We start from the raw sequence: 275035 nt of genomic DNA on the forward strand, positions 1-275035 counted from the left end.
ATCAACTATATCCTGATGTCATCATGGAACAATACCACACACACTGGAAAAAGCCTGGTTTGGACCTCTGAAACTGGAGTTAAAGTGTAAGACTCAAAACCTGGAGAAAACCAAGCATTGTTCGCCACAAATCAACTAGTTTTTTAGTAGGTAAACACATACTCCAGGGACATATTGCCTTGGGATAAATCACCTGTCTCGCTTCTCCAGCCTGGACACACAACAATGCTATGGCATTACAGCTGTATTTGTGTTAGGGCTGTGGTTTGCTATGCTGTATCCAAGATTCTATATCAGACAGGGAAGAGTTTGAGCCTGACACTATCAAATTCCTGTTTGACAGTGAATCAGCAGTGCTTTTTGGGAGCTTCTTTTGGGTACACTGTACCTTTGCTCCTCTTCATGGACCAGGTGATGCCAGGCAGTACCAAGTGTTCTAGGAGCAGAAAGTTCCTGTTCCTCTTAGGAGATCTAGTCCAGCTGTTTCACCTGGCTTGAAGGCACAAAGGGGAGAGGATGGCCCCAAGGCATTGGCACATGGGGCAGGAAGTGTTATGGGGTGACAGGGTTTGGATGCAGCTGGAGAATCAGCAAACACAAAGGGGAGAGGATGGCCCCAAGGCCATGGGGCAGGAAGTGTTATGGGGTGACAGGGTTTGGATGCAGCTGGAGAATCAGCAAAGGATCAAGGGACAAAGCTTCCAGAGATCCCATCAGGAGACCTGCACTGGCTCCAAATGTCCAGGGAAATGGGCTCCAAAGCAATAATCTGTGGGTCTGGTTCTTTGCCAGAAAGTCTGAAAATAATTGCAAGTGTAGCTGCAACCAGAATCTATAAAAGACCAGTGAGGAGAAGGAGTGTCTGCACTGTGTTTGCATGATCAGCATCAGGCTTGGAGATGCTAGAACAGGAAAGAGAAAGAAATTTCTTTTCTGCCATGGAAAACACAGCGAGGGGAGACAGCACATCAGGTTCCTGATGGAGTTTGGCTGGGGCCTCACTAGTGCCAGGCTCTTGAAGAAGGTATAAAAGGACTTGCAGGCATCCTGCTCATGCTCTCCTTTTGTGGGATGCCCCCAGACCAGGGGGATGGTAACAGCAGGATGAGCACCTTTCTTTTCCCCAAAGGGCTCCTGCTCCACCTTGGAGATGGGAAGCAGCTCAGAGCAGCATGGAACTCTTCATCCTCACCTCATCACATGATCATGGACCTGACTTTTGTTAATTTCTCACAATTTTTGTGAATTGTTTGTACCATCATTGGTGCTCTGGAGGCTCCTGCATGGGGACTGTAGCCTGTCCCTGCTATCTGGCCTCTGTCTGCATGCTGCAGCATGGCAGGTAACCTTCTAGTGGCTCCCACTTAGCTTTAAGAGTGGCTATAAAAAGAGCTTGACAAGATCAAATGCTAATAGAAAGATTTTCCAAAGGTTGAAACTGATCTGCTCGAGGGCATTCGTGACTGGGAGATGCCAGAAGAAACCAAATAACCAGTTCATTGTGGAGTAAATAATTGGATTTTAAATACTCTCCGGGAAAGAATTCCGGGCAGGGTGGGGAATGGGGGGAATACTGCACTAAGTGCTTGGAAAGCTGTTGCTCTTCTAAATCTTCACTTTGCTGCAGAATGTATAGAGCATTGTCATTCAGAGCTACAGATGACAAATGGGGGACTTTCTTCCCTGAATTTGTCTGTGGTGTGTGAAGCTTTAGCATCTACAGCATCCAGCACCCATGGTGTCCATGGATGGTGTGGAAAGCCAAGTCCCACTGCTCATATCCTTTGTTGGCCCTGTTTTTGTATAGGGGGGGTCAGGAAGCAGTTCCCTGGACCCTCAATGGCTGGAGGTGCTTTGGTGCAGCCCTGGGTATTGTCCCTTCCCATACTGGAAGAAAGGTCCTACCAGGAGAGCTACAGCTCCCTCCCACCTGGGTGCACCATGAAACAGTGCCCATCTCCTGGCCTGGAGAAGCTGTATGTCAGTATTGACTTCTGGAGGTCAGCTCAGTCCAATTCCACCCAAAACATGACTTCTGCCTCCTTCTGAAATGGGGAGGAGGATGTCAGGATTGCTCTTCCAAGTCAAGGGTCAAGAGCTGTAGCATCAGCAGCAACTGGGAAGCACCCAAATGGCTCATTCAGCCCTGCCAGTATCCACATCCTCACTCTCACTGGTGTTGGCTGTCCATGTGAACAGCAGCCACATTATTGGGTCTTCAGGGCTTTATCCTTGTGAGCACCTGGGCCCAAGTATCCCAATTTTCAGTCTATTCTGGTGAACAAAGCCTCCCTCTTCAGTGACTTCTTTTTGCAGAATAGATGCTGAACCAGAAATGGTCTCAGCCCTGCTGACATCCACTGCAGCTGAGCCAGGCATCCTGTTTTGCAGGGAGTCTGTCTGACAACCACAGTCACACAGCTTTTGGACCACAGCTGACTCCTAACCAGCCATGTCTGAGCACAAGTGTGGGCCTTGCCCCAAAACAGCCATGCAGCCATGCTTTTGGGAAGAGCTGGCTCAGGTCTTGCAGAAGCATCCTCAGGCTGCCTGGGGCCCAGAAATCTCCAGCTGTCCTGTGTGTGATCCCCATCTTCATGCTCCCACTCCTTCTCCCCCCATTCCTCCTCTCCACTAATGCATCCAGCATATAAAGCTGAGGTTTCCAAAAGATCTCTGAACCCAAAGAGACATTGAGGAGATGGAAAGAGAGGGAAAGAGAAAGAGGCTTTTTGAATATTGAATTAAAGCTGTCTCCAGCATTATTGGATTCCCATAAGGAGGCAGCCAGGGAGCCCACTGCTTTAGTGTCCTATGAATATTTCATTGTTTGACTTAAGCTCAGTGAAGGGTGTTTCTTTGCACAAAACCACCTTTTTGGCTTGTGGGTTTCTCTCCAAGCTTGTGGTTATTGTCCCTGCTCTTATAGTGGCTATGAAATCAACCTGGCTGGTGGACAGAGTCATCCGACACTACAGCAAGCTAAATTTGTCGAACCTGGGTGATCTTTTGGCACAACCTACCTAGGAATTTCCAGAAGACAGCCAGACATGGCTCAAAACATCTTGGTGGTTCACTGGGTCAGACTGCACAAGTGCAGCAGCAGTGATGCTCAGTACCTGTGTCCCATCCAACCATGGTGACACTGAAGAAGGTGCATGGTCAGAGGGTGTCATTCCACTCCACTTCAACCTATGCAGTTGACTGTAGAAGTGGGGAAATAAGTTGTGCTGCCTGGTACCCACTTTTAGGCACTGGCCTGAAGGGTCTGCCTCTGCCTTGGTTCCCCAAATTTTAGGTGGTTACCTAGAGCTTCTCTGGGTATTCCAAACCATTAATTCCTCGGGCTGGAAATCTTTCTAAAATGAGCACTTTCACAAAAATTTGTGGGTGTCCTGCTTTCAGGTAGGCTGCAGACCACATCCATGAATGCAATGGAGAATCCCAACACGAGCATTGGTTGCCCACTCTGCACAGATGAAAACGGTCTCAAATACTGTGAAAACAACTAATTTTCCCTCTCCAGGACTGTTTTTTGGAAGTGCTGCTGCCCTACTCCTACCACCCTGTGCTTGTCCTCCATGACCCAAGAACTTCCTTTTGTATTAGCCAACCTGCTCGGAGATGGCAGTGGCAGGAGCCTTTTCCTTGTTTATTAGATGAGCTCAGAGGTCTCCTATCCACAGCCTTTAGCACCTCTCCTTGCTCTGCCAGGTGCTGTCACAGATCTAGAGTGATTCAAGTCTGGAGGTGGTTGGCTAATTCCATTGCTTTTTTCTCTCTTTTATTTTTTTTTTGTCTTCTCTCTCTCCCCTGCCCCTCAGTCTACAAATCCTCTTCAAAGAGGGAAATTAAAGAAAATTAATTTTTTATTGTAGACAGGGCAGATACTGAAATTGCCCAATACTTCCCATTATGGGGCTGTGTTTCCCATTACTTAGAACAATGCCAAAACACAGACATTTAGGCAGAAATTGTCTCCCAGGGATTTGCCTCAACCTGAATTTCTGTGAAAGATTTCAGGCAAACTTGGTCAGTTTTTTTTCTGAGAGAGAAGCCATGGGAAAGCCATTTGGTTTGCCTGTGGCCAAACACTCTTCCTGAATTTCCTTGGGAAAACTTTCACCTTATGCTTCACCTGAAGATGTGAAATTTGGTGAGAGAGTACCCTCTTGGGTTTGGGAGCTGCAAACCCTTTATGGTTTACTTAGAAGAACACTGTGCCTTGTGCAGTTTATTTAAGCTTCTAGAATTCTTTTTCTTAGTTTATAATTTCTGCCGTGGTCACACAACCTACTGACCAAGAGGTGCTCACCACCTGGTGTGCAGCCCCAGTGCCATCCTCCCTGAGCCATGTCTTCTGCAGGGTGGAGACCCTCCATGTCTCCTGCATGACTGAGGGGCATGCAGCACTCTCCAACCCATGGCTGTGGGACTGAACAGTCCCTACAGAACCCAGAATGACAGCAGACAGTGGGACAGAGAGCACAAATCCCACTTCTCCTTGCTGGGCACCTGCCTGCTGCATACAAGGAGCTCCAGCTTATCACAACTGTTAGTCTCTGAGGAAAGATGAGAAGGGAGGTGACAACATATTTTATGAGCAAATTTCTGATGACCATAGATCATAGCATCACAGACTGGTTTGGTTTTGAAGGGACCTTTAAAGACCGTCTTGTTACAACACCCCTGCTGTGGGCAGGGACACTTTCCTCTAGACCCAGTTGCTCCAAGCCCCATCCAACCTGGCCTTCAGCACTCCATGGTTGTAACATCCTCATGGTGCTACACTTTCTACAAAGTTTGGAACCTCTCTTCCCCCTGAGGCAGGAGGGCAGCACCCTGCTATTACCTGAGACACCCCCTGAGCCCCCTGCAACATCCCAGGCAGGTATGGTGGGGAGCCAGGGTGCAGCTGCCACTGTTGGCTACCCACGTGGCACAGGAACAGCGTAGTCTTTTCATCACAGATGAGAAAATGATGCCCCAGGACCACACACCACTGGCCCCCTTCTGCAATTTAATCAGGAGAATCAAGATATTCTCTGGGTTAACTGGGCTCATTGCACACTGAGGCCACGCGCTCCACAGCAAGCCCGGTGGCACATCCAGTCCTGATTACAACTACAAACCCCTTCAGTGCCCACCTTGGTTCTGCCCATCCTAGGCTGCAATTTTCTAGGAGGGTGACAACAGGTGGCTCTGGTTGACGTCAGTGGAATTGCGTTAATGCTGCTGAAATCCAGCCCCAGCAGAGCCCTCTTGGAGCGTGGCAGCACACGGAGCCTTTTGGCATACATTAGGGTGGGCAAGATGGATTGCTTAGCTCCTGGCTAGGACACATAGATAAGGATAATGGATGGATGCCCAAAGAGCAACCAAGCTTTAGGCAGATGAATAAATCACTTTGATTGTTCGTATGTAAACAGGAGGTACCAGGACGACTCAGCTTTCAGAGCAGGGTGTGTCCAATTTAAGCCCTATGATTGTGTTTAAGGATCTAAAAACCATTCAAAATGGAGTTTGTTAATAGAGGAAACCCCATGTATAGTGCTCCCACGACAGAGCCATTGTCACTCAGGGCTTGGCTGAGAGCCCCAGTCCCTCTGGTCCTTTGGAAACCTCCATTCTGAGATAACCTGTCCCTGAGACACCTTTCCTGAGGAAGAAGACGTGCCCAGGAAAGGGACAGGGGCAGTTCCCTCCTGCTGAGAGAGGCTGACTGCAAGAGCTGCCTTCCAGCTGCCTACCTGTCTGCACCAATCACAGCCCCCCACTATCCTGGGACAGGAGGGGTCTTCAGGAGGCTTTGCAGTGCATGAAGTGCCCTCAATTTCAAAGGATGCTCAGCTCTGGCATCTCCAGTATCTTGGCATGTGGTGGTGGGGTGATAGGGGTCAGTATGCGTGACAGACCTCCAGCACCTGGAGATGGGGCCGTGGGGTGTTACAGGGCCACTACCAGGGCCATCACATCTCCAGCCTGGCCTCTTCATGCTGCTGAGAACTACATTTACAGCAGCCCACGTGCCCAGTGGGATGGCAACCACCAGGAACTCAGGCTGTGACATGGGGACATCTTTCCCACCCAGAGCAGTGGACAGTGTATGCCTGGTTTCAGTATTTTTGGTACAGCAGTTGTGGCTGCTCCCGTGGGTGTTCTGACTCTGTTGGGATCCATGCTGAGCACTTGTGGAAATGCTACAGTGGCTGCAGATCGGATAGGAGGAGATCAGGTAGGATCAGAGAGGAGGAGACCTGCAGCCTGTGCAGGGATGGGGCGAGCTCTCAGGGCCAGCCCCTGACCTGCTGTAAGAGGAGCACCTGGTGTGTTGCCATGCAAGGGCTGTGCCCACACTGAGAAGCTGCCCTGTTGCCCTGCAGATATCCTCACATGCCCTGCACTAGGTTGGGAAAATATTTTGGTACCCATTGACACCCTGTGTCTGTGTCTTCCTTGCCTATGCCCAAGTGAGTGTGGCTTCATTAGGAACTCCCCCTGAGCTTCCACCCCCAAAAAACTGAGCTGTGGGTCTGGTTCACGGGGCTGGGCTGCCCTGGCTGCTCCCCCAGGCCAAACCACAAGGGCCAGCAATTGGACTCATCTCAATTCCGCTTCACTCACAGCACCAACTGCCAGCTCAACCTCAGCACCCAACTCCAGAGATGCTTCTCACCTCCCTCTGAGGACCAAAGCAAGCTCTGAGAGACTCCAGGAGCCAGCCAGTGGTGTCTATCTTCTGATCCATCATTCTCACCATCCCTTTTGTTTGCCCTCAGCAGCACAGCAAGCTGATGATGCTTCAGCCATTCCCTCCCAGAGCAGTCGGGGTCCTGGATGCAATTCTGCTCCTCTACCAAAAGCTGATTCAATCCCTTCCCACCAGGCAACCCCTCGTTCTCTGCCTGCTTGCTGCCTTAATATCCCTCTGATCAATCTCAGAAGGATCCAGTAACATGGAATGGCAGATGGGGAACAGAGCATGAATATTAATTAACAACGAATTCCAAACAGAGGACTTTAATTACATTATGAGCGCAGGCTCGGAGGCAGTGACTTACTTCCTGCTGTAAATCTGTTGACAGGTCATTTGCCACAGTGGTGTCAGTGCTCCTTAATGAATGAATATATACATTTCTAGTGCTGGTGTATGGGAGAAATAGGGTCTTGTTTCCAAAAGTGGCAACACAAGCCTGCACACCAGCGAAGAGGGCTTTGCTCACGGGGAGGATTCCGGGAAATAATGATTAGTATAATTACCTGCTAATCACACACCAGGAGCTCTGCTCGCGGGGCTGGAAATCCCCAGCATGAGCCAGACCTGCTGCTTTGTCATATGTGGTCTGGTCACTGGGGGGAGACCAAGAACCGCAGCACCTTCTCCGGGGCCGGAGGGTGCCGGGTCCCGCCCGGCCCGGGGTTCCCTCCATCCCTCGGGGCTCACCGTGCCCTCGAGGTGGGATGCGGACACATCTCAGCCTCCAGTGCTGGTGGTGCTTTGGCAGCGCGGCAGGGGAAATCAGTCCTGTGAGGGCCGGGTAACCCATCCAGGCGGGATCCCCTCTCAGCCCAGGGGCAGCGGCAGGTTGGAAAAGCATGTTTTCCCCAGCACGGTTTAATCCCAGGAAAAATACAGCCTTCTGTACTGGCAAAAAGGTCTTTTCGTTTTAATCCCTCAAATTGGCCTGGGACAGCAATGCTGCCAAATAGCCTCTTACAGGGACTACTCTTTCTGTACTCAGGGTTGATCTGAAGTTTTTTCACAGAAAACCAGCTTGCACCAAGAGGGTCGCATGAGTGCCAGCATGCGAATATCCCAGCAAAATGAGGCTTTAGCTTTATCTTTCTTCTCAGCTGCCTTCAGTCTGTGCAGCAGCACGTTCCTGCAGAGCTGCGCTAGGAACAGCAAGAAGGCACAGACCCCGTTGGGCAATGGGTGATGCTCAAGGGACTGCTGCATCCCTGGAGCTCCTCCTGCTTAGCCCAGTGCCCCCAGGCCCAGCTGGGAAGCAGTGTGTGTTTCCAGAGTCTCCAGGGCCCTAGGGAAGGGAAGGAGGGAAAGGATCACTGTGGGTGATGGTGGTAGAGCTGCAGCAGTGGGCACAGTGGGCTGCAAGAAGGAGATAACGTGGGATCTTGACTGCATGGCCACACTGAGTTGCAGGGGACTCTCCAGCAGCAGATTCAGGAACTGGAGGCTTGCACAAGGAGGACGTGGCACGAACAGCCTCTCCTCTTCATCTGTAACTGGAGAGACCTTGCCCAGTAGGTTTGCATTCCAAGTGATAGATTACTGATTCTGCTGGCTCTCCCCAGACTGAAATTCCTGCATTTTTCCTGTTCTTGCCAACACAGTGAGTCTGGCAGAAGCTGGAAGTGCTGCTGGCCAGCTCTGCCAGTGGCACGAAAGGGAGGTCAGGGATGGGTTTGAGTAACCCTTCTCAACCAGGGATCACTCATGCATTTAGAGTTCCAAAAGAAGTCATAGAAATGGTTGAGAGGAAAACCTGACCTAGGGATAAAGATAAAACAGCTAATTAGTTCTGACTGAGCTGAGATGAAGACTATGACAGCAGGCTACAAGAGTCCAATGGGTTTTAGCACCAAGGAAGGTTCTGATTTGGAAGGGATGGTCCTTGCCAGCAAGATCTTGTCCTGACCAAAGCTTTCACACTTGTGCTTTGCTCTCTTCTGCTCAACATCTGTGGTGAGCACCCTGGATTGAGAAGGTTTTAAGTGCCACCACTGGGGTTAAGATTGGGTAAAAAAATGCCACAAACATCTCAGGAGCAAAACACCAAAAATCCTTAGGTGTCTCTATGCTTGAGGTGGTCCACAGAGGTGCACCATCATCACAACACCATTGATAGAGGCACTGAAGGGCTCAGGAGCACGAAACCAAAGATTCAAGGGCTTCAGCTAACTGGCACAGGAGGCACAACAGTGCAAGTCCTATGGGAAATGGAGGTATCCACTCTGGTTGGAAAGGTGGAGGGAGCCAATGCTCCTGGTGCCTCCAGCTCGTGCCTCATGTATGGACTCACAAGTACCAGATGCCACTGGCCTGGGGGTGCACACCTGGAGCTGCTGCCACTTCCTACACTGTGGGCAACCTCCAACAAACAAACTAAAAAGCAGCTGAAAACTTGCTGGATAGTGGGTGGTGCCAGAGTTCATCTCTTGCTCTTTTCCTTGTCCAGTGAAAACCAGTTGGTGTCATATCCCCAGCCTGGGATAACCACTTTTTTCTCTTGCTTTCTCATGTGTATGTGCTCAGCCTTTCTTCCACATTTTAACCAGGGTTCCAACCTGCCCCAAGGTGGGACATGAATGGCCTGAGTGGTGCAGGTCCACAGCACTGCTGTGAGCTGGAGGCTGTGAGCTTCCTTGGCAGCTGGCACGTGGCTCCATCCCCCTTCTCTCCCCTGTCTGTGGCTCTTCTGGAAAGTCTATTTTTATTTGTCTGTTCTAAAAATGAATGGGGAAGGCAGAGGTGTTTCCTTGTTGTGATGAACTTGTCCAAACCCCAAATACTTAAAACCCTGCTGGCCAGCTTTTAAGAGCTGAGTCTGACTCTTTCGTGCTTCTTTTTATTGCTCACTGCCAAATGACAAAGCAGGTTCTCTGCAGGATAGAGGGTGTCCCAATGACAGTGACTTTTGGATCAACAATAAGGTGGCACCTCTGATTCACAGTACCAAAAATCCTGCTTTACCTTAAGGTAGAAGTTAAATGCAGCCCCTTTGCCTCCACCCCAGCCACTGTGCTCATTTACTTCTGCTCCTTTCCTTCTTGCTGCAGCTGGCTGGGGTCAGATGAGAGATCTTAAAAAGTGAATGTTGAGGAACTGCTGAGCTTTGCATCTGCTCTGAGGTGGCACAAGGCATTTCTCCCTTCCCTTGTCCTTCAGATACCAGTGCCAGATTAAGTGTTCACTTCATGTCTTATCAGCTGGCTCTAGCAAATGGTTTTTCTGTCTGGGCAACACACGGAAAGTGTCTAAAAATGCAGGAGCAGGGTGAAGGCTATCAGGAGATGGTGGAGCTTTGTACAGGTGATTACTCTGACCCTCCTGCAAGGGAAGTCGTGCTCGATTAAGGAAGTGATGTTATCATGTGAGCAGCATTTCCAACAGGGATTAACAAGCAGATGTTGTGTTGGGCACACAGGCAATGAAAATGCAGCAAGATTGTGGCTTTATTCCACCTGGCCACCAGGGCTGCCTTGAGTGTAGTAGTGCTCTCCTGGAGCTCCTGCCAGCAGATTCGGCTCTGCTGGGGTGGGATTTTGAAAGTCTGAGTGGTCCCTGCTGTGTTTGTACAAACATGCTTCTCCCTTTGGAGGCTGCACAGCTCCTCTGGGATCCTGCCTCTGCTGCAGGCACAGGAGCTGTGTGGCATCCCTTGGCAAGCAGTTCCCACTGAGCTGGGATAGAGCTGTGCTTGGGCTATCCTGACTCTATGGGGCTGAAACTCCCCAACAACAGCAGCAGAATGGAAGTGAGAAGCTAGATTCCATTTTCCCCCTGCTTTTTCATGTATGCTTTTCCTCCTTGGCTGCTAGAAGAGCCACATTACATAAAGGCAGATAAGTCCCTGCCTTTTGTCAGCAGTTGAAAAAATTTTCAATATCTGAGACACCCTGTCTGGCAAAGGTCATGCCCTGTTCTCTAGCAGATCTTAATTTAGCACAAGTTCTTGGTGAAGTGTAAAACTTCAGGATGCAGGAAGATCCTTGGAAGCTGTTGTGTAGGGAATGTCTTCCCTATGCAGAGATGTGAATGAATTGCTGAGCATCTTCACCATCCTCACCTCCCAGCTGGAAGCAAATGGTTTTTACTGGAAGCTTGCAAGAACCATCCAAAGCACAGCTCTGCTGCAGCTCAGGGCTCCAGCATGATGTCCAAGGCTGCTCTGAAATAGCTGCAGCTGATGGTGAGGCAATGAACCAGCTCCAAGCCCCTCAGCTGATGCCCCAATGATGGCCTGGCTAGTTGGCTTCCTCCATGGGCTTCCTGCATTCCTGCCACCCTGGGCAATCCACAGGCTGTGTGGCTTGGAGCACAGGGGAGGAGGCAGGTGTGAGGTGTGAGGAAGAGGCAGCAGACATATCCTTTGCTGTTATTTAAATTCATTCCTTGGCTTCATTGCCAAAGGGCTTGAGGTCATGTATGTGGCTCGTCAAAGCCTTGAGGCAGGTACGGCTGAATTCAGCAGAGAAATTGCTGTCACCAAACTCTGAACAGCACAGGGAAACCTTACTGGGTGTTGCAGGGTGAGGGGAACCCATCCTCCCAGGCTGTGGAGAATCCAGGGGAGTGCCTGTGGGAGGTCTCTGTGATTGACTCTCATCCCTTACAAGATGTGTCCCTCTGCAAGGCACAACCACACAGGGAACAGGAATTTTGACAAGGGCATCTAGTGACAGGACAAGGGAGATTACTTTTAAGTGAAAGAGAGTAGGTTTTGATTTAGGTATTAGGAAGAAATTCCTCCTTGTGAGTGTGGGGAGGCCCTGGCACAGGGTGCCCAGAGAAGCTGTGGCTGCCCCTGGATCCCTGGAAGTGCCCAAGGCCAGGCTGGAGAGGGCTTGGAGCAACCTGGGATAGTGGAAGGTGTCCCTGCCCATGGCAAGAGTGTGGAACTAAATGATCTTTACAGTCTCTTGCAATCCAAACCATTCTGTGATCCTTTGATTGTATGGCTCTGGAGCTTTTGCTGCTGGACTTTCGGTGTGCGACTGTGGACTCCTACTGGCACTGGCAGCAGACAGTGGCTGCACACCAGGGCTTATCTCCAGACCTACCAGAAGCAGGAAACTCAGCGAGTTCCCAAACAAACCTCTGGTGCGGGAGGCCAGCGTCTCTGACCTCCGGGGGTCCTGAGTGTTTGAACAGGCTCCTAATCTGCTTGGGAAAAGCAGGAGGGCTGGGGAGGGAGAGGAGGGAGGGCTGGGGCTGTGCCCTGAGCGGGGTCGGCTGTTGCTCGTGGCTTTGATTGCTGAGGCTTGCTGTCTCAGCCTTGCGGGATTTGGCTGCCTGGCCGTGAACAAAAAAGCTGGATTCTCCCAGAGCCTTTATTCCCATGTCAAGATCACTGGTGGTTTTCCGAGGAGGAGAGGAGGGAGAGGAAGGCTTTTGTTGATGGTTTTTGACAGGCGTGGGGAAAAGCAAGGCTCAGCCTCTGCTCCAGCTAAATCCTAGAATCACAGAATAGTTTGGGCTGGAAGGGTCCTTTAAAGGTCATCTTGTCCATTCCTGCTATAGGGCACCCCACAGCTGCCCCTCACCTTCCCCCAGTGTGGGCTGAACCAGCCCTGGGTACCTCACTCCTGTGCTGGAACCATCCCAGAGCCCTCACATTTCACTTAGATAGGGCTCCCCCCTTCCCCTGCTTCCTTCCAGAGGCTCCTGGCTCCCTGCTCCTTCCCAGCCTCATCAGCCTGTCTTATCCAATCTCCACCCCAAATAATCCTGACTGCAGCCACTGACAGCCCAGAGGGTCCAAACAACAGGGAAGGACAACAAGTGGGGAAGGGTTGAGGAATAACCAGGCACAGTGACCCTCTGACACCCCTCTGCCCTCCTCCTTCCTCCCACCCAGCATCCTTTTACTTGCTCCTGAACATCCTTAGCAGATTTGAACTGCAGTGGCACCCTGCCTGAGAGGATCATCTCCATGGAAGATGCCAGGCTTGTTGCATTCCTTAGCCAAGATGGCCTGGCTCTGAGCTGGGATCTCTAACAGATGCCCACTCTGCTTCCCCGAGAGCCAGAAAACATGCTGAGGGCACGTTGCCACTAGTCACTCACCCTGGAATCCCCACCTTATCCACAGGACCAGTCTTCTCTTCACAGGTCCACAGGCAGCAAAATCATCTCCGTGATCAGTTAATTGTGGGGTTTTTTGTTTGTTTTGGTTTTGTTGGGTTTTTGTTTTGGTTTTGTTTTGGTTTTGGTTTTTAAAGCAAATTACTAACAAATTATCCAAATGACAGGGATTTACTCTGTAGCCCACAGTGGTGCTGGGATGGGAACAGCATCCCAGCATGTCTCTTCCCCAGACACTGAGCCAGCCCAATGATGTGCTCCCATTGTCCTTCCATCCTCATCCTCACCAGCTCCACATTGGCAGGGATTGCCAGGGGAACCTGACTGGGTGGAGAGTGCTCAGGAGCCAACACGGGCTAATGATTCATAGTCTCAGCTTCCTGCTCCAGTGGTTCCTAAATCTGGACAGACTCAGGCTTGGACAGGCAGAGCAGGAGAAGACAGGGCTTGGCATGGCAGGGAGCCTTCCTCTGCTGTAGCCCATCTTGCCCCCAGGAAGTGGGCTCCCTGGTGGGCTCTGCAGCTCCTGGTGCATCCTAACCCTGCAGATAGCGGAGCTATTTTGTTTGTGGGTGTTATTCTGTCAAGGGAGCAGCTTAGCCCAGGCCAGAGCCTATATATAGAGTCTCTGCCTGGGTGCACTTCTGGAGAGTTTTGTTGCCTTGATGCTGGATTCATCCCAGCTAGGCTGTCCCTGAGGAGGCAGTGCTGCTGAACCTCTTGGATGGCAGCTGAGGGTCTTGCTTCTCTGGAGTACCTGGGGAAGAATGTTCTGTGGCAAGATGATAAACAGCCTCTTAATAAGGTCACCACCACTCAAAATTAGCCATCCCGTGGGATCCTCTCTTATCAGGCCCTGGTAGACAGAGCTATCAGGAGCCTGCTTCATTCCTGAATGAATACACACTGTAAGCAGCCCTCGCTGGCATTGGCCCCAGGACAACACTTGCTGGGCCACCTCACCAGTGCCAGGCCCTGAGCAGGGCTGTCTCTGTGCCCCCACTGCCAGTGGATGGGCACTGGGTGCAGGCAGCAGAGCTGCAGACCTCTTCTCACCATCTCCCTGCAAGCAATGGGTGTTGGTGTTGTGCTTGGATGTGGTTCACGCCACTCATGTCCTCGGGAGCTGCTTGAGCAACTTTGCATGAGCCATCCTTGCTCTGCCTGGCCTTGTTGGCTCCCTTGTGTCCTCCCTTCCTCTTCACACCCTGCCAGCCCAGCCCTCACCTCCGTGTGTGCTCACACCCACCTTCCTCCTTCCCGGGCAGCAGGAGATGTGCTGTGCTCACCCCTCCTAACCCTCAGATTTTCCAGCACTGTGTTTTTCTATCTCCCCCTGACTAAAGGCACCAGTCCCCCACCCTTATTCCCATCACCCTCCCACCTTGAGGAGACAAAAAACCCGCCCAACCCCAGCCCCACTCAGCCAGCTCCTGCCGTTTATTCTTAAATCCCTTCCCTCCTGCCTTGCTGGTTTGAAAGCCTGTACCCTGGAATGGGCCTCCCAGCTTTCGCTGGCAACCCTGCTTCAGACTGACCGCCACAGATAGTGTTTGGGAGAGAAAAAAATAATGTATAAAATAATAATAGTAGTAATGAAACGGAAGCATGAAAAAGCTTCTCATCTCACTGGATCTCCTTGATGAAGTTTTCCTAGTCTCCTATGCCATGTGCTGGTGTGAGGGAGTCTCGGGAACCAAGAGAAAACTTTGGGGGTTTGTTTTCTCACCTGTATGCTTTGAGAAACTCTCCCTAGCAGCTCTGGTGCTCTGGCAGAGGGTGGGTGACATGCTTTTCACACTGCTCCCCACTCCCTTGGTGCATTCATAGGGTTTTTTTTTTTTTTGCTTTTGGATGTGTTTTGCTCAGATAAGGCACCTCCACCCCACCTTTCTGCACGTGTCATTGTTTGGGAAAGGAAAAAAATAATAAAAGCAAGAAAAAGCAGAAAAATCTCTTGCCAAGGAGGGACCCCGAGTCCAAGAAAACGTCTCACCTCGCCTGGGGCAGGGCTGAGGGAGGGCGTCCCCCCCTCTCAGCTTCTGTTCTAGGTGATGGAGACGGAGAATGGAGGCGAGGTGGGAACTACAACAGGAGAAAACACGGGCAGGGACAGGGCAGGTGCTGTCCCAAAACCCCGAGGGCGGGAAGGGGGTGAGGAGGGTTGTGTCTCCTCCGCATCCCCTCCCCGCCAGCATCCTGGGCAGCGCCCGGGAGGGCGGAGGGAAGGGAGGGCGATGCTCCGCTCGGGGTTTATTAGATTGGACATAATCATCTTTAAATAAGGGCAGCCCCCCCTCCACACCCCTCCTCGAGGTGGGGGTGGGGAGCGGAGCGCCTCGGGGCTTTCTAGATAAGGGCGACTAGCGCATCCCCCGCTCCCGCAGGCAGAGCCGGGCAGCGCCGAGAGCCGCGCAGGGTCCGCCGTGCCCCGGCAGCCCCGGCTGCAGCCAGACAGGGGGTCCCCGCCGCGCTGCTCTCGCCTTCCTCCTCCTCCTCCTCTTCCTCCTCCTCCTCCCGCAGGAGCAGAAGGGAGGAGAGCGGTGCCGGGGAAAAGTTGGGGGCAGCGGCTGCGGCGGGGGGCGGGGGACCGTGCCCCGGCGCTGCCGCCCCCCCGAGCACCCCATTTCCCCCGCGGCCCCTCGCCCCGCACCTCCCAGAGCCCCCAAACTTCGTTCCCCAGGAGGATGCTGCGCGGCGGAGCCCCCCTGGCCGCGCTGCTGCTGGCGGCGCTCAGCCTGGCCCGCGGGGAGCCCGCGGCGGTGCCAGGGTGCGGGATGGAGGCTCCGAGCCGCCGCGCCGCCCCCGCGCATCACCCGCACGGGCTGTACCCGCCGGGTCCCGCCGCGCACGGCGCGCCCCGAGCCGCATCCCCGCGGGGCCGGAGACCGCGGGGAGCCTGGGGAGGAGGAGAAGAGCCGGAGGGCGAGGCGGACGGCCGGGGCCGGGGGCAGAGGCGGCGGGGCCGGGAGCCGCAGGTGCCGGAGCCGGCTCGGGAGCGGCCGCTGCCCGCCCTGTACTTCTCGGGCGGCCGGGAGCAGCTGGCGGCGCGGGCGGAGGCGCTGCCCGCAGTCCCGCGGGAGGAGTTCACTCTGGAGCTCTGGGTGAAGGCGGAGGGCGGACAGAACAACCCGGCCATCATCGCAGGTAAAGCCCGGCAGGGAGGGATGGGGAGCCGGCACCCCCCGCGCCTCCGCAAACACCCGCACGCGGGACTCCCCGACTTCCCCGCTCTGGCAGGTGACACCCCGCGCCCACACCCGCGCTGTCAGCACCGCGGGCGTGGAATATTCCTCCTTCCCTTGAGACCAAACCCTAAACCATCCCCTCCCCTCTGTTCCCACCCGCCCCGTCCTCCCAGCCCGCCCCCCTCTCCCCCATCCCGCCCCGACTCCATCTGGCTTTTCCCGTCTTCTCTCGCCGGGAGCTGGAATGTCTCTCTGGGCGATACGCTGTCCCTGGTTCTCCTGCCTTTCCCCCAGCCCAGCAGTGGCCCCTGCCCGGGGCTCGGGGCGCGCTGGGGCTCTCGGGGCTCCCGCGGGTCCCGGGCGGTGGCCGCACGGTGGCAGCCGCGCCGCGCTCACCGCCCGGCCCCGGCCCGAGGGCTCTGCGGAGCGGCTGCGGGGCAGGGGACGCCCCCAGGGGCTTGTTCTGCCCCTAACTGCCCCCTCAAGAGCTTGCTGAGAAACGGCAAGGGATGAGCTGTGAGGAGCTGAGGGAGCTGGGGGGGTCAGCCTGGAGAAAAGGAGGCTCGAGGGGGACCTTATTGCTCTCCACAACCACCTGGAAGGAGGGTGGTGTGGTTGTCTGTCTCTTCTCCCGAGTGACAAGTGGACAAGAGGAAATTACCTTAAATTGTGCCAAGAGACGTTTATATTGAATACTAAGAAAAATTTCTTCTCTGGAAGAGTTGTCATGCACTGAAACAGGCTGCCCAGGGAAGTGGTGGAATCACTGTCCCTGGAATTGTTAACAAATGTATAGATGTGGTGCTTAGGGACGTGGTTTATTTATGGGCTTGGCAGTGCTGGGTTAACTGTTGGACTTGACCTAAAAGTTTTTTTCCCAACCTTAATGATCCTTCTCCTTAATGGAGAAGCTGAGGAGACAGAGAAGACTGGCACACAGGCACAGAGTGGGGCAGATGCCACCTCCTGCAGTGGTGCTGCATTCAGCTGTGCCACGAGGGGTGTTTGTGTCTGGGTACAAGCTCGGCAGGGCAGTGCAGGGACTCTAGGAAGGGCTGGGAACAGATGGCAGTGCCAGGATGTCTGGGGTCCCCACAGTGTGGGCTCCTGTGCTGCCCCAGCCAAGCTGATTGGGGAATCCCTCTCTCTATCATAACTCCCTTGGCTTGTGCTCATCCCACTGACCCTCCCTTCTGCTTTGTCTCATCCCTTTCATTGATTTATCTCCTCAGTTCTAGGGCAATAACCACACCTGTGCTGTGGAAAAGGTAGGAGGGACGAGCTGGAGTCTGTGGCAGAGGGGGAAAACAGCCATGTACAAGGAAACTACCAAACTCCCTGGCATCCACCTCACTGTGTGCCTTCCCATCGGCATCCTCGATGCCCCCCTGCTGGCAGGCAGCACCTTGGGATGCGTGGAGCACAATTCTCAGTCATCACAGCGGCAGCACGGCTGTTTGCATCTGGAGGTCTGGCCTGCAGGTGCTGGGTTCTGAGTTTCCCAGCTAGCTAGCAGAGGTTTTTTTTTTGTTACTATTTTTTATTCTTTATTTTTTAATTTCCTCCTGGAGGGTGGGACAGTCGTTAGTGCTGAAAGCACCACCCGTGAGCGCTGGCATTCACTCCAGTAATATCCCCCAGCTTCCCTGCTCCAGGGCTTGAGTCAGCCCCAGGAACCTCTGGCTGTCTGAGTCACTCTTCACTTCCCACTGTCTCCCTGCAGTTGGGACCAAGGGGCCCGGCTGTGGGTGGCCAAAGGGGGCCAGCCCAGTGCTGCTGGCATTTTGTGTGAGCAGGTGACAGAAGCAGCTGCCAGCCCTCGGCAGGTGCCGAGTCTGCTCCTGATCTGCTGCTCCTGCTCTGTCTAAAGAGAGGCGACTGAGCAGGAGGTCATCCAGAGGTGTGGAGGAGCTGGAGAGGCTCCAAGTGTCCATGTGAGAGGGAAGGCAGGAGGAAAGCAGGGCAGAGCTGAGCTCTCCCAGCATCAGTGCCTGGGAAGCAAGGGCAGGCTAAGCAGCTCTGATCAGGGAAAGCAAGCTGTCCTGTCAGCTGGTGTGGCTGCTGCTTGGATTGAAGGCTCAGGAGTTGCTGGAGTTTTCCCCTAGATGCCACATTTTGCCTCAGTGCCACCCTGGATGGGGTTGCTCATCCTTCTTGGTCACTCCTACTGGGGTATAACCTGCTACAGCCACTGTTAGGGAAGGAAACTGGTCCTTATTTCTTGTCCTACTTGTTTTGGGCAGCAGACCAGAGTCTTTTCATGTAATGCTGTTTCCTTTTCTACCTTTTTTGTCTCCCGTACATCTATGCCTGCTCTGCTCCTGGAGAACACCAAGAAATTCCCTGTGTGCCGGGCTGAGGTTTATTTTTACTTATATTGTAGGTGATTTTGTTGGGTCAGATCCTTCACCAGAGACCATCTAAAAGATCTGCTGTGTTTAAATCCAGATGTCCTCTTTGGGTCCCTGAGCTGGTTCCCACTTCTTACCCTAAGGGGTGACCGTGACTAGAGACTCCTGGCTTTTGTCACACCCTCTGGAGCTTTAGCAGCTGATTTCCTGCAGAATCTGGGTCTCAAAGCATGACTGAAAGCTATTCCTTGTGCTGCACAACTCCTGGCCCCAGTGGGAGAGGCTGCTTCCAGTGTGGTCCTTACAAAGGGGCATGCTTGATCTCTTTGTGGGCTTTTTCTCCACAACCTTCCCTGGCAGGTACCTTCTTCAAATTTTTTTGCACTATTACCAACAACTCTTGTGTCACCCCTCAGAGGAATTCCCCCAAGGCACAGGTGAACAGCCTAAACCAGGCTAGAGCTCCTCTTTCCTGCCTGAGGTATCAGAGTTGTACTTAGAGCTGCTGAGAAGATACCTCACACTTCTACAAAGCTTTCCCTTCTGGTGGGTTACCTCAGGACAAAATGCCAAGCTCCTTGGCAAACCCTGGGGTCTTCAAACTGCTCCCCTGATGACTTCTCATGAAGGCCCTTGAGAGATGTCAGGACCTGCTGCTACACCTTTTTTGTTACACTGTTCTGCAGTGGTTGCCAGCTGTGGGACATGCTGCTCTGCCTGCAGAACTTTCACTGCTATTGATGTGCAGATGTCATCCCTGGCCATGTCTGGGGTGCACCAGCTGCTCATATACTGATTTTCCTCCCCTTGGCCTTACTTACATCTCTCTGAGAACTTTGATGAAGTCCTTATACCTGGGCTCACTTAAATTTCTTTTGGCCAGTGTTGAACTCATCAGGCACTGCCAGGCATGGCTTGGCTCCAGCATGAGTTTGTGAGGATGGTAGCTTACACTCACCCCAGGGGCTGTTCCACCCCTGATGCTGTTTTTCCCTTTTTTATCTTGGGATTTTATCAAATTTGGGGCGCTCTGAATCATTTCAGGGTGAACTGCATGAGTTGTCCCAAGAGAAGACAGTACCAAGCCCTGTTTCCTCAATCCCAGTGAGGACCAAAAGATGGCTTTTGAGTGTGCAGGTCTCAGCACATTTCAGCCAGCACCCAGCCCAAAAGAACTCTCCAGCTTTGCCTTCTCACTTCTGCTAGGCTCCTTTGCTGGCCTCCTGCTTTTTGGCTTCTCCTGGTTTCAGCTTCCCCTGGTCTTTCTGCTTCCCTTTGACAATCCACCAGAAAGCAGGAGCTGGCCAAAGCCCATCCGCCCACGGAGCTTTGTGCGCGGCTGCCTTTGTAGTGAGCAGCGACAGGGATCCATGCCCAGGGTGGTTACGGCCGTGGGATGGTTTGGAGGCCACCACCCATCTCGCCCTTGGTGAAAGTGATGGATGGAGGGAGGGATGCTGCTTCCTGAGGTGCAGCAGGGCTTGGCATGGCCTTTGCCAGCCGTGTTTATAAGGGGGAAATGTGGGGTCATGGTAACCTGGCTTCCGACACATCCCCTGGATGAGAGCCAGGAGATCCTGCTCCTCCTGGAGCTGCTTCTGTTCTACACCTCTGCTTCTCTCCACTGGCCTCTTCACAATTCTGGCAGTAGGTGGGGCATCCCCAGGGACAGGCAAGACAGTGGCACAGGCAGGAGTGCTTTGTTTTGGACCACAAGGTCCTGATGCCATGAGGATGGGCAGGCAGTGTATGTGATGGGAATGGCACAGTGAGTGGTAGGAAAAGCAGGATGGAGGATATGAAATACCACAGCAGGAACATAAAAAGAGTTTCTGGGCATGGCAGCAGGTTTTGTCAGCATTGGGACACTGTTTGTAGGGGTGATGAATGGGAGAGCAGGGTGCCCCCAGAAGACACCACTGGTTGCTCAAAGAGTGACTTCATTCACCTCAGCCAATGCCCTGCAAGAACATGCTGGCTGTGGTGGTTTAGGAGCTCAGAGGCATTTATTTCAAGAAGCAGGTCTCTTTATGCTTGCCAGCCTTTAAATGCCTTATGGCCACTGATTCCCAGTGGCATTCCGTGCCTGCAAGCCTCTGGTTCTTTGCTGTGGGCACTCAGCAGTCTGGGGGAAAGTCAGCACAGCTCCAGGTCTTGCCTGGCCTAAAACAGGTTTGCAGCATGCTTGGGCACAGAGAGAGAGGCTATTCCTGGGAGTGGATTTGTGTTCAGGTGACCTTAGGGGCTGAGGAGTGCACTCGCCAGGCTGGAGGCAGCACAGCCCTCTCCAACCCTCTCCTGCCAGCACTGGATGCATGACTGGGAGGGAAACTGGAGCATAAACGAGAGCTGTAAATCTGTCTGGAAGCTGTTGGGGAAGCAGTCCCTGGAGGAGCCTGTATTGCTTTGGGTTGCTGTGCTCTAATTTTTAAAAGCTTTGGCTCGCAGATAAAAAGCTTAGCCTTTAATCCCATCCCGCCAGAGCACTCCTACAGAGAGCAACTCAGAAACACCTCGCTCTTCAGCCTCTCCTCCCATCCACACTCTTCCTCCCCTCTCCATCCTGCCTTTCTGGCTCTGCCATTCTTCCTGGCCGCTCCACCTACTCATCCAAATGATTTTGAATGGGGGCTGGGGTGTCACCAGTGGTGGAGCACCCACTGCCCAGCCTCTGACCACCTTCCTTTACCTGCTGCCGAGGACCCGGCCTGTGCTCCAGGGAGGGGTGGTGATGCTCTCTGGTCCTCACCAGCTCTCCTCTCTCTCTCCATCCCTGTCCCCGACCTGCTGCAGGTGTCTTCAACAACTGCTCGCACTCAGCCAGCGACAAGGGTTGGGCGCTGGGTATCCGTGCCCTGCAGCTCAGTGGCAAGAAGGACGCCCGCTTCTTCTTCTCCCTCCGCACGGACAGGGCAGCCAGTGCCACTGAGGTGACCTCCCACCACCGCTACCGCCCCGAGGCATGGACACACCTGGCTGCCAGCTACGACGGGCGGTGGATGGCCCTCTACGTGGATGGCGTGCGGGTTGGCCGCTCTGGCGGGCAGGAGGGACCCCTGCACAGCGCCTTCATGTCCTCCTGTCACACGCTGCTGCTGGGGGGGGACGCCTGGGGCACCACCCACACTTTCCGGGGACACCTGGCTGGGCTGGCCCTGTGGCGTGGTGCCCTGTCGCAATCCCAACTCCAGCGTTCCTTTCTGGAGGAGGTGACTGGGGAGACAGCAGCAGGGCTGGCTCTGGCCGCTGGCTTTGCCACCCCGGAGGAATGCTGGATGCCTTTTCGGGAGGGTGCCTTCCCCCAGCAGTGGGTGCTGCCGTCCCCACCACCCCCCATCCTGCGGCCGCTGGGCCCCCCGGCCTGCGGGCAGACTGCCTGCGACAACGTGGAGCTGGTGTCCCACTACAACCAGCACTGGCCGCTGCGCAGCTGGAAGGTGCTGCGGTACCGCGTGGTCAACCTGGCCGAGGATGACGGCGGCCGGCCCACGGTCAGCTGGGAGCAGATTTGGCGGCAACACCGGGCTCTGAGCGAGGCCTTCCGGCCCTACAACATCTCCTGGCAGCTCAGCCTGCTGGAGGTACACAACTCCTCCCTGCGCCGCCGCGCCGTCCTCCTGGGCTGCGAGCCCAGCAAGGTGGGCAACGAGCGCTGCGACCCCGAGTGCGAGCATCCCCTCACCGGCTACGACGGCGGGGACTGCCGAAGGCCCGGCCGCTGCTTCTCCTGGAAGCGCCGCAACGGCGTCTGCCACATGGAGTGCAACAACATGCTGGACGACTTCGATGACGGCGACTGCTGCGACCCGCGGGCCACCGACGTGGCCAGGACCTGCTTCGACCCCGACTCGCCCCACCGGTAGGCATGGGGCTCGAGGGGGGTGGTGTGTCAAGGGTGGGATGCACCCCGACCCAAACACCTGCTCTGCACCCGGGTATTGCTTCCGACCAGTGGCTTTCCAGTGTGGGAAGGCAGAGGGGCATTTTCCCATGGGGTGGGTGTGTTTGCCATCAAAAGAAGTGAATCCTACGGTGTGACATGGCACCCCTCTGTGAAATCCGCCAGTGAGTATCTTTTCCCCCACAGGGACACTCCTCCCCCCTGCCCCCTCAGGGGTATTCCCAGTTCAGAGCTGCCAGCCTCTGGGTACAGCCTCTGGGGTGGGCAGAGCAGCCCATGCAAAGGATATTCCTTACCCTCATCCCCTGCCTGGCATGTAGTTGAGGAATTGCTGCCCATTCCCACCTTCCTTGGATGTGTCTAAAGTCTGATTTCTTAATTTGTGTTCAAAATGCCTTCTCTTGATTGCTGGATTGGGGAGAAGGAGGCAACCCAGCAGTGCTAGGTGTGAGGTGCAGGATTTGGAAAGGTGTGGGTGGGTATGCATAAGCCTTCCTGAATCCTGCCCCAGGGAGTGATGCCCACAAGGAGATTCCCTTGGCTGGAGGAGGACGTGTGCCTTTATTGTGTGCTTCAGGTGCAAAATACCTTGAAAATCCACATGGACTGAAACCCATGGAGCATCAATATGCTGTGTTAGGGGATCCGTGTTGTCCCCAGGGGTCTTTGGAATCAGCAGCAAGGTGGGGGGATGGAGAGGAAGACCCCATTCACAAAATGGGGGACCCTGGGTTGTTTGGAACAGTGTCCTTGGTGCAGTGGGTGGCTTGCACCCACCTGCTGTCCTTGCTGGAGCCTCTGAAGTGCAGACAGCCCTGTTGATGGCTTCCAGCCCTTGGGGCTCTGCTAAATGTACTTTCTGTATGGAGATGGGGAATGGGGGGAAAAAAGTTCTGGCTTTTTTTTTTTTTTTTTTTGGTTTATTTTGTTTTATTTAAAGCCGTTTCTGTCTCAGTGTCAGAGAAAATTCATTCTCTGCTGTTGGCTCCCGATGACAGGCAGAGGTGCCCACTGGTGCAGGAGCAGTACAGCACAGATGGCAGCATTTGTCAAGAAAAGTTGCAAGGGAGGGTTTTAGAGACACATCTACCCTTTGATCTTCTTTCTCCTTCACTTTTCTTTCCCAGATAGGCTGTAGCCATAAATCCCTTTTTCCCAAGTCTGCTTCTTCTCTCTGTTCCTCCCCAAGCAGGATGGAGGGAGGAGGGAAGGAGGGGTCTCTGTTTGGGCAGTGGTGATAGAGAGGAGCAGCACTTTCCCTCCTCCCTTCCTGAGTCCTTCTCACCCACCCTTAAGTTGGCTGAGAAAACCCAGGAGGAGGACAGGGAACCTTTCCTCCAGTGTATCCCAGTGACACAGAGAGACATCACACCGCGTCCCTGCCCAAGTAACCCTCCCCAGATGTTTTCCCACCTCTGGAAGTCTCTTTGGTGACAGCAACCATTGCCACCCTGTGACCTCCTGTCCTCTTGTTTCCCATGCTGTGAGCCAGCATGGAAGTGCTTTCCTGCTCATGGAGCAGATGAAAAGCTTCCACAACAACTCTCCATTTGTGGTGGCCGTCAGCACCCAGCACCACTTGGCCTTGGCTTTGGCAGGACAAAGGCTCTGTCCTTGCCTCTGTGTGCAGTTAGAGAAATGTTTTCATCCTCAGACAAGAAGGGCTCCACCTTAAATTGAAAAAGGCCAAATTTTTGCTGGTATGAATCAGGGCTTCCATTTGTCAGGATTTTCCCCTGAAAGTTGGGAAACAAAACAAGAGAGAACAAAAAAACCCCTTGCTTCTGTGGGAAAGGAATGGGAAAATGGGAACACTAGGGAAATAACAAATCTTTTGCAATTTTCTTTCCGCAGACCTCATTGGCCTGCGCAGAGAACAAGAATGATTGATTGTAGACTAAGCTCAGAAAAATGAAATCCAATGTGCCTGGCATTTGGGAAATGAGGGGGCATGGGTTGAATCCTGCTGCCACTGAGGTCTTCTGAGCTGCTTTTGGCTGGCTTCTTCAGAGATCACAGGAAAAGGGAGTCATTGAATGGTTTGGGTGGGAAGGGCTTTTAAGTGCATCCAGTTCCACCCCTCCTGTGATGGTCAGGGACACCTTTTACCACACCAGATTGCTCAAAGCCCCGTACAGTCTGGTGATGCTGGTGGACATCCACCCTCCCTGTGCTCATCCCTGCTGAGGATGGCTTCTGGGGAGGAATATACTTGTTTGTGGGAAAACTGTTGGGAAATTAGTAGTGTGTGTTTGGGAAAAACCGAGGTGAACTTGTGCTTGCCAAAGAGCAAGGCCAGGTTTGTGGTGTTCCCCCAAAACTGGCAGGTGAACCCCAAGACACAGAAGCAGGGAACCTCATCCTGGTGGGTTTTGTTCAGGCAGAGCTGAGTGCTGCTGCGTGTGCTGTAAGGTATTGTACTTAAATGAGCAGGGCAGCTGGCAAACTTATAGAAGGGTTTTTAGCATGGAAGCCAAAACAGAAGAAATAACGTGAAATAAAATTTAACAAACTGCGGAAAGGCAGCACAATAGGAGCCAGGTGCTTTGAAGCAAACAAGAGCTTTGGGTCTGTAACTGAAGGAGAGCACTCTGGCTGCTGCTCACCCAGACATCTCTGTTTCCTCATACCTGTGCCAGAGCTCAGGAGGGAGCTGTGGCTTTGGGACAATCAGGAGAGAGGGAACCCCCACTGCACGTGATCTCTGCATCTCCTTGCAGATCCAGGTGGCAAGAACAAAAATCTTAGGGTCTTTTTTCATGGGTTAAATCATCTCTACTTCATTTCAAGGCTTTCTCAAAGAGTGGTTTGGATGTGAACATTTCTTACTACAGCCAAAAATAATTGAATTGAGAAAGTCAGAATGAGATGCTGAGCGATTTCTTACCAGCACTGTAGACAGATTCAATATATTTTGGTGAAGGGTCTCAACACTGTGTCTTGTCCTTCACAATTGTAAGCACTCAAGCAGAAGCTTTTTCCATCTTAGCACATTTCTGATTTAAAATTCCCTCTTGGGCTGCAGCTTAGAGAGAAGTAAATTAGAGGAAAAAGCTGAGGAACAGTGGTGGCTTCAGTGCTTCTTAGCTGGTGAACATCTCATTATAATTCCAGGGCTACAGCTGGTGTCAGCTCATACCCTCACCCAGGGGAGGGAAATGAGATTTGGGAAGAAGGATTTTTTAAATTTTTTTTTTACACAAGTGTATGTAGTGACAGGACAAGGGGGAATGGGTTTAAGCTGAAGGAGTCAGGTTTGGATAAGGTATCAGGAGGAAATTGTTCCCTGTGAGGGTGGGCAGACCCTGGCAGAGGTTGCCCAGAGAAGCTGTGGCTGCCCTGTCCCTGGCAGTGCTCAAGGGCAGGTTGGAAAGTGTCCCTGTCTTTGGAAGGGCAGGAATGAGTTGATCCTTAAGGTCTTTTCCAATCCACACCATGCCAGGGTTCTGTGACATCTCTGGTGGGACTGGAGCCCACTGTGGCTGAGGCAGAAGCTGGGATAAGGGCTGATGCTGAAATGAATCAGTGGGCACTGAAACACACTGCTGAGTCCCTCCTGCACCTGCTCTGGTAGCACGTGGAACCAGACAGGTTCTGCTGTGCTGAGACACCCACGGGGGAAACCCACCAGTGGGACTGTGCACTTGTGGCTGGAGGGAGGCTTAAGCAACAACTCAGGTGGAGAGCTGTGTGTAGACATCCCTCCAACAGGAGACACGGGAAGCAAGTCACAGATTTCCCATTCACCCTTGGTCCAACTTATGAGGAACAAAGGGACAGGAAACATCAGGAGAGTTACTGATTATCATCCTTCACCCAGCTTTATCCTGACTTCAAGCGTTTTCCAGGAGTTCCTGGCAGTCCAATGTCGGGGTCTAGAGTAAAATTTGCCTTAATTTTCTGCAGGCTCCCATCCTCTTGCTGAGCTTGAGTGCTGCTGTAATTGGTGCTCTTGGAAGGAAAGCAGCAACAGCTCATTAGCAGCAATTAACACTCAGCGAGGGTCCCCCTCGGGCACTTAGTCAATGAGAATCTGGTGTGTGACACAGTTAATGTGAAAAGAAAAACCGGAGGGGAGTCTGGAGAGCAAAGTGGGTGAGGGCAGAGCTGCTGGGCCTTTCATCTTGCTGCCCGAAGTAATGGCAGAAATAACCTAAGTGACAAAAGGAGGTGAAAAATGACGAGGTGTCTCCAGGCTTGGTGGCCTCTGCTGGGATGTTAAAATGTACCTGATTAACTGGACACTTGATGGGCTTGAACACAAGCTCAGCTGGCCTCCCTCCTAAGGGACTGGTGCTTAATTGGGTTAAGGTTGCTTGGGAGTCTCCTGCAGTTTAAGCCTTGCCTTCAAAAGCTGATCCAGACTAACCTCCCTAAAGTCTCTGGTGGACAACCACGAGAAAGAAGGAATCACTGCGAGGTATCCCCAGGCACCTGAACCTTGTCAGGAGATGTTCAGGTGAGTGTTGTTGGACCTGAGAGCATAAAGCGTGTCAAATTGAGAGCAGGTGAGGCAATGAGGTATCCTGGGCCAGAGCTGACCTGCCTAGGCCTTAATCTCAACCAGATGGTAAAACAGCATTCCAATTAGCTGCTCCCTTCCCCTTCTTCTTCCCCTGCTACAGGAAACCTCCATAGGTCTTTCTTACTGTGAAAGAGAGCAGAAACATGCAAAGTTATTGCAAAATCTTTGCATACAACCTCAGGCCACTGAAGCTGTTGCAGAGAACAGATTCAACTGTGTGGCAGTATCAGTCATTGGTTTTTCCGGGTCTGGATTGAAGGCACTTGAGACAGTCATACATGTTTGGACTCAAGTGTTTATTCTTTCTTATCAGTGAAACAGTCTCATTACTGTGAGTTCAGCAGTTTTTCATTAGAAGGCACAAAATGGCTAACAATCTCTTGTTACAAGGTCTTTTAAGACTAAACTATCCAATTAAGAACTGACACCTAGATTATTTCCCCTTTTAACCCAATAACTGATCCCAAAGAGCTGCAATGTGACTTTTCTGCCCAATTACAAAATGCCACCCAAACCCCTGAAGAAGAAGAAGAAAACCAGGACAGCACCCTGTGCCCTCCATCTTGCTTCCATCCACAACATACTAAAAATCCCAACACCTAAATTTCCCACCAGGTGATACACCTCCCCTACTCTCTATAATCTGTTTCACACTTTTGTGGATTTCAGTCAATCTCGAAGTCTAGGAAAGTTTCTCCATGAATGAGGGTCAAAGTCAGGGCTCCCCTGGGGGTCAGCGCACCCCAGAGCAGACAGAGAAGTATTCCTGGTGCCCTGGGTTTCCACACAACTGGAGATGGTGTCTGCTGCTTGTGGTGGTTGATTGTTTGAAGGGTGCATGGGAGAGTGTGTTTTCAGTGATTTTCACTGCCTGTAGAGTGGCAGAAACTACGTTGGTGCCATGAGGAATGCATGGCAAGGGGGCTCTCTGCTCAGAACCTGAGCTCTGGCTGCTTTTGAGCTCCCTCTGGCACCTCTTGGAGTCCTGCTGGCATGTGCCCGAATATTGTCCTGGTGCATCCAAAGAGCCTCAAGTGCTGGCTTGGGGCTTTGAAGTGGCGAGGAGCAGAGTGCTTTGGAAGCACCAAAAGTGGCAGTGATGGGTTCACTGGCTTCTGAGCTGGCTGTTTCTAGTCTCTAGTATACTTGCTGGGACTGTGGGGATGCAGTAATTAACAGGAGCTTTTGCTGCAGCCTCATGGTTTGTTGGTGGATGCTTTAGAGCTTTGTGACTGCTTGGATTTGAGCTATTTGGAAAACTTCTCCTTTCCTTGTAGGAAAGTCCCTTCTCTCCAAGCTTTCCCATGGATTAACAGTTTTAAAACCTAGCAAAAATAGGAGGGAATGTTTTTGGTGGAGCCCATTATATCAAGTGGGCAGCATGTCTCCCAGGTTTCTTGCTTGTGATGGGATTTGGAGGCTGGAGCCATGTGAAGGTGCCTCAGCCTACCCAGAGTCCTGGCTTAGGGGTGAAGACCTTCTTGGGGCTTTTGACCTTCTCAAAATGCTGGCTAGTATGGAGATAGATATTCTCTGACTGGAGAGTATTTGGCATGTTCCCACTGCTTAGCTGCAGGAGCCCAGCAGTGGGATTTTGTTGCCAAGAGAGAGGACTGGGGATGGTGAGAGACTGCATTGCTGTGGCAGAGGAGCGGGTGGTGGGGGCTCCAGCATGGAGACTCCCTCTAAGGGAGGCACACCAGGGTCTGACTCAGCCCATCCAACAGCTGGAGGGCAGTGGGACTGTGCAAATTACTTCTTTCCAGAGGGAAATAACTAAGTACTGAGGTGCTGCTATCCAAGGGCCTGTGCAGGCTCTCAGGAGCACTTTCCAGAGTCAGAGTGCTCCTTTCTGGTGGGGCCAGAGCTCTGTGGTGTTACCCTGCAGGGCTGGAAGAGCAGCACGAGTGTGTAGAGGTGTTTGGCTACAAGGGGAGGTTCCCAGTCCCGTCTTGCTGATGTGCACAAATCTTCCCTGCTTTTTCTCTGGGTGATAAATTAGGAAATAATATCACAGTAATGCTCTTCTTTTCTTGCCAAGGTAGAAAGCTCAGGGGTTAATTTCCAACGAGCCTCTGTGTGAGGATGAATCTCACTCACTCCTTTCAGCCTTCCTGTGAGCATGGGGCTGCCAGGCAGCGAGTTCCTGGAGGAACCTGCTCGGCTCCCCCAGGGGTGACCACATCTCTGTGGGAGAGGGAGAACATGATCTGCGTGTGAGCGAGGGCACAGGACCCCTGCCCAGTGGCTGTAGGCAGCCCGGGTGCTTTTGGGGAAAACAGCTGTCCCAGATGTGAGCTATTGTTCTCGAAACACCACCGACTCGGGGGCTCACTCGAGGGGGGCCGATTGTGTTGGGATGGCAATTGTGAAGGAACAGCGTGTGTCCCATGGCTGGGAGGGGTCACTCTTTGTTAGGCCTCCCCAGGGCTCCTCCTCATCCTGCTGTCCCCTTGCCTGTGGGTGGGGGACACCAGCGAGGCCCTGGCCAGGCCAGTGAGAGCCCAGGAGCCGAGGTGGCAGGAGCTTGGCAGCCATGGGGAGGGACACCCGTGGGCTGGCGCTGACAGGGTCTCTGGGATGATTTAATCTGCCTTGGCTTGGCAGCCCCAGCCACGGCCAGGGGAGTCTTTAAGTGAACATACTGCTTTTAGTTTTCCTTGGCCCAGCCAGCACTGTTATTTAGGAAATCAAATTGCCCCTTTCCAGAGGGGTGAGAGGGAATGAGTCCAGCACCACCCAAACCAACTGAGATGGTGTGGAGCAGAGGGCTTGCTTTGGAGGCTTTAAGAAGGATGAGGATGCTGAATGCTTGTGACTGTTGCTTCTCAAGGGCTGTGCTGGGGATGAAAGGCAGCCTTGGTTTTATTTTTTTTTTTCTGTTAATGTATGATTGTTACACTACAGAATTTCCCCAACAAATTATCTCATGTCCTTTTTATATCTGTGAGGAAGGCATTTTTAGAATACTGGCTTGTGCACTTTGTGCTCTGGCTGGGACATCCAGTTGCCTGGGTCTAAAAAAAAGTTGGAGGCTTGGGACTTGGTTTTACCCTAAAAAAATAAAAAATATGCATATAAAAATCAAGTTGGAGATGTTTGGCTTGAACAGATTTCTTTTCCTCTGTCTCAGTCCCTTTCCCTACCAATATCATGGTTATAAGTTTTTACAATTCAGTGAGAAGTTTAGGGTGAATGAAGCAGTTTTGGATCTTTTGGGAAGACTAGACATTGCCATCATGGTGAAGAGTGCACGAGGAGGGGCTTTTTGATCACAGGGCTGTGTGGTTCCTCCTGGGCAGTCAGCTTAATGCCCTGGGAGCATCATCCTTGCTCAGCAAATTGATCCACTGTTGTCAGGCCTGTTAAAACATCCTTATCCTGCCAGTGCCCAGGAGTCTGAACAGAAGTGACAGGCCAGGGACTGGAAGGGTGGAACCCTGGTCTTCTGCCCCTTTATGGCCTATGCTGCCCTGCTGGTGGATAGGGATGCCCACTGCAGCTGGCTGCAGGCTTGTCTGGCACCAGCAGAAATCCTTCCCTAACCTTGCAGTGTTTGTGGTGCCTTTTTTGCTGCCCTGTTTGTCAGGGAGGCTGGATGAAGAAGAGAGACTGATTTTTTTTTTCCCCCGTCCTTGTCATTTGGCTGTTTCTGGAGATGGCCTCAAGCTCAGGGTTCTGCCTTTTGCATCCATGTAGAAAGCAGTTTGTGGTCTGGCCCCTCTTTGCCAGCCATGCCTTCTGTCAGGAGGTGACCAAGCTGCCTCCTGTCCCACCTCACACCATGTTTCTCTCATCTTTCTCTCCATCCTTGACTGATTCCAGCACGGATCTCCGGGCACTCCCTCTGCTCAGGCCTGGTGCTGAAGGTGATGTGCACCACTCCCAGCTCTTTGGCTTTAGGCAGCGTGTGGCAGATCCTCACTGTGGGGTCACCTTTACCATCTCACCCAGTCCACTGCTCTCCCTCTTTCCCCGTAGCTCTGTCCCATGGAGCAGGGTGCTGTGAGAGAGGAGGAGACATTTGGGTAGAGCTGGACCCTTGCTTTCCCTTGAACAGCAGTGAGATGTGGGTGCCTCGCTTCTCTGAGCTCCTGTGAGAACCCTGCAAAGCAGAGGTCACATCTTTCAAGATGCTTGCAAACACCTGCCTGTCCTGTGGGCAAAGGCAATCATCAGCCAGGGAAACTGAGGCACAGAACTCTTGGACATCTTGCCCCCAGCCATGCAGCAATGAGGGGCTGCTGTTAGTGCTGGCATCTGGCCCTTCTGCCTCCCAGTTCCTGGGCAGGGAGGAGAGGCATTTAATTAAAGGAGATGAAGCTGCTCTGTCCTGGCTAAACTCAAGGAGAAAAGTTGCAGCGTTCCCCTCTGTCTGGAGGGCTTTAATGAGCCTGCTGGCACTGAGACACTGCTCAGTCATGGAAGTCATGCAGTGGTGGGGCAGGAGAACTGCACCCACTGGGGTTATCCCCTCTCCCTTACCTCAGCAGATTGTGAATTGCACTATAAAAATTGATAGTGAAATTTGGATTCCTGGTGACCCTGAGCTGTGTTCAAATAGCATAAGGCCTCCCTAAGCCTGGAATGTTACTTTGTTTTTTGTTTTAGGCAAAAAGTAAAATAACTGATGTACAGATCTGTTCTTGTAGCTCAGGTGGGACAAGGCTAATCTGTGCAACTTTAGGCAAAAAAGACCTGTAAAACTTTGTCCTGGCCTGGGATGTTTTTTCTTATTTTGCTTTGAAACAAACAATCCAGACATAAAGGGAACCATCCCTGACTTTGTTTAGCTTGGAACCAGCTCTAGAATAACTTGCCACCGTTGAGTTCTGCCTCCCAAAACCACACAGGGCTGCAAACATATTTCTCCATTTCCCCTGCTGCTTCTTGCTTGCCCTCTCTCCCAAACACTGTAACTCCAGCCAGCATTGCCCTTGCCAAAGGAAGGTGAGTGCTTACCCTGTGCTGTGGATAGCAAGTCTCTCCCAAGTTGTTGGTGGGTGCTGGAGCTGGGATGCTGCCTGTGCTGGGCTTTGGATGGCAAGGCTGGACTTCCCTCCTTCCCTGAGCTGCTGCTTCACTGCCTTTCTCCCTTTCTCTCTTTTTCATCCCCTCCATGGTTTCAAACTGGATCTTTAACTCATTCTTCTGAATTATTTTTACTAACTCTCTGCAACTACAGCTCTTTCTGTGTTGTCAAGGATGAAGTCTCAGAGAAGCTGTGGCTGCCCCATCCCTGGAAGTGTTTAAGGCCTGGCTGGACAGGGCTTGGAGCAACCTGGTCTAATGGAAAGTGTCCCTGCCAATGGCAGAGGGGTGGAATGAGATGGTCCTTCAGGTCATTTCCAGCCTAAACCAACCCATGATACTTGAACATGGAAGGGGGAGATGCATTACTGGGGTGGAAGCAGGTGGGGAGCTGCAGTGTTTGTCTCCTTTGCTTATTCCACTTGTGAGGACAAGAGGCAACACTCTGTGGCTCTGAATTCTCTAATTGCTGCTTCACTGTGTTTTTGAAGGGGAGGGTTAGAGGCATCAGGGAGATGTCCCTTTGAAATTTGGGAATTTTCAGGTCCTTGGGGTTTTTTTTGTGCTTTATTCTAAGGGATCTTGCCGTGACCCTCACCAGCCCTGCTGTACTGCACACTTGTCCTTGCATCTCCTCTTTGTAGTGGCTGAACCCACTGTTTGGTTTCACAGAGGTAAAAATCTTGGGCCTCTGTGTTCCTGCAGCCTCACAAAAAAGGCAGCCAGGAAGGAGCTGCTCCAGTGTTGGTAAAAATGAGGAATAACTGCAGCCTTGTGCTTGGTAGACCTTGGAGGGCTTTTGGGGTGATAATCCTTAATATATGCCCAATAAAGTTGGAGCAGGGGGGCTTCAGTCAGTGCTCACAGGCTCTGTGGAATAAATATCAGGGTTTAGTCTGTCCATTGCTTCTTAGCAATTAGTGCATTCCTTTGGAGCTCGCTCCTGTTGATGTCTTTGATATGTGTCAACCCCAGACAAACCAAGATTCCTGCCTGGGAATTCCCCTGAAGGATTGTCAGCTGGGAGCCTGTAGGTTGAGTTTAAACCTAAGGGTCTGAGGCACACATGTCTTTTCAGCTCCCAAGGAGTTGTCCAGTGAGCAATGGGTGCATCATCCGTGGGAGATGGTCCGTGCATGCTCCGCTCCCACCATGGAAGCATCTGGGAGCCCGGCTGTTCTGAAGGCTCTGCATCATTGCCTGGTCTAATGAAAGACATCCCTAGACCCTCCTGGGGCTCAGATGGGCCGCGTGCTTTAGGATGATCTCAGCCGTGAGGAAATGGTGAGCCTCTCCGAGGAAGAGATGGCCATGATTCACTCGGATAGAAATAGAAAAGCCAAGCACGCAAATGGAGACTCCCTATTGACCAGGTTCCTACAATTTAAATGGGTTTTTACTACCTATTCCAGTATTCATTTGAAAATCACATGCATTTACTCATACACACTACAATCAGATTGTTTTTAAGCCATTAAGGCCCATTGGGTCAATAACCAACATTTTCAAAAATCTATTAAATTCCCATTTCCGTGGAAATAGAGCTTTTACAATTGATCATGGCTACTGACTCCCATTAAAATAAACCCTAAATGCTATCAACTCCCCCAAGATGTGGAGCACTAAAAGACAGTTTGCCAGGCCAAATTTATCCCAGGGGAAAGTTGATGGCCCATTATGCTTAAGCAACATGAGAATTGTCATATAAGTCAGGAAGTTTATGGGACTTGCCTGGATTTGTCTTCCCTGAGGGGTGAAAAGGAAGGTTCATAGGTTGAATCACTAGTGCTAACACAAGCTCAAAACCAGACTCCTGCAGGAGCTTTTTGGGAACATTTAGCCTATTTTGAATTAAATTTCAAGTGTGTGTAGAGTTTGGTTGTTTGGCAGAAACAAATGATGCTTTAGGGCTGAAGTGCTGTAAGAAATGATAAATTTGTGGACAAATTCTTAGTGGCACAGGGTTTCCAGTGTTGCCTAGGTCTGCCCAGCAGAGGGGCTCCAGCCCTCTGATCACCTCTGTGGCCTCCTCTGGGCTCACCCTGACATTTTCCTTCCCCTGGTAGCCCCAAATGCTGCAGCTTGTGACCCCCAGCTCTGGACCACTGCAGGTGGGGTCTCACAAGAGCAGAGTAGAGGGGAATGGGCAGTGGTTTCCAGGACAAGCACCAAGGCTGGGGGAAGAGCAGTGCAGAAGGAAGGGGTCCTACATCTTGGCTTGGCAGAGAAGCACGGGGAGCTTTGTGATCCAGCTGTCCTTTCAGATTAGGGCTTTGCTGCCTGCCATCTCTGGCAGACAGCAGCAGCTCCCAGACCACAGGCTCGCTGCTGGCGTCAGCCCAAAGCTGCCGTGCCCCTTGGAGGAGAGGTCAGGCAGTCCCTGCAGAGCCAGAGGCCAGGCTTCCCTTGTTTGTCTCCCTTCATGCCTCCTTCAATCAGCTTCACTGCAGCCCTCTGCTCCCTCCCACAGCCCTGGATTTCTCTGCTGTGTGTGCCTGATCCAGCACTCCTCTTCTTCCTGCTGTCATCTCCTCAAGCCCTATCTTGTTGGGGATGATGTCTGTGCTATGGGGCCATGTCTTGATGCTTCCCTGAGGCCACTCATGGAAAAGACACCCTTCCCCTCCAACAATGAGGTGATGTTGGATGTATTTGTGATGGGAGTGGAGGAGGCAGTGGAATGAATTGGTCCTTTCCTCCCTAAGAGAGTTTAATTTGAGGCAGGTGGAGAGGAGCATGGGGGTTCCTGTTCCTGGATGGAGCATAGACAGCTGTCCCCAGAACAAGAGCAAGTGTTGTGGGGCTTTCTCTTATGATGGGTTCTGTGTCAGGCAGCAGGACCACTTGACCACTTGGGGTTACTGGTGGTTGGCCTTGGTGCTTTTTGCAGTGCAGGACAGACTCCTCCAAAAACTCAGGAAAGAATGACTACAGGTCTATCAAATAGCCACAACCATCAATGATTTTTTTTTTTTTTGCAAACTGTAAAGTAGCTTGAACAAAATGCTGGTGTCTGAGTCCCAATGAGTAGGTCTTAAAAACCTTATTATTGAACAAAATGTCTGAGTCCCAATGAGTAGGTCTTAAAATCCTTATTATCAGTGATGGAGAGACTGACTCAGAGATCAGAATCCGATTTTATTGTGGGATACAAATGCTTATATACTATTTCAGGGAGACTCGTAATGTGTACTACAATGATTAGGTTAAAATCACATACACAAACTTATGCATATAACAACATCTCTTGCTTGCAGAGTTTAATGGGATTTTCTTTTTCCCGTAAACCCATTTGATTTCATCTTCTTGCAATCTTGGTCTAATTTTCAAAGTTCCGTTTGCTTTTGCCAAGGCATCCTGTTATGTTAACCAGGTCCAAAGTCCATCATCTGTCTTGTGTCCCCCAACATTCCAACACCTTATTCCTCCAAAGGTATGCTAGGGCTGTGGTAGCTCAGTGCAATCTGGGAAGCCTGCACAGACACATGGAGATGTGCTGGGATTCCCAGCACAGCCATGCCCAGAGGCCCTTGGACAGGCTGTGGTGCCCATTATGTGCATGGCAGCAAGAGCTGAGTGAGGCAGTGAGCCAGCCCTGCCCTCAGGGTGCAAATATCACAAACCCAGTGTTTTTCTGTGATCTGAGCATTTGATGCACATGTGCATCCTGTTGGCACTGGTGTCCCGAGGGTGCCCACTATGGTGTGAGAGCACAGCTGGGGGTTGACCTCTCCTGAGGCTTATTCTCATGTATTCAGCACAAGTGGGGGACCATCCTCAGTTCAGACCCTAAAACATGAGTACCAACATGCAACCAGCCTTAAAATTGATCTCTGCCCTCTTGCCCTGCATGTAAGCTGTCAACAGGACTATAACAAGATCCAGAGAGGAAAGCAGCATGTGGCAGAAAAGCAAACAGTCTCTGGGCAGGCTGATAGGGAGGAATTAACACAGCTTTCCTTTAAAGCCAGGTGTCCTCTTGTGATGCCAGAGGCAAAGACAGCTCCTTGATGCCTGACTGTGGCTTTGCTGTATGTTGAGGAGAACTTTGAATGTGTGGAAGTCAGCTGTGATGATTGTGGAAGTCTTGTCAAATGCCCAAGACGAGATCAGAGGGGCTGTCTCCAAGGAACATATTACAGTAGGGATCTGCTATTGACCTCCAAACCAAGATGATAAGGCCAACAAAGCAATATTTGAATAATTTAAGCTCTGAGTCATCAGAACTTCGTTCTTCTGGGTGACTTTAATTACCCAGATATCTGTTGGAAGAATGATACAGCAGCTCACAGATCATCCATAAGTTTCGTGGAATGTGTGGAGAACTGCTCCTCACGCAAGCGTTGGAGGCACCAGCCAGGAATGAGGCACTGCTGGACTTGCTGCTCACAAACCAATCATACCTGGCTTGTAATAGCTTGGCTAGTGGTGTTCTTGCCTGCAGTGATCACAATATTGTGGGTTTTGGATTCTGCTGCAGTGCTGGTGGTTAGTGTTAAGACAAAGGTTTTAGATTTTTGAAGAGTAAATTTCAGCTGGCTCAAAGCTCAGTTGGGAGGGATTCACTTCCATGCAGGCTAAAGGAGTGAGTGCTGGGAGCTTTCAAGAACAGTCTCCTGGAACCACAAAAACAGTTCATCCCCTTTAAAGGCAAGAGAACCAGGTTGGAACAGGACTTTAGAGAGAGGACAACCTGATCAGCTTGTGTCATTGTGATTGCTGTTCACCTTCTCAGACATCTCTGCACGTACCATGTAAGCTGTTCTCCAGTCATGTGTCCTGTGGTCAGTCCTTCTGGATCCAAGGTGTCATTTCTCCTGCAAAAGTGTTACATCCACTGAGTTTTATCTCTGAATGTTTGTATTTCTGCACTCTTTCCTTTTGCTTTTTGCTCCCTGCTCTATATTCCTACATCCCACACTTTTGGAGTTTGGACTTGCCACCTCTCCAGTGGTCTCTCATCCCACTGACACTTCAGCTCCTCAGCAGATCTGCTGCTTCCTTCTTTTGCCCTTATTTCTAAAAGGATCTTTAACTCTTTGTTTTTACTGGAGTCAGCTTAATTTCAGGGAATTCCATTTTCCTGACAGCTCTGATGCAGCAGTGTCTGCTGGTCAGTCCTGGTTTTCAATTCTTCATTCAAGACCTGTGTTCATCCCTCCATTTAAGTTGATCTGAATCCACTCATTACAAGTTAAGGCCAAGTTTTCTTTCTCTCATCTGCTCTTTCATAATTTGTGTGCTGCTTACCAAAACCAGGTCTAAAATAGCATTGCCTTTGGCTGATTCAGTGATGATTTAGTGAACAACTTTTTAGCCAACACTTCCAGGAATATCTGGGCTATGCCATTGTTAACTGCACTTATTTTTCAGCCTATCTCAGGGCAAAATGCCCTGCAGGCCTTCTGGTCGAGCACTAACGTTAATGCATTTCTTTCCCAAATCTGACCTCAAGAAGTTGCCTACTACCCTCTGACGTAACAGAGCTGTGTGCTAGCAATCTGCAGCCTTCTAGCTCCCTTCCCCCTGTAAATCTGTTGTGGAAAGGTCACAGCCATGAACCACAACGTGTCTTTTTGATCCCATCTGCAGCTTTTGCCAGTACAGCTCTCTGACCCTTCAGCATCTGCTACTGCTTCAGTCCCATGCTCACACATGGAGATTGAGAGTTATCTCTGGGTCCAACAGGAATGGCTCATACAATAAGGGAACCTCCTGATCCTAAAGGATCCTGTTTTGCCCTCTTACCCTCTTTGGCATCTTGATACTCAGCCACCCATGCAAAAGTTAAACTGTCCTGCCAGTGATGGCTGCTCTTGTACTCGTGCTGTCGGTGCCTCAGAGGTGGATTTTTCCAGGCATGTCCAAGAACTGTGTGATATCCTCATCCCTTGTGGACTCAAATGCTCTTTGGCTGGAGTCCAGCACCCAGTGAAGTTGATGAAAGGCTCCTGAGCGCTACAGAGGGTATTATTCCAGCAGTGTTGTGCTTCCCGTGATCCCAGGGGAATGTCTGGCTCTTTCTCAGCCTTCCCTTCCCATCTTGCATGTGTTTTGTATCTGGCTGTGTTACCAAAGCCTGTCCAGATGAGAGTCATTTGGATGTTACTGCCTTGTCAAGTTGTCATGATGCTGGCAGAGAATGTTTGTGGCGTACCAGCAGCGTGCTGGACTGGAGTCAGAGCTCCCAGACGTGGTCATGGGGATGCAAATAGTCTTAGTAAGTACAGAAGGACTTAAAAACACAGCATCCCCCCAGCTGCATTAATGCCAGAACTTTTGGGGCAGGTAAACCCAGAGTGTGAGGCAGCTACAGTTGTAATAATGACCGTCAGCCTCATCTGGAAGCAGAGCAAGTAACTCATCTGGGCTCATCCTCTGTGCCAGGGTCACACTGTGTTTATGCTGGGTGGTGGGCTTTGTCTGCCTGTGGCAGGGAGGAAGGGAGGCAAGGCTGAGGTGGGATGAGAACAGGAACGAGGGTTCCCAAATTCTAGCAAGGAAGATTCATTTATGCAAGCAGAGAGCCCAGGTGTGGAGCCCCACCTCTTTAGATCCACTGCTGAAGATTCACCATGAAGAGGAGTCCTTTGGTGGGCCAAAATGGAAGATATCCACTTTGGTTCACTATCTGGAGGAGATCTCCCTTCACAGATGAATTTAGAGAGTCTGCTCTCCCAAAATGTTCACACCATTTGGATCAGCACCTGTCTTCATGGACTGAGCTGTGACTCAGAGACAAGGGTGCTGTGTTTGTCATTAACCCTTTGCAGCCTTGGAGAAATGTGTTACCCACACAATAATAATATTATTGGCAGATTGGTGCTCATTTCTGGGAAGTCTGAGGGATTCCTCATTTGTCAAGCAGAGGTTTGGGGGGAAAGGGAGCCTCTCTGCTTGCAGGAAGTAGGAAGAGGAATTTCCTTGCAGTGGTTGAAAGACATGAAAGCAGAGCCAGGAATCCCCTGTGACTTCTTTAGGCTGTGTGGTTAGCTGGAGCTGGCTGGGTCTCAAGTATTTTCTTGTTGTCCACGGAGGGCACTTGGACAGCTTCCACCCAACCCCACTCCCACATCCCCTCTGAAAGGTCTACAGGGAAAAGACTCCTATTTTTGAGTTGCAGTGGAATTCCTGTGGCATTACATGCTGCACCCTTTGTGGTACCCAGAGAATTCAGTTTGATTTATGGTACTGCAGGGGGTATGTGCTGGTCTTGCTTTACATTTGGAAGTGCCATCTTTTGTGTCTTGCTCATCATGGCCACTGTGGCCCCAAGGCTTCCTGTTATGGTGTAGCTGTCACTAAAAAGTGCCACTCTTGCCCCTCTTCTCCCACCTCAGGCTTGTTTTACAGCTTGACTGTGTTTTCTGCTGCCCCATGGATTAGCAGATCCTCTCCTCTCTTCCACTTGCACACCAGAAATGGTCCTGTTGTTGCTTCCAGAGACTTGTGCTGGAAAAGCTCCAACAGCTCTGTCTCTCCTGGGTATATCAAGTCTTCTTTGACCAAGAGCCTGACTTACAGCCGTGATTAGGAAGGTGTTGTCTCTTCCATAGTCAGGACAAAAGTTCCCAGAAAAGCACAAGAAAGAATATGACTTCTCCAGGGAGGTCTGGGATCACAGGTGGAGTGTGATTTTTCAACTGTTCAGAAAGGGAGCTTTGGTTCTTTAGACTTTAATAAGGTAAGGTCTAGTGCAGTAAGAGTTTACCATGCAAATCTACTGTCATTTGATTAGTTCCCCCCTTGATATGAAGGGGTGACTCAGGGAAAATGGAGCAGGACTCCAAGAAGACAATTGTCAGGAAGCAATGGACACAATTGGGAATGTAAGAAATTTGGATTACACATTAGAAATTACTTTTAACTTGAGGATGCTTGAACACTGGAATAAGTTGCCCAGAAAGTTTGGGAAACCTCTGTCCTTGTGTCTGTTGAGGCCCCAGATGACCTTGAACACTTGTTTTTGAACGAGGGGGTCAGAATGGCCTGTGGAGATGCTCTCAGTCTGCAGTGGAGTATCTGGTTCTGCTGTTCTGTGGTGACAGTCACTAAAACTTCTCCATTTTCTTTTCCTTTTTTCAGCAGCAAGAAGCACCACAGGATGACAGCCCCTTGTTATGTCCCACACAAGTAAAACAGGATGCAGTGTATTGCCTTAGTGTCAGGTCATCAAACAGTGCCATTCAGCAGAACTTTGAGCCAATATCACCTATTTTAAGGAAATCCACCATTTCTGGGCTCACTTCTTCAAATACCATCATTTTGGATGGTGTTCATTCCCATACTCATGTCTAATGGTGTCATTCCATAGCTTTCCCATCCCTAATCTCTCTCTACTGTTGCACATACTCTTCTTGCAAGCTTTGCTCTTCCAGGGCTGCAAGTGCTCCCCAGCTCCAGGTGGCATCACCACACAGCTGGCTGCTCTTGGATGCCCTTGGAAAAACATTGACTTTGAACCTGGAAAACCTGATGTCCCATCTCTGTCTCTTCTGTCCTCTACCCTATTCTTTGGGGGTTGGTTTGTGTTTTGCTCCTCAGCTGACAGCTGTACCTCCATGTATCCTTCTGTCCTTCCTTTGTACTTCCATGTTGGGTTGCAGTGCCCATCCTGCTGTAAATACCATCTAGTTTGGAATACTCTAGTCTTGCAGGTGTTGGAAAACCGTTTGGGAAGCAGAGGAGAGTGCTGTCATTTAGGCTGTTTGTGGAGACCAGAGGCTGCTCTGCCTTCACCTCAGTGAAAATCACAGAAGCACTGAAGGAGAGGGAGAGCCTAACCTTGGCAGGAAACAAAAGGGTCAGGTGCCAGTTGGATGCTCCTTGTCTAACCTAAGGATGCCAGCAGGAAATGTACTTTGAGGGGAATTGGAGTTGCCCATTCTTGAATTTTTCTGCTCACATCTTTGGGGATGTTAGCAGGATATTTGTGCTTTCTGTGCCGTAGCGGGTGAAATTAGGGTCCTTTCTTCTCCTTGCCTATCCAGCCCATCTGAACAGCTCTCAGTGCTGGAACTGCTCCCTCTAACCCTTACGCATCCCTGAACCATCCAGATCTCTCAATGGAGGAAATTACAGTTATTTATAATTAAGTCTTGACAAAAAATGTTGCTAATGTCAAGGGAATGGCAGGCGACAGCCAGAAAAACATCATGTCTCCAGAAGAGGGACTGCAGGAATATCCCTCTGAATAGGGCTGACGTCGGCTCTTGGAATTTGGACAGCCTGCAAGGCTTTGGGGCTATTTTTCCGAGATATCATAGGTCAGGAATTGATGCTATTTTTAAGTCTGTGTCCCCCGAGCAGCTTTGATGAGTGAAGGAGACTTTCTCTCCCCCCGCCACCGCCCCATGCTCTATTTCTATGAAATTTTTGCTTCTATTCCTTCCGAGTCATGCCACAAGTATGTCCTTCAGGTTTGTTTATTCTTCTCACTATCTATTCCTCCCGGCCTGCTCCCGTCTTGGTTGGGTTGAAGGGGTGGCGTCAGCATGGCGCGTGTCTGGGATGCTCAGGCGAGACATCACAGAGAAGGGATCAAGTTCTCCTAATTTGTCCTTTCCGGTTGGGAGAGTTTTCTCTCCACAAGCTGATGTGGCTGGGGAAAGTGTTCTGGGAATGCTGCTTTGTGGTGGGAGATCTCGGGGCCTGGTGAAGACAAGCTGGTCATCTCATCTCGCCACATAGTCCAGCCAAGATTTGTCTGAAGTAACTGAATCTTCAGAGCTCCTGGGAAGATGGGTGAGATGCCTCCAGCCTGGGATGGTCTTTTGGGGCTGACTGGTGGGAGAGAGGCAGTCAGAAGACCCTGAATATCTGACGCCTCCCAAGTCAGCAGAGGCTATAAAGCCTCTGCTGTTTCAGGTCCAGGGAAATAGCCCTTGGATTTACCCAGCTCTGTTCCACATGCCACTCTGCTCTAGTTTATTTCTGGAGTCCTTTATTTTTTTCATTTTTTTCTCCTTCTCTTCAATTTGCTGTAGCAACCTCTTTCTTTCTAAACAAGCCTGTTGGTGTAACAGCTTGACTAGGGATCTTGCCATTTCAAACAAGAAAGGAAACCGGTTTCCTTTCTCACTTCACATCTCAGATGAGAACGTGCCTTTTTCCCCTTAGCCCATCCTCAGCTCCATCCTCCTGTCTGTCATCCCATGCAGCGAGGAATGCACTAATGGGCATCGCTGCCAAAGGACACCACCAGAAGCAGCTTGTTCAAACAGAGCTGGTGTTCCCTCATGGTGAGCCCAGTGTAAAGAAACAGCTGTGCTCCCTTCATTGCCTATCCACGCAGCTCAAAGATGCCAGTTGCTCCTGGAAGCATGGGAATAAGTGAAATGCTTTCCGCCACCTTAATGTTGCTGTTGGCCTCATGCTGCAGGTTTAGTCATTCTTATGACATATTTCCACAATGGTGTGTTTCCATCATCATTCCACAGTGATGTATTTAAAGCCTTTCCATGAGTTGTTTTTTTTTTTTTTTCTTGCTCAGAATCTCTTAAATGAATGGCTTCACAAACTGTGGGTCAGGATCTTCAAGTTTTGAAGACTTAGAGACAAGTCACAGAAATGTGGAGACAGGTCTGCTACCTGTCCTAAGCCTGTCTCAGCCCATGAGGTTAATGGGACAGATGGTGGAAATGGTAGTACTTAATTTATAGAATCATAGAATATCCTAAGATGTAAGGGACCCACAAGGATCATAGAAGTCCATTTAAAAGGGTACCTGGCATTTGCAGCACCATCCAAGACCTTATAATTCCATTGCTATTCTTATTTGAATTATTATTGCTGGTATTAAGTTAGATTTTTATTGTTTTGCATAGCTGAGGACATGAACTCCCTAAAGAGCAATGCTGGGATTGTTGATGTTCTGTTGAATGTGATACAGTCTTTTGACCTGTGCAGAAACACTCACATGGAGGGAAGAGTGGAACCTAAATTTCCTGACTGCTACCCACCTCTCCTAGCCCACTGCCTTCAGAAATGGATGTATTGGATCTCACATTCCAGTGTTTTTTCAATTCTTTATTCCCAGCTCTGAAGAAGGGTGGAGAGACAGCCAGCAGTGTTGTCAGGAGACTTTCCCCTCTAAACTTGCCTTTTGATGAATCTGGCTCCAGAGATTACCCTCTTCTCATTAAACTTATTTTGGAAAATCTTGTTTTTTTCCTCTGCTGGCTCCTGTAGACATCCCAAACCTCATCTGAAAGATCCAAATCATGAGCAGAGGGGGCAGTCTTCTCCAAGGTCCATTTTGAGCAGAGCTGCAAGAAATTTTTTTAAATTTCTTTTTTTCTTTGAGCATGTTCCAAGATACCTTTTGCTTATACTCTTCCTTGTGCAATTCCCTGGGATGTGTTTTGATGAGATGTGCCTATGCACTGCTGGGACACCCTTGTTTTTACCACATACTACATCTCTGGCATACTGGTTTTCCTGAAGAAAAGGATGGAATGGAAGTCCAGATAGACTAGAGAAGCCAGAGAAGACACTTCTCAGCCCCAGCTGACAAACCCTCTCTGTTCCCAAAAGTAAGGCATGATGTCCATTCCCGTCTTGCCCCATATCAGGGGCAACCCCTGAAAAACTCTTGTTACAAGCAGTTGGAGTTCTGGATTAATTCTTCTCTACTTCCAACTCAAATTCCTCTTTTCTGATGCCAACCCCCCTCTCTTTTCCCTAGCAGGACCAACCTCTGCATTTCCTTCCTCCTGTCATATTTTCTCCTCCTGTTTTGTTCCCTATTATCCTATTTTGTGGGACTTCTTTTGTCATCCTGCTTGGAAAACCTTGTCTGGAGTAGAACTCACCAACAAAGCTACTGTAATGACCCAAATTTCTTCAGGGTTGCATCAGTGCCTTCCACCCACAACCAAACCCCTCACTACGTGAACTTGCACCTTACAGAGCACAGTTTGCAGAGCCACCAGCCTCCCGTGGAAATGATGAAAAACCTGCTCAGCCCCCAACACCTACATGTAACTCTGTAACCTACAAACATCATCCCTACCTTTTAATTGGGGTCACTGCCTGCAGCTCCTGGGAGGGTTCTGGGGCTGTCCCACCATTGGGGTCACTGAAAGCTGGTGTCCCAGGGGTGCTGTTTAGGCTGAGCTTAGGGCTGCTGCACCTGTACCCTAACCCTGCCTGGTACCCTGTGTCCTTTGCACCCCGAACCCTCAGTGTCACCTCTCCAGCTGCCAAGGGCCCCCCTCTTTGCCCCTCAGCCCACAATGGCTGTGTGTCACCCCAAGCCCCTGACATTGTCCCTTGGCCCCCTAACCTCCACTGTGCACTCTCCACCCCGGTAGAGCTGGTTTTTAGGGTGAGGTTAGGGCTGGTTCACCTGTCACCCTCAGGCACCCCCACTTTGCCCCTCAAGGCACCCCCTGCCCCTCAGCCTCATTGTGTCACCCCCGAGTTCTCCACTGCAGCCTCTCAGGGTCTCTGTGCCACCCTGGAGCCCCCCCTTTGCTCCTAAAGGCCCCTTCTGCCTCTCAGCTGCCCCCATGCTCTGTGCCACCCTGCAGCCCCCTCCCCTCAGCCTGCAGCCCCTGGTGACACTCTGCACCCTCAGACATTGTCCCTGCCTTTTTTATTTGGGTGCTGACTGCACAGCCCTGTGTTCGGGCTCGCATGTGCTGCTGCAGAGTCACAGGAGGGCGGTGGGGGAGTGAGGGACAGGGCAGGGGTGGGATGGAACTCCAAGCAGGGGTGAGGAGTGAGAAAGGGACATTACAGAAGAGGGCTAAGGGGAGGAGGTAGGGGTTAGGAGGGGGCAGCCCCATATCTCTCAGACCAAAGCTGCAGCAAAATAAAACTCTGGTTGCGCTAGCAGAACCAAACACGTCCTGCAAACTGACATCAGGAGCCTGGGCTGGTGAGTTTTGGTTCCCATGGCAAAGGGCCAGAGGTCACGTTCAGTGGCCTTCTTCTTCCTCCAGTTCTGAATGGGGCAGGATGCCTCCCAGACCCAACCTACCACCACATCCAACTCGGGCTGCCACGACAGTCCCAAGCACCTCCTGCAAACTGACACCAGGAACCTGGGCTGCTGACATTATTCTCAGGGAAAAGGCCGACACTGGTGTTCAGGGGCCATTGGCCCTGAGTGGAGGGATGTGGAGAGGGAACCATATTGTGGCAGTTTTTTGTTCCCCATGGCATGCCTTTTGCAGCTGCAGTGTGCCTGGAGCTCTGGGCTTCGTGGTTTTAGGAACCCTAACCCTAGGCCTAGCAGTAAAAGCCAGTCTTGGGCTAAGGCTGGTTCAAAGGAGAAAGCTGTGGAGGAAGCAATGCCGTGGCAGTTCTGTGTTCCCCTTGGCATGCCTTTTGCAGCCACAGTGTGCCTGGAGCTCTGGGATTTGTGGTATTCAGAACCATAGCAGATGGCTGACCGCTCAGCACCACAGGCCCCTGAACACCAGCACTTTGTTTCCCTTTTCCCTGGGAAACAAAACTCACCAGCCGTGGTTCCTGGTGTCAGTCTGAAGGAGGCAAACTTGGCTCTGTCAAAGCAGCCTGAGTTGGTGGTAGTGGCAGGTTGGGTCTGCTTCATGGTATTTCAGAACCATAGCAGACAGCCGGCCGCTCAGCACTACAGACCCCTGAACACCAGCACCTCCCCTTTTCCCTGGGAAACAAAACTCACCAGCTGTGATTCCTGGTGCCAGTCTGCAGGAGGCAAACTTGACTCTGTCAAAGCAGAATTTCTCGAGATGGCCGCAGGCCCCTGAACGCCCCTTTGCAGGATGTCTGTGGGTGGCTCCGGCTTTTCCTCCTCACTCTGTTTGGAATGTGTGATGAGTTTTCCTTCTCTTTTCACCTTTCAGGGCTTACATGAGCGTGAAGGAGCTGAAGGAGGCTCTGCAGCTGAACAGCACCCATTTCCTCAATATTTACTTCGCCAGTTCGGTGAGGGAAGAGTTGGCTGGTGCTGCCATTTGGCCATGGGACAAAGAGGCCCTTAGTCACCTGGGTAAGTAACTTATCCCATTGCTGGAGTCTCAGAATTATTGGTTTTCCTCTCTCTTCCTCGACTTGGCAAAAAGAGGCAAGTGTGCTGTGCCTCAACATTGTGTATATTTCATACGAAGGTCACGATAACAGGGTTTGGGTGTTCCAACAGCTGCTGCTGTAAGGAAAAGAGCTGCCTGAACCTCACTCATGTGGGTGAGGTTGTGAGCTTACCCACTGACAAGGGGCTTCAACATTGTTATGAGAAACTTTTGATGGTGAAGGCCATGGAACTACTGGTTTACCATAAGTGCAGGCTCTGGAGAGAGTTCCAGACTCACATTTGGTTTCTCCTGGACCTTCCAGGTCTATCTTTTAGGATTCTGCAGATAGTGACCTTCACTCTGAGCACGTAATAGCAAACAGATACAAACCAGAAGTGGCAATGTTTCCAGAGCTGAGATGGCAGATTTCAGCAACTCCAGGGCTGCCCAGGCAGCAGCTAGAACTGGCCACTTCTGAATCCAGCTGCAAGTGTGAAGATAACTATCAAATTTTACCACGTGTTTATAACTTGGCCTACTACCTGCTGGAGGCAAGGCTCTCCTTGGCCTCAGAGGATTCGGGGCGGACCCTTAAGGTCAGCAGTCCTCGTAGGCTGCAAAAGAGCCAAAATGGCTACTGATTCCCTAGAATGTGGTTGTTTTGTGCATTTTCTGCTATTTCTGTTGTTTCTCTTTTTCCTGCCTCTCCTACCACCTCTTCAGTTGTTGGAGTTTTCTGGCAAAGCCCTTTACACTTTGCAGTCAAAATGTCTAAAGTGTTTCTCAATAAGTAACTGGAAATAATTACTCCTGACACCTGCACAGCAGACCTAGACCTTCTGCTTTTACAAGTGCATGGTGTTCAACCCTGAAAAGTTTTGTATTGCTGTTAAAGACCTGTTTCAAAGTTCCTTTTTGCCAGTTTCCCTCCCTCAATGAGTTTCAGGGCTGTTTTTTCAATAGCATATTGCTACAGCTGCTTGTTGAGGAGGGCAAATCTCCATGAAATTTATTCTTTCAGCTTCCAGAAATCACTTCCAAGGCTCAGCTTGACAATCATCTGACTGCAGCAAGTGCTTCAGCCATACACGTTCCCCTCAGACCTCTCCCAGTGGCCTGCAAGCCATTGTACAGAGGGGTAATTGGGGTGACTGGTCTCATCAAAAACTTGCATTTAGCTCCAAACTCTAAGCTTGTGTCCAGCCAGGGACATGAGAAATGGCACCATCTGGAAATGCTGGATCAGAGCTTTAGCATGGAGGTTCAGGGGAAAAGGGGTGTTGTCTTGATTCTGGTGCCAGATCTGTGAAGTGTGAAGGTGGATCCGAACTTCTTTGAGTCTCTGGTGCAAACTGAAGACTTTGGTTCAAGATTGTCCTTGGTTTTAGATTTAATGAGCTTGGGAGGGCGGGTGGTGGACTCTGTTCTCCATAAACAGTGAGCTTCACCACATCATCATTTGCTTTGTACCATGCACAATGTATATTATTTTCCTACACAGAAGAAACTCAGGACTGAGGAGGTCATGAATGTGTGGCTTTTGACAAAAGCTCTCACAAGAGGCTAATGGAGAATCTGAGTAGATGTGAAAGGAAAGCAGTAAGTAAAGAGAAGGAAAAGCCTTGGGAGGAGTTAATGGCAGTTTGAGAAAAATTCCTGAGCTTAAGGACCTAGCTATGGCCAGGGGTGGAGACAGGTCTATACACAAGAGAGGGGTCTGTCTCCAAAAAGACAGACTCCTTTCCTTGTGCTAAATCTTGCTAATCTCCTGTCTACCCTGACCTTAAAACATTAGGGTCAGCACACAAGACCTGCACCCCTTATACCACTGCCTGCTCCCATGGAGCAGAAATGCCATGCTGATTTTTCCCTACACACATACAGACCTTCCATGCTGTAGTTCTCTGCATGAATAAAATTGGTTCCTTGGCTTCTCTGAGAAGCCAAACTGCCTCTTGTCTGCAGAGAGTCTTGGTCAGATTTTGCTCTGTTTCTTTCTCTGAACTGCGCTTTCTTAGATGTTTTCAGGAGAAGCATTATGAGACTTTTTCTTCTCCAGCTGCCTTCCCTTCTGCTATTTTAATACTTTGCTACAGACCAAAGATCACTAGATTTATTGTTGTCCATCATCTTCATCTCTAGAAGTTGTTTAATCTGCCATCTGGATTTTAATCTCCTTATAAACCATTTTTTCATGATCTTTGAGTGTGTTTTTCAGGAGGGTCAAACTCACCTTCCTGTTGGTGTCATCACCTTCTGGAAGTCTTCAGTGAACTTTGGTTTTCATCCCCTTCTCTTCACAGTGCTTCTTTGTGGCTACCAGAAGTTGCATGACCATTCATATGCTGGCTACCTACAGTTCTATTACTCTCCTCCAGACTTTTTTTCTGAGGAAATTTTATTTTCAGGCAGCCTTTCTGAAGGCTTGGGGATAGTTTACCAATAATAAAGCTAACAGCAACTACTTTCAGTGAAGCATAAAAGACAATTACTGGCTTGGAGAGGCTGAAGTGGTCTATGAAATTTCTATAGACCATGTTTCAGCTGCTGTGGAGCTCCCAGAGAAAGACAACTTGCTGCCAGCAAGCAGCAGAGGTAGGTCTCAGGTCTGTTTGCACCACTCCCTGTGACTATACTGTCTGTCTCAGTCTTTCCACCATAATCACAGTGAGTTTCTCACAAATTCAGATTTCTTGGAGTCTGGAATGAGTTTTCTGAGAACTTAGAAGTAAATATTTTTAACTACAAAGCAGAAGGAGTCGAAGGACTTTCTTCAAAAAAAAAAAAATCCTTAACTTTCTGTGGTGGAAAGCCTTGTTCAAAAAACCCAGTAATGTAATAATGCAGATGCTTTGAACTTCATGTGTAGCTGCATGTGAACTGCATAAAAGTGGTCGAAAGGCAAGGGAATGGTGAACATTTGATGTTATAAATACTTTCTGTAGTTATATAAGCTGAGGCCAGCTCATATATCTGGCAGAGGTCAGTGGATGCTGAAGGAGGGCCAGCCCTTCCATCTGAGGTACCTTAGGCAATGGCATCTTCCTGTCTGACTAACTGTCATGCGTTTGTTCCATTAATTGCTCTGACTCAGTGTTTGGGGAAGACTGGCCCTGCAATGCAGGTTCAGCTTTGTGGTTTACTGTTTAAAGCTCCTGTGGTTACTTGGGAATGTCCTCTGGGATAACCCTGACCTAGGAACAGGTTGGCTTCTTTGGGACTGGCATAGGGCAGGAGTCCTTCAGCATTGACATAGATTCTGGCTAGTAGCAGAGAATGTCCTGGGAGCAGGAGCTTCCAGGGCTGTGTGAGTAAAGGAGAAGCACAGTCTACACCAGCACGAATCTGATGGGCTGGGCATCTCTTGTTGCTTGATCAGAGTGGAGGCTTGGCCTTGGGGACATTACCAGGTCTGCAGCTGGTAGGTCTGGCCTGGAGAGACAAGGTGTTGAGGTCAGACCTGAATCTTTCCAGCTGCCTGGACTTGGTTGGGTGAGCAAGTCCAAAGAAGTCTCTGGTTCACCTTCCTTGGAGTACTGGGCGCCCCGATATCACAGGGACATGGAAGTTTTTAGCTTTGTTGTGTAAATGCTGACCTTGTGAACCTCCCTAAGCTGATTCTCAGGCACTGAAAGCCCAGTTTAGCCCTTCTCCCAGGGCAGGAGGAGGCAGAGGTAAGAAGGGAATGCCTGATCTGCAGTGGAGAGAGAGGGGAGGGTGGTCCTGTTGGGATGTTATGAACACTTCCACATCTTGCCTTCTCATCCAGGATCCTGCAGAGGGGAAATAGAACTTCCTGGTCCAAAGCTGGGAGCACTCCCAACTCATCAGGGAGCAATGGGGACAGGGAATGAGGGGATAGGGATGTTCTGGAAGGCAGAGTTCTCAGGCTGTTTCTAATTCTGCCATTTAATTAGTTGTTAAAATGAGTACTAAAAATATGATCGTCCTTGTGGAGTGTGGGGGAGGAATGGAATAGGGGAAGCCAGCAGAGAGGAGGGGAGGGGACAGAGTACTGTGGCCTTGGCATCCCTCTCTTGTGACAGTTTTCTGCCCCCCTGTGCTGGAATCCCATTTATTCCACCACATGGGAAGAGCATTGGATTTCTGCAGGGAGGAGGGCTGGGCTGCTTGGTCCCAGGGTGCCCTGTGCCCCCGGTGCTCAGCCCCTTTCCCTGTGGTTACTGCTGCAGAATGCATGCAGGGCTTTCACGTCTCGTTTACTTGTTTATGAACCCTATTTTCTTTCTGTGTGCGCATTCCTTCTTTCAGACCTTTGGGCAGGCAGCCCCCCTGCCTTGCTCAGGCTTGGGTTTGGCTGTAGAGATGCCTTTTCTTTCTGTTCTCTCTTCTCTCATGCCCTGTTTGGATTGAAATGAGAAGCAGCTTTTCTTTTATGTGCCCACTGGGTTTCCCATCAATGGGATGCCCTTTGCTATCTATAGCATTTACTAGGGTGGTAATTGAGAGGGTGATGGCTTCCAGAAACCTAAGAGTTGACAGGAAAGAACATGAAGGTCCCAAAAAGATTTTTCAGCTTCTGTGCCTTCTTGTGACCCATCTCCAGGCAACTAAAGGGTAAAGAGCTGACTGATGGGATGCAAAGTCCTTTGCTCTCTTGTCTCACAACTAGGAAGAAAGGGAATGCAGCTACTTTGTGACCCATCCTTTGCCTCAAGCCCTGGGCAGAAGATCCACACTGTGGGAAGGAAGAGCAATAAACATGAATTTTGAGCTAAGAAACGGTGCCACTTGACAGGTCAGTGATGCCTCTCAGCCCTTCCATGGGCCACACACGCAGGATGTTCCACAGAAGATGCCACCCTCATTTCTTCACCCCTTGTTGGAAGGGCTTGGGAGAATTGCTCAGGGAGTCTCTGAAGGTCCCTTCCCAGCCCCCAGCTCAGTGTTCACCCAGCATGGCTCCCCCATGGGAGTCACAGACCTGCTGGTGTCTTGCCAGGGACACTGTGATCTGAAGAAAACCCTCTCTTGGAAGGAATGCCCTGTACTCGAGGACATGAGGTAGTCGGTAGTGCACGGAGCTGATCCAGGAGCAGATTTCAAGCAGCCTGTGTGGCTGGAGACAGGATCACACTGTGGCCACCTGCCAGCTCTAACTTTGCTGGCAGGGCAGTGATCATCAGCAGAGATGCAGTAGCAGAGGCTCTGCCGTGAGGTAGCTGGCACAGTAAATCCTCCAGGGCCCTGCAAAGGAGGGAGCAAGCTGTGCTGGAGCCAACTATTCACCACACTGCCATCCAAGCTGTCTGGGTTAAAAGTAGTTGTGTAAAAACAGCCTCCCGAGACATGGAGGGGTTGCCTGGAGTCAGCCTGGGCACATGCTGGGGTCTGCTTTTAGCACCCCTGTCTTGTTGATACTTCCCAGCCCTTGTTCCTCCACTGTAAGGCAGCATGGAAAAGTGGATGGAGCGTGGAAATGAGAAGAGAAAAGGGGGGAAATGGCCAGTGAAAAAACCTCAAAACAGGGAGAAAAATGAAGAGATTCCAAAGAAATTTTAATCTGGACAAAATAAAGGAGGCGAATAAAAGGAGGCCAGTGAAGCAAATTTTTTTTGTTCTTGAGCACCTTCTGTGGACAGTTTCCTAGCAGATGTGGTGCAGAGCCATGAGCACAGGGTGTGCATCCCAGGTCAGGAGCTGGAGATGCTGGCAGTGAGCAAAGGGAAGGCTCTGTTCCACCTGGCTTTTATCAGTATCCTTGATCCTTGTTCTTCCCATCACAGATGGGCTCACAGGAAAGGAAAAACCACTTTTCCTACAGCCACAGTTCAGTTTAGGGCAGGATGATCATGGGTCCTGTCCAGCTCTGTGCTGCTGCTCTCAGTATGAGGTGGCAGCTCTGGGGCAGTTTCTGGGGGACTTATGTGTGCTCATGCTCCAACATCTGTGACAGCTGAACCTGCACCAAACTGGCTTGGGGACAAACTGCCCCTCTGTGTCCCCTTGAGTCAGAGGCTGGGCTACCCCAGTGAAGAGGAATAGTTTTGTGGTGGTTTGTGAGGATCTTGTTGAGTTCATTTGCCCCTTGCTCACATGCAGACCCCACTGAAGGGGAGGAAGAGATCTTCCAAAGCTATGTCTTGGGAAATCCCACTCTAAAATACACTGAATTTGGGTCAGGTTTGTGGTAGAAGCTTAGTGGATTTCAGCAATGCCTCATGAGACTTTTAGTTTACCCCACAGAGTCTGGTTTGGAGGTGGAAGCAACAGGTCATGGGTGATTTCTCAGCAGGGGCAGGAGGTAGTGCACCTGAATCTCCATGTGGATTTGTGCTAAAGCTGGCTTCTAGTTGGCACAGCTGAGTGTGTTTGGACATTGCTCAGCACCTCATTGTCCTTACCTGCCTTGGGAGCTGGCCTGCCTTAGACACCTGTCTCGGCCAGGGAAGAGCTTCTGTCCTCTGCTTCAAAAGAAAGATGATCCCTGTAAAGGCACAGCATGGCTCGATTTGGTGCTCTGGCTCCAAACCTCCTCTGGAGCTGTGTGATCCAAAGCAGACGCTGAATTATAACTGTGCAAAAACATGCAGAGGGCAGCAGCAGCTGAAATGATTGAAGATGTTGAGGGGGGGATGGAGTGGTAGGAGGGGAAGAAAAACCATCCACCCTGTTCCAACCCAAGAGGGCAAAGGAGCCTCTTCCTATCCTAATAAGAGGCTGAATATGTCCATCTTTGGGTCTCTGTCTGTGGTCTGGAAGCACAATGAGGAGTTTTACCTCTCACATGGAGTTATAACAGATGTCCAATGTCCCTTTCTTGGAATGATGCTCTCTCTACTTGCAATTCCAGGTGGAGTTGTCCTCAACCCTGCTTACTACGGCGTGCCTGGCCACACCAACACCATGATCCACGAAGTGGGGCACGTCCTGGGGCTCTACCACGTCTTTAAGGGAGTGAGCGAGCGGGAATCTTGTGACGATCCCTGCAGGGAGACCACTCCATCCATGGAGACAGGGGACCTCTGTGCTGACACCGCCCCCACCCCAAAGAGTAAGCTCTGTCGGGATCCAGACCCTACCAACGACACCTGTGGCCAGACACATTTCACAGGAACACCCTTCAACAACTACATGAGTTACACAGGTAATGAGGAATCCTTGTTGGGAGTCACACGGGGTCACCTTCCTTAAAACAAGGGTTTCCCTCCCTTCTACCTCCATCAGTAGTGCCTTACCTCCCTCCCTAACCAACAGGGACCCTCCTGGTGTATTGGGATGTGTCAGGCAGTTTAACCACTTTCTTCCCTCGGGCTGTTTCTATCCATTCCTCTCTTCCTGCCAGCAGGTCGCTGGACACGCACCAAGGCTGCTCTCGTCTGTGTGTGTGCTTTTGTTCTCCAGTCGTGAAGCTATTTTTATTATTATTGTTAATTATCAGCCTCCTGAACCCTTTTGGCTGGGTTCCCACAGGCATGCCGCGGGGGGCCGGTGTTTCCCTGCCGTGCCAGGAGGACCGAACGGGAGGAGCAGCTCCGTGCCCCTGCCGCGGAGCCGTGCGGGCGGTGGCACTGCCCAGGTGCCGGTGCCGGTGCCGGGCAGGTGCGGGGACGTGCAGCTGCTGAGGCAGTGCCATCTTGTGGCTTTGGGGACACACGACACCGGAGAGCCCCGGCAGCAGAGCCACCGCACGCTGGTGCCTCCCAGCCCTCCCTAGAAGCCCCCGGAAAAGTTTACCCAGGAGCAAAGTTGCCGTGCCCTAGCCCTCAGTCCGGCCTCTCTTGTCCCCCAGATGATGACTGCACCAACAGCTTCACCCCCAACCAGGTGGCCCGCATGCATTGCTACCTGGACCTGGTGTACCAGCGCTGGGGTCACAGCAGGAAGCCGGCGCCCATCCCGATCCCTCCCATGGTCACCGGGCAGACCCAGGACTCCCTCAGCATCTACTGGCTGCCTCCCATCAGCGGGGTGCTCCACGAGAGGTGAGGAGCTGTGCTCACCCTGGTCCTGGGCTTGCACAGGAGCCTGCTGGAAGGGACCTGCTGGAGGGATCCTGCTGAGGGATCTCCTCAGCGTGGACCCCCCCAGTCCCCTTCCCACCCTGCCCGTCTCCAGCACAAGAGCCAGGCTGCTGCCATGGCCCCCTGGCGCTTGGGCTCTCCTGCAAGCTTCCCGCTCTCGGGGTGCCGGGAGGGGAAGCCAAAGAGCATCGGGAGGCAAAGCCAGCTCTAAAACCCCAGAATGCAATCAGGGGATGAAAAATGAGCTTCATTTAGCACTTATTGTATAAAGTAGCTATTTACCAGGAGGAAATGCAGCCTTGTGGTTAAGGCAGGGAGCTCGAACCACAAGAGCTGGGTTTCGTTCCCAACGCTGTCATGGACTCACAGAGAAGCTAACTGGGGGTAAGTCAGGAAACTTTTCAAGCCAGAGAAATGATGCCAAGGAGCCAGAGTTGTTTGGCTGTTGAGCAGTGCACAGCCATGAGTGTTGGGTGGATGTCTGTCTTCTCCCCACTAAGGGAGCCACCAAGACTTGAATACACCACCAGTGTCTCTATTCAGCAGCCCCTCCCACTAACATATTTCAGTTTCCACCAGGTTTTAGATGGTGAGACTTATTTTTAGGGGTTTATTTTTTTGGTCATGGGATCATAATCATGTACATGAAGAGCTTTTGAACAGGTTTTGAAGCTGCTGCATAAAGCTGTCTTTTATAATTAGAAGGAAAATGCTGTTTGATGGCAGCTGGGGCACTCTTGGGTCAGTGTTTGCTGACTTTTCAAAGAACAGGTGCTCTCTACAATGGCCCTTTTGCTCAGGAGCAAAGAGAGCACATACATGTCACCCCACAGAGAGGAGAGGCTCTGAGTGCTGGGTAGCCTCGAGTCATCCAAATAAATTGCTTTGTTGGGGAATTAAGTGATTTGGGAGCAGGAAAATATGGGTCTGGAAGGGAGGCTCTTTGGAACCATCCCAAGTTGTCACTCATAGCTGTCTCAGGAGCTGATCCATTGTGGCAGTCCTGAATCCCTGAGAAGAACTGGTCAAGGAAAGTGGCTGAGGCTGGCCCTTGTAATAGAAAAGTACCTTTATCTTTTCTGGAGAGCATGGCAATTGATATTATTGTGACTGGTCTGTATTACAATAATGCTGAAAGCCAAAACCTGACTCTAGGTTTAGCAGAGAGAACCTTATTTGCACCTGCTCTAGTCCAGAGGAATTGCCCTGGGATGTGCAGGGTCTGTTAGCTCTGACTGGCAGGGATGGGATTCATCCAAGACTACCCAGAGAGCATGGAGAAGAGGAGAAATTAAATCCAGCCTGTCCCATGGGCGCTCATATTTCCCTGTCTTTGAAGAAGCTGATTCCAAGCAGGGTGACACAGCCAGGGAGATTCTGAGATCTTAGCTCTGCTTCTCCAGCTTCCTGTCTGGTGCCACCTGGACAGATGTGGCTGGCTGGGGAGTTGGTCCTGCTTAGACATGGCAGGGTGTGTGCTCTGTCAGCAGGGAGCAGGACACGCTGTGTGACAGCTGTGCTGAGGATGGCACCTTCAGGCAGTACGTGCACGAGGCCTCTTCCCCTCGGGTCTGCGACTCCTCTGGCTACTGGACCCCAGAAGAAGCAGAAGGTAAATGTCTCCTCTCTTTTCCTGTATTTGAGTCCCCAGACAAAATCTTTCTGGTACAAGAAAAAGAATTTTTTTTTTTTTCTTTTAGAAAATCGGTTGTCTTCCCTTTGCAAGGGTTCTGTAGTGCAGGGAGGACTTCTTGGCACCCAGGAAAAACTTGGTAATGGCCAAACAGCTTTGGACAAACTGACTGGCACCCTAATATTAACCCAAATCATTGTTCAGACAGGTGGTGTTGAAAGATACTGACCAAAGGGAGAAGCATTTAACTGAAATCAGTCTTAAAATACAGATCTTGGGACCTCATTCAAAACCTCAGGGACATTCACAGACTTTGATGTTGTCTTGTCCACAGAGAGCGAGAGGAGCTCTGTGCTGAGTCCCACTGAGTCTATGCCAAGCCCTGGGCAGTCCATTCCTCCCTAGCCAGGCCAACAGCAGCTGGGCATTACAACTTCTCTTGTGCTGAGACCCAGATGTTGGTTTAGAGACCCACCTTGTGGGCACAGTGGTGACTTTCAGGGTCACACAGTTGCCATAAGAGCTGTTGGGCTTTTCTTGCTGCCTCAGCTCTTCCAAGAGCAGGGTAGAGGAGGCAGGAGACCAGGGAAGCTGATCCTGGGAGCTGTGTGAGGTGCATGTGCTGCTGCTGAACCATGCAGAGCCAGAGGACGTGGTTCTGTGTGTGTGTAGTTATCACAAGTGCTTGTTTGCTCTGATAAAAAGAGAGAGTTTGTGGGTTTCAGAAACTTTTAGATTTGTCTTAGAAGGCTTTGAATTGGTGCTGGGCCCTAAGAAATGCTTCCAGTGGCTGATGAAGACAAGGGTATTTCTACTACAGAATGGTAAATTCCAGTGATCCTTTCTGGGTCTGAAAAGCCAGCACTCCATTTCTCTTTCTGAGTGCTAATCCACCATCAGGGGAGGCAGGCTGGGGCTCTGAGGTTAGCCTGGATACTGTCCTGGAGGATCTTCAGGAAAAACAGCCTTCCAGACCTGCTTGCCTGCTTTGAACCTGGTCCCTTCCTGACTATGACCTGTCCTAGCATGTGCTTGTGCAAAACTTCAGTCTCTGCTCTGCTTGGAGTGTTCAGGTTCCTTTGGCAATGTTTCTGCACCGTGAGCCTACAGAGCAGGCTTCACGTTCCTCAGCTGTGTCTAGGCTGTCCCTAGATCTCTGCACTGTGTCCAGCTGCAGTGTGGATAACACTGTTCCCATTGGAGAGGGCTGTGAGTCACCAGGCCTGCTGAGCCTTGTGCAGATGCACAAGTACCCAGGAGCTGGGGGACCAGTGGGGATTATTGCTTTCCAGGGTGGTAGAGCAGGTGCCACCAGGTCTAGGACATGTGGGTGCAAACCCACACAGGTGTGCAGTTACAGCCTGCAGGTGCTTAAGCACCTCCAGGGAAGATCACCCCTGTGGGTCTCCTGTGAAGCCAGCTGTCCCCTGGTTTTCACCAGCTTCCTCCTTGTCCCAGGTCCTCCAGACGTGGATCAGCCGTGTGAGCCCAGCCTGCAGGCCTGGAGCCCGGAGCTGCACTTGTATGACATGAACATGACTGTGCCGTGCCCACAGCCCCACGGCTGCATCCTGGAGCTGCGCTTCCTGCACCCCGTCTACCCCGACTCTCTCACCCTCTGGACCACGTACCTCTCCACAGGCTCTCCCAAAGCACTGTCTGACATTGAGATCCTGACAGAGCAAGGGGAGTCCATCCACCTGGGCCCCCTGGACACCTTCTGCGATGTGCCCTTTACTGTGAAGCTCAATATCCCTAAAAAGATGTCTGGAGTGAAAATCTACACCTTTGACGAGAGGATGGAGATAGACACAGCCCTGCTGACCTCCAGGCCCCACAGCTCCCTGTGCTCTGCCTGCAGGCTGATCCAGTACCGGGTGCTCCGTGAGCCCCCATTTGCAGACGGGTCCCCTGCCACCCCCCTGCAGGTTCATCGCCACTTCATCGACACGTGAGTCACAGAGCTGCTCTGTCTTGGGCTGAAGGGGGGGCTGAGTCGGGTTGGATTACCTCCTTGTGTCTTCTTCCTTTGAATCCCTGGATGGTTTTGCTTCTGTTTTGTTTTCCTCCTGTCACCCTGCTCTGGGAATTACTGCATCCAGTGCCATTGAGCACGGCTGTGGCAGACCCACCATGCTAGCACGACCCTTGTCCATGAGCCCAGGTTAACTAGAAGGAGGTTATTAAACCCAGAAACATTTCCCCCATGAACACAATGAGTAAAATGATTATTCAAGCTAATTCCACTTCTCCCCAGCTCCCTTTTGAAATAAGCAGCATGGTACACCTAAAAGAGACTCTCTTCCCACAGGCTCTGCCTCTGGCAGAGTGTGAAGACACGTCAGATTGTGATACTGCATGGATGTATACACGTGATGTTTATAGTTGTGGTGAGCAAATCTCAGTGCTGCATTTGTTGCTGCTGCCTCAAGTTCTCTCTGTGCCTGCAGGGAAGTCACACCTGGGCAGGTGTACCGCTACCAGGTGCAGGTGGTCTCTGGGACAACCTCAGGAGAAGCCTCCCCACCACTCGTCCATGTGCACGGAGCACCCTACTGTGGGGATGGGAAGGTGGCCACGTAAGTTGAAAAACTCCTCAAGCTCTTAGCTGAGGTTCTTTAAGCTGTCAGGTCATCCTGCCCCAAAGGGAAGCAGCAGGTGGGTTCTCCACGCATGGGTACATGGCTGAAGCTGCTGTACAAAATCCCTCCAGCAGACTGAGCTGTAGAGCTCGTGTTTTGTAAAATGCCATATGCATAGGAGATGGAGGTGGTCTTTTTGAGAGGCATGGTCTGCATGAGGGGTCCAACCTGAACATCTTCTGTTCTTGACTTCAGAGCTTGGATTCTGGCCCATCTCAGTGAACTGTGGCAGAGCCCAACCCAAAGGATCTGCCTTTGGAAGTGGCAGTATAACATTTTGCTCAGGGCCCTGCAGGAGTGGCTTCTGCAATGAGCACAGTCCCACTTGGTGTTGTGTCCTTAGAGAGCTGTTCAGTCTCTGCTCAGAAACCCCAGCTCATGAGGGGTGCACCACCTCTACACTGAGAGAGCCCAATGCTTCACCTGCTCTGCCTGGGAGATAATTATTTCAGATTTCCTTATTTGAGCTTTTTCAGACTTCAGCTTCCAGGATACTCAGGATCACTTTCGTTTGAAACCAGTTTTTTTAGCAGGGTAAGGAAAGGGAAAGAGAGAGGAACCTTTTGTCCTTCCTTTCTCCTGCTTCCTTCTCCAGCTCCCACTGAACTCTAGCCCCATTTCAGAATCTCCTGCCTTCTCCAACACTTGCTTTCTCCAGCAACAGGTCTTCCTGATGCTTAGTTCTATACTTTTTCCATTCTCCCAGAGTTCTTGCCTCAGGTTTTACAGCAAAGTCACAGTACAAACATGTCCGCTCTCAAATGCTGTGACTTCAACTTCTTTTTATCCCCTGGCAAGGTGTCTTCTCTATCTAATTCGATGTTTCTTCCTTTTGAACTGCTTCTGTGGAAATAGAACCAAGATAAGGGGTCCTCACTCATGACTGGGCAGTAGCACAGGGGTGGGTGTTAAGTCAAAGGTGATAATAATACATTTGGCTGTTGCCCTCTTAGGAGCCTGGAGGAGGAATGTGATGATGGGGACTTGCTGGATGGAGATGGTTGTTCCAGGAAGTGCAAAAAGGAAAAAGGCTTCAACTGTGTTGGTGAGTCCAGCTGGACTGAGACAGGTCCAAATGGATTGACTCCTTTTGAGGCAGGGGTCAAAACTGTATGTTACTCACACTGCTCCTTAGAGCAGAGGGCCATGCACCTCATCACAGCAGAGCCTGGATTTGCAGCTGGACTGATCCATGGATCTTGTGGTGGGAAAAAACCCGGGCTAATGAGACAGCAAACCTCTTCTAATGAGAGGAGGTGTGTGTGCCTGGAGCCTGGTTTGTAAGCAGCTCACCCCTGTTCTCCCTGCAGGGGAGCCGAGCCTGTGCTACGTTCACGATGGGGATGGTGTGTGTGAGCCCTTTGAGAAGACAAGCAGCATGCTGGACTGTGGTCCCCACACTCCTGAGGGATATGTGGATCTGTGGGCAGTGAAAGCCTACGCCTCCCAACAGGATCCAAAGTCCTGCCCTGCTTCCATAGTCACTGGAGAGCCTGTTGTGAAGGTGAGTGAAGGCATGGACAAAAAAATTGCAAAGTCTGTGCTGGGGAAGGCACAAACAAAATCAGCTCTGGAAGCATTCATTGATTATTATCTTGCCCACCAGGGGCTGAATGGAAGACCTGGGCACTTCTCACACTCCTGTTGCATAGTCCCTGAGTTCAGGAACTGCAGTTCATGGAGAGGTGCTTCATCCTGGCAGGGAGCACCTTCCCCAGCCATGCATTTCACTGAACAGTGACCACGCCATCCCACCAGACAAATGCTCAACTTGGAGCATGTGATTTGTCCCACTGTTGGCTTAAAAAAAGTCCTGTCAGTCTAATACCTTATAAGGTCAGGGCCCGAAAGGATGAAATCACACACACATCAGCATCTGTACTGCTCCCAAGCCCTCTGATCTGAAGCCAAGGAAAAATCAATGGGAGCATTCCCATCTTTCATATGGGCTTTGGAGCAGAGCCTGGAGGGGATTTTGCCTGATTGGTGTTAACGTGGTGTGTATGTTCTTTTCTAGCAAGCTGAAGAAAGGCAAGAAATATGTAAAGAGATCACATTTAGCCCTTTACACATGTGTTTCTACTGATTTGATATGAGGAACGATCTTCTTGAGACCTGCAGCATGATTAAACTGCCCAGATACACATGTCTAATGAGGTGCCTTGGGCTCAGGTGTCTGTTCCTTCACAATGACACCTGTATCTCCCAGGTTTTGTCTGCCAGGCCCCTGGAGATGTCTGGGATGCCACAGGGCACTGAATGGAACAGAAGAGTGTTATTCAGGCAAATTAATCACACCTTTGTATCTCGTGAGCCCAGACAAAATCAGGATGCCATGGTCTCACCTGCCAGCTCACAGCTTGGCTCATTGTTTGTTACTCAGCCCCACAGACACCATGAGATGCTTAAACAACACATTTACAGCACTCCAAAATGGCAAAGGTCTTCTGTGCACATGTGTAGACAGTGAGATGTCACTTAGGAAGCCACACCCTAACTGCCTTCATGCTAAGAGCCACCTTGGGGTCCTTCTCAACACTTGTTCAATCTTCTTTGACGTTTTGTAGGTGCTGTTTTTCTCTCCTTTCCTTGCAGCCTTCTGGGTTGCAATAAATCTCTCCTTTCAGGTATGTAAATCCCACCTTCATGAGGTACCAAGGGACCTTTTGCAGGCTGCTTGGTTTCCCTGTGCTCCTAGCCAGGAGAAAGCTCAGGACCCAAATGAGAAGATGCTTCTGGGCGACGAGGGAGTTTGGCTCAAGGTAAGCGAGGGTGTGTGGTCAGGCACAAAGGATTTGTTTGTCTTTACCCAGCTCTAGTGACAAAACCCATCCTTTTCTGTCCTGTAGGAGTTACAGCAACCTTTAAAACTACTCATGCAGTACTCCATATGCTACTGCACTCTTTGTAAATCCCAAAATACCTGTGTCTGGATCTGTCCTAATTGCCCCAATCCCACTGAATTAACAATGAACAGCAAACCCATCCTGGGGAAGACTGCCAGAAGAAGGACTGTGCATGAAACCAAAATACCACAGAAATGCCTCGAGGCTGAGAAACAACTTGCTCCTGACTCTCCCCTGCAGTCAAGCTGTGCTTTAACACCCCCAAAGGGTAGGCACAGGCTGCATTTAAAGTCCTAGCTGCCTTTGTTCCAGCAGCAGAGGGCAGCTGGATATCCTCTACCATCCCGAGGGGTCCTGAGCACCCCAGGGTGCTGCTGAGCACCCCAAGCCCATGGCAGCCAGCTGTGGCACATGGGTCCTTCTGATGACTCCAGACCAGAGGTGGCATTTCTCTGTGCCCCAGGATGTTGGTCCTGCAGCCCAACAGGGGCTTGGGGACTGTCCCCAGGAGGGTCCAACCCCTCTGTCCCAGCAGGTAGAGGAGAGGGACAGAGGAGGGCTGAGGGTTAGGCCACTGGGATTTTTACAGCGCTGGGTTTCTGACCACAGGCACAGTTTAGAGGTTTTGTGGCTGCTGCCTGGTGTTGCTGGAAAGCCAGGCTCTGGCATGCTGCTCCCTCTGCACTCTGAGGGGCAGCTCGTCCTGTTTTGCTCAGGGTTCTCTAGAGAAGGCCTCTTTCCCCAGATGCTCAGACAGCTCAGTGAATCATCAAACCTCAGTCAACAAACATGGGGACTGCTCTGAGGTCCTCTAACTCTCAAAACCAACTTCCTTTAGCCTTCTAATTTTCCCTCTCTTCCTTGTCTGTGTGCTCACAGCCCAGTTTGTGGCTTCAGTCTCTGGCCATGACAAAAGTGCCTCCTTTCCTCCTTTGCTGAGGAGAAAGCAGTAATCCTCCCCCTTGGCCTTACCTAGATGAAAGCTTGCTTGCTTTCCACTTCTCAGCAGGGGTTAAAACATGTTACAGTTTTATTGGAGCTTGTGGTCAGCTCTCTTCCTCTATGGATGTTTATACTAAAGACTTTCATTACTGGTTCTCTGTGCACTCTCTAGGAGTGCTATTATTTTCCGCCCATAAAATTATTTATGGACTAGTAATAAATATGCCCTTTTTAATTTTTTTTTTTTTTAAGAGTTGGCCTGATTGGGAACATATTGGGTTAGGAAAGATGGCTTTTTGTTGACAATTTGCCTAGCACAGCTGCCTGCCCAGACAGGAATGGTGCTGTTGATGCACATGTGTACCCATGTGCATGGGGTGTTTGGTGTCCCCCAGCTCCCAGGGCATTTTAAAGCTGCTGCACCTGTATCTCCCGGGTTAGAGCTGCACCACAAAACTCATCAGATGGTAGGAATAACTTCTTACAGCATTTCTGAAGAGGTGGCACTGATGAACAAGAGGAACTGCTGCGTCAAAGGATCATGGAATGGTTAGGGCTGGAAAGGAGATTTAATGCCCTCTAGTTCAAATCCCACTGCCATGAGCAGAGACACACTAGACCAGGTGGCTGAGATCCCCATCAGATCTTGGGTGCTTCCTGGGATCCACAAGTGCTCTGGAAAGCTAGTGCCAGTGTTTGACTGTGCTCACTGTCATGCTGTAATTCTCTTGGGGGCAAGAGGGATGTGTGTCTGTGCCACTGCACACAGCATCTGCCATGTCCCTTGGGTCTGTCTGCACATGCTAATCATTACAATTTGCAGATCTCCAGCCATGCTTTGTTCTCAGTTTTTAATACACCTGATGAGGAAAGACATCAAAATCACTTGTAAGCAAGTCAGGATGTGTAATGCAGGAAATTAAGTAAGAAGCGGGGAGAGGGGGGGAGAAAAATTAAGAAGATAGCATGCTGTGGCCAAGCACATAATATGCATTGGAAAGGATTGGGATGTTAATCAAGGCAGCTGCTATTGGCCTAACCTGGGGCCAGTGCCTTTCACTCTCATGCAGATGTAGGAAGGGAAAGACTGAACTCTTCACCTCAAGATGTGTAGTCCAGGGAAAGCCTCACCTGACTTCTCCAACTACCTCTCCTCCCCTGAGGAACCACACTTCAAGGCTGGGTTAAAATCCTCCAGGTCCTTGGGTTTCACAGCTGTAGCTCTGTCTTGGGGGGCTCCTTGTCTGTGAGCACTGCTGGCTCTTCTCTCCCTTCTTGCTTTCCTGTTTCTTTTTCCTTCTTCCCCCACTTATCTCACCAGGGGAGACAGTGGGGATATACCAAATAAAAACATTGGAGCCCTCTGGTCCACTCCTTGCAGCCAGGCAGCCCTGTAAGCAAGCAAGCCCTGGTGAAGGGAGCAAGAAGACACCAGTGGGGCCATGCTGATGGGGCTTTTGCTGATGAGCACCTCCCTGCAGGGTGGGAGCCCCGGGCTGAAGCCCAAGGTTTTCTCCTGTTTGCGTGTGTGAACAATGCCTGACGTGGCATGAACCACCCTGAGGCTAAGCTGCCATCACAGATTGCATGGCTGTCCCCTCCATTCCCACAGTCTGCTCCTTGGGCTGTGCCTGGCCAGCCAGGACTTGTCTTCTTTCCAAATACACCTTTGCCTCAAATTTCTGAGCTTCCTCCACGCCAGCATTCCACAAAAACACTGTATCGGGAGGATCTTGATCAAAACACATCCCAGCACTGGGGAAAGGGGGGTACTGGGGTGGAGGAGAAAAACATTTCTGTCTTCTTACTTCCAAAGAACATCTGCTCTGCCATGATTGATGCCATGTGTTTCCCAGCTACTTCCAGCTGCCTTCAGGGTTGTAGACAAGTAGCAAGTTGCTGGCTCTCCTAGCAGGCAGGGCTTCTTCCCATGAATCTTTCCACGTGTTGGCTGGGGGACAGTTTGCTGTTGCAGTGGCTACTGGGGACATTCTTTAGGCTTGTTTTGTTTTTTGTCTTTTTTGAGGGCTTTTTTTTATTGGAAATATTTTGGTGGCAAGGCTGGTAGCTGTTTTCCATGGGTGTCTCACTTGCCTGGCCAGCTCTGTGTAGGCAGAGCTCCTACCGAGCCTGGTGGAGGGGGAGCAAGAAAGAGGTTATCCAGGTCTTGCTTAATTTAAAGAGTAGCAAATGTGGATGCTGTGAAGATGCAGTAAATTTATGTCAAGGTGGGACTGAATGTGTGAGGAGAAGGCTAGTAAAAGGAAGAAGGGAAATTCAGAGGGAAAAGACTGTTTTGGCTCCCTTCCTTCCTCCTCCCCACCTTTTCAGCCATTTGCAGCCCTGCAAGGTCTCTGACCCCTTATTCCTGCTCCTGCTGTCCTACTGCTCCCTCTTCCTCTCTCTTGCCTGTATGGGCTCTGAGAAGCTGTATTTGATGTGCCTGCCCTCAGAGTGTCTCCTGCCCTCTCTCCTAGGTTTGCTTTGAGAGACCTGCAGTGCCCAGCTCGCTCCTGCTCTTCCTGGCCTCCTCTGGCACTGTCCCAGGCCAGCAGCCCAAGCCGGTGGTGGCCGTGCAGTTGACTGACACAGAGGGACAGAACCGCTCTTTGGGTGAGAACCTCTGTCTGTGGGACACCCAGAGCCACCACCACAGCTGTGACCTCTCACTGCTGTCCTCTGCTCCCCCTTGCAGGATCTTCTGCCTTCCAAGCCGGTCTGTTGGGGGAGCAGATGTCAACCAACATCCCAGCAGCGGGACTAGTCACTTCTTTCTTTGCCTTGTCTCACAGGGACGTACGAGCTGTCGTGTCAGCACAACCCCCTCACCATCAACGTGACCCACAGCCACGAGGACCCACTCTCCCAGGTTGCTTCGGTGCTTTTCAACTTCTCCTCTCCACGTGTGGGCATTGCAGCCGTGGCCCTGCGGACCTTGGCTCAGCCTGGCTCCTCGGGCACCCTCACCACCTGCCTCCTGCAGCAGGAGGGATGTGGCCAGCAGTGCTACAGGTAGGGATGGTCTCCTCAGGGCACGTCCCAGTGGCCACCCGGGGTTGCTGCTCTCCTCTGGGAATTTGTGTTTGAATTCTGGGGTTTGCATTGGGTGCTTTGTGACTATCCTCAGATGGCTTTTGAGGTATTGTTGGAAGATCTGCTGTGTTGAGTCTTGATTTGCTTATCTTGCTGGAGGGAACGGGAAGGCAGAAACCAGATCTTGTGCATGGCCTCTGCATCTGTAGAAGACTGTGCTAAAGGACTGATTCTTGGTGGGAAAACCAAGAGAAGTTTGAAAATGGCTGAGAAGTTATCACCGGGAGTTTTTGCTGAAGCTGAAGCTTCTTCAGCACTTTCTTTACAAGCTCAACCTCCATCCATTCCAGTCTTCCCCATGCCACACAAGGTGGGGATGGAGCTCTCCTCATCCTCTCTGCTCTCACTCCTGGTCCACCCAGGCCCCTCACAGAGTCTCACACTGCCCTGCTGAACATGGTGATAATGCCAACAGAGGCCTCAGCACTTTAAATCTGCCAAGTCTGGCTTTGCTTGCAGATCCCAGGCTCCCTGAAGCACACATGTGCTGATCCAGGGCTCCAGTTCAGCCAGTTACTCAAACCACACGGAATACTGATTTTTGAGTTGAGCTTTGCTGGAGCTTTGGGGTTCTTAAGCACAGAAGGGCTTTGTCTAGGGTCATCTCATTGCTGTTCTTGTCATGTTCCTTCTGTTGATGGTCTGGATGGGTGAACATCTCTGATAACAAATGAGCATGTGTGTGTGTGTTTGTATTAAAGCCTGTGGAATTGTGGTACAATTGATTTATGTCGAATTCTGGAAGCCATGAATATCCTGAAGTTGCTTTTTACTTCTTTTTTTTTTCTTTTTTTTTTTTTTTAAGTGCATGTGTGATTTATACAGAAACATAAATCTTAGTGAGTCAGTATATAAATATTATTCTCAACCTTACATTAAAAGATCAGTGTTCACCTGAAATGCAGCGTGTTTCCTCCTGGTAGCTGTTACAGCAATGTACCCACATGCTTCTAAGACCCTGGCCAACTGATGTGGTTTTTCAATTACATTTTCTCATCCCTTAAAATAATCTTGCATTCTTGTTTCTTGAGAGCTTCCCCCTTCTCCTGAGAAGTGACTGCAAGGAAGAAAAGACTCACTGGACACAGCTAAGCATTGACTGGGGATGAGGAGATTCCCATATAGGGGCAAATAGAGAGGAAAATAGATATTTTCCTCATAAAAGTCACATTATAGCTGAAGCACAAGCCAGTTCCTGTATTGCCAAGGCACACCAAGCTGTGTCCCTCTTCCAGGGGCACAGCAGGATCCCTGTGTCTCCTCTTCCTCATGTTGCCCTCCCCTAGGCTCCCCATGGCCTTGACTTCCCAGCAACACACTGAATTACAGAATATGTGTGCGCCCTTAGCAAATACTCAAAGTAAATCAGATTCCCAGGGTTTTCAGAGTAGAAAATTCTATTTAGAGTATTGATCTCCAGAATTAAAGTCTTGAATATTCAGGTTGGGGTGGGTTAGGCTTACAGCCTCAACTAGCCACACTAATAATAAAGGATCTTCCTCTGTTAAGTCAGGAAACATTCAAGTATGCCCCCTTTATTATATTTTTTCAAATCTGTTCTACCTCCAAAAGTAATGCATTGTAGTCTTTTTAAAGATTAACAATTCATTTCATATAGGGTAGATGGATTCTGGCGGTGGGCAGAGGGGGGAAATCCCCTATAATCCAGGAATAGAAAATCTTCATAGGCTGAGAGACATTTGACTGTGAAAGACCACAGAACATCCATGTTGTTCCTGCAGAGAGCTGAACTGACCGTGTGCACGCAGCAGCCTCGTGTACACAGTGCGTGCGTGTGAGGGCTTTCCTAAAATAACCTGAGAAAGGACAGTAACAAAAGCAACAAAGAAACGAGATTTCCTGCCTTCAGCCTAGAAATACTCATTGCCAAAACAATAAATATATGACAGGTTGGTATTTCTGTAGCATCTTTCATCTTGAAGGATCTTGCAGTGCTTTGCAGGCTGGGGAGAACACAGAGATCGTGTTTATGCTGATGAAATGCAGCTTTCTCCAGGTCAGGGTGCAATAGGTGTTTGCCCCTAGAAAAGCACATATTTGTTTTGAAGAAAGTGTCACCTTTTGGACCCACTCAAGGTGCTGAAGGTTGGCAGAGCACTTAAAATCCAAAGCAGTGCAGTGTCCTCACTGCCATCACCAGGAGCCCTCTCTGCTGTCTCTGCCAGCAGATCAGGGTTTGTCTGTGCATTCTGCTCCCAATCACAACCTTATGAGGTCAAGCAGAAATCCGACTTTTAACACTTTTCCACCCAGGAGACCCAAAGCTTCTGGCTTTCATCCTTTTCTTTGCATTTTTAAACTGAGCTCAGTCCCTCCTGTTTAACTTGGTGTAGGCTATACGCTGAACCAGGGGAACATTTTTCATTTCCTCTGTTATGTGTATTTTTAGCTTGCTTTTATTTTCAGTGTGTTTTATTTTATGTTCACATATGCTGGGAAATGCCTGGGTGGGTTCACAGGAAAGGTGCTACAAAAGGTGATCTGCTTTGTGTTTGTATTTCCTGTGTGCAAGCTCTCCTCTGCTTCCCCAAAAGTGCAAAAGTGGGCATAAGGCATCAAGGGGAGGGGGGTTTGGATTCCTTTAGTATGAAAAGTGGAGGTGAGGGAGAGAAAATTAGATGGAGGAGGGAGTTGTTTACATATTTTCAATTGATAAACTTTATTCAGCAACGAGGGCTGTTTCCCAAACAGGTTTTGTTTGGTTTGTTTTCTTTCTTCCAGGCACCAGATTTATGCAGGGTCAAGTTATGGGCTGCACGTTTGATGGCATGAAGATTTATGGGCACCCTGGTAGACATGCTGGTGTCTTATTTCACTGAAATGTAGAATAGTTTGGGTTGGAAGGGACCGTAAAATCCTGATTCTTTGCCTCTGGCTTAGGGTGCCCCGTGGATGGAGTCCCTGTCTCTGGAGGGATTTAAAATATGTAAACATGGCACGAGGGGACATGGGTTAGTGGTGGCCTTGCCACTGCTGGGTTAATGGCTGGACCTAATTTTACAGGGCTTCTCCAGCCTAAACATTTGTGTTTCCAGGGTCCTGATGACCACATTTCCTGGGGAATGGGCTCATTTCTGCCTTTGAGACCTCTAGAGGTGCTTCTCCTCCAGCATCAAAGCCTGTTGACCTCTGGCATGTCTCTTGTGGGTCCCTGACTGGCTGATGGACAGTGGTGGCCAAGACTGTTCTGTAGAATATGTTACTCATTTTCATTTAAACTAAAATTTAAATTAAACCTGTCATAGGTAACCCTTGGATGGCCAGACACCATTTCATGGACTGCCCCATCCCATTTGTTCTCTGCAGTCTAATAAGCTTCTTGAGGTTAGTGCTCTATATATGGGCTTTTTTGGGAATGCTCAAGATGTCTTCTGCCTTTCCCTGAGAATAACCAGGAAAAAAAAATATCTCCTAGCACAGGTTTTTCACCAATTTGATCTTGAGTCAAACAGTAACTGAACAGCTTTCAAACAGGGTGCTTGGTGTCACGTCATGGAGAGGGTCTGATGCATTGTTCCAAGCAGAGCTGGCCCCAGATACATTGAGGGAATGTGACTTCCAACACAGATCAGTTCAGTTCCCATGTCCAGTGAGGAAGGAAGCAAGTACTGGAGACCCCAGGTTTGCCAGCAGAGCCCTTGGTTTTCTGCTGCAGCCAGTCTCCCCATTCTGCCCTGCCCTTCCTGATGTCGTACACAGGCACAGGCATTTTTCACAGGGACTGGATTAAATGCATCCTTCAGAAGGGTCTCTTATCTCCTTTCACAAGCTGCAGGAGGTGATGAGTGCACCATCACCCCTGCTGAGCTATTCTCATATCCAGTAACCCTCTCTGCTGAGAAGGTGCCTCTGATTTCAAGATCAAAGTTGTTGCTTTTGCTCCATCCTTGTCAGAAAGGTCTGAATGCCTCCTGCCAGCAGACAACTTTTCTGTGTCTATGTGTCTGTACAGAGATGTCAGATCCCCTCACTCTCTCCTCTCTGTCATGATAAATATTTTTTTTCTCCTCAAATCTTACAGCACAAGTCTTGCAGCCCAGCTATGGCTTCTGCTTCCAGCTGCCTTTTGAAATCCCTGTGCTATTTTTATGTCTTTCATGGTGATGGATGTGGCTCAGAAATTAATTCCCTCTGGACAAGATGAGAAAATGAGGTGGAGCGTGGTCCTGTGGAGATCGGATATGGATAAAGATGTTCTTTGGGTACAGTCTGTCCTGGCTGAGGTTGGGAAGGTGACTCCACCAAACCTGACATCCCATTCACCCTCATTTTCTGTCTTTCTACACAACTATTTTGGTGTAGTGAACAACAACAAAAATACATGGAAAGGAACTGTCTGGAAATAAGTTATGTGCTCTTACTTCTTTTTTTTCCCTTTTCCACTATGGCTATGGAGGGGCCAGCAGGTCATTTGATGTCTTGCTGGTGCCTTTTCTCTGTCTCTGAGGCGGATGACAGCAGATGACTCACAGGGATGCTACTTTTGCCAAGTTTCTTTTGGAGTCACGTAGAGAAGCAAACACCTTTTCTTGAGATGGCAACCTCAGTGCTGATCGTAATCAAAAAGCATCACCACCGTTGGGTCTGTACACGCAGCCTGCTGCCACAAGGATGGTTGCCATCAGATTTACGGGAAAAGTGAGACCTTTCACCTTGCCTGAAGGGAGACATTCCCAAGTATTTCCAAAACACCTTTTCTCATTTCCTAGCTATTCTCTTCTGCTAGACCGCATTGGGGTAAACACCTTTTATCTCACTGATGTTGAGTGTTACAATCCAGGCTCCACCAGAGTATGTGCAGTGATGACTTTCAACTTCAGGAGATTTGGCCAAAGCCTTTACTTTTCTGTCGACATCTCCTATAACCCCCTCTTCCCAAAAATTCGCACCATGAGAAGAACTTACAAGTTTTCTGCTGTTAAGAGCTGGATCTTGGTGATAAGGGATGTTTCAGCAGCAGTCTTGGGGTTGAAAGCCTGAGTAGACACTACAGCAATGTATACGTGATTTATTATACTCAGACAGCTGCACTGCTTTTGACTTGGCTTAGTTTGATGTGGGTAAATCCATCAGTATTTTCTGAGTTGCATTAAGTAGTTGCTGTAAAACATGAAATTTCAGCTATTTGGAATTTGGGATTTGTCACAACAAAGTAGTGTTACCATACTAGTTTTGCCACCACTGGCTTTACATGCTCTGTTGCTGGTAGTGGCTGCCTGCCTTTATTCTAGAAGGATGAAGAATCCCAAAGGAAAAGTTTTGCTCTAGTTTATAGAATTGTTCCCATTTCAGAACAAAGCTCTTACCATTCTGGAGCATTTAGGGCCATCACTAGGCAGAATTTCACAGATTTCCAGACCTGAAACTTTCTTTGATGTATAAGTTATGGGACTTGGTGAGCCCAGAGCATCGTGCAGGCTTGTGCTGACATGAAATAAGTTAGGAGAAAAATCTTGGTATTTTGTAAAAATGTTGTTGACAAATCATTAGTTTGAGCTTCAAAAGATGCTGGGATAGAAGTGGAAATTTTTTTTGATGTCTCAGGCAGAAAAAAAGTGAAAAAATATTGGCTTGTCCCACATCTTATATGGCCTGAATCAGAAATGGGCAGAAGTCAGGAGTTTGCAGCTGTGATACAGGAATTTCATTTATCATCAAAAGCAGAAAGAGCTCCTTCATGCTGAGATCAGAACTGGGCTAACTGCACCATTTCCTTGTCCAGCCTTTGTTTGGGTGTTCCAGGGTATGGGAGCTGTGATTTATTCCATCACTTTACCCCAGCCCTGGCATAGCATGTGGATCATGATGGGGCAGGTCACAGGGCTTTTTTTCTCTTTTGACCCGCGCTTATTCACCATCAGGCTCAAAAGTGTCCTGGCCCCAAGTACAGCAGTGATAGCAGTGATGATGCTGATAGAGGAAGCAATCAAGGCAATGTTTCTTGATAGGGTTGGAATGTATTTTTTGAGATTATTGATATATTTGAGAAAATCAGACAGCTTTCAGTGATGTGAGCCCTTTTTCAGGTCTGGGATAGCAGCACCAGACTTCAAGCAAGGTGTAGGATAAGCACAGCTTCTCAGAACTTGAGCTGATCAGGCTCAGATCATTTCCAAAATAAAATTTAGTGGATGTTTGTAGGGCTAGGGATGTTGTTAATCACAGAGAAAACAGTGCTAAATTAGTCATCTCTGGGGGCAAAGAGAAAGGTAATTATTCTAACCCAAACTTTTCTGTTATTTTTAGAATATATCTACATGCACATACGGAACATGTGCATGAACATATATATATGTGATGTACATAAAAATGTTTTCTTATTATGACCTGTAGTTCTCAATCTCTTATGCATGACTACCCTATATAACATTCTGTTTTTGTAATCCTTAAGAAACTTTCTGATATCTTCATCTACTTTCTACCACATTGCTGGTTACATTTCCAAACTGGTGGAAAACCAAAATGTCCCCGGTAGCGCTCAAAAGGATTAGCGCTTCATTTAATTTTTACTTAATAACAGCATTGTCCCAACTGCCAAGGCTGCCCCAGACAACGTGCTGTCTTTCCATCAGCACCAGCAGAGCTGCTCCAGCCAAGCACTTGGCCTGGATGCATCTGGAAGGTGCCAGGGCACACCCTCAAGCCAGTGCTGTGATGGGCACATGCTCCAAACCTCAACGCCCTGACCATCAGCTCTGAGGGTGGGGAGGCACTGGCTGCCCAGAGAAGCTGTGGCTGCCCCGTTCCTTGAAGTGTTCCAGGCCAGTTTGGAGGGGGCTTGGAGCAACCTGGTCTAGTGGAAAGGTGCATCTCCATGTTGTACCCATGACTGGTGAGGAAGGAATGGAATGGAGAAGCAAGGCTGGAAAGAGGACGTGTGTGTCCAGAGGCAAACACACAAGGAAGTTTAGGACAGTGGTTCCATCACTAGGGATGGGAGCAAGTATGAGCCAGGGGCACAGGCAGGGAGCAGAGCAACTGCCCAGAGAAGGTGACTGCAGGAGGGGAGGGGAGAGGGCTACAATTGGTAACAGATGCCCTCAGAAGCTAATGACCTGACAAATGCTGCACTCATAAAACAAATTCTTTAAAAAGGAAGCAAATGGAAATATAAGCTAGTGAAAGAATTTGCAGCAGCTGCCCTGAAACCATTTCTCACTTCATAAACAGGTCTGCATTGAAAAAACAGCCCCTTTCTTCTTGTTCTCCTTTGTGGTCCCCTCCTGTGCCCACCGGCTCTTTCAGGGCTGTGGCCTGCAGGTTTCCACCATGTCTTTGGCTCGGTGGACTTGTCCAGAGTCAACAGCACATTGCGTTCCCTTAACGTCTGTGTCGGCACCAATTTGGGTTTTTTTGGGGTTTGTTGTTTTTTTGTTTTTTGTGTGCATGTCTTTTGTGGTATTTCTAGCTCTGTGCATCCTTGGCTGGAAATGTTGAGTAAAGGCTGGAGGCAGAGGCCTCTGCCTTGCTGGGAGAAAGGCAGTGCCTGAAAACAGCAACAGCCCTGTGCCAAGCAGGAAGCAGAGGAGAGCGAGGCATTCAGGTACAGCTCCCTCCCTTCTCTCCCCAGTTATTGCCTGGAGCTGCAGCACCTCTCTCCCTGGCTGAGATCAGGTGTTGCACCTTTATCACTTGGTAGCAGATAAAGCCAGACTGGTGGATAACCAGGGCGTGGGAGCTGTTGTATTGCCCCATGTCTTTTCCCAGTTCCATCCCAGGTAATTAATCAACTGGCTGCATTTCACTGATGGCGATCACAACCCTTTGACCCACACTGGTTCTCATTATGGAATTGTGATGCTTAAATAGTCAGTACCTAATGACTGCTGCTCAGTGGGAAGCTGCTGAAGTGAGGAGGTGGCGTGGGTGATGCATTGCAAACCCAGGAATGGGTGATGCATTTCAAACTTTCCTGGGACCTCTTCTAACTTGCAGCGGTGCTGAGGGGAAGGTTATTCCCCCCTTTAGCTACATCTCACCTTGGTGGCCACAGCTGAGGCTGTAGAGCTGGACAGGTGTGTGTCTGATCCCAAAGAGTCTGGCATTGGCATGCACAGGCTTGGGATGCTGCCTTGGCCTGTGGGAAGAGCAGAGCTGCTCAAGCCCATCAGAGCAGAGGGGGAAGGTGGCAGGAGTGGGGCTGGGGAGCCAGCTGTACATCCAGCTTCTCCTTTCCACCACAGGCTGTGGAGTAGCTGTATGGATGTGAAGGGGGACTGCACTGGATCTGAAGAACATCTCATGGATGATTCCCTAATATTTGCAGAGGTTTTCTCTTAGCTTTCCTTGCAGTTGGAGAATCATCTGAGGATTCTCCAGTGTCCAATACAGGGTTTGACATACATCTAAGGTTAAACAGAGGTATTCCTTCTGCCTCCCCTCTCCTTGTGACCTCCCTCCTTTTGTTCTCTTGGCCTATCTGCAACGAGACCCCCTTTGGTGCCCAGCTGTGTACACACTCTGTGCCTGTGTACAGGCAGCACAATTTTTGGAATATTGTTGAGTTCTGCCTCCTTTCATCAGCTTGAAAGAACCTGGTGGTGGTTGGTGGGAAGGTGTGGGCTGGGGTTGGGATGAAGTCTCTGGCACAATTGTCAGGGGACTCCAAGCCTGGAAGAAGCTGGAGCTGCGAGGGATAGGTGTGCATCTCTGGGCATCTGTGACCTGCTGAGCATTGAGTCCACACAAGTGGCACCGGGAGAGAGCCCTTCATTGCTGAAGTAGTCCTGGGACTCACTGGTTGATCCCTTATTGTTCTCCTCCACAGCTGTGCCCACGGTACCTGCGTGGGATCAGGAACCTGCACGCAGCCACTGCTTGCTCATGCTGCCACCCTCAACTGCAGCTCGGATGGCCCAAGGCACATGACCTGTGCTGTCTCCTGTGAAAAGGGCTTCTTCCTCCGCTCCAGTGGTGGGAAGAGGCTGGGCTCCACGCAGGTGAGTGGGCCTCAGGGTGGCCCATGGGACCAAGACCGAGATAAAAAATATTTAACCACCCTGAGGTGGTTGGAGAGAACACAGACCACCTCATTCCTCCAGCCCCAACCATTTTGCTGCTTTCCCAACACATCCCAGCTCAATGAAGCTCCAGTGCTGGACCCCTGTGCTCATGGCTGGTGTTTCTGCTCTGGAGATCCCTCTCCTTTCCTTGCTGCAGTCCTAGTTCTCCCAGTGCAGTGCTGGCTGCAGAGCACCAGGCTGAAAGCTGCTGCAGAGCATGTCCCAAGTCAAGGTGATGCACTCCAGCAGAAAGAGAGCAGATATTTCTGCTCTCCAGATGGGCATTGCTTGGAGGGTTAAATATCCCTGGGATGTTTTCTCTCTTAAAGCTGAAGTTAGTGGCTCAGGAAAAAATGAAGTCATTGCAGGGCAACTATATTTAGAGTTAGCTGAGAGCATGGAGAGCTTTTCTTCCTTTGTGTTGTGTTGCAATAATGGCACAGAGGTCACCGTGAAAGAGTTTGTCCCACTTTCCAGAGGGTTGGGGGTTACCTCATGAAAGCCAGGAGCCAGCACAGCTCTAACTATTGACTGAGGAGACCTGGGATGATGTGTCCTTGGGAACTGAACGGCCTTGGTCCAGGCAGTCACCTTGGCAGGGGTGTAGGCACACAGTGTCCTGTCCTTGGGCTCGTTCTGGAGGGGGAACAGGAGTCTCTGGGGCTGAGCTGGTCTACCTGCCAGACTGAGTGAGGGTGTGAACTTGCTTGGGGCAGACAGACAAAAGAGAGTTAGGCTGCGTCAGGAGGGTGACTTTTCCTCTCCTTGGAGATCTGCTTGTGACACCTGGCAGGCAGGCTCCCCAAAGGAGAGGTGGACACTGGGGAGTGCAATAGGGCAGCTGGAGAGGCACTGCTCATCACTGGGAGGTTGTTAATTACATGGCCACTGGGTCTGTGGGCCAAGCCCTGCCCAGGGAAAACAAAATGTTCCCATTCTCTGAAATGAAACCACACAAAATGAATCTGCCTGGGGTGACAGTTTTCCTGTGTTTGGCAGCGAGATGGGAAACTTCTGAACAGAGTTTTACCAAGGGGCTGTCACAGCACAGGGCAGCTTGCAAGGGCCTTGCCCTGAGCCCTCCAGTGGTATTGCAGTGGTGTTTGGCTTGTAACCCTGTTTAGGAAAATGCACACAGCTCTTCTCCTCAGCATCCTGTCCAGCTAGTTCAGCTACACTATGATCCTGCTGCACACTTGGGAGAGCCAAACTCAAATTTAGTGACATCCTTCAGAGCCACCACATCCAGGTTCAACCAAAACCCGCTGATGGTTGAGATGATGGCTCACGTGTTCAGCTGCACCAGTAGTGTGACTGTACCCAGCCATGAAGGAACATCAGGAACATTGATCTGCAGCTGCTGGGCTGGGGTTAGCAGTTTGAGAATGGAAATCATAGAACAATTGGGGTTGGAAGGGACCTTTAACAAATCACTTAGTCCAACCCCCTTGTTGTGGCTAGGAACACCTTCCACTACACCAGGTTGCTCATAGCAAACCATCATCCACCACTAAATTTTGATGAAGTCTGTAGCATGTGTTGACCATATTTAGTGGTGGGAGCATGGTGGTTTTTGATCTTGGGCAGTTCTGAGTAAGAAGGGGTGTATAATTAGGATTTGTGAATGAGGTTATATGATTTCATTGGGGTCTGTGGGCTGAGGCATGAGGGAATTGGTGCATTTAGGGAACAACAATAAGCAGAAGAGCTCTCTGACAACAGTTGAAGTAAGTCTTGATGTTTTAGGGGAGGAAATTGCAGCACATACAGCTGGAAATAGCTTAGCTCAAGAGGTTTCAGTGAATCTTGAAGGGACTTTCCTTTTTTCCCTAATGGGGACTGGTACTGCCCAGACAATGTAGCATGCACAGTGGCTGGGTTGTTACCTTAGGGAACATGTGCTGCTCTCACATCCCACACATCTCCCTGTGAACAGATTGTGATTCATTGTCCAGAGTGGGGAGAAAGGGCACAGTGGGGGAGGAAAAATGTTGGAGAGCTCTCCTCATCCCGAAACCTGGGTTGGACCTTTCTGCTGTGGTGGCACAGCTGTAGACCAAAGCTCTCTTCAGGAGTCTGATGGAGCTTTGCTTTTTCTGCAGCAGGAGGTGGTGCTGACATGCAGTGCGGGACAGTGGGACAGATCTGTGACTTGTGACCCTGTTGACTGCCGTGTCCCTGACCAGTCCCACGTGTACCATGCCGAGTTCTCCTGCCCTGTGGGGACCACCTACCTGCAGAGATGCTCCTTCTCCTGCATCCCCCCAGCCAAGCTTCAAGGTATGGTCTGGAGTGTCAAGACATTTAACCGCCCTTTTTTATGCCACATTTCCATGCCTGTCCCAAAGAGTTCAAACAGAGCATTGCTACTTGGAATTTATCTCTTATCCTGGATTTGCCAGCTGGATGAGCTCTTGAGATACTTCCTGAAATGATGGGTATCCCACCCCCTGGAACAGAGACATCCTAGTGTGAGGATAATTCCCTCTGACTCCCATCCCCTGGCAGGCAGCCCTTATCCATCCACCTCAGGGTGTAGTGATGTCCTCTCCTGATAACCAGTCCAGCCTCCAGTATTGCAGTGATGGAGACACGAAACATGCAGGCAGACAGAGAGGACTTCAGAGAGCCAGAAGTGGCTCTGTGCCTGCTGGCTGTGGGGAAGCCTGTGGTTCAGGGGGCTGGGGCTCTATAAAGCCATAGAGACTGATGCCCACAGCTGTAGAGCAGTCTGGGAGATGTTCACCACCCAGACACACCATGGCCTGGCTTTCATTCTGCCGACTCCATCAGTAGCCACAGGAATTTCTTAAGCCAAGTCAGAGAAAGAGAGCTACTGTTCTGTCTATGCAAGTGCTGAGCTGGATGGGATTTCAGGGGTAATTGCCTTGACAGCTTCAAGCATTGGGACTTTTTGAGTTTCCACCAGTGCCTTTGCTCTGAAAAAATCACATACAACAAATCATTTTAATGGGTGCCCTACTTTATGGAGACATTTATAGCTGAAATGTATGAGAATTGTTTACTTATTGTAAAAGAAAAAGCGTTAAATCCAAGGATCAAAAACTGCAGAGAATTAAGGTCTCATTTCATGACAGGGAGGATGGTGGCAGATCCCCAGTGTGGGCTGATCAATGGGTAGCATACAAATGTCATCTCAACAACACAAATTCTGCAAGAACTGATGCCCATTGCCTTGGGTTGGCCAGCTGAGGCAGAGCTTTAATCTGGTCTTGCACTCACAGCTGCCTCTCAGTCCTGCTGCAGTCCCTGGGAGGTTTGTTGTTGGCTCCCTCCGTGGGCCCCTGGGTGACTTCCAGCATGATGGCTGGAGGTGCTCAGCCAAGGCTGCCAAGCCATGTGGGTAAACTCTTAGAGTCCAGCTGACACAACTGAGCCACTGAGGCAGGGACATGCTCTTGTGCTTGTTCCCCTCAAAGACTCGCATCCTTACAAGCAAGCTGTCAATGCCAACAAATGCTAACAGTAGGCAAGGAAAGGATGACATGGCTGTGTGGCACTTGGAGGTGGGAGATGGCCCCTGGCAGCCTTGACCCATCAGGAATACAGGTGCTGAGTAGAGATATGATCTTGTCTCTGGCCCAGAAGTGTTTCTGTAACAAGAAAGTGACGTTTGAAGGAACTGTAGAGCAGCCTGGCTGCACCACAAACATGTTGATCCAAACCTCTCACTAGGAATAGTCCCATTCACTCAAATCCAGCTTTTTTTCTTGCTCATCAGTTCCCAGTGAACTATCCATCACCCATACCATGGAGGTGATGTAGTCCTGGGCACTTCCTGCAGGCATCCACAGCTGTGCAGTTTTGGCCACCCATTTAGCTGGGTCTGTCAGGGACAGCAGAGAGCTGGGCTGTAATACTCAACCCAAACCTCTAATGATGGGTAGTTTGAATTCCAAGTCACACCAGTGAAGCCTCCCACGTCTGTCCTTGTGGCATTTTCCATCCTCCTGACTCTCAGGTTGCCCAGAGAGGTGATGGATTCCTCATCCCTGGAAACATTGAAAGCCAGGTTGGGCAGGGCTCTGAGCCACCGGACCTGGTGGAAGATGTCCCTGTCTATGGCAGAGGGAGGTTGGACTATATGGCCTTTAAAGGTCTTTTCCAGCCCAAACCATTCCATGATTCTATGATCTTACACTGCATCTGTAGTAGGGTATGACAGCTTGATCAGCATAGCTAAGGACAAGCTGCAAAAAGCCCTTGGGGGGGATGAAGGTGGGCTGAACTGAATATGACAGCTGTCCTACAGCCTGTGGCTATCCTGAGGCACCACGAAAGAGGGCAAGTTTAAGGGAAAGATTTGGGGAGATTTGCAGAACCAAGATCCTTTCTCCAGCCTCTAGAAGTTAACCCTGCCATACTTTTGTCTGCATTCAAGTATTTTCTGCTGCAGCCTGACCAAGCAGCTGATGGAGTCCGTGGTCTTTGTGTTTGTTACCGCTTTTTGGTATCAGCGTACACTCTAACAAGAGGACTTCTGCTGAGCTCCCCTCAGCAGTTCTCCCTTCTTGGATCAAATATAACCCCACGCTGTGCTTCCTTTTGGGCTCAGGAACAAACCAGTGGCTCACGTGCCTGGAGGATGGTCTCTGGTCCCTGCCCGAAGCCTACTGCAGGCTGGAGTGCGACGCGCCTCCCGCCGTGGCCAACGCCCGGCTCCTGGTGCCGCGGTGCCTGCAGGGCAGCCACGACGTGGGCTCCGTCTGCCGCTACAAGTGCAAGCCCGGCTACCACGTGCCTGAGAGCACAGCAGACAGGCCTAAGAAGTAAGTCTGTGGCAGGTCTGTTATCGCCATTTTCCTCCTCCCAGTGTGTGCAAGGAGCGGAGGTGATAGGAGAATGGCAGTCTCAAAGATCTGGCTTGATAGGTGGTAGAGGGCAGAGCAGCTTTCTCTGACCACACACATTTCTTGAAATACAAGAGAGGCATTCCCTGGTCTAGGTGAACCTGGTGGGAAAAAGCTGCTGTTGCACACACAAGAGTGTTAAGTACTTTAACCTGAAACAAGCAGATCTTCCTGTGCACCTTGACGTATTTGTCATTCTGTGAAAGTTAAGCACCAAATTGTTTGTGGAATCCCAGGTAATTAGACATTTACAAGATGTTGGCAAATTCCTGGAGTTTCTGTCTTTCCTGAAAGTGATAAAGCATAGAACAGAGGCACTGCAAGAATGAATGGCTGCCTTCTGTCAGGGTTAACATCTCACCCGCTGTGCCTCTTGGCTAAATTTAATCTCCAGCATTGGTATTTCAATGGGAAAAGATTTTTCCTGATGCTTCGGGGAAAAATTCCTGGTGGTGCACTAGCCCTGCTCTCAGCCAATATCGCAGTGCTGCTGGATAAAGCAGCATTTTGTCTGTGACGCCTCCAGCCAAAGTCCCCACTGGGTTTGGTCACTAAAGATTCCCTGGCACTGGCTGGGTCCTCCCCAGAGTCTTGATTCTAGCCCAGATCAGGTAATTATGTGTTAATTGTTTAATGCCCCCTTCCAGTTTTAATTGGATGCAGACTTCTCTTCTTTGCTCTGGGGTAGAGTTGTTGTGCAGTGGGAAGCAGTTGCCAAATTTCTTGCCTAGTAATGAAGGAAGTGGTTTCTGTAAACAGCTTTTCACAGTGTTAGGAGCATTTCTTGGGCCAAAGGGAGCTGAGCAAATTATGATTATGGCAGTGATCACACGGACTGCTTTGCAAACTCTTTTGTGCCTGTGGCGCTTCAGGCACTGGGCTTTCAAACAGATCCACTCAGCTTGCAAAGTCAGGCCCCCTCTGTCCTGCTGCAGCAACTGCTGGTGAAAATGATGACCCCTGGGAGATCTTGAGGCTCCTCTGATGCGTGAGTAACTTCCATATGGGTCTGAACAGCCTGTGAGACAAGTCAAGGAAAATCATGAAGAGGTTTACATTTTCATAGCAATGCACATTGACATTGCATTTTCCTCTTTGCAATTGTCATTGCTGCTGTTTCATCGGGCATCTCTGATAGTGGAATAAAAAAAAAAACAACACATTAACAAAACCAGAAAAAGTATTGCTTTCCTATCATGCAGATTAACTCCCATGTGAGTGGCCCAGCCCAAGCAAAAACCTTTCCTTGGGCTTGTAAATGTCATTGTACTGTCTCATCAGGAGCTCTTGGTGTACTCTCAGCATGAGTACAAACCCCTTGGTCTGGTGTAGCAGATCTTAGCCCTTAAGTCAGTTCCTGGATTGCTGGAAATCCTTCTGGTATGTCAGCCCTGGCAAGGAGAGGGTGGGAGCTGCCAGAGTGAGAGGTTGATCTCTTTTATAATGCCAATTTTGGAAAAGGGGAGGTGGTGGGGTGTTCTGGAAGCAACCAGCTCTGGTGAGGTGCAGGTTCCTGATGTGCTGGTGTGAAAGTAGGGTCTGAGCTGGTGATTTGGACATCAGGTTTTTAGGGTCTTCTGCTGTGTCTCTGGGTTCAGAAAACTGAGTTCTTTATCTGGTGTGTCCTGTTGTCCACCAACCCAGCAAGCACAAGCCTTGCTAAAGGATTTAGTGCCATGCAGGTGTCAAGGTACATAAAGAAGCAAGACTCTCTATGTGTGCTATATATTGGACAAAAGTCAAACATAGTCTGTGACTGACACTGAAGATTCCTCCTGCCCACTAACTAGCTCACCCTTGGAAGTACAGTAGGCTTTCTTTGAATTATTCTTCCAGCTCTAGCTTAACTTCTCATGTGGAGTTGCCTGCCTTATGCAGGCCTGAACCATGGTTGGGATCCAGCTGTCTCCATGCAAGTGGAGATAATCTTGGGCACAGATGTTCATGCATTACCTCACTTATATTTTTTATTTGAATTTTACTGCAGGAGCAGTGAGGATGCTTAGAAGGGGCTGAAGATACAGTTGAAATTAATTTCCCATAGTTTAAATGTAAGAGAAAGGAGATGAAGAAATCACTTGTCCCAGAGATGCTTTTGTCTGTTAACCTGGGTGAGGAAAGACCCTTGGGAAATCACTGCTTGTCAGCAAGGGATCCTTGAGGAAATACTGATTGTGTAATCAAGATCCTGCCAGAAAGTTGCTGCCTTCCTGCTGGCAGGTTCATCTGACTGACAATGCTGATATGAAGGGTAAAGCTTCTTTGCCCCTTCCCAAAGGAGATCTGTTATCAGCCTGGGGAGGCCAAGAACAGCCTGGCTTCCAGCTGCCAGGCTACTTCACTTCTAATTCCAAAATAAGGGTAACAAGGGGAACTTAACATATGCATTTTTGTTTTGTGATGGGAGCTTTCTGGATTTAGGCAGAACCTGTACCATGGCAGTACCAACGACCTGGATCACACAAATATATGAACTCTCAAGGAGAAATGTTCAGCATCACCCAGAGCTGCAGCATTGAAAAGTGCTGTCCTAAAAGTCAGGGGTCAGATACTTTGGGGGAAAGGGCATCACCCCCACAGTGCTCCTTGCTGTTGCTTCCAGCCTGAAGTGCCATCTGAAGCAGATCTCTGACAGGACTAGACAAGCTGGATGGGGCTTGGAGAAACTTGGTCTAGTAGAAAGTGTCCCTGTCCATGGCAGGGGGGTTGGAACAAGATGGTCTTTAACATCCCTTCAACTCAAAACAATTCCATGATTGTCTGATTGTGCTCTTTTAGAGGAGCACTCTAATGTTGAGAGGATGTTCTCAGGTTGGGGAGCTAAAAGGTCAGACCCTTCAGGGGACTTGTTTCACTTGCCAGATGTGGGATGAGTCCTTGAAGAGATTTGGGGATCTCAAAGCTGCCTTGTGAGGGGTTGAGCTCCTTCCACTAGCTTGAGGGAATGAAGCAAAAACCACTTTGGTATTTTCAGGCAGATTTGAAAGTCTCAGCCTGCATTTTGACCAGCGATCAAGAGAGCCCAGCACAGTCCCCAGTCAGCTTCCATGAAGATGTTGGCCCCTCTTCCTTCTCTCCTGGTTCCAAAACAGCGGAGACCATGGAAGAAGGAGAGGAAGTGGGAGAATGTGGAGGAGAAAATGGGCACTGGAAGGAGTTAGCAGACTGGGGACTGGAAAAAAACCAAAGTTCACAGTGGGGCAAGCAGGAGAGCCTAATCCAGGAGCACTGCAGTTCAGTGAAGCAGCAGGCACACGTGTGGTGGGCACAAAGGCTTGCTGCCTCTGCCTGTATCTGGCCCCTTCCAGGTAAAGGGCAAACACACACAGCTGTGGGAGCCAAAGAGCCAGATAAAGAAAACCCAGGCTATCAACTAGTTCCTGTCACTTCCACCTCTAAGATCTCTGAGCATTTACAGCCCAGACTCGCTGCCTCTGCCTGTATCTGGCCTCTTCCAGGTAAAGGGCAAACACACACAGCTGTGGGAGCCAAAGAGCCAGATAAAGAAAACCCAGGCTATCAACTAGTTCCTGTCACTTCCACCTCTAAGATCTCTGAGCATTTACAGCCCAGGTTGTCCAGGCTGTTTGGAGAGAGCACAGCAGTGTAGAGTCCTACATGCTGGTGCAGCTTTCTTTCAATTTACTGACAGATCTCTCTCCTTTCCCCCTATTATTTTTGAAGCCATCAGTCTCTTGCCATAGGAGATGAGACTTTAGGCTCATTTGTCACCATTCCTGCACAGCAAACCCACTCTGCCCCAAGGTGGCAGCCTCAGAAGATGGCTGGATCCCTGCATGTTCAGCTCCTGGAGCCAGGCATGTGCTTGTGCCCTCACCTCAGACACAGCCCTTGCTGGCCTCAAACATCTCCCTTGCCTCCTCTGTCCATTAGGCTTGCCTGGTTGGAGGGTTGACTCTGATTTTCCTGGCTTCCTTGTTAATCCTCAAGAAGTACCACTAACCCAGATCAGAAGAAGTTGGGGGGTAGGAGGGAGTCCAGAAATTTCAAGCTTCTGTGAAGTTGTGTGTATTTATGCATATATTTTCTTTTAAAAGCCTCTCCTTTCCCTTTTCCATGCTTCCACATGAACTGCTTATTTCACATATGTGGGAGTGGTCCACACCCCACCCTCTACCCTGGGGTCAGCCTGGGCTAGCTGTGTTTGAAGTCCCTGGATGGATGGGTTGAGCCTCCAGAGCAAGGTGGTCTAGGGGGTGCAGGTTTGGGGGGAGGTGTGAGAGGCCATGCATGGCCTGGCTCTGACTGGGGTCACTCCAGCACCACATCAAAATGAGGAGCCCCTGTGAGGATGATGGGGCTGCAAACCACAGCCTGCACCTGAGCAAACTGCAGCTGCCACCGCGTGTCCTCCCCGTGCTTGACCCATCTCCCCAGGCCTCCCTGGGCACTGCCATGACTTGGAGAGCAGCACGGAGGTGCAGTGGCCAGGGAAAAGTCATGTGTGGCTGGGAAGCTCCTGGTCTTTAAAGGAGTTTGCTCAGTGCCTGAGGTATTGCTGTTGCAGTGACTTCACACTAGCAGTTTGTTTCTATCTCCATAACCCCCAGTGCTTTACTCCTTCCAAGTCCTGCAGCTGGATCACACCCTGTGAGCCAGGAAGTTCAAGAAGGGGAAAATGCTGCTTGTGGAGCTGGACATCCAACATGGATTAGTACCTCTTGGCATGTGTCTTTGCTTACCTTTAAACCTGAGCAGGGCAAAGCATTCAGTCAGATTTGGGAGAAGGCAAAGTCTGATGGGGATGTTTTTACAAGGCAGTGACTATCATCCTCATGGAAAGGAAGGCAAACAAGAAAGTTAAATGAGGAATGGACTGAAACCACAGATGCCTACAATGGAACCCAGAGTCTCTCCACCTCACCAGCTTTCTGAAATACTTCGTAGCTGCAGTTCCCTTATTCAAGGCTGCTGCTGTAGAGCTGATATTGTGGCAACCCTCACTGCTCAGGTGCTCACACCACAGCCATCCTCACTTCTCAGGTGGGCTGCAGGGAAGATTTGTGCAGAACTCTGTGCCAGTGGACTTGCTGCATCCCATTCCCTACCCAGTGTTTCCTGCTGAGCCTGCATTCACCTTGGGAGGAACCCACTGTCCCTTTATACAGCCTTGAGAAAAAACAGATCCCTGATTTCTGAAGGGAGAAGGGGACTCTCCAAGAGCTGCAAACATCTTAAAATATGAGAATGCTGCAAAAACCTCTAAAATGTCTCATCCAAGAGTTCCCAGCAGAAATCTGCCAGGGAACACCTCTGGTCTGGCAGCAGAGTGCAAATGGGGTCCCCTTGCTTCTCCAGGCTGTGTGACCCTGTACCACGTGTGGAGGCACAGCTGGGTGGCCCCACACTGTGTCATGACCCTGCACCAGGTGTTAAGGGGCACATGGGTGGCCCCACACTGTGTCTGCTGCCTCTCAGAACAAGGGGCAATTTAGTGCCTTCCCCCAGGGGTTTCTCTAACCCCGGGCAGCCCCCTCCACATGCCTGTGGCAGGCTATAAACTCCCTAGCGTGGCGCCTGGAGCCCTGCCTGCTGGCACCCATGGTGGGAGAGGGCAGGGGCAGGCAGCTGGAGTGTGCTGTCTAGTAAAGGAGGACAGCAGTGGGGGGAAAAGCCTCATTAAGGATGGAGCAATCAGCTTTGGCTCAGGCAAAGCCCATCATCAGGGCAGTGACATGTCCTCTGCTGAGAGAGTAGTCCTTGGCCAGCCTGATGCCTCACCAGTTTTGATGCCTCTGTGTGAAAGATGTGGTGTCTCTATCGCTGTCAGGGACGGGAGACTGAAAAGTGGGTGGGCTCCACTCCTGGACTTTTTATTTCTTTCTTTTCTTGGCAAGTAGCTCATGTCTGGGCTGTTTTAGCTGTGCAGGGTGGTACTGGTCTGCTGCGGCACGGCAGCCCCTTGGCAAGAGCAGGATTGACAGATCTGGCTGGAGTACAAAGAGGAGCCTCAGGAGGAGCTGGGCACAGGCCAGAGGATTTACTGGTGGAGGCAAACTCCATCCAACAAAGTATGCAGCTACTGGCTGTGGGACAAAGCAGACCAGGACCTGCAGGGACTGTGGGAGGGAGGGTCTAGGGACACCACAAGAGGTGGGGAGCAGTGGGGTGGTGAGTGCAAGGGAAATGCATCCAGTGCTCCTAGATCAGTGCAATCCCACCTGGGAGGAGAAGAAAAGGTCCTGGTTAAGCATGGGGTATCCCTTTGGAAGACATGCCCATGGTGAGGGATTGGATGGTATTGAAAGTCCTACACAAGGAGGGTATGACTCTGCCCAGGAGAGATGTCTTCATCTGCTCCTGATATCTGTGTGATGCCTGGTGCAGCCAAGGTGCAGTGTTTGGGGTTCTGCAGGCCAGGCTGGTGTCTGTGTTTCCCCAGGAAGTTCCTGAAGGTCCAGTGCCTGGAGAGCGGGCAGTGGGAAGAGGGACACTGTGTCCCCGTGGTTTGCAAGCCCCCACCCCCTGTCTTCGAGGGCATGTACAACTGCACGCAGGGCTTCGAGCTGGACAGCCAGTGTGTCCTCAACTGCGGGCAGCAGGGACAGCAGGTGAGTGTCTGGGGGAGGCACACACTGACCACACCTCGTGCTTCAGAGCGTCTGCAAAGTGCAGGGCTCCCTGTGCCCTGCTGTGCAACAGTTTGGCCCATCCCCAAGGCCAATACCCTTTTACCACCAAAGAGTAGTCCCTCTACAAGCCCAGAGCTGTTCTTGCTGGGCCCCATCCATGGCATGAGGTGCACCACTGCCTGGGGATGCTCACCTGCTCCCTGGAAAGCAGTGGTCCTAAGGAAGCTGGCTGATCTTGTGTGAAAAGGGTCAGAAAGCATAAGCAGGGCGTTTCCAGTAGGTTTTGGGAGCTGCTGTGAAAGGATTCACTTGGGATGATGGGCAAGCTTGCTGCAGCAGCTGTGGTCACCAAGGGGATTCCCTGAGCATGGAGGCTGCTGCCTGCCAGCTCTTCCACCCAGGTATCTTATCAATGCTTGGACAGGGCTTGTCAAAAGAAGGGTGGCTGATTCCCTCTGGTGGGATCCTGCAGCAGCTGGGAAACAATTGACTTTCTGCTCAGTGCACATAGGCTGGACCAGATGGCTGCAGCCCAGCTGCTTTGGGGAGCTTTTCTCTGGATGTGGCTGGTGGGAGGGGTGTCCTTGCACCCCCAGTGATGGGCAGTGGCCAGGCAGGGCGAGTAACAGCAGCTGCTCTCCCTCTGCTTTGCAGGTTCCCATCATCTGCACTAAGGAGGGCTTGTGGACAGAGGAGTTCAAACTGTGTGAGAGCTTGCAGGGCACCTGCCCACCGCCCCCGGAGCTGAATTTCGTGGAGTACAAGTGTGAGCAGGGACATGGCATAGGTGAGGGCAGATGAAAACCAAACTTTGTGTTGACTCACTCATCCCAGAGAGCTGATAGTCACAATAGGCTATAGATTGACTCTTCCTGTACCAATCCCCACTTAACAGAAAAAAAATCCTGTTTTCTCTTCCATGATCTTTATAGACACAGAGCCAGGAAGGTTTTAGCCTTTTGCTCACCCTGGTTGCACTCTTGGGCAAGACCCAAATCTAAAGCTGTCTCCAGCATTAAGCATCTCTCTTTTCAGAAGCAGCAGGGATTGTCTTCAGGGCAAACCCAGCTCTTTGCACATTTCCTGATCTATAGCCCTCCATTTTTCCTGAGGTCTCTCCCCTTGCTACTGCTGCTGCTGTTTGCAGGGTTAATGTGACAAGTCCTAGATAAAAGCCATAAAAGCTGCAGTGACAATTGAGTGTAACAGGGCACTTTCACCAGAGGAGGGACCGCATCATCCATTTCTGTCTGCAGGACCTGTTGTGCTTTCAGGAAAATCTGCAACACTCAGCCATGGTTGTTGCTTCTGGTCTGGCATCCCACTGGGCAGGATGCTTGAGCTCAGCCTGTATTAGTCTGAAGCAAACTCACCAGTCCTCCCAGTCTGGTCAAACCAGGCTGAGGACAGTCTAATGGCAAGGACTACTGAGGTTTAGGATTAGGGCTGGATTCCACCTGTTTTTCCAAGGTGATTTTTGCAGCTTTTTTTCTTCCTGGGTCATGGGAAGGCAGTGAGGATTCTCTGTGGTAGAAAAATTAGAGAGACACTTCTTAACAGATCATATAACATCCAGGCCAGACTTATTTTCATGCTGGGTCCCATGTCCTGCCCATCAAGGTTGGAATCTTTCTCTTAGGTTGTCTTCAGTTTTCCTTTCATCTGGGAGAAGAGCATAGGGCACAACTCCTGGCTCTTGGATAATTCAGGATTTGGGGAAGGAATTGCTATCCCAGGCTGGGAGGAAAAGGGTCCTCTTTACATCTCTCTACATCAGTGGTGGCCTCCTACAAGACGTTGATGCCTGGCTCCAGGTAAGGTCCTCAAGGCTCTCCCTCCTCCCACAGGTGCTGTGTGCATTCCTTCCTGTATCATTCCTCCCAGTGACCCCGTCATACTGCCCAAAAATGTCACTGCTGAGACAATGGATCACCGGCTGCAGCCCACCAGAGTCCAGGTAAAAGGGGGGATGAATTCTTCTAGCAGGGGGATTGCTGGTAGCATAGAAAGAGAACCTCCCTCCCTCTCCATCTGGTGTTTTAACCCAAAATCTCTGCCTCAGGTGAAGAAGGGTAAGACTTGTAAAGACAAGCAGTGGATGCTACTACACATCCTCCTGCTCTCCTTTACCAAAGTTCAGCACAGATATCAGCCCCCAAGCCAGCTTTCAAGGAATTGCATGATACCACAATATATGAAGTTTTAATGCAAGAATCCCAGTGATTTTTCAGGATGTGCTGTGTGCCTAAACCTGTTAAGCTACTGTTTATTGTCAGCCAGTGTGCTGGGAGAGCAGAAGCCGCCTCTGGCACAGTGTAAGCCTGGGTCCCCACTTACCTGGCAGCAGAGATGCAATCCTAGGCAGGCATTTCCCTGCCAAGGAAGAGGCAGGGCACTGTCAGCTGAAAGGTGTCTCCAGCTGCCAGGACCTGCTGGCCGGCTGGGTGCCTCTGCTGCTGGAACAGGGGAGCCTTTCCCTCCCCACTTCTTACTCATTTTGTAGGCAAAGCAGCTCAAATAGCTCAAATAGTTTGGATCCTCATGGCACGACTTTACCAAAAAGCAGCTCTGCCGGGGTAATATTTCTTAAAATAAAAACGAGATGTATAAGGAAGGAGGTGGAACAAAGAAAAGCAAACAATCTTCCCAGGAGCCAGTGCTCCCATCCAAATGCTTTCCCCTCCTCCTGGGAAGCCGCAGGAGGCCCAGCATCATGCCTGTGGATACTACTGTGCATTGCCTTGAACCAGACCCAGGGCGGGCGGCCGCCGGGGGGGTGAGGATGCCTGGGGCATGTGGGATGGTTAAGCACGAGCCTTGGAAGAAGTCCTTGCCTTTGAGGGATCGGATGGCTTGGCCCGTTGAGGCAGTGGTGTTCAGCTTCCCTTTCACCACCACTGCAGGCTTTCGTGCAAGGGAGGCATTTTGCAGAGAGGAGGAGGAGGAGGGAGAGGAGACACTATTTTAAGAAGGAGCTCTGTCCTTTGCCAGAAGCTCTCTCCCTAGACCATCTTGTTTTCCTCTCTGTCCTGGCTTCTGTCTCTGCTCCCCACTTGGCTCCCCCAAGCCTCCAACAGTTTGCTGTTCCCGGGAGCTGCCATGCTCCATGAGATGGAGAGGATGGGGCAAACAACACCGGGAACTGCACAGGCCACTCAGAGAAGGCACAGTCCTGTTTTGCTTTCAGCTCTGATTCATTGCATCCCACAGTTGAGCAGGTTTGTCTCTCTGCCCTTATTTCCCAGGCTGGAATACGAATATGCTAATATGAGTATGCTAAAATGGCATCCGAGTTGCACAACAACCACATACAAAGCAACTCCGTGGGGTTGGGATGCACACATCCTCTTGGCTGAGCAGGATCTGGTGGGCTCTGGAATTCCCCAGTCTTTGCCCCAATAAGCTGGCTCTCTCTGGGGCTGGCTGAGGAGGACCAGGACCTTGTCTAGCTCCAGCCTCATCACAGTCTTGACCAAAGATGCTGCAGAAAAGGACCTTCACCTGGTCTGTGTGGGCAGAGCTGCCCCGTTCCTAGCTGCCATGCCACCTGGGAGTGCTGGAGCCGGTCTTCCTGCCACTGAACATATCAAACAAGGCAGGGAGCAAACACACCTACCCCTCTGTGCAATTCCCGTGCTGTGAAGGGCATCCTAGGACACTTTCACAGGCCAGATGCCGTTTTATGGGGCCTCAGATTTCAAAGCCTGCCTGAACTTTACAAGGAGGAAATTGCATGTGCGGTGGGGCTTTTCTTCCCCCTGTGTAATCATGAGTGTTCCCCACAAACCCCAGCTAAATGAGCAGGGCAGTGTGTTCCAGGGCCTGGAAACTGAGCCCTCCACATCTTGCTCTTGTGTCCATCTGGCTGCAGCAGCTGAGTTTGTAAATACCAGTGAGAACCTCAGAGTGACCGTGAGTCTGGTGTATCTGCTTCAAGTCAGGTCTGGGGAGATGAGTCCTCCCAGGATGCAGTTTTCAGAGCCTGAGCAGGGATCAGTGAGCCAGTTGTAGGCACTGAGTGGTGACCAGCTGGTGAATTCAGCATCACTCAGATATGATGGTACATTCCAGCTTCTTGTGGCCAGCAGCAGCTCCGCGCCAAGTCAGACATAATGGTGGCACTGCCAACCAAACCCACTTCTCAGGTAGTCCCTGTCCTTTCCCTTGTCCTCTTCCAGTTTTGTATCAATATAGAAGCATAGAATCACTAAGGCTGGAAAAGACTTCCAAGATCAGCAAGTCCAACCAATATACATCTCCATACAAACACACACACACACACACACGTGTGTGTGTGTATCTGGGCTCTGCCTTGAACAGTGTGCCCTGGTCCGTGGGTTCCTGGGTGCAGCTACCCTCGGCTTGCTGGACCTCAAAGGGTGCCAGGAGGGTCCTGGGGTGTCACTGCTGTTCTGCCCCACAGTGAGTAATGCAGTGCTGCAGGAGACCCTGTAGCTGCAGAAAGCACTGCTGGCTGTTCCCCTGCCTCATCCACCTCGCCTGACTGCTGCCTTCTCCTCCTCTCCCAGAACATCGTGTGCACGGGCCGGCTGCGGTGGTATCCGGACCCCTCTGTCATTCACTGCATCCAGTCGTGTGAGGTAAGCCCTCCCTGTCCCCAGCCCTCCCTGTCCCCTGCCTGCTCCTTCCAGGAGAGCTCCTGGCAGTGAAGACCTGCTCCAGCACAAACCAGACTGCCTTGACCTCATGCTTGCTCTGAGCTGGGCTTGCTGGATAAGCAGAGATAGCAGAGGAAGAAAGCATCCTTGGGTAGAGTCCCCACAGCCAGGATGGTGCTGGGGAACAAGAGATGCACAATAACCCATTTCCTTCCTTGCCTGCTTCTTCTTGGCCAGCCTGGGCAGAATATTCTAGCAAAAGGATTTCACTGGCAAGGGGTATCCCCCAAAAGCCTGAGCTGACTCCAAGCTGGAATATTTCCCTAACCAGAACCGCAGTTCTAGAGTAACATGGGTCCAGAAAAGCCCTGTGTGACTCACCTGTCCAAATCAAACAATCAGGATTTCCAGCCTTGTATATGCAAAACAAACTGCTTCTGAAGAATCTGCAGACAAAGAATTCCTTGCAGAAATTGGTTAGCCACTCATTTAGCTTTGAATAATGACCAGGCAGGAGAAAATCATAGGCAGCCTGGAGTCAGTTCACAAAGGAAATTAAAAATAGGCAGTCTTTGTCAAGCACTAGTTGTTATTATGATTGAGGATAAAAGGAAAAAGGGGGGAAATTTTGGAATGTTGTATGCTGAAAATTTGGGATTTTTACCAAAAAGGAAAATGTAAATGGAGTTTGCACACCAAAAATAGCTTTGGGGTTTGCTGATTGTATTTTTTTCTTGTGCTCATTTCAATGCGAATGCTTGCTTTTCCTCGCTGGTTCTGCTGAGCTCAGCTCTTTGTCGACTGCAGTGTGGGGGAAAGGGCAATGTTGCAGGGGGCACGTCCCCAGGAAGGAAACCTCATGGTCTACAGAAGGTGCAGCAATTATTTCCCAAATTTGATGTGTGTGTTGTGCCTGTCTGCTGCGAGACACAGGCAGAAAGAGTAGGGGAATGAGGTACTGTGTGCTAGAGAGGTGTTTGGTGATTGAGTACCAGAAGTTAGTGATCCTCTGACATTTTGGGAGCTCTGTGTCTTCTAAACCACATCTTTTAGCGCAAATCTGGGGTAATGTGTTTGAAATGGGATGGCTTAAGTGGAAGAGCAGACCAGATGGTTGAGTGATTGTCTCTGTGGTGGTTCTGCTAGCACAAGAGAATTTCTTGTGCTCTCTGGGACTAGGTCCTTTCAAAAAAGAAGCCAATGGAATGTGAGGTGTTTCTTCTTCCCTTCCTGTGCAGCTCAGGCAACATAAAGCTGACACAATTGTGAGGCCTCTCCCTTAGGCTCAGGTACACCAGACTGACCCTAGTGTTTCCTCCTCTGTGGTTCCTGTGCTTCACCTCAGGTCTGTGTGTTCAGTGAGAGATCCCATAGGGAATGATGAAAAGTGCCAGTTTGTGTGTGTGTGTGGGAGAGAGAGAGACACACTGAGTACCTCAAGTCCCAGTGTAAGGCACTGTGCTCTCATCAACCACCCAAACATGCTCACAGCCAACATGAGCCCTTTCTGTTCCTATTTGCTTGTCACCCTCCTTTACTCTTAGAAAGCAGACCCAGACAGGACTCTTGGCACACAGGAGGTTAACCAAGCCAAAATCTTGCAGTGTCCCACCAGAAGATGGAGAGATTCCATGTTCTTCATCACCCTTGTAGACTTTTAAATGCTTTTTCTGCTTTCAATTATTGTTTCATCAGGAATGACCAAGCAGTCAGTACATGTTCTTCCATCTGAGGTCCACCAAAACCCTGCATAAAAGCTTCCTTGTGCTGGAAATGTCTCTTTTGATGGGACACAGGACTATAACTGTTGTTTCTGCAGTTGCATCAGTCTGGCAGTTCAGATATCCTGCGGTCAGCAAGTACACCCAGACCTTTCTCTTCCTCCTTTGTTTCCAACTGATGAGCACCAAGCTAACAGCAGATGTTTTGCTATCAGTACAAGAGCTTGCCCTTTGATTTTATACAGGAGAATGTCATCTTGTTTCTCTCTCTAGTCCTTCAGGTCATCTAACTATTTGTTAGATATCCTGATTCTCTTCTGTGGAACAGTGTCTTCTTGCTTGTTAGCAGTTTCATAAGGGCAGGCCTATTCTTAAGGTCACAGTCCCTCACTCACTGTAGCACTAATGAACATTCATCCTCAGACAGTTTCTTTCACCCTTATGCACTCCTTTTTGATACAACTCCCAGCCTCCTCCTCATCCCTGTTTTCCTTCTCACTTCTCATACATGTCTTGGTTTATTCTTTTCCATGTGTTTTCTTCTATGGTGCTGCAAGCTGTTAAGGTTGGACCAATAATCCAAATTTTCCTAGATGACTTTTTCCCCCCACATGAGTTTCATAGTAGTCATTGTCTTGCTGTGAAGCATAACTCTTGCTGAAAGTGCCTCATTCAAAGTATTGCTCTGGGAGCTGCTGCTTGGCACTGGCAAGAAGGGAGATGTCACCAGTCTCCCCATTTGACCACAGAATGTTGTTTCTTCCTTATCTGTGCTGACTTCCATCCCCATTCCTTGTCCCCTCTGTACTTCTCCTTGTGAAGAAAAATTCTGCCATTCTCAGAGGCTGTTTCTCTTCCCCCACTCCCTTGTGGAGGCAACACATAGCAGGAGTAGGGGTACAGAAAGAATATAACCTGTGCTCTGTCCTCACTGTATGGTACCCCCCCTCACACACATGGTTCAGCTTCTTGCCATGGGTCACATTAGTCCCAGGTTCCCTCTCATTCCATAGGAGCCCCTCAATGGAGACCCCTCCTTTAAGACCTCAGACTCTGCCATCCTTGGGCAGTGAAATGCTGTTCCAGTGGGTTCTCCATGTCACCTCAGCTCTGAGTCACCCCTTGGAGATTCCATTGTCTCTCCATTGACTGCCAAGAGTGTGTTGGATCAGGAAGTTTTCTCTTCTGGATGCCACAGTGAGGGGAGCAACCCTACATAACAGAAATCCAGGCCACCTGGCAGCTCCTACTGTCTCTCTCTGGTGGAGTCACTTCAGGCCGGGGCATGGGAGCAGTAGCCAAGGCTCAATCTTCCCAGCTCCATCTGGAGCTCTGCCTCATGTTGGAAAGTCCAGGTCACCATGCAAGGCATTAGAGGGACTCTCCCTCCCTCCCTAAAGAAGGACCACATCTTTATCCTGTGCTGCCGCCTGCTCATCCCTCTCACTCCTCTCCCACCTCCCTTCTCTTTCCGTTAATCTGGTCATCCATCTGCCTCCCGCTCTCTTGCTGTGCCTTGCCAAGTTCCCCAGTGCCAGAGCAGTGAGGCACGTACGTCAGGGAGGGAGGGAGGGAGGGAGGGATGCAAACCCTTCCAGGAGCCCATCAGGAATTCAAGTTAGCGCTGAGCGCACTTTGCCTTTCGAGGGCCAGCGGAACATCTCGTCCCCTGCCATCAGTAGAAAAACAGATGGCAGCACCAAGGGAGGGGGCTTGGGGCTGTCAGGAGAGGCGAGTGGAGGAGGAGGGAAACCCCTCCTCCCCGCCATGTGTTGGGAGGAGGTGGTTTTGGTCCTGGTGTTGTGTTTGACTGCTGTGAGGGAGGTGTTTGCAGCATCTGGGTCATGTTCTCCTAAGCCATCCCAATGACATCACCTCTGATGCATCATCCTCCTGTGCTCAAAAGCAAGTGACACTGTTGACTTCAGAGGAAGAGACAGCATGTACAGAGATCCAGGTTGCTCCCTTGGACTGCCATGGTCCAAAGTAGTCTGTGCATGAGCACCTCCTACCCTCTGCAATGCCCTACACCTGCACCCTCTGTCTCCCACCACAGGGGCTCCTGTGCTTCACACTGTAGATGTGGTTTAGATGCAAAAGTTCACTTATTTCATCATCATTGTGTTTACCCAATGTTATTTGCAGGATGGGGTAGCCACCACTGTCCTGCTCAAATGCACTCAGGGAAAGCTAGGCTGTTCTTGCAGTGACCAGAGTGAACTTGGGCAGCTTTTTTTGGGCAGCCAACAAGTTGTGTAACATGCTTGCCTTACTGTCACCTCCAGCTTCATGTCATTATGTGCAGGTAGCAAAGGGTTAATTGGAATGACCTTTAACTGGAGGTCCCTGCCTCATGCTCTGGGTGAAGATGGCAGAGAACAGAACACTGTTGTGAGCATGAGCTGCTGGGAATTTCTCACGTCTTCCCTGCATGAGGACAAGGTCTCGCTGCCCTCTCGTGTTGCTGGTCATGTTATCACAATCATAAAACATTAATCTGTTCTCTGTTTTGTGGTTTTCCTGAGGTATAACAATGGAAATTATTAAATAGGGACTGAAGTGTGTTTGTGGTTGCAAGTTGTTCCCCAGTCTCTTGATCCAACAGGTAGTGAAGGACCCTGAAGGATCCTTAGTTCTTCCCACCAGCATGCACAAAACCCTCACTCAGCACATCTGTGGCTTATGTCCAGCATTTCTCAGTCAGAACTAACCCTTTGGAAGGCATATGCAATAAGGATGGAGGGAAGTGTCCCCAAAAGTCTGCTGTTCTTTCATGTGATGGGAGACAGGGTGAGACTCGTCCCTGGGCCAGCACTGCAACTGGGCTCCAGCTGCCTCTGCTCCTCAGTCTCAGTGGGGCTGGAGACCCTTGGTTCTCACTCATCCCAGACTTGTGGGTCTCTGATTTTATACCATGGCAAAACTCAGCACGGGAAAATGGTAAGAAATGTGATGCTGGTGGAATGCTCTGCTCCAGGAAAGATTGTCTTCTGTACTTCTGAGGCTTGAGGCAGTGAGGACCACAGGCACCCCAGCTGCACCAAGGAGACTCTCTAGAGCACCTACAGCAGCATGGCCAGAATTTAGTCACCCTTTTATGATTCATACATCTTTCTTCTTTCTTGGACCCTGCAGTGCTGTACCTTCCATCCTGTTTGTACAGATAGTGGGGGAACATGAGGAGCAAGGACTGCAGGTAGTGGTCACTTCTGCATCAGACCTGACCTCTGACTGGTGAAGGCAAAGCCCTTCATTCTGGGGAGGTGGAAGGCAAGGTAGGGAGCTCTTTACATACCTGGGTACATTTTCATCCTGCTTTTGGCATGGGTGATGTGGGCTGCTCAGCATGAAATATAGCCTTCCAGGGGATGATCCCACAGAAATCTATTCCTCTTCCAAAAATCTCAGCTGAGGTGTGCTTTTCCTAAACAGTGAAGAAGATCTCTGTCCTCTGCACACACAGAGTGTGATTGTAGCAGCATCATTTTAGTAAGAGACAAAGCAGAGGGAAATAGATCACACAGCAGCAAGGATAAGGGAAAGATGCTGCTCCCCTACCTGCAGGGTCAGGCTCACAGGACCCCAAAAGATGGGGGGTCTTTTGGCATGGGTAGGGCTCCAGCACCCAGACACACCACCAGTAGTGGTGGAGCCCCAAAGAGGTGTGAGCAGCCTCAGCTTCCCCATCACATTGTGCCAGCAGCCCTGCACTTGGGATGTGCTGACCTATGGCTGCTTCTCTGCCCTCTCCAGTTCAGGTGCCTTCCCGTCATCCCTATCCATGTCCCACTTTTCCCCCTCCCAGCAGTCACAGTCGTGCAGCCAGTGGTATAGACGGAGTGGAAAACCACTGAAAGCACCCGCTGAAATAAAAATCAATGAGTCGTTTCTGATAATAAACATCCCCAAGCATAGCCCAGCCAACTGCTCTTCCAACACGAATATTCATTCCCCTTCAGCTCCTTCATCCCTTGTACATTGTTTTTCTTTCTGTTTAAGATCTGTAACAAGAACTTGGCAGAAATCAGATACAAGTGGGTCAGGAGGCCCTTGTGGTTTTCAAGGCTTGTTTTCCATAACCCATTCTATCCTGTAACATACTTTGCACAAATGGCTTGGCAGGAGATCTAATCCATGCAGCAGGCGAGCCACTGAGGGCAGGATGGCAGGCTGGTGCTCATGGCATGGGAAGTCCTGCCTTCTCTTGTGTGTCCCAGCAGTGAACTGGTGAGCCACCATGCTTGCCAGGAGCACTACTGACACACAGCAACTTCCTCTGCTCCTCTCTCCCTGTTCTTTCCTGCTTCTCTTCTGTTAGCACTAGATCAGGGTGTAAAAAACACAAGGCTGAGGAACTCACCGTGAACAGATCATAGACACGGATGTTTAAATGGAAGCAAATATCTACTCTGATGTGGTGATCTACACCAGCATTTCATCCCTTTCTTCCCTCTTATCCTTGGACTGTGCAAAGACCTTTCCAGATGGCTCTCTGCTGAGACATGAGGCCTCTGAGCAGCACAGTGCAGAGGAATAATAAAATACATCCCCATTCAGGGGTCCAAAGTGCCGCACATTCACTTCTGCAGCAGAAGTGTGTCCAAGCCAAATCCTGGCCTGGGACACAGAAGCACTTTTAGGCACTGTGAAGGCAAGGACCTGCTCTCCCAGGATGGCCATTGACAGCAGCCTCTGGAGCCTCTGTGCACTCCATCCCTCTTACAGACACCAACCCTGCACAACCTCAGCCCAGAGTGGTTCAAATGGGCCCAGCTGTTTGCAGGAAGCCGTGACCAAGGGACCCCGGTGTCCTGAAGAACACCTAGAGCTCCAACCAAGACTGCTGGGAGTTTGTGGTATGGCAGTACCAGTGATGTCCATGAGCTGAACTCAGACAGCAGGCTGTTACAACCCTCCAGCCCATCACCATCACCTCTGCCCTGAAGTGTTCATTCAGGTACGTGGAGAATGTTCTCAAGCAGCAAGCCTCTGTTTCTGTAGTGAGACCTGGGGAGAAGACATTGGAGCTGGAACAGATACCTCTGGAGACCTGAGATGTGGTATAAACGATCTGCATGCTTAGCTGACGAGTGGCTCAGGGACACCAGCAGGCTCAGAAGCAGTTAGAATGTCTCTGTTTTGCTTTCTGACCATGTCTCAGGTGATGGGGTAGGTCTGTGATGTCTCCACCAAGCCATGCAACAGGCATGTGCCTCCAAGGGACAGCGGCCACACTTCAAAAGGAACACAGGGATGGCTCAGGGGACAGAAACTGGAAGAGATAAAAATGGACAATGAAGCATTAAGTCTGTAGGATTTTGTTTCTCTTTTTCAGGCCACTTGGTCCCAGCTTCCTGTTTCCAAATTTCTAGAGGTCTCTTCCTCTGGGTAGTGCTCACCCTGCTTCCCTCTTTACAATGGGCCAGGTAGACCTTGCTCACTGCTCAGGGTGGCTCAGGGCACAAAAACATCCCAAAAAACTTTCTGAGCATAAGCCAAACCTGTTCCCTCTCTGTCCCTCACTGTTTTTCAGAGCTGATTTCCTCCTTTTGCCAAAGAGCCTCCAAAAAGAGAGAAGGAAAGTGAATGTGCTTGGGGTGTCAAGGGGGGGAGGAAAAATAAAATAAAAGACACTGCAACAGAGAGAGGGCCAAGAAAAATATTTAATCCAAACAATGAACATTGTCATTTCCTCCCACAGTCTGCATTCCCAGTCAACTTCCCTGGGCAAGCAGGGAGAGCCAAGAATGACCGGGCTCTCTGCCTCACCAGCGTGAATGTGTGTAAGGAAAGGGATGTGTCCTGGGGACACGGTGCTGTAGCATCACTTTAGCCAGCTCCTGTCACATCTCTGGCTTTAAGGACTGACAGTTTTCTGCAGGGGAACAGTGGTTTGGAAGGATGTTGGAGGGATTGGGACAGGGATGGGAGGAATGTTCAGGGACCCCAGCTAGGATGGTGGATGTATAGAGGTTTTAAGTGAACCAGATGTTTAACAAGGCTTTGGGCACTCTTCAAGTCCTCCCAGGGACCTCCCAGAGCTTTTGGAAAGATCTTGCTGGTGACTAAGGTGGGGAGGAAGGGGAGACATCCGGCAGAGAGAAGCTGCCCTGTGCCTCTCCAAGGACTACTGCAGCCTGTCCATGCTTTCCTGTCCCCACACATCCTGCCTGTTCCTCCCTGCCACGGGCAGCACCTTCACCTGGCACACAGCTTCTCTTGCATGCCTAAGAACCCTGCAGCTGTAGCACTCTCCAGCCCTGGGGCAACTCAGGCTCATGTCCCGTGGTTCTGTGAAGCCTGGTTTGGGCTGACATCCCCCTGCCACCAAAGGGATGGGGTTTCCAACTCATCTTCCCACCACCAGTGACTCATCCGTCCCAGGAGCAGAATTACCGGTGGTGAAGCTGATGCACAAGGCATGAGTCTGAGGGCAGCAGCAGCTTTTCCAGGGCTTGTCCCTGCCCAAGTGGTGGTTCCCCTGTTTCTCTGGGGCTGCTTTCAAAGTGACAGCTGAGGAAGGCAAAAACACAGGCATCTTCTCAGCCACGTGGTTGAATTAGCATGCAAATGGTCTGAGCTTGATGCCCAGAATACCAATTCCCAAAGGGGAAAATGACACCAAAATTCATGCTGACTTAGAAGGTCCATGAAAGCAAACTATGTACCCTCCTTGGATGGATCAGCAAAGCCCAGGACCAGTGTGGGAGAAAGCATTTTTTCTTCTTAAGGCTGGGCTTGACTCCCTGAAATTGGACTCTAGCTTTTCAATGGCTGTGTACAAATACAAATGAAAAGCACTTTCCATCTCAGTAGCAGATAAGGGGAGTCTTTCAGCTCCTCAGTTACACAGTTGGCCAGGTGAATGCTGATTTTTTTTTTTCCCTTTTTTCCACTTTCCCCCAAAGCATCTGGAATGGGGCATGGCCAAAAGCAAGGTGCTGGGCCTCCAGGTGTGCTCAACCAGAGCAAAACCTGCATTCCTGGAAAATAATGTGTATCAAACAAACGGCAATGTAGCACTGAAATATGTCCAACACTTATGTGATCCGTGACTGAGTCTTCATGATCCACCCTTCCCTCACCTGTTGCAACCTTTCAGGCTCTTCCACACTCAATCAAACTACGTGTAAGGTGGATCTGAAGAAAAATGCCTGGACCCCGTCTGCCTCACTGATGGCACTGGGGGACTCCCTGCTGGCCAGAACAACAGCCTCAGGGATGGAGCCAGCCTGGGGACTCTTCAAGGGTTGTGGAAAAATACTGTGCACAGGCACTGCTCCCTGCATGACATCTCCCAGCATCCTTGAGAGAAACTCCAGCGCTGAGCACTCGGAGATGCTTCTGGCTGGAATGCACTGGGATCTAACCAGTCCTTTCTCGCATCCTTCCTTTGCCTGCAATATTTTTCCCTCTTTCATTCTTTTTCCCCTTTGATTTTTTTTTTTCCCTTTTCATCTGTGCCTGCTCCCAGCTTTGAGAGCCTGTGTTTTTTTAGCCTATTTAAATTGCCAAGCACTTGATTTGCCGTTACTATTTTGGTGCCGGCAGCGCGGGGCTCCGGCCCGGCAGTGCCAGATGCTGCACCTCCACGTGCTGACACACGCCCCAGCGGAGCTGCTGTCTGAACAAACAGGGAAGATGGATGGCCGAGCGGGAGATCCGCTGACACAGCCCGTCTCCCTGGCTGCCGCGGTGGCACGCCGCCTGGCCCAGCAGCTCCCCACCACTCAGCACAGCCTACAGCGGCTGCTGCAATTACCTTGTTCATTTTTTCCCTGTTTTGAAGGGATATTTCAACCAGCCCACCACCCCCACCCCACTCCCCCCACTGGAGGATGCGTATTCTGGCAGCTGAGAGCCAGCTGACCATTTCCCTGGAGCACATCCATCACCTTCATGTGGCACAGCTGGGCATTGGTGTTTTCCTTTTTCTTGACAGCGTCCTAAAACATCATCAGGTGTTTTTGCAGACATGAACAAACCACCTTCTCCCACCACAGGCATTGCTTTTTGTAGAGCCACACGTCTCAAGCACAGGCTGAACAGGCTCTGTATGGGTCTGCTCTCTCACATCACCTACCTTTGGTAGTTTGCATTGCCTGTGTCCTCCCTTGCCGTGATTCCTGCAAGGCCAAAATGAGACTGATGCAAGTACAAGGGCTCCTGTGCCCATGAGGGTAACCAGCACCTTACTTTGTTCTTTCTGCTTGCAAAGACAAAACCATGTGGAGGTTCTCAGCAAGGCACAGGCACAGGAGTCACTGTGTTCTCCAAACACTAGGCAAGGAGCAGGGACAGAAATCCCCAAGCCCTGTGCCTGGCTCTCCTGAGCCTCGAGTCCAATTAGTCATTTTTTATTTTCCCTTCATGTGTTTTTCCAATGTAATTTGGAGCATGAGTTGTTAAGTTTCCCCAACAAGTGTTGCCATAGGAGCCTGTATTTGTTTAGGGTGGGGTACGGGCTCTGGCTGGGTGAGAGGAGGGGGCAGTCAGCCCTGATAGGTGTAGTGAGAGACTGGGAGCCTCTCCTTCCCCATGCTGTCCCTGCCTCTGTCCTCCCCCCACCTTGCACGCCAGATCTGGAAATCGTTTCAGACCTGTGCAGCGGGGATGGGCAAACCTCCCCATAATTGTATGGAAACTACCAAAGCGACGGGTGTTGTTTTGCCAGTGAGTCATGACACATGGAGCAAAGCTCAAGGAAAAACTCCACCGTGTGGAAGGCTGCAAAAGCAAATCACACCCAGAAGAGCGTTCCCCTGCCAGCGACCCTGGCCAGTCCCGACTGCATCCTGGCACCTGCCAGCCCCAACATCCCAGCCCTGGCTCTCCCGCTGCTCAAAGCTGCTTTGAGTCTAAGAAACCTTCTTTGATCACAATCATTTCAGACCCACCTGATGCTTTTTAGTGCAAGAGGGGTGTTAACACTATTGCCTTGAAGAAATTGCACCCTGGTCTCCTCTGGATGCAGTTTGTGACAGAAATTATTGAAGTCAAATCCCTTCTTGGTTTGGAGTGAGCTACCTAACTCAGCTGTGCCTCAATTTCCCACCTGTAGGAAGGTGTCCTCTTTTCTTCTGTTTTTCCAAAATCTTCCAGGCTGCTGCGATCTCTCTGTGGCTGCCTGAATTTGGCCTGTGGCCTGCGCTACTGATAGCGGAGACCAGACTTGGTGGTTTGCCATAATCCCTGCTGCTACTTCCTAAAGTGTTACTAGTCTGTGTTGAGCCCATTTCTGTTCCTTTTGAGTCACAAGGACAAAAAGCCACATGGGTTCTCTGGTTTTGGCATGGTTTTTTCATACGAATTACTGGTATTATCACCAGGCCCACATGTTGGCTTTGGCACAGTGGGTGCCGGGCTATTGCGGTGCAGTGACATTTTTCAGCAGGCTCTCATTCAGTTTAAGGATGCTACATGTGAGTGTCCATCATCAAAGGCTAAGTCTGGGCATTTTTGGGATTTTGGTTGTTGTTTGGGGCCAACCAGATCCAATGAAATGGGTCAGCTGCTTCCATGAGCAACAGGATAGCCAGCTTTCCACCAAGAGTCCTGTTCAGTCTGGAGAAGAGAAGACTCTGTGGAGACCTTAAACCACCTTCCAGGAATAAAAGGGGCTACAAAAGGGTCAGGGAGGGATTTTTGGCAAGAGCATGGAATGATAAGGATAAGAGGTGGTAGCTTTAAACTGAAAGAGGGTGAGTTTAGACTAGATAGTAGGAGGAAATTTTTGACTCTGGGTGCTGGGACACAGGCACAGGTTGTCCAGCGCAACTGTGGCTACCCCATCCCTGGAGGTGTTCAAGACCAGATTGGACAGGGCTTGAACACATGGTCTAGCGGAAGGTGTCCCTGCCCATGGCAGGGGTGTTGGAATGAGATGGTCTTTAGGGCTCCTTCCAATCAAAACCATTCAGTGATTCCAAGATTCTGGTGGAAAACGTCCTGGAGGTCAGCCATGGTTGCTGGGCCAGTAAGTACAATCACAGAGCCCGAAGTGAAAGAAGCATTTCATTACTAATCACTCTATGAAGAAATGGCTTCTCCATCCCGTAGCTGGTTCAGTGGCTGCTTGGCAGTGCTGGTGTAGATCTGTGATAAATAAACCTTGGCTGCTGACCATTCCTGACGCCTCCTTGTGAGTGCTTCCCATGCATGGCGCTGGTCACAGCCCTTGCACGGGAGAGTTCTGCAGCCATTGCTGGCTGCTTCTCAGCCCCAGTTGCTCCTTCTCTGATCAGATGACTCATGCAACTAAACAACAATAAACTGGTTTTCTGAATGGCTGCTCATGCCATTTAACACTTGTGACACAATTCCACGATCCCTTGGAGCACCCACTGCTCCATCCACACCAGCTGGGATATCTGGTGCCCTTTGGCTTTGGAGAGGGGGTTGTGAATGGTGGAAGCGGGCCTTGCTGAGGACCTGGGACCTCTACTTTTGGGGACAACCTTATGCTTTTGAACAACCATTCACAGAGCCTTCTTCCTCTGCCTTAGCCCTTCCAAGCAGACGGCTGGTGTGACACCATCAACAACCGAGCGTACTGCCAGTACGACGGCGGGGACTGCTGCTCCTCCACACTGTCCTCCAGGAAGGTAAGAGAGCACCTCCCGTGGCCTTGGCCGGGATCTATGGATTCAGGGGTGACTGCTATCTATGTTCTTTGGCTTTGCTGGCTGTGGAACTGAGCCTGCAGTGTAATTCTCCCATGAACGGAGAACAAACGCAGGATTTTAAACCAAAGCCAGCTGAAGCTGATGGACAGCATCGCACTGATTAAGAGCGGGGTTTGGACTCAGCCCAGTGTGATTGAAACCTCAGCCCAGCTCCCACTGAGGTTCATGGGATTTCCTCTCGTTTTGGGAAATGTGTCCCAAAGAAATGACTTCCATAGGACAGAGTGCTAGACATGGTGAGTCAGAAGTCACCTTGTGTAATTGAGCTGTCTCAAGGGATTTTTGGTATGGTCCACTGGCATCTGCTACAAGTGATGTTTTCCTCCCTCTCTGAGGAGGGAAGGAGGGAAGAACAGTATAGAGGGAGCAACTTGGCATTGGAGTTGCACAGACCCTTCTTTCAAGACAATCTTCCCTCCCACCTAACTTGCAATCCAGCACTCACAGCCCATTCTTCCTAATCATATCCAACAGCAAAACAAATCACAGGGCATGAAATAATTTCTCACTGCGAAAATATGTGAATTTGGATCTTCTCATCTTTGTTGTGGAGCTTGAATCATTTCTCCTTTCATCATGCATACATACACAGAGAAAAGGAAAAATAAAATCCTGGGAAGATCCACTTGAGATAGGAAAGAAGAAGCTTTACACCCAAGTGATGAGTGAAATCCCCACAACAATATCATGACATCTCAGAGCAAGGCATGGCCAAAATAAAGGATGGGTTCACAGTAGAAAGTGGGGAGGGGTTCAGTCCCATGGCTCCCAGACCCAGCTTGCATCCCCCACAGGTCCCAGATCTTCTGCTCAACAAGCCTCCAGCACATCCCTGTTAAGACAGACGGAGAAATACAGGATTTAAACTTCAAAAAGTCCCCAAAGCACTCCAGCCCTTCCTTTGCTGATCCAGTCTGTGAAAAATCAAATGTTTTCACAGTAAGAAAAACTCCTGGCTCTGAGCCTGGTGTGTATAAAACCTCTGAAGAAAACTGTTTTCTCAGCTCCCATGGCTCATGACCAGGCCACTGTCAACCAGGAGTCAGATGCTCAGTGTATGCCCTCCCTCCTTTCTCTGCTACCAGCAGCTAAAGGGACACAGGCTTGCTTGGTCACATGCAGTTGTTGTAGAGAAAGTAATGTGCAATGGGTCTCCCAACCTGCATGGGGTGTCTCAAAGCTGCACAGCTTGTGAGTGGCCCTAGATGAACCCACTGCCTGCCCCATGGAAGGCTGTTCCTGCTCACAGTCCTGCCTGGAGCTCCTTGATCCACAAGGCACAGGGACACTGCACCTACCTTGGCTTTTATGGTGGGCAGTGTGCAGGTCAGCTTTGCAGTTGAGAGCTCGCTTGAGTTCCTCTAAGAGCTGCAGAAGACAAGGCTATGTTATCTTCATGTTTTGCTGCAAGAGTCAGGAGCAGCTGACAGGTCCACAGGTTCAGACATGGATGAAGGGGGTTTTCTGATAATAAAATGTAAAACTTTGAAACTAATAGACCAAAATAAAACTTTAATCTGGAGGTGCCCCACACTGCCAGGCCTAGTCTGAACGTCTTACACCCATCAGGGGACACTTCATCCCAGGGTTTGACATTTGGGGGGACAAGATTCAACTGGACCTTTGGCTGCAAAATTCAGAACACGTTAACAGAAAGGAAAAGGCTAAGAACAAAACTCAGCTGGGGGCAGGTTGTATCAGAGCCCACTCCTCAGCGAGCGCAGAGCCTGGCAGTGCCAACAACAGGGCGCGGCCCAAAATGTCTGACAGCGCGGAGAGGCCTCTTGTGGGGGCAGAGGGCTGTCCCAGGGCAGAGGCTGAGCTGTCCCTGTGCTCCCCCAGGTGATCCCGTTTGCTGCTGACTGCGACCAGGACGAGTGCACGTGCCGTGACCCGGCGGCCGAGGAGAACCAGTAGCAGCAGCGGCGGCGCCATGAGGGCCTCTCTGGGTCGGGCAGCGCCGGGGGAGCCAAGGGGCAGCAGCGGGGCCATGGCGGGGGCAAGGGGAGCCTGAGCCACAGCCGGGCAGGGGGACGGCCACGGGGGGTCGGGTCCAGGCCACCCAGGAGCCCAGAGGAGCCCATGTGGCCCCCTCCCCATGGCTGCTCCCTCCAGAAGCCACGCGAGGCACTCAGCCAGGGGTCTGGTGCCGCCTCAGCCAGGGTCCACCCACGCCCAGAGCCCAGGTGCTGCCACGGATGTCTGTCCTGGTCTGGCTCCTGGGTGTCTGTCTTTGTCACTATTCACCCCTCTCTGCTGTACAGACTTCTTTTAGCAAGGTCGAGGTAGTTGTGATCTCTCTGCAAATATTTAAACTTAATTATATCTATATACATATATATATATAATATATATATATAAATATATATTATATTTTCTTTGCTCTTGATGAAGCTGAGAAAGGATATCCTCTATCACACACCCATGCTGCTGTGAAGTACAAACCATCGGGAGAAGCACAGGTCAGGGCAGGAGGAGCAGGGATTTTCCCCTTCCTTGCTGAGCTGGAAGGAGGACAGAGAGAGCAGCCAAACATCCAGGCTGTGCCAGGAGAGCTCCCCAGGCATGGAGGCTCCCACCTCAAGGTGATTTGGGCATCTGGCAGGGACCAAGTTTTGCCCTTGGTATTTGCCAGTGCTTCGCCTTGTTCTTCTTAGGGTGTGGATCTGGATCAGTATTCTGGGGTTGAGAAAAAATGTTATTGTGCCCTTGAATCATCCCAGTGAGCACAACAGATTCCAAGGGTACCACAGGCATCCATCACACATTATTTTAGAGCCCTCTGGGCAGGGTTATGTGTCTATGGGGATCACTGCATGGTCAATAGGAGCAAAGACTCAGCATGTTCCCTCTCTGTCTCACTCCCCCAGCCACTGCACACCCAACTGGATGTAGAGGCCAAACCAGTGTAGCTGTGTGATGCTTGAATGAAGGATGATGTGGTGGTCCTTCTTCTCTTTCCCTCACATCTGAGCTCCAGCTGAGTTGTGTTGTCAGCAGCTCCCAGAGGAGACTAGACCCTGTAATGCCAAAAGGACCAAAAAAAACCTGTCAGGAGAGTTTGAGAATTATCTTTCCTCATTGAGCTTTTCCTCAGTATTAGCATTCCTTATTATTATCTCTGTCCCAGCCCCTCAGGCTGGACATACAGTTGCTGATTTCCAAGAGGCTCTTGCTCCTGTAAGGCACTAAGTGAAAATCTGCAGATTCAATTCTGGCCTCAAAGAAGCAAGAAACTCTGTGCCCCATAATTGATTCCCAGAAGCTCAGCTTGGACCCAGCTGCATACAGGCAGCAACAGGGAAGGTGCCTGGCTCCAGCTGGGATTATCACTGATGGTTTTGTGCTGTAAAGAGGCAGAGAGAAGGGACAGCAAGAGGAGAGGAGAGCAGAGAAGGGACCACAGAGTGAGAACTGATGGCAGTGTCCCCGGGTGAGCTGCAGGTGGGGACCAAAGGACTCCAGGCTGTGTCCTGCCTGCATGGCCTGTTGGATGCAGGCTTTGAGCCAGTTTGTCTGATGAAGGAGTGGTGGAGAGAGGGTGACACGGTGTGGAGAGACCAGGAATTTTCAAGGCATCGTTGAAAATGATGCTTCATTGAAAACAGAGCTTCCACTAGCTCTACCCCATCCTATTTCATCAGGAATTTCCTACAGTTGTGCTTTACTGGAGGGCTCGAGCAGGGGCAGAGGTGCTTGGACATCCTACCAGCATCCAGGCAGGAGATTTCCTGTCCTTCTCCAAGCCCTCTTCTAACCCCAAGTGTCCCCATCCACCTGGCCCAGGCAGAGATTTGAAGAGAGCTGGGGGACAATGAGCCCCATCTCCTCTTGGGACACTGACATTTTTGTTCTCATCATGCACGAGTGACACCGCCCCAGAATTCACTGTCAGTTGGGCAGATAGCAGCAATGTCCTGTCAGATATCCATTTTTAATTAAAAAACAACCCTCAAGCAACCCAAGGAAATTCAAATAACAGTTGGCCCTACACCCCCAGGATGTGTAGCTTGGGCAGCCTGTCCTGCTCCACCAGTGCAGGAAAGGGGAGATCCAGGGGTTCCAACACAGCAGGAGTGGGGTTCTGGCAGCCCCCCACAGGTGGGGACAGTGGGGACATGGGATGAATGTGACACACAGAAGCAGAATTTCAAGTCCCAGTATCTTGCCATGACAAACCCTTCCCTGCCTGGTGTCAGCATTACCTGGATGCCTACATGTCTGTACACCAAATTTGTATCCTTTTGGCATGAAAACCCTGGTTTTTTCCTCTGCTCACCTGTGTGTGCAGGGAAGGGACTGTGCCCCATGGACAGGGGAACTGGGGGGTTGGGACAGGAACTGCTGGCTTGGCTGGCAGACATTTGTGCTTCTTATGACCAGACAGCTTCTATGTACCAAAATATTGTTCTTCTATAGTGACACTGAGCGGTTTTTGTCCCCTTTAGGGTTTTATTCACAATGGAGGCTGCTGCTATTTTTATTTTTTTGTATTTGATAATTATTTTTTATAAAAATCTATGAAAAATAAATAATCTTCTCATCCTCCATCTCTCCTGACTCCTTGATTCACCCAAAAGGGGCCCAGGGAGGTGGTTTGGTCTGACATATTCTCCTCTTCCCAAAGCACAGACTCTCCCAGAACAGTCACAGCCCAGCAGGAGATTTCCTTTGGGTTTTGGGGTGTGGGGGGACACTCACCTCCACTGGCACCCCTAATTCAAGGCTGCCACCCAGGCAGTTTTTGCTGTGCCACCAACTGCAAGAACACAGAGAAGGTCTTCTCCTTGTTATGCTACAAATTGGTCACTTTTTGTAATTAATCCGTTGAAAATGGAGGGAAATGTGTGTGTGTGTGTGTGTGTGTGTGTGTGTGTGTTCACATCCCTGGGGATGGGGAGCAGAAGGTGGCCCAGACTAGAGCCAGAGGACCATGTGCTATCCTGGCAAAAAAGTTAGACCCCAAGACAATAAAGTTGCTTTAAGATTTGGGGAATTTTTTTTACCTTGTTTTCTTCAGTGACCAGGTAAATTTCGTACCTATGGACTGAGAAACACCAAAAAGCCCTTGCCCTGGGCTTAAACCCCACTCTTCTTCCTCCAGCCATCTCTGATGCTCCTCATTGATCTTTTCATCCTGTCTGGCCTTCTCACAGGGACTCAGTCCCAGAGGAGGAACAGCATCTCCTGGTGACATAAAGGTCCTCTCTAGGGCAAAGCTCCCCAGATCACACACTGGAGAGGAGCCAACAGCAACCCTTCCAAAACACACACACACATTACCAAACCCTTCCTCAAAACCTACCAATGTGCTGCTGATGCACCCCTTGAAGTCCACTTCACTCTTTTTTTGGGGTGGCTTTCTCCAAACCCCCATGGATTGCAAGCCAGATGACCCCTGAAATGATTTTTGTCATGAGCCAGCTGTGCTGAGACATTGACACAGCAGTTTAGCCTTGCAGCTGCACACCCTGCTGCCACACAGACCCTCTCCTCTTCCTCCTCCTGCATCTCACTCCACAGCCACAGCTTATTGTGCAATGAGATGGTGGTTAACTGCATGGAAAATAGCAGAAGGAAAGTATTGGGTGTATTTTTAGCTTATTTTCCTGCAGTTTAGCACCGGGAAAAGAAAAAAAAAATCAAGTTGTTCCATGAGACTTCATCAAGTCTGGTTTCCTATGGATTCGTGTGTTATAGCCCCTAAATCCCCCCTGTGCCCTCCCAAGGGTCCTGCCTGTCTGCCTGTCTGTCTGCCCAGGGTGTCCCTGAGTCTTCCAGCCATCTGGCAGGGCAGGTGGCAGTACACACTGGGCTTGGCCAAGGGACCTGCCCTCACAGTCCTGATGGCCTGGCCATTAGACACAACACAGCACTGCAAGTGGCTTTTGGCATCTTTTGCAGATCTCACCTCTGTTCAGGCACTGGTTTTCACATTCTTTGTGGGACATTAATACTCGTGTGGCTGCTAGTCCTCTGTCAAAAGCCTGCCAGATGGACCAGGACATTCTCCAGAGGTGTTTGATCACCAGACAGCACCAAAAGAACGGCTAAAAGGTGGGTAAAATCCACCTTATATACAAAAAAAAAAGGTTTTTGACTCCGCTTCCAAGTTTCCAGCCTCTGTGGAGGTTTGCAAATCAAGGGCCGAGAGACCCTTGCCAAGGATGTGTAAATGCAGTTTTCCCCCAAAAAGGGATGACTGGAGACATCTTTACCTTCCCAGATCCAGCAGAGCAGGTGGCAGGACGAGGCTCAGGACACAGCTCCATCTGTGTGTGCTGAGTGGTTTGGGACTTGGCTAACCCAGTGGGCAGACAGGATAATGCTAAACTTGTGTGAAGACTCACCCGAGTTCAAAGGCTGAGAGTGTTTCATCTGCAACCAAAGATGACATCAACTGGACCAAAACTATAAACAAACACTCAAATTTGCCAGAGCCAGGGATTACTAACAGCTCCGTTTAATAGTCAGTTAAATTATCATCTGGAGTTTTACATAGTGGTACAATGATTTTTGTTGCTGTTGTTTAAAACCTTTCATTTTTATTCTTTTTTTTTTTAAGTAATCCAGAAGGGTTTTGTATTTTTTGCCACGTGGCTATCTCACCCTAAAGCACCCTACTTTCAATCTACAGTAGTAAAACGTCACATTAGAGTTTTAATAGAACATCAAGGAACATGAATTGTAGCCATCTTTGTAAAGAAAAGGACCAAACTGTTTTATATGTTAAATAACTCCACGACAAGGAAAAGGTAGTAATGCTATTACAGGGGTACGGACGCAGCAAAGAAAAGTTAACGACCCAGAGGTTCATCTCAGGTGAATGATTGCTCATTAATTCAGAAATAAAACAAAAAGAAAGGGCAGGGGGGGTGAAGGAGGTTGCAGAAATGGTTGGAAAGCAGTTCTCCTGTTGCTGGCAGCTTGGGAAGAATCAGGATTCCGAGAGAGAAAATATTGTGCAGGCCCAACAGCAGGACCCTGCAGCAGAAGTGGATGGTGTCAGCTCTGCAGGGAATCACAGAGACACAGAAAGGTTTAGGTTGGAAGGGACCTTAATGAGCATTTGGTACCAACCCTGCTGCCAGGGACAGGGACACCTTCCACTAGAGCAAGGCATGCCTGTTTTGGGTGAGCAAGCCCCACACAGCACATCTCACCAAGGCCATGGGACAGCCCCCATGCTGGATTGCTCTGGTACCCCATGGTGGCTGCTGGCACTTGTCTGAGATGGACTCCTCTGGGAGCTGAGAGACTTGGGCAAGAAAACCCAAGCTTGGGCAAGGTTCTGACTTGCAAAGCTAGAGTGAGGAAACCAAGAAGGAAGCCCTCACAAAGCCAGGGTCACTGTGAAAATGGCCCCACAGACGTGCCAGGCTGCCAGTACAGTCTGTCACCCAGCTGTGCAAGGGTGCTGCCAAAGCACCCCAAAGGAGGGTGGCTTTCCCCTCACTCTCCAGAGCCCAGCCCATGGAGAAGCCAGGACTCAGGGAGCAGAGCCTGGCCCAGCTGGCTGATGATGCTGCAGGGCTTTGGTTGCCCATGCAAGGGTTTTGAAGTGTCAGCACAGAAGCAGAACAGAAATATCTGCAGAGCCTCAGCGTAAATCTTGGGGCCAGATGAAAAAGTAACCTAGGCAGGTGTGAATGCATGGGGTGTCCAGGGTTTTCCTGGCAGTGTCACAGCGAGTGGCTGGCAGACAGCACTGCTCCTGTCCTTGCTGCTGCACCTAGTAAGCAATAAAAGAGAGGAGTCTGCTACCCAAAGGAAAACAGTCTGCATTTCACATAAAGGCCATGTACACGGTATTACTTGGCGAGAAACCAGCTGCTGTCTGGGCCAGAGCAGCCTTGCTTCAAACATCCCTTGGAGGCGTTGAGCAGAGGTGCCCTTTGCCCATGGCTGGATGGCTGCCTGGCTGGAAGTTAAAAGTTGTCTCAGCATCTGCTGGGATAAGCAAAAGGATAAACAGAAGTCTTTTGGCCACGAGTCTCACTGAAAGGAAAAGGAGTGATGACTCAGTACAGATCACCTGCCCATCTATACCCGTGCATGGACGTGGCACTGGTCTCACTCTGAGCCCTAAGCCCTTGGCAGCATCAGGCACATCAAAATATAAGGACAAACACATAAGAAAAAGCCAAAAGGATCCAGGAGGCTTCCTTCTTGCACAGATCAAACATTTCTCTGACGACCCCTGCTAGACACACATTACAGCAATGACACAGGGATGCCCAGGTCATGCTGACTGATGGTGGCTGCTCCCAGCAGCTCCCCAGCCCAGGCCAGCTGCCCCTGGAGAGATGTCTGCCCATGAGAAGGAAAGAGCAAAGCACTGTGTGGTCCTGCAGGAAGATACTGAGCTGCTGTTGAGGAAATATGGTGCTGCAGCGCTGTCGGCAGTGATGGGGTGCAGAGCACAGCCTCCTCCCTCTCAGCACCACACAAATATTCAAGCCATGTCCTTGGCAGGTAGGAGGAGGAATGAGGCAGAAAATCATATGAGACAGGCTGAAGACTGTTCCTGCCAAGACTGAAAAAAATGAAAAGGAAATTTCTCTCTGGAGGCATCGTAAAAATCCCACTGTAAGGCTCTGGTCTTGTCTAGATCAAAGGTGCACAGCTGGCAAGTCCAGAGGTGCCTCCTCTGCAAACCAGGCAGGAAGCTGAAGCTAAAAGGAACCTGTTTTCTGCCTCCAACATCATCAGCAGTGACAGGGATTTGGAGAATCGTTTACTCCGAACCAAACCCAGTGTCCCAGTACAACCCCAGCTCTCTAGCTTAAAAAAAAAATTACCAGAGGAAGAGGCAGATGTGAGCCTGAACACGGGCAAGCAGCACCCCAGAAGCCTGTCCTCCATGCCCTCTCTGGGATCAGAACCTTCAGGACCATCCTGCATCATGGCACTGGGGTATCTTGCATCCCTCACCACGCAGAGCCTGGGCTATAGGACACTGCAAGTGTCTGCTGCAGAACTTCTTGTCTGTGTCATCTGGCTGCTGCTCTCCCAGCTGAGTTCTCCTCAGCAGCAGCTTGATGTTGCCTCTAAGTTTTTATTACAGTGGGTAAAAAAGAAAAAAATAATAAAAAGGATTTAAAAGTTGATTTCCAAGGAATGTGGTCCCTCAAGAAGAAAGCTCACGATGTCCAGCTGACTACTGGCCCTGAGGCCAAGCTGCTTTTGTTCTGCAGGACTCTGCATCTTGGAGCACATGTGGGTTTCGACCATGGCAGAAGAACCTGAGGAGATTGGGTCACAATGCCCTTCCTCTTCACCCCAGATGATGACACCACGCCAGCTCTGCCCATCAACAGCACCATTGCTCTCTCAGGTCTCACCCAGACCTCATGCTTTACAATTGCAAAAAACCCCATCCCAACCCTGCTGGCCACCCAGTGGCTGATTAGCTGAGCCATAACCATAAGCATCTCAACCTGACCTGCATGCCCTGCCTCCATTTTTGCCTGCATCACCTGCTCTCCCATTCTGGCTGTGTCACCATGTTTCTCCCACGACGGGTGTCACCCACCTTTGTAGACAGTCCCCACAGCCAGGGCAGGGATGGGGCAGGAGAAGAGGGCTGTGCCCTCCCAGCCTGCCTTCTCCACCAATGCTGAGGAACCTCTTGGCAAAATGAATAAAACAAAACCAAGAAAACTGGGTCCCACAAGACTTCTAACTAGAAAGGCTTTTGGCCAAGTTGAAGAAGAAACTAATACTGAGTCAGTCCTGCGCAGAGCAGCCGGTTTTGCTCCCCAGTCCAAATCCTCGCCTCCAGAAACATCAGTGACACCCTCCCCCTCCATGGGTCCGTGTGTAAAACCCTCAGAAACGCCCATGGGAAGGCCAGCCTGAGAGCAGGTGCCCAGACCCCTCAGTAGTCCTTGTCACCATAGTCATTGTAAAGGACACTCAGCGTCTGCTCCTCGCACGTCTTCCTGAGGTCGCGGCTGAGCTCCGACCAGTCGAGCCCATAGGGCTTGATCTCGCTGTAGCGGCACGCGAGGTACTTGAGGGACGAGCGCTGCAGGCTGATCTTGGGCTCCTGCAGGAGGCCATTGCACCAGCTGCTGAGGTCCCCCAGCTGCGAGAGGATGAGGCCAGCCTTCCTGCAGCGAGGGCGGGCAGGGGGAGATGCCAGGGAGATGCCAGATGGACAGCGAGGGGGGCAGGAGTGATGGAGACACCACGGAGAGGATGGCGGGAAGGGCGGGAGGAATGTATGAGGAGAGAAAAGTAAAGACAGTTAAGGACAGCACGGGAGCTCCTTGAGGGAGAAGAGATAATGCAAGAGCAGCTGTGAGGAGCTGCCAGGATAAGGAGGGATGGCGGGGCTGTGGGGACACACCATTCCCAAGGCAGCACTGCAAGCTAAATCCATGTGAGAACAGCCCCTACCCAGGGCAGAGATGCCCATGTCACCACGGCAGTGCTGGACCTGCTGCACTGGTCTTGGGACTCACACTTCACTGTCCTGTCCCTTCTTCTTCTTCCACCCTGTACCACTCACACCACAAGGCCAGGGCTGCTGAGAGTTTATTAAGGAGACAGTCACAGGTGTAGCTGTGAAACCCCCAGCAGCCCCTGGGGTGGACATCACCAAGGACTCAAGTGGAACCTCCACTCACCATTGCAGCTACTGGACCCCAAATATTACAGGATGGGAAACAGAGCCAACAGCACTGGAAGCAGTGGGGATAAAAGGTAAGAAGTGTCAGGCATGACATGTATGGCCAGCCCAGAACAGAGTCTCCATGTGTGTCCTCTCCATTTAGTGTATGTGCTGCATATTCAGGAGCTATGCTGGTCATTCATGGCTTGGTGGAGGAATCACAGAATGGTTGGGTTGGAAGAGACCTTAAAGATAATTTTGTTCCACTCCTCATCCCATGGCAGGGACATTTTCCACTTGATCAAGTTGCTCCAAGTCCCAGCCTGACCTTGAACATTTCCAGAAATGGGGCATCCTCAACTTCTCCAGTGCCAGAAATGCACAGTATTGCCAGCAGCAAGCCAAGATACCACTGAGGAGGAGGGAGACTTAAGAAAAAAAAATCCAAACCAGAATGTCATGTCTGGTTTGTGAGGATCTGTATGGAAGGTTGAAGGTGAGAAAAAAAATATGATCCTCACAGAATTCAATGTCACAAGATATAAGTACAGTGAATGACACTCCTGCTACACGACTCTCAGTATTTAGTAACAGCTTTGGAAATGTGTCCTTCTGGACACCATGCAAACCAGAAGGGATACACTGGGGCTACACCATCCAAAAAGCTCTGAGAGAGCAGGGGATGTGGCAGAGCTCCCTGGTTCTTTGCATGTGCATTTTGCATCTTCAGCTGTGGAGAACAAGACGAGGAAAGGCAAGTCACTGCAGCAGCAACTTGTAAAGAGCCACAACCCAGCCAAGGAAGCCTTCAGAGAAGGTCAGGCAACAGAGGCAGAGGAGGTCCAGGAGGAATCCATCTTCTGCAAGAGACATCCAGCACACCCAGGGCATCACAGCCTCAGTGCAGGCTTGTCCTGGTAGCGAGGAAGTGCTAAATCACCAACCTCTTGTAGTGGATGAGATATTGCAAGAGCACAGAGGCTCATGGCCAAACATGATCTAAGTTGTGTTCTCTTCTTTTCAAATTTGCCCTCTTAAAATTGCACTTCTAATGTTAAACTTCTGATGTTTTTATCAGGAAAATCGGTTTGTACAGATAAAACACATTGTGTTCATTTTAAATTTGTCTCACACTTTGGGTGATCTCCAGGGAATGTGGCCACAGTGGAGGCAATGGATTCAAATGAAGCATCTTGAAGGTATCTCATGTGCTTGGAAACCCAGACCAAAGTTTATGTGTCTGATGAACTAAGTTTCCTACTCAGCTACAAGGTCAGTTGGAAGGTTAGAATAGTCAGGGAAAAGAAGATACAGTCCCTCACTAGCTTTAACTCAGCATCTGCTCAGCCCAGAACAGGCAGCAGTCACAAATCATGATTCTGAAGGAAAAAAAATCACATTCTTACTCAGGATAAGCAGGGTGGGCTGGTTTGACAGCTCCAGGATACGTGTACCAACCATGAAGGAACATCCACTGCTCTCCACACCTCCCTCCAGGCCTGGCACACCATGGGAGAGCTGCTTGAAGAGAAATTAATTTACCCCAAGTCCAGTCAGAGCCAACCCTGGCTTTCCTGGAGAGAAAACCTTGGATGTGACTGCAGCTCCAAGGGCCCATCCCGGAGCCACTGAAAGGTTGTCCAGCTCTGCAGCCACATGACAAGTGCCACTCCAGAGCTCACGTCCAGGGCATGCCAGAGAGGAAAAGGTGGTTAACATGGTGTTGGCTCTGGAGATGAGAAAACAGCCAAGCTCTCACTTGTCTTGGTCTCTGCATCTGACACCTAAGCAAGATGTCACAAGTGCCTCTCCCTTCCAGGAATGCCTGATATGATCCCACAGATTTTCATTAAAAGCCCATAGGCCCCACCAGACTTCACTAGGCTTTGCAACAAATCCAACTTGCACTTACTGCTTGCTTTTTTCTCCATTTCCTTTCTTTATGCAAAGACCAGGACTCTCTGCAGCCCTTCTTGGACTGTGAGGGAGCGACTTGCTTTTGCAGCCTCAGACAAGTTATCTGTGCACTCACAACAAGCTGTGCTTCTTTGGTCCAGCAGCCAGTGCTGCCAAGAAGGGAGCTGAATGTGCCACAAATGAGCAGAGAAGGAGGTGCCCTGGGCGTGTGGAGGAGGAGGGACGTGGTAGAGTCAGTCGCGTGGGTCCGCATCCACGACTTCAAAGGAGCATCAGTAACAGTCAAACAAACACTGTCTGCTGGCTAAATAATGTCATCTGCAAGTGATTTGTCCTGTCACCACCAGTCTGGGTGCTTCGCCCTCGCAGACGATCAAACAGGAGGTCTGCTTTCCAAGATTTGTCATCACCAGAGCCCGCTGCAGCTGCCTAAATGCCTCTTTCCAAGGAGCGCGAGCTGCAAACACTTCATCAGCAACTTGCGTCATCCCATCCTGAGCGCTCCAGCGTTTCCAGAGGGTGCAATTAACCCTCTGGCTCGTAGGTTCACACAGAAAATGGCATCATTTGGGTAATTCAGTGGCATTTCTGGCTGCTCCATGGCAATGCCTCTGCCTCGTGGGGCTCCAGGAGGCGGCTTTCATGCCGTGCTCTGGCTGGCCCTCACTGGGGCAGGGAGCAGCAGTGGCCACACCAGCCTAGGAAATGGCAGCGGCTCTGTGACGACTCCAGTCTGTCACGAAAGGAATTTTATGTGCTCCTCATGCAAATCACCACAACAGATGTCAGATGATCTGTGCAAACTGGGGCTGGATTTTACATCTGGAAACAGAGACAGAGCGGCATCACCGCAGCTGGGATCAAGACAAAGGTGAGACTAAAGTCCAAGCCTGCTGATCCCCCTCGGTGTGGGGGAGTGAGGCAACCCTGGGCAGAGAAGCAGCTGGGAGCCTCTGCCCTAAAAAGACTCCATGTGCTGCAACGTTGCTACTGAGCTTTGAGGTTGTGCCTCAAATAGTGCACATTTCTTAGGCCATAAATGGGAAAAGGGAAAAGAGAGGAGACCCCACCTCCACTCCAGGGCATGGAGAGCGTCCTCAGAGCTTCCCACCAAAGCTGTACCAGGAGACAAGTCCAATGCACTGAGTGCAAGATAGGCACAAGCTACTTGCTGAGTGTCTCTGACTGCCTAGCAGAGGTTTGGAGGACACAGAGTGTACATGGAGAATCTCTATCCTCTGCTAGAAGTACACAAGTGATCCCCTGGAGAAGCAGGGCTGGAAGACAGACAGTGGTGAGACCAGCACGAGGAGGTGTAAGGCAGAGGCCATGAATTCCATACATGGGAACTCTTGCTGATGAACATTTGAAAGTAACCCTGATTTCCAGATGAGGTCACAGCCCTGGCTGTTTGGAGGCCAGATGCTGTGAAACACCACTGCAGCACACGCAATCTCTCAGCCCAGCTTGCTAAACTGACTGGAAACATTTACATTACTGGGAAACCACGCAGACTAAAGGACATGGGGAGAAAGGGAACATCTGGCTATTTCCACAAGCCTGGGACATTCTCAGGCAGCTGGAGGGGCTTCAGTGACCTGGAGAAGCCTGAAGAGAAGACATGGTGCTTCCTCAGGCACAAAGAGACTATTTTAGACACGAAGAGCTCAGGAGAACCTCCTCCAAAACCTGCTGTGGCACCAAAAAGACTTGTATCATGTCACCCCCACACAACCACAGGTGTGGATCAAAAGTGAGGAAATGCACAATTCAGACCTAAATCAGTCCTCTGCCTGCTGGGGACCACAAGCTGACAGAGTTCAGCACACAGAGGTGCACTCAGCTCGAGCCAAAGCTCAGGAAAAGGCAGAAGCAGAATCCAATTTCCAATCTCCATCCCTCAAAGGCGTGTTATTTTTCCAAGACCTTCTGCCTTTTTGCCTGCGGCATCAGCTATGAAGGAAAAAAGAGAATCACATCCCTTTGCCACTCTGCCTAGCATGAACATGCCAGGCCAGACTCCAGAGACAGGACAGGGCTGATGGGATGGACAGCAGTGTTGGGCTGACAGGAGTCAACCACTTTCCACCTTGTGCTGTGTTAAGGTTCCTTCCACATGCACAGCATCCAGCAAAATAGAAACCCCACTGTGACACTCTGAGGTCTACCATCACACAATGAGATTTGCTGAAGAGATGCCTTCCTGGTGAGCACTATCCATGAGGGGCTGGTGGGCAGGCCTGCCTGCTCAGCCAGCTCAGCTCCCGAGCCTACCTGGGCCCCAGCTCATCCTCACAGCGCCAGGTGAACTCCCCAAAGCTCTCGTAGTGCTGGTTGTAGTGGTAGAGGACTCGGTGGAGGCTGGGGGAGCCCAGGTCCAGCAGGGTGTTGTAGGCTGTCTGCTGCTCCTTGCCACTCGTGTAGCCATTGAAGAGGTTGTAGATCTTGTCTGCTATTTCTGGGCAGAAGGACAGGGGGAGTTCAGTGGGGTGCAAGGAAAGGCAGGAATAAAGCATGCCAGGGCCGAAGCTCAGTTCTAGGAAAGCCAGGACCAGAACCAAGATTTGTCCACTGAGTTATGATTTACATCACATCAGGACAAGGTCACAACAGACTAGATGGCATTCCCTGGACTCAGTCCAGGTTAACTTCCCACAATTTGGTCTAATCAAGAAAAGAAATGGGTGATGCCATCAGGGAGTATTAGTGAAACACCATTTATTCATTTTAGTTTTCATGGAGGACATGTGCCCCCTGCAGCCCCCCATCTCAGCCCTCCACACCACGTGGCAGCTCCTGGGCCACTGTGGGTGAAGGAGATGTCACAGCCAGGACATGAGACGTGTACAGGAACATGCTGGAAGGGGGAACTCCCTCCTGTCCCAAGCATCACAGTCCCTCCATCTCACCTTGAGCCTTCACATCATCCACCACAGGGCAGGGCGTCTTGACTGTCACATCACTTGACCTGGAACGCCTTCCTGTGTTGTCAACTCCCCAGAGAGTGAACCTGGATGAGAAGGGGAAGAAACAAAGCTCTGGGCTCCCAAGGCCACACGGAACTACAGGCAGCAGCAAACAGGACCAGGATGCCAGCAGTGCCACGGGCATGGCACAGGGCACTCACATGTAGGTGGTGTCGGGCTCCAGGCAGCGAATGATGAGGGAGATGGTGGAGGAGAGTCTGTCAGGCACTTGGGCTGGCATGGCACAGGGGGACTTGGCACCAGAGATGATGTCATCCACAAAGCTCAGCACTGTCTCTAGGGAGAGAGGGGAGGATGTGCCACTGGTGATGGCACAGGTGTCCCTGGGGCTGTGGAGAGCCTGGGCCTGCTGCCACACTGCCAAGGGGGAACAATGCTAATGCAGGAAGTAGATGTAAAGTTGGACCCACTGCTCTTCCAGAAAAGTTCATCCCTGTGGTAAGGAACTGCCCCTTTCTGCAGCATGGTGGGCAGGAGAAAGGCTACTCTCTCTTCCAAGGGATATTTGATTTTTTGCAGCATCCCCTTGCAAAAACAGAGGCTCTCTTCTAACATCTCCATCCCACTCTCCCTAGAGAGCCAGGGCAGTCCCCACTCACCTGTCTCCACCTTGGAGTGGTCCATTCTGTCGGTGACTTTCTCTTGACGGAGGAGGTAGTCCACAATCTGCACCCCAATGGGGGGCTCCGAGTGGCCCCACTCCAGTACCACCAGTGTGCTGCTGGGCTCATGGACAGTGGAGAGACGCAGGCTGGGGGACAATTTTTGCATTACTTTCTCACAAAAAAGGGATTCAAAGCCATTAACTCACGGAAGACAGCAACCTCAGGAGAGAAATTACTCCCCCTCCCTTTCCCCTCTTGGTTCTGGGCACGTTGGTCCAAAGGACTCATTCCCTAGGGCTGCTTTACCAGGATGGATCCACAACCAGCACCACAATCTTCAACTGGTCCAAAGGACTCATTCCCTAGGGTTGCTTTACCAGGATGGATCCACACCGCAATCCTCAGCTGAACTCAGCAGAGACACTGCAACCCTGTACTTTCAATTTCCCGGTCACCCATCAGTTTGCAAGCATGTCCCACAAAGGCACACAGCCCCACCACCTCACTGCTGTCTCCACCTCTTCACAGCCCCGTCACACCAAATATCCAGGCTGGGCACCTACACTGGGTGTGGGAGAGGTGCACAGGTGGGCAGCCCGTCAGCCCCGAAGGCACTCGAGTCGCAGCGGCACCAGTCCTCGATGACATCCCCGCTGCCCGAGCACCACAGCAAGCTCATGGTGGCCTCCTGCAGCAGCTGGGAGAGAGGAGAAGGGGCAGGTGAGCTCCCACCCCAGGTGAGCACCACTTGTGCCAGCGTTCATCCATCCCCTGGAGGGTTCAGCGCAGTCCTGCCCGCGCCGCCGCCCCCAGCGCGCGGCTCCTCACCCGCTGCGTCTGGTTGTTGGTGACCAGCTCGTAGAGAGGGGCTGCTTTGGTGACCTCCAGCAGGATGGGCTCGGCCGGCACGTCGGGGCTGGAGGTGACGTGGCAGAGCGGGCAGGACGAGGGGCAGCGCCCGCGGCTCTGGCACTCCATCCGGACGCCGGCTGCCACGCGCTTGGTGCCGGACTCCGAGAGGCTGGCAATGTACTCGGGGAACGTCAGCACCTTGGGGTCCCGCTCCCGCTCCTCTGACTCATCCGAGGGGGAGTTGCCTGGGGAAAGGGGGGGAAAAGTGACACAGGGTGGGCTCCAAGCCATTGGTAATGGAATATGAGGGGGCCAGAGTTCTGTTTTCCACCCAGGAGAGAGGCAGTGTGTGGGAACTCAGTACATCACTCCGGATCCGACCCTGGCAGCAGTGCTTCCGAAGAGCCCCCTGTATCCTTCTGCTCTGTAGGGATTAAATACTTACTGGTCTTCAGAGGAGGAATCAGGACTAAAAAGCCCACCCTGGCCCCTGTAACTGCAGGTCCTCTGGTCTCGCTGTGCCTCAGTTTACCCAGCCCCATCCCTACACCTGGACTGAGTCAGTCGATCCTTACAGCAGGTTCCCCACGAGAGGGAGCCTCCTCCATGTGGCTGGGGACTCCTGGAGCACCTGCCTGGGCACCTCCACGTCACACTGACTCCCCAACACAGACCCCTGCAGCACCACTCTGCTGCAAAAGCCCTCCTGGCCCCACATAGCAGGAAATATTTTGGCACAAGAGGAACAGTCCTTGCACAGAAGTCAAAAAGGTAAAATCTGTAAAATCCCTGCTACGCCCTGGATGGCATCACCCTGCCATGAAGGGAAACACTGCTTTTCACACAAAATCCCTGCCAAAGGATGTCCCTGGATTTATACAGAAGAAAGAGGGGCCTAGAGGGACCATTGAAGATGGTTGGTGGGGTTGGAGGAAGCTGAAGGACAGCCAGGCAAAGCCTCACTCCCGGGGCAGGCTCAAGCCATCATTAGTGGTGACCTGGTATGGGCTGGCTGCTGTGGGGAGCCACCATGGACCACATCCATGATTCAACAGGAAAATCTCCCTACAGCAAAGATTTGTGGAGAAATGATGGGCCAGCACTAGCCCATCCTTGAGACTCCTGCAAAGAAAACAAGGCTGCTAAAAACAAAACCTGGGATAGAAAAGTGTTGCTCTGCTCCCCCAGGAAGCTGGAGATGGATCACTTTAGGCTGGCTGTGAATTGCAGCTTAGTAGGCACCGAGGAAAAGCAGAGGAGCCAGGGAATGATTTGTCTCTTGCAATTTCTCAATCGATATCCAGCCCCTGACGTTTGCAAACAAAAAGCAAAGGAAGGAAAGTGGCAGGTGCCAGAGTGAAACCTAAATGTGATACTGTGGGTGGAAAAAGGCTGCCAGACCTGAAAAGCCTCCAAGCACGAAAATCAAAGAGGAGGAAATTGCAGGAGAAAAAAAAAAGAAGCACTTGCAATCAGGAGGTGCTACATCTGGAGACAGCCTGCAGCCAAACAGCACCAGGTCTGTGCCTTCCCAGGTGAGCTTGTGCAGAAGTCCAGGCTCCAGGAGACCTGAGCCCACAGGATCCAGACTCAGGCTTTGAAAGAAGCCCTTCCCACACAAGAGCCCTGGGGAGATAATAAATACCTCTGTGGCTGGGACATAGCAAGAGCAGCACCACAGGCTGGTGCCAATACTGAGAATTATGAAGTTTCATGGTGGAAATGATGTGTCTGTTGTGGCGCCTGTGAGCTCCAAGCTCACACTGCCTGCACCTGGGAATTCCTGGGCAGCAGCAGCAAACCAAGGTCATCTGAAAAGCAGCAGCTTTGCTCAGCATCCCCCATGCCCAGGCTTGGGAGCTGGCTCTTGTTTGCTGCCCAGGCCTGGATGCTGCAACCCACCATCCCCAGCATAGACAGGAAAATTCCTACAGGCAGCTTTGCTGAGGCCAGCACAAGAGATCACAGAATAGTTTGGAATGGGAGGGACAATAAAGACTATCTAATTCCAGTCTCCTCCACTAGACCAAGCTGCCACAGACCTGAGGACAGATGGCAGCAGGCAGGAGTCAGGCTGCCTCAGCTTTTGTAAAGCTGCCATTCAAAATGGGCACGACCTTTTCCACAGGGCATCCATCACAGCTCACTGCAGCCAGGGCACTGGAGGGGACACAGCAGTGCCACATGCCCTGTGCACCATGATGAACCTCCCAGCTCCTAACTGGCTCCCTGGCATTAAAAACATTCTCCCCATGAGAAGGAAACACACTGGAGAGAGAAAAGTCTGGCTGTGGGATGCAAGTGGAAGAGAGTAGATATGGCAGGGACAAAAGGAAGGAAAGGATAAGATTAAAGACAACAGTGAGGTCCAGAATGGGGCAGGATGGCTCAGTGGGATTGGTGCACTTTCCCTGGGGCTGTGGGTATTGATCTTTCTTTTTGCACCAGTGCCTGCTGCAATCCATGGCAATCCTTCAGGTGGCTTCAAAGGGTGTGAGACAAGACATGGTCCTGACACAGGCTGGGCACCTTCCAAAGTGCCAAAAGCAAACCCTGCTTCCCTCTCCCACGGGGTGGCTATGAGCACCCTTCCCAAGGATGAGCTCCTACCTTTGCTGATGTCCTCATACTCCAGCCAGAGCTGCCTCTGGACCTGCCTGTTGGGATACCAGATGGAGCAGGACTCCTCAAAGCCGTACACTGCCTCTTGGATGTAGTGGTTGCCAAACTGGTCCAGCAGCGCCACAAAATCTCCACGGGAGGTGGCTCCATCCAGAGAGTGGAGTGCATTGCTGAAGGCTGGGAAGGAGATGGAGGAGATGCCGAGTTTCCAGAGCCCACCAAGCCCTTGCTACCCCCCTACACACTCACAACGGACAACCAGCCTTTGAGCCCATCACTGCTTCAGAAGGCTGTGTCACCTCTTGCCCTCCTTTCTCCCCTTATTGCCCATGTCCCTGCGCACTCACACTGGGAGATGGTCATCTGGTTCAGCCGGACGTGGTACATGACAGACTGCACCTTCCAGTGCTGCAGGAGGGGGTACCCAGACACCTCGCTGAAGTTCACCATCCCTGCCAGAGAGAGGACACAGGCACTCAGTGCCACTGCTGAGCAATACCTCACCACGGGGGTGGCTGCAGCCCCTCGTGCCTTGGGCAGCACAGCCAGCAAGGTGGGAGGAAGTCAGCAAAGACAGTTCTGTACACACCACATGCCCCCAGGGAGGCTTTCAGAGCTGAGGGTCCCCAGCAATTAAAACGATGGCTTTGAAGGAAAACACGTAGGCTTGTTTCATTTTGCCGTCCGGGGCTCTGCGCTGGAAGATAATGAGCCTCCTCCTGCACCCCCTCCTGCTTCCTTCCCACTCCCAAGGCATGCCCAGGTGTGCTAATTATGTCACTAATGAGAGCTGTGCTGTTTAATGAGCTGTTTGCAGGCCTGGGAACTGTCACCTTCATGCCACTTGTGCCCGAGTGTGACCGGTCGAGAGGCCCTGGGTCCCCTTCGGCTGGGACTGAGCTGAGTGGGCAGCAGATGGATGGGGAAATCACTGCCTGTTGATGCTAATGTTCCCTCAGGACATTATGGCAATGCTGGGGCTGAAGAGAACCCAGGGTTTGTCCTTCTCCTTCAAAGACATCCCGTTCTTCAGCCCCTTAGCTGTGAGTTACAGAAGCCAGGAATTCATGGAGACCTGGGCTGGGCGGCCACTTACTGCTGCCCCCTGCCCAAGGCAGCTCAGCTTCTGTGAGCAGAGGGACAGAGAGGCCACAGAGCCTCAGACAAAGCCCCAGCAAGGGAACTGAAGGGTGCTCATGGCTCTGAATTTGGTGGCCAGAGCATCCCCAGAGTGCCACAGCAGGAAGCTGGGACAGGCCACCTCCTCCCTCGCAGCTCCAGGGCTGCACAGCCAGCACATCACGCCACACTCTGCTGCAAACAGGCACCCAGCAGGAGTTCAGGAGGATAACAGTGGGCATCCCCCCCTCTGTAACAAGACCTGAAGACAGGGAATAAGCAGGATAAGATCCTTTGCCTTCAGCGCCTCTCTCTTCAGTGCTGGCTGCTGCCGACAGCTTCAAAGCCCTGCTCTTCCCTGCAAAGTGTTTATGCAAAAACAGCCCTTCCTTACTCAGCAGCTCTGCCTCTGTGTATTCACAGCGCTATCCAAGCTTCTGACAAGCAGAGAATATTTAACTTCTTTTCCTTTTTTCCCCTAAATCAGCCACAAAGGCAGCAGACAGTGGGAAATGAATAGGATCATTTACTGGCTTTTACCTCCCCAGCATCACTGCCAGTGAAACCCCAGTCCCACTGACACTGCTGTGATGCTGAGGCTGTGCTGGCAGTGCCTTCCTTACATCCATGTAACCATGAGACAGGCAGGAGAGCCCCACTGGGAGGCGAGTGTCCTCCAGCACCTCCAGGCAGGGTTGAGCGTTCCTAGGGAAGCAAGAGTGACCCCCCCATCCAGCTCTCTCGGGGAAGCTCAGCCCCCCAAGACCCAGCAGCACCCTCCTCCCTGCTGAATCTGCCTGCACCTCCACAGCCATCCACCCTGTCAGGGCAACCAGCAGCCTGGATACAGTCCATGGGTGCTCCCCAAAATCCTCCTGGAAGCTCTGTCAGACAAAGGGAATGCACAAGGTCTCCTATGAGACAAAAACACCTTACTAGCCTTACATCTTGTGCTTAGTAGCTCCCCCATGTCAGGGCCATTTCAGCCAACAGTGTTGCAGTAAGGTAGAAAAATCATAGAGAAAGGCTTCATAAAATCAGGCCTGCTCTCCTGGAATCAGTGGCTGGCCTTGTCAAGCTAGCACTTTGCAAGTTCCCACGTGAGAGCAATCCTGGTGTGAGCAGCTCGTTAACATAACAAACTATTCCTGGGTTAAAAAATTACTTGCACCTGCATAAACTGGTTTTACACCCTTAGATAGAAAAATTAAAACTATCTTTAACAAACAACTGTCCCTGAACATAGACACCAAGAGTTTGAGTGACCAATCAATACAGGATAACAACCTGTTACTAACCAATAAAAGTAATTGGCAAGAAAACTACTGACCAATTGGGGTCCCACATGAGGTCTGTAAAACTGTATAAAAAGGAGTTATGTGAATAAAGAATGTTTTTTTTCCACCATGAAGAAAATGGAGTCCCAAGTGATTTATTCCCATAAACAGCAACAAACACCAAGGAAATGAAGGTTATTTATGAGTACTGGCAACTTGGAAAAAAGGAAAATCCTTGAAGGCTGTCTAGGAACCCATGATAACTTATCACTCATAGCCCATGATGCTCTGGTATGGCAAACCAAAACATTTTGGTTTGTTGGCTCTGCGTTTGAATGCCTCATTATATCAGCAAAAAAATCAAAGATAATTGGAAAAGCTTTTGCCTTCAAAAAAAAAAAAATCCTTTTGCAGATGCCCCAAATATTTGATGGATGCTTGAGCTTTTACATTCCACAATTAATTTACAGCCTTTGCCTTTCCTTCATTTCTAATGCCTTCCTCTTACTGGAAAAAGGAACCAAGCCTCAGCTGCTGGCTCCTTTCTGAGCAGCTGAGCACAGGGTGCTAAAGCCAGGCTATATCTATCCCCCAGCAGATATATCCTGTGGGAGCTTAGGGTGCTGAAGCTGGACACACTGGCAGCTGCCTCAGTGGGAGAGACGTGGATCCAGCTGGCCTCACTCACCAGTGAGGAACTCAGGGTCGGGCGTGGGGTCAGAGAGCTCCTCCTGGCACTGGTTCTCCAGGGGCACCGTGGCCACCACCAGCCCATCCGGCAGCTGCTGCTCCAGGCCCCGGGCAAAGTTGTTCTGCCTGGAAGGTAATTGCAGAGGGAAGAGCAAGGCTGGAGGACAGCAGAAATGACTGCCAGCAAGTGACCCATCCCCAAAAAACACCTGGCACTTCTCATTTCCTCCAAAACACATCAAAAAGATGTCTACTCTTGATGGAAAGTGTCAGATCCATGGATGGACCAGCAGTCTGCTACAGTCCAGCCCCAGGCTCCTTCCCACGCCTTCCTCTTGGAGAGAATGGTGAGGTCTGACCCTGCTGGGGTCCCCTCCCCACGTCTGCAACTCACCTGAACGTGCCCTTGAGCACCTGCCCTGGCGCCACCTCCTTGGAGTGGTTGTTGTAGCCGTAGAAGAGCTCCCCGAAGAGCGTCTGGTTCATGGGCAGCTCGCGGGGCTCGCCGCACTCCCCCGCCTCGGGGCACGACTCCGAGATCAGCTGGCACGAGCGCCCGTCCCCGCCCAGCTTGTAGTCCTCGATGCACCTGGGGAGCCAGCACGACGGGCTCTGCTGTCAGCTGCAGCCCCCTCAGCACTGGGGACAGGCACAAGAACAGAGGGGACCCCCTCCACCCCAACCCGAGAAGCTCAGGGCGGCAGCAGCAACGAGCAGCAGCGCTCTGGGGGTGTCCCCGTGGCCAGGGAGGTGATGGTGGGTCACTCACCCACAGAACATGAGGATGTTGTAGAGCAGGGGGTCTTCGGGCAGGGGGACCATCTGCTGCAGGCACAGCTGCTCGCAGCCCCCGTTGAAGCCGTCGGAGCAGTCCACGCCGACGTGCCGGTCGTAGCAGCCTGTGCCGTCCTTCATGGGGCTCAGTCCCGTGGGGCACTGGGGGTGGGGGAAGGAGGAGGTGAAAACCCATGGGAAGGCATCTGTCTCTGGGGCTGAGCGGGAGGGCAGGGCTCCAGCATTGCTCTCCACCAGAAACTGCAGCCTGAGCAGTGCTCAGGGGCTGCAGGAAGGACAGCAGCACCATCCGCAGCTGCAGATATTCCTCCTGCACCAAAGCCTCTTTGCAGCCCTCAGGAGTCTATTCCCTGAGGTGGGATCCCCCAAACTATCCCCTACCAAGGCAAGGTGCTGGTATCAACCCCACTCTCCAGCAACCCAGCTCCAGTGACTGACAAAGCGGCGCTGCCCTTTCCACACCCACTTTGTGCCCCACACTCACAGCCTCTTCACCCCAATGCCCAGCTCTGGTGACACTGCAGCAGGGCACCCCAGCCCTGCTGTTTTGGGGCAGAGCAGCTGTGGTGGTGACAGGGCACGCACGTGAGTGATGTGGAGCCTGCCACAGAGCCAACAAACAGATGGACTCCCAATGCCCAGCTTTGGTGACCCAGCCCCACAGACCCCCTGTTTTGGGGCAGAGCAGCTGTGGTGGTGACAGGGCACGCACGTGAGTGATGTGGAGCCTGCCACAGAGCCAACAAACAGATGGACTCTTATTGCCTTGTGTGTGTGCACCCAGCAACAGAGGAGACACCAGCCCAGAAACACCTTCCTGCTACAAAATCAACCTCAAAATATCCACCCCGCAGTGACAGCAAGGGAGGAAGGACTCCCTTTGTGGCCTTGCTCACGCCAGGGGGATGCCAGGTCCCCGGGTCACCCACCACACAGCCCGTGGAGTCCAGCTTGCGGTCCGAGATGCAGCGGAAGTTCTTGCTGCAGCCGCCGTTGTCCCGGGAGCAGTCTCGGACGGGGCCGAAGGAGTCAAGAAGGACCTCCAGGCTGTCGAAGGAGGACGAGGTCATCAGCTCTTCCCTGTCAGGGAGGAAGAGGAGGTGTGTCACTGCTTCCACGAGATGTTGTGGATGCATGCATGGCTGCTGCGTGGGTTTCTCCAGAGCTCAGGCTTCCCTCGGGCTGACGGTGAGCTGGATGGCAGCCAAGCTTTTAGAAGGATGCAGGAGCTACTGAGATGAGGAGGAATACTGCCAAAGGCTTGGCTTTGCAGGACTAAAGAGGGGCAGGTTAATGGCTGTGCTAATCTCCCCCTGCAAAACGTGGGATGGGGATGCCAGCTCTGTTTGCCCCTCACCCTGCTATGGCACCTACCTGACCTCCACTGCATCCTCCATCACCGTCATGTCAGTCTTGCACTTGGCTGAGGGGTTGATGGCCAGCTCAGCTGGTGGGATGACGAAGCTCTTGCTCAGGGGCAGCCACATGCCCTCCCCCAAGGTGTAGGTGAACCTGCCAGGGAGAGCAGCAAAGGCTGGCACAGAGGGAAAAGCTGACCCTGGAAGGTTGTCTCCACCCAAATCCAAGCCCTTGAGCCTCCCTGCTCATCCTGCAAGGATGCCAGCCCAAACTAAGGTGTGGGCAGGGTAAAGTGGGGTGGCTCCTCCAAATACACCCAATGATTCCCAAAAATTGCATGTAACTTAAAAGAAAAGGCACTTCCATTTTCCATAGAAACCCTCCTCCAGAGACTAAAATTCACCCTCACCACAGACAGAGAGGAGGAACTGATTGCTGGGTACCAGCACCCACATGAAGCTGCAGGGGGATCTTCCCAGCCATGCTCACATGTCCCCAGGAGGTGGCACAGGACAGCTGTGCTCAGCCCTGCCAGCTGGGCTGCCTGCATGCCCTGAGTCATATTTAAGCCCCAAAATGTGCTGAGCAGGTTGCCTTCACTGCTTACCGAAAAATCTTGTCAGAAGGCTGCTCGCCCAGCACCAAGTCAAAGCCACGCTGGAAGATGGTGTATGGCCAGGGCCTGGAAAAGAAACCCAGGAGCATCACACCCAGCTGCTCACAGCCCAAAATGCTTCCCCTGCTCAGCCCTCAGCTCACATGCAGGAGGGTCCTAGGGTAGGTGACCCCGAGGGTAGCCAGGACAACACAGTAACACAGCCTCAGATCTTAATTTTGGGGTCCCTACAACATCAGATTCTCATGCCAGCTCCCTGCCAATAGGCCAGTGGTGTGTTGCATCTGTTATTTTGGGGTTGGATGCACTCCAGCCATCCCCACATCCCTTCATGCTTGGTACCACCTGCCTGGTCCTGTTTCAGGGATTTGTTTCACAGCTATTGAATTGCAAAAAGAAAACCGAGCCACAGCTGGACCCTTTCTCTGTGAGGCTTTTGCCAGGCAGCACATCAAGCCTGGGACCCCATTTTCAGCACCTGCCTTATTACCACCCTTGTGTTTCACTGTTCCAGGAGGGGGAGCTTTGCAAAGTGGGCTGGAAGACAAGGTGGAAGCATGGAGCCAAGCAGGAGCTGGAGAGCTGGTCCACCCCTGCTGTTGTAGACAGCACAGGGTGATGAGTGATGAGCCACTAAGATTGGGAGGCTGGAGCCTTTCAGTGGGACACCCATGGCCGTGACAGCTTTGGGGACATGAACCCCCAGCAGCACAGCCCTGCTGGCAGAACCACCACCTGCAGAGTGAGGCAGACAAGAGACCCAGTCATGGTGGGCCTTGAATCAGGCAACATGAACCCAGCTCCAAACCCTAAAACTCAAAATCCCCTTTGCAAGAGCTCAAAGCTGGGGAGAGGAGATTTTCTATCCCACTGAATCACTGCTGCTAAAATTCAGAGTCAAGAGTGTCAGGTGCCGGTGACAAGCGCAGGGATTTTCTCTCAAGGCAATTACAGCTCTCCTGCACAAGCAGTTTAATTTCTAATCTGAAGTTATTTCAGCAAGGACAAAAATAATAATAATAATACAAAAATCCTGACTGCAGGATTACAGCATTCCTTTGCTGGGACACAATGCTGTTTTGCTGTCCGGTCAGCTGGGAGCCGGGGATTACATTCAGCCCACAATCGGATTGCCTTCAATGAGGTCAGCCTCATCCAGAAAGAGATGTGCTCCTTGTGTCTCGCCAACACCTTGAATGCTTCACTCCCCCACCTTCCAGTGCTCCTGCAGATGGGTTTTATTCTTGCTTCTGAGGAGCACATCAGGCAGGGAACAAAGGCAGAGGCTGTACAGAAGCGAGGCATTGTTCCCCATCAGCTCAGGTGGAAAAGTGGCTGTGGAGAGCTGCTCTTGGCTTGCAGCAGAGCTCAGTGCTGGGGCAGGTGCTGGAGGTGCACAGGGACTGCCAGACCTCTGCCTGGTGGCACACGTGGGAGCCCATGGATGACAACACACCCGGGACATGGAGCCAGTGTATTTGGATCCACCTGGGAGATTGAAATCAGCACCCAAGCCATGTGGTGTCCACCCAGGATGCAATTTCCAAATGTGGCTAAAATTCCTGTGATCACAGAGTCCCAGAATGGCCAGGGTTGAAAGCAACTTTAAAGATCATCTCATTCTACCCCTCTTCCACTATTCCAGCTGCTCCAAGCTCCATCCAGCCTGGCCTTGAACACTTCCAAGGATGGGGCAGCCACAGCTTCTCTGGGCAACCTGTGCCAGGGCCTGCCCACCCTCACAGGGAACAATTCCTTCCCAATATCCCATCTGACCCTGCCCTCTGTCAGTTTGAACCCATTACCCTGGTCTTAATGCTACATGCCCTTGTAAAAAGTGATGATGGCTTTGATCCAGGGAAGAGGTTTCTGTGCTCCAGGAAGGGAGATGTGTGGCATCTCCTCAGCCTGCCACACTTTTCCCTTGCTTGGGGTCAAAAAAAGCCCCTTAAATGCAGTGTTCAGCCTTTAGCTACATCCCTACATGGCAAGGGAGAGTCAGGGTTGCATGGCCTTCAGAGGTCACAAAGAGAAGTGGGAATGATCAGCAGCTCTGCAGCTGATCAGGCTGGATTAAATGGGCTAGAAATGACAGCTCTGAGCCTCTTGCAAGCCTTGGCACTCAGGTAGGCATCTGAAACAACAAATTGGGGAATTACCAGGGCACCTGAGAACCAGCAAATTCCCCACATAACTCAGCCAGCAAGTTCCCAAGGCCAAAGTGCTGCCAGTGGATCCCCAGGACAATCTTAAGCCCCTCAGCTTTTCTAGATGGACCATTATCTGGATGCTTGGCTCCACATCTGGGCTTGAGTGGAAGCTCACAAAACACCTGCTAAGCCCTCCAAACCTGGCACTGCTGGTGATGCTCTGAACCAGCTCAACAGGGCCATGCTCAAATTGCAGCCCCCAGGGGAGGAGGCCAGACTGACTGTGCTCCAGCTTGTCCCCACTGCCTGCAAAACTCTTCCAGACAAGATGGGTGGGATGAGGAATAAGCCCAGAGCTGGCAGGGTGTGACCACCACGAGCTAACCATGGTTTGAGGAGAGCTGCCAAGAGGCTGGAGGGGCTGCAGGAGAGGGTCGGGCTGCAGGAGAGGGTCTCTGCAGAAGGCACAAGAAGGTGCTGCAGGGCAGTGTGACTGAAATGTCACTGGAGGAGAAAGTGGTTGGTTGGTACACGCTGGAATAAGTGACTTCACCTCTGGTGCCCTGACCTGCTGTGCTTTTCAGGGTTTCCAACAAGGATGGCCATGCCAGGGTGAACAGCCCAGAGCATCCCCATGGCACCTGCACCCCAGGACCCCAACGTGGGGACCCATGAAGGCCCAGAAGCCCTGATGGCAGAGCAGAGCAGGTGCCACCTGAGCATCCAGTGACACCTCCAGTGGCAATGCCCACAGCAGCTCCTCCCCAGCTTCACTCTGCTGGGCAACAGCTCCACTCGGGTTTCAGCTGCCCACGCCTCTCCCCTCCCCAGCCCATCCCTCCCCTCCACCCCTTGCAAGCAGCTCCTCATTAAAAATGCTAATGCTGGCACTTTCTCCCTGGGCTGCCCATAAATCTGCCAGGAGAATGAGGAGGGAGGAGGAGGATGGGTGCTTTGGTGAAAGCATCTGAAAGAACCAGGAGCTTTTATCAGGCTGTCCTTCAGCTTGCAAAGCACAGGCACGCAGCAGGGGATGGAGAGAGGCAAGGGAAAAATAAGATAGAAAAAGGGGTGCGGGGAGAAAAAGGAGAAAAATAAAGACTTCAAGCAGGAAAATTGCTGTATTTGTCACTCCAGTGTGTCCCTCGCTCTTCTGTGGGATGGGGATGGGATAAGAGGAGCAGGTGCACTGCCAGGACGGGGATATCTGTTTGCAGAAGAGGAGGGATGGGGAGAGGAGCTGGGTGAGCACTAATTCAGGTCCTGTGCTGGAAAAAACATCTGCAAGGCTGCGGGTGGGTGAGCAAGACTGGGGTGGGACAGCTTCCCAAATGTTACAGCAGGATGAGAGCACCCAGCCTGGCATGTTCACCGTATCACCTTAAACTGCCTTAAAACCTCCCCAGGCCACGGTGAACCTCATTACCAGTCAAAAGAGGACACTGAAAAAGACTCCTTAAATGCAGAGCACCTTAAATCTCAAAGGGGGAGGCTGAAAAGTGCACCGTGGGGAGGGGAAAGCCACAAGTGAGATGGGTCTAAGAGCAGGGATGAAAAAGTACAAATGCAGGCAGGTAACAGTTTGTTAACTAAAGACAGAATGTGCTGATTTGATTTTTGGCCAAGTTATACCACCAAAAGAATGGCAGAAATTTGGTCTGATGAGCAAAGATGAAGCTTGGCTGGTAAGACTGCTAGAAACTGCATCCTACTCAGGGAACATTAGAGTAAGAGTCGAAAAGCAGCTAATTAACAATGCATATCAAAGCAGGGAGACAGACTGTGAGCACACAAACAGCACCAGACAGATTTGTTTAAAACAGGCGAAGAGCAGCACACACACACCAAAAAAAAAAAAAAAAAAAAAAAAAAAAAGCAGCTGATCAAATGTATCTGCTATCCATGATCAAAAAGATCTGAGTATTTGAAAAACTGAAGATTTAGGGTCTGGACATGTTGGGTAAAAGATGCAGTGTGGAGGCGTGGATCTCAGTCTGGTACCCAAAATACACACAACACAAAAAGCTTCTCACTGCCATCACCAATAAAGTACAAAGATGAACTCGCCTTCATGAGCAAAATTAAATGCTACTGAGAGAACAGACACCGAGTCAACTTGTCATCACTGTAAATAAAAACAAACCAACGGCAAAACTATCTAAAACAAAGGCTTGAAATGAGTTTTCAGATAAAAAGGCCACCCAGGGAAAACAGAAGAGGTCAGAGGCAGAACACATCACTCCCACGTTTGCCAAGGGATTTGGCAAATCCTGCTTTGTTGACCAAGAACCAGCGTGGTTTCTCTGGGGACTGACCTGTGGCAGCAGAACATCACTCCAATATTGGAGGGCTCAGAGCATGTTGGACAAACACTAGTCAGAAATGTCTCAGGCACAGCTGATCTCACCTTGAGAGGCAGGGAGAGAGCAGAATATTTGCAGACATCTCTTTCAGGTGAGCCTGGAACTGGGAGTGAGCTGATGAGCCCAAGAAAAGACAGCACAGCACTCAACCTCTACCCCAAAAAACATAGATACCAGCTTACAGCTACAAGTTATTCAGGTAAACAGGCTCAGACAAGATGGTTCTCCCAGGCTAAAGAGACTTCATCACTGTCACGACCTTGTGGAGGCCAAAGGTTCATGCAAAAGCACCTCCACCATCACAAGCCCTTCCAGGCAGAGCTGCACTAAGCAGCACCTGGACATCAGGAACAGACAGCAGAAAAGGAAAAAAAAACTCTCATTAAACACCAAGCTGCCCTCGGCACCACAATGCTTAGTGTGAACATGCTTTCAAGAGCCCCTAAAAATAGTGGAAGCTGCAGGTAGGGATGGTCAAGTGTGGTTTCAGCTGCTACCATTTTATGAAACAAGAATCTGACAAGTTCTGTGAAGAAACACAAAATGACCCCAGTTTCAAGAGGCTTGAGAGAGTTTTCTAAGGATGGTGCCAGCTGCAGCATTGGAACCTTCTTGAGAGCTCAGAGGACAGAAGGACTTTGACAGCCCCACCATGGTGTAGGGCTGTGTTGCACCTTGGGGAAAAAGAGAACTGCCAGGTTTCTCTGCCTCAAACAGAAAAATATTTTGGAAATGCTGCACATATTTTGTCATAGCCAGCTCTGGTATAGAAGAAGAAACACAAGACAAGACGTACCCTGGCCAGGTATGAATCCTGTTGCAGGAGAAAAGGCAGAGAAAAGGCTCCTGTGGGAGCCTGAGGCTGGAGATGTGCCTAAAAAAGCAGCCCCAAATCCCCCAGAGGAACAGGGGAGGTCCTGAGCACCTTTCAGGTGGGCATTGCTGCGACCAAAGCTGGGTCAGGAGATGCAAACAGGTCCAGGGGGCTTTAGGAATATATTGGTCTTTCTTGCCCCTGGCTTCTCTCCTGCTTGTTACCATCTCTATTTTTTCCCAATTTACCTGAAAGCAGCATCTTTTTCTCCACTTTGCCTTCAGAAAGCGAAGCAGCTAAATCAGGAAAAAGCTGGAGAAGAGCACTGTGCATGGAAGAAAAGTGTGAAGCTGCAGACCCACACCCAGGAGCAAAGGAAAAGCAGAGGCTCAGGAAGCAAAGTGCTTATCCATTTTTATTACCAGCCTCAATGGACAAAGTTATTTGCCAATTTGATTTTTGCAAGGTGTTGGGCCCTACACAGTGCTCTGATGGAGGCAGAGGCTGGCACCAAAACCATTTGTGGCCATGGGTGGCTGTGGGCTCCTTCCAGCCCTAAACACAGGCAGGGGAAAAACCCCACACACACCCCAGCCCATCACTCAGTGCCTCTTACAAGATGGCACAGACATTTCTTTTGGCCCCTGGGGACAAGGAGCTGCATTTCTGCCTGTATTGTCCCACCCCAGCAGAGGTTTGGGGACCCCCACCACAGCCCAGAGCACATCCCCAGCGTGGGGCCACGAGCATCGCCCTGCTCAGGGCACCCACAGCAGCAGCTTGTCTGGTGCTCCACGCTGCCTCCAGCTGTTAAACTGCCTTGGGAATGATAAAAACCAGAGAGGGGGCTGGAGATGGAGCAGCAGTGCTCTCCCCAGGGCCCCAGCTCAAAGGGACACAGCGGGGCAGTGCTGGCACCGACAGCCCCCAGCGCAGCGACACGGCAGGGGGGACACCAGCCCAGCCTTTGATGATTTCTCTCTTCCCACTGTGAAGACTAATAACTTCAGAGGGGCATCCTGACACGTGCAGGGCCACCACTGATTCAGCTGCGACATAATGAGAAAAGGGGGGGGAAAAAAAGGGTTTGGTGCTGATGCACGTGGGACCTGTGAATGTGGGGATGTCCTGGCTTTCTGCACAGCATCTCCAGCCATTCCTGCAGCTGGGATGCCCCAGCTGCACCTCACAGACCCACGAGTGCTGAGGGACAGATGGAGCACCCCCTTGAGGGTCACAGAGAGATGGGAACTTTTGGAATCCACCACCAAATTGCTGCTGAAACATCAGAAAAATTGCCTTTACCACCTCCAGGTGTGTAAAGCTTGGAGCAGATGGTGACTCCTCTGTTCCCTCAGCCACAGTATCAGAGCATTTCATTTTCCAGTTTTCAGTGGGGACCTCAGCTCGACCTCAGCCCTCCTCTGATGCCTCACACACCCAAAACTAAAGCCCCACAAGGGGCAGGGTGCCCAAGATAGTGCACACAAGGGTGGGAGGAACAACCTTGATCTTCTGCAGGGGGTGTTTACCCTGAAACGTGACAATGGCCTCTTGTACATCATTCCTGATTATTTCAAAGAACAGAAATCCTCGCCTCCCACGGAGCTGCTGCAGAGCCCAGCCGTGTGCTGACCTTACAATTCACCGAGGTGCCTCTAACCCTGCCATCCAAGGAGTTAGCACAGCTGTGGAAGCTCAGAGCTCGTGTGAGGACACTCCAAGCCTGGGCACTCACCCCTGGTTCGTTCCCCACTCGTTCCGGATGCAGAGGTGCTTGTGCACAGGGTCCTTCATGTAACCTTCATAGCAGAGACATTCCCCTGTGGAGACAGGGACATCAGGGGCATGGGACAACGAAGGCTTTCCATGTGCTTCCCTGCCAAGTGCAGCCTGCAGCCACACCAGGACACCCAGCAGCTCCCTACTGCCCAGGAAGAAGGTGAGGAAGCACCTTCCCACCACAGCTGGGCTGAGGAGGCAGAGGTGAGCTCACAAGCCCACCCCAGGAGCACTCACCAGTCTCGGGGTCACACTGGTGCTCACAGGGGTCCAGGAGGCGCCGGGCACAGAGGTCCAGGGCCCAGGGCCCACTGGAGTTTTGCTGGGAGAAGAGGACGACCTGTGCTGGGTTCAGCCAGTCACTGGCATCCAGCTGGCTCCCCTCCAGCAGGATGAACCGGCTTCCTGCCAGGGAGACAAGGGCAGTCAGTGACAGCAATCTGCTGCTGCACCCTCCATCCCATGGAGGTTCCCTGCATCCCATCCATCCCGTGATGTTTGCCTCCCATCCTGTGATGGTCCCCTCCATCCCCTGCCCTTCACTCCATCCTGAGAAAGTACCCTCTGTCCCACGACAGCTCCCTCTGTGCCACAAGGAGTGCTCTGCCCTGTGCCCATCCTGTCTGCCATATGACAGCTCCCTCCATTCTTTACTTGTCTTCTCTATCCCACAACTTTCCTTCCATGCTGTCCCTTTCCCCTCTGCCCCACAGCAGCCATCTCCAACCTGCACCCCTCCCCTTGGTCCCACACTGAGGTTTGATCCCTCTGTCCCACCATGGTCCATTTAGTCCCACATCCATTCCCCTCCAACCCACAATAATCTCCTTGGCCCTATGCCCATCACCTCCATCGTGCAGCAAGCCCTGTGTCCCACAACCACCCTGTGTCTGTCTCTTCTGTCCTGTGCCTGCCCCCTCCATCCTGTACCACTCCATCCCTTGCTCCCAGCATGGTAGCCTCCATCCCACACCAATCCCCTCTGTCATGGACTCTTCCCCTCCATCCCCCTGTCTTCCTGGGTGACAGAACCCACCCCTCCTGTCCTGTGCCATACCCTCCATCCCACGCCCATTCCCTCTGCCCCACACTGGTGCCCTCCATCCACAGCTGTCCCTCCTGTCCTGCACCCATGCTGTCCTTCATTCCCCCTCTCCTCCATCAATCCTCCCAGAGTGGGGCAGGAAGGAATGGGTAAGGCCACGGGGTGCTCACCGTCAGCAATCAGGTGCTCGGGGACGTGGAGGGTGATCTTGACGACAAGGGGGCAGTTCATGTGGGAAGAGCACACCAGGCTGATGACGCAGCTCGTCACGCTGATGAGGGTCAGCGTGGTCTTGTTCACGGGGCTTCGGGGGGACCCCACTGCAAAACACAGGAGCACAGTCAAACCTGACACCTGCAGCACCCAGGAAGATCTTCAGGTGCAGCCCGGGGATCTCAGGATGCAGAGACCCTGCCCAGCCCCCTGGAAATCCAGCATCAATCAAATCAAATGGAATCACTGTGGACTTTGAAGAACATGAAGCAGCCTTTGCCATGGGACTCTCCATCCCTCTCTCCTGCTGTGACCATGATCTTCCTGATCCCCCAGAGCCCTGGCTCTCCCACACCCTGCACTGCAGCATGCTGAGAACTTTACAGCAGCAGAGCTTTAAAGCAGAGCAGCAATATTAGGAAAAAAAGGTAAATGCAGTATCCTGGTTTGCCCCACTCCTTCTTGGCACTTCACTCAGGTTAATTTTGTCATGACAACAGGCTCATTGATGCTCTTGAAAAAGCAATAGAGAGCCCTAACTGCTCAGAGCATGCAGGTCTTTGACTTTTAATCTTTCAGCTGAAGAAGCTGAGCGGAAAAAAACCTGTCTGGAGACAAAGCCTGAATGAGCCTTCCAGCCTCATCTGAAGGAGATGGCTCCCAGTCTTGCCACTCCCAGAAAAACAAGGCATCATCCAGCAAACGAGGCTCAGCGAGGGGAAACAGACATTAACTTTCCTCTTGGGAAGAGGAAGCCTCCCGGAGGGACAGAGCAGGGCAGTGGGGCAGGACTCCTGCCTGGGGACCGAGGCTGTCCCCATCCTGTGGTGCACACACACAGCTGGTACGTGCACGGTGCTGAGCAGCAGCACGGGAACACACGGGCCAGCCTTTGAAGCGTGCTCCTCATTAATATACACCAGTGCCCGGCAGGAGCCTCCAGCAAAACATCAGAATGCATTTCATCGTCTGCTGAGAAACTCCACCGGAGAGCAGCAGCAGCCTGCTGCGAAGTAGGGACCGTGCCTGCCTGTGGCAGCTGGGATTGCACTCAGGTTTCCATCTTCCTGCCAGTGCAAAGCCTCCAAAGCCAGAGCAGCAACGGCAAACAGGGCAAGAGGGATGGCTGGTCACCCACCTCTGCTGCGCCTCCGGCTCCGGGAGGGGTCCGTGTAGAAGGTCAGCTGGGGATCGGTGTCTGCCTCTGTCCCTGAGTCCCCCTCGGGGTTGAGAAATGCCGAGCCAGCTGCAGGGGACACTGAGTGTAGTCATGGAGGGGTTGGCACCGTGCCACCCCAAACCTTGGCATCCTACACCACCCTTCAGGGAAACCACTACAGACCAGAAGCTCCATCTGCCAGGTGCAGCAGGGACAGCATCTGCTCCCCTCCCAGCACACACAGCCAGACCCCCCCGCCACGGGTTACCTTGCAACTTTTCCCATGTGCTGGTATCCTGTAGTATTTACTGGGGAAACACCATCTACATCTTCATAACCAACCAGCCCAACATCACTTGCATCCTTGCAGGCACCACATTTTCTGCTTCTCCCCACCCAAACCCTCTTTCCCGTGCTCTCTCCACGCTCTGGTCCTGGTTCTCCATCCCAGGAGAGGGTGGGGTGGGTGGGATGTGGGTGGGTGGAAGCCCGAGGCACCCACCCACCCCAGGGACCGCCCTACCTCGCGCTTTGTTGTTGATGCGCTTGCGCTGGCTGCTGGAGGTGTGGGACAGCAGCGTGGCCTGCTGGTGGTTGGAGTCCACGGGGCTGGTGGCAATGATGTTGTCCTTGTACTTGTTCATCAGGGACAGCTTGGCGTTATCGCTCCCTGAGCAGGAAGAATTGAAGGCAAAATATTTCACGGATGAAGACTTTTAAAAGGGGGGGAGGTGAGAGAAAGGTTTCCTTGGATCCATCTCCAGATCATCCTGAGGTGATCAAGGTGCTGAAGCTAATGAGCTGAGCTGCCCCCAATGCACACTAATGAGCAGCTCAAATCCTGAAGAGGATTGGCACCTCCACCAAAGTAGCCAAAAGCTGAGATTTAACACTCAGACTCTCAAGGCACTTCTTCATATGCAGGAGAGCTTCAGGCACCACACCATGATCTTCCCAAACTATTTGGGAAGGCTCTAGCTGGATGTCTCAGTTAGTGAACAGGTTTGTTATAAGCCTCAAAGAATCCCTGCTGGTGATCAGAAGGCAGCGTTAACTCTGAACCACACTGACAGCAAGTAAAAATTTGCTTCTAAAACCTCACCTGAAGAAGTCACCAGAAATCTGGGGATACAGAAGGGAAGTTTGGGGGTCACAAGGGGATGGCATGGAGGGAACCCCATTCTGGTTCTCTGTCAGGCCATGGAAACCACAAAGCTGCATTGTCCCAGCCACATCCCACTCAGCAGGGACTGCTCTCCACTGGCTGAAAGGTCTCCCAGCAATGGGAGTGCCTTCACGGGACCACCAACATCTCACACCCAACAAAAATCCCGAGAAACAGGGAAAACGCTCCGGGGAAAACACATGTATGGAACTGTGGAGGGGAGAGAAGCCGGAGAGGACCCAGCTCAGCCCAAGCCCACCTGGCGTGAGGTCCATGCTGGCCTTCTCGTTGCAGCCCTGCAGCGAGTCGAGCGTGCGGGTGACCTGGCTGGCGAAGTCCTCGCCGCCGTTCATGCACTCGCGCTGCAGGTGGTGCCGCAGGTCGGTGATGTCGTACTCGTAGCCGTCCAGGATGGGCGTCTCGCGGATGCTGAGCGTGCCGCTGGAGTTGTGGCCCTGCACGCGGGCGTTGCGCAGGCTCTCCCGCCCGTGGCCCCCGATCAGCACCGACGGGATGTAGTGGATCTCGTTGGCCGCCTCGGCGCTGGCGCTCTTCTGGGGCTGCGGCACGCGGCGCCGCTTGCACCACCGCCGGCGCGTGTAGAGGATCATCACCAGGCAGAGGATGGAGAGCAGCAGGGCGATCATCCCTCCCTGCGGGCACAGGCGCGAGCAGGGATCAGCCAGGGGCTGGCACCCGCCATCCCCTGGGACACAGACGCCCCAGGGATGCTCCAGGGCGGAAAGGGGACCCCGATTGTCGGGGTCGGCTGTTCCTTGTCTCTGCCCCAGCAGGGGAAAAGGTGGTTCTGGGCAGGCTGCACTTTGAAGAAGGAGTCTGGACTCTTGCTTTTGGTCTTCAGTTGAGTTTATTGTTCCTTATCTACAAAGTTTTTCTGTCTGTCCAGCCGAGGTCTGATCAGCAGGACAGCCAAGGGCACTCTCTCCCGCCCACGGGGCGGTTGTCTCTTTTATAGTAAAAACTACATATATTTACCTTCAATTTCCAATACTTTTCGCCCTTGTTGGCAAGTGCACCTTCACCATGAACCAATCCAGACATGCCAACATCATCCTGAACATGGATGCCAAGGAGAAGAAAGAAGAAGGACAGGGCACGCCCAAATCCCTCCATCTTAGAACCCCTGACCCCCATGTACAGAATTTCAAACCCCCCTGTACAACATACAAAACCCCTCTGTACAGTGCTCCAAAATTTTTCCCTTCACCCTGTGATTGCTACTACTGGGCTACTTAAATTTTTGGGGCCTGTAATTCTTTATATAAGGTTGGCAATTTGCTCCATGAATTAAGATCAAATTTCCAGGTGTCTTTGGCTTCCTGCCAGGGTCTCCGAGCCCCTGCCAGGGCTTTGAGACATCCAGGGCATCCAGAGAGATGTCCTGTAATCCGACACCCAATCACCAAGAGTCTGCTGGCACCAGGAGCACCCAGTGCTGGCCTGGAGCCTGCCTTGGGCTGCACCAGTTTTGAAGTCGCCACCGAGGCATGAAAAAGCAGCATTTAAAGCAAAGCGTGTTTTGTTTCACTCTCCTGCCTTTGAAAACAGAGATCAGCTTTATTCCAGGCAAATGCTCCTACGGGCAACTTTTTCTGACCCATTTCCAGCCGGTTTCAACGCCGTCACTCTCAATCTTGGGAGATTTTCCCAGGGTATCCGGCAGAAATTGCAGCACAGATTAAAAGAGATCAAGGCTTGAGACAGGCGGATGCCTGAAGTGTTGTTTGGGGAACATGTTTGGGGAAAGAGACTGAAAAAGCTCCTGTCCCACAGGAATGGACCCCAAAACTGCACCTGGCCCTGCCATGCTGCCACTGTCCCCAAGATCACCCTCCTGCAAGGCGTCGCTGTACACGGAGAGTGTGCGGTGAGATGAAAGCCCCAAACTGGCCCTTTATGCACAATCTGCCAAGAATAATAACAATAATAACAAAAAAAAGCATGTGGAGCCAGTTAAGAGCTCAGAGTCCATCCACAGCTCCGGTCTCCCTCCTCTTTCCTTATGCAACAGGTGATCTTGAGAAAATAAAATAATAGTAATAATCCGCTCCATTAGGATAAAACATTAAGGGAATTATTGAATGAGAAGCAGGAGAGGCAGCTGGAGAAGGAAGTCTAATGGCCATTACAGTTTAACCCCCTTTCATTTCCAGAATAATGGAGCTGTGATGTACCACTCCAGCCTCCTTCCCAACTTTCTTTAAAAACAAAGACAAAACAAACAAATAAGAAAAAAAAAAAAGAAAAAAAATAAGAAAAAAAATAAAGGAAGACAGAGAAAACAAACTCAGTGATTCAGGAGACCAGCAGTCCTGCAGAAGTCAGGGAGCTGGCTGGCATCTTTCTGGCCAGGGAGCCTACAGCCAGAAAGTCAGAAAATATTTCTGGGGCTGAAAACTGGCCCTGGATCATAAAAACCACAGAATCCTGCAATGGTTTTGATTGGTAGGGACCTTAAATTCACCTCATTCCAATGCCCTTGCCAAAAGCAGGGACAAGCCCCGTCCAACCTGGCCTTGAACACTTCCAGAGATGGGGCAGCCACAGCTTCCCTGGGCACCCTTGTGCCAGGGCCTCAGCACCCTCACAGGGAAGAATTTCTTCCCAATATCTATTCTCTGTTTCAGTCTAATTCCATCACTACCTGCCTTTGTATGAAGTGCCTGGCATAGTCGTGCAGAATTTTTAGTGGCAAAGTGGAAGCCTAATTCTGTATCATGCTCCAATCCCTATGAGTTCCTGTGATCCATAAATAAGTGGGAACTATCCCCATCCCCACCAGAGATGGCCTCCTCTGTAAGGCTCTCCATCACCCTAGAGAAAATCCACCTGCAGGTGGCATGACAAGCAGGTAGGAGGAATTCCAGGGCATTCCTGGCTTTCCTTCACCCTCTGTATGCACATTAACTCTCTGAAACACCAGCAAGCTCTGCCATACACCTCTGCTGGTGAACAGGAGAGACCAAGCTGGAGCTCAAATCTGGTGGAGGCTCATTTTTTTTCAGGCAGTGGCCGTGGGTTCACAAAAGAGACTTGTTATTTCATTGAAAATGAGTTTCTTCTGCCCCAATAGTCTGAGAGCTCAAATTATCCCTGAGAAAAGCAGCCTGTGGACTCTTGAGATTTCAACAGGCTCTGAGAGGAGGATGAAAGCCAGAAGTGAAGTCTCCCCTACCTACTGCCTATTGGAGAGGGTCAGACCACCACCTCACAGCCCCTCTTTCCCTCCACAGGAGCAGAGAAATCCCATTCTGCTTTATTCCCCCCAGTCCAGCATCCTGTGACGGCAGGGAGCCCTGCACGGGATGGGTGTGGGAGTGCTCCTCACCTGGTCCACGAGCAGACCCTGGTCACAATGGATACAATCCCTCGCTCACACTTCTTCCCTTGGCAACCACACAGCAAAGAAGGAAAATCAGCCCTGGAAACGCCACGTGATCCTGACTCCTGGCACAAAAGCCAAGCTCTATTTGTCAGGAAGTAAGGATGCTGTCGGAGCTGAGCTGAGAGTGATGGGGAAAAAGGGCAGAGGAGGACTCAATCTGCATTTGCACATTTTGGTATGACAGCGATGAGTTGCAGACATCCTTTTCATCAGCTCGATAACAAACCTTCATCCAGGCACTTGTGCCTTGATCTTGGCACACAGCAGTGCCCAAGAAGATCAAGACCACAGCAGGACCAGCCTCTCAAGAGGTGATGCACCCTCTCAGGAGCAGCTGGGAACAGACAGTAAAATTGAGATAATGGTGCAAGATGTTTTTGGGAGTGGCTTTGCAAACAATTTTTTTTCCCTCAGACTAATCAAGTGCAAATGATGGAGGAGAAGCCTGGCCTGGGGCTGCAATCTGGAAGAGCAATTGAAGCTCTTATTAGGGTAGACACCACTGAAGAGCCTGTTTGCAGCCTCTGCAACACATTGTCTCCGGCTAATTATCTTCCAGTGGCACAAAAATTGTAGGATTCTTCAAGTTTTTTCCAACACAACAGAAAAAAAAACCAACAAAACAACAACCAACATAGGACAGATCTCCCCCCAACCTACAGATCTCTCCTTTCTCTGCCTTTAAAACCTCTCTCTGTGTAGCTGGGTGGAGTATTGCTGTGCGACCTCGGCACATGGAACCATGGCCACGGGGCTGCCACGCTGATAAAAGCAGTGGTGACAGTGCCTGGTGGCACTGTGGCACACACTGTGCAGCAGGGCAGAGGGCAGCAGGCACCACGCACCGGGCAAAGGGCTCCTGACAAGTCAGTGGGAATTAACCCTGGGTTAACGTGGTGCAGACCTTCAAAGCACAGAGCCCCCGGGACAAAGGCACCCCACAAACGTATTTTCAAAGTGATGCAAACTAAGGGAGAGCTTTGAAGCAGCCTGTGAAGGCACTCAGCATTCACCACCCAGAGGGGTGCCCAGGGCATCCTAACCACCCCAAAGGTGAGCACAGCTTCCCACCCAAGGGCAGCTGGAGCCAGATGGGGAAATAAACGGCTTTTCAAAAGCCACTGTATTTTCTACAGACTTCTGGACAGCTAAACAGGGCTGCCTTGCCATCACATACCATGACAGAGATGTGGAGGATCCTCAGCTCCTCCTCTGCCGACTCGGTCTGGGGCTCCTCCGTGGGGTCGAAGCCGGGCAGGTTGGGGGCCCCGTCCTGGTGGTGGATGTGGAAGAGCAAGGTGCCGTTCTCCAGCCACTGCTGCCGCCAGCGCACCAGCGGGATGTCGTCCGTGTTGCCCGAGATCTCTGCAAGAGCAAAGCTGGTCAAGGGGGAGGTGTGGAGCAGAGGGTTCAGGGGAGGTGTTCAGCTCTTCCCAAAAAAATGGCTGGAGGGACCAAAGGATGCACACCCTCCAGTCACCTCCCGCCAGCACCATGCATGCCCCTACATAAATCACAAACCTGAAGGGCTAAAGGGGAGTAAAGCCATGTTTCAGGGTATAATCCAGATGTGGGACCCTCCAAAACTCCAGCTGTGGTGCAGGGAGACAGCACTTACTGACAGCAGTAACCCAGCAGTCTCCTTCCAGCTCTAGTTTCACCCACACAGCTTCAGACACTGGGAACTCAGGATACAGGACAACTTTTCAGCAGCATCATGGGATCATCAGGACCACACCACAAATTATTGCAGACAAAATATTTGCCATCCTTTGTGAGCAGTGAAACGTGAACCTGGCCGTGAGTTCAGAGGTTTTCAGTTTTCAAACATTTTCCACAGGACTCAGAGGTCCCTGGAGCTTCTGCCCAAGCAACCCTACTTTCCCTAAGTACCTTGAACTCCAGAGTTTGGGACAGTGAGACAGATGGACAAAGCTGGGCTGTCATGGAAGTAGAGGACACCCAGGCAAGCAGAGCAGGGACACAACATATGCTCCAGGACACTAAATGCCAAATTAAACCTAATTCACCTGGCTGGCTCCAAAATTTCAGGGACATCCTGGGTCTCAGCCAAAGGCAGGGTAACACCAGCACCTCTCCCTAGGAGAGATGGGCACTGTTTTAACCACTGTGGCCCCTTCAGATCAGCTTGATCACCATCTCACACCACCTCGATCTCAGCCACCAGCTCAAGCCTGCCATTTGCCTGTTAGCTATTTTTTGTGAAAGCAGCAGATTTTGTTGGGATGACCAGAAAAAACACGATCAGCTTCCCACTGAGGCACAGCTCTCCCTCCTGTATCTGCCCCACTGATGGCAATGGGAAGGGGCCCATCTCACTTTGCAAATTATCATCTTTATTTTGCTTGTTTCACGCTGCCTTCAAATGAAAACTGGAATTCAATTACAGCGCTGAAAAACAACATTTTAAATTTGCTGTTAATTAATTTCATTAGGCTGCCTTAAGTGAGCTGGCTGCCAGGGGAGGTGGAGAGCGGGGGGTGCAAAATCTGCATCGGGAACCAGGTTCATCCTCCCAAACTGATTTGATTAATCAAAAGAAACATTAGCCACAGCGAGTGAACTGGCAGAGTGCTCGTGCTCAGCACGGGCCGTGCTTCTGGCGGTGATCAGGGCACTTGGAGTGTCCCCAGCACAGGGATGCTGAGCACTGCACCACGCTGGTGGGAAGCAAAACCCAGAGTTAAGTCACCAGGAAGCCAGAAGCACTTTTGGAATTCCCTCTAACTGCCGAGCTGTGCGCTCAGGGACACAGATCCCCTTTGAAAAGCCGGTCCTAGGAGCCGGGAGGATTTGAAGCAGCAGATCTCCTCCTCTCCCACATGCTCTTTATTCATGGACTGAGAGGGGAAATCAAGCTGGCCCGCTTTCCCAACTCCCCACGGCTTCTCAACTTCGCATGAACCAGCTCAAATGGAGGAAAACACTCTCCCTGCACCTGCCTGCTAACACGAAATTATGGGTAATTAAGGCAAGAACTTTCATGCACAGCAGGAACTCAACACACTGACATTTGGAAAAAATGTAAATACCAGCATTTGCTCCATTGTAAAGAGTGAAAATAATAGATACTAAGTATGTGACATTGTGACATTTAGAAAGCTAGAGTTAGAGATGTTTTCCCCCTGATCTGACATATCATTGTAAAAGCAGCACCCTTCAGCTCATTAATATTTGAGAAGAAATCCTTGATGGAAGTTATTTAAATGATTAATAGATTATAGTAAATTTAAGCCTTTAAATAGGTTGTCATAATTTCAAATTTATTTAAACAGGCTTATTTTTTTAAAAAGAAAAATACATTTCAATAAAAAATGGATTATTGTTTTAGAAGAGCACAATCCAACCACAGAGCCTGAGCACGTTATCCTCTTTCACCAGACATCAGGACATGACACTGCAGCTGCATTGCACACAGGTCAGAAGTGCAAGAAACAAAGGAAAACACCCCAGAAATCAATTTCCATCACCCCAAAGTGGCAGGCTGTGAGCTCTCCATCACCCTGCAGGACAAGGCTGCTCCACCATCCCTGCTCCTGCCCTGGCAGAGGCTCTCGAGGCACTGCCTGGATGAGAGAGCTTCAGCCTCACCTTCTCCTCCTTTCCTCAAGTGTCTTAGCAACAAGTCAGCTGCCTCTATCCCACTCCATTTCTACTTGAAAAATTTACATATATAAATAAATGCCTCCCTGCATCTGTGAAGCTCTCTTGGAGTTTGGCTTAAGCAAGACCAAGACAAGACCAAGACCAAGCTTCCTCCCTAACAAAGCATCTCTTGACTCTCTCTTCTCCCAGTCCAACAGATTTCACTTTTCCCTTTGTCTTGCTCTCCAAGCAGACATCTCCCCACCTGGTGGCAGATGCTACAGTGACCCATGGAGCCAGCTGGGATGATTTATCTGGGTGGTGTAGGGTGTCAGCTCTGCAACAGAGCTGGCAGGTGCCAACCCTGCTGACCAGTTTGTACACTGGGGCCAGGATGTCCCAGAGGAGGCAGAAAGGCAAAAATTTGTAACAAAATGGTGGGGGGAGAGGATAATTTCAAGTTCAAAGTTTGAAAGATATTGATGAAAAGCCTGGTCCCTGCATGGCTTTCATTAAGGCCTTGGATGGGAAGCCATTAGCACCAGTATTAACTTCTTGCACCTCTGTTAAAAAATAGCCTGTCTGAGTCAGAGGTTAATAACAGCAGGAGGCCACTAATTAGGCTGTGCCACTTTCACCTGGTATCAAACGTGGCCCAGGTCCTTCATATCTGCAGGAGCAGCAGCCTCCAAAGGCCCCAGCTGATGCTTTTAACATAGCAGCCGTGGCTGCTCCCCTCCCAGACCATCTGCCAGGGGAGGGAGTGGGACAGAAAGGTTCTACAGGAGCAATTTGAGGAGAGGACAAAAAAACCAGACTGAAGGTGCTGGAGGTGTGTGAATTTGCTTTATTCTTCATTTTCCCAAACAGCCTCATTTCCCTTGGGACAGCTGTCCCACACGAAGCAAAGCCAGTCCAGCACCTCTGCATGTCCTGATTTTGGGAGGCAACACCTCTGTCACAGCCCAGTTCTGCACCTGAGCTGCTGCAACATGAAAACCACGGCCCATGAGCCTGGTGCTGACCTGGACCTCCTCCCATGTCCTCATCACCCCACTGAGACCTGGCATGGTGGCACACAAGGAGAACAGCTCTCCTTAAGAACTCACGTCAGCATTCTGAGGAAAAAAAAACACCCAGCAAAACAATTTTCCTCTCCATTTGGAAGTGTTTTGCACTAATAGGTGCCTCCAATAAGTCAAATGAACTCTGCCATAATGCTGGTCTCCACAGAGTCATTTCATACAGCCGAGCACAGATTTTGACTTGGACTTGTATTTCCTCGTTAACATTTAAACCTGCCTTATTTTCCATCCGGAACCTGACTGTGTTTTAATTTAGGTTCCCCATTAGCTAAGGCTTTTGCTCCACGCCTAAACCACACACATCTTTAAAGGGCTTGAACTCAGCTAAATCAAGCCTTGCACTCCTCCCAGGGTCTCCAGTGCCTGAAGTGACTCAGGAGACCTTCCCACCATGAGTCACTTGCTCTCTCTGCTGGGACCTCAGGCCTTGATTTCTACCAATTCAAACGTCAAAATGCTTATCTGGATACTTAACTCACTTATACTTCCAGGGTTTCAGTGACAGATAATTCATGGGATAATATCAATGTTTTTATGGACCTGCTTTAAAAATTCACATTCATCACTGACTACCCATATTTCATTTGCATTTTTTCCTGTCTCCAGTCTCAGGTAGAAAAACCAGCTCATTCTGCAGGTCACTCTGCCTTTTCAAGACAATCCAGCTTTTCCATACCAGCAAACATAAACCTCACTGTATGTATTACAAACCTGCTTCATGGAGAGGGCACCTGGGGGAAAATCTCAAAAAAACCTCATAGATGTGGGAGAACATAAAGGTTTGAGGAAGAGGCAGTGGTGATCTCCCTGGAGCCACTCTCAGGCTAGGTCAGGGGGATCACCCCAGCACGATGCCTGCACGGGGGGCTGGTACACGTGAAGCCAAGAGGTGCCCCAGCATGGCTGACAGCTAGCCAGGCTTCTCCTTGGAATGCAGGGTGCCTTTCCTTTTGGGAAGGTCACCAGGGAGTTACATTTCAAAGCTGCAGCCACGCTTCAGCCTTGAACTGGGATTTCTGTCCCAAATATGCCAGAGCCCTAAGCCCTCCCTTTCCTTAACAACAAACCCTGCATCACTCTGGGGGTGACGCTGAGCTGCACAACTGTTTTTGAGCAGAGGACACTGATCCATCATCCGTGGGGCTGAGCTGACCGGGTTTGCTGTGCAGCTGCTGGATTTACAGCCTGACAGCTCTCCCTGCCCTGCCCTTCCCACAGCCCAAGGACACCACACCTGTGAGACTCCCCCTCCAAGGTTATTCTTCCATCACGTTTCTCAAATTTGACCTAAAGCTGGGGGAAAAACAACAAGCAGACTGGGACATTCGCTGGTGTTTGGTTTTCACTCCTGTCTTGTTACTTTGGTCCCATCTGCTGTAGCTGTGAACCACAGAGGAGATGTGGGCAGGGAGGCAAATCCACCTCCTGGTCCAACACTCGGGTGACACGGTCACGTTCAAAAGAACCCAAGTGCCCACCCACGACAGGGAGCAAAGGGAAAACAAAGAGAATGTGTGAATACACTTCCAAGATGCCATGCTGCTACAGAAACCCCAGAAAGGACCACATCTGTAGTTGATATCTCACCCTGCATTGCTGTCCCGTCACCTCTTCCAGAGGGAAAATCAGGTCCCCGTGGAAAGGGTCCAAATGATGGAGAGGTTCCCAGTCAGCCATGGAAAATTACTACCCTGGCTGAACTGTGTCCCAGCAAATCAGTGAGAAGGAGGGCACAAACCCCTGAGCTCAGATGGTGCTCACCTACAAACTGTAGAACTCCACCCACACAAGCACTATCACCCCAAAAGGGTGAGCAACTCGAGAAGAAAAACCTGCCGGAGGAAAGCCCAATTCTTATAAAAGCTCTTGTGCATCAAGGAAATTAAAGACCAGTAAATTCTGCTTGTGCCCTGGACACTTTGTTAGAGGAACCTGAAGGTGCATCAGTAAATACAGGTCACCCAACACTGTAAGCCAGCAGATAAGGGTGATCCAATTTGACAGACTCTTTTTTAAAAGTTCTTGTCAAAATCCACCCTCAAAGTTCCCCAAAGCACCAAAGTGGTGCTGGGATGAGAAAGAATGTCATCTTGAAGCCCACCAGGTCGGGGAGGAGTAAGGGTTCAGTTTTCATGATGAAAGGAGGTTACCAAGAAGCCCCACAGGGATCTTTGTCAGGACCTTGGCTGCTCAGAAACACCCTGGAAGAGGAGCAGAATGACAAAGTTGGTCACCAAGGCTAAATTTAGTCTTCTCAAAGCTAAAACTGAGAAGTGCAGGAGGAAAGTGGGCAAGGAAGTGGGCAGGTGAAACTCAACCTTGGTGAAAGCAAGCTGATCTGGAATCCTGCAAGTGATATTCAGGTCAAGCATCTCGAAAAGGAGGAGGCAAAGCTTGGAAGGTTTGGAGGAGGGGTACAAGGAAGATGGGATGCTGCAAATGGCTTTGTGAAGAGGAGAAACCAACTGTGTTAGGACTCCTCAGTAAAGGAGCCAAACAGGGTGAGGACATGATAAAAGCCTGTAAAACCATCAGGCTCGTGGAGCAGTGGGAAAGGCAATGGTTATTCAGTGTTTCTCACTTTGCAAGGATTTACAAGTGTAAAAACCAACAAAAGGTTATTTTTCATCCACCATAAAGTATGAAAGCATTGCAGAAGGTACTGAATTCAGGGAAGACAGAGCCACACTGAGCAGAGAGCCCAGAGGCACATCCTAGGTCGAGAAATCCCTGAGCACAGACTGGGCAGCAGGGAAAGGACCATAGATAGATATCCTGCAGTTTTAACTAGTTGTTTGTTTTTTTGTTTTTTTTTTCTCAATTATCAGTGCTGGCTGCAGATGCCAAGGGACAACAACCCACACTGCCCAGTCTCTTGGGGTTGAAGAGTGACTGCAAAGCCAGCTTTGTGCTACCCAGGCCAGCACTCAAGGGTGCATCCCACATCCCTGTGTCCCTTTGGGAGTGGCTGAGACCCTCTGCTCCCCCAGGCACTGCCCCATGGGAGGAGGGGGTACCCCAGAGCAGCTCCCTCCTGGTGACAGAGGTGATCCTCTTCACACCCAGCCAGAAGCTCCCCCTTTCCAAATCCCAGCCCTCCGTGCTGTCAGACCCCACAGCCCCAAGACACTTGCCAAGATTCCCTTCAGCTTTACAAGCCAGCCAGCAATTTTCACAGGGAGGCAAAGGACTATTTATATCCATCACGGACTGGCAGGGAAGGTAATGGCTGGCCACTCCAGCCCATCTGCCAGGCACTTAGAGAAACATCAGAGCATGTCGTGCAGGGGAGGTCAGGCAGTGGAGCTGGGACCAGCAGGGGACAGTGATGGCATGGGCTGCACCCCAAGGGTGAACTTCAGCTCACTCCTACACACTCATCTGTGCAAGTGCTCATTGTGCTGAGGCCGAGAGGGCAGGAAAATTCGATGTTACTTTGGCATTTCTGTGCTCAGCACAGGGAACAAGCGCAGCCACTTGTTCCTCGTCTCCCCTGGGGGGAGAGCCGCGACCTGTTGGTTTTCTGAGACAAAGGATGACCCTCCCAGGGAGTGAAACAGGACCAAAACAACCTTGTCTGCTCTCCTGTCCACAGCTAGGCCAGGAGCTTTTCCAAGAGGATCCTCCTGGAGGGAACAATGCTGGTCTGGGAGGAAGGGATGGAGAAGCAGGCACGGGCTGCTGCCAGCTGCAGCCTAGCATCATAAACTCTTTGGTGCTTAGGAGCTCTTACATGATTTCAAGCTCCATTTTCAAGTTTGTGGGGAGGCTTTGAAAGATGGGAAAGGCAGAATGAAAAAGGGAAAAAAAAGAAGGAAGAAAGATGTAGAAGAGGGAAAAGTTAACCGTGCATCTCGAATTTATCACTCTTGAAAGAAGAGCTTGTCAGGATGGCCAGAGACCAGCCAGTGCACAGCAATCACTGGGAAGACTTTTGGGTCTAGTCAAGCCTCTTTCAGATTTACAGGAACTGAAGAGAGGCATAAATCTGTCGCCGCCTGATGAAAATGGAGGTAATTAAATTTGCAGGTGTATATAATTGTCATATTGGTGATCTGTACAAATCAGCAGAGCCAGCAGAGGCACAAAGCACACCCTGGGCACAGAGGAGCTGTTTGCCCACCTGCCTGGCCAGGAGACAGGGCTCTGGGGCACCCACAGGGCTCTGCCCATCTCCACAATGGACTTTCTCCAATTTTCCCCACAGGCCACAAAGGCAGCAGGACCCTCCACCCCTTCCAGTCACCTGCAGCCTCATCCTGGCTACTGCAAAATCTCCTGTGACTGCAGCAGGGTGAAGGCAGGACCACAGGCATGGAGAAGCCTGACCATGGAGATCGTGGGGGGTTCTTGGCAGCTGCTTTGAAGCTCTGAGCCCAGGTGCAAGTGGGGCACCGGCTTGATCTTATAGCAATGCTTTTTTTTTTTTTTAATTTATTTTAACCTTTGTTATTTTGGGAACTTTGAAGCCTAAGCTGCTCCAAGGCAGCTGCCTTTGTAGGAAGGACAGAAAGTGCAGAGTGGGGATTTGAAAGAGGGAGAGAAACAGGGAGGGGAAGAAACTCACAGCAGAGGTCTGCAACAGCTCCTCCACAGCTTCTCCCACATCCCAACAAACCACCCTGAGGGGCAGCTGGGGCTCTACAGGAGCTCTGGATGCAAGATGACCACAGTGCTTCCACTTCTCCAACACTGTGAACCAGAGGAACCTCCAAGGCCTCGGCAGACCTGCACACAAACCTCCTCCCCTGCCCCAGTGTGACATCCCTGAGTCCCCAGGATGGGTGCAGAGCATCCTCTCCAGCCACCACAGCCCAGCCCAGCTCCGTGCCACGGGAATTCAGGGACAGGAGCACCAGGGAAGGCTTTCCTGTCACCTCCACCAGCCACGGCCCCTCACACGTGTGCACGGGCCGACTTCATCCCGAGCAGAGCTCCACACACGTGCGGCAACTGGATAATTAAAAATTAAGGAAGAGCTTCTGCATTGCAGTCCGAGTTATGTAACACTGCTCTTGGGTTTCAGCACCCATCAGCTCTGTGCCCTCACACAGCAGCCTGTATTTACCTGCCTGTCTGTCCAGGTAGGGCTCGCACCCCTGGCACTGGGGAATCCCAATGCCACAACCCTAGGCAGAAAGTTCCCTTGCATTTACGTGGGGGGAAAAAAAGGGAGGAAAATCTATTTCATGCTTTTGGTCCAGTGGTGATATTGGAGATGGGCAGAAAAAAAGGGATGGAGTGAGGGTGCTTCAGCCCAGCCAAGCACAGAAGAGTTGCCCTAGCCAGTTCAGCACTCCCATGGTCATGCCCAGGGAGTTTCTAAGCAAGGAGCTGCTGTCTCTTGCTCCTGCACCAGAGAAGCAGGAGCTCATTTTAGCAAAAGCAGAAAACAAAATCAAATCAAGATGAGGAGTCAGCTGCGTTTTCAGTATCTCAAGAGCAAAGAGCCCTGCTGGACTCTGAGCACCAGTAACTGCAAACTCCTGCATTTGCAGCCACTTCTTTGCCTTAACCCTGCCAGTTCTGGCTGCTGCTGAGCCCAGGGCTGCCCCTTCCTCCTGCTGCTTCTTCCTGGCATCTCCTCCCTTTCTTGGCCACAAACCCACTGACTACACAGCCACGTCTCTTGCAGTGCTATTCCCAGGACATGGATGCTGCCACCTGGTGAGAAACCAGCCATTAATCCCTGCTGTGGTTCACTCCAAAGGTCACATCACCAGGACATGGATGCTGCCACCAGGTGTGAAACCAGCCATTAATCCCTGCTGTGGTTCACTCCAAAGGTCACATCACCAGGCTGTGTGCAACGGCTTCAAGAAGCCACCCAAGATGCTGTGGCTCACACTCACTGCTCCTGATGCCCCTTGGCTCCTGCAGGTCTTTGCTACCTCCTGGCACTCCCTCCTCGTGGTGTTCCCTTCCTGCCCTCCCTCCATCTCCCTGGTGCTTCCCTATTGCTGGCACGGTGCTTTCACACTGCCTTTCATCCCCAGCATGTGAAAGCTGGGAAGAGCCAGCCCTGAGCTGTAATTACAGCGAGGTCAGACCCACCCCACCACCATCCCAGGGGAGATGAGCACCACTTCCCAGGAACATCCACATCCCCACCCAGCCCCAGCTCCTTTCTCCCAGGTTGTGCCACAGCATGAACGGACTGTGGGGGCATGCTGGGGCTGAGGCTGAGTCCCCCAGGGCTAACCAGACATGTGCCTTACTCTGCAAGCACAAAAAGGCAGAAAGATGACAATAAAAGCTGTGGAGGCCAGCCCAAGTCCAAGGCTGACTCCTCTCCCACCATCCATGGAGGGGGATGAGCTGTTTCTCCTGCCCACCAACTCTGGGCACACCACCACCATGGCACACCCAGGAGAGAGCAGCTCCTGCTGAAAAAACTAATCAAGCTGGTTTCCTTTTTCCCTGGAAGGATGTTTCAGGCACTGCCTTGCTTGCAGGTGCTTGGACACACATCTCAGGCCGCTGAAGCTGCACCTTGGCATGAGCTGGGATGAGATCCTTGCAGACATTTATAATTCCCCCCAGGAACTGTCTGCAAAGACAAACTCCTGGCTTGCCCCCTTGGCCAGCAGGAAAGCCAGCAACTCCACAGCAGCATGACAGCTCTGGACTCCCCTCACTGCTCCTCTCCAGAGCTCTCCCAAAGAGGCAAAACAACCAGAGCCCAGCTATTTCTGGCTCAGCAATTCAGGAGAGGCTGGGAGGTGCAGCACCGGGGTGGCAGAGCAGCCCTGCACTGGCACAACCACACTGGGACAGCAGTGTCTGAGGGAGCCTGGGGCCAGCCCAGGGCGGTGGGAGGCACAGCAGCCTCTCCAGTCCAAACAGGAGATTTCCCAGCGGCTGCAGACACTGGGGACATCATTAGGGGAGCAAATGGGCCGAGAGCACAGCAGCAATTTGCAGACCCTGCGGCCACTGCTGCACAGCAGAGGCTGCCAGGAAAATCTGGGGGTGGGATGTCTCCCCTGCCAAGCATCCCCCTCCCCTCCCAAAGCCAGCCAGCTCAGCTCGCCTGATCCACACAGGAGCCTCCCTGCCATGCTCCCTTTGTGCTCCTGCCACCCTCACAAGGACAAGCCCCCCATCCCCGTGCTGAGCCACAGCCTGTGCTGCTCTTCTGTATCCTCACCCCTCCTGCAGTGCCCTGAGCCCTGCCCTCACACCATCCCCTCCCACACACTCCGTGCATGCACCTAGAAAGGGTCTTTTAATTCTTAAGCCAATTCTTGTAAAAAACTGCCCTGCTCCTTCCTCTGTTGGGGTAACCCCATGAGAGGAGGGTGTATGGTGGCTGTGGGGCAGGGGCAGCCCGGGTGCCTGCCAGCCCAGGAAAGTGGCTCCCAGCACGGTACCCTGGCTCTCTCACTCCCCTTGGGATGCCAAATTAATTGCCTTGTCTCCTGGAGCTTTTAGCTGGAACAAATAAAAGAAAAAGGGGGGTTGCCAAAACCCATAATAAGGTCTACAGTTCCTCTGAGCTACAAGGGCTGCTTTAAATTTCGGGGTTTTTTTTTCTTTTTTTTTTTATTTGAAGGAGGTTTCCATGGTAACTGTCTCCCATCACACAAGAGCCTGTCCTGGGGATATTTCGGGGTTGCTAATATCTGCCTTCCCAGGCAGCCACTGTGTTGTGACGGTGACATCTCAGGGTTTTTTGGCAGAGGAGGAGGGCAGGGGTGCAGCAAGGAGGAAAAGGAGGTGCCTCTGCCAAAAAACAAGGTCAAGATCCTGCCTGTACGCATCAGGCAGGCCTCCATCCCAAAGGGCTCTGGCAAACAGGCTGTGGTTTTCCTTGGACCACTGACCTGGTTTGGGAAGCACTCACAAGGCAGTGCAGCCCTCACCACGCCAAGCAGATGTGCCCTGTCCAACAAAGAGCACTGACACCTTCTGCCACCTTCTCCTGCCTTCACCCAACCCTTAGGAAGGAATTCCTCCCTGTGAGGGTGGGGAGCCCTGGCACAGGGTGCCCAGAGAAGCTGTGGATGTCCCTGGATCCCTGGAAGTCCATGGCCAGGCTGGACAGGGAATGGAGCACCCTGGGGCAGTGGAAGGTGTCCCAGCCCATGGTACGGGGTGGAAGGAGATGAGCATGAAGGTCTCTTCCAACCCAAACCACTCTACAGTTGTGGGATTCTCCAGTTTCTTTCCTCCACCAGGTCAGTTTTCAGCTGGATCAGCTCCCTGCAGGAGCAGAGCCAGCTCTCTGCATCCCCCAAGCTGCTTGCTCTGCTGTGCTCGTTAGTAACCCCAATTACTGAGAAGCCTCAGAGCTGGCCACAAAAGGGGCTGTGTCCCCTCTTAGGTGGACCCCAAACCTCTGTGACCCATGAGCCACCAGCAGCTCGAGGGTCCCTCAAGGATCCCCTACTTCCCTTTGATTACAGATGTTCACAAAAGTCCCTGCCCCCTTCCCAGTGGCTCTCAGGCTCTGCAGGCAGGAGCCATGGGTGGAACAGGCTCAGAGCCCTTCCTCAGCCCTCAGCAAAGCAGACCCCACAGCAAAGCCAGGCGTGGGCTCAGCTTAACCACATCCCACACCAGGCTCCAAGGAGCCCGGCACCAGCTCAGCATCCAGGCCAAGGACCCCAAACAGCATCAGAAACACCAACGAGCCCACGGGAGCAGGGCACGCTCTCCTCAGGGTGATTTCTCAGCAAAAAGCTGTAGTGAGACAGCCAGAACCTGGCAATCAAAAATCTTCCCTTAGCTAGACATAGACAAAAGCTGCTGTTTGGGGTGAGCCACCGGCCACAGCTGCAGAGATGCCAGAGCCCAGCAATTTGGAAGTAAAAAGGACAGCCAGTCTTAAATGACAGAGCTGTCATCATCCAGGCACTGCCTTAATCCCACCAGGCAAAAATTCCTTCATTTGAAGGACTGCTCTGCAGCAAGGCTCCAAGAGAGATGATTTCAGTCTCTGTTTAGCTGGCTAAGCAACCATGAAAAAAATAAAACATTACAGAATATAAAATTAAGCTGAATGAAACAAAACAGAGTAGCATGGAAGAGCATAAAGTAAAATAAAATAAAGTAAAATAAAATATAAAATAAAAATACAATACAATACAATACAATACAATAAAATAAAATAAAATAAAATAAAATAAAATAAAATAAAATAAAATGTATGGGATGCAGCCCAGGAGCAAATGCCACGGGCGCATGGAGAGGAGGGCAGAAGTGAGACAGTGAACATCAGGGTATCAGTATGGCTGTGCAAGGATCCCCTCCAGCAGTGGAACCACAGCCAATTCCAGGGGTGTAAAACCTACCAGAAATCTTTGGGGGCTTTGAGGAGTGCCCACATGGCCAACCCAGCCCACAAAACAGGGGCAGGAGCAGGACCAAGCCTGAGCATCCCCGCCTGACGCGGGTTGAGACATTCAGGAAGGGAGACAAAACCGAGCCCAGGAGCCCTGCAGCCCTCCTGGCCGAGTGCTGGTTCCCTGCCAGACCCTGGCACCCCCCTGGAAAGGCCAAGCAGCCCCACATCCCACTCCCCCCACTGCTTTCTGGGTCAGCCAGATCCCCTCCCAGCCCCGCTGCCGCTGCAGCCAGCTGGATGCGCGGTTGCTGTGGCAACGGGTTCCCAGAGACCAAATCCTCATTTCTTACTTTTTCTTCCCTTGGCTAAGGAGAAGAAAATATACAAGAGGCCCTGTATATCCCCCGTGGCAGCAAAACATCCGTGCCCAGCAAGAGAGCAGGCCTGCAGTGGGCACAGCACGGGGACAAGGTGCCTGTGAGGATGGGGACGGGTACCCTGTGCCTCCCTCCTGAGCCCCCATCGCCCCCAGTTTGGCCACAGGGCACTCCCTGCTCCTCCTGCAGGGTCTTCCACCCTGCCATGAGGGTGAAAAACCATAGATGAGGGTGAAAAACCACAGCTGAGGGTGGTGCTGGGCTCCATTGCCTGGAAGAGGGAATGTTGCCAGGTGTCCCCGGTGCTTCAGTGGCTCTGAGAAGCTCAGCTCACTCCAGGCTCTGGACCCCCAGGAAAAGGGATGTGGTTGTGCTGTATGGCAAAGAGGAGGGGCTGGAATGGGGCAGTTTTCACCCAATTATTAGATGAGCTATTAAATATTGCTATTAGACAAGCATGTCCTGCCCCACCAGGTGCTCCAGGGCAGGACCAGGGAAGGAGGCATCCCCTTGAAACATCCCTCTCCAATACATTCCATCTTTGCTGGAAGCTCTGGAAGCCCCCAAGCCTTGGGGACAAACAGCTCCCACAGCAGACCAGACACCCAGCAGCACTCTGGGTGCTACACCAGTGTTCCACCAGCAGCAGACACCACTCCAGAAGGAGGTTCCAAGAACGTGGCACTCCTGGATTTTCAGCATACACCCCAAGCATCCATCTCAAATTCATGGAAACGGGGGTTCAGAGCCCAGCCAGCTCAGCCACTGCAGCAGGGAGGAATTCAGTGAATCCCACTGCCAGGATGGGCGTTGCTAAGGGGCAGCTGAGATGGGGTGTTTTGGCTTCCCTTCCCCACCACAGCTTCTGGGACCTCCTGAGGTGAGTGCCCCGCTGCCCTCCAAGCCACCCAGCAGGAAGATGACAGCAGCTGTCCCCTCGCTGGGCCTGGCAGAGCACAGATCACACCCGTGGGTTTCAGAGCATGCGACAGTGTCCAGGATCAAAGCCAAGTCCAATTAATGGCTCACAATCTTATTAGAGAAATTATTGCAGGATCTTGAGTAAAAGTCCAATATAGCCACTCCATTCCATTAGTCAGGCTCATTTAGTAATTCAATCAATCTAAGCAAGGCAATTGAGCTCCCCTGGTATCATTTAACTTGGTTATTCTCTAGGTACTTAAGAATTTCTTCATATTTGCTTCATTATTTCACCATAACGCCTATTGCCGGGTGCAAGGTTCACGCTGTGGGCCCCGTGGTGGAGCCAGCCCTGCTGCAGCCCTGTGCCATGCTCTGCTCTCATGAGATGGTGACATGTGATGGTGGGAATGGGGCCTCTGGTGGTGATGCCCCTGGGAATTAAGTCAAGCCAGGGAATGGCACCACAACACCCCAAGAACTGCCTCCCACCATGGCGAGCTGCCACCCTGCGTGCCACAGCTTTGGGACCCCCAGCCAGCATCCAGATGCAGCTGAGAGGAACAAAACCCAACAGGATGCTCTTCTCACTTGACATGGAACTGGAAAAAAGTGTGGGACAATGCAACCCTGCAGCCCCTTGGCTCCTGCTTCCCTCCTCCAGGGCCTTTTAGGAGCTGGGGGTAGAGGGCAGAGTGGGAGGACACAATCTCCAGCAGCAGGGACGAGGATGAGAGCTGGCAGGTGTCACATCTGGCCAGAGCTGGGGCACGCGGGCGCTCCGGTGGCCGTCACCCCGATCAGCAGCAGCCACATCCCTCCCTGATCCTTCACATCCCTGCAAACCCCCCCCAAAATCCTGTTATTAACCCAGGGAAGTCAGGGCCAGAGCTTCCAGCTGTAGAGCCAAGAGCTTAGCTAGGATTTAACAAAAAAAAATTGATTAGATATTTCGGGGAGATATTCAAGAGCGGTTAAATATGCCCAGCTCATCGGTGCCTTTGAAAAATCTCACCCCTCTAAAAAATTAGAATTGATTTTGTATTTAAAAAGGAATCTATTTAATTTAAAAGTAAGATAATTTGAAATCATGACAGCTTGTATTAAGGCTGGAGTTTATGATAATCTATTAAAGTCATTGAAGTTAAGAACCGTCTCCCATCCTCTGCTGCTGAGGCTCCCGGGAGGGCAGGGGGGAGTGGGAAGTGGGGAGGTGAGGGGCTGCACTGCCCTAATTCAGAGCACACCACCTGGGCTGGAAACCTGGAGAGGCAGAAGCAGCTCCTTCAGCTCCTCCACACTCGGGGGGAAAAAAAAACCAGCATGCCAAAACCATCCAGTATGTCAAGATCTTGAAATATCTGGCACCCAGAAAGCACGAGTTCAACCCGTCAGCTCTGCTTTCTCATTCCTCAAGTCGATTTTACACTCAAAAAGGTATTTCAGGACTTTACTTTTCAAACATTTATTGCATTACAGAGAAGGCGAAGGAGTCAAAGACTCCTTCTTTGGCGCGGTTTTTAATTGCATCACAAATCTCCGTCGAGCCCAAGGGGCCGAGGGAAGCCAGGATGCTCATAAATACCCCTCTTGCCACTTTATAACCTGCAAAGGATGGGGCCCGAAAAAATTAGCAGCCTGCAGGAGTGTGAATCCAGTTAATGACTTATCAAACGTGGCTGGATGCTGCCGAGCCCAGCAGTGAGGGAGAGGGGGGTGTGGAGGCGAGCGGACAGGGAATATTGAGCTGCAAATTAGCATTTCTTAATGGCCACCAACCAGCAAAATGCTTCCTCCCTTCAGGAAAAAATACAACTAATGCAACAAACACAAAATGAGATGAAAGGCGACCATTCCAAATGAAGGTTTGCTTGATTTAAAGCAGGATGAAAGCAGGTGATTTTAAATGCGGGCAGCCCGGTGCGCTGCAAGCGGCCCCATCCCAGCTCCTGCACCCTCGGCACTTCCCAGGAATTCAGGAGCTGGGAGAAAACCCTACAGTAAAATGGGGAGATGGTGCTGGAGTCCCTTTGGGAATAAACATATAAAGCAGTGTGGGGTTTATTGGTGAGAGCCCTGAGCTGCTCCCGAGCAAACACAGGCAGTGAGGCAGCACGTGCACAATTAAAACTCGCTCCACTCATTAGCAAAAAGAGCTGCAAAGCTGGGGAAAGCCTTGTCCAAGCACCTCGCAGAAGTCATAACCCCACAGACAGCCCGTCTGCTTTTGGAGGAACAGAGGAGCAGACAGCAGGCCCCCATGTTTGGGAGATCTGAGCACCAAAGTACTCACAGGTGTCTCCAGCAGCAGGAGGGACACAGCAGGGAGGGTGAGACCCAAAAAAGTGCATGGAAAGCAGGCAGTGAGCACTGCCTCACCCTCTTGTGTGAAGATAAATATAAAGGTCATCATTAATTCATGTTACCAGAGCTCCCTGTCAAGGGTTATCAGGGGTCAGGAGTCAAAGCTGGTTTTGGCATGCCCAGTTCAACAACTCCCTCAGCACTTCAGCTGTAACAAGCACCATGCATGGCTCTCCAAAGATCCCACACTGCTGGGAGAATAATCCATCCATCCATCCATCCATCCATCCATCCATCCATCCATCCATCCCTCAGTGGGAGGCCTGGCTTGGTCACTGTGGCAGGGAGGTGTCACCAAGGCAGGGGAACCACACATGGCAGTGTCCACGAAAACTAGCCAAGCTCAAAAGCCCCTGAATTATTTGGAGGAATTTGAGGAGGACACCAGGATGGGAGGTGGATGATATCCCACCATCCTTGGGCTCCCTGATCCAGACCCTTTCCCAGCTACCTGCATGCTCACACCCTCCTTGAGAGGAAACTGAGGCATGGAGAGACACCCCCAAAAGGAGCTGATCCCACTTGGCAGAGCCACTGCCATGAGCCTCTGTGAAGAACTTCCTGGTGCTTCCAGCCCAAACCCAGGCCCTTTCTGACCAGGGCAGCACCTGGGTCTGCTCCAAGCCTGCCAGCCAAGGTGGTAGCTCACCTTCCCTTGGGAACCTGTGCACAAGCCCTAGATCTGAAAAGCACCAGAGCAGAAGCAGCAGCTGCCCAGCTCCCCCTGGTTCAGACACTGAACCAGACCAGGCTCAGGAGCGTGTGGGGATCACCCCCCACTCCAAGACATTATTTATATTCAAACCCAGCGAGGTGGGTGCAATTAATGGGTCTGGGTTTTGCCAGGGATGGTGCAAGAAGCACTGTGTGAAGCCCCATTTCTGGGAAGGTGCTCAAACACACCCTGCAGTCCCCACACAAGGGCTTGTGAAAACACAAACAGCCTCTCACACCAGCTCCAGGCATCAACCTGACACAGCCATGTCCCCAGCGAGTGTGTGTGCAGTGACAGCACTGATGCTCTTGAGTTTTTTTGGGCTGGGGAACCTCCAAATCCAGAGGCTGCAGCCTCTGAGTTGCCAAGCCTGGGTCTTGCAAGACTTCTGTGCATTTCAGAGCTTCTGCCATGCAAAAGCAGTGTCCAGGCTAATAGTGGTGGTAGTAGTAGTAATAATAATAATAATAATAATAATAATAGTAACAATAAAAATAATAGTAATAAAACAAACAATCCCACACAGTAAAGAAGCACAAAACAGTAACACCCACAGATGGCAAAGTGGCCACGCCAGCTTCAAGGCAAGCCCTTGTCTCACAGGGAGAGGCAACATGGCATTTCCCAGAAGTCACCAAGCCAAACCCCTGCAAACAGGGGTCCCACAAGGTGCCCCCTCTTGCCAAGCCAGCTCCAGCCCCACTATTCCAGGCAGGAAGACTTGAACTGGGATCACCTCTGTGTCTGCACAGCCCAAACCCCTGGATGCTGGGGGCTGGCACAGCACCAGGAATAGTCATGTTTTTGGGGGGATCAATGTCCCAAGCAGCAGTGCCCCAGAGAGCCTGGCCAGCACCAGGACATCAGGCTGCACTGGCACAGGGCTTGTCATCCTTGTGGCAGCAGAGATGAGAAGGATGCAAAAGCAAACCCCTGCCAGGCATCCTCAGTGCAGCGGGGGCTGCCAGGACAGGCAGCTTCTTTCCTGCACTGCCCAGCGTGTGGTACCTCACAGATTTGAAATATCCCTGAGGAAAACCCTACAGTAAGGGCTGGGGTCGTGCCCAGGAACCTCCTCCTGATCCCCACCCAGGTGCTCCCTGCTGGCAGCACCCGAGATCCCGGGCCCCATGGGGGTCTGGCTCCACAGGATCAGGCCCGAGGGGGCCAGGGGACGAGCACTCAGGTGGCCTTTGGGGCACCAAGGTGGCGGCGGCCGTGGCTGCGTCCCCCCTGCATCCGCAGCGCTGCTGCCTTGTTGCCACAGCAACGCGCTCCGGCCTCGCCGCAGCATCCCGCAGCACAGGGCTCGGCCCGGGGACAGGGGCACAGCCCCTGCCACACAGCCCTGCACTCCAGAAACCCCCCCGGCTGTCCCCACACACCCTGCCGCGGCACCAGCAGCCCCACGCCTGTCTCTGCCTTTCTCCCGGGAGAAGGGGGATGCTCACACAGCAGCCAGTGCTGCCCCAAGCCCACCCAGCAACCGGGACTGGGGGGTCTTAGCACATGGAGGGGTCCATAGGCCATGGAAGTGATGAAATGCTGGGGAAAAAACCCCGGTCTGGGGTCACCACTGTACACCAGGGTGGTACAGCAGGGCAATGTCACAGCAAGCAACACAGCAGTACCTCATTTTTGGCCAGCTTCCAAACAGGGGTGGCATTTTAAAAACTTCACGGGACACCCAAGGTGCAGCCGGAGGAGCAACAGATGGGTGAGGCTTGCAGGAGGTGACACAGCCTCTGTGGGGCTGCTAGGAAAGCGATGGTGGCATTTGCCAAGGGCAGGATGTTTTGTGTGGGCAAGGAACTGACGTCCTGCACCAATGTCACCAAAAATGAAACATCTCAGGGACCTGTTCCAGGTGCTGAGGAGGGAAGGTCCCTGCACACAAGGGGTGGAGGCCTTGCTCGCATAAACAAAGGAACAAATTGTTTGCTTTTTTGGGGTTTAAGGAGCAGAGTGCAGATAAGCCTCACCCAGTGGATGAAGAGCAGGTGGGAACCATCCAGACCATGACCAGGCCAGAGCCTAAAACCTGGGGGCAGAAGCACCAGAGGCTATCAGCACACAGAGCACACACGGGCAGGGTGGGACAGACTGAGCAGCGGAGTATTTTTCCATCAGGCTGCAGGAAAGGTGACTCTGCTCGGGGGCAGACAAAGCAGAAACCCTCACCTCCAGCCGGGAGCAGCCTGCGGGCCTCCTGCCAGCGCGAGCCGCCGGTGGCCATCGATCGATGACAACCTGGTGACAACCTGGGCACGCAGGGCGCACCCCGGGCCTGCAGCATCTCCAGCCGCGATGCTGCAGAGGGTGAAGCAGCACCGGGCTGAGCCAGCCGCGATGCTGCAGAGGGGTGTACCGGCCCCGGGGCCGCGGGGAGGAGCCCCGCCGCCGGGGATGCTCGGGCCCCGCCGCGCCCCCGCAGGCTCACCCAGCACGAAGTAAGGCAGCTCCGTGTTCTCCAGGTCATCCACCACCACCATCTCGCCGGGGAAATCGTTGCGCACCGAGAAGAGCAGCTTGGGCTCGGCGGCCGAGGGGCCGTGCATGATGCTGAGGTCGTTCTCGCGCAGGAAGGGCAGCGCCGACACCGTGATGCTCTTCAGCTTGCACTCCAGCTCCTTGGCCGCCGCCTCCGCCGCCGCCTCGGCGGGGCCGCTGCCCGCGGCCAGGCAGCAGCCGGCCAGCAGCGAGCACAGCCCGGCCAAAGCCATCTTGGAGCCCCGCACGGGCTCCCGGCGCCGGGCGGGAGGCGGCGGCGAGGGGCGGGGACGGCGGCCCGGCGCCTCCCCGTGCGGCGCACGGCTCGCTCGGCACGGGCCCCCGCCTCTCCTGGCCGCCCCCTGCCCCGTTTTGCTCCCCGTCTCCCGGGAAAGAGGGAGGAGCGCGGAGGGATGCGGTGGCGGGAGGGATGCGGGAGTGCCCGGCCCCGTTCCGCACGGGGGAGAGCGAGCGGGTACCACCCCCCTGCACGGGATGTGTCCCACACCTCCAAATCCCACACCTCCAAATCCCACACCTCCAAATCCCGCACCTCCAAATCCCACACCTCCGAAATCCCACACCTCCAAATCCCACACCTCCAAATCCCACACCTCCGAAATCCCACACCTCCGAAATCCCACACCTCCGAAATCCCACACCTCCGAAATCCCACACCTCCAAATCCCACACCTCCCCCAACCCCCACCCCCCAAATCCCGCACCTCCCAAATCCCGCACCTCCGAAATCCCGCACCTCCGAAATCCCGCACCTCCGAAATCCCAGGGGAAATCCCAGGCTTCCAAAACGCCACGAGAGTTCATGGAATCCAAAGCCCCAGAAGGAGTCAGTGACCTCCGCAATCCCATAAAACGTCACTGACTTCCAAAATAAGTGCCAGGAGAAGTCGTGGACCCCAAAGCCCCAGAAGAAGTCACAGACCTCAAGCCTACATGAAATAGATATCATTGTGTGTGTGCATGTGTATATACACACACAAATATAAATATATATATATATGTGTGTGTGTGTGTGTGTATACATATGGAGCATAAGGGCAACCCCAAACCTGCTGGATTTGGTTCTTTTTCCCAGATCCGGATGCTTTTTATTTTCACCCTATTTGAGCACAAAGCAGCCCTGGCAGCTCGTCTGGCAGCCTCACCTTCCTGCACACGCCTGTGGTCCCCACCGCAGGCAGAATCTTCTGATGGGAAGTGTTCTCTTCTTCCACGGTGGGGGAAATGCCCAGTCCTCATCCCAGCAGGAAGTGGTGTGGTTTTCCCAGCAGGACTCTCCTGACAGCAGACAGCTCTGGGACAGGGTGTGGAGGCACCACAGAGCTCCCACACCATCTCCCCATGGGGACAGCCCCGTCCCGCCTGGCACCTCCACAGAACACCACACACAGCAGATATTTGTGATTTTTTTTTTAAATTTTATTTCATTTTTTTAAATTTTTCTTTTGCAGAGCTCTCCACCTCCTGCTGTGAGGATTTCCCTGGATTCCTCCTGCCTCATGTGTGCCAGCTGTGAAGCCTGACATGCCCCAGGGTGGGCATTGAGGGGGGACAGCACTGTGCCCCACACACCCCAAGCAGTGAGTACTTTTCCCCAGACTGATCTGTCTTTTTAACCCCCTGTATTTTTAACTTCCATGACATTTTGGGCAGGAATAACTATGCTGACTGGAAATTACCCATTTTCAACAACCAGGGAGAAGCACTGAACTAAACCAGTGGGGATGTAGTGGAGTGTGTTTCAGCAGTGCTGTCTCTCCTCCAGCAGCAACGGGCTCAGGATCAGGAGAAATCAGGAAAAATCAGAAAAGAAAAAAAAAAAAACCTCAAAAAAAACCCACCCCACAAAAACAAACAAACTAACAAAAAAAAAAAAACCCAAAAATCAATAAAATCTAACGAACAACAATAACAAAAAAAAAACAAACCAAAAAAAAAAAAAACAAAAACAAAAAAAAAAATCAATAAAACCTAACGAACAACAACAAAAAAAAAAACAAATGGGGAAAGTTGGGGAAGGAAAATCAGGAAATCAGGAAAAAATAAGGAAAAAATGAGCAGCCATGTTTTGTAGGATGTGGCCCTCTTTTTGTGTTCCTTTTGGGGAGCACAGGGAAATCCCACTGGATGATTTCCACAAGGCCCTTTCACTGCTCTTCTTTCACCAGGGGATACAAACTCATTAAAAGGAGCTTTTCCATTCTGAAAAATAATTTAAAAAAAAAAAAGATTTGCGTTATTTAGAGGGTGTCTCCAACAAGGTTCTTTCAAGGTTTGGAAAAGGGATGGAGCGGTGCCCCTGGAATGCCTGAGGAGGCGTGAAGAGGAGCAGGGAAGGGGTTTGGTGGGAGGTGTGAAGAACAGAGGGATAAATAGAACACAGATAAAAAAACCATCCGGGAACACCAAATCTGCTGATCGATCCCGCACATCCCGGGATGCTGTCCCGTGTCCCTTCCAGCCCCGCCGTTCCCGGTCCCGCCGTTCCCGGTCCCGCACATCCCGGGGCTGTCCCGTGTCCCTTCCAGCCCCGCCGTTCCCGGTCCCGCCGTTCCCGGTCCCGCACATCCCGGGGTTCTCTCACCCCGGGTCGGGAGGCGGGAGCGGGACACCCGCGCCACGCCCCCCCCGCCCGCACCGACCAATGAGAACGCTTAGATCCGCCGGCGGCGGCTCTGATTGGCCGCGGCCGCTGCATATATTACCGGCGCGGCGCGGCGGCCCCGCGGAGCGCGGCGGACCCGGCGGCCGCGGTGAGGGCAGCGCGGGATGGTGCGCCCGGGGCCGCTGAGCCCGAGCCGACCGCAGCGGGACGCCGAGGAGAGGCGGCCGGTGCCCCGCCGGCGCTGGTTTGGAGCCTGGGGTGAGTCTGCGGGGCCGCGGGGAGGAGTTGGGGACGGGGTTTGAGCCGGCGGGGTCCCGCCGGTGGCGGGGTGGGGAGGGAGCGCTGCGGGGCGAGCGGCGGCCCCGCAAGGGCGGGGATCCCGGGTGCCGACGCCGGCTGGCTCGGTGACCTTGGTCAAGTTGTGTCCCCGCTCCGGGCTCGCTCGGGTGTAGCGGAAGGCACCGGGGCCCGGCCGCTGAGGGGCGGCTGCGACCGGCCCGGGGGGACCGGCTGCCGGGATAAACGGGATGCCCGGGATGCTGGGACCTGCTGCTGTGTGCTGAGTGCGCTGCCCGGTGTGAGACACCCCGCGCCCGCAGGGACCGGAGGAAATGCTCCCGCAAATGTTAAAAGGCTCATTTCCCCGACGGGCCCCGATCATCAGTAGCCCGTGGGGGAATCGCCCGTTCCCCGCACCGCAGGGCCCCGCTCCGCCGCCCGGAGCAGCGGGTGCGTGACCCGCCGGGAGATGTGTGCGCACCTCGGGCACAGCTCCGGGAGCTCCCCGCTGCTAGGCTCCCTTCCCTAAACACTCCTCTTTCCAGTAAGAAACCAAACTCTGTGTCTTTAAGCGCTGGCGGGCATCAGAACGCCGGTGTGAGACACCCCGCGACCGCAGGGACCGGAGGAAATGCTCCCGCAAATGTTAAAAGGCTCATTTCTCCGACGGGCCCCGATCATCAGTAGCCCGTGGGGGAATCGCCCGTTCCCCGCAGCGCAGGGCCCCGCTCCGCCGCCCGGAGCAGCGGGTGCGTGACCCGCCGGGAGATGTGTGCGCACCTCGGGCACAGCTCCGGGGGCTCCCCGCTGCCAGGCTCCCTTCCCTAAACACTCCTCTTTCCAGTAAGAAACCAAACTCTGTGTCTTTAAGCGCTGGCGGGCATCAGCTCCCGGCGCTGCGGTGCCCTGTCCGTCCCCAGGGACCCCGGGGCGGCAGCGCCGTGCCCCGCCGTGCTCCCGGGCCGGGCACTGCGAGCCCGGGCGCCGCGGGGCCGGGAGCGACCTGCCGGCAGATGTCAGTGTCCCCTCTCTGTCAGCAGCCAGGAGGGTCCCTGCCAGCCCCGGAGATGCTGCCGTGAGGCCCCTGCACTTTCTCCGAAGCGGAGCTGCCTTTGGTGGCCGTTCAGTGAGAGTTTGGAGACCTGGCGAGCAGCAGGGTGCTGGAAAGGGGAGTGGCCCCGCTCTGACACCCCGGAGGAGGGCTCCCTCTCTCTGCCCAACACCAGCCGCCCACCACCTTATTTGTTATGCACTGCTAACGTTGAGCTACGCTTGTGCATCGATTCCCATCCGTGGCACTTGTCACTCGTGTGAAGGCAAGGCAGGGAAGGGAAGCAGTGTTCCTCACCTTGCACTGCCCCCAGCTCCTGCATAAGGGTGGTACTGAGCTTGCAGGATCTCTTAGGAGGGAGGAGGCTGCAGGGCTGCTCTCTTTCCCTGGCCCCTTGTGCACAGGGTTCCTCTCTTTCCTCATCCCCTCATGTGCAGGGCTGCTCTTCCCTGGTCCCGAAGATCCATCTGCAGGGATTCTTTGGTCTGAGAGCTCAGCGCAAGGTGGGGAAGCCAGAGCTGCTGCTGCCATCCCTATGCTGGTGGTGGGGGGGAAATTCTATTTTGCACATTTGTTTGCTTTATTTAAGAGGCTTTTTGCCTGTAGGTGTGAAAGTCTCGTGTGTGCAAAGCCAGAGGGCAGAACACATGGCACTGGTGCGACTCTGCGTGCAGCTGCCATCTCCCCTGACAGCGGCCCAGGCTTCAACTCATTTGATGTCTTATGCAAATCCTCGGCTCCCCGAGTCCTGGGATTTTCTGCTGTTTTCCTTTACTCTCATCTTCAAGTGTCTCGCTCTTGAGGATGTGAAGAAAAGCTAATAAAAGGAGCCCAAGTCACTGAGTCCTAGGGGTTTTCTAAGCAGTCTCATGAGCCGAGAGGAGGGCAATGACCCGGCGTGCCTGGGCTGTGTCGGCTGAACGGGCTACAGAGGGTGGCTAGCGGGAGCCCAGCCACAATCTGCTCAGAGGCAGGGCCACGGCGGCTCCGAGGTGGCTGTCCCCACGCTCGGGGCCGGCTGCCAGGTGGCTGCCAGCACCCCGCCGTGCCCGCTTTGCCAGCGATTACCGCGCTGCTGTCGCTCCGGCGGTGCCTGCTCCGCTCTCTTAATTACCCCGGCAGATCGATGGGGCCCTGGCGCTTCCCTGGGAGCGTGCACTGCAGCTCCTTGTGAGCCACAGTCGGGCAGAGGAGACGCTGTAGGCAGGGCTGGCTGTAGGGGAGGTGGGCTCCACGAAGCCCCAGTGAGGCTGGTGGCTCCGGAGCAGTGGGAGCATCCTGCTGGAATTGTGCCCTTTGGGATTGTCTCTCCCGAGGTGTGCAGGTGCAAGAGGTGGCCTGGGCGCCTGCGTGAGTTCACAGATAGACACGGCTCAGCTGAGTCAATCCACTTCAGACGCTAAACTGCACTTAGCCTTTGCCCAAGCTCTTTTAAGTGGCCTTAATTTGATAAAGCTTTTCCATGTTTAATGAGAAGGTGACTCAGTCACTAGGTTTGATGTTTGTTCCCACTAAAAGGCATCCCCAGGGAGACTGAGACCCCTTCCCATCGCTCCTGCATGGATGCACCTTTGCTCCCACTGTGCCCCAGGGACCAGCCCTGTGACTGGGCACATCCCACAGCTCTGCCACCCATGGTATCGTGTACCTGCCATGGACTGTGGGGTTTGCTTTGGCTTCAGCTCAGTGTGCACAGAGGTGGCTCCAGAGTCCATCTGGAACCTTCCTGTGCTTCCCAACAGCACCTGGCAAACGCCACTGCCCCCTCCCCAGTGCATGCTTCCCGGTTTCTGTATCTCCAGATCTGCTCCTGCAGCATGAAAGGGCACAAATCAATGTTAATGTCCCTAACAATTAGCTAACATCTTAATTATCGAGCTCAGCCTGATTAGTGGTGGAGCGTGGCTCTGGAGATGCCGTGGGCATGGAAGCAAGTGGGGCCTCAGCGGAACTCCCATGCGGTGCTGAGGGTGTTGCTGCTGTCACTGCAGCCCCAAGGGCAGCAGAGGGAGGCTTTTGCAGCTCACCTGAACACCCTCATCCCCATCTCCCATCCCTCCTTCAGCCTCTCAAACCGTTTTGGATGAGGACACCACTGCAGAAGTGACCCCACTGCCATCCCCAGGGTGGGGAGTGACTCTAGAAATTGCCACAAGCTCTTCTTAAGGTGCAGCTCATGACAAGTGACAGTGTGGGCCATGCATCAGCCATCACTGGAGGAGCACCGGGGTGTTCTGCTGCAGGCAACGGGGACACAGTGGGCTGCAAGAAGCTCAGGAGGACTCCACCCTGAAAGAGGTTGTGGTCCTTGGAAAATTTGCCAATATTTCCTCTGGTACTCTTCTTCCATTGCTTTGGGGTTTTTATAGAAGGGGGAAGAGGAGAAAAAAAAATTAACAAGCTGGAAGTTTTCCAACTTTCGTGATGCAAAACCCTAAATCAAAAGGAAGAAGAAAAAAAACAGTTGTCAGATGCTTCTCCTCAAATCTTCATTTTTTTGGATCAAGGAAAAGTGATTAGAAAGTTATTTCCAGCTCTAGTAGTAAGGTCAAGGGGTTCCTTGTTTCTAAAGAGCTTTACTCTCTCCAGCATCCCAGGAAGATTGTGGAGGTGCACCCTGAGAAGCATTGCCCCAACCCCACAGAGCAGCAGTGCAGCCTCCCTTCCCCTCAAAGCAGAGCCACTTCCCCCCAGCTGTAGGGATAAGGACTATACAGAGCTTTGGCAATATCTGCACCTATTTATTTTCTATAACTCCTGATCGATAGGAGGAAATAAATTATCCCAGGAAAGCTGCTCCGTGGGGATAAGCTGCTGCACAGCTCCGTGCAGCCCCCACACAGGCCTTCCTTGCCCGTTCCTGCCTGACTTGGGGCTCCAGTTCCTGTTGGCAGGGATGCTGGCGTGCGTCATCGCCCGTCCCCAAGCAGGAGCCTCCCTCGGAGGTGCCGGCACACGCGGTGTAAATAAGAGGGATGTGTGAATAAAAGCTCACTTAGCAAGGCTGGAAACTTTGCTTCATACCAGGAGGGATTCTTCACTGGTTTGGTACCAGTTTGCCCCGGCCAAGTGCTGGAAATATCAAATCCTATTTTTATTGCTCTGTAGTAAAACATGAAGTAGCCACGGGGAAACATGCCATGCTCAGCCTGGAATCTCAGAACGAGCTCCCCAGGGAAGGCGTCAGAGCAGGCTGAGATGGTCTAGGGACCACAGCCTAAGGGGAAAGGTGGCCCAAAGTGGGTCTGTCCATAATATCCATCCCCATGATGGTGAGCCAGATGCTTGCTGCCTTAGCTGTGGTGGGAGAGGGGATTTGGAGGGGAAGGACAGCATGGAAAGCACATGGAGATTCCCCCCAGGGTGGTGATGGCAAGGGGCTGGTTAGTGCTGGTGGGGGAAGCATTTAACATCTAGGATGATTTGATGGAAAACACAGTGCTCTGCCTGGTGTGTCCCACCCCAAAAAATCCCCTCTGTGCTTTGGATCGGAGGAAGGATGCTCCCGTGTCCTTCTGATTTACACCAGGAAAGCCTCAGGGAGGGTGGTGGTGCAAAACCAGTCTGTGGTGGTGTGAAGTGGTGATGGGTGAGGCAAATGTCCCATGGCACTTGTGGGAAAGCATCTCCTTTAACCACTGAAAGCCCCCTTTAACATCCCCTGTAAGACCCAGGCTGTCACAGACCCGTAAGGAGGGAGGGGGGAGAGGGACACAGCCAGGGAGCAGCCCCTGCCCAGCCCCACCTCAGCTGGAGCTGGGTCAGGAGCCACTTAAAACCCATGGATGATGATGGGAGACAAGGAGACAGGGTGTGCCATGCCTGTTTGTGAGGCAACAGGCAGTGCACCAGATATTTAAACAAGGTGTTTTGCTGTCACAGCCATATTTAATGCTACAAGCAATGTGTTTCCATGGGCAGGGTTTAGAAAGAAGCTGTTCAAGGAGGCTTTACCCTCCCTCGGCTTCTCAGCTGAGATCCAGAGTGTTGCTTGTTTCCCTGCTGTGTGGGAAGGGATCAAATAGCTCAGGGTTGGTCAGGATCTAAACCATCCATGAAGTTTACTGCCAGACCCTGGCTGCCACCATTCTCTCCTGGACACAGCAGCAGAACCCATGGCTGCAGGCAGCTTGGACCTGGGGGGGGTTTAATCTTGAGCTTTGAGGATCCCTTTGGTCCCCAGGCCACATCAATTTTTAATTATACCTGCAGATATTCCTGGGGAGGGGAGCAAGGTGCAGGTCTGCTTCAGGCAGACTCTGCAGCCTCGGCTGCTCAGCCACCACCCACACGTGGCAGCACATGAGCAGCTTGTGAGCCTCTGGCATTGGGTCTTGTCACGTTTTGGGGATGACAGATGCCCCCTCCAACGCTTGAGGCACAGAGTGAGGAAAGCAACCTGGCATTGCCTGCCCCCCACCCCAGCATGGGACAGCTTTGGGTTGGGATTTGGTCACACCGTGGCCGTGGGGGACTGCACGTGCCAGGGGCAGGAGGCAGTGACTGGGCTGTCATGTGGCTGCCTGCCAGGCTGGGAAAAACCAGGGTGGCACGTGAAAAAAGAGTGTGGGGGAGCAGAAGCCCTGCCTGCTGCTCCTGCCCACCCCACTGCCCTGGCACCCCAGCCTGGTGATGCGAAAGTCTCAGCTTTTGTTCAAAATTCACAGGGCCCCAGCCTCGAGGGTTGAGCGAGAAGCTGAGAAAGTGTAATCAAAGGGCACCCTTAAGCGTTTAAAAATAGAAGAGAAGGAGAAAAAAATTGAAAAAAAACATATTATTACATGTTAAAGCGTGATGATTCATCCAGCAAAGCCCTGTTTGGGAGAACGCAGGGTTGGTGTGAGCTCAGCAGGGATGGGCATTTGGGCTCCAGCCGCCTTCCTGGAACAAAACCATCTTCCCTGGCAGCACTGCAGCAATGGGGTCCCTGTTTTGAGGCAAACAGCTGTTGTTGCCTCACAGCACACCTGGCCTTGGCCAGACCTTGCAGATCTCCATCTCCCACTTTTGCTGGCAAATTCAAGCTCTGGCCTTGTGGTTGCTGCTGCCAGGAAAGCTCCATCTTTACTTTGCACTCAGAACACTACTTCCATAGCCAACTTTGTGACATCCATCCATCCATCAGGACACAAAGAAAAGTCTAACATCAACCACACACGATCCAGTCCATACCTGGAGAAGCTCATTTTCCCAGTTCCCCATGATTATCATTTTTAGCCCCACCTGAAATGAGCTGCATGTGCTTGTGACATTTGTCCCCACAATGCAGGGTGCAGGGCAGCCCACAGCAGCAAGCTCAGCTTGCTGTTCGTCAGGCTGATGTACAGCAGAGAAAAACAGAAAGAAAAAGCCAGAAATTCCTCAAACAGCCATCAGGCAGGATTTCATTTAACTTCAGCAGCACCCAGCACCCCCAAACCTATGAACCTTTATTTTCTGTGGCATGAGCACTCCATGCCTGACGCGCGGCTCTCCCTGGAGCACAGCTTTCCCTCTCTCAGCATCCCAGCGAGCATCCCAAACCTTGCTCCTCCTTTCTCTCCGTGTGCCGCCGTCCTGACGTGCTTCCCCGCTCGGCCTTGCAGGACGGGGCTGTCCCGGAGGATTGCCGCGGGGTGAGAGAATGAAGAAGCCGGCCGGGCAGCAGCAGGATGGGGCGGCAGGACCTCCCCCGTGCTGACGGGCCCCCGCCGATGCTCCCGCTGGCGCTGCTGGCCCTGAGCGCCTGCTGCCGCTGGGGAGCGGCCGGCGGGGCGGGCAGCGCCGTGCCCCAGGGCCATGCAGCCCCCGCCACCCCCTCCTCCTCCTCCTCATCCTCCTCTGCCTCCGCCCGGGCGCCCCTCGACTGGCTCCTCAGCGACCGGGGACCCTTCTACCGAGCTCAGGAGTACGTGGACTTCATGGAGCGCTACCGGCAGGGTTTCACCACCAGGTACAGGATCTACAGGTGAGAGGCTGTGAGGGGCGCTGGGGTGGGGGACCCTGGGGGCACGGCAAAGGGGAGGCAGACCCTCTGTAATCCACATGAGCAGAGCCCTACGTGTGGGAGGAGGATGTCCACTGGGGCAGACAGCAGGTGGGTGGATGTGAGATGCTGCTTTTCCAGGGAATGTAATAGCAGCCCCTGCCGGGATGCTCATGGTGTGGCCAGGCTGGGCTCCAGGCAGGATTTGCCCTAAGGTGGGAGGGATTTGGTGCACAGGTGGAGATGGAATCAGCCCTTATGACAGGAGGCACAGAGCCCACTGGGCTGGACGGGTCTGGTGTACTCCAGTCCCTTTGGACATCCTCCCCAAGAGGGAAGCTGGGGACAGCAGAAGGGGCAATGTGCACGTGGTGCCCACCTCCCAGGCCCTTTGGACAAAGATGCTCTTCTGTCCTTTTTCTGTGCACAAAGATGTCTCTGTGCCAAATTACTGAACCTGCCTAGGCTGGCAGTCCTCTGGGGCTAGGATACTGCTGGGACTTGAGAAAAGCCACCCTGACTGACCCCCTGGCATGTCCCCAGTGCCATCAGCCCATGGACTGCTATGGGATGCTGTATGCATGGGGGCCAAGGCTGGAGGGGGTTTCTTGCCAGCAGAGAACCAGGTTTGGCAGCAGTGGGGTCTGCTCACCACAGAAAGGGCACCCCTTGACAGCCTCCATGGGAAACCTGCTCCACTCCACTGCCTCCTGGGACTAGGGCTGTCCCCTCTGGCTAATGAGCCCTTTCCCTTCCACTCCCCACTGGTGCTGAGCCCTGGGGGCTTCCAGCAGCGAAGCAAAGCCTGACCACAGCCTCCCGGGAATGCTGACGTGGGTGCTGGGATTGCAGCCTTGTTGTGCAGCCCGGCACCCCCAGGGAGCTCCTCTCCTCTTTGCTGTGTGCTGATGCTGCCGTGCAGAGGGACCTGCATCCTCCAGGGATGCTGCTGGTGACGGTGGTGGGACAGGAAGGAGCAGCCAGAGGGACAGCAGCTGGCTCGCACCTCCCCAGAGGCAGAGAACCTGCTGTCAGCCTTTGGGGCTTGTTTGCCTCTGGGATGGAAGTGGGGATTGGCACCCCAGCCCCGAGGGAAAGTGTGTGTGTGCTGGGGGAGAGGCAGCATCCCCCCTGCCTCATCCTCAGCTCTGCTACTGGCCCCTGCATCCCATCTTCTGGGCCCAAAAGTCATGGTGGGAGGCAGCCTGTCATCTGCCAAGCCCAGCAGCTGCTGCTTTTCACCCATCCACTGCTCCCTCCTTCTCCCTCCCTCTCCCTCTTTTCCCAGCCAGCCCTGGTAAAACTGTCTGAAAGGCGCTGCCTGGTTTTAATTAGAGCCAAATGCCAAAGATTAGGCTGAAATTTGCTGCTGGTTGTTTATGAGGCCGTGGGGTTTTACAGTCAGTGACAGGCTGGGTGGCACATTCACAGCATCTGGAGCTCTGAGGGGACCCACCACATCCCAACACCTCCAGCTTCCCACAAAATGCTGCTGATGTTTAAAACCACGATGCTGGATTTTCCCTTGGATCCACAGGCATAGGGCTGGAGGAGGGATGAGCTGCAGCCAGCCCCAAGGGCTGGAAAAGGGTCTAGCCCTGCCCTGGGCTGTGATTAATGCCTTCCGGAGGTGCTGGATTAATCAATAGCAGGCATCTCCGCTGCTTGTAGCTCTTTATCACCATCAATGGCTTAGGGAGGGACGGTGCTTTTGTCCTGGCTGGATCCATAGCTGGCAGCAGGTCCTGCACTTCCAATGGGGAGGTTGGGATGATTCTAACCTGAGTTTTCCACCTGTCCTGAGCTGGAAATCGGGGACACGAGGAAGGAGAGCATGCATGTGCCGTGGCCAGACCCACTTCTCACCCTCTCCCCACTGCCGCTCTCCTCCCACAGAGAGTTTGCCCGTTGGAAGGTGAATAATTTGGCCTTGGAGAGGAAAGATTTCTTCAGCCTTCCGCTTCCCCTGGCCCCTGAATTCATCCGCAACATCCGGCTGCTGGGGCGCCGGCCCAGCCCGCAGCAGATCACCGACAGCCTCATCAAAAAGTATGGGACACACTTCCTGCTGGCTGCCACGCTGGGAGGTGAGTGCTGGGGTTCAGTCCTGTCACCCCCTGCACAAGCACTGTGCAAAGGAGGGAGAGTGGGAAAAGAAGCACTGCAGGATGAGCACGGCCAAGGAAGGGAATGGGGGGAGCCCAGCAGCCTTCCAAAAGTGTCGCGTGTCTCCGCAGGAGAGGAGTCCCTGACCATTTTCGTGGACAAGCGCAAGCTGAGCCGGAGGGCAGAGCCCGCGGCGGGGGCTGGGAACAGCTCGGGGGTCTCGCTGGAGACCCTGCACCAGCTGGCAGCCTCCTACTTCATCGACAGGGACAGCACCCTGCGCCGGCTGCACCACATCCAGATCGCCACGGCTGCCATCAAGGTAGGCGAGGGGGCGACCGAGGGCCCGGGACAGCAGCCCCGGGACACCCCAGGGCCCCTCGCAGCTCCCCCGACCTGACACAGCATCCAGCAGAGAGGAGAGAGCAGGGAAAGTTAGCACGTTCCCATTATTTATGGGAAATTGGGCACGCTAATAAAGGCACATTTTTCAGCGGGCCGCCGCCTGTCAACAAGCTAATTAGCAGATAATTAGTTCTCCTCTCTGACCATCGCCCTGCTAAGAGGAGTGGGGCTCTGCCGGCGGGTCAGGGATTATCTGCAGCACTCTGTCCGGGGTAGGGCACCCTGTGTCCCCTCCTGTACCCCTGACCACCTTCGTGTCCCCACCTTAGGTGACAGAAACACGGACAGGGCCACTCGGCTGCAGCAACTATGACAACCTGGACTCGGTGAGCTCTGTCCTGGTGCAGAGCCCTGAGAACAAAGTGCAGCTCCAAGGTAGGACTGGGCTCGTGGGGATGTGGGGGCGGACAAGTGCTACCATGGGATGCTTGTGGGTGCACGGAGGGTTGCAGGGGAGGATGCTGGCATGAGATGCTGCTTCTAATTTCAGCGCTGGGGAGTGCTGGGGAGGAAAATAATGAAAACTGGGCAGGATGAGGTTGTTGCTTGTCTGCCAAGAGGAGCCAAGATCGATGCAGAGCCCAGACAAGCGGCTCCACAGCAAATTGATATGATAATCATGTGAGGGCGGGAGCCCGGGGAGGGGGGAGGCTCGTACCCTCCTCGCCCAGGTTTGAGGGGCTCCGTGCGTGCCCTGATGCCCTCGGGGCTCTCCCTCTGCAGGGCTGCAGACGGTGCTCCCCTCCTACCTGCGGGAGAGGTTCGTGGCGGCCGCGCTCAGCTACATCGCCTGCGGCTCTGCCGGGGAGCTGGTGTGCCGCCGGAGCGACTGCCGCTGCCAGTGCCAGCCCGCCTTCCCCCGCTGCAACTGCCCCGACGCCGACATCCAGGCGCTGGAGAGCAGCCTGGCCCAGCTTGGCCGAGCCTGGGAGAGCCACCACAGCCAGTTCGAGGAGTCAGGTGAGGCTGGGAGACCCCAGCAAGCATCTCCTTCCTCCTGAGAGGAGCTCAGGCTGGGTGCTGGGTCTCCAGGGTGGTCTTTTCACCATGAAGAGCTCAGGTGGAGGGAGAGTGCTTTCAGCTCCACCTTCACTGCCTGCTCTCCAGAGTCCCTGATGCCATCTCCTTCACCCCACAGAGGAGTTCCAGGCCCTGGTGAAAAGACTCCCCACGGACCGTTTCCTGAACAGGACGGCCATCTCCCACTTCTGGACCATGGACCTGGATGTCCAGCATCGCTACCAGCAGCTGGGCACCAGCCTGAAGCTGCTCTCCAGGAAAACCTACCGGCTCATCCGGCGCCTCTTCAACCTCAGCAAACGCTGCCACCGCCAGCCTCGCTTCAAGCTGCCCAAGGAGAGGTAGGGGTGCCATGGCTGGGGCTGGGGACACTGGGGACACTGCCCCGTGCCCCAAGGGTGCCTCACAGCCGGGGGCCACCTCCCTGTGGCTGCAACTGGAGAAGCTCCCACCTAGGAGTGGCTGTACCAGCATGGAACGTGGCCCTGAGAGATCAGGTCCAAACCTGAAGGTGAAAAATGGGTTCATGGGGGGGCCACCAGTGGAGCAGAAAACAAACATGAGGTGGGCAGCTCTCCCATCCTTAGGGAAAATCATCCCAAAAGATGCCATCTAAGCCTCTCTCGTGTGTTTCCTCTGCACCAGGTCCCTCCCGTACTGGTGGAGCCGCGCACAGTCGCTCCTGTACTGCAGCGAGACCACTGTGCCTGGAACCTTCTTGGAAGAAAGCCACAGCTGTACCTGTCCCTCGGAGCAGCCCTCCTGCCAGGGGTCCATTCCGTGTGCCTTGGGCGAGGGGCCAGCCTGTGCCAGCTGTGACCAGGACAACAGCACCCGCTGCGGGACCTGCAACCACGGCTACGTGCTCACCCAGGGCTTCTGCCGCCCTGAGGTGGCCGACTCACTGGAGCACTACCTGGGGCTGGAGACCGACCTGCAGGACTTGGAGCTCAAGTACCTCCTGCAGAAGCGGGACAGCCGCATCGAGGTGCACTCCATCTTCATCAGCAACGACATGCGCCTGGGCAGCTGGTTCGACCCCTCCTGGAGGAAGCGCATGCTCTTGACCCTGAAGAGCAACAAGTACAAGCCCGGGCTGGTTCACGTCATGCTGGCCCTCTCTCTGCAGATCTGCCTCACCAAGAACAGCACCCTGGAGCCCGTCATGGCCATCTATGTTAACCCCTTTGGGGGAAGCCACTCAGAGAGCTGGTTCATGCCTGTCAATGAGGGCAGCTTCCCAGACTGGGAAAGGACTACCGTAGATGCCTCTGCCCAGTGCCAAAACTGGACAATCACCTTGGGCAACAAGTGGAAGACCTTCTTTGAAACGGTCCACGTCTACTTGCGGAGCCGCATCAAGTCTCTGGATGACAGCTCCAATGAGACAATCTACTATGAACCCTTGGAGATGTCAGATCCCTCCAAGAACCTCGGCTACATGAAAATCAACAGCTTGCAAGTCTTTGGCTACAGCCTGCCCTTCGAGCCGGACGCTATCCGTGACCTGATCCTCCAGCTGGACTACCCCTACACGCAGGGCTCCCAGGACTCAGCCATGCTCCAGCTGCTGGAGATCAGGGACCGGGTGAACAGGCTCTCACCCCCTGGCAAAATTCGCCTTGACCTCTTCACTTGCTTGCTCCGGCACCGGCTGAAGCTGGCCAACAACGAGGTGGCGAGGATCCAGTCCTCCTTGAGAGCCTTCAACGCCAGGCTGCCCAACGCGCTGGAGCAGGAGACGGGCAAGCTGTGCAGCTAACGGCCGGGAGCGCTCAGACCTCGGCGCTGGGGGGAAGGACTGCCTGGGGAGGAGAGAGGAAGAACCGCCCTAAAGATTTAAATCAAGGCCTTACCTTAGTGCCAACCGCGTGCTTCCATGGTACACCCAGCAACTGGCCAAAGAGACACAGGGCTCGAGCGGATGGAGGATGCCAGTGGGACTGAGGAGGAGGGACGGCTTGTGCAGTGCAGACTGGCTCCGAGTGCGGGGACAGCGCCGCTGTGGCCACCACGGGGGTGGCCACACTGGGGAGGTGTGCCAGTGGCCCAGGGGGGTGTGGCTTGGCCAGAGGCAGCTGCTGGTCCCGGCAGAGCAGGTGCTTAACCCACCGTAAGGATCCCCCAGTGGATCCCCCCTCCTCGCCACCTCAACTTTTGTAGTCTTTTTAAGAGGTTTCTACTGGCGTCTTTGCCTTTGCATCCCCCATGGTCCATCCTGCAGCCGTACCCTCGCACACGGGGCTGGTGGGGGTCCACAGCACAGGCCCTGGGGACCCAGCAGGTCTCCCCTGGGGCCTCCCCACGAGCACCTCGTGTCTGCTGCGGTGCCAAGGCACCTCTCACCCCTTGCCTGGGAAGGACCTGGCACCTGCGCCGGGCACGCTGCCATCACAGACACCGGCGGAGACCTCTGGGCCGTGCTTCCCTACAAAACAAAAAAAAAAAACCAACAAAAAAAAGCCCCTAATGCAAAAGAAAGAAAAAGAAAATGTTTTATTTATGTATTTATTTATTTGGTTTGTTTGGGACAGGTTTTTTTAAGCCTATTCATTTGGGGAGTGTCATTTCTTGTCAGTGGCTCCAGCCAAGAGACATCTTAGTAAAATGTATCTGTTTAATATATTTTTTAAAAAATGCCTTTTTTGAGCAAAAGAGCAACCAAAACCAACTGAGATTAAAAAAAAAAAAGCAAAAAAAAAAGCAAAGAACAGAACAGTTACTGTCATCCCTAGCCCTGGCTTTTGCCGTGCTGTGTGGCTCCCCTCCCTCCCTCCCTCCCTCCCTCCCTCCTTCCTTCCCGGTGCTGCTGCTGCTGCTGTACTGGGTGCCTGACTGGAATATCAAGCAGTGGAGCTACCCGGCTGTCAGATGGGAATGCCAGGTACCCAGACAAGCAGAGCTCACTGCTCCAGTGCCTGCCCTCATTCCTTGGCCACGGATGAGGCAGAGAGAGGAAGGAGCTGACCCTCTGACCGCAGGGATCCCCAAGGAAGGGCGTGCAGACAGAGCAGGGAAAGGAGAGGGGTGGGAAAAGTGAATCAGTGTGCAGATCTGAGGCCGCCTTCTAATCCTCCACAGCTGGCAAAACTTGTCTGCTTGGATGCTGCAAAGGCGGTGGAAACCTGAACTCATCCATCCTGCCTCTGTCACCCGCCTCTCCCCCATCCTCGGGCTGGGCAGATAAAGAGATAAGCAGGAGGAAAATAACACCAGGAGAGATAAAGAGACAGACAAGAGGAAAACAAAACGGGGATAGATAAACCATACTTGCTATTTATATTCCCTGTCTAATCTATCAATCCATCAGGCTGGCTATTGTGGTTATAGCAGCCCTCAATCTGTCACCTAGACTTCTATTTTCCACACATCTGTCTTCCTTTGCCCACCTCTCCCTCTCTTTCTCCCAGTCCTAAAGGGAAAAAAAATCAGGCAGTTAAACACACCAGGAGGAAATGGAAAGTCAAAGCCATCCTCTGGGCTCGCCAGGCAAAGCTGGCAGACATCAGCCTGGGGCTGGGGAGGGCATAGGCATGAAGGCCAGCAGTGCTCCTGAGCAGGCAGGGCTGCAGGGAGGATTATTTTGGCTTCTGCTGTACATATTCCACCACTTCTTGGTGGCTGCCCCATCCCTGGAAGTGTCCAAGGCCAGGTTGGATGAGGCTTTGGTCTACTGGAAGGTGTCCCTGCCTGTGGAAGGTTAGAACAGGATGAGATTTAAGGTGTCTTCTAACCCAAACCGTTCTAGGGTTCTCCCCATCATCATGTGGGCCATGTGTCAGGCTAACATTCCTCAACTTCATCCCATCTGCTCTAGATAGAGCACTTCCTACCATGTTTTTTGGTGCCCTGAACCAGTCCCACATCCTAAACCCACCTGAACATGAATGCAAGAGTTGGGATGACTGGCAGCACCTCAAGGTACCCATCAAGGGATGGACCCTGGACTTCTCTGGCTTTGTGTAGGCTCCAGATGGAGCCCTAACAGTCCCATGTATGAGGAGGGAGGTGGATGAAGGCCATTTACTTTTAATTTGATGCAAAAAATAAAAAGCAGGGAGTAGGGGGAGGCAGGCAGCTGGAGGGATGAGCCATCAGCTCTTTGCATCCTCAGCAGTTTCCCCTGGGACTGCACTCTCCTCTTTCCACAGTCCCCCAGCAATATCCATAATCTATTGCCCAAAACCACCAAGTTTGGCCCAAATTGCCAATTCCCATTAGGAATGAGGCTGTGCATGGCCCTGTCCCAGCAAAAAGCACTTCCCATTGGGAAGCACAGAGACAGACAGACAAGGCCTTGGTCACCCACCCCCCAACACCATGGGGCTGCACCCCCTCTTCAACGCAGAGAAACAGAGTTGATTCTTTAAATCTGGCTGCTAAATTGCTGTATTTTGGGAGAGAACCATTTCCACCTTTTTTAGGGATATGTGTGAGTTAAAGGAAGAGCAGCAGCAGCATGCCCTGGGAGAGGACTGCCAGGCTGCGTGGGAATCTCAGGTGGAAGCAGCCAGGTCCTCCCATCCCTGCCCAGCAATTAAGGCCCTCAGTGGAGGTGATTAAAAGGATGAGGTTAATTACTGGAGGTCAGCATTTGATTACCTTGCAGTGCTTTCCCCTGCACAGAACAGTGCTGATGGCAGCAGGGCTGGCTGGGGAGCTGCAGCTGCCCAGCACCAGCAGGATCTGGCCTCAGGATGGAAATAGCCAGCCTGAACCAGGAATTCAGCACCAAACCCACTAGGTTTTGGGGCTGTCCTTTTCTAGGCTCTGTGTTTATACGAGATTCTCTGCACTATGAAAGCCAGAAAACAGCCTTTAAATAACAACCTGAGCTCTTCACTTGCTTGACTGCAGATACTCTGGTTCCCTCCAGACACGTTTGTTTAGCAGCTCTGCCTGGGAAAAGGAGGCCAGGGAAGGGCCAGGAGGTTTCACCCCCAGCCCAGGCAGCAGGATGGGGTTACCTGCACAGCTCTCCCAGGGCAGAGAGGGCTCATGGCCCCTAGGTTGGGACTGGTCCTAACTCCATCTGCCACCCTGAGACAGCCAGTGGTGGGCTGTGATGGGCCCACAGCTCCACCTTTGTAACCTACAGCCTTTTCCCCCTCCTGTCTTCACCCTTTTCCTGCAGCACTGGCTGAGCCTCCAGCCCTGTGTGCTGTGAGGTGGTGGCTCAAGGGCATCTCTGCATCAGGCTGGGCCCCAACAGCAAGGACAGCTTTGACATGAAGAGCCAGTGTGATGGGAGGCTGTGAGCCTAAGTCTGCATTCTTGCTCCAGCCTGCCTCAGTTTACCCTGGTGGCTCCCAGCTAACACTGTGTCAGCCTGGGAGAAGAACGTGGATGCATGGGAATGCAAACATCCCAGGAGAGGAGGGAGGGCTGGGAGAGTTCCAGGTAACACGCTTCCCTGGCAGCAGCTCTTCTGCTTTGCATGCAAACAGCACACTGGTGCAGATGTTGCTTTTAATCCATCCCTGTGGTCTCTGGGTTTGGGCTGCAGGATGGGCAAGAAGAGGCAATCAGACGTTTGGCTTGGCAGGAAGCTGAGCATTTTGCCCAGGGCTCCTGTGGCTCTGTTAGCCACACCAGGCAGCTGCCAGCAGATCTGCTCTGTGTTTGACAGCGTTGCTGGGGGAGGCAGGAGATGCCAAGCTGCCCGTGGCCCTCTCTGCCCCAGCACAGGGCTGCTCTGACTCCCTCCTCATGACTCATTTTCAGCACAGGTACCAGAGATGCTCTCTCTGGCACACGGGATCACCTCCCACTCTCCCAGCTAACCCAGCAGATGGTGGGATGGGATTCCCAGGAAGTTGGCACCCCTAAGTTGGGCAGCACCGTGGCCTGGAGCTGCTCTGCCAACACAAGCCCATGGAAACTTGTCATTGTCCTCTTCACATGCCAGGCTTGTGGATTGGTGGGGTTTGCCACGAGCCCTCCCTGCTTTCCCTGCCTCTCTGAAGCCCAGTGACATCTGCACAGCCAAGAGGCAAACCAAAACCTCGCCGGCTCTTTTTTAGCCTCATCTTTTTGTTTTTCCTCCCCCTTCTCCTGACAAGCTCAGAAGTGCAGTCAAGGTGGCAAATTAGCACCAGAGCCTCATTAATTGGCAGGCAGGAGCCTTCTCCTGCTGTTTGGGTTGTCATCAGCTGTTTCAGCACATTTTCAGCTTCTTTCTCTTTCAGTCTCTTTACCCCTTTGCCAATGGTGGGCTGCTTTTCCTCTCTGCCATCTCTTTCAAAGCTACCGAGGGCTCTCATCCCCCCATGCCATGCTCCCTGGTGTTTTCTCTCCAGAGAGGATTTCCAGGGTCTGTGGTAAATGGCCACTTCTAAAGGAGAATGAGGGGGAAATTCACAACCTCCTGAAATGGTGGTGACCTCAGCTTCTTCCTCCCTCTCCCTCCTCCTCAGCCTCCTGCCACAGTCTCTGAAGGAGGCAGCAGAATCAGCACAGAGCAGGCAACAGGGAGGTTTCGGCAGGCCCAGGCATGCAGGAGATGTCCCAGCCACCCTCCTATGTCCCCACTAGGAGCTCAGTGATGACTCCAGCTGGTGGGGACCTCAGGAAGCCCCAGTCCCAGTTCCTCAGCTCCCATCTTCCCTCCCCGCCAACTCCTCCTTAAGCAAAGATCAAAAAGCATAACCTCACCCCCTCAACCCCACTGCCTGCACCAGCCCTTGGCCTCCTGGAGTGCCCTCAGCCACTCCCAACTCTTGAGGAGAACCTGGAGACCTCGTCAGACACCATCAAACAAAGTTTGTTCACTGCCCCCCATTCTGCAAGCAGAAAATTTTGCAGAGGATGATGATGGCAAATTGCTTTCTCCTCACTGAGCTCTTGGCTGGGAGCTGCTGCTGCCAGCAGCAATGTCCCCATCCATTAAATCCAGGTGCCCTGCCCTGGGGTGTCACCACAGCCAGTGTAAATCAGCCATGCTGGAGCAGGGACACAGCTGACCCACAGCCGGAGCCTGGCTGGAGGATTTACCTCACCCACTGCCCCCCCCGACCCCTGCCCTGCCTGGCATGGAGCTCCCCTGGGAGCCTCAGAGCTGTCCCCAGGACACTGCTTCCACAGGACCTCTGGCTGTGCTCCTGAGCCAGGGGTTGGGATGGGCAAAATGTGGTGGGATGAAATTTGGAGGGATTTTCCCATTAAAATCTGCAAGACAGACCTTTTGCTCCTACTGCATATGCCAGGAGTGGAGACTGACTGGATGGGAAGAAAGGAGGAGAAAAATCAGTCAAATTATTTTTAAAAGTGCTCTCCCAGCCTACAGGCATCCTCTTCTCTGTGCACAAACCCTCCTGGGATACACAAACCCTCCCAGTCCATCTGCCTCAAAATCAGCTACATCAGTTACCACCTTCCAGCTTTTCCCTTAAAGTGATTCCCTGCAATGGCTCCTCACCCTTTGCTTGCCCCTGGTGGTATTGATCCACTCAGGAAGATGGGAATTGAAGGAAATAAAGGGTCTCAAGGGCCTATTTCTCCACCTGTAGTCCATTTTATTGCTGGGAGAACCCACGCCACGAGGATTTATCTCCCACCTTGTTTTCCCAAGCTAGTTTCTATGGTTGTTTCACCAACATAACAGTAAAAAAATGTGGCACATAAAGCACCCCAAATAGTGTCCAGGGATGTGAAATCCTATAAATCCCAGGAGGCTGCTGGAAGGAGAGCGTTGTTTGAATCAGGCTTGCTCCCTTCAGGTCATCTCTTCATTGGCCATAGATCGGGGCTCTTCCAAAGCCCACAAAACTGCTGAAAAGAGATTCCTTCTCTCCTGAGACTTGGCAGTGGTGTTGGGAGCAACACTCTCAGAAAGGCTCCTCGGGGAACAGAAGCTGTGATTACCCAAATTAGTTTCTAATAGCTTTTATCTCCTAATTTCTACTTTGTCGAGTGCTAAAATCCATTAATAATCAAGAGACCATGTGGAAAAACATTTAATATCCCAGCTGCCAAGAGCTCCCACCCTGTCACACTCCAACACAGTTACAGAGGAGGAGGAAAAAAATCAAGTATGATTTTTTTAATCTTAAATCCAACTCTCCAGTTAAACTGTCTCCTGCTTTTGCTGATCAGCAGGATAGTGGGGAAAAATTAATGAATGGAGCAGTAGATCCTGCAGCTCTCTCTTGCTCCTCTCCTGCCCTTGCTGGACACAGGGTGCCTCATCCCTGCGTTGGTTCCTTTGTAGAGGGACCCAAAGGTTGGTGGCCAAGCTTTGTGACACCCTTGATTCATCCTGTACCTGGTGCTTCCCATCCCAATGAAGGCAGGATGCTGCCTTCCCTGGGATAGCCGTGTCCACACAGTCCTCCATGGGCTGAGGTTGGGGTGGATCATTCCTACCATTTCCACCCCACGGCTGGTCCCTTCCACTCTCTGCCAAAATACTGCAGCCCTTCATTCCACCTCCTTCAAGCCTCTCAGCTTTATTCATTCCTTATCTTGGCCTTGCAGAGCTGACCTCAGCCCTCCAGCCACAGCTCTCCCAGCTCAGGTGGAAATCCACCCCACAGCCCTCCCAGCTCAGGTGGAAATCCACTTCCTTGCTCAGGTGGAAGTCCACCCCCACCTTGCCTCAGTTTGCACCATCCCCCCTCTCCTAATCACCTGTTTGAACAGTTTAATGGGCTTCTAATAAAACATTGCATTTCTGAAGCTCCCTGTGATGGAATAATTCCCCCCAGCACGCCCAGAGGGATGTATACAACCACTGCACAGCATTGCCCATGGCTTTTTGTGTCTGGGCTGCTTCCCCAGCAGCAGCACCTGGAAAGAGGAGGGAAATACAGCCCTGGATCCAGCTCAGAGGTTGTCTCCTGAGCAATGGCAGAGGTGGGCACAGGAATCCAGGGGGCACAGCCAGAGGTGAGCTTTGGGCATGATTGCCAGAGGGTTCCAGGCACCCTGGGGGACAAAAATTGGGAGCAAGGAAGGAACTGGGTGTTGCTGCATGAATGTGGGACCTGCTGGGAGCAGGGAGCACAGGGGAGCCGTGGGAAGGCTGAGCAGGGTCAGTGCCTGCAGCACCCCACATCCCAACAGTGTGGCTGTGGGGCACAATCCCAGAACCAGGGAGGATGTGGGATATCCTGGCTTAAAGAACAGTGATGTCCAACGCCCCCTGGCCTCACCACATTTCTCCTTCCTCTCTTGCCAAGAGGATGGTGACCTGGAGGAGGAGATTGGGATGCTTTTCTTAGCAGCTTAACCATTGCTCAGAGGCAGCATCAAGAGTGATTGACCCAGTAGAGCCAAGTATCCCCACAGAACCAGTAGGTGCTCATTTCCACCTGAATGGCCTGCCCAAGGCCTGATGGGCACTTGTAGACCCTGTCCTGAGCCCTTATGCCTCAAAGAGCCCAGGTCTAAGTGCTGCCCTCACAGAGGTGAGCAGATTGCAGTGGGGCTGGACCCCTGCCAGCCAGGACCTGGGCTTTGTTAGGACATCATCCCTCAGTGACCCTCCTGCTGAAGGCTGGGACAGCACTACCACCGTGCACATTCATCCCCTGCTTCCTTCCCATGCTCTCAGCAAGGCTCAGTGTCTGCTTATGGATTTATTTGTGTTTTGCTGTTGGCTCACACATCATTAAAGAGCTGCTGTGATGTTGGCACTCCTGAGCCACCCACTGACAGCTGCTCAGTGGTCACATCCATACCTGGACTTACAGGATATGGACTATATGGACTCCTCCATGGAAATCCCTCCAGGGCACCCCTAGGGATGTGCAACCTCACCCAGGGGCAAACCCTTCTGCAGGCTTTTTTACAAAGTGGTGGAATCCACATCATCTAATCACGAGGTGATGGGATGCTGAAATGGGATCCCAATGCTTTCCAGGGTTTTGCCCCTAACAACAGAGATTTAGTTGCTGGGGGTGGGGTGTAGTAAGGTCACAAACTGAAATATATCCAGACACATACAGTACATAAAACTACAGTCTGTTTCCCCTCTAATTGGTAATAAATGTAAATGTTTAGTTATGCCTGGCTTGGGAGCTATGAAAAACACATCTGGCTGGCTGGTTTTCCTGCCTGCCATCTGTAGCTGAAAGGAAAAGCAAGAGGTGCATGTGTGAGCACCTGAGGAAGGCAGCAGTGGTAGAGGGGGAGCAGGAGAGAGGAGGAGGAGGATTGCTGAGCAGGTTGGTGTCAGAGGGTGGCTTCTGGCCAGAGACTTTTCCTGCTCATGGGGACCTCCAGGTTTTGCATCTCTGCTTGGTCCTTGCTCCTCTCCCAGGTGATGCAACCCACAAAGGAATGGCCCGTGCCTTCCACAGCTGCTGACACAGAATTCTCTGGCACTGATGGGGGAAAAAAAGCCAGAAAGCCCCAGGAGGTCTCCTCCTGGCCATTAATTACCATTAACCAGAAGCTCTGATCTGATCAAACCTTGAGCAGTGCTTCATGCATTCCTTCATACAACACAAAGCCCTTGCAGCTGAAACAGCCAGACCAAGCTGGCAAGGAAGGGATGCTCTGTCCCCCCTGCTCCTGTCCCAGAGCCATCCCAGACCATAACACCTGACCTGCACCACCATCCCCACCAGTTAAAGACTGAGAGGAAACCACTGATCCAAAGAAGAAAATTCAGAACTTTAGAAACTTTCTCAGTGCCAGGTCCCCAGGGCTGGGGAAGTTTGGAGAGCTGAAAAAGCACAGAAAAACAGGTCTGGTACAGAACTAAGCACAGGGGGAAGCGCAGATTCCACCCCCCTTCACTGCACCTGGTTTCCTGCCCTCTCCCAGCAGCTGCTCCAGCCTCGCAGCAATGCCATCATCACCATTCCTTGCTGGGCTCACCCCTGCCCCATCCCAGCTGGAGTTCTGGCACCCAGCAGCCTTCCTCCTCCTCCTCCTCTGCCCGCCTGGTTCACTCTTATCCTGCCAGCACCGCCTCTTACTTTGAAGCAGGATTTTCTTGGAGAAGCAGCCTCGCTTCCCAGGCTGTCCCCAAAGAGCCCGCGAGTACTCTCGCTCTCTGCCGTCCCTCCTCCTGCCTTGATCAAGGCTGAAGGCTGAAATCCAAGCGCCTTGATCAAAGCGGCTTCTTCGGGCGAGATTCGCTGGCGAGGAAAAGCAACAGTTGTTGGGGAGCTGCTCCGAGGGCCAGCGGTTCCTTGCCAGGAGGAGGATGGTGGGCAGGAGGGGAGAAGAACTTCACAGCGCCCAGGGCAGGGTGGCAAAGGGGTTTTCACTGCCCGGTGAGACTGTCACAGGAGAGAGGGCACTGCCTGCTCCCAAGGTATTTGGGATTCAGCAGCAGCCAGACATCCTAATTCTGAGCTCTCCTAGGGGAAGATGCAACTTCACTATGGAGATTAATAAGGCCAGGGCACGGCATGCCGTGTCCAAGGCCTTTTGCCTTGAGACAAAAGCCCCCCATTCCTGGGGGCCGGCCTTGAGGCAGTTTAGACTCCACGGAGCGCCTTGAAGAGCGGCGGGCTGGCAGGCCCAGCCAGCAGGCCCTGGTTCCGTGCCGAGCTGCGGGGCCGGCGCCAGGTGCTCGTGCCAAGGTGAAAGCGGGGAGATCAGGCAGCCAGATGGCATCCTCCCACAAAAACAACCACGGGACACAAAACAGCCTCCCACAAAAAGCAGCCACGGGACGCAAAACAGCTCAGCTGCCATCGAGGCCTGGAGCCGGCCCCACTCAGCCAGTGGCTGCCCTGAGGGGGGAGGCCCAGGAGGGGAGGGGGCAGCAGGAGCAGGGGCAAAGCCCTGTGCCACTCAACCAAATCCATCTGCAGCCTCCCAGCAAAGCACACACCCTTCAAAACTCTGGGACAGGCCCTCCTGAGAGGTCTCACTGGCCCCCAGTTACTGCCGAGCTGGCAGACACTCCCTTATTCCCTGGTGGAGTCAATCCCCACTAGCTCCAGCTCTCAGAATCCAGGCCTCCAAGGTCAGGCCATCAGCAGGTGCAACTCCAGGAGATTTACACCAGCCACCCATCCATCCGTGGGATGGCATTGTCCCCCTCCTGTGGGAAAGGGTCAGATGTGGCTGGTGCAGGAGAAAAGGCCAGCAGCGACATTGGCATGCTGCTCCTGGCAGCCTCCAAGCTGCTGCAGCAGCTGCCTTTGAGCACTTTTCATCTAATTCAATGAAAATGAGATGTTCAAGTGAATGAAGATAATTTAATAATGAATAGCTCCAACTTATCGGAGAAGCTCTCCATCCCTGCCTGACAGTTGCTGCCTCTAAGTGCAGTTTAATAAGGGAATCACCATCACTCAGCCCTGTGGTAGCAAATCAACATTTTGTTACTCAGGGAAAAGGCTCTGCACTTTCCTAAAGGGTGAAGCTATTTCTCAGGGAGCCAAAAGTCTGTTGGGCTTTAAAAGGAAAATGAGAAAAAAGGAAAAAGAAAAAAAAAAAAAAAGCAGAGGAAAATAATGGGCCAGCAAAGCAGCCCATCTTCAGAGGCAAAATGTAATTAAAAATAAAAGCCAGCTTGAAGAAGGCTGTAAGTCATCACAAGCAGCAGCCAACACTGCAAGTGAAAGCGATGCTGGCAGAGCCAGTGAGCAGGGACACAGGGGGTCCTGAGGCTGCACCGAGCCAGAGCAGCATCTCAGGGAGACATTTTAATCCATTGGGGTGCTGCTTTTTTCAGCCAGGACCAAGATGTCCCTGCTCCTTGGTATCCTGTGGCTGGGACAGGGCACCATCATCCAGCTGTTGTAGCCCAACCACCCCGTGCCAGCTCTGGGGTTATGCTCCCAGCCTCCAACACTGCGGAGAAGTGCTGCCAGTCATCTCCACCCCAAATCACTCTGTCTGTACAGCAAAACCAGCAAACACCCACAGAATGTCTCAGGTGAAGATGGATTGTGCTGGGAAGCATCCCTGCCGTGATAACGGGACTACACACAGCCAGGCAGGCAGCCTTGGGTCCTCATCCTGCTGCCTGACAGCAGGCAGCCCTCATCCATGCTGGGGAAATTCCACCAGCGAGTTATTTCCTCAAGGCACAGCTCTGCCTCCTCCCCGCTATCGATCCAGGCAGCCGAGGGCTGCATCCCGCCTGGCGCTGCCTGCTCCCGCGCGGGCCGAGGGAGGCGTTGAGGCGGGGGATGCCAGGCCCTGCGGATTCCTGCTGACACCTGCCAGCACTGAGTGCTTAATTATTAATTGCATTTCCAGTAGCAATTGTTGCTCGTGCCGATGGAGTTGGACTAGACATCACAAGCAATTAGCAGGCCCTGCGCTGGCGTTGGGCCGTACCTGCTTAGCGCTCCGCTCACGTCCTCCGCGGGCTGCGGCGCCGGCAAGGAGGAACCGTCTCCATCCCTGCTCTGAGCTGCCACGGTGGGCACGGGCAGCAGGGCCGCCACCAGCCCTGCCATGGCGCTGGCATTGTCCCCTCCTGCAGCCGTGTGGAGGTGCACACGTGTGCCATCGCTTGGAGGCACCACGTCTGCCAGGCAAGCAAAGCCATGAGCAGGAGAGGTGGGAGCTGTGGCAGAGGAGCCAGCCCTGAACCCAGTCCCGAGCAGAGAGATCTCAGGGCCAGCCTCACCTCTGCCACGGCTCAGGTGTTCAATCAAATTAATTTTTATCATAACCAAAGAGACTGGTCAGTGGAGTCCAAGCGGGCTTTTCCCACTCATTGAAACCGTTCCATAGCTCAATTTTGGGAGCTTATTTTCCACTTCATTGAGTGCCATGTTACTGCAAATGAATATATTCCTTGGTTGGTGTGATGGAAAATACAGCTGTAAATGCTTTCTGCTTCATTTGGGTAAAGAGCTCCAGATAGGACTAAGTATAAAGAGAATTTAAATGCTCGACTTCATTAAAAAAGTTGTTTCCCATTCTCTTTCTTCCTGAAAATACAAGGCTGCTAGTGGAGAGAGCAAAAGAAGGCTTTAAATTTACATCAGTGTCATGCTAACCCAGATCACTCCCCACAGTGACTGATCGCACACGTCTGCCAGGAGCTTCAGTTCCAGAGGTTCAGAGGAGTTCAGGGAAGACGAAGGCAGAGGCTGGGATGCCCAGTGCTGGAGCCCAGGGTCATGCCATGCCCAGCTGTTTGCCTCTATGACTAGCTCTGTGATTCCTCCCAGGCAGTTGTAGAGAACAGCATGGTGCCTCCTGAGCCTCCTTTTCTCCAGGAAAACCACACCCAGCTCCCTCAGCCACAAGGATTGTGCTCCAAGCCCTTGTCCAGCTCTGCTGCCCCCCTCCAAACACGTTCCAGCACCTCAAAGTCTTTCTTGTAGCAAGGGACCCAAAACTGAACACAGGATTTGAGGTGGCTCAGCAGTGCCAAGTACAGGGATCAAGTGCTGCCTCTTCCCACAGCCATAAGCCCTCCTGACTTGGCCTCCCTGGATCCCTCTCCAAGCTATCAGCAGCCTAGCAGACTCCCTGGTATCTCCCCAGGCCAAAGAAGGACGAGGATCCTCCTGCTCCAGCTGGGACTGGCAAAGTCATCAAGAGCAATCCTATGTCATGCAAAATCTGAACTGATTTCTCCCTTGGAAGGGCCACTACAGCCCAGGGAGACACCTCAACAAGTCCTGGGAATCTTGAGCCTTCCCAATCCCACTGGGCCAGGATGTCAGGTTGTGCTCTGCTCGACACTAGGAAAGTGAGGGGAGACTTATATCTCTTCTAAATCAAATTTTAACCCAGGAGGAAATGCACTTTAGGTTCCCAGGGTTTACCCAGAAACAGATCATCCTGTGGCAGAGCAGGTGGGATGAGTGATAGGCAGCAGGATTACAGCTGACTGCAGGATAAACAGAGGTCACTTCAGTCACAAAATAACCACCTATTGCACGTTTGCTAAATTTCAAACTGCAGCTTCCTACCCCCCAAATATTTATGTGGAATTGGTGGGAATGAGTTCCATGTAAGATTCATAGAAATAACTGAAGTTAATCCAACTTTCCATTTGAGTGGAGAAGCCAGGAGCAAAGTGACATCTGTGGCTCTCTTACCTCTAACAAGCCACTTCTCACAGACTGGTCAAAGCAAAGGGACCCAACAACACCATGGATAGTAAGAAGGAGCCACAACAGCCTCATGTCAAAGACTTCCCTTCCATTTCTCCTCCTCTGATCATGAAGTTCATCACTCTGTTTTCCAGAAGAATTTCAGGCAGTTTTTTGAAGGTATTAAATGGCACCATTTCAATCTCCAGGGCATGGGGACAGCTCTGATGTGCAAGAGCAGGACAGGGAACCTCCCAGCCATCATCCAAGCCCAGAGAGTGCCTGTCTCAGTCACCCCAAGACATTGGCATCGAATCCCATGTGGCCTGGAGGGTCTCTGACCAGCCTGGCACCCTCACATTATCCAGCTGGAATCTCACCACCCACTATGCCAACCTTCCCTTGCATCTACCACTGCTTCAATAGCTGGCAGCAGGTGTGAACAATTACCACCCACAATCTGGATAAAGTACAATGTGATATAATTATCACCTTAATGGCATTTCAAGACTATCACCACCGGCTGGAAGTAAAACTTCAGCTGAGTGAGTTTAATAAGCACATCTAATGCAATATTTGCAGGGAAGGGCAGGCTGGCTTTAGGAAGGATTACGGTAGCTTTGCAGCTTTGTGTAGCTTTACATGGGATATTTAACATGCAACAGATAAAGCAGGATGAGCCCGTGATAGCTGCAAACCCCGATCCTGGCAGCAGCCTGTAATGCTCCCTCCCATCTCCTGGTAAGTAGGAGATTACATGCCCAGAGGCTGGGTGGCACTGGACCCTTGCTCTGGTTGCCTCCACGATGGTGGAGCAGCCAGCAGGGTCCCCATCCCCTTGGCCATGGCAGACACTGTCATCTCCCAGCAGACAGCTGAAACCTGCTGAAGGCATTGCACTGTTCTCCACCAGTGCACAGCAGGCTCCAGATCTGCAGACCCAGCCTCCCTGAAGGTGCTCCCTCATCTTTGCACTCTCTGGATGGGAACAGATCCCAGAGGGACCTGGGATTGGCTTAACTGGGCTCACAGGAGCCCAGCTCTGGGTGCACCAGCTCCACAGTGTGGTGGATCCCTGTGCCCTGTCCACTTGGTGCCTTCTCCAGCCCAGGAGCCTTCACCAGCTCTGACTCAATGGCTTGGACCCCCAGAAGCAGCCAGGCACCTCAAGTCCTGTGCTTCCCTCCCGTGTGAATTAGGGGGGGAGCAGTGGGCAAGGAGTGACCAGGGATTTTCAGCTGGCCCTGCTGAAACCCCCAGGGACAGAAATCCCCAGGGACAGAAATCACAGGCAAGGCAGGTGGCTGCACAGCAGCTCCAGGGATCTGTTGCACAAGTCCAAGCCCTGAAACACACAGGACTCCAGGAAATGATGGTTTGTTCCGATTTAGAGACCTTCCTAAGCCTAACAGATATCCAAAATTATTATTTATGAAGGATTAAAAAGCAGAAAAGAGCTTTGCAAATTCCAGAGTGGTTATCCAAAGCAGAAGGTGCCTGTCAGCACCTGAGAGCCCAGACTGCCCTGGGGCCAGCCAGGCCTTAGGTAATATCCTATATAAAGCTCCTGCCTCCACATGCTGCCCCTTGGAAAGGCTGCCTTACTGCCTTGAGATGCATCAGGTTTTGCTCAGCTTTGAACCACCAGGTCACCTTGTTGTTAATTAATGCACCGCTAAAATTATGTTTGGGGGCTACTAAGGTTTATTGGGTAGAAAATTATTTCAAATACAGAGAGTAGGCAGTAAAGACTGGAAATATGTTTTCAAGTATAAAGCTAATTGCTACAGGGAATCCCTCTGGGATCCATTTGAAGCCCTTGCTTTTTTATTTCCTTCCTCCTTTAACGACCTGACCAAGGTTTGTAGAACAGCGAATGCACAAGCCATTGCTGGAGGAACAGTGCCCTGCATGCTGGCACCTGGCACAGGGGGCATCCACAAGTCTCCACAGTGGTCCTCAGCCCCGTGCCCTGTCACAGCAGAGCAGGGCAGCCTGGCAAACAGAGAATCAAGGAATTGTTACCGTTGGGAAGGACCTTTAAGCACTGCTAAACCCACCAAGTGCCCATCCACCCATTCTTTGAACATTTCCAAGAATGATGACTCACCTCATTGCTGCTCCAATGCTCAACCATTCTTTCAGTGAAAAAATTCTTTTCCAATATCCAATCTAAACCTTCCCTGGAGCAACCTGAAGACATCTCCTTTTGTCCTGTCACTTGTTACCATGGTGGCCACCTTGCTCTGCTCTCAGCTGTAGGGCTACTCGTTATCCTTCTGTTCTCTGGATGATTTCAGTGAGCCACAGGAGAAGCCCATCCCACCCTCCTGCTGACATGGGGGTTTCTGGAGAGGAACACCAAGAAAGGGATCTGCTGCTCCCAGGAAAGCTTCATGCAAGTCCCAGAGACACACCAATATTGTCAGCTGTACTTGAAGTCATTATGAAGAAAAACTCTCCAGGTGGTGCCTTGAAAGTGGGACTGGCCTAAGGCCAGACTTGTGACCAAAGGACTTTGCTTCAACATCCCAGACACCCCAAAGCACCTGCTTGTCTGAGAAAAGATGTCCTGCCTGATATCCTGCAGGCCTCCAGCCATCCCAGTAGGAAGAAGCGAGTCCTCATTTCCAGTCCTCACAAGCGCATGTAAAGTAAAATAAAATGCCACAACTGGATCAGGAAGGGCCAAGAGGAGTTACCTTGCTGAGCATCCCCTGAGGGTGCTGAGAGGCAGGGGCTCCCTGGCTCCCAAACCCCAAGGCCAGGTCCTGCTGCCTGCCCAGGCAGGGACACTGCACCACTGCACACTGCTGCCTGGAGAAGCATTTGCAGAAGCCTAAATGCTTTTCTGGACCACAGCCCAAGTGGACTGAGGGGGCTTGAGTGGCACACATGGCACTTTTCTTCTTCCTCTTTGTTAGTGGGGTTGCTTTGGGTTTTTTTGTTTGTTTGGGTATTTTTGTTGTTTTATTTTTTCCCTGATGGCACCCTCTGAGATATAAGTAAGTGCACAGCAGTGACCCAGACAGGTGGCTGACCTGGACACACCCAGAACAGTTTTATTCATAAAACCATCTCGTTTTCCACTCAGTTTGGTGATGGGAGGACACACTGAATTGCCTTACTTGCTATGTTCAGCCAACACTTTGCTCTGCTTAATTTTGCTTCCTAGAAGAAGCATCTCTCCCTCTAACTCCTCCTTACTCCAGCACCTCTGAGGCACACAAGGCTCCAACACAAGCCAAGCATCAGGAGCCTGCTCCCAGTCTGGGCTTGGAGGGTGTGGACAGCAGCAGGGCCACCAAGGAATGTGGAGGTCTGCTCACCCATCACCTGGGGACTGTGATGGTCCAAGCCTGTCACAGCCACAAGCCAGGCAGGGCAGGCTGGAATCACTCAGAAATTGGGATTTGCTGGTGCTTCCTCTTCCCCTAGGGAAGCAGCTGCCCTGGGAGCATGACAGCAGCCAGCAGTGCTGTGGAGGAGATGCTCCATCTCCCACTGAGCTGGCCAGCACAGAGAAATTAAAATAGTGCCATGCTGCCCAAAACCACCCACTCTCTGGAATTTCCCCTTCCAGAACATACTAACAGAAAAAAACCCCAATTCACAGCTAAAAACAACCCCCTATAAAAAAAAAGGAATTAAAAACAAAGCCATTTGTGGTGAAGGAGGCTGCATCCAGCAATCATGGCCAGGCTCTGGCTGTCATTTCTGACTCAATCCTTGCTATAACTGGAATACAAAACCAAATAATTTCATCACCACCGGATTTTCTCTCACTTCCTGCTCCCATGGCTGTCTGTCCTGCCTGGACCAAAGGCATGTGAGGCAGGAACTGGCTCTCCCTAAGACAATCTCTATTGCTGGTGTGGCCAGCCTCCACTTGGGTTGTCCTGTGCAGGGCTAGGAGTTGGACTCAGTGATCCTTATGGGTCCCTTCCAACTCAGGATGCTCTGTGATTCTGTGACTCTGTGGCAGGGATGCTTCTGTCATTAGCAGCCAAGTGAGGCACAACTCACACTTGAAAGCAAAACAGAGTTCCAAGACATCTTTCTCTGCTGCTGCCCGCGTGCCCAGTCGCCATCACCTCACCATGCAATTAGCGTGGGGTCAGAAACCTTTCCTTTAACTGTGCCCTGAGCACGGAGCTGGTGCTTGCAGGCTTGGTCTGTGCCTTGGCAGCAGGAACACGTCAGCTCCAGTGCTACACAAACGAAGGGCTTTGAAATGCAGATCCTGCCCTGCTCTGCTCCTGCGGATTTACAACGCCCTCGCACCTTGATGCTGGCCTCACACCAGGGCCCGTGTGTGAGGAACTCGTGTTCATCAGGAGCAGCAAACCCCAGGAGCCTGCTGCCTCCCTCGGCTGATGCTCAGGCAGGGAGGTGAGGTGGTGCAGAGCCCGGGGTCAGCAGCGGACAGACGGACAGATCAGAGGATGCTTTTCAGAAAGCTGCTCGGAGGAGCAGCAGCTCACGAGTCTGTCCCGGTGCCATGGCAGGGGAGATCACGAATGAGGGAAAATTACTGCTCAGGCACCAGCAGCTGCAGATACCAGCCCCTCTCCGGGCACGGGCCATCCTTTCACAGCGGGAAGCCACATCCAGAGAGCTTCAGATGGAGATGGATTTGGGATCCCCGCAATGCTGATCGCCTCCCCCTGACGCAGGTGTCTGCCCCAGCCTGTCTCCCCTGGCCTCGGCCAGCGAGCTCAGGCTGCCAAGGGGAATGTGGCTCTCAGGCTGCTGGCAGACGCCCCATCCTTTTCAATTACGTGCAGTCCAATTCCCATCAGGAGGAGGGGAGCCAGGAGGAAATGCCACCGAAGTCAGCGAGTCCTGCTGCGTAGTCTGGAGTGAGCAGGAGGGGCTAAGCCTGGCCTACACACATCATCCAGGCCTCTTGTATCTGCCCCATGCCTGCTTGATCCTCATTTAAATTTATGGCATCCGTTCCCAAACTAGCAGAATGTGTTTATAATTAATAAGAGGGATGTGTGGAGATGTGTCCTTTTTTCTTCTTTAAAGCCAAACATCAGACAGTGTTCCAGCCTCTGCTCCCTGTGATAAAAAGCCTGCTCCAAAACCAGGTCCCCAGCTGCCAGCCTAAAGCCAAACCACAGGGCCTTGACCCCAGCAAACACTACAGCACACAGAGCTGGTTTAAACTCTTCCCAGTCTAAAACTTTAATGGTTCCTGGGCTTGGAGTCCTCAGCCCAGCTCAGCCCGCTCACAGAAGTGGGCACCAGCACTGCACACTCTGGGGTGCAGGCAACACACCCCAAAACTTGGCAGCTACAGCCCAGGGAATAGATGCTACAGGCCAAAATCCTGGAGCCCAATTCCCACAGAGAGGAATGAGCCCCTTTTCACTGCCTGTGCTCGCCCCAGGCTTAGGACAGCACAGAAGGGCAGATCAGGATATCCAGCAGCCACCCAGGATTTCCATCCCAGCACATCTGTTAGACCTGCAGACGTGGCCATGCCCCGAGCTGTCAGACAAGCCCATGGGATGTCCAAGAGCCACCACTGTAATGTGGCATGGGGAACCAATCTAGGAAGATAAACAGCTCTGTGAATTTCCTAGGGCCCTGTAACAGCAGAGGAATTATTTCAGAGGAATTATTTCAGAACACTGTGAGATCTGTGAAGCCTCCAGGCACCAGAAGCAAGACAAACAATGCCCTGTGCTCCCTGTTGGCTGACCAGGAAAATTGCTCCCTGTCCCCAGATGTGGTCCCAGCTGTGGCCACTCTCCACCACCTCAGAGAGAGACGGGACCACCACCAAACCCAGGAGCCAAATTAGGCACCAAAGGAGATGAGAATTCCTCCCTGGACTCTGCAGAGGACAGCAGACACCCTGAAGTGAGGGATTAACATATGGCAAAGACAGCACAAACAAAGATCAATCCAGTCTCGCTTCAGCACACCAGATACCCAAGGACTCTCCCCTCTGGAAAGGCTCTGAATGAATAATCCTTCCCATGAATATTGAGAGCCATCTTGAAACAGTGGCTGTCTCTTCCCACCCACCAGCCCTTTTGAAGGCCACTCCAGAAGGATATCTTTCAAGCATCAAAAATTGCTTTTAAAATCCCATCTAAATTTATTTATGGCCAGCTTATCACACAGGGCTGCACCTCTCCTGGCCAGAGCCCTCACAAAAGCCAACGCATTAACAACTGGACGTCATTTAAACCCTACTGGGGTTACACCTAATCCCACTTACCATGGAAAGTCTGGGACTCAGCCAAAGGATTTGCCCTGTTCTGAAGGAGAACCTTTGCTAGGACTCCCAGCCCCCTCCTTCCTCTGGGGAGGAGCAGGGAGGGAGAGCAACTGGATATCTTAAAGCCTACTTTAATGCCAAAAAAGAGGCATTTGTAGACGTTGTGGCTGAAACACCATCAATTTTTATTTCTCCTGCACTGAGGCTATTTTGGGTTTGTCTGCCGTGGGGACCAAGCCAGCAGAGCCTGGCCCTTCCTGCTGCCAAGCAAGGAGGAGCAAAGCAGGACATCTGGGATGGGAAAAGGTCCCTGCTACCTGCAGGGTGGCCTGGCTGCCCTCCCAGCCCATCCCACAGATGTTCTTTAAGCTCCCCCCTGCTTTCTAAGGGATTTCTAACTCCCACTTCATCTCAGCAAGGACCATTAAGCTTCTGAGATCTCTTGGAAACCTAAATAAAAAGTCAGAGACTACCAAGAGATTTGCAGCCAGTGGTGGAAGGAAATGCTATCCATCCCCAGGAGTAGATGCTGAGGGGGTGGAAAAGCAGTGTTGAGCCTCTGGGACCTCCTGGATAGACACAGAGTGTCAGGGTGGCTGGGGACCTGGCCTCCAGATGGACACCACAGCCAAACAGCACCCCTGGACCATCCTTCATAAGGACACAGGAATTCAGAGGGTCCTTTCACCCCAGTAAAAGTTTGGGATTTAGATGCTCAGTGATATGGTTGAAACAATTTCCTTGATCTTTTATTACCCTGGTAAATAATTTATTGGGACAGGCATTTTAAAAAATCCCATAAAAGACCTATAAAACATATTTATCACACAAAAAAACCCTGCTCCTTGGCTCCAACCAACAAGCTGAAAACTTGTTTGTATACTTCACTGCACATAAACTAACCAATGCCTTGTGACAGCTTTAAGCTTTTTAACAGCTCTCTCCCTGCTGCTTTTTATTTCCATTTTTCTCTCTATGAATTCACAAGGTAAAAAAAGAAGAACCCATCACAACAGGAGAGGCTTCTGCTGTCTTCCCAGTTTTCCTGACACGTGGAAAATTTAACAAATGATGCTTCTTCTGGCTGAAAAGCACAACTCAGAGTTGTGGTTATTCAGAGTACATTGGGCCGTAGGGGTTGGCAGATGTATTGGTGGATGTGTGTGAGACTGAGGTGCCAATGGTACAGGCTCTTTGAGCCTCAGTTTCCCTCCTGAGATCAGGATCACTCCTGTCATCTTCTGCTGGCAGAGGGCAGGCTCCCTTTTTTGTCCAGGCTTTGAATAAATGAAGAATTTAAACAAAAGGCTGAGGAATGAGTTCTCCCGCCCAAAACACGCAGCAGCCACAGGCACCAGAGCTTTTTGGCATTCCCTTGGACAGCAGAGGATCCAGCTGGATGAAGCCTGGCCAGCAGGACGAGAGCTCAGCCCGCTGCCAAAGTACAAAACTGGAACCCAGACCACATTGATTGCTGCAGGCAGGATTCCTGGTGCCAGGCAGCCACACAGACCCAAAGGCAGACCTTCCCAGGCAGGATTCCTGGTGCCAGGCAGCCACACAGACCCAAAGGCAGACCTTCCACATCCCCTGCAGGGTGCCCACAAAGCCAGACCTCAGCTGGGACAGCCCTGCCCAGCGAAATGCCAACAAACACAGGTGACCTGGCAAGGGATGACCCACCTCAGGATGGTCTGGGGTGGGTTTCTCCTCTTCCCAGGAGCCAGGGGAGCTGTGGGAGCAGCAGTGAGGCCAGACTGAGGCTGGAGCTGCCCTGCATCACTCTTCCAGGTGTGCAGAGAAGCACTGGGAGGAGGGGGAGCACAGCCCCTGCGTCAGCAGAGCTGCCAGGGCACACGGACACCCAGGCAAGCACAGAGCCTGCTCCAGATGGCATCTGGCAGAGGGAGCAGTCTGGGTCACAGTGCTCCCCTTGGCTCCTCCCCAGCACCAGGCATCTCCAAAACCCCTCATCCTGGTCCTGGTTCTGACACAGGAGCAATATGATCCAGTTAAAAGCCTTTTCAGGGCTCCATCAACATTCCAGCTGTGCTCCCCCTTCTGCCTTCCCAAAGCCCACACCAGGCACTTGAGCTACAGCTGCTTTCATACCTGTGTGAGCCAGAGTGCTCCTGCCCCCACTGGCTGCTTCTCCTCAAAGCTGCTCTCTGCCTTCACAGAGAGACCAGCAAGTCAGAGCAAACCCAGCCAAAGGGCTGTGTGATGAAGAACAAGCTCTGAAGTGGTCAGTGGTCACAGAAAGGTGGGGCTGGGCTATGTGCATGCCAGGCATCACCTCTGCCCAGCTCAGTGCCCCCTTGGTACACTTACAGGGCATGTCAGAGCTCATCCAAGCCCGGGAAGGCTCTCCAGCTCCAGTGCCAGCCAGTCTCCCAGGCAGGTTAAAGCCAGCAGGGCATCAGCTGCTCTGTGCTCCTGGGATGGATGGTGTGGAGCAGTGGGGCAGGGAGAGCCTTTCCTGTCACATCCCCAGTGTTGTCATTCTCTCTGACACTTCATCCCCTTCCTGACACTTCCCCACTCCCCAGTAACCACTTTTGCCTGGAGTCCAGCTGCCCCCATCCCACACAGCTCAGCACAGGTCCCAGCAGGACACACCATCCTGGGGGGAGGCCAGCAAGGACCTGTCACCCACAGCAGCTCAGCAGGGACATCAGGCTTCTCTCCTTCCTCCTCACGGGAGCTTCATCACAGTGGAAGGATGCAAAATGGGCACCATGAACTGCAGCATGGATTAGATCTCTCCAAGTTTGCTGGGATGGAGATACAGCTGTGGACATAGATAGATCCTTTTGGCCAGGGAAGGCTGTGGAACAGCCTTTCCTGGGACTCCAGGCTCAACTCTGGGGCCTCTCCCATCTTCACCGAGTCCCACAGCTCCTTGGGCTGCCACTTCTGAACTGATGAGCACATTAGCAGTTAAGTCCATTTGCAGATTTAAAAGTCAAACCCTGCCACAGGAAATTAAAAGATAATGCAAAGAATTATTTTAAAAAATTAATCTTTATTACTCTCCACTCCCAAGCTGCTAATAAAAAAAATGTGTTCCTCATGCAGTCTCTATAAAACCAGGTTATAAAGCAGAGGAAGAGAGGGAGGCAGATGCTTTAAAAAGGCATCTTTCATCCCTCCACCCTGCCTGCCATAACCATCCATCTGCACCTGCGTGTCAGCTCCCAGCAGTTCCCAACCCAGCCAGCCCCCTTCACCCTGCAAGGTAATTATTCCCCATTTCCATCTGGTCCCCCTTGTCCTCCCTGCTTTACCTCTCCAGGAGATCAGCAATCCCAGGTCCAGACAGCAGTCTAGGAGGTGCTTTAATGGCACACCCTCCTTGCTCCAGGTATCCTGGAGCCCTGAATAAAGCAGGATGAATTACAGCTCATTACAGAAAGGGCAGGCACTTGGGAAGTAAACAACACAGCTATTACAGATGCCAGCAGCAGCTCCACAACACCGGAGCAGGGCTGATACACGCAGGGAACCGTGCCTGAGAGAGAGGTCAAGGAGGCTCAGCAGCTCTCAGAAACCAGTGAAGAGGCTGAGAGGGAGGTGGCAATTGCAAGGGTTTCTTCTGAAAACGTTTCTCTCTAAGGCTGTGCTCAAGAAAGCAGCGCAGTCCTTGGTTTTCTAGCTGGAGCTTGAGCCCAGAGAGTCAGATGTGGGGCTGCAAACAACTTCTGTATCATGATACCAGGAACAAGTCAGGTTTTGGTAGGACCAAGAGCCACCACAACTGAAGAGCAGCCAATTTAGAGATGAAGAAGCAAGAGGCAGCAAACCCACCAGCCATGTCTGTGCTGCAGTAGAAGAAACAGCCACAGATCTGTGTCCCTCTCCAGCCTAGGAGTGTGCCTGGCCAGGAGAAGACCCACCACCACTGCTCCTGCCAAAGCAGCGCCCCTGGGTCTGGTGCAAACACAGCCAGGCCAGGAAGGAGCAGGGGGCTTCACAAAAGAGACATGAGGGACCAAGAGCCGCTGCACTGCACCACAAGCACAGCATGAGAGCTGCTCCATGCCCAGAGCTGGGGCAAAGGAGCCAGTCCTGATGGCTCCATGGGAACTGCAGAGGCCAGCCTCCCCATCCTCACATGAGCAGCACAAGCACCAAGCACACAGTGAGTTTATCCCAGTGAGGCAGCCCCACACCTTCTCCTCAGTGGGGATAAAGGGAGCACTTGGCCTTTTCTGGCTCCAGGAAGGGAAGATTCATGTGGGAATGAAGTGCTGGCAAGGAGCAGGTGCCAGGGGTGGTATGGGATTCGCTGTTATTTGTCTCTGCCCCGATACAGGAAAAGGTGGTTCTGGGTGGCCGCACTGTGAAGGACAAGTCTGGGCTCTCAAGTTTTCTGTCTTCAATCTTGTTTATTAATTCTTATCTACAATATTTTCTCTCTGCCCAGCCGAGGTTTGCTCAGCAGGGCAGCCAAGTGCACTCTCCCCTGCCCACGGGACAGTTGTGTCTTTTATAGTGAAAATTACGTCTATCATATTTACCTTTAATTTCCAATACTTTTCACCCTTATTGACAAGTGTACCTTCATCATGAACCAATCCAAAAGTGCCAACATCACCACAGAAAATGGAAGACATGAAGAAGAAAGAAGAACCCAGGACCACGCCCTGAATCCTCCATCTTGTCTTCATGACCCCCCCGCACCTAAATTCTAAAATTTATACTTCACCTTGCAAACACACTATTCACACCCTAAAACCTTCCATTTCCTCATACACAGATGTTTCATCTCTAGATGGATCAAAGTCAAGCCACCAGACACTTTTGGCAACATTCCAAGATCTCCGAGCCCCCCCCCAAGGGTTCTCTCAGCGACTCTGGGCATTCAGAGTGATGTGTTGAGTTCCCACAGGGTGGAGGAAGGAGCCAGGCAGAAGCCCAAGCAGGCTGTAACACAGAGAATGAGAACCCCCTGGGAGGGACAGTGCTGCTGCCCGGGACACCTGCGGTCCCCAGCACAGACTGGAGCCCAGGGGGACACCACAGCACAGGTAGGAGGTGGCTTTCTGAGGGGAGGTTGACAGTGACTGATGGTGCCGTGCTGTGCTCTCAGTGATGTAGAAAATTAGAGAGACACCGCTCCAGACACCGGCCCACGTGAGACACTTGTTGTGCCCATCTCCTGCAGGCAGGTGCCTCTCTCGGGAGGGAGGGGGCTCTCCCTCCAGCTTGCAGGCTCATTATTCAGAGTGCTGAACTGGGAACAGCAATGCCATTTCATTCTTACTTCCTTCCTCCCCCTAAAACTACTGGATTGTGTTGTTCTTGGGAACACGTAATGTGCTGATTTCCTTGCTCAGCTACTTGAAGGAAAGTTTGATCCTCCTCAACTAGGAAAAAGTAGCCCTTCACTTTTCCTTTCCTCTCCTCAACCAGGAGGAAAAGCCTTTATAAAATATTCCTTCACTTTTCCTTTCCTCAACCAGGAGGAAAAGCCTTTATAAAATATAGGAGCCATTTTCTCAGATGGAAATAGCTTCTTTAAAAACAGTGAGTCATGCTCCACACCAAGATGGATCTGATAGCTGGTGCTCCACTAATGCAGCCTTGTGCTATTGTCCTCCTGGCAGGATGGCCCCTTCTTGGCTTTCAATCCCTGTGTCATTTAACCAGCTCCTGGTTTACTGTGGCTGCTTTTGTCCTTCCCCTGCTTCTCTGCCAGATGACAAAAGAGTTTTAAAATGGTCCTTAAGTGAGTTTTTTAAAAAAACCACAAAGGCTTCCATATGAAATGACGAATCCAGTGGTCTAGGTCAGCACAGGCTGGTGTGTCTTCAGGAGAGGTGTCACACCACAGACAGGACACCACTGGGCCCTTGACTTCAAACAGTGCTGTCCCTCATTAGTAGGCAACCAGTTTCTTTCCAGACAGACATAGCATCTGATCTCACATTCCTCTAGTCCCAACGTTTCCATGCTGGTCTAGAAATGGTAGAGGAGCCTCTCTGACTGCTGCCCAAACAGTTCCAAGCAGGCCTTACAGTCCTGCAGCCAGTCATCCTTCTTCAAACTCCCCAGAGCTCCAGGCACCCACACCAGCCCAGGCTCCTCCACTTGGCAAGCATGGCGTGGAGAGACTGCCAAGAGGCTGGAATTGGGACTACCACCTCTGGAAAGGGCAGGGAAATGGTTGAGTTTCCTTCATGACTCCACACCAAGCCCCTGGTTTCTCCTGCCACCTCTCCAGCTTGGGACAGCTAGCCTTGTTCTCATGGCGAAAGGGAAGGCTTCTTTTTTTTAGCTCTTGGGTATCTCATGAACAGCTTCAAATTTCCCTGCTCTGAGGCCATCACCCAGCACAGATGTCCAGGCTCCTGCACTAAGGAGCCCCTCCCAAGATGACAGCAGCTAAACCCAACCCTGCTTGTCTTCTTTGTTGGAAGGACAACGATGCCACCAGGGCACCACTGCTGCAGCCCTGCCAGCGCTCTGAGCATCCCCTGGGTCACAGGGCAGAGGGCTGGCCACAAGCAGCCAACACCAAATTCAACCCAAAGTCTGAAGCACTCAAGAAATCCCTATAGGAAGAGGATTTGGAAGAAAGCATTGCTCTTCCTCCCTCCCACACATCCACCACAGACTGACCCCAGTGCCTCCTACCAGTTTTCCCAGTGGTAGTTAGTCATCTGCCCTTTGGAAGCCCCTTCTGGGGGTGCAAAACAAATCCCCACACATCCCCCCTTTCTCCATCTGTTAATGGCTTCCCTCCACCCAGGCTGAGCCTCCCCCAGCCTGAGCTAATGGTAGGAAATTAGCATTAAAATGATGGTTTGCTATTAGCGGTGCCTCAGCGCCCCATCACGCTCCGGGAACACCAAATGACAGGCTGTGATTTCCCCACCGCGGCGCAGAGGAGAAGCAACCACGGCAGCCAGAAGTGCAGGAGATACCCAAGGAAAGTTTTCGGCTCATCCCTCCCACCCCAGCAGCCCTTTTTCCCTTCTCCATCCCCGCCGTGCTCATCCACCGCGCAGGCAATCCTACAAACAGATGGCACCTGGGCAGGAAAGCAGACAAATTGGCTCTCACCTGCAGGAGCACTAAGAGCTTTCAAAGCAGACGAGCGCTCGCTCGCCAAGAGCCCCGCGGGGTGGAAATGCTGCAGAAGCTGCCATCGGTCGCCTTCCTCGTGGCTCGGCAGCTCCTGCTCCCTCCTCGCCTGGTTGCAGGTGTGCAGCTGGCTCCTCGTGGGAGCTGGTGGCAGCAGGAGGCTGTTGGTGTGTCCTGAGTCCAATGGAAGAAGCAATTCAGGCTGGGCAGCGATGGAGCAATGCTTTTTTCCGTGTCAGCACAACGCTTTGGTTTGGTGGGCTTGCAGCCTGCAGCGAGAGGGTTTTTGTGGGTCCCCACTGAACATCCATCTGCTTGGCGAGAAATGAGCTCAGCTCAAGCTGCCTGCTCTCTCTTCCTGCCAAAGTGGGGGTCTGCCCTCCCAGGAACCTCCCCTCCTTGACCAGGTAACAGTGGCAAGAGTGTGGATGGACAGACTCTTCATTTTCTGCCTTCCTGCTCCTCTGAGCCCACCTGGCTGTAAGCTTCTCTGCACATAGGGGTGAGGGAAGCAGCTCACATGCCAGCCCGCAGAAAGCCAGGAGGCAGGAGCAGCTCAGCAAAGCCGTGGGTGTCAGGGCAGGCTGTCACCTCCCTTTGGGCACCTGAGTGACCCTGCAGCTACACAACATACATACAAGAACTCCTCCTTGCAGAGCCCCATGGTGCTGGGAGAGGGGACACAGTGATGCTGAAATGTGCAGGAGCAGCTGGGTGCTTTCAGGGATCTCATGTGGAGTCGTGCACCACTGCTGAAAAATTCCAAAGCTGCATTTTAAGACCTTTAAGGGGCTTAGGTCAAACTGGTGACCAGCAACAGGACCCAAAAGAACAGCAAGAAGCTGTGTCAGGGGAGGTTTAGGGTGGGTATTAGGAAAATGTACTTCACCCAGAGGGTGACTTGGCACTGGAACAGGCTCCCAGGGCAGTGTTCATAGCCACAAGCCTGCCAGAGCTCAAGGAGTGTTTGGACAATGCTCTCAGACACATGGTGGGATTGTTGGGGTGTCTTGTGCAGGGACAGGAGTTAGACTCAATGATCCTTGTGGATTCCACCTCAGAACAGTCTACAATTCTACACAACAATGCCCTTCCCTCTACCTCATCCTTGACTCTCTTTAAAAGTACCTGGACCAGCAAGTGTCCTCAAGGCCCAGCCTGCCAAATGCACTGTCATGAGCCTAAGAAGTGGGATGCAAAAGGCAGAGGGAAAAGAATAGTAGTAAAAAGCAGCATTAAAAAGTTTTCCCTTTCCCCAGCATTCCCATCAGCAGCTGAGATGTGAGTGCAAGGAGAACTCAGCTGATGATGGATGAGAGAGAACTGATCCTTGGTAAGGCAGAGCAGGAGCAGAAGGAAGCACTGCTCCCAAAAGTGATTCTCACACCTCCTTGGGATAACAAAAACAACCATGAGAAGCAGCAGAAGCCCTTCTCCCTGCACGTCTGGAATTCATCTCCAGCCTGTCAGGGGGACCATGACCCAACCACACATTTGTATATTCACTGAGCCGTACACCCAGCTCAGGCAGACTCCTGACAGATGCAGATGGGAAAGCCATTTTTCATAAAGTGAGGGGGGAAGGGGAACAAGAAAAAACAGGAAAACAAAAAAAAAGGCTCAGGCATCAAATGGAAAAGATACAACAGGATCAGGGCCGAGACAGAAGCAGAGTCAGATTAAACTTTTGGATCTTTAAGCACACTAAGAGGCCAGTTCCCCTTCCTCTGTTTTCTGCTGTGGCCTGGCAGGTGCAGGTACCTTCATCCTTTTCTCCATAACCAGCTGAAAAATGAACACTGGACCCAGAACAACACCGAGGTTTTGCTGAACTGGTCCGTGGGGACAGATGCTGGCAGAGGGGCTGGGCACAGGCACTTTCCTACAAGATCAGCTCCTGCTCAGAGGAGGGGAGAGGCAGCCTGCAGAAAACATGAACCATTAACATGTAAGCCTGCCCCTCAGACCCAGACCCAGCTTGGGCCTGGCCCTGAAGGGCACAGGGGCCCCCAGGGCTGTGAAGGGACATCCCTGGCACACCTGTAGCCATGATATTTTATGGAAAATCCTTTCCTAGGATTTTTCCCCTGCTGAGAGCTGAGTGCCTCAGAAAAGAAATGTAAACAATAACTGTGTGCTGCTGTGGAATGCCACAGGTGCATCTTCCATTGGTCCATGTGGATTGTTTTCAACTGGTGACCAATCACAGCCACCTGTGCCAAGGCTGTGAGCAGTCACAAGATTTTGTATTCTATTCTATTCTATTCTATTCTATTCTATTCTATTCTATTCTATTCCTTGGTAGCCTTCTGATCTTTCTTCTCTCTCTGTTCTTTTAGTATAGTTTTAATGTAGTATTTTAATATAATATATAACATAATAAATCAGCCTTCTGAGAAAAATGGAGTCAAGCCTCGTGTCCCCACACTTGGAGCATCCAGCTCAACACACACCTCCTGCTGGCACAAGCCTGCCATGATGGCAAACGCTGCAGCTTCCAATGGCCCCAGTTTGTTCCAGGCAGTGACAAGGGGTGTCCCTGTGTCCCAGGTCACCGTGCAGCCAAGAGGCAGCAGTGACAGGGAGCCAGTGACCCAGCCAGCAGGAACTGCTGCTCAGCACAGCAAATGCTGTCCCCTGAGCAGCACGAGGGCCTGCCCTGCTCAGCACCAGGGGCCAGCAGGGCCCGACACCAGCCAAGGGGAAGGGGAAAGGGAAGGGAGAATTACCCTCATGGAGGGAAAGATTTCACCTCTGCCAGTGACATTCTGCTGTTGTCACCGCCAGCCATAACATCACCCTCGTGATGTGAAATCTGAGCTGACAGGGATACAGGAAAGGAGCTGAGAGGGCAGCAAACCCTGCCCAGCCCTCTCTGTAACCCCAAATCTCCTGTGGCTTCCAGCCTCTGCACAGAGCACAGCAGCACCTCATTACCAGGTTACTAAACAAGTGGATACTCCTTCTCCAGAGCCATGGAATTATATTTTCTTGCACTTATCCATCCTTCTGGACAACTCCGGGGAGAATTTCATTTTGGTCCCTGCTGCATCCTCTTTGTTTCTGAAATGAGAAACAGATGTAGGGGCTCACAACTCCTTTGCAAAATAACACATGCAGCCACAAGCTGGAGTCACCAAAGCCTGAAGAGCTTCTGGTGAGAAAGTCCAGGGGCATCGAGCCCCACTGATCCCTGCTGCCTGAGGCATTTCCAGCTGATTTTTGTTCTCTTTGTCCCAGGAAAAGGCAAGCACGGGGCTGGGCAGCAAGGCTTGGTGAAGGTTACTGCTGAGACCTGGTAGAAATGTCATCCAGCAACACGTTTCAAGAAAGATTCATCCCCAAGCAGCCTGGCTCCATAATAAAAGTGTCAGAGCAGCTGACTTGCTTCCCCCCATTCTCATTGCATACAGATTTATCCCGTCTCAGGTCTCTCTGCCTCCATAAGCCAGCACGTGCCTTTCCTTTCAATAGGCTGGCAGTGAAACTCAGCCAGCTGAGGTCGTAGGAGAAAAGGGAATACAAGAAAGGTGAAGGCATCATAGGGGGAAAAATGCTCAGGAGCCGCGTTTTCCTCTCAGTTCTGAAATGGAGGAGGGCAACGTGAGAGGTAACTTAGCAAGACAATGCTCCAAAATTACAGCAGCCATTTGTTCTGATGTTCCAAACCAATTCCCTAGCTGGCAGCCTCTGTCACCTCCCTCTCAGGGAGCTCAAATCCCATTCCTGATAAAACCCATCCCAAAAGGCATAAACATCTCCGAGCCTTCCCCCTCCCAGCCAGGGAGCTCCTTCTCAGAGGGCTGTGCCTGTGCTGGGCACCCAGGGAGAGTGAAGAGCAGAGATGGGGCTCCCTCTGAGTCCGTGTCTCAGGGAGTCTCACTGAGAACTAGCTTACCTTCACCACAGAGATCTGATGTTAATGCAGCACCACAGGCAGCCCCTGAGAGAGAGCAGTCTGCAGGGAATTAAAAAACATAGAGAGAGAGATATTAATGGTCCTTTGCAAACAACTAAAAATACCCAGAATGGCCAGAGTTCCTTTTGGATTTTTTCTTTTCTTCCCCCAACTTACGCCCAAAGGAATGTGCCACACAAATTAAAATGATTTCCCTCCAACCTGCAAGATAGGAGCAGGCAAGGCATCCTTCAGCTGTGAGTGAAAGAGACGGAGCCTGCCTTTGTCAGGAGCACGCCAGCCCCGGGGAGGTGAGGTGGTGGGGGACGGCAGACAGGGCTGCAGGGATCCTGCTGGTTAATGCCCATTAACTGGGACAGACAGGTCTGTGCCAGGCACCCAGCTGTGGGGTCCAGGGGCTGTTTCATCAACATCAATAGCAGAAGTGAATCCTGGGCACCTCAACTGCCTTGGGGGGATGCAGAGTAAGAGCAAAGAGCTGTGAAGCAGCTTTCCATGGGGCAGAGGAAGCCCGTACTACCACCAAGGCAGTGCTGTTAAATTTGCAAAATGCATTGCAGGAGGCAGAGGCTGTGGTACCTCCTGGCCCATGGACACCATCACCCAAGGACAGTGTTTTTCTGGCCCACACCCACTCAGGTGTGTGCCCCAGCTCATGTTTTCTCCTTTCAGTCAGGAGAGACAGTTTATTCCTAGCAGTGAGAGCTCATAGGTAGGAGGACAACCAAGACCACCCCCAGCAGACTATAAAAGCAGTGCTGTGCTGTGTCACAGCTGCTCCTCACATCTGGATGCAGACAGCACTGAGAGCAGTGCAGCTGGCCCTCAGTCAGCACTCCCTGTCCTGTTAACACCAGGCAGGCCAGAGGTCTGGCAGCCGAGGTGAAGGGCCACTTCATCTCCATCATGTTCTCCTCTGCTAATGAAAATGTTTCTCCAGCGTGTCCTCGGGAAGGTTTCCTTCAGCTCCAGCCCTCGTGTGATTGAAGGCTAATCTCTGTTACTCTTGGCTGAATGGCAGCCCACGAGGAAGGTGATGGATTGTGTTTCCCTTCAACTCGACATTTAATGGTGCTGGCAGAAGAAGAAAAAGCACCAGATGTTTCTGGACTGCAAGTGAACTCCTGCCAAAACACTGAGAGGTCAGGGGGCCTCACACGGCCTGGCACCCCTTTAAATTGCAGCCTGCTTTGAAAGGCCACTTGGCTTGCCAGCATCCTCCCTTCCAGAGGCAGTCCAGCTGATAGCAGTGGCCACAGGAGGCAACATGTCCTGTGTCACCTCGTGGGACATGACTGGCCTCCAGTGCACTCCCCATCATCAGCCTGGTCAGCACTGGGCTCTGGGAGAGAGGCCAAGGTCTGGAGTGCAGACTTTTTGGGAGGAAAGCTTGTGACAGAGGCTCAGCACTCACAGGTTCCTTTGGCTGGCTCCAAGCTTGGCCACTGAAGCCTCAAGATGGGAAATTTTTCCATCTGCGAGAGTGCAGACTTTTTGGGAGGAAAGAGGCTCAGCACTCACAGGTTCCTTTGGCTGGCTCCAAGCTCGGCCACTGAAGCCTCAAGACGGGAAATTTTTCCATCTGCGATCCTCTTAAAATGCTTGGAGACCTCCTGATAAAAAAAAACCTGAGACAAAAATCAGGCTTACAATCCTCTTGCTGCTTGCACTCAAGGAGACACCTGGCTCCACGATACACTTTCTCCTCTGTTCCACAGCTCTGCAAACACATTCCAGGCCATCCCCACCACCTGCTGCTCTCCTGCTGTTTCTCCCCTCACTGGAACCACACAATTATCTATCATGGCACTCTGCCCCCTCTATCTGCAAAGCTTTGCAGTTTTTCTCCTCCTGTTTTTGCCCCTATAAAACCACTATCAGCATTTGTTGAGGACATCCAAACACAACACATGTTTGCTTTCCCTTCTCCCACTAGCACTGGCTGCGTGGTGCTTACCATGGACCACACAAAAGCTAAACCTGGAGGAAGGGAAGAAGGAGAAATTAAGAAAACACACTGGATGAAAAAGTAAAAACTCCCTATTACTGGCAATTATTTCTACTTGATCACCCACTGTGCACTGTGCCCAGACACAAATCACTCTTGGCAGGGTGGCACAGCTCGTACCTGCTTACACAGTGCACAGGCTGTTTGCTGAAGGTATTCCAACCTATCTGGGCACCTATTTGGGCTGAACTGGCTCCAGCCTTTCTGAGGGTCTCATACACACCAGTCAAATCAGAGGTGATGCTCTCCTCCCCTCCCAAATCCGTGGTCCAAGTCCTGGAGCAGAGGCAAAGCACCTTTTTGGAGCCGATTGCCCAAGGGATGTCCATCCTCATTCCCAGACTCACCTGTCTGGGCTCCCTGGCAGTTTTCCCTTCCCGGGAGGCATGGCAGCTACAGAGAGCAGTTGCAGGCAGCTCAGCTCTGCCAGAGGTGCCTTCCCCACCCCGGGAGGACACGCCTTGCTCCCCGCCAGCCAGCGGGAAGGCGCAGGCACCCAGAGATGGAGGAGGCACTCAGCCAGCCACTAATGCTTCCCACTGTCTTGGAGCAAAGGGAGGGATTAGCTTTTATTAGCTCTTATGAAGAGCACATCACTCCTGCCCTTTCCTCCTCTCACAAGGCTCAGCTGTGCTGCAAGTGAAGCAGAACCAGCTTACCTACGTGCTGCCGGCCCCAAACCCCTCCTGGGTCTTGTATAAATCCTACAGATCTTAAATCTTAGGCAAGCGGGGAGTTAGGATGGAGCACTCCTCCTAAGGGTGCTGCAGGTGCTGCCCAGAAGTACTTTAAAAAAGATGGATACTTGGATTTTCCATCTGGATCTCCCAGTTGGCACCACGCACGGCCTGGAGGAGGGCATGGTCTCGGTGCCAGCCAAACCAAAGCCAAGCCACAGTCCCCAGAGCACGGATCCAGTCCCGGGGCTGCTGTTTGAGAGGTGGTCCGTGGTTTTCCTGCCCAGCCCTGCTGCCACAAGCAGCATCCCTGACTCCCAGCACCCAGCAGGGCTGAGGGATGCTGCTGCTCCAGAGAAGTCTCTCTGAAGTCGCTCTGGGGCTTGTTAGCAGGGTGATAAAGGGGATGAATGGCCTCAGAGAAACGCTCCGTCTCCCGCTGTGGCATTCATTATCCTTCAGCCGGGCGATTCCTCGCGGCAGCCAGCAGCTCTGGGCTGGCTCCTTCATCCTCGGCGGGGCTGTTTTCCACAGGGAAGCCCTCTCTCGCTGCTCCCCCGGCACAGCGGAGTGCCCGGAGCCCATCACCTTCCCCGCACCCCTCGGCGCTGCTTTCCCGAACAGCAACCCAGCCACAGCTGCCCCCGTGCCCGGACCTGCGCCTTTTCAGCCCCATTTCCCCAGCAGTGCAAGGCGTGTGCCATCCTGCTGCATCTCCTCTGCCCACTCCCAGCAACTTCTGACACTGCAAACAGATTTCAAGCTGATGTGACAGAGCAACGGAGGTCTTGGAGACAGTCAGAGTCTATAAATTTCCTGGGAACAGACTAGCAACCAGAGGACAGACGCTATTAGCACCATCCAAACTGTGGTGTATCATCCCTTATTAGACACCAGACAATTTGTGTGGGAGAGAAGCTATAAATATCCCAGGAAAGGGAGATGCTCCGTTCAGCACAAATAACTGACTGGACACCAGAGACTCCACACCCAAACTGTGCATGCACAGAAGGTGAGGTTTCAGGGATGCCACTGCACATGGTACCAACAGGAGAAGGTTTGGCTGATAGGAGAGCCAGCCAGCTAGGATGGCATGTGAGCCTTTGGAAAGCCCATGGAAATGGAATGTGTGTCCTTCCCTTGTGCTTCTTCGAGAGACCAAGCTGAAGTCCTTCTGCATTTCCAGCCTTAATTACCCTCCCAGAGCTATGGATGAGTCCAGCTGCTGCCTGAAGGGAAGTGACATGCCCAGCTCCAAGGGGGAGCAGCTCCCTCACCCCAACTCAGCCATTGCCTCTCCACTGCATGGACAGAGATTTCACCTTCCAGAAGGGCGTTTCACCCCCAGACTGCTGCCAGGAGATGCCAGGAAGGCAGCCCAGAGTCGGAGCAGAGCCTGGTGAGCTCTCAGCAGCATCACTTACACACCAAGCTGCCCTTTAGCTGTTGGCTGATGGGTGGCACCTGAGAGGGAGCCCACTCCTCCACACTCCTGGCTGCCCCAGCACAGACCTGCCAGTGCCAGCACGGGGCTGGCAGGCAGCAGCATGGGTGTCCTTCCCCCAGGAGGAAGGAGTGAGCCTCAGAAACCCTTTTCCTTCCTTCTGAAGGGGATACAGCAGCCTCCTGCTTCTCCCTGGGAGTCAACTAGTGTTCTCACATCCCCAGTGTGATACGACCTAGCTCAGGCTGAGCCCAGCATTTCAGTGCTGTCTGCCCCCCTGTCACAAAGCCAAACCCTGTGTGCACTTTGGGGATGGAGCAGGGTGATCCCTGTGCTCATTTAGGATCTGCACTGCTAACCCAGTCCTTATCTGTTCCAGTGTCATTCCCAGCCTCAGGCATTCCAGAGCCCTGGCAGAAACTGAGGAGTGAGAAACAACCTTTTTCCCTCCAGCTCATTTGTGACACTATCCCAGCTGGCCAGACACGTTCTGGGACTTCTCTGATTCACCTGGTAAAGGTCAAGTCCCAGGAGGTGCCTTCAGCCTGGTGGATCACGTCTCACTTGTACCTGTGGGGCTTCAGCTCCACAAAAGACAATTTAAACATGTGCTACAGCACATCCTTTACTCAAAAAAAAAAAAGAAAAAATGAAAAAAAGAAAAGGGATTTACACTCCAGGGGTGGTGACTCCCTGTTCTGCCCAACAAAAGGAGGGATGGGGACTGAATTCAAGCTTATGTTCATTAAAATAGAAGGGAAAAAAAAAAAGAAAATCCAGAAATCCAGGCACTCTATCCTAATTGTTGTGATCCAACCTTTCACAGTGTTACACTGAGCTGAAGGGCCGCACCTGAAAGTGTGCCAAGAGCGGCATGAAATGTTAATGTTGCAATTAAAACAATATGAATATTGCAGCACTGCTCTGCTGCTTCCCATCCACTGAACAATTCTCATTCAATAGAAGTCAAGTTACATTTCAGGAAATAATGAGGTCTGCTAATTAAGTCTGGCCTAGGAAGACAGCAGTCTTAAAAAGAGAAAAAAATATTCAGATCCCCCCAAAATGTGTACATTTGCTGCTTCTTACCTGCCAAGGGGAGTCATTAACACCAGGATCACAGGTCAGCCCCACTGTCTGATTGCACACACCTAGAGGAAATTCTCTTTGTAATGATAAAATGCATAAGTCATGACCTGCCTTGTCCCCTGGGCGAGCAGGGAGTGCCAGGCTGGCACGTCCCACTCTGAGTGCACAGAGCAGGTCCCTGGCAGTGAATGCCACTCCCAGGCTGGGCTGGAGAGAGCCAGACCGGGCCCTGAGGGGCTGAAGGCAGCAAATCACATTCAGCTGACACAGGGCAGATCCCACATTGTACACAGGGAAGGGAATTTTCCTCCACAGCCCTTCACACAACTGAGTGACAGTGACACTGGCTTGAGCTGGTGGAAGCCACTGGGACAGTCCTGGAAGGACAAAGACCTGTCAGGATCATCTTGTGGTTTAACTCCAAAAAGAGGCAACAGAGGATCCCCCTGTGCTGCAATAACGTGAGGACACAGAACAGCCCAGAGACAGGAAACACTGGGTTCCAGGGATCCCAAAGGAAATTGGTATCATCACCCTGCTCCTGTGGCTTCCCCACCCTCTTGTTTTTCATAATATTCCCAAATTTCTTTATCTGTGACAGGTGTTGGGGCTGCCATCGTGTCTCCCGTGTTCCTCCCAGCCAGATAAACTGCAAGGAGGGGTTGGGCAGGGAGGTTCCATCAGCATCAGTATTCCATGGGAAGAGCAGAACACTGGGAACAGGTCCACCACAGGTCATCCTGCTGGTTTGATGACTTTTTTTTTAATGATGTTGTGTTTTCTCTTTCTCAGAGTTTCAGGAACACCCAAGAACACTCATCCTCCAGGCCTGAACCCCACCATCAGCCCCAGCCTGACTCACCCACATGGGGCTGTCTAGGGGACACAGAGGAGCTTGCTGTGCAAAGAGGAGGCTACAGCAGTGCAAACCTCCCCAACCCCTCCCCAAACTCCAAAGGAAAACTCATCCAGTGGCAGGGTGAGGGAGGCCAGTGGAGTCCTGGTTCAATCCTTGGCCTCTGCTGAGGCTCAAACCTCAGCCTGTCTTTAATACAGACAACCCTCCTGGTAAGATCCAGAGGCTGAGCCACGCTAATCAAACCTGGCAACACAATGACTCAAATCAGGGGGAGCTCAAAGCATTCAGGAAGGAAACACTTCATTTGAAAGAGGAGAAAATTCCAGATGAACAGACCAGAAAGGACTTTCCAGGTCCTGGACTGTCCTAAGGGACTCGGGTACCATTTCTATATCCATCTGTGGGAAATAAACCAGTTTTGTCATCAAGGCACAGCCAGGGGGATTTGCCCACCTTGTTGCCACCAGCAGCAGCTCATTGTTTTGGGGATGAGTAGGTGGTCTGCTCCCATCAGACCACTTCTCACTCTATTTCCAGACGAGCCAGCACTCGCTGCTACCAAGTGTCTGTTCTGCAATAAAGAGCAATAAACATGCCAGAGTAATTAATGTCTTAACAACTTATTACAATCCTCAGATAATTAATCACAAAAGCTAAACATGCTGTCTCACCCTCCTAATGTGTTAATGCTCTAATTATTATGCCTCAATTAAGGGAAAGTCAGTGCTCCTTGCTTGGAAGTGCATGTTTAATAAGGGCGCCTGAACGCGGGCGAGCCGGAGTGGGGAGCCAGGGGGTGATGGGGGTGAAGGAACAGGACACCATTTTTAATGAGGTTTCACGGGTGGCTCGGGGCAAAGTATTGACAGCTCCTCTCTGGGATCTCACACACCACTGCACGTGTGGCTGGGGGCCATCTGTGGTGGCTCCGTGCTCCGCTTCCCTCCGGGCTATTTATGGGAACAGAGAGCTGGAGATGAGCAGTCACAGCATGGATCTGGCCAGCACCAGGCAGCAGTCATTGAAGGAGTGGTGGTCTCCTCTATCCAGCCCACTTCTTGCTCTATTTCCACACAGACTGGCCCTTGCCAGCACTCCTGACCCCCCAAAGCCTCCCCACTGCCCAAGCCTCTCCACCCAGTCCTGTTTCCATGGTACTCCTTGCCTCCAATCAAGCTAACTCTGGGACACCCATGGAGGTGTTAAGAACAGCCCCCAGAAACTGGGATCACTCTTGGGATGTGACACATCAGCTCGTCTGATTTCAGCCACTGCCTGGAGGTTTTCCACAAGTCCCTGTTGTCTGAGGGAACAGAAAGCCATGTCTCAAAGAGCACACACTTTAAAAATGCTTGGCTTATACATGGGGAAACTGGAGGCCAAAAAGGTGTTCTGCAGGGGACTTGTGGTGGTTACCAGCCATGAATCTGCCTTCCTGCCTAGCTCTGAACCTCACTGGGTGCTGGGAACTTCAGAAAGAGGTTCTTGGTGAGGAGGAGCTTGAGCAGACCCTAAAGCTGATGTAGGGACTGGACCCCTCACCATGTGACAGCAGGAGATGCTGCTGCCCTCAAGACACAGCTGTGCATCCATAGGATACTTGTGTTTGGGAAAGACTTGTGAGACAAAGTAAAGTCAAGGCAAAAAATGGCATCTCATCCATCCCACCCTGCAGAAGCAGTGACCCTAAAGAGCAAAGGAATCATGGAACTGGCACTGGAATCAGGGAACTCTGCAATGCAGCAGGCGTGGGAAGCAGGAACTGGGATAGCCAGGCTCCACATCTTGGTACCATACAAAAAGCTGCAACAGAAGAATGGCTGGAGCCCAAGTCTCCCAAACAAAGCTTATAAAACCTTCTTTTTCCAATAAAAAAGAACTCCCCCGCTGAAGTAGGTCTTCACACACAAGAAAACTCTTCCTGAACCAGCCTGGTTTTCTGTTCCATCCAAGCCTTTTTAAATTTCTCAGACAAATGAATCACCAGCAGCATTTCCAGCCTAGGTTTGACTGCAAAACGATTGCATTTCTCAAAGAAATAACACACTGTGTAGGTTTGGATGGTTTCCTCTGAGGAATAAGGGAGAGGGAATAAGAAACAAAACAAAGTAAAGCAACCTGGAGGGAACATGAATTTTAAAACCCATGAACAGTTTTAGATTTCAAATAATCTAAATAAAAAAAAAATGGCTCAAATAGTTACTTCCATAAAAATAATTCTGTCACCCCGATTCTTTGGTGATGTGTCATGAAAAACAAAAGAAAGCTCTCCACCTCTGAGACACCAACCTGACAGCAGCTTGACTGGTGAAAAGGGGCTAATGCCTCCCCACAGAGGCAGCCTGTGGATTCCCACAGGGCTCCAAAAGAAGATTTGTGTGCTGGGCCTCTCTCCACACTGCTCTGTTCCAGCAAGAGGCGTGACCTGTCCAGACTCTCCTCCTTCTCTTCACAGAGGGTAATTTCAGACATCCAGCTCTAGTTCCCTGCACTGGGCTGGAGGCATCACAGTCCTTATCTCAGCAGCTCCACTTGGCTCTGTGAGTTCAGCATGGACATTTCAGAACCCACCCAACCTAAAACCTGACCATCCAGGGCAGGACCATCAGAACCACTGAGCTCTGAGCAAACACAGCCTCATTAGGAAGATATACAAGGGATATGATATTTTTTGAAGAATTGAATTATATTTCTGCTGTTGTTTTCAGTGACTTGTGGAGCAGAAAGCTTTCTATGGATGTTGGCATCTGTGCTGAAGGTGCTCAGACTCTTGCCTTGTTTTTTCCCAACCCAGAATCCAGCTCCCTCAGACATTGCAATAAAGTGGCTGACTGCTTTTGTACCTCTTCTTTCTCACCAGTACCATCACCTCTTCTCACCAGTTCCATCACCACCACCAGCCACCTGAAAATATGGGGCACTACTTCTATTCTGGGGCTAGAAATTTTGACTAGATGTGATTTACTCCAAAGTGTGTCAAGTCTGCTGAATATCCAGTACCAAACATTCTGGAGAAGTTGCCTGGCTCATCTTAGCATGCTGTGGGGTTGGAAAAAGCTGTTTACCTGGAAGAGAGCAGTAACACAAAGCTGTGCCTCTTTACACCTTTCCCATCTGAACTTAGGACGAGTTTCTTGGAGCAAGTCACTGCCCCAACAGCCCAGGATCTGCTCCCAAACCAGCTCACACAAAACACATTGCCAGAGCCCTGAAGCAGGGCTTGAATGGGGAGGGCAGGCTCTGGAGAAGAGCAGATGAATAACAAGAATATATAAAACATGTAATGACTATCAGAAAGAAACCAGCATCATTGCTTCCCAGAAAAAGACAGCCAGCCTGAGGGGATTAGAGGGCTGGACCATAAAGTTGGTGCCAAATGAGCCCAGATGCTCCAGTCCCAGCCCTACAGCCTCTCCAGCAAGACTTTTCTGAACTCAGCTTACCCCCTCCCTCTGCCCCCTGCCTTTAAGACAGTGTGTAGCACAACAGCTGGGAAACCCAATCTGGTCCAAATTATGTTACAACCCTGCTGGTTTTTATTCTTGTTTACCAGCATTAATTTTAATGGCTTTCCCTACATTAACTTTGTCCTGAACCAGTTGGAGGAAAATTCCTACTCACTTGCCTTCTGGAGAACAGACTGGGTAATTTTCCCCTGTCATTTAACAGCCTGCCTGGGCTGCTCAGGAATGACAGCCACCCTGTGTGCTTCGTGGAGGGCAATAAACTCCCCAAGGCTGGGGAGGAGGATTTACATATCCCTGAATACACTGCCCATTCTTTGTTCACTCTGGGTCTTGGCTGGTGCTGGCCCAGCAAGTGGAAATTTCTTCCTCCTGTTCAGCATGGGAAGGAACTTTCTGAGCCTGATGGAAATTTCTTCCTCCTCCTTTTCAAGGGAACTACAGAGCCTGCACCAAGGATAAGTAATGCTTCCAGACAAAGTGGCAACTTCCCCAAGCCTGGGCAGCTTTGGGCTGGGTTTGCCAGTGGCCAGTTGAGTCTCATTTTCCCTTGGAATCATTAAAAATGCCTGTAAAACAGGTCTGGGAAAAGATAATGGTACTGGAACATGCGTGGAGAATGTTTCAGAGGAGTGGGGAGCAGGAATATGCCTCTGCTCTGCAATCATCCAACAGGCAGCTTCCCTGTGTGTCTTGTGTCCCACACAGCCCTGTGTACAGCAGGGAGCAGAAATGAGGATGAGGCAGTACCTGACCTCTCTCTCTTTCCCTCCTTTCTGCTCTCTCTCATCTCTGTTCCTTCCAGCACCCTCCTGGCTTCCTGCAGGAGACATCACAGCTCCATCCAGGCTGTTTCTGCCAGAGAGAGAAAAATTGTCCTTCCCTTTGCTCACCAGATGCTGAGTGTGGTCTCACTTCTCTCTCCAGCACAGAGAGGTGTGGTGGCTCAGACCACAGGAAGGAAAAGAAACACTCAGGTCTTTCTTCACCTTTCTCCTCACCCCATTAAAAAACAAGGTAACACTTTCCACCAAAGTAATGCAAGGGTCTGATTCAGGCATATTTCCAAAGTTTTCTGTCTCTGCCAGCATAAAAAAAATAATATGGTTAGAGCAAGTGAAGTTATTTGTTGCATCACATGATGCCCATACTTTAAAAGTACAGATGTTCTCTCCATGCTCCAAGGGGTGATTTGGAAGACAGAGGACTCAGAAACTCCTACTCTATCCAGCCACAAGCACCTGGGCTGCTGTAGAGGGAGGGTTGCCATGGAAAGATGAGGAAGGCAGCAGTGAGGTGGCTGCAGTATTCCCACCAATTATCATGAAGAATTTTGACTGCTCTGCTGTGTTTCCTGCAACAGCCTAGCAACCACCTCTGAAATGTTTCTTACATGTCTGAAAGGCATTAAAGCAGGGTCACACACCAAGAAAGCTGCACGAGCAGGGAGGGCTGGGTCTCCAAAGCTTGGACATGGACTCCTCATTTCCTGCTCCAGGAAACTCCTGCACGAGGTACAGGCAGTTGGATCACATGGACATCAGAGCAGCAAGAAGGAGAAGACCTGAAGAAGAAACCAGAAGTTCCACTTTCACGGGGCAGAACAGGGCAGCTCGTCCTTGCTCAGTTCAGGGGTCCTGGGTGGAGAACCCACATCAATGTCAATCTCTTCTACATACAGGTGAACTTGTGCATAGGTTCACTTCAGATGCACTGCTTCACCAGGACTCCTCCTACTGTGACCTAACAAAACAGAAGAAGCAAGAGCTGCAAGATACCTCGCACTGAGAGGCTGAGAGACCAAGAGGCCACAGCATCCTACCCTCCTGCAGTCCCCGAAGTAATGAAAAGGCAGCTATTCCACATGTGCCATTCTGGCCTCTTCCACAAGCAGGGCACTTCAAAGTGACAAAGAACAGCTTCTGCCCATTCATTAAGTTCTTGGCATTAACCGATTTCTCTCCAACCAAGCCATAAAACCCAAAGCTGCATGCAAGGAGCATCCTAAAATATCCTTGTAAATCTCAGCCACCACACTCATTAATTACAACCCAGTGATAGTTCAGGCCATTAGTTCTGGCTGGTAACTTCATTTATTCCCACGTTAATGCCTGATGTCAGTGGTTATCTCATTACCACTCTATTACTTACCCACTTAATCCATCATTGCAAGCCAGGCCAGAGGAGGAGAGGAGTTTGCCCTGCATCTGTGGGAGATGCATCAAGTGCAGAGCACCCAGGAGTCACAAACAAAGCACTTCTCATCTGCAGCTGAGCTTACAACTGTTAAGAGGAGGAAATTACACAGATGAGTCTTGTCAGGATCACAGACACATTCCAAGATTGAAAAATTGTGGATATTGAGGATTGAGCTACCTTTTAAATCATAGCCAAAAGCTTTGCAAAGAATGGAAGCAATATTAGCAGTCATGTAGAGAAATGGCATCAGCTCTGCCCTCCTCCTCCTTGGACTCTCATTCCTCCAGAGCCCAGGTTAGATTCAAACAGTTCCTGCCTGTTGAGCAGTTTGAAATGGCAAGACAAAATAAGGGCACTGGGAGCTGCTACCTGCTGAATGCTCCAGAAAACAAGCAGGCATCATTGCAGAGACCATGAGCCCTGAGTGTCAGTGAAAATACACCAGAAATGTGTGCGGACACAATAGCTCTTGGCAGTCCCACACTTACCCAGCTGGAGCTCCTCTTGTATGGTGAGCAGGCACTTCCAAAAATGTGCTTTACTGCATCTACTACACCCCTGCCTGTCCAGGACTCATTTCACTCCACCTGCTGATCCCATCCCATGGGTCTGACAAGGGTGTCTCTGCCTAGTGAGACCCTCAGCCTTTCCCTGTCACATTCCCTCCTTCTTTCCCCAAATAGGCTTCCTGGAGACAGCATTTCAATCTTGACCCAGAAAAAGGGAAGTTGTTTGTATGTTAACAGGCTGTGAAACCAAGACGTGAGCTGGGGAAAGGGCTCAGAGAGACATCTCCCTTGCAGCAACACAGCTTCTCTTCAGAGCTAGCAAAGCACTTCTGCTCCACCCCAGCATGATGCCCATACAGTAATAGGGCAGGTGGCTGGTTTTCACTGCCCCCAAATGATACAGGGCTGGAATCCTCTAAAGCGGGAGAAGTTTCTGCCACAAAAGCAAGGTAGAAAAAGAAGACACGGCTCCAAGATAATGTCAGTAGTAAAATATCAATGATTTCCTCTGTGATCAGTAACCCCCGCTCCAGCTAGTGTGCCCATGCTGGCAAAAGCAGGCTCTAAATGGTGCCGTGCCAGAACAACTGACAGGGCAAGTCTGCAAGATGCCACAATCAGATGTAATTAAAACACCTTTGCTGCCCTGCTTTCCATTCTCTCAGCAATGAAATCCATTACAGAATTCAGTTAGAAAATGATTTAAAATGTCCCCGGAGCCAAGTTGTTGACACCAGTGTAGACAGATGGATTTTGATACACCCTTGATTAAACAGCTTTATTCAAAAGGCAAAGAGGGCAGGAAGGGAGCTGGGTGATGAGCTGGAGGACCATCCTAGAAACAGGGGCTATTCCCCAGGGAAAACAAGTGCTTCTGGAGGAGAAAGATGCCCCATCAAGCAGCCAGAGGCTAAAACAGCCTCATCCCCCTGGGAATCAGGCTGAATCCTCTGCTCCAGTACCAGGTTCCCGTCCCTGTGCTTCCTGCTCAAAGTCGGGCTGGCAACACCACACACATCACTTCTTCTAGTCTCTGATTAAAGGATGCAGGCAAAACAAACAGAAAGCCTCACACAGTGCTCAGCCCCTAGCAGGGCCAGCAATACTTCCATTTCCCATGGAGTTACACGTCCCAGTGGGATTCTGCAGGTTGCAGTAGGGTACTGTCTCCAAGAACAGTTTTCCCCAGAGGCATTCGTGACATCTCTGTTCCTCATTCTCTCACACACAGATGCTCTTGCACTGATAAGGATTGAAGTCCTTTGGCAGAGAGGGGCAAAGATAAAGTCTTCTCCCTGACCATCTATTTATATCAAGCTGGTAGGAACTCGTTATCTTTAAGGTCTCTGACACACAGAGCTGCAATCAGCCATCAGGGTGGAAAGTTATTAGGGGTGGGCAAAAAGGAGCCAAACCCACATTAACCCTCTTTTCTCGGGGAATAAAGGCAAGAAGGAAGGGTGCTACAACAGACCATGGGCAGCTGCCCTGTCCAGCTCTTGGAGAGAAGAAATCCAGGTGGGACAGAGGGTTTAAGCACAGCTCAGAGAACAACCTGAAGAGCCAGAGCTGAGGTGAAACACCTCTTGAGCAAGCACAGAGGCTCTGCAGGCCAGGATGCTGCAGGCACAGGTGTGGGTTGAGGAGCTACACAAACTACTGACCACTGCTTACTGAATGCTCTGAGGCTGCTGTGACCTGGCAGCAAAGCTTTGCAGGCATGTCCCATGAAAAACAGGATTTTCCCATCCCATTCCTCAGGCTTTGTGTACAAAGATGTTTGACCAGACTCCACATCAGGAAGGAATTATAAATCAGAAAGTATAAAATACTCAGTATCACCAGCTCCTGCAGTAATAAAGCCCCTGTTCATGCACAACATTAATATCTCTCATTATTAATGTACATCAGATGGTTCAAATCTCCCCTGCTCCCTCCCATGGCCTGAAAGAAACTGAAGCAAGCAGCAAGAACCTTCTTATGAAATAATAACCATCTACCTTATTATTTCTCTGGAACTTGCCTGTGAGTGCAAACCTGACACCTGGGGAACCCTCAGCTGCTTCATTTTATAGGCAATTTGAGACTGAGGTGGCTTTTGGTCCCAGCCCTGCTCAATGCAGTGCTGGCTCCTAAGCACAGTACCACTGATCCTCAGACCTGCAAACAGCTGAGGGGCTGCTGGGATCCTTCTGAGCCGTCAGAAATTCAGCCTCAAGTTAACCAAGGCATGGCCCAGGCACCATTGCAGCTCCACCTTCCCTGCAGCCACTCAGTCTGGGCAAGGATAATCTTGTTTCCAGCAAAAAAGCAAGGGTTTGAAAAACATGCTCACCAGTGCATTCCAATTATGCACGTTTTTAAACACTGTTTCACACCCCGGGAGAGTACAATCACACCTCAGACAGAGCTGCCTCCCACAGGGTGTCACAGCCACTTGCAGACCCTGTTCTTGCAGCAGAGAAAGGTTGGGGGGGGGAAGAACCTTTATCCCAAGGATGCCTTAAGCAAAGTCTCACATCTTTTAGAACACAGCGAGAAGGTCACGTTTATTGCTCAGCAGCTTTTCTCTCCCAAAAGTCACGGCCCAAAACGCCATGGCTGTGTGACACAGAGCTGGAGGAGGGGCTGGTCCTTGCCCTGGTCTCTGACAGGCCATTCAGGAGCTGACAGCTGAGCGTTTTATTCCCCCTGCAAACAAACCACATCAGATGAGTGCCACCAGGGAAGGAGCAGGACCAGAGCAAATTCCCAGCAAAAGCCTTGGCAGTGCTCCTCCTGCTCTGCGGCTGCGAGTGAGATGGAGTAATGGAGCACGACACATGGAGCAACAGAAGCTGAACCACGCACGTGTTCCTGCAAGGAGAATGAACAATATTAGTGGGGAGGGGGGAGGGGAAGGCACTTGCTAACAAATATTTATTAAAACACAATCTTATCCTCATCCGACCCTCGTTCTGATTAAAGGAAGCGGGACAGACTGCCATCACTGCTGGGGCATCAGGGGATGTCACTGACCATCCAGGGCTGTCACTGACCATCCAGAGATGTCACTGACCATCCAGGGGATGTCACTGACCATCCCTCTAAATGATTGCCCAGGAGGTCCCACGGCCACCCCATCGCCTTCCCTCCAGAGTCTCAGATGTGTCACTTTAAGTCACCTCCCCTAGCAGGGAGGGTGGAAAAAGATGATCTTTAAGGTCCCTTCCAACCCAAACCATTTGAGGGCTCAGCCCTGCTCTCCAGGATCCCAGAGGCCTCTGACACAGCCAAAGCATCTTCCAGTCTCAGAGCAGCCAGCTCTCCACTCACTGCTCGCTGTGGCCTGTCAAAATGGATCTTACATTTGGATCAAAATGGATCCTACAACCCCCACAGATCTCCTTCCACACACATGCCTTCTACAGGGATCACCAAGGGATGCGCTTCCTTCCCATTCCAGCCAGCATGTTCCATAAAAAGAAGGGGAAAATCTGCTGATCTCAGTGGGATTTGGGGGCTTCAAAAACCAACAGGTTTAGGACCCAAGTGTGTCTGACCTACTGATAGCTACAGCACTTCACGGGAGCACAGGGAATCATGGTTTGGCTTGGAAGAGACCTTAAAAACCATCTAGTTTCAAGCCCATGCCATGGGCAGGGACACTTTCCATTAGACCAGGGTTTAGAGACCATAAGCATAAGAAATCTTGGGAAATCTAGGCACGTGCCAAATGGTTGGACAGGCTCCTGAAATGGCTCAGCAAGCAGTGAGCTTGGTGCAGTGTCCCCATCAGTCACTGGCTATCAAGCCTAATCCCATGGCATAATAACACTCCTTGAGTATGCTTTACATTTAAAAAGTAATGAAGAACCAGGGTGAAAAAAATGCTGTGATGGAAGGGAAGAGTTGAAATTCAACCCCTGTAAGAAGCCCTAAAGACAAAAGCACATTTCACATTCTGCAATCTGTAGGAGAGTTGATTTTCTGTTCCTCAGCTTCAATCACCTCTTTGCTAGTGAGATTTGGCACTAGCCCAGGTCTCCTGAGGAAGCAGAGGCAAGGATTTTCCAAAGGATTTGTCACCCACATCTCCTCCCACAGCGTTTCCTTGGGGTTTTTAATGAGCAAGGCTCTCCTTTGAAAAAAAATCTGCCTTTAAAAGATGAGGCCATGCCCATGAGAAACCCCAGGGCAATATTTCTACCTCAACCCCACCTCCAAGCCTCCTGCTTGCCTGTAAGCCCTGCTGCCCTCCACCTGCCTAAGGAGGATGTTTTCATTATTGTTCAATTTGCAGTGAGTTTAGCTTAACGTCCTTCATTGGATTATTTTTATATTTAATGTCCTCTCCTCTCCCCCTCTTCTTTTTATAGACTGGTAATCCAAGTCCCTTGGCAAGGCTGAGTAATCTTGATCAGATTTTAATCAAAGTAAGCCAGATCCTCAGCTGCCAGTATTGATGCATCTGCCTTTAAATATTTGAACGATGCTGATTTACCCCAGCGAGGCGCAGGCTCCATCCGTTCAGGAAATTTAAATTCCTTCCCAGGCATCAAGCTAAAACAACAAGACAGAACAAGCAACCTGCTGCGAAGGGGTTTTGGTTTATAAAACCAATACCCAGGATTTCAGAACTAAATGAAAATCTGAGATAATCCCTCCCCAAATCCAGCCTGGGAAAAGCACTCCGGACAGATAAGTATCAAGTAACTTCTTAAAACACACTTTTTCCTTTTATAAAAGCTTTCATCAAGTCAGAGCCAAAGGGAAATTACCCACAAGGCCTCATTTCTTGACATGACCCAGAGAATTCGTGTTTTCCACTCTTAGAAAATGTGTATTTTACCCAGGCAGGCTTCTCCAGGATGGGCCTGCTTCTGCTTTGTTCAGCAATGACCCTTGTGCCACTGCCAAACCCCAAGCATCCAAAATCAGTATATTAGTTGGAAAATAATGAGATTTCTGGAATACAAAATGTTGGCTCCATTCTCCTCACCTTTAAAGATGACATCTGCCAGCTTCCCTCCACAGATTAGAAAGCAAAACAAAAAGCACTTAGATGAAAAAGAGTCTCATCTAATCGCCTGACTCCAGGAGATGAGTTTGAGGTAGAGACAGGGGCTGTCCCACAGAACTTGCGGTGCCCAAGTGGTGCCAGAAAGAGATGATTGCCTCAAATACACTGCTGAAAGCAAGACAAGCCAGTTATCCTGATTTCCGTACCCAGCTGGGGGTGAACTCCTCAGAAACAAGAGGGATTTCTCAGGTTCTCTGGTCATTTCCAGTGAGACAGGTGCTACACGAGCATCACCCGAGAAGTTGTAACTCCAGACCCTCAGAACACATCTGCATTTCCATCCCTACTGCTAGAACGCTGTAAGGTCTGCAGGGTGTGTCAGATCCATGCCCAATCCTGAACAGGAGGAGAACAACTCAAGGATCTCAGTCCGTCCTTCCCTCAGGGGGTTCAGGGCTCCTACTCAGCTTTTCCAGCTGCTGGCTGGACCAACCCTTCCTTCCACCTCCAGCCAGGTTGTCCTGCAAGCAACCATAACAAATTCTCTCTTGTTCATTACTCTTTTTGCCATCCTGCTTCAAAACCAATGCCTCAGCTTTGCTCTCCACACCCCAAAGTCAAGAAGGAGGAACAAAACCAATGAGGACCAGCTGAGGGAGCTGGGGCTCTTTAACCTGGAGAAAAAGAGCCCCAGGGGGGATCTTCTCACTCTCCACAATTCCCCAATTAGCCATGTAGGGGTCAAGCTCTGCTCCCAGGGAATAAGGATGGGACAAGAGGAAGTGGCCTCAAGGCTGTGCTAAGGGAGGTGTGGATTGGATATTAGGAGAAATTTCTTCACTGAAAGGGGGTTCAAGCACTGGAATAGGCAAACCAGGAAAGTGGTGGAATCACCATCCTTAGATGTGTTAAAAACTGTGGATGTGGCACCTGGGGACGTAGTTTATCACAATCCTTAGATGTGTTAAAAAAACCTGTGGATGTGGCACCTGGGGACGTAGTTTACTCCACAAGACACTTGGAGGCTTTGTACTTCTGGGTTAACAGTTGGACTTCATCTTCTAGGAGGTCTTTTCCAACATAATGAGCTCTATTAGTTCATAATCAGCCTTGTGCAAGAGCCCAGCTCCTGAACTGCACTTGGATCCATACCATGTCCCCCATGCAAGTCCAGAAAAACCAGTGCCCATTCTGCTGAGCAAATACTACAGGATTAGGTACTGCCTTGAGAGAGACACAGCCATGGGACAGTGCCCTTAAGATATTATTACTCATTAAGGGGACCAAAAATGAGCTGGGCCTTTAAAAAACATTAAGTCTCCTGATGGAAAAACCAAGGACTTTGTTTCTTTCCCTATGCCTGTTCCAGTTCTGTGAGAAGAGCGCTCCAGTGGACACAACCCCACTAATTTCACCATTAACAGGGACATTAAACCAGGCTGTGAGAAGTCTCATGAAGGAAAGTGCACAGAGGAGCATCTGCAGGGGGGTTAAGAAGCTCCAGCTCCCCCAAGCAGCAGGCATCTTTTGTCCTTTCACATTAGCTCACCCGAGCATCCCTGATCCGAGACACAGGTTCCTACAGCAGATGGCCTTATTAGTGCCCATGTGTGGTGACAAGGAGACCACCACAGGTGGCCCAGACAGCAACCAAAGCACTTCACCCCTCTTGCCCCAAAGCAGGTTCAAGATCATGCCAAGGGCAGCCAGGATCAGAGCACAGAAGAGATGCCATGTGCAATAGTCCCAGCCAGCCCCCCGTGCCTTCCACGCTGTTACAGGCTCAGCTGGAATGTGCTGTCCAGTTTGGGATGCTGAACTTCCAGACGGTGTGAGCAATTGGAGACAGTCCAAAGGAGGCAGACAACAGTGACTGGAAATCTATAGGAGACAGTTGGCAAGGAGGGGTGGAAAGCATTTGTGATGCTCATTCTGGAGAGGATGGAGACATGGTTATAATCTTCAGACAAGCAAAAGGAGAAGGGAGGGGAAAAATAAAAACCATCCACCTTTCCCCATCTATGGAAAGGACAAGAAGTCCTGAGCTTAATATAAAACAAGGAACCTTTCAGTCAGATATTAAGGAAAATTTTCCAAGTGCACCGACAGCAAAAGCAGTAGACAGTTGTCAGAACTCCATTGCTTTCCTCCAACATCCACTGTTAAATTAAACCCTTTGGGCTACCCCGCAGAAGACCCCATAACTCAGCCACGAGGCTGTCAAGAGAATTACGAGCTCATTCTGCACTGTGACGTGGGGAATGGATAGTCCAACGCCAGTGAAAAAGAAATTAATTTCCAGCCCATCATAAAAAACACCAAAAAAACCAAAAAGCCACACAGCAGCTGCTGCTTAGAGGGACCTTTGAAAACCCTTCCAGTGTGAAAAGGCCAGTGAGGGAGGGAGAGGGTGCAGCAGCTTCCAGGGCTGGCAGGAGCTGGTGAATGGAGAGGAAAATTCCACAGCAAAGCTGGGCCCTCACAGAACCTTCCAGAGCCTGGGATGCTCTCTCTCCAGCACACACAAGCCTCACTCTGAGCTGGTGGCTCTGCCCTTGATGTGTCTCCAAGTCAGGCCATTTCCATGCTGGAGCTCAGGACTGAGCCCCCAGGCTGGCTCCAGCACTTGGTGGGTGTCAAGGTAAGGCAGGAGCACGTGGTTGGGTGTTCTCAGCAGCCACAGGAGGAAGGGTTTTGGGATGTCCTTGTTTTTGTCCATGTCCAACTAAATAAAACAATACATACATTTGTACATATCCAGCCAAATAGGTCTCAAGAACAGAAGATTTTCAAGACTGAGGCCAAGCTGGGTACCCTCAAATCCTTCTAAACTTTATTTGGAACACGGAAAGGAGTCCAGGATTTGCGCCACCCTCCTTGGATTTGGGTCCTAGCTGCCTGATGACCTCTTGTGTGAGTCAAAAATACAGTCATTTTTCTGTCTGCTTCATCATGGGTCTGCCCTATTCCCAAGCAGATACACTGGCTGGAGCCAGTTCCTGCCTCATATCTTCAAATTCATCTAAACCAAAACTTCTCGTGCACTGTGGCCCAAATCTCCATGAAATTCAGCTCTTCATTGTATTTTTGGCTGGATTTGGGATCCAATAAGCTGAGAGATGCTTAGAGAAACCAACCTGGATAATTGCTTTAGTACTCATCAGAAAACACAGCATGATGCAGATCCACAGTAAAGCACGGATCTCCTGGAGAGGCCCCTAGTGATGCAGATATGTTTTGCAGGAGGTTTCTCTCCAGATCAAACCTTTCCAGAATGACAGACTTGAATTTCAAACCCGTAAAAATTCTTCCTGAGTTTCTCCTCCCACAGTGACTTTCCTTGTGTGAGGCTTGGCTCAGACCATCCCACTCACTGTATTTGCAAGACTAAATGCAGCCAAACACAGCTCACATGAGAAGAAACTTCTGGACCTCTTCCACCACTCCTTTTCTTGTGTGGAGCACAGAGGCAACCAGAGACATGTTTGCAGTGAACTATTATCCTCTGCACTCTGCATCCTGCTTTGTTTATAGAGACTTTGGGGAGATTTGTGGGTCTGGTGATGAATTATAGGGAGGAAGACAAACATATTTTACTGTTCTGGGCAAGGAGCTCTGGAATCCTGCGGACATCTGGAGGAATTATTTGCAGAAAATTAACACTGTTTGTCATTTGCATGATGAACTTCTGGATCTCACATGAATGATGGGAAGAAACCGGTGGGAGATGCTCATTATCCCTGATGAAGTGGGGCCCCTTGACATGATGCTAAGGTCGCCGTGATCTATGGACCTGCTGACTGACAACTCGAGGGCTCTGGAACTGAGCTCACAATGTAAGCGGGGGTGGAAGCGACCTGCCACACTGAACGCCGAGGCGTTAATGATTGTTGCTTTGCCTCTGATTGCCGGAGTTTGGGATGCTCTCCTTCTGCCTGCCTCACAGGGCACGCACCTTAACTCCTTCCTGCCTCATTCCAGAGGGCACCGAAAGCCAGCACACCCGCAGGTATCCAGAGTAAAACCTCCAGGCTTTCTTGCTTCTCTCTTGATGTGCCTTTGGGGATGGTGCCCTCAGCAGCTCCCTGGCAGATTCCCCACCTCTGCCTCGCAGCAAATCCCAGATGGGGGCAGATGATGTGCCATCACCAGGCCTGCACTCAAATTCACAGCATGGCAGAGAAGTCCTCAAAGTTTTCCTAGTGCTCCAGTGCAGCACACCTCATCCTTCTCCATGTTAATGTTTGCTTCTGGGAGCTAGCTTCATTTTCCCTGCAGCTCCAGCATGCCAGGCAGGAGCTCTTGGAGAGCTGGGAGCACTGCTTGCTAGCAGCACGGCAGGGACCCAGAAGAACCAAGCCTGAGAAATGTCATCTCACCTAGGACATGGCTCTTGGTCTCTCAGCAACTCAGCTTCTGCCTTTGAAAACAGGAAATATTCCATGATCTGTTCCTGAGTTGTCGCTTGTAAGACTTCTGAGTGTTTCCCAAAGTAGGGGGTGAGTTCCCCTCCACTTCCCAAGGAAAGAGGCAGAGTTGGGGTGCAGAAAGGATGGGAGGGCTCTGCAGGGCAGCAGAGTGGACGCATCAGCTGTGGCAGCCTTATCAAAGGAGCTGCAAAGAAGGCAGAGGGCACCTGGACTCACATTAAATTCACTGTCTCAAGTGCTTTTGTAAGCTCCTCTAATTTCACTTCCCAGTGCTTTCACCCCTGTCCTTGAGCAGGGAGAGCAGCACGCCCCTTCCTCACAGGGTGCTGGGAAGATGAATTCATGAACATTTTTGAGGCAAGGAAGCAGAAGAATGTCCAATTGATGGAAGACATAATGAAAACCCCAGATGTTTTGGGCACCAGGACCACCCCACAATTGCCACAAGATGAGGAAAGCAAGGGAGCTCCTCTGCTGCTGACTGCAGCCTCCCTGGGAGCACGAGGGGGCAGGGATCTAAGGAGGGACAGCTACACTGACAGTATTCTCTGAGCAAAAGTGCTACCAAAATATGCTGACACCTTTTCTTTCATCAAACGAAGCGCCACGCTGATTAGCACGGGCAGAGAAATCCAGCCCCATCCTTTCTGGAACACCTCGAGGCCACGATGTGATGAGCAAGGGGTGGGACAATGCAGTCTGACTTACCTGAGAGACAAGGAATGAGAGCAAGCCATGGATTTGGGGCAGGTGTGGGAGAGCCAGCCCATACCCACCAGTTCTCTGGGAACAGCTGCAGCTCAGAGCATGGCTCTGCTCCAAGCTCTCCTTACTGGGACAGGGAAGAAAAATGAGCATCTGAAAGTCCATATGAATAAGCTAATGCCACAGGGCTGTCAGTCATGTGCTAATACCCTTAGCTAAAGAAACATATTGATCCTGATTGCCTGGAATTGCACTTGAAAAGGGCTGGGTGACATTTCCAAGGAGACACGAGCTACTTTCAAGTCAATTAGCGGCATTGGAGGATTCATGCTGAGGGGACGCACTCACCTCCCAGGAATGCCAGGAGAGAATGAGAATTGAATTAAGCCTTTTCATACACCGAGAAACAAATCCTTTAATGGCCTGTAACAGCTGACAGGACACCCAGGGTCGCCAAAAGCATGCTGGCAGCAGCTAGATGAAGAAGTTTCATCGTGATGAAGCTGAGGACTGCAGAGCAGCTGAATCATTGCGACAGGCTCAGGAGGGCACACACAGCTCCACAGGGTAATCCTCTAAACAAGGGAACAGAGGGAGGCAAAGTTTAAGTTCCATGTCAACAATGCATGTAAAGCTCTTCATTCCTCTCCAGGTACCTGATCTCCCTTGGGGCTCAGTGGGAGTGTCACAGCCAGCACATCTTACATACCAGTGAGCAGCATGACCCTTTAATAAAGTCTTAAATGGACTTAAAGAAGGCACTTAAATGAAGCCTTCTGTCTGCTGCCTTCCCAAAAATATTCCTTATTCCTATGGATCCCAAAACCTCCTTCAGAGCCTAGGACCCCAGGCAGGTTTGAAACCACCACAGCAAATCAAAAGGCAGAGAAATTAGTGTAACTCTGCAATCCCTCTGGTTTTTTTTTCTATTTGCAGGTGCTCTGACCCATATTTAGTTTCCATGGTTCTTTTTATGTTCCTATAAACATGAGGCTTGTACCCGAATTCAAGGCTTTCTGGACAGCTTTACAGAGTTGATTTCCTGCTCTCTCACAGCAGCTGCAGTCATTCTGTCTCACAAGCCAAGGAGCAGAACCCTTCAATCCATGTGCAGGAAGGAAGATTGCCTTCCAATCCACCCACAGGGTGAAAGTGACCCTACCAGCTACAGACTGGCTGAGGCCTCACAACTGGACAGGTCTCTGGATATTTGAATCTTCCCGAGTGTGGCACAGGAAAACAAAAACAGACAGAGAAGCCGTCCCACACATTTTCTCCAGCCTCAGCACTGCGACCTCTCAGACACTGTGGGCTTCCCTGTGATAGCATCTCAGCCATGAGCCCAAAGCCATCTTCAACATGCCAGGGACATTCAGAGGCCCCAGAAATGCCACCATGTTCTTTTGAGTGTTGCCACAGCCCAGGGAAAGCTGCCCATTGCCCCACCTTCCAAAGCCAATTAGTTTAGCTAAGTCTAAAAGCCCAGTTGTGTCCTCAGGCCCATCCTCATCCACACACCTACACCTAATGGGGCTAATCCTTCTCTGCTGCAGCAGCACGAGTTTAATTGTGACATTTTTTACCCATCCTCACCATTGTGCAGGTTTTCCTAATCCAGTACAAACCAAGACCCTTTTGGTGCTCCCTGGCTTTCCCCCCTCCCCTCTGCTGCACTCTTAAACTGAGTGATAAAGACAGACAGCTCCAGTCCCAAAGGAATTCAAATATTGTTCTTCTCAACTCAGCTGAAGAGAAGAGCCTATGTTCATAAACCTGGAGGCTTCAAGCAGAATAAATGAATCTCCTAATAGTCCCTGCAGACAGGAGGAGACTTGGGAAATGGATCCTCCCATGGGCTTGCCATGGAGTGTCCCTTGAGTTTTTAACCAAGCATTTTCTCATCTGAGTTTCTTATATGGCCAGTGATTTTCCAGAGAGAAAATGAAATCAGAATTCTGACACATCTGAAGAGTCCTGCAGAGCCAGAGCCCCAGTTCTCTCGGTGACACCTCAGACCACAAACATCTATCCAAAGCTCAGCCAAAAAGCTTAAGAAAGCCATTTTTTCACTAGAACAACAGAGTGTCACGCTCATTTTGCAAGGACTGCTAGGAGTCTGGATTTCAATTAAAGCCACCAGGGCTCAAAATAGCCTTTTTGCAGCATTTGCAGCCTGTAACATAAAGCATGGGTCATATTACTGAAAGTACCTGAGAAACACAAACGGCTGAGGCTCAGCTTCAAAGTGACCCTTGCTTCAACGCCCACTTCTTTTCTTCTGTGGATGGAATATGGTTAAAAGCAACACATAACTACCATTTAATACTGAAGAAGTCGGTCAGACCACACTGATGCTTACAGGTAGAGAGCTGATGCACACAAATGACTTTTCCAAAGCTGTACGGTAAATCCAAAACACAACTGAGACTTAACCTCAGGTCTTGCAAACCCCTCCTTCCCCCCCCCAAACCATTGCACTTTGCTTTCAGCTTGCTAATAAAAGCCAGCTGAAGGGATATGGTATGGCTGCATGGACACACTGAGCAACCAGGGCTGTGGTGAGGAGTACAACCGAGAGAGAGAATCCATTCCCTCTGTGAGGTGGGAAGAAAGCGGAGGGGCACAGCAGGGTGCTCCTGACAAGATGGGAAGGAAAGCAAAGGGGAGGTTTTTTTTGTCTTTGCTGTGAAGAAATGTCTGCATTTCCCTTATTAACAGCAAGGCTCAGCCCTAGCTAGAGAACAGCAGGAGAGGCTGAAAAATGGGGTCTTTTCAAAGCACCATTTCTCTATAAATATCAAGCATGAGCTGCTGCCCATGAAAGCAGCCCATTACATTTCTGGGGTGCTCTCACCCAGCCATACAGGAAGCCAAACTGATTAAATTACCTTCTGTGGGTTTCAAACAAAGCAACATCATCTCCCCAGCCACCAGCAGCCCAGAAGACCTCTCTAAGGGACTAAAATATATAAGAAAGTAAAATTTGGTTGTCCCAGCATCTGGATGGTTCTCACTTCCAGGTCTGATGGATCACAATCTTATCTGTATTGAGATGCCACCATATGTGCTGGCCTATTTGATTATGTTTTAATAAAAAGAGAAGTAGCTCCCTCTATTGCAGAGCACCACATGCAGGAGGGGCTGACCCAACCACCCCAGCCCTAGAAAGGAGCCTGCCACAATGCCAGTAGGGTCACGGATGCCTTAGGATGGGAGTAGGGACAGAGGGACAGAATGGGGACAGACAGAGGTACCAGAGGAAGATGTGCTTCACAGGCATCTTGATGAGCTGTTGGTTTAAAGGGCAGGTGGAAGGGGGAATGACCAGGTGTCCAAGGAACATGGAAAAATGGGGAAAGGGGAAGATTTCCATCAAGTTTTAAAGCTGTTTGTTCTGACCCTAGCTGCCATTATGTATTTCTTCTGACCTTGGCAAAGATGATGCAAAATCCAGCCCAGTATGAAGTTGGAGGAGGACTCAGGTATTTTTTTTTTCACAGCCAGCTTCAATTCTCATCAAATCCCAGTTCACCCCAGCAATCCCTATTGCAGAAGTCTCAGCGAATCCAACGAGCCCAGGAGTCCATACCCCTGCACTGGGAAAGCACTTTAAATACACACACACATACAGCCTGGGGGGAGATCTCCCCTCTACCTTCTCATATCTCGACCTGAGGGCTCAGCTGTGTCTTCTCACATAGATATTTTTTATGGAGGCAGAGGAATTAAGCTTTATTAAAATAAGGGCTGTGATTCTCTCTGTCACATGCACCCACGACACGGGAGTTCAACGTGACATGTATCACCAGGAGGGCTACCAGCAAAATTGCAAGAGCTACTAACCAGAGGACCTGGGTTCAGGCCAGAGGCGAAGAAAAGACACAACGTGATGAGGGGCTGAATATCTTGTATTGCTCTCACGTGTGTCCTCGGGTCAGGTGGGGAGCACAGACAGTGAGGCAAGGCAGCAATGAAACAATGCTGATCATGTTTCCTTTGCCCTGTGCCATTCATACTCTAAGGCTGTTACAGCTGCAGCCACGTGCTCCCCACACAGCCACAGACAGAGAGGATTTAATTCTCTCTAAAGCTAAATCTCTAATCCAAAAACCTATGGAGAAAAAAAACAGGGTTGGGAAAGGAAGCCATGACCAGCTTTCACCACTCAAAAAAGTCTGCACAACTGCCTGGGTGCCAATAGGACAGAGATAATGATATTGAAGTGAATACAATCAATTGTTCTGTAAGAGCTTTCTGGGACCATTAGTTAATTAAGTTGCCAACAGATAAAGGTCTATATAAAAAGCTCTGATCACCTTCAGCACCCAAGATTAAAGAGGACTGGTGTCCACACCCTGCCTACCTGCAAAATCCCAAACTGTTCATTCTCTGGCTGCTCTCTTTCACAGAGCAGCAAGAGTTAAAAAACAAATCCACACTTCTTTTGCAAAAGCAAAGGCACTGCCAAGCATGGAACACCAGGGAGAAGGCAAGCACGCGGCTTGCAAGCTGCCCAGCTTTATTATTTCTTGAAACAAAGACATCTCTTTGTGCAAATGTTTTTCAAGAGGTGCAAGAGACACAATAACTGTCATGAGTCCCTTTCAGACACGTCCACCCTCCTTTTGGGACCATCAGCTGGGAGATGATGAGCAACTTTTCACTTTGCCCATCCCAGCTGTCCCTGGCCCCTCAACACCATCAGCACAGTTTCACCGCTGCCCAATTCCACCTCCACACACCCTCACTGGAACTAGATGATCTCCAAGGTCCCTTGCAACCCAAACTATTCTAGGATTCTATGATCCCCAGCCCTCCAAAAGCCACGTCCCAGCTTTCCCTTTAAATGTTGAATTGGCCTCATTCTCCCCCATGGAATCCCCAATCCTTGCTGTGCTTCAGCGGCCTCAGCAGAGTTGAAATCAGGCAGGATCTTTTGAGAAAGTGCTCCCCTCCATAAAGTGAACTGAAAAGGAGAAAGGGATTTGGAAGCCCAAGAGCAGATGGGAACAAAGAGGGACTGTTCTATAAAGACCTTCAATAATAGGGTATTCTCACAAAAACCAGAGAGCATCATGAGGCTTGGCAAACAGGAAAGTCAGACTCCAATTACCTTTTTAAACACCCCTGAAGATGCTCCAGGGTTAAGAATTGCTATCCTCAAACCTTGCCTTTCCAGAAGTAATGGCTTCCTGGTGTACCTTTATCCTGCTGGTGACCCACAGAGTCCTTGTCACCACATTCCCACCCTCACATTTAAATCTCACTGAGGAGCTGAAGTCAGAATTTACGTGGTTTACACACGTCTGCTGAGATGGGGAGTATAATTTTTTCCTGGCTCCCCATGTGAATTACAGCCCCCTCTGGGCAAGTGCAGAATTGCTTTTGAAGAGGAGCTAGAAACACTTCAGCACTTTCTGAACAGATAAAAGGGGAACTGTCGAATGCAGTAGTCCTGGAGAAGAGAGAGATTTCTGCTTCCTGGCAGCTATTTACAGACTCGTGCAGCCTGGCTGGGTGTCATTAACCACCATGGTGCTCCAGCAAAGTCACCAGCACCACCCCACACTCCTGCTTGCCAGAGGAGCAAAACACTACCCAAACAGCATCTGGTTCACATTCAAATCCCAGGAAATTCATCCATCCCCTGCTGCCATCCAGGTTTTCTGAGGCTCTGATTCCCAATGTGCTCGAGTCAGAGCTGGACTCTTTTTTTTCCAGTTAGTTGGAAGGCATCTGCTGGAAAGGCTGGAAAGAAAAGCTCTGGGGGAAGACATGGGCACATTGCAGCACTTCCCTGAAGCACAGCAGTGGGACAAGCTCCCAGTACATCACAGCAGCATGGATGCAGTATGGCAATATGACCCCTGGCAGGGTTGGTAGCTTCCCAAAGCCAGCAATGAAACCTTAAGACAGAACATAGCATTTCACCCTTTGTTTATCCCAATTTCCCAAGGCCTTCCAGCAACGCACAGCTCAGGAGCAGCTTTCATTACTTTGTTTAAACCCTTTCCAAACCTATTTAATCTTTAGCCTCCACAGTATCCCATAGCAATGAGTTCCACAGTTTGCCTACTCGGCATGGCAAGCAATTTCTCCTCTTGAAGCACCCCCAAAGTAATTTCACTGCAGATGCAGAAGGAGATGAAAAAGCAGGGGGCAGTCTGGAGGAGAAGAAATTAAACCGTCACAGCTTTAGGAAGAGCTGGCAAGGAAAGGTTAAACGAACTAGGTTCATTCAGCCTAGAAAAAAAAAAAAAAAAAAAAGGAGACGACTAAGGCACAGAGGCATAACAATCTTCCAGTAGCTTGCAGGTTATTAAGACAGCAGTCGATTGTTCTCTGTGTTCAGTGACAGAAGAAGAAATAATTTAACTTGGAGCAAAGAAAGCTTAAGTTTAGACATCTAAAAAAAAGATTTAAAACTTTCTCCCTAGAACAGATACAGGGAAGTTGCAGAATTTTTCACTGGAGACAGCTATGGAAAGGTTAAACAAACACCTGTGTGGAGGAGAAAGGGGTAATTGATCTTGCCTCAATGCCAGCACATGGAGTAGATTATCTGCAGAGGCTTGTTCCAGCCCTCTGTGGTACCAACAACAAACTTTTTAACTGCTTTCTTCATGCATTTTTAATTGCATTTTAATTTTTGTCCTCATATAGCTTGAGACAAGTGTAAAAAACAAAGCCACAGCTATTATATCAGAAATTACATGCTTTCCATTCCTTCAGTGTAATAAAAAGATGTAAAAGTTAGAACAGATATATATTGAGTTCTACAGTCACACCAATAAATATGTATGGGTGTCGCGTCCCCTTTTGCTTTGCCAAAAATAGTTCCAAATTATGCCAACCAATGAAAAACCACGTTTCATTAGGAAATGAACTTTAAAATACAAGATTAAAACGTGGTTTTTAAATCAAGATTTCCTGCTTGTTGATTTAAATCATGATTAAAATGGGTGATTTAAATCAACCACCCTGAAGAAAACAGGCTGCCTCCTCCTTAGGGTGGAGAAGACAGTGGTGCCCCAAAGACCAGTCAGGTAATTCCAGTTTCTACTGCTCTGCTTTCTCCAGCTCAGCATTCCTGCCATATCCATCTTCTCTGAAGAAAAAGCAATTTCCATCCCCAAGCCTGACACCCCAAATCCCTTCCACTACCCTTCTCTGGACCTTGACCTTGCACAGTTCTCATGCCCAAAGAGCATCATCAAGAAATTTCAAGCTGCCACAGAATCAGTCTCAAGCAAACTTCTCTGCAGCAATTATAATCAGATCCTCCCTGGATGCAAATAGTGTTTCTGAGCGTGGGCTCCAATCAAAGCTTGTGAATAATTACGACAGGATTTTAAAACCTGCCCTCGAGAACAAGAGGAATGTGGAATCAACATCCTGCTTGAGGGGATGGACGTACACACAGAAGGTGGAACTTCCTGCCAGCAACACATGGAGAAGAGAGTCCCAAAGACCTCATTACAAATGGATTTTGGATATTTCATCCCAGAGCTGGGCTCCAACATCAGGGTGCCACAAAAGCTGGTGGCTCCACATTTCTGCAGAACACTCTGCTCTTGGGATGGCCAGGTCTTGTCTCCAAAGCCATGGTGGCTTCATGCAGAAGCAGCTTTCACAGAGCTCTGAAGAGAGCTCCAGAGATCCTCTGGTTTTCAGATTGCTCTGCCAAGAGCACTGCCAGGGGTGCAGGACACTGGTGTTACAGCATGCTTCATCTGCCAGAGCTGGGGGAACACCAGCTCATTTCCCTGCGCCCATGGACACAGGTGGGACTGAGGGAGGAAGGAGAATCTCTGCACAGGATACTTCCCTACTTTCTCTTTCCTCCAAATCAAAGGTTTACTTATGGTTCTGAAGATTCCCTAAATTAATCCTGCCATTTTTATTTATTTACTTATTTATTTAACAGATCTGAGGTACCAAGGAACAATAAACCAGCAAAAAAAGCTGAACTTCAGTTGCTGCAGTCAGCACAGGTAGAGATCCAGCCTACCTGACCAAGCTCCACAGGCACATGGAATATCCCAGTGCCAGAATCTACCCATCCTTATAGAAGGAGCGAAGCACTCTGAGCATAAAAATGAAAAGTTTTCCAGCAACAGTGTGTGAAATAAAGGCAACTCAGTCTGAGATGACATCTCTGGGGTTCACAAAGATCTTAACTCAACTAGTCCTTCCAGGAAGGAAATGCCTCATGGGCATTTTAATGGTCTTGGTGCTGGCAATTTCAGTGCAACAGGAATAGGAGTGCAAAAATGCATCAGCAAGGATGGAAGTGGGAAGGAGAGACCAGGACAAATCAAAAGAAATAACCAGAACCTCAAGAGGGATTGGTCATCCCACAATCAACTTGAAATTTTCTTGGTGCCTACTGAGATTTCAGCAGAAACAGAACAATTCCACCAAATGACGTTTCAGCACAAATCCAGCAAAGTAAAAATCTAGGATTTCATCACCAGTATGGAAAATTGTAATTTTCCTTGCTTTGCCTTTTAAAAATCAAAAATCAAATATTTTTAATGGGTTTTTTTCTTATTATTCCTGACATTAAATGAAACAGAAAGAATGGCACCCACGTAGGATTCACCTGTCTTTCTCTTCCCACCTCTTCTAACTTGTGAAGAGTTCCTTCTTCTCAAAACAAAATAAAAGGGTCTGTGAAAAAAAAGCAAACTCATGTTAGAAGCTGCATCTGCAAAAAAAGTGAAGGAAACTTTGAATCAAGGACAGAATAACAACGAAAGACAACAAAAACACTGCTAAAAATAAGTTTTAATCTCTCCATTAAGAAAAGTCCTTCTCCTGTTCAGTAAAATTGAACCCTTGGCGGCTTTTTTTTTTCCCTGTGAATTGATTGTTGTATTGTTTTGTTTGGGCTTTTTTACCAATTTGATACATTCCATCTGCATTAAGTTGGGCAGCACAAAAGGGCACTGGGCAAGTCAGCCTCGAGATTTTCAGCTTTGGCTCAAAAGTCAAAATCTGTTGTTGATTGCTTGGGTAGAACAGCAGGGAGAGGCCAGAGTGAGCTTTAGAAACAAATTCAACACCTTCCACAGCCCGAGAGGCATCTCTTTCCATCTGCCATCTCAAGCAATTCTCCTTGCAGCATGAGAAGCAGTCCAAGACCAGAGCATATTTTGCAGATCCCCCCCGTGATTTTGCAAACTCACCCCCATGACAAGAGGAAGAGCCACCTCTTCATCTGCCTCTCCTTCTCCCAGCAAGCAAACTGACTGCCTGGCCCCGGATTCTGTCATTAGAGACAGGAGTCGTTAAGAATTCATGCCCACTGCCAACACTGCATTTTTTGGAGAGGTCCTGCACTCAGGCAGAACTAATGAGCAGGCAAAGAAAGGGAAGAGCAGTTAAAGCAGAAAACACGCACACAAATACAGCCAAAATGAGAATGCAGACTTATCTGTAGGTCTTCTCCCCTCCGAGGTGCTTCGGCAGCAGCGCATAATGAAATGTTTACCCGGGGGAAGGGATGATTGTCATACCTGTGACAGGGATGGGGAGGCTGAGCAGGAAGGATCTAAGGTACCCAGGCACACTGGAGGGCTGTGTGGGAACTGGGGCTGGGTTTGAAGCACCCTCCCTGACACATTCATTCAGCCGAGGAGATCACAAGGTGCAGGCAGCGCCTTTGGGTGGCTCTGAAGGCTGCAAATTCTCAGCTGTAAAAATAGGCCAGATAATACCTGTCTGAGGGGGATTTATCCTGCTGTATGTGCAAAATACTTTGCAGTCATTGGACAAAGGATTTTATCAAAATACAGCCAGAGGCTGGATGAGATATTAACCTCCCCCTCTTCCAGCTACTGCAAAAAAAAAAAAAAAGAAGAAGAAAAAAAGAAAAAAAATCCTGCTGGTCTCTGGGAGCAAAAGGCAGCACTTCTTCCTGAATTTCTGTGTGGAACAGCCAGCTGTGGAGCATGTGCTTACTACTAATAACAACTTTAACTGCAATGGAAGAGTGGAGAACTTAATCACATATAGAAATAGGACACGCAGAGATGGGATTCACAGAGGGACAGGCTCCCTTTGCACCCACAGAGCAGTCTGCATAAGGAAGGATGCTCTTCAATGTACACATCTCCATGTTCAGCCTTGCTGAATTGTTGCTGCCAGAGAATCGTAACTAAAGCATTTCTCACTTCCATCTGTTTCTGTTGTAAGCCATAATGTTACAGCAGCATTTATTCCTTCTTCCCTTTCTCTTCCCCTGCCTGCTTTTTCCCCAAGCATCCAATTTTTTAGGCCTATAACCCTGAAAATGATGAAAGTCTCCCATTGATTTCAATTGGCTTTTGTTTAAGGGCTTGATAGCAGAGAGAAAAATTGAATGATCATTCATTGAACGAGACAGATTTGGCCCAGTTCCCCAGCTGGTGTAAATCAGCACGAGCACTCAGAACTCCGAGGCTCCCTGCCCTGTGCTGATGACTTAGTCCACTTCTGTGCACACCAGGAATTTTAATGATGCTGCCCTGCCCTGCCAGCACACGGACCCAGCGTGCAGCTTTTGGGCTTTTTTACCAATTTGATACATTCCATCTGCATTAAGTTGGGCAGCACAAAAGGGCACTGGGCAAGTCAGACCCGAGATTTTCAGATTTGGCTCAAAAGCCAAAATCTGTTGTTGAGTGCTTGGGTAGAGGGAGAGGCCAGAGTTAATGCTGCTCAACAGCTCCAGCTCAGAACCACAAGGATCCACCTCACTCACCTTCAGGACCACCCATGCCATGGACTGGAAGACAGCTCTGAAGCTGCCAGGCTGTTCCCCTGGAGCACAAGCCTTCTCACTGCCACCAGGGATCCCAGGCTACTGGGTCATGGCTCCCAGCAGAAGGAAGAGCACCCTGTTAATCCCAGTATTCAAACCAGGATGCACCTAATGTGTTACACCCATACTCTGGGCTGTGCCAGTGGAAGGGTGGCACCTATCTATGAATTTACTTTGCCTCCCCTCCTCTGCTTGCTCTCCAGAGGGAATGAGCCCACCTGGGATTAGAGCAGGCAGCCTGTGCTGGCAGCAAGGGAAAAGGCACAGGGAGGCTTTGCAGCAGCACGTGCCTGAGGCAAGACAAGAGGCATACCAAGCACCACTCTAAAACCAGGCTGCTGCTGGAAATCTCCTGGAATTACCTTCCCCTCATGATGCAGATATTCTTTATTTCCAAAGCTCACCTGTATGCCTGTGCAACCCCCCGAGAGGGGAAGGAGAGGATGTGGTGCACTTCAGCACTGCCATCAGGGCTAACAGTAAGTTTAGGGTCTGAATAGGAGTGAGGAGGCAGGACACAGGGTCAAAGGTAGTCAAACCTCTGCCAAAATGTGTTTTTCCATGAGTTTTCACTTACTTATTTAGAGACCTACTACAAGAGACAGTCTGAAGGAGCAAGAACCATTTGTCTACAAGCCTCTAGCACTGATCAGCTGGATCCTTCTTTCCCTACAGAGGAGATTGCTACAATAGTCCAGGAAAGGAAGGGGAAAGGCAAAGCAGAGAAATGAACAAGCTAACAAGAGGAAAACCTCTGGCTGGCAAGTCCCTTGCTCACCTTGATTAGTCAAGCAGGATATAGACATAAAATTACAATTGCTTCCTCCATTCCCCCCCTCTTTGTGTGGGGAAGATGTTAAAAACGTCAGGCTTGATTTACCCTGACAGACTGACTCACTCACGGCAGCCTCAAATCCTCCCCACCAAAGCAACCTCCCCTACCTGCCACCAGGCTGCAGATGGAGGAGGGGGAAACACCATCTCCCCTTCTTGCTGTGCACATCAAGGCAAATAACCTCTTCTTTCACCCACCTCCAAAAAGCAGACAGGCAGCTTTTGTTCAGGTGGCTGACGCTGCTGCACGAGCGTGTTTTAAACAAGGCCACGCCATCTCTCCTTTGCTTTGTGCCTGTCTGTGCTCATTTCTGTTGATGCAAGAATCTGGGGATGTGCTGGAGCACACATGTTCAGCTCAATCTGACCACTGCCAACTGAATTACAGCTCAATTTCACCGGGGTGATTAGCTCCAAAAGGAGAAAGGAGACGGCAGGGGGAAAAGTAAACGCCAACCTATCCTTGTGCAAACTTCCAAAGGAACAGCTCAAGTGTGTTTTGGATAGAAAAGCAAGAGAAAGCTCTAGGCAGGAGGGAAGGGAAAGGGGTGGATAAAAGGAGAGAGGGAAAGATCTAACAGAAGCAGATGCAGTGCAGTCTGGGATACAGCTCTGGCACGTCTCCAGAGGCCAAAGCAGTTCCTATAGGATGGAGGTTTTCTTTTAAAAATACTAATGGGCTGATTTGCAGAGCTGCCTGGCTCCCAGGTCTCCCACAGAAACTACTCCTCAAACATCATTAACATGTGTGCACTGCTGAGAAAGCCTTCCAAACATGACCCTGCAGCCTGACTGCGGCAGCCGGCTCAAACAGCGCCCAGACGAGCGATGAAAAGGATCAGCCTCCCCTGGCCCAGGCTCCACACACCACCCTCACAGGCTGGGGTTTGCTGTGGCACCGTCACAGCTCAGGGCTGCCACGAGATCCACTCACCTGGCTGTCACCTCTCAAAGCCACAGCCTCGGCCCCACGGCCTTGTGGTGTCCTCCACGCCCCCCAGGCCAGATGGTCCTGGTGGGAATCGTGATGCAGCCCAGCATCACTGCCCTTCCTTCACCACCTGCCCTGTGCTTCCTCATCCAGCACACAGGGTCTCACGTGGTGGGAGAAGACTGGGGATGTCCATTCCTGAGGAAGGGAAGTGCTGTCAGTCCAACCACACCCTCCAGCACCCAGCCTCTGAGACCCTGTGTCAAGACAAGAGGCCACAGCAGGCATAAATAAGAACATGGCCACAGCTTTCCCAAGAGGAAGAGGGGAAAAGCAAATGAGGATGTCTGTGACTCTCTTCTTGCTGCAAACGCTTTGATTACATTCAGCATCCTCAGGGATCTGCCTTCCATGATGATCTAGTGCTGCTTCACATCTATTCATCCTCCCTTCTGGACTTCACAGCAGCAAGTGATGATGGAATACGTATGTAATTATGCATGTCAGGAGAATAGACTTACCTTCATTTTCTTTAAACTTTTTGCTTAATGAGTTCACTGGGTAACCCACATCACAAGGTACAGCAAACCATCCTACTCCTCTCTGGACTGTGCTTGGCTTGATCATCCCCCTCTCCCAGCTGCCTCTCTACTCAAACAACACACCTCAATCTGATTAATCTCTCCTTGTGTGGAAGCTCCCCAGTACCTTAAATCACAGACTCTATCTTTTCGAGGTTTACTCCACCTTTCCCCACAAAAGGCAGTCACAATTCCAGAAGTGGCAGTTTTAGAGAGAGAACTTCCCTCACCCTCCTGGTTACACACCTGATTCCTGGGATTGACCACCACTGAATCTGGGTGAAACATCCAAACCCCACACCAGCTCTGGCAGTGTCCCTTCCCACTATTCCAGATACTGAGGCATCAACAAAATTGTTCATATTGTACTTTTCAGGAGGTTGTTGGAAGGGTACTTTGTCAAATTACTGGAGGGACCAACAAGACACTTTCCAGAGCTTGAGGCTACTTGTATTTACTAGCAGAACCACTATGAGTTTATATCTTATCTACAAAAACAAACCCAGAAACCTTTCCATCCCAAGAGGGAGAAAACACCATTTGCACAGTACAATACAACACAACGGTTCTCGGTGACATTGGCATGCTGAGCTGCCTTTTGCAACCTCCTGGTTAAGAAAAGTTCCAAAAAATGTGTGTTGTGTGATAAACAAAAGCAGCACAGCTGGAACTCCTGTGATACAGAATCCCGTTTCTCTGTAGTTATTTATAAACTCTTCTTTCCAATAGTTGGGAGCTTCATAAACTAGAGCAGATCAATAGACCTGAAAAGGTAGAGGCTGATCAGAGGGAATTAGATGACATTGGTGTACACATCTTTAGAAATAGGAAGAGAAGAGCTGATCAAAATGCATGGGTCAGAAAGGCCTTTTTTCTCCTTTTTCCCCCTCAATCAGATATTTTCTCCATTTCCAAATAAAATTTTCCAAGTGCTGGTCTTTAAAAAAAGTGTATTTCCTTGTTTCACACCCAAGCCGAAGTAATTTCTGATTGGAAAATTTCCCATTGGAAAATGCCAGAAACCAAATTCATCACAGTTTTGGGAAGGGTGGCAGGGAGAAATCAGACTTGGGTCTTATTTTCCACTAAAATCCAGTCGTTGACTTTTTTAGGCTGTTCAGAAAAAGAAAAGCAAAAGCATTCTTTTCTCAGCAGAAGCACTGCAGCTTTTTGGACAGATGTGGTTATTCTTCATGTGTGAGAAACTTCTGGGCTCCCGGCTGTTGAGACGGCCCAGAGATCACCCCCAGCCACGGGAATGTGAACACAGCACCGGGGTTTCTCTTCTGAGAGGCCACAAACCACGTCCAACTCCCCAGGTAGCCTCAGAGCCACTTCCCCAGGCTGTCTGCAATCCAAATCAAATCACACCTGACTTCAGGCCAAGTTCAGGAAACTCGATTATCTTTCTCCCCCTACGCGATGGGAGATGGCAGGTTGAGGGGAAAGAGGAGGAAGGAGTGAAAAATTAACACAAGCACTTAAGATGTTATGAAACTGCAATATGCATCTGTAGCCTGGCCCCCGGTCCTCCAGCCCATACATTATTTAACAGAAAAGAAAGCACAAATGAGCCAGAACAATAGCTAGAGGGTGGGAGAGGAACATGTATATATATGTATATATACATATATATATATTTAATTCCTTAAACCATGCCCATTAGTTTTGTTTCTTATTTAGGATACTGCATTAATCATGCTAATATTTTACAGCCAGGCTGTACACTTTAGCCATTACTTTAATCAAAGCCATCAGCGTACCCAAGAACACGCTACCAGGTGGGAATAGCTGCTACCACTCGCTGTTAATTACTTTGCATTTTACAGCAATCAGCAGCAGGGGCTGAGATCATAATAAATTCATGACTTATGGGTCCATAAAATCATTACCGTAGGAAAATATGTTTTATCAGGCATTCGTCGGGCTGCTGCTCAGAGAGAGATTTCTTGAAGGAAATGACACCCATGAAATTAAACCGATCCTTGCAGTCAGCAGAAATGCTAATGTGGGCACAAACAGAGCCGAGGCTTGTGCCGAGCAGAGGGAGGGGAAGAGGGAGAAGGATTTCACCAGCCAGCAGGGAGGGGAGGCACTGGGGGAAGCCTGCTCACCCCAGGATAGGCGGGGCAGAGGGAGGACAGGGCACTGGAAGGAAAGGGAAGAACCAAGAGGAGGATGCAGGGCTCATCAGGAGTGTCAGCATCATCGCTGCCACAGCCTGAGCCTGCAGGAGCATTGCTCCATGGGCACAGGGATCTCAGCACAGGGACACAGAGGGAAAACTTACACCCTTCTAACAGGAGAATCATAAAATCAATCCACAAGGACCATTGTGTCCAGCTCCTGGCCCTGCACAGAATCCCTGAGAATTCATGAGCTTGAGAATGTTGTCCTAATACTTCTTGAACACTGGCAGAGAGGGATCCTGCCAGATAAAGACACACCAATGAGCTGATGTGCAGCAGCTTCATCAGCCCAGGCTATATTCCCTCTCTAATGGCAGTTTTCCAGAAGGGAATACAACCTATTCATGACTAATCACAAAATCTCTTTGCCTAAATAATGACGCCAAGGACTTTGCACACAGGGAATGGCAGCTTGGCCTGAACTCTCTATCCCCAAAAAGGGTCAACCAAAGGCTGGACTTTTAATTCAATCCCCTAAAAGCCCAGGCAGGTTACATGGGACGTGATCAGGGCAGGGCCTGCCCCACATGGAGCACAGCAATGCCATTGCAATAACATTGAGGGTGGCAGCGAAATCAAGCAGTGCCAAATTGACATAAAGAAGCAATAAAGAAGCCTGAGGATTTGAGAAGCATGAAAGGAGCCTAAATGAACTTGCTGAATATTTTCTAAGTCTTTTCTGCACTTGCATAAAATCCCATGGCACTTGCAGAGTCATTAGCCCTGCCAGTTCCCAAAAAACAAACAATAAGTTCACTTCTGATTTCTTTTTCTTTTTTTTTTTTTGCAATCTAAGATCAACTGAGTTTTCTTTGGCAAGAAGCCACTGGCTCTTTAGAACTCTCATGTTTCTTGGCCTGTGAAAATGAAAAAGTGAAATGCCAACTAGAAAATACCCCCAAAGTGTTAAATTGGCTAAGCCCTTGTTTTTTGCTGTTTGTTTCAGTCTGAAAATACTAAGGAAGCTCAGTCATAGCTGGTTTGTTTGGTTTTTTCGCCTCTTCCAATTACACTGTGCAAACAGGGAACATTATTTAGTGTTATTTAAGCATGAAATTATAACAGATCATTTTAAATATCAAGGCCCTAAAAATAAATCTTTCTATCAAGGCACAGCGGGTCTAGATCTACTAGCTTGTTAACATCCACCAGGGTGGGCAGAAGGTGGGAAAACCCCGGTGGAGAGCTCCGTGTGTGAGAGATTTGTTCCTTTCCTTTATGGGATCGTGAAAGCCTGGGCTGTTCAGCTCCAGAACTGCACTGCTGGGGCTGGTATCTGAAGGGGCATGGAAGCAGAACCAGCAGTGTGGCCAGAGAAAACCTTATCACCCCCAGAACATCCTGCACAGTGCCCTGGGCTCTCCCACGCCTGCAGAGCCCAGAGGAGCAGCACCAGGGGAGAGTCACCTGCGAGCTCCAGAGATCCCTCTGGGTCTCATCTCCATGAGATGTGGTCTGTAAGAAGGGTTTGGTTATTCCTTCAGCCCAGGGGGTTTTCCTGCAAGGAAAGCCTGCCCGCAGCACCCCACACAGCTCTGGGTGGTACCTACATGCCCATTGCACAGGGAGTGGGCCACCACCACACCCTTAAGGCTAAATCAGCGTTCTTGGCCAGAACACACCACTCCAGACACTGCACCTGCACTTCTTTCCCTTAAAATCTAGTGAGATATGGGAAAATACAAGAGTGCACAGAGCACCCAGCCCATGCTGGCCAAAAGGAGAACACTTGGATCTACAGTGTGGGAGATGCTCCCAGGTCTAGTTGAAGCTTACCAGAGACTCCCACCCTATAGTCCAATAAGCCAATACCACACAGAAATAACAGCCCCAGAGCTGCATTATCCTGACACCAACCTTCATCCAGATTCCAGCAACCTTGGGCTACACCAAAACATCCTTGGTGTCCTACCTGGGACCTCAGAGCAAGCTCCAGGGCTTGGGTTGCAGAAAAGCTTATACCAAAACCTCCTGTGCAGCCCCATCAGCTGCAGAAGACAACCCCAGCCCCACTCCCCAGCCCCACAGGGTGAGCTCCCCTCCTTCCAGACCACTTCTGCAGGAGAGGTGATGTGCCAACAGAAACTCCGTGTGCAGAACAAGCTGTGGGTAAGAGCAGGTTGTGGCAGAGCTCCGCTGTCCCCAGACGTGCTGCTTTTCTTTGCAAGCTGTCTTTACCTTAAGAAACCCCAATCACTCTAATCCCTGGGAGTAAATTGCTCCATGCACAGCCCAGACAGCTGCTCACTGCCTGGCACTGCCAGCCTGCATTCAGCCCTGGCTGAAGGAGCAAGGAGGAACCAAGACCTGCAGCCAGGGGCTCCATCAGCCCCTCAGGAGCTCCTAACCAACCAGGGCAAGCAAGGCACAGCCCCTCTGTGTGACAAACTGGCTTTTTTGGGGTTTGCCCCTCTCGTCAATCCCTTTCCTACCTCCCCAAGGAGGAGGAATGATCCAAACCACATTTCAACATGTCTGTGTGTCAACACTGTCCCAGATTCAGAGGGGCAACAAAACACAGTCAGCCATAAGGAAAACCCAGAAAATAAAACACTCCAGCAAAGCCTACCTTCATCCTCCTGGAATTTGGCCAAATTACCTGGGCTAGACCCTCCTGTGTGGCCCAGGGCTGGACCATCACCTTTTTGCTTCCATCTAGTGGGTTCCAGGTTGACTGTTCCTATTGGGGCTATGTGTAACTTCATCTGACAGGTACTGCAGCCAAGAGATTTCCCCTTTAAGGTCCTACCCAGCTATAAATATCCTTTTCTTCTTCAGGGAAAGAGCATCTGACCCAAAGTGTATGAAGCTTCCTGACAGGCTGGGGAAAGAGAAGAGGTTTAAATGTCAGCTAAAACAATCTTCATTTTCTTTTCTAAATTTGCAAAGCTACCCGAGTCACTGGAGTGAGGAATTTGCCTGTTTGAAGTTCAGCCTTAAAATCCTTTTGCAAAATATTTGCTGAAACACAATAATGTTGGAATTGGAGGGGATTAAAACAGCTTCAGTCCTTGCCCCATCCCCCTGAAGCCCCTCTTTAAGAGGGTTTCTGTAAAAGCAGACTTAGGTCCCGATGTCTTGAAGGCATTATACAAAGGAGAGAAGGAAGGAAATAAAAACGTAAAGCTCCTAACATCACTATTATTGAAATGCCTCATTTGACATTTTGACTGTTTCAATTAGCTAACAAGGAACGCTCCACTTAATCCACCCTCAGATACTGAAAGAAACCAAGTCCTTCCCTTCCCCCATCCCAGATCCAGCCTGGCAGCTACTTCCCAGCCTCTGGAGGAATCCCAGCCTGGGTGATGGCTCCCACCCCGGGGCAGCCAGCAAGGCAGACCATACCCAGCCCAATGCTGCCTTCCCTCCAACCCAGGAAGGAAAAGGGCACCCCAAAAACCCACTGCAAGTGCCTTTCCTTACCATTTTGGGCAGCACAAGAGCAGTGTGGTGCTCTCAGGCCAACAGAGGGGCCTCTCTCCCTCATCAGGATTAACCAACAAGGAGCCCTGGCTGGTTTGAACTGCACCGAGCTGAGAAATTACCCTCAGTGATTCAGTACGCGCAAGAGAGGATGAAACACTGTGAAAACATTTCCCACCTCCTGCACACGGTTCTGGGCTAATTCGATTGGGTTGGTTTTATTTCTCCAGGATTTATCCGCCGCTGTGATTTTATGCCAAGGAAGCTGAAGTGCCGGGAGCTCTGCTGTCAGCACGTGTAACAGCCAGAGCCTTCCTCCACGGAGCCTTTTATGACCTTAAAACACACACACACACACTCCCCATGCCACAGGTGAGCTCCTGCCTGGGAGGAGCATGGCCACGACAGGAGTCCACACTCCATAAAGTCAGGGCGCTCGCCTTCGGCTGGGGGAGCTCTCGTGAAGATTGATTATCCCACCAGGAGTACTTCCTTTGCTTTGGGCACAAAAACAATTCACCAGCTCTTCCACGGCTGGGCTTTCACAGACAACTCTGCAGGCACCACCAAGAGGATTTTCTCCCACGTTTGGACGAGTGAGCAAGGAATGACAACACAATAGAGATGTTGGATGCCCACAGGACACCACACTGCAGTTCTGGAGGCAGTAGACTCTTACAGTTCCTTACAGGCAATGCTGTCCACATCTCTTCATATTAGAAGGGATCAAGAGACTGAAAAAAGCCACAGTGCTGGGTTAATGGTTGGACTTGATGATCTTGGAAATATTTTCTGGCTTTAATTAAGTGGATTTAGGTGTGGAGAGCTACCTGTGACAGCAGCTGGTCTAACGACAAGGACTTTCAGGTCCAAACTGGAACACCTGGAATGTGGTAGAGGGGAGTAGGAGCTGCCTGACAGGCTGCAGAGCAAAGAAGAGGCAGTGAATCAAAAGTCAGCAAAGCCCTTTTTTTTGTGTATGACCAAGGTTTCTCTGTTGGTTCCCATGAGGAAAATCTGGCACAAATGATGGGACAAATCCTGCCCATTTTCTGCCAGCCATGACCTCAACCTGTTTGTTCTGCCCCAACTAACAGCAATACTCTCCATGGGAGACAATTAATCAAAAGTCAGCAAAGCCCATTTTTGTGTGTGTATGACCCAGGTTTCTCTGTTGGTTCCCATGAGGAAAATCTGGCACAAATGATGGGACAAATCCTGCCCATTTTCTGCCAGCCATGACCTCAACCTGTTTGTTCTGCCCCAACTAACAGCAATACTCTCCATGGGAGAAGAACAAAATCAGGGCATATTTGGAATAGTCTGTTCCACTGCTACTTTAATAGCTCTCACACCTGTGGCAACCTTATGTTAACAAGGGATGCAATTTCCTCAACCCATGAAAGTAAACATCAAAACAATACAAGTGTATTTCTAGGATCACCTCAGTAGAAGCTGTCTTCCTTTTGCACAGAAATCAGCTGGCTTTGAGAGTTGTGTCAGATGCTGCCAGCTCCTCAACACCAAGTTAACCTCCATCATGTGGCTCTCCTCAGCAGTTCAGGAAAACATGTGTGTGTCAGGCAGCACTTAACTGAGTGTGAGACTCTGTGCCAGGGGAACAAAGAGCTTACCCAGGTGCACGAAGGCTTTGGGGGAAACTGACCTTAATCCTCTCCTGAAATGCCTTGGCTATCTTTGATCTCCTAGCCCCAACAAAAGGCACACACACCATCATAAATAAGAGCTGCAAGAAATCCCACATCCCTACATCCAGCCTCTGAGCAGTGCTGGAGTTAATGTCAAATAATCGCTCCTGCTCAGCTTCACTTCAAACCAGTCCCAGTGCTTCCCTGCTCCACGACTGCTGGAAGGGATCACTGTCTTTCTGCTTGTTGCCAGTCTCCCAAGCTCATGGACAGCCCATAAATACCTGTCCTTGTGCCAACATCTACTTACTCTAAATAATTCTTCTCCCAGACTGCATCACCTCTTAGCCTTGATTTTGTGAAGCAAAACTCAGGGTGTGATAGGACTTGTGTGATTCTGAATTTACCTGCTCTCATTTGACCTCACTGGTCTTCAGCAAGACTGGCCACAGTATCCCCATTATTCCTGATGTGGTCTCACCAGTCTAGATGAAAGCAAGGCTAACATTTCCCCCAGCAGCATCTCACTGGGGCTTCCAACAGTCCCTGTTACTCCAGCCTTGGCTGTGTCTTGTCATCCTAGTGAATCAGACTATTCTGAGTTAGAAGGAACCAACCAGGATCATCCAGTTCAGCTCCTGGTCCTGCAGAGGACATCCTCAACAACCCCACCACGGCTGTCAGACTTGAGGGAGCATGTCCAAATGCTCCTTGAATTCTGGCAGCCATGGGGCTGTGACCACATCCCTGGGAAGCCTGTTCCAGTGCTCAACCACCCTCTGGATGAGGAACATTTTCCTAATATCCAACCTAAACCTCCCTTGACACAGATTCATGCCATTCCTTCAGGTCCTATCACTGTCTCAGCCAAGCTTTGTCCCTCAGAGGGCTGGAAAGATCCTTAATTCCTGGGAAAGGCAGCTGAAATCTCACCAACTCAGCCCAGTGCCCAGGAGCTCCCTTACCATGAATAGAGCCATACCTTCATGGGAAAAAAGCATCACTGGGCCTGCAGAAGGGACTTGCCAACAACTTCTCCATCCCAAACTCCCAGACAATCCAGAGGCACCAAATACCTGCAGCATCCCAAACAGAGGAGCCTCCATTAATCACAGCCCTCTGCAGTTAAAGTTATTTAATTCAGAGGTGAGAGAAGCTGCTCAGCTGTTTATGTCCAAGGGTTAAACTTGCCCCAGCCGCACACTAAACACATTTTTTACAATCTGGCAGTGATCCTTGCCTATTAAGCATCTCTGGCTTCAGAGAAGAGGTATTGATTTATTTCACTTTTATGGCTGGAGGTATTTATTCCTATTTGCTTTCTTGCTTCTTCACCCCAGCTGGGATGGGGGAACAAGGAGGAGAAAAAAAAAAAATTAGAAAGCTGGTGGAGCCAAGAGGTGTTGACTCAGAGTTTTCTGATGGAGGGCACGAAGGCTGGGACAAGGGAGGTGGGGACCAGCTCTGGGGCTACGCCAGGCTTTGTCACAGCTTTTATTTTTGCAATGAAAAGAGGAAAATGTGTGGCTGGAAGAAAAGGAAATCACATCCAACTTCAGAGGGAAGGTTCCTATCGAAGTTGTGTCCCCATAGGGTGCTTTGTGAGTTAGAGCTTGATTGATTTGTACCAGCTAAGGACCTCAGCAAATCTCTCCTGTGGGAAGAATCTCAACGCTTTCCCATATCTTAAAGCCAATCTAGAAAGGAAGATAAAACCATACAGCTGCAAGAGAGAGCGTGGACTAACATCCCTGATTTTAGCCCATTCCCCACACTGCCACAGCCAACATTTCCAGGCAAGGCTCCCAGGCAGGCTCCCCACTCCAGTGTCTAACACTGTGTTTCCATCTCTTCCTGGTACAACTGATGCTCGGATGTGGCTGGCTTTGTTACAGAGGGCCAGCACAAATACAGATTGGCATTTGCACCCTTCCAGATGTTTCTCTGCATGCAGGGAGGTGCCATGAGATGCCTGGGGATGTGATGAAATAGCAGGACAGTTCAGGCCCTCCAATACAGCAGATGCTCTGGCTCATGGCACAACTCCCATCTCACATGCCCAGCTTGTTCTGCCTCCTAGTTGGGAGTTTGCTTCTCAGAAATGCCAAAAAGTCATTCACTATGAAAAAACCAATCACATCCCTTTTCAGCAGCATCCAGCGTCAATGTCTGAGCCTTAAGCTCTGCCACAGAACCTTCTCACAACACAGGACCAGACATGAAGCATCCTGCTCTCCTGGGGCTGTCTGGACTATTCTGGGGACATGTCTTAGAGGTGAGCACAGCAGTGCTGGGTTACCAGTTGGACTCAATGATCTTAGAGGTCTTTTCCAACCTTAGCAATTCATTTATTTTGGTTGCAGACATGTTTGAGGATAAATGATACTTTTCACTCCCTTGTGCAGGTAATGCAAATTCAACGTAAGCTTTTGGTCTGCAGCACCATCTTAGGATTTCTGGAGGCACAGTTCACATCTCTGTTTCTGAAATCCCATAGCACAGGTTCTGAGGACAGAAAGTGAGCAAAGGCCTGACCAAAACAGGGGGGAAGAAAGGAAGGTAAGAGCCAGGGGCAGTGGGGAAAAGGGCAGGAATACCTGGACAGGAGAGATGGAGCAGGTCCTGCTGCAGCAGGGAAAGCTGAAAGGCATTTGAGGGAGGTGGGAGGTGCACTTTGGAAGTTCTGGAGCGAGAAGGGTTGGGGGTTTGGAACTCCATGCAGAGGAGCAGTAGCCCTGGAGTACAGAGCACTCCAAGTCAGGGCCTGAAAAAAAACAAAAGAAAAAAAGACAAAACTACAGTAAAATATTTCTGGACACAGTACAGAGCCACTGAAAGCCCTTCTTTGTGCCTCAGTGAACCTGCAAAACCCAGAGTCTCCCATCAGTCCCAAAGGCTGCAAATCTCTCCTAGAAGCTTTGTGTATCCTCTGACAATTTAGCCTAGCCCTGAGAAAGCAGAATTTGAGCTCCTATCCTATCTGTTTGCTTGTCATCCCTCCTGCTTCAAAGAGAAGCCGGCATTTCCACTCGTCAAACACAACAAGCAGCTGAGCAGGAATGAAAGGAAGAGGTGGGCTGGTGGCAGCCAGCGCGGAGCCGCCACCGAGCGCGGCCGGGTCACGCTTCATCAGCATCCTCCCTCTCCAAGCTGCCAGCTCAGCCTTGAGCCTGGCTACACAGGCAGGCAGGGAGCACATCTTCCACCTGGAGTCCATCTCCCCCCTTCCCAAGCCTGGCTAACCCCCTGGAGGCCTCCTTGGGCTCAAAGGGGGACACTTGTGCTCCGGCGTCTCCCCGCTAGCTAAATGTACCTTCAGGCAAACCTCGGGAGCCAGCCCAGTTTGAAACTTACTGTGTTGTCAGGATGACAAGTGCTCTGCCAGGCTGTTAGTCTCTGCTGCCCTTTCTGTGGCTGTTCCCCCTCCCTTTCTCCTCATTAGGAGTTCCCTTGATAAACCAAGGCTGGGTATTTTTTTTTTTCATCATTTAAATGTTTTCATGACTTCAAAACATCAACAGCTGCAGGACTGAAAGAAGAAGAATGATTTGTTACAGCAAGACAGAGATTCAGCCTGCTACAACACACCAGGGTGGGTTCATGGATGGGGAAGAGCCCCAGTGAATTGTACTCGTGTGGCCACAAGCAGGAGCTCAGACTGGAAGTCTCAGTTCCCCACAGGCTGCTGCTGGCTCACCCCAGCCTGGCAATCCTGACAAGCAAGTCAGCACATCCTGCAGCCTCATTTATTTCAGCTTTCTCCATTTTTACGTCCAGTATGATCTTCAAAGCCCTCAGCTTCTGTCCTCCACACAGCAGCCTTCAGAGCCCCAACCCATGTTTCTGTGAGGCTGGACCCAGGGTGTGGATGACACCCATAAGAACAAGAGCACAAAGCAAAACGTCCTGAGGAAGGAGCCCACACACCAGGCAGGAGCACAGACTGAAGGACAGAATCTGGAAGCCAAAACACAGGCTAGGGACAGAGCTCAGCAGCCCACAGCTCAGTGACTATTGCTGCCAGCATGGGACTGCAGCAGCCCACAGGGCAATTTGTCTCACTGTGCTCAATGCCTTTGCTTTCAGGCCAACTTCTCAGTCTCTGTGCTTCCATGTCATTGGATTTCTGCTCCTAATTGCTGGATCTTTTAATTTTATTGGTTAAGAGTTTGAGAAGGACAAACCAAGCTCCCCTTGAAAACAAGGTGAAGCACTGAACCTTCCTACAGGCCTTTTCTATTACATCCACCTGCCTGGGTTCCTCACCATAATAAAATAACTCCTTTACCCTGTTAGGTGTGCTGGAAAGCATCTTCACTAGCAGCCCAGCTCGTGGAAGAGCTTGCTTTAAGTCTTGAAGCCACTGAGACAAAGCAGCTTGAGAGGGAAGATGAATTCCACATTCTCCTCTTGCCTTCTTTGACCCCAGTGGCTCTTACAGCATCTCCAAGCAGAAACAAGTCCTGCAGCTGGGGCTAAATGGTCACAGGAGTCTCCCTACCTCACCTGGGCTCCTCCTGCATGTTTCTCCAAGGCTGGCTCCCACTCCTTCCACAAGCACACACAGAATCTGGCACTGGGTCTCTAGCCTGAGCAGGGGCTTCTTGGTACCACCGACAAATAAATAACTACGATTAGCTCCTCTAAATGAGCATTCCCATCTTCTAATAAACACCATAAAAAAGGAGAAATGAGCCTTAATTCACTTTTATTGTCACAACTGACATATTGCAGGATCTTAATTGGACTGAAAAGAGTTTCCAGTAAGGAGATGCTGTTTAACTAACTCATTAGCAGCAGCCTGACAGAGAAGGATGCTCCAGTTTTAGGAAAGGGAGAAGAAAAAAACCAGATCCCGCTGGTTTCCCACCTGCCCATGCCCCAGATAGCCTCAGGAAGGAACACAGTAAAGAGTCTCTTCATCACCTCAGGCACACAGCAATGTGCAGCACACACCCATTCAAACATCTGCCCTGTGTTCCCTTCCACCAATGAAGAATGGCCCCAAAAAGGGCCCTGTGGGCAGCTACCCTCAAATTGAAAATATTTGAATCCTTCACAGTTCCCATCCCTATGCACTGCCTACAGGATAGCCAAAATTTCCTGACCAACAAGGGCTTCACCTCTTCTCCAGCACTGTTTCCACCCTGGGGCTCTCACAAGGTCTTGGGAAGCAAGACAAGGAGTGTAGCTCCTCATCAGTCTCCCAAAAAGCAGAGGAGCAGCTTTGCCTCATCTGTAGAAGAAATATATCAACCCAGAGACTGATAAAACATCACCTCAACAAGGCAAACTTTCCAGCAAATTCTGAATGGAATGGAAAACGCTGTGCAGGTGTCACAGTCAGCCCAGCACCAGCTGCACCCCAGCACCTGTGACTGGGACAGACAGACAGCTCTGTGCCAGTTGTTGCACCCAGCAGATCTGGAGCAGCGCCTGGCTGGTTTACTCCAGCTCTCTCTGTCCCAATGCAGATAAATTTAGTTTTCTGCTCTCGCTGCCTGGGGAAGAGTAGGGAGGGGGAGCTGACATCTTTCAAACGAGACCTTAAAAATAAGCTGTCTGGACGTTGTAGAATCCCAGGCAAAGCTTTGCCTGGATAAAAGAGCTCGTTCCAACACCAGGCTGTACCCTAACCAGACTGCTCCCCAGCCAGAAGCAGCTGCAAGCATGACTGGCATTTCTTGGTGTGCCCAGGGTGCTCTGGGGGTGCCACCATGCCACGTACACATGCAGTGACAGCCCCTGCATGTCATACGTCATAGCTTCAGCTCTTCACAGGAGGACAGGAGCAGAATCAGGAATGCAGGTCCAGATTGCCCATTTTCCATAACTGTCACCCACTCCAGTCACTAGCCCAGCTTCCCTCCCAGAGACACTTTTTTCCCCTGGGGCTGAAAGCTGCTCCATAAAGGCAAGTAAGCATTTGATAAAGAAAATAACAGGATGAATAAAACCATGTGTTTGTACAAGAAAGCTTTTGCTCTGATCTTTAGTGCTGCAGTATGTTTTGACCTACTATTGCAAGACTCAGCTACATCTTCCCTCCTTCCAAATGTGACAGAAGGCAAAAAGGAAAGCCACGGCTGATGCCGCAGAGCCCTGTGCTGGGATCCCAGCTGACAAACAGCAGAGCTGCCCACACACACACGGCTTAAACCCCACACCCTCTGCTCCCCTGTCACCTGCAGGGGGACAGACAGATATACACATGCTCAGGCCTGATTCTCCACTCAGAGAAACACCAGGAGCTTCCAACACCAGGAGAAACACACCCCCGAGAAGACATATTCCTAATGAGGGCTGACATTTACCAGCTAGCACCAGATCATATGTTACCCAGAATAAAATTTACAGACAGAACCAGCCCTGCTTGGACAGGGCCAGTAGCAACAGACTTCAAACCCACCCAACACTTAATAGGAGCTGAGGTTGGCAAGTGGCATCTGCTCTTGTGTGGCATTCAAAGGGACGGTTGATGACTCCAAGTGGCCTTTGTTGTCTGGCTGCTGTACAATCCTGTTGGCTTGTCAGTTCTGTGTTGATACAGAGGGAAATGGGGCTCTAAGCATCAATATCAGAGGCTTGCAGGGTGATGAACACTCCAAAAAGCACTAACTGAGATCTCACCTGGGATCTCACCCAGGACAAGATTAAAACTCCAAGGTTTGTTCCAGAGAGCTTTAGCACCAAGTCCTCTTCAGCACAGGCAAGCTCTGAACCACACACAAACTGAGTGCAGAGCATGTTTGCAGTGGATTCCCAACCCTCTCTGGACATGGCTCATCTGATTTACTATTGCTGCCATGGAAGGTGGATTTATTCCCAAATTTAGCAGCTGCCAAATCAATGGGAGTGTTCACACAGGGATTTGCCACAAGCTCTTGTTAAGCCAGGGCAGAACTTGCACGCTGAACAACCCTTCCCTCAAGAGGAAGCAGTGGCCTTGCTGCATCACAGTTGCTCATTAGCTATCTCACTCTTGCCTAAATCCAGTGGTGATCCTCTTTGGAGATGGCCCCTCACCTTTCAAAGATGACACAGTGACAGGAGACAAGGAAAAAAGGACTTCTAAACTTCAACCCCAGCTTGGCATGCAGGGCACATGGTAGCAAGTTTATTTTTTCAGCAAGCAAGTTTCCTTGCTTCCAATCAACTCTGAGGCAATAAGAAGTGGGTTTCAACATGGCATAAATCTGCCAGCAGCATATCAAGGCTTCAGAATAGCAAGGGCACAGACAATTGTCCAGTGGAAAAGAAAAAAAAAGGTCAGAGCAGTAACTCTTGCAGTATTTGTTCCACAAACAGAGAAGGTTTACACAGCTTTTCTGGGCAATTATAGGGCAGGAAATAAATCTCAACAGAAACTCATCTTCTTCTCACTCTTTTTGCAGTCGAATCTCTTTGCCTCCCGCCCCTTGCAATGTCCCCAAAATGCTTTGCAACAAGATGTCAGTTACACAACCCAAGGCTGAGCCCCAAGAGCCGGTGGAGAAGTGTATTAAATTTAATAGCATTGCTCCAGGTAATCTATGACCACTTATAATCAATTGTCCATGCCCGCTGCAGCATGACTGGAGCCATTTTCCCAGGCTGCAGGTGCAGGACTGGCAGAGAAAGCTCCTGCACAGGCTGGGAGTGAGCTGTGTCACAGCCTTGAGAGGCTGAGGGACAGCCAGGCAGCTCATCTGTGCTGCCACACTCCTGCAAAGCCAGGGCCAAGGTCTCCTGGGGGATTGGAAAGCCCAGGCACGACCACACCAGCCCCAAAGAGACCATCATCTGTGCTGGGGGAAAAATTAGGAGGAACCAGTCTCTCTCCTTTGGCATCAACTCAAGGAGGCAAGAAAAGGATCGCTGTCTGTTTTATGCAGAGGGAAATGATGCACAGGGAGATAGGAATGATTTCTCCTCTGCTGTGGCAGAGCTGGGAAACGACTGGCAGCTCCTGCAGCCCCTGAAATCCAGTACACCTTCCACACTTTGCAGCACCACCACCATTCTGCAGCTCAGGAGCAGCTCCAGGCTCCTCCACAGTGCTGAAGGGGAGCATGAGCAGCCAGGCCAGGCAGGCAGAGGGGAGAGGGATGGTGTTGGGGAAGATGATACAGGAAAGCTTTATAAATATGATTGTCTGGCAAAAGATTTTGAGAAGATGGAAACTATAAGTGAGGTTGAAATGAAAGCAAGCTTTGAGATACCTTAGTTACTCAACAACTGGAAAACAATAGTATGGGCAGCTGAAGGTAATCCCCATTTGATGAAACAATACCCTCTGCACGCAGACAGGTCCAAGGGTCAGAGCAGACCCTACTAGCTTAGCAGAAGGGGTCCAAAGAGTAGATTTTAGGGTTTAAAATGTAACACAGTATGGTAATGTAATGATTCCTATAGGCTGTATGTAAGGATGGGATGGAGTACAAGAGGAGAGCTTCAGGAGCAGTGTTTCTATCCTATTGGCAAGGTTCCATACCTTCTCGGTGCTTTCTCAGGGGCAGCTCCTCACAGCACTGACTCCTTCTTCTCAGCACAGCCAACAAACTCCATCTCCCCTCTCGACCAGCCAACCTGCTCTTTTATAATACCCCTCTTAACTGGATCCAGCTGTGGCCTATTAAGGGCAGGCTTGTTCTTAATGCTTGATAATTAGCACAGCTGTAACTCCTTAGGGGCCAGATTACCTTCACCATTGTCTCTATTCTCCTACCTTTTATCTAACCGCAGAGCAGGGCTTGCTCCTCCATCCTTGCCATACAGGAGGGAAATACTGGCACACCCATCAACACTTCCCTCAGTGGAGCTGGTAGGAATTAGCTGAAGAGGAGACTGGCCTAGATCCCAGGCCAGCTGTTGTCACCACACCAGCCAAATTCAAGCAGATCTGGCTCTAGCCTCTATTTCTGGTCCACAGAGTAAACCCAGCTGTCCCACAATGAGGGTACACTTAGATTCATAAACCCCTGAGGAGCACCACAAATGGCCCAAGCCTTTGCTGAACATGGGGCTTGCCTTCCCCCTGCTCAGCTCCCTGGGGGCCTTGGCAAGGGGCTGAGATTTGCTGCCAGCTTCCAGGAGGGCTGTGGTAGGGAAGAGTGAGAGGATCCCAACTGACACGTGCTGCACTGTGGTGCCCAGGGGCAGGAACACATCCCTGGTCTCCTGAGTCTCCCTCTCCTCTTCTTGACCCCAGATGGGTTGAGTCCATGATAAAACATGGTTAGAAGCCAAGTGAGATGAGCCCCAAGTTTGAAGCAAAGCTATCAAGTGCAGCCAGTGAGGGACAGGAGCAAAACATGGTTAGAAGCCAAATGAGATCAGCCCCAAAGCTATCAAGTGCAGCCAGTGAGGGACAGGAGCCTCCAGGCTCCCTTCATCTTTCTCCCTTGACACTTATATGGACAAAGAAAGTGCCTGTCACCATGGCATCCAGGAGAGAAGATAAACACAGCACAGCCTCTGAGGAGTGGTCTCCATTCAGCATCACAGCAGAAGCCCTGGGAAAGGAGGAGGGTACTGAGCCCAGGTCCCCATCACTCAGGCAGTGAGCAGAGACAAGTGCAGGGAGGAGGTGACAGCAAGTGACAGCTCCAAGTGTGCAGGAGCAATCACAGTCCTCTCTCCAGCAACATTTTCCTTCCCTAAGCTCCCAGCTCTCCTCCAGCCAAAGACAAGGCCCTCGTTCCCCACAGGCAGCCTCCACACACGTCGGGAACAGCAGACCCCCTGTCTGCATCCTCAAGCACACACAGAAAACTAGCTGGGCTTTGTCACAGCAAACAACACTCACCACCACCAAAATCCCTGCCACCTCCCTAACCAACAAGCAATTGTCCCAGCAATCAATCCTGAGCCAATTTCACCACGTGGTGGGGAAGGACAGCCAGAAACTACTGCCCAGCCTGCTAGAGCTGCTGGTCCCCTAAGGTCACAGGATTCAAGCCATTTTCACTGAGGAAGAGATAAGAGGCAGCGGGGTGCTAAGCTGTCCACTTGAGCCCAGCGTTAATCTCGGAGCTTCTCCAAAGCCTGGCACGAAAGGGATCCATGGAGCTCGCCTGGGAGCACTGCTGGGCTCCTGAACAGAAACACTGCCATCTAGAGCCCATTGCCTCGCCTGTGGAAGGGCTTGGGAAAACTGGCAGGAATTTGCATACTCCCCAGGCACCTGTGTGGAAGAGAGCTGTCAGAAGGGACAGGGAGCTGATGTTTGGGAGGGCAGCATGGGCCAGACTCCAGCAGACTGCAGACATCATTGCTCAGAGAGCTTTAAGGGATGTTGCAACACTTGGGTCTTTTCTCCTTAGGAGAACTTGGCCAGGGCTTGGGTAACAATTGTTCCTTCTGCTTTGGGGTGTTTGAAAGCTTGTCTTGTCCTCAGCAACCCGCTTGGAGAGATGTGGGCTGGGGCAGGCTCTCTACACCCTTGGGCACCCTTGCTGGGGGAACTGAACTGTTCTGCGGGGTAACACCAAGGCAGCATCACTGCAGTGCCTGAGAAATGGAAATGGGTGTGAAAGCAAACGGCTCAGATGAGGATTTCAAACTTTCTGCACACAAGAAAGTGCCAGCCACCCAAAGTGTTCTGTAAAGGCAGGCTCAGATCGCAGCAGACACCACTTCAAATCAGAGACACTCTCCATAACAATTTTTGCCCATGCTGCTCTCTGAGTTAACAGCCTCTCACACGCTGCTGTCTCTGTCACACAAGACCAGCGTGGCACACAACCAGCACCTCCTTGTCACAGCAGAGGGAGGCAGGTCCTCCACAGAGAGCCACGGTTCAGGCCATGAACACATGGGACAGTCGCAGGGCTGCCTGCAGTGTCCTCCACTGGTGTGCCCAGTGCTGCAGAAACCACACCTACCCCAAGGCACAAGGAAGGGGGAGAGCACAGCAGCCTGAACCCTTTCCAGTGGTACATGAACCAGCAGCCAAGGCCCAGCATTGCTCCGTGGCTGGGATGGAGGCCTCTACAGCAGGGACAAGCTGGACAAGAAGCAGGGACAAGCCAGAGAATGCAGCTGAGTCAAAGGTAAGATCCTCATGCTAGGTAAACTGCACAGCAGGGACAAGCTGGACAAGAAGCTGGGTAGATCACAGGGAAGAAGATGGGCCAGAGAATGCAGCTGAGTCAAAGGTAAGATCCTCATGCTAGGTAAACTGAGGCTGGCCCATTGAAGTCACTGGTGTTGTACCAGTGAAAAACAGGAGCTGGAGCAGGCAGCCTCCAAGCTGAAGAAACCCCTCAGCCCTACAGGGCAGCCTGCAAGCAAGATACAGATCTCTAGCACTTCACTGGTACAACCCTCCAAGATCCCCAGCACTACACGGTCACTGTCACACACAGAGAGTAGACTGGGTTGTACCAGTGAAAAACAGAAGCTGGAGCAGGCAGCCTCTAAGCTGAAGAAACCCCTCAGCCCTACAGGGCAGCCTGCAAGCAAGATACAGATCTCTAGCACTTCACTGGTCTCACCCTCCAAGATCCCCAGCAACAGCACTACACGGTCACTGTCACACACAGAGAGTGGCCTGGACCCCCTAACTCTGCCCCATGGTACAACCCTCCAAGATCCCCAGCACTACACGGTCACTGTCACACACAGAGAGTGGCCTGGACCCCCTAACTCTGCCCCATGGTGAGTGCTCACCCTGTTGTGATCCACTGCCACATGCCAGTCCTCCCTCCACCTTTGCAAGCTCACCTGGGAACGTCAAGCACATCCTCAAATCCAGACCAGTGCTTAGTCAGAAAGCTTTTGTCAGCAAAGATTAATTTCTGTGGTTTGCAGGTTTCTACCTGAGCTACCTCGGAGCTTGAGCTCTCTGGGGAGGAAAAGAAAAGATAATAAAATCCCCTGAATGTGTGATCAGAAAGGAAGCCTGATCAGGTGTCCTGCAGTCCTCTCACGTTTTTAAACTGGTGAATCACTGGAACTACTAAAGAAAAGAAAAATCACCTAGCCTGAGCCCTGGAAATCTCATCTGGGAAGGTGAGAAACTAGAAAAACACACTTGAGCACAGGTTTTGAAAAGAAACCGCTCCTCAGTCTTAATTAGGGCCTGTCCAGATGAGGCAGCCATTAGGGTGCTAGCACAGGGAGCTGTGGTTAGTGCCCACTAATGGATGAGTAAGAAGACACCCCGGGATTTAAGCCGCCGGCGCCTCCGAGGACTGATGGAGGGGAGGCTTCTTGGCAGCTCTCTTCCTCTCCTCCACCGTCAGGAGGCTGGTGATGGATGTCTGAGTGCCGGCCCTCCTCTCCCAGAGCACATCATTTGATTTGCGGCTGGAGGTCCCCGGCAGCGCTCTGCACGCCAGGAGAGGTCACCGTCTCTTTGGATAACGTCTTCGTGCGGTGCCAACAAGTGACATCAAGCTCTGCCCCCTGCCACCCCCCTGGCATCACAGGGATGCTGGGCAGAGTCGGGGTGAGAGGAGGCACGTTCCCCGCCGTCTCTGCTGCCCGTGCATGATTTATACCTGCTGTGTCAGACAGACAGACGGACAGCCATGGCACACGCGGCCTCCCGGCACCGGCGGCACGGCTGGCAGAGATGGATGGGGGCACTGCTCTGCTCCACGCCAGCCCCGGACTTCCTCCACAGAGGGCTTGCCCAGGGTAGGTTGCTGTTTGCATGCAGGTGTTTGATGGGAGAGCATCTCCTGGGATGTCACTCTGCAAGGGGCCACGCTGGACAAGCCAAAATGAGCAGAAGATTCGCTGCTGAGGTCCTGAGACAATGTGTGAGATGGCTACAGGCTGACACAACAGACAGAGTACATAAAAGGCACTTGCATTCCTTTATTCCTTTCCCCAAACTTCCCTCTCCATCCCAGCACAGGCTTGCAAGCCTGCCTTCTGCTCTCTGGCCCTGCTTTGACAGGCACAGCTGGTCCACAGAGCTGCAGGTCAGACAAACAAGCGATGGCACATGGCTCTCAGGGCTAGATAGGAACAGCTGAAAGACATAAGAGACAGCCCCAAACACAGAGACAGTCAGCACTGTGAGCAAGGACCCCTGACCCCAGGTCCTGGATGGGAGGCTCCCCCTCTCCCAGCATTTGCAGTTTCAAGTTGCTAAGTGGCCTTACTTCAAAACAAACTGCACATCTCACAACAGGATAGAGGCTAGAAATGAGTTTTCTCTTCATCCCCCTCCAAAACCTGCCTTCACTGCTGCGCTCACCAGCTCAGACACGAACACATGTGAGCAGCCACCTACAAACATGACAGATCTCTCTGGAGCCATTTGATATTTAAGGTGGCAGGACTTGAGGGCATCACTGCAAAGCTCTCAGCCTAGAATTACAAACAGTGTCCCACCACTGGGTCACCCACCACAAGATCTTCCACCACTGCAGCCAGCTGGGACCCTCAGCAATTTTCACCTGCAAAGTCAGCATTCAGACAGGACTGCTGCTCTCCCAGCCATGAGCAGGAGATTTAAAAACCACACTCTAGACAGGAAGGCTCCAGGGTGGCAAGGAGGGAAAATGTTCATTTCTCCTTGGCAGAACAGCACCAGCAAACCCTAGGCTTTGAGGACAGAGGAAAGCACTGGCAGCTACAAATTACTAATCAATGTCGAGTAACAACAACAGCAGCTAATAAGGAAGGGCTGATCAGCTTACTATGGCAGTAATTATTCCTGACACCAGCCCTCAGAAGGAGCATCCAGGCTTAGCACACTGTCTACCATGATGATAACCCAAGATAACTAGAAAAATTTTGTGCTGGAAAAAGGGAGGGGGAAGAGAAAAAACCCTCAGCAATTAGCAAGACTTGTGGTGCTAATTACACTGTGAATGGTGTGCAGGCTTTGTCAGAGCTCACTTGAGCCTTCTGGGTGATGCCAGGGAAGGATGAAGTGCCAGCACACCTTTTCATGTGACAAACAATTCTGGCACCTGGTTATTTTTGAGAACAGCACAACTCTGTGCTGCTGACACAGAACCTGGCACACATCCTTTGCCATCATTGCCTAAGGAAAAGCCTCTCACCTTCACAGTGTAGTAGAGCCACAGTTCAGCTTCACATCTGGTGGGTGCTACTGAGCCCACCTAACCTGGGTACAGGACCAATTCAGGATGAGACACAGCCAGCACAAGAACAGAAATCTTAATTTACCAACATGTCTGAGGTATGTTCAAAGCGTGTTGCATTCACCCACAGCTGCTCAGGACCCTGCAGCAACAATGCTCTGCAGTGCTGCAGCAGCCCAGGCACAAGACCCCATCACTTCCAGCATAGCCACTGGTCCTCCCACTGATGAGAAGTTTCCATTAGCATCCTTTCACCAGCACAGGAAGAGTTACTGCACCCAGCATGGGTAGCAGAGTGAATGTGTGAACACGCATGTGCTTCCCCCATGCGCTTCTTACTGACAGAACAGGTGAGAAGAAAATCTAACAGCCCCCAAGGCTCGCGATCGCGCGCGCTCCTCGCTCACCTCTCTCCCAAGCAGGCATAATTAAAGGCACCCTTTTCTTGCACTCTTCATTCGAGGGGGCTGACAAATTGCTCTCTCAGCAGCAGTGAGTGTTTTATAGAGGTGAGCTTCTCAGAAAGGCAGCTGCCTGGGGATGCGGGTCACCGCAGTCACCGGCTCATGGAATCGCCAGTTCTGCAAGTGCAGAGACAAATGAAGAGGTTGCAGCTTTCCTCCACACACATCAATGCAGTCACAGCAGCAGCAAGAGCTGCTGGAGCCTGTTCAGACCTTATTCTCTCTGGTTCTTCCTTCTCCTCACAGGCTTTGGCACCTTATGCAGGATGGGAACTTTACCTTGGCCATGGGGTCTTTACAGAAAGATTTGTATTCCAGCGCCCTGTCAGGAATACAAAGCAGTCTGGTGAGATCCAGCAATTCAAGAGACAGTGGATGTGACCATCAGCACTGTGTTTCTGGCCCACAAACTTCTCAGATTTCCCATAGATGAGTCCTATTCCTCCCCCTCCCTTCAAGGGTGTTTTGTGCCAGCCCACCCTTCCCATCCCACACACAAAGCTGTCATAATTCTACACTCCCAATACAGGGCAGCATCAGGGGACATGGCTACCAGCCTTTGCACAAATAAAATCCTATTACAACAGAGATCCCAATTCCAGCCTTTATTTACAGAAATTATTACTACAAAGGACCCCAAGGGAAATCACAGTTCTATGCTGCATACACTGAATTCATCATTGCTAGTAAGAAGCCTCATAGTGTTTTGAGACACACCAAGATGCAAATAACATCTGCGTTGTATGTCATGGAGTGGGAGACAAAAGGGAAAAAAAAAACAACCACAGCCTAAGCAGTCACAAGAAGAGAGAAAGAGAATGCCACGTGTGTTTCTTTTGTCCAGCCCAAGGCAATTTTTATCCACAAGGTGCACTAAATCCTTTGTGCCGCTCAATTAAATTTACAGCTGACCTAAGCACAGATTGTTGTTCTGCAAAAAAGAGTAGTCAGACTCCAAGTTGTCCACAGGGTGAATGGCCATGGCTCTATGCAGACATGTGGGCAGCCCAAGGAGGGCAAGGAAGGGAAGGAGGAGGGAGATGCTGCAGGACTGGAACAGTTTGGAATTGCTACCATGTGCAGTATCATGACCCATGCCAGCACTGATGCCAAATCCTGTGCTGGAGCATCTACTCTCAGGTGAGGGAATACAGAGATGGGGAAGGGGAGCAAACCCCCATTGCACCCTCCTTGGACAAGCAGGGAAAACAAAGGCATCAAACACCTGGGGCTCCCTCCCACCTGCAACTCAGGCATAGCCCAGTGATGCTCAAACACCAACACGGTCCAGCAGTCAGAGAGAGCGTTCCCCTGTCACAAACCTTGACTGGCTGATAGAAGCAAAGAGGGAAAAAGGATTGTGATGTTCAACAGGGAACAGACAGATCTTCCTGGGGCACATCAGCCTGTCAGATACACACTGTTCAGGCTTACTGGAAGGAAGGAGGAAGAGGAAGAAGAGAAGGCATTTGACTTTACACAAATCTACAGGAGCTGCTCCTAAAATTTACCAGTGCAAAGCAAGCAAGGCATTGGAGAAGGGGAGGTGAGGTCTCTGCAGTGCAGGTACCATGGCACTGTAAGGGTTATAAATCAGAGCACTGACACCAGACTGAATGTGTGGATCACACCAGGCACCATTGGAATCACACACACCTGCTACAGAGCGACCTTCTCCAGCAGAGGGGTCACCCTGGCACTGCAGATACTTGTAATAACAACCCATCATCACTTTGCTGTACACAGCCAGAAATGTTGACTTTAATGCCAGGCCAAGGATGCTCTCAGTGCCTGACCTGCACACATTTCCAAGTGATGTTTCTTCAGCTATTTCCATCCACATAGAAATTATTAATCCCATCCACTCGAAAGTATCTCCCCAAGGTGAAGCTCCCATGTCTCAACATTATCAGAGGAAAGTAAATCCTGACAACAAGAGGAAGGTCCCATCAGTTGACACTGATGGATGAATGTGACAGTCGTCCAGGAGGGAACCAGGAGAAATGGTGTTGCTCAGGGACAGCCCAGGTAGGACTGGCTTATCACAGAGCCATCAGCACAAGGTGCAAGCTCAAAGGCTGAACTAGATTCCAGAATCAGAGGCTAGAACCAAACCATTCCTTCTTTGTGTCCTCAATCAGCTCATCTCTCCTGCTGCTGTCTCCACCAGAAAGGGAGGCCATGGTCTTCCTCTCATCTATGGATTACAGCCAAGGCAGCAGCCTGGACAAGGCAGGGCAACACAAGGGCTGGCCCCTGCAAAGCTGTTCATCAGTATTTCAAGGTGAATCTGAAAACACAGCTGGTTTTCTAAGTGTTAAGAACATGCTTCGCTCCAGCCTTTCATCTCAGGCAACACACAGCGCCAAAGGGCAGCTTGCCAAAAGCAAAAATCACATGCAGGACGAAAAGCATCACCCCTGGGAAATCTGCATCCAAGGAAGGCTGGAAACCTCCCCCCCAAATCTGACAGAATTCGAATCCCTCCCCTGCTGAGACAGTCTCTTTCAATTTCTTCAGTGGATGTATTTCACGCCTCACCTGCAGAGAGACTGTTTCCTGGAGAAGGAGGAACCATGGAGAAGTTTGAGCACAGCACAAAGCCAAACCCGGATTGTGTCCTTTTTTTTTTTTTTTTTTTTACCCTTTCACCCCCTACTGAGGCATGTCAGGAGTGAGATTTCCGAGAGCCCAGCAATATTGTCAGAGCCTGAGCCCCCTGCCAGCAGCCCTGAGCTGGCAGGAACAACACGGCCTCTTCGGGAACCCTTCCTGCTTGTTCCCTCCTCACAGCACAATTGGAGGCTAAACTCACACTCCAACAACAGTGCTGTGGATGAGTCATCCTCGCTGCTGGCAGCTGGAATGATTAAGGATGAAATGGCATTGCTTATCAGCAACGAGGTGGCTGCAGGACCACTGAGACAGTCACAGACTGGGACTAGGAAACAGAGCCCAAAGCAGGGACTTTCTCAAAAGACCTAACCTTTTGTCCAACTCCTACACAAAGCTCAGCATTGCTTCAAAGCCTAAAACCAACTTAAACTTATCTGCTTGCAACTGGCTCTTGCACATGCCTATGGAAGATAAAACTTTGAGGGGCTCAATGATAATTTTAGGACCAAATTGTGTCAAGTTTTTAATGTTTTCAAGTTGGGAGTCCTTCAGGGTCAACAGAAGCGGGTTCACAGATCATAATGGTTCTGACTAATCACTGCCAGCTCTTGGCTGGCTGCCTGGTTAAAACTTGGATTATTCCAATGGGAAGCTGACCCTCATTTAAACTTAAGCCCACATTTTACAGCTCCAAGTTGCAGCTGCCAGGCTCTCCCTGACATAGCTTCTTTATGACATTGCTGTTTCCTCTCACACTTCTGGTGAGGCACCAAGAATCAGGGCCATTAGCAAGGTCTTGTAGTTGACAGGACTAAGACAGCAATCTCCAGCCAGGAAAGCAGTGTGATACATTAAATAGCTGAGCAACTAGACCCACTGGGTAAAATTATCTGCAGCAGAACATCAGTCCTGTGGGGACGTCTCCCTAAACTAGCCCATGTTAGTATTTATTAATAATAATACCAATAGCTTTCCACTCATGAATTTGTCCCTCAAGATGCAAGAACAGGAAACCCATTGCAAGAAAGAGCCACACAAAGTATTAGATAAGACATTTCAAGGGCACCTCCCCAGCTCCAAAAGCAGCCCCTAAAGTAGCCCTTGGCCTGCAAGACAGGTACCTGTGTTCCTATGGCATGTGGAACCCTAAAAAGTCAGGACTCAGCAGCCTTTCCACCCCCAGAACAACAAACTAGATTATATTTAAGGTCCCTTGAAATGCAAACCATTCTATGAGTCACAATAGAGTGGGTACACAAGAGATCACCTCTTGCCCAATATATACAATTTTGGTTGACAGCTGTAATGGACATCAGAGCCTTGCTCTCCAGGGGAGATTCAGCTGGAGATCACCTGCAGATCAGCTGTCTGACTGGAATATAAAGGTAGGCATTGGCAATGAGAATGGTGCTTCAGGGATTGAGAGCTGATGCCTTCCCAAATGGCCAAGTAAAGCAGATAAAGGAGCTGTAGGTTGATTTGATGATTTAATCAATAAGATAATTATATTAATTCAATCGTTTGATACAAAGCCACTTCCTTTCTGTTTGATTTAACTGCGTTTCAGAATTTTCATGGCTGAGTTGATCAAATACATAAAATAGCAAATTTGTGCTAATTAATTAATATTAGATGTATTTTCCTTAACCATGGATTGCAGAGGCCCAGAGGCCAAGAGCATTATCACCCAGGAACCACATCATGACAGCCCATAGATTTGCACCTGCAGTCACCACACAGCCAACTACCTGTGCCAGAATTAATCCAAAATTCAGGACAACTGTACCACGAGGGGACCTGGCAGAGAACAGAGATGCAGGTGCATCCACATTCTTCAAGTGTGGGTATCTACACTCAATACAAATTACCACTTCTGGTAATGGAGTAAAGAAGGAATAATATCAGGTAATGTCAGTGGTTTTCCATTTACAGGAAAGAGGAGTAAAGTGTTATCATTTAGGAGGATGGAAGATTTTAGGGTTTCACTTTCAGCCTTGTACCCTAAGGGGAGAGCAGCTAGAGAAGCCAGTCAGCATCACCACCCCTGCCCAAAGTTACAGTTACATAGTGAGCCCCATCCCGACTATTACTGCCCCAGAGGATCACTGTAAATTGTCAAAAAAAACCCATCTCTCTACTATCAATGCCCCAGAGAATCCCTGCAAGAGGGAAAAACTGTGATAGCAACCTCTACCTTATTAGACTGCAGGGCATTTCTCCCCAAGGCAGGGAGCAAGTATTCTTTACTCTCCCTCCCACAAAGGTGCTCCACTGCTCCTGTTGCTGGGCAGCAGCATTTCAGAAAGCAGACTGAAGGTGCTGGGGAAACTGGAGGTGTCTGCAGTGACCTTTGGTTTTTTCCCTAGGAAGGACAAAAAACACACTCCCACACTACTGCCTGCAACTACATCTCTACAGTAATTCCCAGCGCTACCACAACTTTCTTTCAGGCTTGGTTCTTTTTCCTCCCTCTTTCTCCACTTGAAAATTTGCTAACCCCTGACACTGCCAGGAGAGATGCCATGAAGGTGATCGTGGGTCAGCCTTCTTCAAACAATTGCAGGCCTTCTTGCCAGGTTCCTCTCTGGGTAATACCATTCCTCCAGCAAGGAAGAAAAGCCTCTAATTAAAAAGACCTGGACAGCAACCCACCAGCTCCCACTCCTGCCCTGATCAATGAAGCTTGCTAATTAAAAGCAGTTGACCTGAGCAAAGAATGGCTTGGAGGAGATTAGCCCAAGGGAGACTAGATTTAAGAATTAAATTACTCGACTGGTCTGTTTTATTTTACAATCCCCGTTCTTCCTCCTCCCCTCCACAGGTGAACGGTTGCTTTGAGGACTCAGTCCCAATTTGTAAGAGCAAAGGAGCAGAAAGTATGGTCCTGCTGTTAAATTCACTGTCAAACACCACAGGCTGGGTGCTTGGGGCTGTTGGAGCAGCTGCTCTGTCTGATCTCCAGGTGACAACTGAAAAACAGCCAGGTGGCACCTAATTTCTGCAGTTTGATTAACTAGTCCTTTGTGCCCTGCCACATCAACAGGACTGGGGAAAAACACACAGGCAGTGCCTCAGACACTCACCCTGACTCTACAGCCAGGGTCTCACTGACATATTTATTATAAACCCCCAGGAGATTTATGCCCAGCAATGAAAGGGAAACAACCACCAGCCAATAGTGCTCAGGACAGGCCCCCATCATCTGGCCAGACCAGGGACTCAGTGGTTTGAGTATCCCACCACACAGGGCTATAAAGCAGGTGAGAATCCTAAGGCAAACTGACATGCAGCAAACACACCACGTCCCACATCTGGGATCTTGCAGGATGCACTGGGATTGCAAGGAAGGCTCTCTCTGGAGAGCTCTCATATCAAGTTTCCAAGGTTGCTTTGCCCTGCTCACGTCACTGGGAACTGCAGGAGCTCAGCACCTCTAGAAACTCTGTTAATAAGAGGCAAAGCAGAAGAATGTAACGCTTCCTTGCTTCAGGAGAATTGGGTGGAAATGTGAGGGTTTTCCCCATACAATTAGAAATTCCAGTGCAAGAGTGAAATATGCTCTCATTCAACCACCAGTATTCGAGGGCCTTCACCACAGAGTAACTTTAAGGGGATTTGCCCAGAGCATATACATTTGCACAGAGAGAAAGAATATTCTTGAGAGAAACAAGAAGCTTCTTAACCAAACGCCTGGGATTTTATGTATGTTCCACACACAATCTTGGCATTAATTTTCTTTTTAAAATCACTGTCTTGGAGAGGAATAAAACCAAGAGCAGGACTGATGGCAATCCTGTTTGTGTAATTTAGTAATCCACTGGCCTTTCTTCTCTGGCATGCCATTTATTTCCTCTTCCCCTCTGATGAGCCTTCAGAGCCCAAAGTGTCCCCCATGCTCCTGACTGTTGATACCAGATCTTCAGAGCATTTCAGCTTTTGCTCCCCTGTGATTATTCTCTCTCCTTTTCTCCTTCGTGCAGCCTGCAACAACTTGCTTACCATTTCCCAACCAGCACAGCTGGACACATCTGACACTGGACTGACCACCAGAGCAAGGCACTTTCTATTTCAGCTGCAATTCCCAAATGAAAATAATACTCTATGGCTTCTTTCAGCTCCCTTTAAAAAAACACCCTGATTGCAGGGTGAGAAGGTGATTGCATAGCATCCAGCAAAAGGAGCTGGTCAAGAATTAGGACCCTAGGGCACTAACACCAGGAAAAAACACCCACAATACCTCCTTATGAATGCCAGCCAAAAGAAAAATAATTCAGCACCAGAAATGTAAACACAGCCAAGCCATCTCAGCGAGGCAGTAATTTGTATTCCTCCCCATCAAGGAAAGTAGTGCATGGGCATGTAGCTACAGGCACAGAGTTGAACCCACTGCTGCTGCAAAACCAGAGATCTGCCTCCCAGGTGCCCTAGGTGCCCACAGAGCTGATGGGACTCACCAAACCCACAGGGATGTTGTGGCTCAGGCATTGTTTAAGCTGCATAAACAAAGGTGTCTGAGATGTTGGAATATGCTGTTACTCAGGCCTAATTCCCCAGCTGCCGTCCCTGAAGTAATCCCGTCATTTTTATTACCAGGAGGAAGCCTACTGCAAACCCAGCCACTTTTCCTTCCAAAGGGGAGAAAATTCATCAGAGATGCAGCAAAACATCCTCATCTGACTTGTGAAGCAAGAGATTTCTTTAAAGAAAGTCGGTCTCTCCAGCAACACCTCCCTCCTGCCCTAAGGAAGAGAAGCACAGGGAAGCGTGACGAGAAGCAAAGCTGGGTAGTCCATCAGAGGAAGGTGCTGAGGAGATGCAGTCCCTTCCAGCTACCTGGCTGAAATTCAAATGCTGGATTAGTGTCTCTGGCACATTTCTAACAGGAGAGAAATGTAGTGCTTCTTTTTCCAGCCTTTGCGATCCACAAACCTCTCCCAGGCAGCAGACATTCTGGTCCACCTAAAGGAGGCTAGAATTAGAAATTAGACACATTTGTCATATAAAATTTCCAGGTACAAGGAACAAAGCTGAATTTTTATCAGGCAGAGATGCTGTAATAACACTGTAGCAGCTGGGAACTCCAGTCAGGTGAAGGTCAGGGCTGCTTGGCATCCACTACAGTCACAGGCCTCTCAGAGAACCAAAAAGAGCAAAGGATAAACAGTTCCCCTTGGCAAGCTCGCTCCTGTCCAGCTGGATACGATGGGCTTTGAAGGCTGGAAACTCAGTGGGGCTGGCTGCAGCAAAACAGGGAGGAAATGGGAGATATGGAAGAAGAAAAAAAGTTAATCTTCAAAAACAAAATGGTTTTGTTCATCTTCTCTTTGGTCACCAAGTTAGCTCCAGCTGTGCCTTGGGTCTGGGACTGAAAGGAGAATGCCAGCTGGAACCCTGGGGAATTGGGTTAGAAGTCACTTATGTGTCTTCTTTGTACTGAGTTACAGCTCACATAAAAATGAGGGTGGCAAGCCCTGAAGGTGCCCTTAACCACATAAAGGGAAAAGTGCTGCAGAAGACAGACCTTGATAAAACACGACCCAAATGGGGACACATTCAGCATCCCTCGGGGCGGGTGACAGCTGCACAGGCAATCATCCTGACACGCTGGGGCTCTGCCTTTGGCCCACACCCATTCTGTGGGGGAAAACAGAAGAGTGCAGGGATGCTCAGACTTGGCTGCGTCCTATTTCTCCATCAAATCTCTGCAAAAGCAGCATTCTTCCACCTCCCCCTTGGACACCTAACAAGGATCAACAGCTGGAGGCCCCTTCCCACTGCCAAGCCCAGCACCCAAGGACCTGCCATCTGTGTTGCAGCCTGCCTTTTGTACTGATTTGTTACGTTTTTGCCCTGATTGCACGCCTCGGGCGGGCGACAGTCGCTCTGTGCAGTACTTGGAGGAGGGGAGTTTTACAGCTTGGCTGCTGCCAAGGCACAGATGTTACAGGCTGGGTCACGGCAAGGTGCTAAAGGCCTTCAGAAATGTTGCAAAGCATTAATTATGTTCCTGCAGCTGTTCTTTAACCCTCATCCGTGTCTCCTTTCTTCCACAGGCTGCAAGAAAGACAACTGTGAACGGGAAATCAAAGCAGGAGGCTTTGAAAAGAAGCAAGGCAGAGTCTTCAAAGGTTAAAAGAAACAGCACTGTGCAAAGACAGAGCTTTTTTAAAGCTGTTTGTCCCTGCCACGTGCTTGGACACCTCCTCTTCTCCTATTTCGGTGCAGCGCAGAACTCCAGCGGCATCCGAGGTGAAATGGAAGAGGTCACCCAAATCCTGACATTTCACAGAGCATATCTCAGCTGGAAGGCTCATCCATGAGCTTGGGAATACTTTGTCTCACAAGACTGGAGCGAGGAAAGATTAGTGGCATGGGTTTAACCAACCCCCCCCAATCTGTGCAGATCTAGAGCTGAGGGGTTTCCCTGGTTTTCCACAGGTTTTTGTGAACCTCTTGAAACAAGTCCAGAGGATGCCACAAAGATGCTCAGAGGGATGAACACCTCTCCAATGGAGATAGGCTGGGAGAGTTGGAGCTGTCCAGCCTGAAGAAAAA

The 275035-nt window shown here is 51.2% G+C and overlaps 3 protein-coding genes across 6 annotated transcripts; 2 read left to right on the plus strand and 1 right to left on the minus strand.

The window, feature by feature from the left end:
• The first annotated feature begins 14883 nt into the window (after positions 1-14883).
• Positions 14884-104453, plus strand: PAPPA2 (pappalysin 2). The gene is made up of 23 exons (XM_039730236.1): positions 14884-14907; positions 15217-15976; positions 21162-22227; positions 45661-45806; positions 52643-52936; positions 53582-53774; positions 55304-55425; positions 56905-57397; positions 57897-58025; positions 59042-59133; positions 59399-59592; positions 60716-60850; positions 64354-64489; positions 64669-64888; positions 73758-73929; positions 76095-76272; positions 78569-78782; positions 85267-85435; positions 86111-86243; positions 87304-87413; positions 89986-90057; positions 102302-102400; positions 104324-104453. Exons 1-23 carry the CDS (start codon positions 14884-14886, stop codon positions 104396-104398), a joined length of 5226 nt encoding a protein of 1741 aa, XP_039586170.1. The 3' UTR covers positions 104399-104453.
• A 938-nt stretch (positions 104454-105391) lies between these two features.
• On the minus strand, positions 105392-163186 carry ASTN1 (astrotactin 1). Of its 3 annotated transcripts, none has more exons than XM_039730309.1 (23): positions 162833-163186; positions 143213-143400; positions 138889-139282; positions 137988-138134; positions 137444-137563; positions 136263-136412; positions 135285-135452; positions 135004-135088; positions 127930-128004; positions 127338-127475; positions 126893-127043; positions 125938-126104; positions 125563-125757; positions 125167-125294; positions 122430-122534; positions 122071-122259; positions 119437-119705; positions 119172-119305; positions 118603-118754; positions 118144-118279; positions 117926-118026; positions 117291-117474; positions 105392-105501 (listed from the first exon to the last, which is right to left on the minus strand). In XM_039730309.1, the coding sequence occupies exons 1-23, from the start codon at positions 163113-163115 to the stop codon at positions 105495-105497; spliced, it is 3666 nt and encodes a 1221-aa protein (XP_039586243.1). In that variant the 5' UTR covers positions 163116-163186; the 3' UTR covers positions 105392-105494. The 3 variants fall into 3 exon arrangements, with proteins under 3 accessions (XP_039586243.1, XP_039586241.1, XP_039586242.1); XM_039730307.1 differs by lacking the exon at positions 105392-105501 and adding an exon at positions 108923-112596; XM_039730308.1 differs by lacking the exon at positions 105392-105501 and adding an exon at positions 108923-112596 and having other exon boundaries at positions 137444-137551; positions 162833-163185.
• A 2475-nt stretch (positions 163187-165661) lies between these two features.
• BRINP2 (BMP/retinoic acid inducible neural specific 2) lies at positions 165662-179025 on the plus strand. 2 transcript variants are annotated; one of them, XM_039730310.1, is made up of 8 exons: positions 165662-165766; positions 172424-172785; positions 174700-174890; positions 175041-175231; positions 175584-175689; positions 176038-176274; positions 176453-176675; positions 176980-179025. In XM_039730310.1, exons 2-8 carry the CDS (start codon positions 172490-172492, stop codon positions 178094-178096), a joined length of 2361 nt encoding a protein of 786 aa, XP_039586244.1. In that variant the 5' UTR covers positions 165662-165766; positions 172424-172489; the 3' UTR covers positions 178097-179025. The 2 variants fall into 2 exon arrangements, with proteins under 2 accessions (XP_039586244.1, XP_039586245.1); XM_039730311.1 differs by having other exon boundaries at positions 172424-172770.
• Positions 179026-275035: the final 96010 nt, after the last annotated feature.

Source organism: Passer montanus, unplaced genomic scaffold, assembly GCF_014805655.1.
Source record: "Passer montanus isolate IOZ18808 unplaced genomic scaffold, ASM1480565v1 scaffold71, whole genome shotgun sequence".
Classification (NCBI taxonomy): domain Eukaryota; kingdom Metazoa; phylum Chordata; class Aves; order Passeriformes; family Passeridae; genus Passer; species Passer montanus.

Excerpts from the sequence above, each read along its gene's own strand:
- BRINP2 (XM_039730310.1), top strand. The coding sequence starts at position 172,490 with ATGGGGCGGCAGGACCTCCCCCGTGCTGACGGGCCCCCGCCGATGCTC. Across the intron at positions 172,786-174,699 it reads ACCAGGTACAGGATCTACAG|AGAGTTTGCCCGTTGGAAGG; the intron begins GTGAGAGGCTGT and ends CTCCTCCCACAG. Across the intron at positions 174,891-175,040 it reads GCTGGCTGCCACGCTGGGAG|GAGAGGAGTCCCTGACCATT; the intron begins GTGAGTGCTGGG and ends GTGTCTCCGCAG.
- ASTN1 (XM_039730307.1), bottom strand. The coding sequence starts at position 163,115 with ATGGCTTTGGCCGGGCTGTGCTCGCTGCTGGCCGGCTGCTGCCTGGCC. Across the intron at positions 135,089-135,284 it reads CCAGTGTGACCCCGAGACTG|GGGAATGTCTCTGCTATGAA; the intron begins GTGAGTGCTCCT and ends CTGTCTCCACAG. Across the intron at positions 118,027-118,143 it reads GAGCCCGACACCACCTACAT|GTTCACTCTCTGGGGAGTTG; the intron begins GTGAGTGCCCTG and ends CTTCTCATCCAG.
- PAPPA2 (XM_039730236.1), top strand. The coding sequence starts at position 14,884 with ATGGAGACGGAGAATGGAGGCGAG. Across the intron at positions 15,977-21,161 it reads CAACCCGGCCATCATCGCAG|GTGTCTTCAACAACTGCTCG; the intron begins GTAAAGCCCGGC and ends GACCTGCTGCAG. Across the intron at positions 60,851-64,353 it reads ACGAGGGAGTTTGGCTCAAG|GTTTGCTTTGAGAGACCTGC; the intron begins GTAAGCGAGGGT and ends CCTCTCTCCTAG.